The sequence below is a fragment of the Apteryx mantelli genome, chromosome 13 (genome assembly GCF_036417845.1).
Source record: "Apteryx mantelli isolate bAptMan1 chromosome 13, bAptMan1.hap1, whole genome shotgun sequence".
In the NCBI taxonomy this organism is placed as follows: Eukaryota; Metazoa; Chordata; class Aves; order Apterygiformes; family Apterygidae; genus Apteryx; species Apteryx mantelli.
The window spans coordinates 18,931,276-19,165,734 of NC_089990.1; the positions used below are offsets into that span (position 1 = coordinate 18,931,276).

Here is a 234,459-nt window from a genome sequence, read left to right on the forward strand (position 1 = left end):
CATCCTTCACAATTATTTGAAGTAGATCTTCTTACATGACATGGGAGCAGCTGAGGTACACTGATTAAAAAAAAAAAAAAAAAGGCGTTGGAGCAAGAAAAAATCCTGAGGTCCATAGCCTACTCTCTGCCGGGGGAAAAGGCAAACAGGAGTGAACTGCAAGCCAGCAGAGTTGTTTGGAAGAGCTGGATTCAGCTGCAAGCTGTACATCAGCAGCTGTTACCCTGCTCAGTTTTTTAGATGGAAGTCTTACCTGCCTATCTTCAAGAAAAGATTTAGGACAAGGATCTTACTGGGATTGAAATACTAAAGCTGTGGTGAGGGACAGGCTATACAGATTTAAGACACATGCTCTGTCCTTAACTCAGGCTACGTTCCTGATCTATCCACATTAGATGACTTCTTGCAAGCTCTTACAGATTATATTCCACTGAAAATGAGGTCTGGATTCTCCTCTTTGGCCCCATTCCACAGTACCTGGGAGTTGTGCATTGCAGCACTTGAGTCTTTGCACCAAGGGCAGCCTCTCTGTAGCTCTCCCTGTGTAATGAGGCCAGGTCTTGTACCTGATGACACTCTACATCACTCGAGTGACTAGTTCATTTTGGTTTAAATGGCCCTTCTGCCTGAAGAGAAGTGTTGGCTGCTGTCTTCATCTGTCATGGCCATCTGCTCCACTCTTTTTTTCCTCTCAGCATGACTAAAGTAACTTCCATATGAGAACAGATTGCGGGACACACATTAACCTCTTTAGAGACTGTAAATGATCCCCAAGGAGTGCAGAGTTTACTCTTTAACTCTGGTTCCTCTTTCCTTGCAAGCATGCATGCTATCTTATACCATTCTTCCTAAATCTGAGTGTTTCAGGCACCTCAAAATAACCCTTTCTCTAATTTCCTCTTTGGGGCACATTCTGCCTTTAGTTTTTACAGAGACTTCCCATTGACGTCAATGAAAGCTTTGTGTGTATATTAAGGGCAACATATGTCCCAGAGTCAATACTTTTACTTTTTGTCATGCCTTTTTTCCCATAGTGGAAAATCATCTTGAGTCAAATATGTATCATTAAAAAATAATAATGTGCTATGACTTCTTGAGCTCTGCAATCACATCTACTGAATGAACTTTAATACCAGATACATACAAGAAAGTCAACTCCTGTACCCAGCAACCTGCGCACTTCCTTCAAACTCCAAGTTGATCAGACAGTTAGTTGAATAGGCTTTTAATCTCGCTATCAATGATTCCTAAAAACAGGTTTTGTATATAAAAATACAAATGGAAATGCTTCTCTATTTTGGTAGTATTTATTTTGATATCTTTGAATATCAATCTACTCCCTATGTCTAGATCATAAGATTGTCACACCAAATGGATGTTACTTTGTAGCAGTCCCTTCTGCTTTGGTGCATTTATGGTACTTGCAAATTTGCCTTTGAAATGTTAAAATTATTAGGTAAAAGCTGCAGATTGATAGTCACATATTTCAAATATTTGAACCTCACTACACCTTGTCTTTCTGTATTCCTCAGATTACAAGGCATTTTGGTCTAAATATTAAAAATTTTCTACACAGATCATCTGACATTTTTGATTACCCCCTAACACAGTATTTATTTAGAGTTCATCAAACTTAGGGGACTTTTGATTTTGGGACTGTATTTCTGTAACCAAGCAAAACTTAAAACCAAGCAAAGATCATTGTGGTGCTGATAATAAGGTACTTCTTCACTGGGGCTCAGATCATCAGAATCACCTCATTTTCTATTAAGACCTATTAAAATTTTAGAATCCTCCCCAAAATTGTCTCACAGCACCAAAATCTACCCAAATCTGTTTTCCTCAGTAAGTACTTTTTTTTAAAGAGAAAATATGTTTGTTAGAAATACCACATTTCCAAATAACAAATTAGTTCATGCAACATTATGAACCAAAACTGCTTTAAAGTGCTATTTGGAGTCTCCCACTGACATTAGCCAGAGCTGTGTATTCTTAATCAAAGGCAAATGTTGGCTCTTTTGCACTAATACCTAGCATTAGCATTCATAAGAGATTAAAGTACATTCCTTCTTTCTCTCTCAATATGTATGTTTCTTACTAAAGTTTATGCAAATAGCTAAAGAAATAAAATCATACAAATGGCCATAACAGTTTGGACCAGAGATTCCCAGAGTCCTGTCTCTGACAGCAGCCAAAAATGACTGCGTAGGAAAGAGCGTAAGGACAGGGCAAATGTACAGTAATATTGCCCAGCATATTCTCCCAGCCTCCTGCAGCTCCTTGGAGAAAGTTGGTGACTTTGTGTTTGGTCACACTGATTTGTCTAAATAGCAGAAAATTTGCCTAGGTTATAGGAAATGTGTATAATCAGGACTGAATCAAACTGTGATACCAACAGAGATACATCCTGAAGAAATAAAAAAGAAAAAAGAGTGAGAACAGGATAATTCCTTTGAATTTGCCCTGAAGTCCCATGCAGCTATAAAGTCTTCCTTATCTTTATCTTCTTTCAGTTTGCTTGAAAAAAATGCTTTGGCTTATATTTGCATTTGGAGATGGAGCTGCAAGAAACAATATAGTTAAGAAATATTCCTTCCTAATCTGGTCGCTCATCCATTGGCCAAACAAGGTCCAAAGACACGGTGTTTTCTGGGCCGCTTTATGGTGTGACTCACAACCCTTGCGCCCGTAAAGCAGTGCTCCCCTGCGTGAATAAACCTATTGAATCCTTAACAGCCAGCCCAAGCACGGTCCCTCGCGCTGCGCAGGATGAGCGGAGGCTGCTGGATGAGACTCACAGCTAACATATTACCATCTTTTTCACTTTACTCACTGCAGTCCTGCTTTTATATAATGGGAAGTTTAATACTCTCCAGAATGTGACAAATATTTTGTCAGATGCCCACAAATCAACATCACCTGTAAGCAACCAGGGCCTTCTCTGTTTACCTGTGAAGCAGCTTCCAGATCGAGTGGAGGTTAATAACCCTGCTAGAAGCTGACAAGTTGTTTCAGTGTATATCTGTTTTAATTGAGGGTTTTGGTATTCTGCAGCTTTTGTGCAGTTTGTTCAGAAATCTAATGCCACTGTCACTGATAAACCCTAGGAATAATTTTTCTTCCTTGAAAAGCAGACTTACAGGAAATTACTAAAACAATGACAAAGGTGGGAGAGAGCAAGATGCTCCCGTACAGGGCTGGCAGCAGATACTTCTGTCTGCAGGTTTGAGACCAGCGTGCATTTGTCCCTGCCCGAGCCTGCTGGCTTGCTTTGATTAGCGCGCTTAACCTCTTGGTGCCGCGGCATCCCGCTTTGAGGAGGAGAGCAGTTCTCCCGTGCTGTAAGAGGACGTGGCCTGCCCGGCCTGCAGCGCCGACGCACAGGCCTGCGCATCCCTGGGCTGCCGGGGCAGCGTTCGGGCCGCGTTCGGGACGGCTAGTGCTGGGCCCGGTTTGCCAAGAGCGCAGAAACGTTGTGGTGAAATGGCCGGCTGCTTCCCTACGCCTTGCAAGGGCTCGGGGGCTTTACAGCCGGTACAGGTAGCCCCAACGCCTGCGGTTTCACAGCGTAAGGGAAATCGTGGAGACATCTGTGTTCTGCCCTCACCCCGTCCTGCGAGATCCCCCACAGCCTCCACGAGCTGTGGGTGCTCGTTTCAGTACTCCACCGGTGCCTGTAGAGCCCACTTTGTTCCTGGCTGGAATATTGTAAATATTGTTTAAATGTGAGTGGAGGAGCAAAAGAATCTATGTGATCCGGCTGAAGAAGCACAGAGGCCTGAAAACACAGGTCAGTAAAAAGGTCTCACTCCACCTGCCTGGCTCTCAGATGATAAAAGCTTTTCCCACGTTGTCCCCAACTTCAGCGAATGCAAGAGTAGGCGCCTGGCCTTGGGCCCCTGTAGTGGTGCTGAGGGTGGCTCCTGTGGTGCTGGGGGTGGCTCCTGTGGTGCTGAGGGTGGCTGCTGTGGTGCTGGGGGTGGCTGCTGTGGTGCTGGGGGTGGCTGCTGCGGTGCTGGGGGTAGCTCCTGTGGTGCTGGGGGTGGCCGCTGTGGTGCTGGGGGTGGCTGCTGTGGTGCTGGGGGTGGCTGCTGCGGTGCTGGGGGTGGCTGCTGCGGTGCTGGGGGTGGCCGCTGTGGTGCTGGGGGTGGCTGCTGCGGTGCTGGGGGTGGCTGCTGCGGTGCTGGGGGTGGCTGCTGCGGTGCTGGGGGTGGCCGCTGTGGTGCTGGGGGTGGCTGCTGTGGTGCTGGGGGTGGCTCCTGTGGTGCTGGGGGTGGCTGCTGTGGTGCTGGGGGTGGCTGCTGTGGTGCTGGGGGTGGCTGCTGCGGTGCTGAGGGTGGCTGCTGCGGTGCTGGGGGTGGCTGCTGCGGTGCTGGGGGTGGCTGCTGCGGTGCTGGGGGTGGCTGCTGTGGTGCTGGGGGTGGCTGCTGTGGTGCTGGGGGTGGCTGCTGCGGTGCTGGGGGTGGCTGCTGTGGTGCTGAGGGTGGCTGCTGCGGTGCTGGGGGTGGCTGCTGTGGTGGCATCTGCTCGTGCGGCCCAAACCTCAGCGAAGGAGCAAAGCGAGGGAAGCGCTGCGCTTTGGGCAGGGCACTGCCCGGGTTAGGAACCCCCCACCCAAGGCGGAGAGAGGCACAGTCGGAAACGTGTAAAAGCCCTCCGGGTGTGCGTGGGGTGATGCATCCCTGTGAGGGTCGCATCTTGAGCTCTGCTGGATCCCTTACGAAGTTTAGGTACCCGTAAAAGGGTCACTGTGCTCCCTTAAAATCGGGATTGAGGTGGCTCGCTGGTATTGCCTCCCGAGAGCAAAGGGATGCCTCTTGGCCCCTCTTACCCAACGATCTACCTGTGACTTTAGTTTCTACGTTAATGGATATTCTTTTTTTTTTTTTAAAGTGCTATGTTACATGCTTGTAAATAATGTAGCAAAATGTTGAGGGGTTCTCGACAAAAATAATTTTTTCCATCCTCTGTATTTGATTAAATTAACACATTTGTTTATGTGCTTTTATATACTTTTTCTATCACAGGAATTTATGAATTAAAACTTCTGGCATGCAATTTTAACAACATTGGCCAAAACTTAATTAGTGTATCATAACCACATGAAAATTGTGTTAACACAGTAACATAATATGTGCCCTATATGTTTTGTTGTTATAATTCTACGGGCCTGATGAAAAGGAAACCATAATAAACACGTTTCGGAAATAATGTACAAATGTGAAGAGCTCAGGCTTGGAACCCATCTTCCAGATATAGCTGTTGTGGAAACAATGAATGATAATTATGTGAGTTTTCTAGGCCATCAATATGCAGCCTTCCCTAAGGATGTACTGGAGTATGTATGCGCAAGATCAGGATTAAAATGCCCTTACTCATCCTCTCTTTAGCTCTGTTCTGCACAGCTGTGTCTTGAAACACTTTGGGCCAGCCACTGTATTTTTCCATTTGCTTTTGGAAAGCCGGTAGGAGCACTGCAAGCTAACTGATAACTAGCCCCAATGATCCTCCTGATCTTATCGGAATCTCATGGGGTTTTTCTTCCATCTGTTGCTCTATTTATTTACTTATTTTGAAGGATGTCTTTTGGAAATGGCTGAAAGACCACCAGGACCAAACCTGGAACAGCCACATTATGTAAACTGCAGCACAGGAGCTCCTAAAACTAGAGGGTTCTCCATACATACATACGTAGTGCAGCGGAGTTGACAAAAAACAAGTGCCATGTGTTGGTGTCAGCATTACGCGACTCAGAGCGCGTGCTGTGCACAGGCACTCGGTTGTTTTTCATGCAGGACTGAGTACATTTTTATGGGTAGCTACTAAATAAATCCTGGAAACAAGCAGAACAAGTTTGAAAGCAAATCTATGCTCATAGTGCTGTAGAAGAAAATACTATTTCTATTTGACTTTGGTATTACAGCAACACCGTCGCATTACCCCTGGTTGTAATACAGTAGCCCATTCTTCTTCTCCAGAGGTGTGCAGCTCTGCTTGGAAGTCGGCAGCCTGTAGCATGAAGCAAGTGGGGTTTTTTAAAGCAGAAAAAAACCCAATCCGCAGGTGCAGAAGGCTGTACGCTGCCATCGCAGTCACATTGAAGGTGCACATATGGGTTTGGCTGTAGTGAGGCCAGGTGTATCTGCAGGTTGGTTGTAGTTGCCTTAGTGCTGCATTGCCAACACCTCTGGGTCTTCTTTCAGGTGTGTCGTTGCTGGTCTGAGGGATCCTGGCACTGCTCTTACAGGCCCTACACACTCAGGCTTTCCAGAGCCATCTCTTGGAAAACCTGGTTAACAAGTAATTCAGGATGGATTACCAGTCATCTCATACCTTGCAATGAAAGATTTAAAATTTGGTGATTTAGGTAATGCCACAGCCTCCTGAGAGCCATCTGTAATCCTCCCTGCTTTAGGGAAATTTAGGGAAATGATTAGGTAGTGGTTCTATTAAGCCATATACATATTCATGCAAAATTTGTTATTTGTATACTCATTATTTTTTCTGTCAAAAGTATTTAAAAAGCAACACCTTTTGTATGCAAATTTCTGCTTAATAATACTTGCCAGGCTTCAAATTAATGAATTGCAAGCATAGTTTTGCTCATGACTTTGAATCACAGAATGAATTAAAATTCAGTTGCAAAGATGCCATTTATCTGCAGTTTTGCAGTAGATGATTCTTACTGCCCTGTGCGTCAGCATGTAAATATTCAGGCCAGAGATGTGCAGGCTTGTACAAACAAATTAGTGAAAACTTAAGCTACAGATAGCGCTTATTTTCTTGTATTCATATAAGCTTCCAGTAACTGTCAGTGTACTGAATAATTTCAACAGATGAGGATATATATACTGCATTGACAGAGTATCATGTTAGCGCTATGAACAATATAAAAAATTCCTCCTCCTCACAGATACATAAGGGTTATATAAAGATTTGTGCGACTTAGCTGTACCTACCGATACCAGCCAAATCATAGCAAAATCCAGTCTTAACACTTTCTAATGTAATAGGCAAAATATGGAAATCCGTGACAAAATTCTCCGTATCTGCACAAGGCTTTCTCTCCAGGGCTGCTTTCTTCTGCTGTCCCCTGTGGCCTCGCATGCAGGTCAGCTTCTCTAGGATTACACAGAGCCTCAATTTCTTGTTGTCTAATCATCAGTTAATGCGTCCATCAAATAACCTTAGGACTCGATACTAATACAACTGAAGTCAAAGGCATAAGGGAGAGACTGGGCAGGTAATCTGGGAGCTGTAGGCTGCTTTTTGTGCATTGCAGTCAAGTGTAGCAGCTCGGTGTTTTGGTTGAACGAGCGATCTCTCAACTGGGAGAAAGAGTGTTTAAAAACTGTAATGAAGTATATGTGTATTACTGAATGTTGCACGTTCCTGAATGAAACAGTGCGGGTATTGGAGGCGATTCATTTTGTACTTGAGGACTGGTTTTGGGCAGGTCATTCTTTCAGTTTCATCAGCTTTAGTTACTGCTTGGTTGGTAAAGAGGAAAAAATTAATCAAGCCACACTGCAATTAATCTGTGCTATGGCATGTGCAGTTATTACTCACAGTGAAAAGCAATTTACCAATTTATCCAAAAATAGCATAGGAAAAATCTTATCTGTAAAAATGGTTGTCTTTTGCATTATATGCATTTAAGCCCTAGCTCAGTAAAGCTACTTCTTGTTAACTCTGGGAACTGTTAGGCACTTCCATAAGGTACTTATCTCAGTAGGAATTTCCGCCATCTGTATTTCCTGTTGATGCAAGGGCATTTTTAAGTAAAGGGTTCTTAACTGTGCCCCATTGCACCTTTTTGCTTTTTCACTTTTAAATATCTGCTTCACAAACCTTTTTGAAATCATTCAGATTCTCTTACGTTCTCTTTCCTTCAGAGTATCTGTGTTTTCAGAAAAGCTGTTCAGCACAGAAGCACAGAGAAGGCTCTTTCCTTACCCTGCAGGAGATCTCAGAATTTGGTCCCTTGCTCACTTCTCGCAGAGGCACTTGCCAGGTGTAGGGCAGTACCTTGTGATAGTTTTCTGCAAACATGGATACTGAAGAGGCATTTTATCGCATTACTGTAAAGTTCTTGTCTTTCTGCCAGAATAATCAGCTCCAGTAATCTTTCCTCACTATTATCTAAATAGTCAATAGCAGCACCATTTAGTGTCCCCAGTAATAGACCAAGGTCAACTGTTTGAGGCTGATGCCAAACTCATATTTAAGGGTATAGCTGTGAGCAACTTATTTGCTATTTTAGCTCCAAGTCTAAAGAAGCATTTATAGTAGACAGTTTCTCAGAAAAAAACATGTTGCTTTTGCTTATTTGCTGCTGGGTTTGGCACATAACTGTAGTGGACATGATCTGGTTTCCCTCCCGTTAGACTGTGTTTGGTGTCAGCTAAACCGGTTTGCTGCACCAACCTCATTCCAGTGTAGTCTGCAGAGCACATGGGGTATGACAAGTGGGAGTCAAGAGCCTGCAGGTCTCCTGGTGCAAGCAGGGACTGCGCATAGCTTGTTCCTCTAGATATTTGCCTGCCACCACAATCTTAAAAGTCTCATGCTAGTGTTAAAATTGTGGATATTCATGCAGAATGAATATATGAGGCATATATTCCTTTGTGTAAAGTGTGATGAGGATTTTTGTCCGTTCCTGGATTTGACCTTAAAAATAAGGTCGGGACGATATACTTAAGGTTAACGAGCCAATTGTTGTAAAAGATACCAGTCACAATGACTGTTTTGCTAATTCTTATTATGTACATAAATTGATACTGGAGATGGAGAAGAATTGTATCTTCATTGTTCTGTACACAATCAGACAAAAATTGCTTGCTGGAGATAATTACCCACTCATGTACAATTCAGAAAAACAAATGGCTCTCTCATTAAGTTTGTGATTCAACACACACATTTTCTTGGGCTACACTGGCCTTGAAGCACACAGCACACAGAAGATGTATTTTTAAGTTTTGAACCAACTTTAGAGTGAATTGTAGTAATGTGAATTCCATTAAGTTCCCTGGGACTTGCTGATTTGTCCATTTTGTCATATGCAGGTGAAAACTTGAGTCTGTTAATGTAGCATACATGCTGAGGCACAGAATGAAAATACAAGTTGTGGTAGGAAATGGCCCTTTTAGATGATATAGTTGTATAATGAAATACTGGTTTTGTTCAGACTTTTTTCTTGCCTATAACCAGTAAATCAACAAAGTTTCTTTTAACTTAAGCTTCCAAATTGCAACTTTATTGTTGCCTAGACTACAAAGATAAAAGCTGTTCTGAAGACATTCTGTATTTTGGCTGGGGAAGTCTCCCATTCACAACTAGGGAGAGCATTTCAATGCAGAGCCCCATCCTACCTTATCTATTTACATGTTTAATCCTTACTCAGAGAGATACTTTCATTTGCCCATGAACAGACTGTACAGACTAAGGTTCTTTTTATTTTTCCCCTGAACTGTTTCCTTTAGCAGACTACAGAACTATCCTGCAGCCATCTTTAGACCATCTTTCAGTAATTCTGAACTTCACATTGGTTTGTGACTTTTCCACTGATGCAACAGTGTCACTGCTTCTCTTTGTGTACTTTTTTATTTATTTTGGCTTTGTCCAATGCATTACACCATCTGTGGTACCAGCTCTCCATCTCTTAGTTATAGTATGCATCAGCGAAGGGACTAATGCTGGCCCACAGTCAAAGCAGCTGCCTGATGATGACCTCCCTCAGCAAGCAACAGTTAGTAATAAAAATGACCTTACTGGGTGATTTGAGTTAGTGCAAATGATTATATATTGGCTGCAAACAAGCAGGGGAAGGGATGTGCTTTGTAAAGAAACTGAAATGGAGAAGATGGTAGCAATGGTGCTATTGCACCTGATATCTGCAGCTTGGCTTCTTTTAAACTTTAAATGCTCCCTGTAAGGAGAAAGATGCCCCACTGAAGTAGAAAGAATGAAAAAGATCATCTGCTCATGTAAGTTAGCCTTTATTTATCGTTTCCTTGTTCTCAGATTTGGGGGTTTTGCCAGTCTTATTGTTAAATTCACTTCTCCCTTGATTCTGGGGAAAGCGTACTACAGCATTTTGCCATCCATAAGGATGACCCATACCGTTACTTTTCTGCACAGCTTCTGAGCTGCTTCATTTACTCTCCAAACATTTCTGTCTTTTTTCCAATCACCTGATAAAATTTTTCCTGGAATAAATATATCTCTGCCATGTCAGGATGCCCTTGGACTTTTAGCCGTCATCTTTGCTGTCTGCAGTAGTAGTTTGCTAAGCATGGAGCAGTTTTCATTTGCTTATAATAAAATGATTTAAATATGATAAAAATAAGGAAACTGACACTAATGAAGGGGATTTTTACAGCACTGAGAAAGCTGGGATTGCCAGTTGTGATTGATATGCTTAGAGTTTCACACCACACAGTTCTGCTTTCTTCAATCACCATGCCGATTATTATACTAAAATGTTAATGGAACAGTCAGTGAATCATATACAGTTGCTGATTTATCAAGTCAGCAGAGAAAAAGAATTCAAAAAGAAGACAGTTTTGGAAAGTTAAAGTTTGTCACTGCCTGTTGAGGGGGAAAAAAAAACAGTGAAATCACTCAGAGATGTGGAAGTAGGTTAATTTCTTAATAGCTACAGATGTTCATTACAATTCGTATCAGGAGAATTTGTTTGAACCCTGTTAGCATCACAGCCAAAAGATCGTTATGAGAATGTTACAAGAATTTATTCTATTTTCTGTTCTCTTTTAATCTTTGCAGCAATTATGAGTCATCACAGAATTTCAGTGTTCAGTATATTGCCAGTTTTATGATCGTGTCAAAATGCAATACAAAAAGAGAAACTGTGCAAGTTGAATCCATTTTAGTGAAAATTTTAAAGGAAATAAATGATCTGCTTATGATAAATTGTGGTTCTAGGGCTATTCCTGATGCAACATTTTCTAGTCATAGCTATGAGGTAGATTGCCACAGAATTCAAGACAGAAGATGTGTGAAATATCATTAAGAGTTTATAATGTGTGTAATAAGTCATATCATCCCTTAAATGTATGCTTAGTAAAAATACCATGATGGATAAATTACCTTCTGAATTACCTCATGGCAATTGAAATCACACATATAACTTCAACAACAGCAGGATAGGTTCTGTTTCTGGCCCATAAGGGGCAAAATTACACAATCAGAAGTATGCATTTCTGTTGCACCCAGAAGACATGGTCATGCTCGAAGGGTCCGTATAAATCCAAGATCAGCTATCTTAGAGGCAGCAGACTACCCACTGGTAAAAGCTAGGCCAATCTTATTCCAGATTGCAAATTGATTCCTGTCTAGCTTGACTGAAGTGTGTGTGGTTCCACTTGAGATAAAGTTGGCCCCAACAGAACAAATCCCAGTAGTACGATCATGCATTTGGCAAGGCAAGGTGTCCGTTTCCCTACCAGAGCCATGATGATTTATTTTACTCTTGCTAAATTGTGATGACCTTAAAAAGATGACGTTCAATATGTGTAATTGTCTCTTGGAGGATGGGCTAATGGAAAACATTCCTATGATAAATACGTTCAGTCCAATTTACTGTTATCAGATGAAACGATGACTGTCAACTTTGCAATGGAAGTGTGAAATGATGCTCGCTCAGAGGAGCATGCGAACTCAGTTTGCACAGGCATCGGTGGTACCTCAAGGTGCAAGGCAGTGGCCAGTTAGGATCAGTATGCTCAGAGGGACATGCATCTTAGATTTTTCTATTTCTCTTATTTTATATTTTGCATATCACAGGATTTGTTACTTAATTTCGTAAGTTATAGAACCACTCTGTCAAGTGTAAACAGATCCTTCAAATACTTCAGTTCTATAATGAATGAGTTTTGTCCTTGATTTTAGAAGGAAAAAGGTTTTTAGAGGTGTTTTATCATTAACTTACTTTCATTCTAAATGTGCCTTAAATGGGGTTTAACTCACCCACATTTGAAAATCTTCTCTGTGTGAATTTGGGTGTCATGAAAAAAAATTATTCTTGGGCTGCTTTTGCAAGGCACAGCAGCAAGAGTGAGACGTGGCATGGAGATTGGCTTAGGAAGCACAGTAACATCTGGATATCAACTTCTCCAACATTTAATTTTCCTGGGGCCTACAGTCACTAACAAATCTGAATCTTTTCTTTGATATTCTCTTTGGTAGGGATCCATAAAATACTGAGCTGATTTCCCAGACATAAGACCACTCCGAATTTCCTGCAGCAATGCCCTTTATTCTTGAGATTTTAGGAAATTTAAGCCAAGGAATTTAAGGTAATTTACTGTCCCACTTGAAAGCCCTACCAGCTCATTCTGTAACATCTAAAAAATTTGCTTGTTGCATTCTTGGGTTGAAGATCCTTCTTTTTGCCATTAACAGTTACATTTGTGTCATTTTTTTTAAAAGACTAGATCAGCACGCAATGAATGCTATCTTCTCAGTCATTACAGTGTGTGCTGCTTGGTCATTTAGAGCTTTCCTATAACTCTTCTGCATTGCCAGTTGGTGACACTTGCCTGCTTTGTAAAATTATATGTTGTGGTCTTCAGGTGCAGTGGTAAATTTTCTATATTATTTTATTAAATCCCTCTCTGTCATAGATACTACTACGTATGAAATACTTTTGACCCATCTCCTCCATGTTTAGAAGGTGAAAGTACTTAATAAGAAACTGCAGAACAGTAATCCGCAGAATTTTTTCAGAATTGCATTTGCACTGCTCATCAGTTCCATCACAAATGCTTTCACACTTCCCTGAGTGGCTGCAGCCTAAATTAAAGGCAAAAATCCACATTCCATTGCTGCTAATAAGAACTTATTATCATTTTCTGGTAGTGCCCAAAGACCCCACTGAACACTGGGGACCTGATGGCCTTGGAGCCCAGGCCTAGTGCACTCATGCAAGAAAACACAGAGCTCATTCCATCCTCTAGGAAAAGACCGGGTTCTGCTCCTGTTACTCATATTGAAGAATTAGGAAATTACCTGCAGGGGAGAGCATTTTACAGCATGAATGAAACTATAAGATCATTGTCTGTCTTGTCCTTTAAAAGTTTCAAAACAAGGCACTCCCAAAGATGCTGGCTTATTCTTCCAGGGCTGATTATTTCAGATAATGTAAGCTAGTGCATGAGGAGAACTGCACCTTTCATATTGTTGGTTTAAGTGTTAATGGATGTTTGTATTTAATTCCTTGATGACAGAAAGAAATCCAGTCTCATAAAAAATATAAGGCGAAATTTACTATTCATATTAACATGAATTTAAGGCCATTGCTAGCAGTTACTGTGGGATATATAAAGATAAGAGGAGATGTTTTACTCCATGCTGGCACAGCTTATCAACAGCATGTGTCCGTGCTAGCAAGGGGAGCTTGTGTACTCCATCCAGGGCTGGGGCGGTCTATAAAAACATTCAAGGACCTGGGAGGAGCCACGGATGCTGCTCCAGCACCGGAGGCAGCTGCAGCCTGCCAGGCTGCCATGCTCCCTGCTCCGCCAGGGAGCCGTGGCACGCATGAATAAAGGAGGGGGAATGGGAAGTGACAGAGAAGGAGTGACTGAAAACTTGGGGACAATATTATACAAATTGTTTAACTGCTCGGCATACCCCAGTGCTAGCAGGGCTGGATCCAGCCTTGAGCATCTCCTCCTGAAGATTGCTGTTGTTCTGCGGTGGCTTTGGATTAGGGGAAGGTCACAGACAAATAGTACTAGGAAGCCTTATGTAAAAATGGACACAGAAGAGAGACCTCATGCAGGACAGTGCTAGGTTCAAGGACTGTTAGTTGTTCCTGGATAGACCTCCCTTCACTTGAGACATGGACCGAGACCAAAGATTCATTTCACATAGGTCAACTAAGAGCCAGCAGACAGCAGTGACCTTCAGGTACTCTCAATTTGTTCATCCCTGTGGGCTAGAACTGAACAGCCTCACACGCTGCTGCCAGTTCTCTGACTCATGCAGTTCTCTGCTGGCCTCTTTTTTTATTTTCAAGACCTTGTGCTTTGATTCTGGAAAATCTCTGCAGTGGTATCTGGAAAAAAATATCAGCTTCAAGCCTAAGTTTTATGTTTTTCAAGTCTAATTTTTATGTTTAGATATATTTATTCAGCAATGTTTGAAAGGAGAGCACTCCTTCCTTAAAGTATCTATACCTTCCAACCAGCAATGAGGCCTCCAAGGAACAATTTGAATCTTGCAACGTAGGCAGTGATGCTGAGAAAGAAACATAGCTGGGGATGAAGATTTACAGATCCCCCCAAAGGCTCACCCCACTGGGTACTCCCGAGCCTCTATTTATAAAATTACCCTGCTTACATAATTATAACCTCATAGAAGAAAATAGGGCAAACAGCAATTGCCCTCTGAGGATATAAATCCCTTCTCAGGATATGGTAGAATTTCTACCTTCCTGGACTTGCCAGGAATGATGTATATAAAATAAATATTAATTTCATCATATGGAGGAAGGAGGAAGGCCCATCGCTCAAGACCCAGCTATGAAGTATTCAGGCCAACTTCCATGGCCTCCTGCAAAACGCCATAGAGCTTAGTGGTCTGAGCCACAGTCCCAAAGGACCAGTGTTTTGAAGTGTCAGCATTTGTTTTTAGAATCACTCCTGTTTTACCAGGTGACATTTCAGCTCCTTTAATTTCCTCCTCTTGTCTTCACAGCACTTTTATGGCTATCCACAGATACATTCATCCAGGCATTATCTTTCCAGTGCAGCAGTCCATCAACCTCATAGCGAATATTTTGACGTATTTGGCCTCTCACAGTAGTACAAAATTCCCTAGCAAATCCCCTACTCTTTTAGAAGAAGGTATAATTGTGCTATGTTGTTTTTTTTTTCCTTTCCCAAAGCAGAGTGGGATTTACAAAAATACCGGTAGAACATCAAAGGAAATAAAACCCATTTGTCAGTTTTTAGCTAGCAAAGAGAAGCACCAGCCCACCTTATCCACGTGGGTGTTCTTGGTCTGTTCCAACAAGGTGCATGCTTTAAAATAAGACTGGGAAAATAAAGCTTAGGAATCGTTCAGCTGAAATCACCAGCATGCATACACTTGGCAGTTTAAAACTCTTGAAAATTTCGGGCTGACATTTAGAATGGAGTGAAACTGTTTAAACTACATTTCACAGTAACTTTTCCATGGCCCTGTCTCTTCATCTTCCTAGCATGAAGCCAGTGGGCAATCCGCTTGGCAGTCTGTGATGTGTCTGGCTGAGATGGTGCCAGTCAAAATCAATAATATACGTTGCATATAGACTAGGGTGATTCAGCAGGCTGCATTAAGACACCTGCTAGACACTTTGCAGAGGTGAGCCTGTTTAACCTTTTAAAACCATATCTGGAAGGTTTTTTGCAATATTTTATGCTTACTAGAGGAAAGCCACCTCAGCCTAAGTGACAGCCTAACCAACCACTGTGTTAACCCCTAGCTGCTCCTGAACATAATGGTGCTGCACTGGGAACTGTGCAGTGACGCTGGTATATAGTTTACGTAAGGCTAAGGAAGCACGTTTTCAATCATCACTAGAACTAAAAATCTGCTCTTCCTGTTTTCAGAGTAGATTTATCAAGCAACCTGCTGATTTTTGGCATAGGATTGCAAAGTACCCGTAAACGCCAAGAACTTTATTCCATGATTCCACAGTACTTCAATGCAGTAGCAGCAATTTGCCCAGCTCTCTCTAACTAAATTTTGCTTCTTTCCCTGTTTTATGCTTGTTGCATCCAAACTTTATAGCTGCAGTGCCATGTGCTGCTTGGACAGCAGTAGTATAAAGTTCCTTTTCTCATTCTGACGATAGGTTTCAGTCACAATCTGGAACTGTAACTTCTGCAGCTGACAGGTGCTCTCTTCATTCCTGACACAAGGGTGCTTACTTTTCATGCGTTGGTATCTTTTACTGTGGATTTGATTAAGGCACTTATTTTGCAAAATTATGTAGTTTGTAAAATGACTTCATAGACCATAAAAATCATGGGGAAAAAAATAATTTGCACGGGACCTCTGGAGATCATTTATTCCAACCTCCTATTGAAAGCAGAGTTAATGTCAAAGCTAGATCAGGTTACTTAGGGCTTTGTCTCTTCAAGTTTTGAAAATCTTCAAGAATGGAGATACATGTAATATGATATTATGGTCTCTCTTCCTTCCTCTCTGTAAATATGTATTCCTGTAAAAATAAACACCCAAGGAATATACTCATTTAGGCAAAACAAGCTGCTAGAGCTGCTGGTTCTTGCAGATGACCTGAGAAGGGTATGGAAACTCATTCTGTCCATGAAATAAAATTTTTCATTCAGTTGTAACAGCCTTTTTTTTAACTGATAGAAACTTTGTGTCTCATTTCTACCTCTAAAAGAAGCCAATCTCCGTTTTCATGATTCCTACAGAAGCATACCACCTTATAACAATTGGCTTTGTTAATCTCTACTGCAGAATTTTTCACTTCCTATTAGTTTAGCCTGTCTCTCTAGCTCAGTTGTTTGGCTCCTGAATTGGTTATATCATGCATTCATACTTTAGTTTTTTAGGACACTTAGGTCTTCCAACAAGGAGGGCTTTAAGAAGTCCAATTTACTGTGTCTTTGTATAATACCTAGCCAAGAGGGCAATGCCTATCTTATGGATTTTAAACATGACTGAAAAACAAAATTTTTTTTTTTCAAGTGCATGGAAAAGGAAGGTCTCTCTGAGGAAGGATTGTCTAACACCCCCAGACAGCTATCTAAGGAAGGAAGGAATTACCTTCTGGAGAGGCTGTTCTCTCTTCATTGACTGGATAAGTAGAACGATGCTTAACTTGGAGACAAGTAATGCTAGTTGAGATACATCACAACAAGAGTGGGAGTAAATCTGAGGGTCAGTTTTCGAAGAATAGCCTTACAAATAACTGGAGAATATTAGTATTTAGCTACTTGCTTGTTTTGCAGTATCCTATAGGCACTCACTGATGTTGCAAGAAGCCTAGCTCTTTTGTACAGCATTAGTTTTCACTTAAGGATTTTGTGCCATGCACATGTTTTCATTTCTGTGGTGGGCCGAGCTGAGAGATGGGGTGGGAGGTGAATACCACATGGCATTTCATAGCACAGTTGTCACAGGAATGGCAAAACCTACTCAAAGGATGCTGAGGAATTAGCATCCTCCTCCCAGCCACAAATGGAGAATTCCCCAGAGCTGAAAGCAGCCCATAGCCTGACAGTGACTGAACGCACCGCTATGGCATTTGGGCTCTTCACATTCTGTATCGCCTTACTCGTGCACAGCAAGGGCCTTTGGGTATGCCTAAAAGTTGGGATGCCAGGCAGGCGAGGAGCCCTGCGGCAGGGTGCACCATGGAGCACGCCTGCCGTGGAGTCTAGACACAGCTCTACTGACCCAAGGAGGGTTTAGTGCTCTGTGTAAGGTGAGCAGGTAGGAGTCTTTGTCCCTTGCTCTTTTATTGGATATTCAGCATGTGCATCTAACAGGGTAACTGTCCTTGCAGACCTCATAATCATGTTAGTTTGCCTTCAGAACAAGGAGGCTTTAGTCATCTACCAGGATTTTTCTTGTGTCATATTCAAAGACATGCTTCTCTGTATTTCACTGTTTCACCGTATGTCACATGTAATCTTTGTACACTTGCGTGAACAATATTGACATGATTCCATTAAATGGGGTCTCCGCTATTAATTGTAATGAGTTGGAGTTTATTTTTAGGAGCTTAGAGTATTTTAGTGTAGGAGAGCTCTGTTGTTCTAGCAGCTGCATGTGTGCATACCCTCAACAGTAAATCATTGTATTCAAACCTCTTCAGGAATCAATAATTAATTTTATTTCCTGCTATTATAATATGCATAAAATAGTATTCATCTACTTTCAGAAATATAACTATATAACCCATCATTCAATCTTTGTTCTTGGTAGGCAGACTTCTAGTGAATATCTGTAGCTATAGGCATTTTTGCAGGTCAGAGAAATTGTCAGATAAATAAGGACCCAGTTCATACTGCACTAAACCTGTGGAAAGACTCCTATTGATATCAGTGGCAACTGCACAGAGGTTTAAATATTTCATCTGCTTTTGCTCCCTTTCTTGTACTGTTATCTCCTCTATTAAATACAGTCCACCTATTACATTATGATGAATCCCTAAACAAGGAAGGGAAGAATCTGTTAATAGAAACTAGTTGATGACAGAAGCCCATTATAGTTTCATAAGACTGTGGCAGCATAAAAATCAGTGAAGATACTCCTCAGAAAAGATAATTTTGCAAGGAGATTTTCTTTCACAATACTGTATTCCTCAAAGATAGGAGAGGCACTGGGAGGCATGCTGAGCCTTGCCTCTCTGTTACATGAGCTTGTTTCATGGAAAGCTTACTGGGTTAATTTATTTTTTGCCTCTATTACACTTTCTTTAAAATTACAGAAGGAAAAAGTCACAGGTTGTTTGGAACCTTTGTTCACATGAAATATAAGAAAGCATCAGACTAGGTATGAGCTGGAATGCATGCTTGAAAATATATAATATATACCTGAAAGCAATTCAATGTTAAGACATTTTCAGATAAACAAGAGCTGCCTCTTTCCTAGCAGACCTTGCATAGCAAAAGTAGAAAACCTCCAACAGATCTTCCTTTTAGAAACAGCAGTCTGATGCTTTTCCCCCATTATCTCCAACCTCTCTTATTTCAATGTTTTCTCTAGCCCTTTGCAGCCCCTCTGGGAACTTTGCCCTCCAAAGCCTGGTGACTTTGCGCTTGGTAAAGCAGCAGGTGGGCTGAGCACCACAGATGCAAGGGGGCCTTTGCTCTGCTTTCTCTGGCAATGAAGCCAGTTTAAATACTTCTCCTCCTGTCCTCACCCCTGTTCTTCTTGCTCCTCTGCCTCCTCTGGGTTCCTGTCCCAGCAGCTGTGATGGTTCAGCTGTTTGTAGAGCCTTCCCATGAGGCTTAAAAATGAGGATTAAGAGCAAAATATTGCCGGAATTTGTTTTTTTTTTTTTCAATCTGGATCAGAGATCCAGTTTGTATCTTGTCCCCTGAAAGCTAAATGTTCTCGTTTAGAGCTGAACCCCGCAAATGGATGTGTCAGGCCAGCAAAGGGAAGCAGCAGTGGCCAAGAGAGGGGGGAAACTTCCAACTTTTGCTCCCAGCAAAGCTTGGGTGTTGCGCTACCATGAGCGAGACGTGAGTCCACAGACGAGTAACAGCCCAGGAAGTTAGGTGTGACCTTGCAGCTTGCAAACTGCCCCGCAGGACTCGCTGAAGAGTATCTCTGCCTGCTGCAGCACATAGTGGTTGATTTACCCCGTTTCATTTGCAGGGATGTCACCCTGCAGTGTTTAGCATTTGGTCCTAGGTAAGGGCAAAGGTGCTTTACTGTCAGGCAACACACATGCTACAGATCAGAAGCTCGCCCATCCTATTCATCTGCCATATCCTAAGCTCTATTTAAATCAGTCTAAAACCTGAAAACAATCCAGCTATTCCTTTTTTTTACTCAAATTATTTTTGTCTTTTAAATTATGTATTTCCGCGTCCTGCTATTTAAAACCCTCCACATGCTTTTCTCCAGCTCTCCACACAGTGCAGACTCATCTGCTGCACACATTCTCCAGTGATGGAAAATGCTGTGCTTTTCACTCCCCGTGCGGCCGAGCCAAACTGATAAACATGCTTTCCCTTCTCCCGTGTGTCAGCTTGCAGTGTGCTGAACTCACATTTTCATTAAATTGACTTTGACAAAACTTCTCGCCATCCTCTGGGGACGGCAGCTCCCTGGTGTAAATGCTCTGAGCTCCGCTCAAGTCCAACAGTTTACAACAATTTATGCCAGCTGAGGACCGGCCTGAACTACCTGGCTGTGTCTGAAGGCCGAATTCCTCGTGAAGCTAGATTTATTGTAGCCCCCTGTCGTTTCAGTGGGTTTGCCCCCTGCGAGAGGAGGGTGCGTTGCTGCATTGGCCATCAGAGTGTGAGCGTGTTGCTCCACACAGGTTTCTACAGCCGTTTCCACAGAAAGTTCTTGGAATTTGGCTTTCGTTGAGAGGGGAAAGGGAAAGATGACATCACTCTTTTGAAATGTAATTTTCTTGATGAATTATTTATTGACCCTTCTGCTTCTGTTGCCTCAGGTGTTCTTTCAGGTGAAATGCCCTTAAAGCTGATCACATCAATGCCACTCGCTGTCTCTTCCTCTCACTTTTCCGTAGTACTCCGTTTCCTTTATTCTTGCATCCATTAGCAGAGCTGTGGCATATCAGTTGCAGAGCCTACAGCTTCACAAAGATACAACGCTAGACAGCTTTGAGTTTCAGGATTGTGTCAAGGGTTTTTTTCCTTCATTTTTGTCTTTTCACAGCACAGGCTATTTATAAAGATGCTGTGGTCATTTTTCCTTTTAGTTATGTTCATGACTCTGGTTATCAGATACATTCATGATCTCAATATTCCCCCCACACACCCCAATCTCTTTCAGTTTGGTGAATGTCATGTTGTCTGACCCATGACTTACCAGCCTGCTTGCATATATTAATTAAAAGTCAAGCTCAGAAACCACCACTTTACTTTATACTAAATATTTAACTCATGTCCTTGGCAGGAAGACAAAAACTCTAACCATAGATTTAAAAATGGCCTTCAGAATCAGAAACCATTATCTACAAAAAAGGTTTATTCTCAGTTCAGCCATCTATAATTACTGTACAATATCAAGCATCTGTCTATCCTATTTATATTGCCAAGATGAAATTATAACCATGGTTATATTCTCTTTATTTTTATACTGAGAACTAGCATAATCCACATTTTTGCAAAAGTAATCACCCTCAGCCATTTAATGCTATTAGCTTTTCAGTTTCACTGAGGTTTCAAAATCTCTTTCCATACTAAATTTATTAACAATTTTCATATAAAAGTATTTTTGATGTATAATCATCTGTTGTTCGTTCTTTGTAGATGTGGCAGCATGAGGAGTATTACTTGATTGCCAGCAGTAGGGTTAGCACTAGATTTATTATTTTGAAAAAGGAGATAAAACTCCTAGTAACTAATATCTTTATCACCGCTACTGAGCTGCGGGGTTATAGCACTTAGATCAAGGAGTAATTAGGAGCTATTTACTGCCTGCTAACTCAGACTCTAGAACTGAACATGCATTTCTCCTATGAATAATTCCATTGCTATCAGTGAGAGAATGTATATAAATAAAATTCACATGTGGTTATGTGTTTGCAGGATCATATCTGTTATTCTGTAAAACCGTTCAAATGTTTCTGCAAAAATGAGAGGAAATTCCTCAGCTTGCGGTCCTAGGTAGCTCGCTCCTTTAGTCTGTGTCTCTCCCTTTTCCACAGTCTCCAGTTTTACTCTTAGCATTTTCTTTTGCTTGGTTTGACCTGTGCTCCAAGCCTTCCATCCATTTCTCGATGGCTCTAATTTCTGAGGTTCATCCTTTGGCCTTCAGGCAAACCAACCCTCTCCTGTATGCCCTCCGCCCCCGAGTCTGAGTAGCAGCAAACTGGAAGTCGGCTCTTTACCATCTTCCACATTTTTTTTGATGCTGTGAAGGGACACAAAACCTGTGTGGGCGCTCCCGACCTGCCCTTCCCAGCAGAACCCTTGCTGAGTGCTGCAGCCGCGGAGAGCAGATACCCCGAAGGTTTTGTCATCTGGAGCCAGCCTGGCTGAGAGCGGTCGGGATCACGAGGAGACTTGCAGGTGGCTTTTCACGCCAGATATGTAGAGAGGTATAACACACCCTGAAAGTAATGTCAGAAACTGGGATATTTATAACAAAGTTGTGGAGTTTTTTCCTTTCTGGGTTGATCAGCTACGTTTGGGAGGATGTTAGCTCCAAACTATGTCTGTAGTTTCTAGTGCAACACAGCAGAGGAGCTGGTGGTAGCCAGAGTATCTATGCAAAACCCAAGCGAGCAGTCGGATATGTCCCCTTCTGAATGCCAATGGTCTCCGTGCGTTATCTGCTTGGGCCAACTGGCTCTTGGTGGCAGGATTTCAGACAACATCAAATGTACGATGTACACGAAGAAACTAAATTACACTGAGATCTGCGTAGTTCTCCTTGCAGGACAGAGCTTAAAGACTCGGAGGTTCTTTGGTTGGGTTTTTTCCTTTTTGTGGATGAAAGTAAGGAATCAACATCCATACATCAAAATACCAACAAATAATTGAAAAATCCAGTGTCAGAAGCAGAACTAATTTTCCTTCTAATGCCCTGACTTGAAAAAAAACATTATTTTCAAAATAACATAAATATATTTTTTCTGCTCCTCTGCTGACATTTACAGGAATCTTTTCAGCATAGAGTAGCTAATTTTAGACAGGAAAAAGTGAAACTGGATATGCAAAATTCAGGCTATAATCTTGAGAGACTGTTGACAGTGAGGCTGTTTATTCCTCTCAGTTACAGCAGTCTCAGTAATGGAAACTAATAATAGCAGATTTTTACTGTTATTTTATTAAGTTACAGTCCTTTTAATCATGCTGGCACAATAGTTTGAGTTAAGATTAGGGAAGCATTGGAAATACAAATATTAAAATAAGGAACAACAAAGAATTAAAGGTCAAATACTTTACTGGTATGTACATGCCTCTAATGATTTGGGAGGGGGAGAGGAGGTTATTTAGCAGCTCATTTTCTTTGGTTAATTTTAGGTTTTCACTCTTTCTGAGCATTAGGAGAGACCAGATGGTATTGATATTTTGCCCACTTTTATCACTGCTAACCATTCCGTTTGGAGCGTGTTTCTGTAGCCTCATTGTCATGGAAATGCACAGACAGGAAACTTTACATCAGTTTAGCCATGTATGTGCTTTTGTAAACCTCTCTTTTCCTTATTTAGCTATGAAATAAGCCTGTTTTTTCGTGAACATGCATAGTTTTAATATTTGATGTTCAAGAAAACGTGATAGGGTTGGCTATAACCAATTAACAATAGGGTACAAAATTAAACTTACTAATACAGGGGCATAGAGGCTTCAGTACTGCATTTATACATAGTAGCAAAGGCAATGGAACAACTTCAGAAACTGCTGTTAGACCATAAAACATCTGAAAAGGTGTTTTTGGCTATTCCTCAGAACCATTAAATATTTATATAGTTTCAGTGTTTCCCTTCGCTAAACTGATCAAAGTAAGTGAGATCACAGAATGGTTGAGGCTGGAAGGGACCTCTGGAGATCATCTAAGTCCAACCCCCCTGCTCAAGCAGCATTGCACAGGATCACATCCAGGCAGGTTTTGAATATCTCCAGAGAAGGAGACTCCACAACCTCTCTGGGCAACCTGCTCCAGTGCCTCACAGTGAAGAAGTTTTTCCTCATGTTCAGATGGAAGCGTCTGTGCTTCAGTTTGTGCCCGTTGCCTCGCGTCCTGTTGCTGGGCACCGCTGAAAAGAGTCTGGTCCCATCCTCTCGACACCCTCCCTTCAGATATTTGTACACGTTGATAAGATCCCCTCTCAGCCTTCTCTTCTCCAAGCTAAACAGGCCAAGCTCTCTCAGCCTTTCCTCATAAGAGAGATGCTCCAGTCCCCTAATCATCTTTGTGGCCCTTCGCTGCACTTGCTCCAGTAGTGCCACATCCCTCTTGTACTGGGGAGCCCAGAACTGGACGCAGCACTCCAGATGGGGCCTCACCAGGGCTGAGTAGAGGGGGAGGATCACCTCCCTCCACCTGCTGGCAACACTCTTCCTGATGCACCCCAGGATACCATTGGCCTTCTTGGCCACAAGGGCACATTGCTGCCTCATGCTTAACTTGGTGTCCACCAGCACTCCCAGGTCCTTCTCCGCAGAGCTGCTTTCCAGCAGGTCAACCCCCAACCTGTACTGGTGCATGGGGTTATTCCTCCCCAGGTGCAGGACCCTGCACTTGCCTTTGTTGAACTTCAGGAGGTTCCTCTCTGCCCACCTCTCCAGCCTGTCCAGGTCTCTCTGAATGGCAGCACAGCCCTCTGGTGTATCAGCCACTCCTCCCAGTTTTGTATCGTCAGCAAATTTGCTGAGGGTGCACTCTGCCCTTCATCCAGGTCATTGAGGAATGATCAAGAGTGACCTTCTTTGTGACCCAAAGCCCTTATCATATTGGAGGAAATTCCTAGAGATGTAAAATGAAGGAGACAAGGGCTATGAGGGAGGTAAAGAAAGCAAACGGTGGTGGAATAGCAAAGCAAAGAATGTGTCATTCAAAGGGTTCAGTGCCGCCCTGCCGTGCAAGGGCCACCTTTGTACAGCACGCCGCATGCGCATCCACTCCCGCGCTGCCTCCTCTTCGTCATGAGCTAGCTAAGTCTCTTGACAGGGAACCCGTATGCAGACCAGTGGCCGGAGTGTGTCATAGGCGCTGTGCCCCGCGTGGCAGGGCTGGGGCTGTGGACAGACCCAGGCGGTGGCCAGCCTCGTCTCTGCACTGCCGCTTCTCCAGTGCGATTGCAGCCGGGGTGTAAAGCAATCGGCTTCCGCAAAGCCTGTGCAGGAGGAGCCACAGAGAGCGAAGCAGCCCCTGTGAAGTCCCCGGATTTCCTCTGCTTGTCTGCTGTGTGCACAGTTGTTCTTAATACTCCTTTGACAAAAAAAAAAAAATCTTATCAGTTTCTCTGAAGAAACTGAACTTTGTTGGAGAAATGAAGAAGTCTGTTTTAATTTTCAACTTTTTTGGTTTTGAATGTCTACATTATTTCTGTCACCTGAATGATGTTTGTGAAGCCTCAAACTAAAAACACGCAGAGGAAAAATCATTCATAATAAATAGATTAGACAGCAGTGAGGAACTGGAAGGTAGTAATGCTGGGAGCAACCTGCAGGAGAAGGCAAGCAACAAATTAGATTTGAGTTCATAATTGATATGGCAGCATGAAAGAAAAATGCAGTTTGGGGCAGGATATGGAAAGACATCATGTGACAGATCAGGCTGAAATGCAATATTGTGTTTAATTCTGGGCACCAAATAATCAGAAAGATCAGTTAGGAATTAATTAGTATGCAGTGGATTGGTTCTTGGAGCCACCTTCCCTGGGGGATTCTTCTAACTTTAAAGCATTTAGCACCAAACACATCTTCTGCTTGTTCCCTTCTCTAGTCATCCCACAGATTTTGCTTCATTAGAGTCTTTTTCACAGCTGAAAAGTCCAACGTGATTCTGTCTTTGAACTTCTTCCTGCATTTCAGTCTCTTCCCGCAAAAGCGGGTGGATGGTGACCACCCTGCCATCTCTTCCCTTCACTTTAGGAGATTAGACTTCTGCTTGCTCTTTTGGAGCCTAAGATGCTTATTCCCAAGTCTTTAAATTTTCTCAGGCTTTTTTTTATAAGCATTTCCTGCATTATTTGGGTCAATGTTTGAATCACAGCAGTGAAGAAAAAAGGGGCCCAGGAGGGTGAGTTAGTGGCTTCAAAATGATGATGCCGGTTTGTACAGAGTTTCTGCCTCTCTGTCTCCACTGTCACAGTGCCAAAGCCACAGGCTGAATAGCCCTAAGCTTTGCTGTTAGTTGAAATCATCATTTTTAAATATTTGAAAAACTTTGCTTAAGCTTGACAAAGCTTACTGACATGCATTCATGCTTCCGTACCAGACAGTAACTGTCGTCTTGAAATTAGCAAGGAGATGGGTGATTTGAAGCTGGAGATCGAGTGATTCATGGTCTTCCCCTCTTTGTTCTAGTGCTGTTACAATCTCACTTGAGACCATCACTTTAATCTTGATGAATGTTACAAAGGTATTTGAGAAAGCAGAGTAAGGACTCAGTAATTAGATTTTGCCAAAGCATCTTCAAGAAAGTGTTATTTTGAAGAAACTTTAAGCCAACCCTATTGGCTGTGAAATTATAAAGTAGCTACTCAACGCTCAGCTATAAACAAGCTGCATGAAATAAGGTTGTTCTCTTTGTTCTGTTAATTATTGTGTCATAATAAAACCTCTGGAACAAATATCAGTTTATCTTAATGAAATGTGCTGATCTGAAGTAGTGTGCTAGATGTTAAAAGACAGTGAAAACGTGTATGTGTACCTGTAACCCACAGCCCATGCTTGCGTCAACCTGTTACCAAATGCACTATAATGTTCTATCCTGATTATATATAAATACAGATTTTTTAAAAATTTCTCTGTACCTAGTTTGGCTATCTGATTATGCTTGATTCATTTTTGAAATGCATGCTGTTCTTTTGCATATACTGGTTCCGTTTATACTCAAGAAGTTTCTATTTTCTCTCTTGTTTCTATGCATCTACTTTGTGAATTAAAAGAATGTTTTGTTTTAAAAAATACTGCACTTAAATTTTCCTTTTGGAATCTTGCTATGGGATTTTAACAAGAGCTAAAAAAATTACTGAAAATCACCAGAGCATGAATTCATGCACGTACTAGTTAGACCTCTTAAGAAGATCTCAAGTCTTAGCTGAAATTTCAGGCATATTACTGAGATGGTAGGTTTAGAGATTATCTATCCTTTTCAGAAATCTCCAATTACTGTGAATGAACGCCGGCATTGTAACATTGCATAACCTGTGTGCTTTTTTACTGGCCTTTCTTAAAAGCTGGATACCTAAGGAAATAGAATATTTCCACAAAATGATCAAATATCCTCCTCAAGTATAAAAAGTACTTTTGGAAAAGTACTTTTGAAAAATGGTCTTGATGTGATACTTCACTTTAGTATAGTTATAACTTCCTGGTATTTAGGAGTTTAACAAGCAGAGAATGAGAAGAGGTCAACAGCATCAGCTTTATGACAATGAAAATTTCCGCTTCTTTTTTCTTCAATTAAAAGACAAATTCCCAGATCTGTGGGGTTTAATTCCTTCATTATTGCAGTTTAAGTGTGAGTAGGTGCTCTACATCTCTCTGAAGTCATCTTATTTCTAGCGTTAAAAGTTCTTTTATACCAATCCATCAATTGAGAAACCTCTCCTTCTGTCCAATGTTCTCTTCCCCTTTTCCAGCTCTAACTACTTTCAGGTTTAATTGGAAGACCTCTCCACCTTTCTGCTCCTGTGGAAGAAATTTAGAGTAGGAATAAATCTGTCAAAACTCACACCTGATGAAATAATAATTTTGATCATTTACTTTTTGGTACATGTGCTCAGAATATATAGAGCAGTGGAAATGTTGCATACCTCCTGTTCTGGAGACAGGCTGCTGCAATTATATTAGCAACACTATTCTGTTTTACTTGATCTTATACATACAAATGTGTAATAAACTAAGTAAAATTTGCATTAAAGTAAAACAATTGCATTAAAATATAACTCTCCAAGTAACGAGAACTCTCCAGTTCTCATATGTAACTAAATCCCATATAAACTCTCATTTCTGTGTGTCCAAGACTGCAGTATCTGATGATCAATTGACACTTGGAAAACAGTGTGAGTCGGGTTGTTTTGATACAGTTTTACAGTCATTGTTGGATAAAAATTGCATAGCTTCCTCAAAAAGGAACTTTTAAAATATTTCTCAAAGAGCCCAGGTTGCTCCCGTGCCGTGCTCCCTGGTGGTGATAGCGGCTGTGAGGTTAGTGTGGAGGAGCTTGCCGATCTCAGAGACATCCCTCACTCTGTCGCACGGATGGCGCAAAAGCAAAGTGTAAAAACCAAGCACGTGGGTCCTCCCCCGCTTGTAGGGTGACCACTCGGAGATGGGACCTTTCTCTGAGCCCAGGGGTGCTAAGCCCCGCTGGCTACGTGCCTCTGGGAGCTGCGGTGCCCTTTCCATCCAGGGATGCCGTGCCAGCAGAGTGGGGACGGGGCACTGAAGCGCGTGGCCTCGCTGCCCTTCGCCGTGCCTTCTGCATCGAATGTCCCTCAGCAGAAGTGCTAACCTTCTGCTGTGGTAGCAGCGCGGTCATCAGGGACGGCTGCAACAAAGTGGAACGGTGGCTTCAGGCGACCCGGGAGGTTTCCATCGCTCGTCCCGTGTGCACTACGCGGGGGTAGGGTCTCTCTGAAGAGTGTGGAGGAGCAAACAGGGCTGGCGAGGAGGCTCACAGATGTCTGCTGCTCCGCAGGTTGGAGGGTGCCAGGCACCATCAGCTGGTGTGTCTGCCGAGACCATCTGGGATGCGATGGGGGCCCGGGTGTGATCCCTGCGTCCTGGCAGGCCACGGGAGGAAGCCAGTCGGTCCCTGCCAGTCTTGGGGAGCCCAGCACGCAGAGGAGCCCTGGCGTCACCCGCTCCCGCGCTCGGGTGAGACCAGGCGTGGGCACGGCCGCCTCCCCGTGCCCCAGGAAATTCACCATGTTTGAGGACAACTCGCTAAACAGGCAGATTTCCAAACATTTGGAGAAACAGCCTGAAGAAGGAAAGGCTTTTGAGCTTTCACTGGTGCGAAAGCTGTCTTATCACAGGTACAGAGCCCTGGCGTGTGGGGGAAATCGCTTCCTTCCTCTGCATTAGCAAAAGCACGCGAAGCTCGCCTGAGCAGCGTATCTGTCGCGGGAGGGGACTAAACAGCTGCACACACAGCTGGCAAATTTGACTAGACAAGCGCAGAGATGGCTGAAAACCACTTTGGCTGCAACAGGTCCAAAGGCGTCTACCTGACTGCTGATGGATTAGCTGTGGTTTCGCGCAGGTGCTTTTTCCAGCGTTAATGTGACACACGCCAAGGTTGTATACTTGTATTAGATGGAAAACATACTTGCCCTAGAGAAGATTCATTTCACTCATCGTGAGGGTGGTTTATGCTGCCGCTGTGTTTCAAAGATCAGGTATTGCTTTAGCTGCCATATTTCAAATGGTTTGCTAACACAACCAGTCACTTACCAAATAACTATAATGTTAAATAATTCCTAATATAGTGATCTTCTCTCTTTACAACGTTATAGATTATGCTTGAAGTTCACAGGAGCGCTTGTTGTCCTAGCGTATCAAGTTTCCACTGGTAAACTTAACACTAGGACTGTGAACAGCAGGGAAGCCTCGGAGTATGTTTGCATTAGAGTGAGAGTGTCAGCAAACTTTTGTCTTGGCTAGCTTAGCTGATGTAAAAGCACTTATCTCCGGGACATAAGGTTTTACATCATCATGGGTATCGCACATTAATTGGCACTTTGTAAGGATACTTTTTTCCTGTTGTAAACAAATCATTAGAAACCATCATTACTGGTGTATGATACCTAGTAATTAGCAAACCATTACTCATTTCTCTTTAAAAAAAAAAGAGAAAAAAAAAGACAGTTTTGCTGAAGTACAGAATTTGCCCTGAGTGCACAGTGCAAGGCGAGCCCGGTGATGCACAGGGACACTGGTTTGGCTCCGCGTGCTGGTTTCAGGTGAGGCCGGGATGCTAAATCAGCACAGGTCCATAGGAGCCCTGCCTGCTGCGATGCCCTTGCTGTGGACCCGCAGCGGTGTTAGAAATATGTCTGGATTGTTGTGATGTGTTTGTTTTGATTTGTCATGCACACTTACTAGACACATGATCTCCTCATTAGCTTAAATAAGCTTATAATGCTCCTCTGAAAGAAGGAAAGAAAGATAAAAGGCCAGGACACTTGCAGCTGCGCTGTTGAATGGGATAGGCAATAAAGTACACAATGATATGTGAACCACTAGGGTAACAAAGTCATCAAACATCTACCATTATAATGGAAATATTTTATTTGCAATTAGAGAGAACAACTGACCTACTTATTTTGCTATAATTTCAAATAGGTCAGTAATGAACCAAAACAAATCACATCTATGCCAAACAGGCATTGTTCTGTGGTATCCCTGAAGAAAGCAAACAGCAGTGTAAGTGTGGTATTACCCTTAATAGTCCTCTTGTAGTGATGAAACTGTTAGTTCACAGAACAAGTAAAGAAATAAAGCCAGAATGGCCTCCCCCTTGTACACAACCTGGATGGAAAATACCCATCTTTTAATGCTAGTGCTAATCATTCCAGCAGTGTAAGGCATAACAATGGACCATTTGCAGTAGAAGAGATCTCCTTCCATCGGATTTTTATCTGGCCCATCCACATATATGAAGCACAATAAAACCTGGACTGTGAATCCTTAATTATAAGGTCATATAGGCACTGTTTGGGAGATGGTGTGTTATATTCATTCTCCCTTCTAGATATCTCAATGTTTAATCATAATAATCATAATAATAAAAAGAAACACACTAATAATTACATTTGCCGTGAGATAAAAACCACTTCACACTCTGCTTTGTTTGTCCCAGAATTTCTGTTCTTTTTTTGAATGACCCCTGTTAATAATGTGGGAGCCAAGACAGAAGGGAGCTTTTGTTAAGCTTTTTATTTGAAACTATTCATTTTAATTTAAGAACCTGCTTTCTAACAGAAAACAGATTGGTATTTTTCTGTGTTCTAGGGCTGGTACAGGCATCTAAAAAATAAGTGTCTTGCTGCAATACAAAATACCACTATTTCATGCACTAACTCTCTGTGTGCAAATGAAGTCAAACAAGTCAGTGAAAGAGGAAAATTAATTGAAAGTATCTGTAGGTTATTTAAACAGAATCTGGAAATTAATCTGCTCAGCTGAACATCCCTAAGCCCAACCTGAGGCAACAAAAATGTTGTACATGTCAATGCAGCTGTAAATAAGGTGAAGAATATTTTCTGCAGAGACTGCAGTTGGCTGGATCAACACTTTCCAGATGTCCTGCCTGATGAAGGATGTCCCTCCTCTTCACCTCTTTGCCCCCGTTTAGTGTTCTGTAGGTCAGAAGCAATGTGATGATAATATGGCAAAGGGGGGCTCTGAACCTGATTCAGAGCTCTCAGATCTTTGAATGGTAACTAAGGGATTATCTCTGTGTTTGTACAAGCGCACAAGATATGTGAGTGTTGCAGCGAAAACAGATGTAAGCTGCACCCCTCCCCAGAGACACGTGAGTACTAATGTGCCATCTAATTAATAAAGTCAGAGGCCGAAAGGCCAAGAGTACTCTGTGCTGTAGTGATCTAGGTCTGTTAAATGTCTACAGATTTACTCCTTTGAACTGGAGTTCTAAGAAAAACATCTACTTTTGATTTCCAAATTGCCAGTGATAGAATCCATCACAACCTTGATTAAATTGTTGCAAGGTCTAGTAACTCCTGCTGTTAAAAATGTGAATCCTATTTTTAGCCTGAATGTATCTAGCACCCATATCTAGCCACTGCGCCTTGTTAAAGCTTTGTTTGCCAGCTAAAGAGCCATTATCAGAGCCATGTTCTCCCCCTTGGTTAGCTGGCCTCTTTCCCCATAATCTTCTCACTGATCAAGTAAAGGGTCCGAGCTCCTGGTCTCTATACATTCTCCAACCTTGTAATCATTCCTGCATCTCTCCATACAATTTAGCAAAAGACTTTTCCAGTAAAGGTCTCACCAGTATCAAATAGAAAAATAATACTTCCTCCTAATCAATACTTCCTGATTTATATACTCAAAGATCTCATCAATCCTTTTGGACTCAGCATCACACTGTGATGTTTATCTACCAGCATAGCCAGTTTCTTTACAGTCAATGCTTCCATGGTAGTCTTTTGTCTTGTAAATATGGTTTGACCCTAGATGTAGGACTTGATTTGTGTCTCTGTTAATTTTTTTGTGTATCTTTGTATGCCTTAGGATGTGACCTAGCACACTAACATAAGCAATCTATTTACATTATATACCAACAGTTTATCTCCACTTCACTTTTATTCACCATATAGTATGTTCACTTTTTCTTAGGTCTTGGATAGAGATGTTAAGTGGCTAAAGATGTGGTTCTAATGCCGGAAGATGCTCACTAAAGGCCTCACCTACTTGGCATGGAGACAGTTTTCAGTTATATTATAATGCTCATCCCTAGTTGCTAATTGATATAAAGTCTGCAACACTTCCTTGATATTTTCTTAATCAAGCAGCAGCAGGATTGTATGTATATTGTAGAGATGCCATGACCCAAAGAATGGTCTTTTGCTCAAACAGTTTTTCACAAGTTTTCCTCCTTGTTTTCTAAAGCCAGCACAGGAAAGTGTATATTCGTGTCCTGTGCTACACCCACAGACTGGTTCCAGTTGTGTAGAAAAATGTTTCTGAATATAATTACTTGCTTTCTGCTAGTGTGAAATCATAAGAAAATAGGAGAAAGTGTATTTGTAGGTTCATCACTGGTCATCAGTGCCTAGTCAGACCTGATCTCAAATGTTTGGGCTAAAGGAATAACCTTGCTACTTGCACTGTTACTATCAGTCTTGACTAGCTCTTGCAGGAAGGGGGAAGATAAACCATGAGGAAGCTGCCCTGATAGTCGCAGAAGGATTCATTATCTACAAATATACCAAGTTAAAGAAAATTAAATCTATCTTAAAAAGCTACCTGTGTCAGCTTATCTCAAAGGTGGTATCACAGTTGGTTCTCCTGGATAATTTAAGCCATTCAGCTCTTTGCTAATTTTTCATTAGAACTGTGCAAATTTCCTAACTCTATTGTGGATAATCTGATGAGGAGCTCATTGGCTATAGGCCAAAAATTTAAGAAATGAAGCTGTTCTGGTGTATTTATCTTTTTTAAATGTTTTCTGACCAGGAATGTTCTTGTCTGTCAACATTTAATGAGGTCAGTTACTAGAATAGAAGGCCAGCTAGGACAAGGACGTACTGAGAAAACTGGGAATGAAAGTAAAAGATAGAAGACAGAGGTTTCCCAATAGCACTGGTCCTTCACAAAGTCCCACTAAATCTCTTCTGCTGCTTGGTTGGCTTTCCAAGCCCCACTTGGCACAAAACAGTTAAATAACCTTTGTGTTTGATAGTGATCTATATTTTGGGGTGGGACTTTTTATGGTGGCATGTGATTTAGGGATTATTAAAATAACAGTGACAGAGAATCTTAAATCACAGCAGAGCTTTGTGTTAAATTACATACTGCTGAGTTCTGTGCTACTTGGTAGTATTTCTTAATTGTGCTTGCTAAAATGTGTTTTAGAGTTACGTGTCTCACATAGTGATTTATAGGTACAGATCTTACTTCTGCTCACAAATAAGAAACATTGCCTGCTCCTTAGAGCTCCTTGGCCCACTAAAAACCTGTAACAGGTAGAACATCCTAGTGAGTCATTTAGCTCGTTCCCTGAAGGCCATTACCAGATCTTCTCTCAGTCTGTCTATTTTAGGGGTTTTGTACAATCTATTACCCTAGTATCAGTGTTATTCTCCACTAAATTAAATCTACATTAGGAGGTCCCTAGCATTTTTTTTTTATTTAGTCTTTTTGGTGTTCAGCCTCAGGCCAAACCCTAACTGCAGTCAATGAAGAAGCCTGAACCAAATTGGATTTGAACCTTGTCTTCTCCCTATCTGTTTCTTATGTGCTCCTGTGGCTCCGATCAAAATTCACTTTCTCCTTGTTGATATTAAAAGAACTCAAACTAGAAGCCAGCCTATATAAATTTGGTATTTTAAGTCTCATAAACATCAATCTGGGAGACTTCCCTACAGCTCAAATAAAAATCAATCTCATTTGCTCTGGCAAACCGGGAGCAATCTGTAAGAGGAGCTATTTCATATTTCTATCCAAAATTTCCATCCAGATTTCTAGTTCAAAATTCAGTTTCAAGGTTTTGTTTTCCTGTAGAATTAAATCATTTAGTGTGCTACTGCAATTAAACTCTCCAGTGGTTTCTCTTTTCTCCTGCATGGAACGGTTTTTGCCTGCCCAGTGTTTCTACTTAAATATTCAGAACTCCAACAGAAGTTTGATAACAATATTTTAATGAAAATATGTGCACACCAGGACATCTGGTGGAACAATTGTACTTGTTTGTAATTAAACATTCTACAGGATAAATTTTCATAAGCAACATTTCCTGAGTAAATGTTACATTTTGTTGTTCCCAATTTAGATGTGGAGATCTAAAGAGATCTAAGCCACAGGAAGACAAAAGACAACTTGAAACTGCAGACCAGTGCAGAGCTATTAGAGCTAGCCCCAAGGTGTTGCTAGATCTGCAGTGCGATGCAGAGCACAGGCTCCGGGGCAAGTAGGAAGGCTGAAGGGCTGCCTGCGTCAGGGCCAGCTGGTTGAGCACGAGCTCTAGGATTTCTGCAAGGCCTTGCAGCACCAAGTATAGACATGCTGAGTATGGTTTCTCTAAGGTTACACAGAATCGAATCCATATCTCTTGTGATAACAATAATCCTGAGACCATCCTTCCTCCTGCTTTTCATCCCTCCTGGCTTGCAGATCTCTTCAGGAGCACCAAGAATTTTAGGCTAAATGCTCTGAAAGCTTCACAAGCTCCTAAGTGGGAGGGAAAGAGAGAGACCCAGGACTAGCCAACAGATCAGAGATAAGGGGAAGAAAAGATATCGGTTGCCCAATGCTGCTGCAACCAATAGACTGTACTGTTTCAAAAACATATGATAATTATTGTTGTTGTGTCTATTTATAGTTATTAAACAAGCTATTCGTAGCTGCAGAATGTTTAAATTCTTGATTCTTATTTTCAAAGATCCACATTCTTCAGCTTGAAATATTTCACTTGAATGAAAACTTGCATATAAATATTCAATGAGTTCTACTGACCAGAATAGATATGCTCATTTATCCTTCTGGCAGGCAACATTTTGAAGAGTCAGGAACAGTTATGCTTCCTCAGGGTTTGGTCCAGAAAGCACACCTCTGTCAGTATGAAGCTTTCCAGTTGCTCTGAGGCCCCAGATCCACTGAGCCCACCTCATTCTGGAGCTGATGCAGAATTATGTATGAATCCTGTAACATAAACTCATTCTTTTCTCATTTCATTCGTTCTACAGAACAGAAACTCTCTCCTTTCACTTCTCTCTCATGAGTCTGAGAAGTGGCTTCAGGCACTCCCTTCCACGGTCTCTGCCTTTATTCTCTTTGCTCATAGTTCATGTTTTCTAGGCTTGTTCTAGCGTCTGTCCTCCAAGAGGACTGGCCGGGTCTGTAGGGAAAGGCAGCTTCTGCCAAGAAAGCAGGACCCAGAATTCCTAATTTCCTGCTCACCATGCATTAGACTCTGTGGGACACTAAACAAATCACTTATAACAAATCACAGTGGATGCAATAACACTTAATAATGCCAGTTTTGAATGATAAGTGTTATCAATGAGCAATGAAAATTACTAGGATCATGAACATGGGAGTACAAAATGTTATTTGAAAAAGAATTCAGTACAGCTGTAGCCAACAAAAACTGGAGATTTTGGGAGTGTGTTTCCATTGTTTTTATGGAAAGAGACCTGGGAATCTGAATAAGAACTGTCGATAGCATATATGATGCCAAAAAAGGCAGACTAAAAATAGACCAAGTCAGTTTTATCTCTGACCAAACCTAAAAAACAGAGGTGGATGGTAGATCTTTACAGAACACAACATAAAAGGAAATAAATCAGGTTACAGTGATTTTTGTGTTCATCTCTTTTCCTGGAGTATAGCTGCAATCATGGCTTAATGCCAACATTTTGCCCTGATATCTCCATAAATAAATATTATTATCTGGGATAAAATTTGTTTTAATCAGGATTAGTTCCATTACTAGCACATGTTCTGACCGCTGTATTCTACCTCACTTCATTCAGCACTTTGAGGCATATCAACACCTAGGCTGGCATAACTGCCCCCCGCAAATGACTGGTTTTTGCAAGTAGTTTTCCTGTGTATAAACTATGGCAGAGTGAATATCTTTCATGTTATTGGAAAAACCTTACATATTTGTGATCAATTCGGCTTTTACAAGAGCTCACTAAATTCAGTATTTGCACAGTTAGCCTGAAATTGCTTACATTTAATGAGCGATGAATATCAATTAAGTGATTACTAACGAAAACCTAACCTAGCCTAAACACAATTAATTTCAGTTGAAATCTGCCCCTCAAATGCAAGTAAATTGACTCGGTTCTGTTTTAATGGAAAGAGTTTTTTCTTTAATTTAAATATTTTAACAAACCATGTCAATTTTATAAAAGAGGGTGTCCAATTGCAAAAGCTTCCTCTTTCATTTGCAAATGCGTATATCTTGGAAAGTTAATACGCCACATGTAATGAGAAATTTCTGCAAAGTGATTTAAAAGCATAGAGAATTATTTGTACCCAAAGGCCCCATCCTAAAAGATGTGAACACACTAATCCTAATATCCCCGGCATGCTCTGCAAGAGAAAAGGCCTGATCTGTCAAGTTTCTAAGGAATTACATGTTCCAAACTTCTTACCAAGATCCTCTTAAGTGAGGGGAGGCCTTTGCCGGAGGAATTACTAAGCCCAGCACCAAGAGAGAGGGCTAACACCAGAGGACCGTCAGACTCGGTGCCTATAGCGCTATTATCCTATAAATCCTCGAGCTGGGCACCTCAGTTGTGAGGGACCACTTCAGTTCCTCCGTCCTGGCAGGCTCGCGTGGGGTCTGGCGCTTGGCAGATGTGCCGAGGGCTGGAGCTGCCCTTGCTGCTGCGCAGCGTGTTCTGTGTCCTCTGGAGTTCAAAATGGGGGAGATAAGTGACGTGGAATAGATTTGTTTATTTGGTTAAATTGCCAGTGTATGCATCGTGTTTCTGTAGGGCTGTTGTACCAAAATACCTGGGAAGGCACAGGGCTATTTCTTGGATCAAAACTGAATTTTAAAATGTACTTGCCCCAGCAAGCTGAGGGGAGAAAGTTTGCCTGCAAAGTTTCATTTCCTATCAAGCCCTTGTAAGACAAACCAAGAAAATGAGGAGTTACAAAGTTACAGGAGTTACTGATCATTTGTAATGCTTTCTCCGGTAATTCAGCAGTTGCAGCGCTTCAGCCGGCCAGGGAAGACCCAGCCCGAAGGCCTGGGAGGGGCTCAGCCCCGCTGGCTGGGCGCGCGTCCTTCCTTCCCCTCCTGCTCCACAGCCAGCTGGCGGCTTGCTCCCGGTTGCTCTCCGCGCCTAAATCTCGCAGGTCAGCGAGGAGCTAGGGAAGGGGCGTCCCCAGCTCGGGCGCAGGGCAGCCCCGAGGCAGCGAGTGCCCCAGGGCTCTGCCGTCCGAACGCGACGCGCTGACCACCGGCCCGGCCGCTCAACGCCCCTCACAGAGCTGCCGCTTTCTCCTTCTTCCATCTCGGAGTATTCGTTGAAGTAGTGAATTTTGATCAGGTGCGGTGGCCAGCATTTCCGAAACGAGCAGCGGCTGTTCCTCAGTGGCGCCTCTTTCAGTGTATTCATTAATTTTGCGCTTGCGTTTTTTAACTGATTGCTGTGCTCTAAAATCAATGCAATAAATGAATACCGGTATTAAGCTCTATACTTGTTTGTTATGAAATCCATTGTTTTAAATGAAAATTTCAATACTCACACATACTACAAAGCAGGATCATTGTAAATTTTAACCCAACATTCACATACTGCAGGGTAAACCTATAAAATTTGTAGAGGTTATTGGATTTCTTTACTTGTAGGTTTCTTTATTATTGATTTAAAATCTGTTACCCAGAAGGCTTGCTGACAAGAAGCATTTTTTTTTACAGTGAAAAAAGTCAGACAGGACTCTAAGTCTTCAGACACTGGTAATATACATAATTTTATGTGCAGCCTTTTAATAATACACCAAAAGGATATGCAAATGTGCCAATTTCATTTACAGAGTTGAAATCTGCTTCAATAATTCTTGTGAGATAAAGAAGAGATAAACTCTATATATTCCTTTGCATCAAAAGCTCACTGCCAGCCAGCATTTAAGAATAGTTCTGGTGGCTTCTTTGTTCTAAAGTACAAGCTGGAATCTTTATTTTCTAATAGAAAAAGAACGTGCAAGTGCAAATGGGTTATTATGTACTGGATACTTTCTGTACCGGGCAGCCTGCACTGGAGCCTAGCTAGAGGTCTGTTGTGCATCCTGTTTAAGAGCCTAGAGAAAATATGATGTTCCTCACCAGTCATCTGTCTATGCAGTCCTTCTCCCATATCTACCATCCAGTTTGGAAGTAACAGTGAACACTGTATATTGGGGGTTATCGCATATATATTTTAAATAAGCAATTGGAAGTTCCCTGAGCTTTCTCTTGAGATTGATCCCAAGAAAGAACTGAGATGCAATTAATACTGAGGTGAGGCTGCTACAGTGTAGTGAGATGGTCCTTCTAAAATCTTTGACTCCTTCAAGATGTTCCCCTCAGAATTACAAACTTGTAAAGCAGAGATGATACATAAATGCTAAAAAACTGAGACAAGGATATTTTGTATATTATGGCCCATAAATGTTATTAATTCTCTGGTACTCAGGTTAGTTGCCATCTACTGGTAGCATTTAGAAGGCTTTTAGCAGTGACAAGAATGAAGTATCAGTCCTTTTTTTCTTTTTATCAGCTTGAGGTTGTTTTGGGACACTAAGTGGTTTTTGCTGTAGGAAAATGTTTTATCCTGTACATTACAGAGGAAAATTTGAAGTACCTTAACTCTGCTGGTCTAGAGCTCAAGCAGCGAATATTCATATGGGACTTTTCATGACTTTTAGCCAATTTCCTTTAATCAATCTAGTTACTTCCAGAGTATGAGTATAACACTGTTGTCAGAAGGAACAGTGCCAGCTTTGCAAGTTACTTGAACCAATCCTTCTCCCCCATGTCTGGAAATGGCAAGTGTGGCCCTGGGACATCAGTACAGCAGTAGCTCAGAGAGAAGAGGGACAGGAACCAAAGCACCAGTGCTGCTCCTGCAGGTGCAACCCAGGGAAACAACCATGTGTTGTCTAAGGGAGACAAATCTCCCAGCGCAGTGAGAAGGCTTCCTTTGGTCTCGCATGCTTTTGTTACTACAAGCAAAGGACAGTATTCTCCATTAGCTTTGATCTGGTGGTTGTTTTTGAAAGCCAAAAATATATCTGCTGTGATGAAACTGCTAGATACTTCCTGTACATATTTATGCCAGAGGATGAGCAGTGGCCAGGCCACCTATCATTGCAGAATTTTAGTTCTGTGTTATTTTAGTTTCTTTAGATGCTACAGTGGTATGCTTAAAATAGGTAGCCAGGCCTGGGATCCCTGATGGCATTGGTATTTATCATGCAAACACCCAGCTGCGCGTTCAGCATGTGCTACACACAGCCCTGGCTGTATTCTGTGTCTGGGGAAGATCCCCGAGAGTGACATTTGCTGGATATTTTCCTGTTAAAATAAGAGAAACTGTGAGAAAAAAATAATAGACAGTAGATTTGAATGCATTTGTAGGTACTGTCATTTTCATTCTTAAAAAAAGGCATACCAAGGACAAGAGCGACTGGAAAAATTAAGGGCAAATGATGAAGTTTTGCATATTCTGGCTAGGTTTACTTCTAAAGCTGCGTAAGATACTTCAAAGTACTATGAGGGGCCTAGATTAAAGTATCTCTTATAATGCTGTTTAAATCCGAGTTTATGAAGATTTAACATCTGGCAAAACAGTTAAAAAAGCAAGATTAGTAACTTTTGGGCTTTGACAAATGGCAAATAGAAATTTAATATTTTTCCTTGCTCTAGTTCTGATTGAAACCTTTAATTCCTGTCCAGTTAAAACTAGGCAACAACAGGAGCACTGAGAGCACAGAACTAATAAAAACCAACTGTGAATTACATGGGCTTGGTCCTGTATGCTTATACAGGCTGGGGAAGATGTCTCAGATTAGTCAGTGCCTCAACTTTATGTGTCCAACTTGAGACAAAAGTGAAAATATAAATTATTATTTGCTGAAGATCCTAACTGACTGAGATTCATAGCAAATTATCTGATTGACTAACTTCTATTCTCATAGTAAGGATCTTGACTTTGAAGCCTGCAAAACGTAAATACGCTCTGAGTATTGGCAGAATGCTGACAAATGCTGCTGGAGCAGTTAACATTACTGGTGGTTTTTGTGTGCCATCACCAGGTGCTACCATCCCCTCAGAAAAATGCAGAAGGGAGCATCTGCCAGGGCCGTGGCCTTGCCAGTGCCAAGGCAAGGGTCTTGGATTAACCATAATGGAAATGGGATTGACCCAAGCTGGCCAGGTCTGAGCTGGAGCCATTGCAACACGGGCATCATCTGCTGACTCCTCTGGGGGAATTAACTGTCTGCAGCAATACCCAGAGTGGGCTGCTGGGAACAGCACCTTCTTCAACTGACGCTACAGAATTACCCAGAAGTCATGTCATTGCTGTTTTTACTTCTTAATAATTGTCCCAGGGTTACCTAACCCTAAACATCTGGCTGTCACATTAGCATCTCAGTCCTTAGAAAGCAGTGACCTTCCCCATGTGCTATCAGATAGAAGGGGGCTTAGGACGACTCCTTTACGGATCAGCACGTGTGTTTTCTTCTCACTCTTCTACCTCCCTATATTGGCAAAACACACAAGATCCTTCAATTGACTTCACAGGGGTATAGTATTCACATAAATATGCTTGCTATTCTATATATAAACCTCCTTTTCAATGCACTTTGTCAGAGAATTTTGCCTGCAGGTGTTATCCAAGAATAGAAAATGTACCAATCTGGGCTTTATTTAAGCAATAATGACTGATGGAGAAGGTGCTTCTTTTCAGCTAAGAGTGCCAAGACCTAACTTATTTGGTAATTAACTGCCAGCAAATTCCTCCCTGTCAGTCATTATTGCTTAAATAAGTGCTAGATGGGGGGGAGAGCTTATTATTAATTGCCAGAGAATGCTAGACAGCTGCTGGTTTTGCTGTTATAGACCCTTCAAGTTTAAAGAAAAATCTACAGTTACCTTTTAGGATGTTATAATTACTTGTTGGCCTGCAAGTTGTCTTAGATATGGATCTTTGTGTATAGCATTTAGAGATCAGCATAATAGCTGGTAATAAAATAGGACTATGCCAAATTTGTAATTTTCAGTACAATTGTTGTTGCACTTGGCTGCTTTCAATATGCTTTTAAAGCATGCATTAACTTTAAGAGACTGGAACGAGCTAAAGTCATAGCCACAGATACAGGCAGTACAGATGCTGCTCTGAGCAATGAGCAGGATGTTCATTTGGTATTTCTGTCTGGTACTGTGCTTCATTGCAATCCACAAGAAATAGAATAAATATGATATATAGAAATAAATATAAATACCATTTACTAAATAAATATAGCTCTCATATTTATATAAATATCTTTATGAGATTTACTTAACTATAAATATGAAAATAGATAAATATCACTTATATGAATAAACATGCTAAAACACAATAAACAAATAAATATAACCTACCACATAAGCACAATATGACAAAATGTCTTATATTTCTACATAGACAGAGGAAGGTTAATTCACAGTTGTCTCGTGGTCCTTTAGCTCCAGCTTGCACAGGAACAGCTGCATGGGCTCATTCCCGTCTCTGCAGGGAATACGATGCTGCCGTGCTATTAAGCAGAAACCTGGCTTCTGCAGCCCTCAGGTGTTCCGCAGAGGCGCTCCTGGCGGAGCGGGACGCCGGGGTACCCCGGAGACGCTGCCCCTCAATTAGTTTGGTCCTAGTGTGAGGCCAGCGTGGGCCACTGGCAACTACCTGCTCCCGCGTTGCAGCAGCCCTAAGAACTCTTGTGCTTTCAGGGTCAAGTGTCCCCTCACCCTCGTTGATTAGAGGGGATATCGGTTCCATCTGTCACTCTCTGTACGGATGTCTGTGTCAAGAAGGGATAAAGCTGAACCCGGTCTTTTCACAGGAGAGCACATACGCAAATTCACTGCTGTGTGAAGGCGGACTCTTAGTTTTTGCCTGGCGCGTATTAGAGAATTGCATGCAGCTTCTCATTCTTCCGTGTTAGGAACAAATAGTAAAGCAAAGGCTCTTTTCCATCTTACCATGAGAGCGATTCATGCCACTGCTTTCCCCTTTCTTGCACTAATATGCAGTATCTAGAGCCTTCAAAGCAATATATTCCAGGAAGAAAGCTCAGCTAGTGTAGTCTACCAGGGATGTTATAAATATTACTAGCTTTATATGCTGGTGCACGTATGAACTGAAATCTTAACCTCAGTGAAATGGGTGGGAACTTCAGCACTCACTACACTGGGATCAAGATTTCACCCACTGGATCTTAAAATGTAAAATATCCCCATATGTGATGGATGTAGAACCCTGCCTATCTACCGTATCTTTGGCCACTATTCTGTATCACAATGTCAAGATCACTTCTTATATGAATTATTTGCTTGAAATCATGTCCTTTCAATGGAGTTGTGTGTACTGATGATACCCAGATGACAGCAGCTGCTTCTAGATGTGTTACCAAACATGTCTAGTTTAAATTCTAAGATTTTAGAACAAGAGATTTAGTAAGGCTTATAGAAGAATATAATGGCATAGCAGGCTACCCTGTGGCAAGTAAGAACTAATGAAGCCACAGTATTGATGTTTTAGCACAGATGCAAAGCAGACTTCATAATTTGCTGCAGACATATCCCCTTCTGCAGCAGGGTTGGCATGTTTGCCTATTATACAGCATTTGAACATAGCATATTACACAGCTTGCTGCTGAGAAAATCAACCAGGTTGTGTGTGCGCTGTGTAACACCCACAAACAGGATTGTACCCTGGTTGGAAGAACCACCCTAGCAAGGAGACAAGAACAAGAGATATTTAGTAGAAAGACAGCTCATGACAAGTGAGGGAGAAGGTGGAATCCGTGATTCAGAACTTTCTTTTCCAACACCAAAGACTGATCCTATAGTCGAGCAGAACAAAAGAGCACATTTGTTTATGGTTCACACAGATTGGAAGGCATCATTTTTGTCTGAGTAATGAGGGATTGTATTTTAGGGTTAACAGGCAGAGAGAGAGAGAGGCATTCTTTTTCATGACGTTCATATATTAGTCAATTTTTAGTTGCAAGTGTGTGGGTTTTTGAATAACTTTATTTAAATCTTTTCAGGCTTATGTGTATTAATATTACAATTCATTACAAAAATCAACTTCACCTGATTTTAGGACTAATGGATTAGGATTCAGGCAGGCCACCTGTCAGTTCTGATCTTGCCAGCTACTGTCTGCGATTTTAGGCAAGTCCATTCAGTTTTCAGTCTCAGCTTTTCATCTGTGAAATGGGAATAGCAATGATAGTACCTTTGCTTGCCCCACCTATTCATATCTCCAACACATGTGCAGTCTGCTGACTCTTTTTAAAACCTGGCGTATAATATAAACAGTAAGATGTGAGCCTTGGTAACATCGTTGGGGAAGTGGTTGTCTCTTTTGGATGTACTGTAGACCCATTATTCCTTGATCTCATATGATCATACTACTGTTATATACATGTGAAATAGTGATGCTTATAATGGCATACAGTCAGTGTGCAAATAATTCTTTAATAAAGATGTCCAAAAAAGGAAAGTCGTTTACTGAGGGAAAGTTAAAGATGAAACAGAAACACAGTAAGCCAGAATTGTTTCAGCAATGCAGAAAAATCAATGTCTAAAATGAAGTTATATATACGTCTAAAAGTTATATATTCCTTTGGTGTCTAATTTTCCTTTTTATCACTTTGGCTTGAAAACTTTTTCTAGTTATTTTCAGTCTCGCTAGGTTTTAGTTTGAACTGGGTCTTAATTTTAAATTATATTGGCTGTTTCTCCATGCCAGAGATATATAGACTTGGTTTTTCTTGTCAAAACCTCTGATTTGTCTATTGTGTTAAAGGCACATTGTGGATAGCTGTTCTGGATTGTCCAAAAGAAGAAGAGAAAAGAATAAACTGTAGTTATTTGTATACTTCTTACTTTAGAGCTCTATAGTAAAAGGAAATTGGAAATGAAATGGCTGGTTTAAAGCAGAACCATTTAAATGAAAAGATCTGTGCTCAGTTTCAGCTATTGCCAAGATGTGATCAAATCATTTCTCATTTTATCAATACTATAAGCATTGTTCAAGCAAGAGGTACCAGAGAAACTACCACTGTAATTTTTTTAGTTACTTAATTTTTTTTATTGGCTCAGTTACAAAAGACTTTAGAGATTAAGAGTATTTTTGGTTGGTTTTTTTTAAACAGGAAAGCACTTAGAGTTCGTTTTAGGAAGGAGCTGGTTTATTCTAAAGCGGCGCAAGGCCACAGTGCAGCTGGGGGTCGCGGGGACGCGGCGGAGGGTGCACAGCCGCCCCGGCCGGGCGCGCTGGCGCTGGGGAGCTCTTGCTCAGCTCTTGGCGCTGCTCTCCGGCTGGCCAGCTTGTGCAGGGGACACTCGCTATCGCCTCCGCCGATGGGCCACGAGGCGAGTCGCTGCGTCCGTCGCGGGCCCCAACAAGGGAGTAAACTGAGAGCAGTCGCCCTCAGCCCAACCCCAGCCCAGGGTGCAGTGCCGCTGACAGCAGAAGCCGGTGCGTGTATATGTTTCGCCTGTTATATTTCCAAAGCAGCTTCAAATTGCCCGGGAATGTCACAATAAGCAAACGGAAGACAAATGAGCTCATTTACAGACAAAGGAGGAAGGAGGAGCTGGATTTTCAAAACTGCTTATATGATTTAGAGCCATAACTCCTGTCATAACTCTCAGTTCTTTGGGAATTGACTGTCTAAATCTTTCAATCTCTTTTGAAACTGCCACCCAATAATTTTTCCCTGGGCAGATATCACTAGCTATTTCTTTTCCCCAATGAGATAAGTGTATCATAAATAAAAGTCAGCAAACTAACACCATAATATACATTCTTTATACACTTTCACAAGGGTAAAATAATGCCTGTATAAAGAGTTAAAATGGTTTAGTTCTCCCATGGATTAAAACGTATTTAGACTGTAAAATATTGATTCCTTGTCAAATCTCATCTGGGGTAGCGCTTTCCAAGTCTGTCTTCCGTTTCAGTTTGGTTTAAAGGATCAAAGAAACTCCATTACCCAATAAGCCCAATAAATCAGGGAGACTGAAATCTCAGATTCAAAATCAAGTGTATCTAAATGCTAAAAAAATGTATTATGTTAGAGTTAGGTAAATACTGTAAAACTGTATTCACCTCACTGAAATTAAATCTGCGCCCCACTTTTGTGGCACCTGCAATGCTTATTTTCAGTGAACATACAGAAGAGGTTTCTCTTACTCCCCGCCAGCCTGAAGTTCGTTGAATGCTTTGAGCCACCTCAACGCCAGCGTCAGCGCTCCCGCGCCGAGCAGTGCGGGAGCTCCTCTCCTGCGCTGCACGGCTGCACCAGCACGGCTTCACTGCTGGCAAGGCTGCAGCCCCGTGTGCGGTCCCCACGCAGCCCCGCTCCCCTTGCAGCTGTATTGAATATTTAGTATTAGACATATCACTTTCTGTTGGAAGATTTTTTCTGCTTTTTTGGTTTGCCAGTTTTAAATTATTTAGTGTTAAGAAAACATATGCCTAGAATATCTGCTGCAGGCTGAGGGGTTTTGGGGACCTTTCAGCTAAAATAGTATGAGTGTTTCTCGGAAAAGGATAAGAGAAAAGGAAGATGAGTTATTTTGCTAATGTAAACAGTTTTACAGCATTTCATCAAGAAACTCTAATAATGCCATGCTTTGGAGAAGATATTTAGCGTGGGGTTTGTCTCACTTGATTTTATGCATCCAGAAACTATATGTCCAGTCTAAACTCATCATCTAGGCTTCTGTACAGCCAACGGAGGGAGGCATCAACAAGTCATTCACTCCATCTTTTTTGGACACTTATTTTAAAGCAACATGGAACGCCTTCTGGTGGTGTCAATGTCCTGGTAATGTACAGAGCAGAACACTGGATAATTTAGCTTAGATTAATGCCTAACTCTTAGATGTTTAACACTAGGTGAGATGAATTCTGGCTTAAAGTTTGGCCTGGGAGATGGCCAACTGCGTGGGAATTGCCTCTTAGCACCCTCCCTGTTTCACACATTCAGTAGACACTATTTGTGGTGTTAAAGTCTCTAAAGTGTCCATGTGTGTAGCTCCTCATCCTAATTAGACAGTTCCTGTATGTTTTCTGAACACCACCTGTGCCTCTTCTGTCCATGCACCTTGCAGCTGAGCTGGACTTCCCCACAATTATTTTTTCTGCTGACAAGAGCTGCCCTGGGCAGAGCACAGAAGGGTTCAGAAGAAGCAGACAAGCCAAACACACATTTCACCAATGTGCGTTGGGGATCATAGTGCTCCTGGCCTCTTCAGATGTGTTGGTCACATCAGATCACATGATATCCTATTTTACTCATTATCTTTATGCAGGATTATTCTCATCAGAAGCCAGAGAGGACAGGAAAGACTCAAAAACTTTTTGAACAGTCTGACACAATCTGTCCACCATTCTGCATGCACATGTGGTAGGGTTTCCATATCCTAGACAACTTGCAGACTAGCATATAACTGTAGCACCTTTAAAAAGGTAATTGGATTAAAACATATTTCTTAAAAAGGTATCTAATCTTGTTTTTAAGACTCATGGGATAGTGAGTCTGCCACCTGTTCCAAAATTTAATTACCTCTATAACCAGGGACTCAGTCTACTTTAAGATTTTTCTGATTTTTTGAGATTCATCTGATTTTAACCTTTAGCTGTTGTATTGTTATGCTTTTATGAAGGCCAAAAATCTCTCCTGAAGGCCAAAAATCTCTCCTGTCAGCTTTTTTTTTTTTTTCAGATGTAACTATATACCATAATCTCCACCTTCTCCTTGGTAAACTGGAGCAGTGCCATTCCTTGATCCTCCCTCAGAGCAGAAGGCGTTCCCTAGCCTCATGTCTTCCCTTCACTCTCTTAAGCCATTTTAGCATTTCCATGTCTTTTGTCAAATGTAGATGCCGGATAACTTTAAGACCATTCTTGCCATCGCTGTGAGGAGGGGTAAGATAGTTGGGTAATTTTTCCTCCTTTTATTCATCCAAGGATGATAGTAGCCTGCACCACCACAGAACTGCAGTGAGTGTTCATGCTGAGGCATCTATGTGTGATGACTCCAGAGCTTCTCTGCATCAGACAGACACATGCCCTAGCTTGTTAAGTGGCTCCTAATCCATAGGTATCACTTTCACCCATGTTCTGGATGGATTGCTGCACATTTGGATAAAATTAAAAATATTATTTCAGCTAGTGGACATTTTTTCAGGTAACTCAGATCATACTGTAACAGTAGCCTCTCCTTTCTGCCAACTTTAGTGTTAATAAAAATATTGGAGTTTGTTGGAACACAAACCAATCCTGAAGTGTTACCAATAGAAGCAAACTGAAAGTTGCTATCCCCTCAGTAGCAACTATATTTTGTAATCTGTCAGTCAGCCAGTAATCCATCTAATCTGTCCTGTGTTATGTTGCTGTAATATGCATTTTTAAATCAAAATTTGATGTGGTACTAAGTTAAATGCCTTGAAGAACTCATGTACCCTACCTCAAAAGAGTTGCCATTATCAACCATGGACACGCTCCTGCCAAAACAACATCTACTTTCCAGCAATGCTTACTGGCATCTATAATATTTTTAGGTTCAGATGCTTTGCTGACACAGTCCTGAGTGAACTGTTTTATTATGCTCTATTATTGATGTAGGACTAACCAATCTGTTATTTTATAGATCAGCCTTATCATATATTGAGATTATGTTGGCAGCCACCAGCCCTTTGATATTTTCTCAGGTTGTCAAAGTGGGCTAAAATTAATATTGATGGTTGAGAGGGAGCTCACTGACTAGTTCTGTTAAGACTCCTGAGCTTGAGTTATCTGCATATAGTGGTCTGAAAGCATTTCTGATTTGAAGATTTAACAGATGTTGCTTCACATTTTCCTTTGTTTCATGTGATAAACTTTTCTGAATGTTTCTGCTTTTTAAGCATGTTGTGTGAGGTACTTCCCCAATTAGCCACAGTAAAGGGTGGATGTTGAGTCCTTCCCTAAGAAGCCCTGTAATTGTGCGCATCCAGTTTGCCTTTCTCATTGCAGTAATTCCACTTAAGTCAAATGGGAGAGTGAATATGAGAAGCAGTTTATCAAGAAGACTTCAGGTTGCATTTCCAGAACAAACAGTACCAGTTACAAAGTCCAGATCTGGTTTATCTGTGTGTTATCTCCAATTTATAGGTGCATATATACAGGGCTTTGTTCTGGTATTGTACAGATACAGATGGGTTATACTGTTCATTTTAGTATCTCTTCTTCCTTAGATCTGGATATATTTGAGTGAGGCCAAGCTAAATTTGTGCCAACAACAAAGGCCTTACTGACTCCACATTCTTCTCCATGTGGAAAAAAATATATATGTACTTAAGAAACTGAAGCAACAAATGAGCGTAGAAGAATTGGCCAAAATGTGGATGTGTGGGGATGATCAGAAATTTTAGAAAGAGAAATGGAAAATGAAGGAAAATTCTATCCAACATCAGAAGGTATTTGCTGACTAAATAGCCCGATGTCTCTCTCCATGAGGCAAAGCAGGTGTTTTCAGGAAGGAGGAATGTTCTTATGTTCTCCGCATGGATGCAGACTTCTAGTGTGTCATCCTTATTGCTCCTCAGCCTTAGCCGAAGGTAAAGGGAGGAGGGAGAGAGATCAGAAATAAGAGTATTTCAGCTTGAACATAACAGTTGCCAAATGACATTGTAAGATTTACCTGTGCAGGATAACAAACCACATAGGTGCACTCAATCACAAGAAAAGAATATTAAAAACGTTGATATATGGTTGTTATTACAAAATGCAGAGTGAAAATATATCTGAAAGTAATTTTCCCCCATTTCATTATAGTTTACAATATGCACACTCAATACTAGACATCAGTTCTGTAAACTATGATATAATGGCTTCTTGCCTAATCCTAAGCAGTGCCATTATAAGCAATTTTAACATATTTTATTGGGTCAGTGAAAATCTTATTCTCTGAAAGATCGTAATAGAATGAATTGCTTTATGAAAAATACAGCCTAGTAGCATGTGCAGTTTGGAGGGATGATCCACACCAGGTGGATTCCCTGACATTAATAAACTTCCCGCGGTTGGGAGCTGCATACTTCTCTGCGCGTGGCTGGCTCTCTCACATGCAGGTGCTAGGGAATGCCAGCTCGGGTACTTCTGTGAGACCTCTTTCCAAATTTCATGGTCTTAAGACAGATGGGTTCTTCTGCAATTTATTTTTCCATCAGGTTAACCTGGTAGCTACTGCCAGGTAAACAGCCATGATTTTCAGGCTTTTTCAACACAGAGGCCCCTGAGCACTTTGCAGCAGCAGAAGAGGCATCTGTGGCGTGTGGTTAAGCCTAGTGACATCAGCCTGCTCTTTTTCCTTGCCTTTCTTGGATCCCATATAGACCATTACCCCCCGGGGCTCACAAACCACTGCTGTGAACAAACACACAAATCAAAAACCGTGGCACTAACACTGTTTGCGGGCTGTTGTTCACTTCGCATTTGTCTCTCTGGACTGCAAAGTTTTTAGGGCAGGAACTGCCTTTTTCTGTGTATAATGCTCAATACAGCAAGGACCGGATTTTAGGTAACAATAGTGGAACCCCGACAATGAATGACAATAACGGATAACCACAGGGGATTGTCACCCAGAGGCAGAAGGATTCCTCCATGGAAACCCAGCAAGGCAGGGACCGATCACAATGAGGCAGAGGAGGAAGTAGAAGTTGTTTTCCCTCCCACTACTGACTTTGTCATTTGTCTATTTTTGCTACTATTTTACTGGCACAGTAGAACACAGATGTTGGCCTGTTTCAAGGTGTAATGTGCATTTCTTACCATAGCTACTGTACATGCAATAAAGTGCAGTATAAAATGCTGCATCCATGCCTGCTCTCTTCCATATGGCTGTCTTAATCCTGACACAAAGATTTTACCCATGCTGTTAATTCCAGAAATCTGACATTTCTCAAGATGAGGCCAAATGTGTTTACAGATAGATTTTGGAGTTTATTCAAGCTGAAAGGTACCTCTCATCTTTTGAAATGTCAGACTGCTGCTCCAAGAAAAATAAGTACAAGAGATAGGGCCACTGTTGCACAGCTCCATTTTTAAATGAGCAATATCTGATTGAAGATCCCAACATTCGTACAGTTTAGTGTTTTGCTATGATATATTGGCTACACTGGTGGAGTGTAGTTACTTGAGCCCACTGATTATTTGCTTTCAATTGTACAGACCTCAAAATGTTTGCCTGAACTTCCCCAGCAGTCCCAAAATTCCTGTACCTTTGCAACCCTTATATCCATTTCAACAACTGTGATATCTTCACCTGAGGGGCTGTACTTTTTAAATGAGCCACTTGACAAGTTAGGGCGTGGGTTTGCTATAGAGCTGCTCTGTACATAGATAAAGTGCGGCACAAGGTTGTTAGAGTCTCACTGAATCTGCAGTGAGCAGGCTACCTCTGTGTTGCAGGAGCAGATTGGGAACTGCAGTACTGAAAATGTCAGAAAAATGATGATCTGTTGTCTCCTGCTCCAACTCCCAGTGCCTACAGCTTTCATACAGTTTCTCTATATCTACTCTGTACTTCAGAATTGTCTATAAAATCCATGTGTAATATCTAAGCACTCATGCTGTGACATACATGTACCTATATTCTGGCTGGAGATGCTTTTAAACAGAAATTATCTGTTCAGAATATGGAACGTGCCTTTTTATTTTCAATCTAGATGAATTCAATAACTAGTCTTGACTATTTGCCTCCAAATTGCCAGGATATGGAGAATGCACCACTCTAGAAAATCAAACAGAAAGGCAGGACATTAAAACATGATTAATAAATCACACCTCTGTGTAATCATTTGGTTGTTAAAGAAACCCAATTTGGTTAGTCTGCTAGTGCTGGAATCACATTAGAGCCTGCTGCGAGATGCTAATGTGGATTTGCTGTTGCCATTGAGGACTCAATTGAACCACTGGCCCTTAGTATGAATGACCTGGTGTGCACTGAGCAGTGGAACTGCTTTGACCTGGCTCTCTGCTAGAGCAAGACGACTTTTGTTTAGTTTAATATCATTCAGTACAAAATTAAAGGTTGGATTATCTGTAACAGCTGCGAGGTTTAGGTGTGGCAGAACCGCTATGAAGGATTGGGTCACCTAGCTTCCATTAAAAGTTAAAAAAAAAATGAAGCAGCTTGGAGAATCTGCCTGTAAATTTTTGATGTTTATCTCTTAGGTTTCCTCTCTCTTTAGCAGAGGTGTCTGCTGTCTGCACATCACTTATTACAAATCTCAGTGTTTGACATAAGCTGTTTTATTTTCACTTGTCTCTTCAGACAATTTCATGATAGTCTCTCTTCTTTTTTTCCCTTATGGCACCCTTTTGTGAGAACAAATATCGATATTAGATCTATTCTGCTTGTGTGGAGAAAGGAGGCATAATGCTACTTAAATGACTTTTTAATCAAATGAGTGCTGCTGCTTCAGACAAGGGAAGGGTATGTGGAGTTTGTCCTATGGAATCTATTCTATGGGGAAATTTAGCAGATTAGATTTGTATGAACAGGCATTTATCTAGCTGTAAACAATAACAGTCCCTAAATAGCACTTAACCTATCCAGAGCACTGTAGGAAAAAATTACAAGATCATGCCAAATCTGGGAAAGTAAGGTCCGCAGGAAATCTCTGGACATCTCCAGTAGGCATGGGGAAAGGAAACCTCCTTGCTGTCACTCTGCTGTGGTGATGCACCTCTCTGATGAGCTGAATTCTTCCTGCTCCCTCTACATATCTGGCTTCAAATGTCTTTTTTCTGGAGACACCCACAAAACTTGGTGAAAGGTTCAGCTTTCTGTAATTCTGGTTTAAACAGATGCTAAACATTGAGAAAACCTTGTTGCCTTCTCTCCCTGGTCTTTGGAAAGCCATACAAAGAGGGAGGCTGGAGGCTGCTCTGAAGTCAGGAGGTGCTGTCCCTTCATCCAGCAGGTTTCTGTCCAAGGGAGCAGACGATGCTGTCTGTAAGGAACAGCAATGACAGTAATGTGGCGCTCGCTTTATTTCCCACAAGGCTACAGTTGCTGTTATGAGGCTTATTCCAGACCTAGATAGGAGAATTCAGACCTTCCAATCTGCTTCCAGTTAATACACCAAGATGTTTAAGATTCAGATTATGTTCATTAGTGTGTACTTGTGATGTCTCATGTCGATGTTGTTGCAAAAATGACTAGGTATAACAACCGACTTGGATTAATAAGTGTGGGGGAGAAGGGATGAAACTGCAATTCTCAATGCAGTATCAATGCCTAGTAATATTATCCTAATGTGTTTATTGTTAATACAGATGATGATATTTTCCATTAATAACATGGGATATTTTTATATAGGACAGAAAAAAAATACTAAATTGAAGTAAAGTGAAGTATTAAAGTGAAGTAATTTGAAGTTAAGTCTGACATTGGGTATGATTTGGATATACACACCCCTACACCCAACCTCTCAGAGGACCTCAGTGTCTAACATTTATGAAGCTGTGTATTAGACTGAGCCTATATTTGCTGCTACAGCAAACAAACATTTACACCTAATGATGACAAGTGTATCCTCTTCATGCCATAAACAGTTGATTTTCAGACAAAGATAAGAGAATTATATGTTATGTATTCCATCTGTAAAACTAATTAACTCCTTTGATTTAGCTGAGAAAGGTGATGGTTTTTGAAGCTCTGCTTTACTGAAAATTGACCTTTCCATCTACAAACATACCATTTAATTTACAAGAGAAACAAAACCTTCAGAATTGTATTTACTCAGTTACTTTAATAAAGGTCAACCCTTTTCAGAAACAATTGTAAATGTGGCATTTAGCCTTTCATATTTTGGAAAGTGTTACTTGAATTTCCACATCCAAATAGAACATTGTCTTTGAATAAAAAACAACTAAATAAATATGAACAAAGAAATTTTTTAAAATTGTCTCTATTTAAGGTGTTGTAATCAACCCTGAGTTTTTATACTCCCCTAGGACTATTTTCTTCCTCCTGTGACTAAGATCAGTTGATGTTCAGTACCTATAGTACACATACTAAAAACGAACATAATAGGTTTTAAAAAATCCGCCAAATTCAGCAGGAAATAGAAGAGGACTTTTCTTTGACCTTTAGGAAAGAGACTTGGCAAATTCATTGAAGAAAAACTTATTCATCTGAGATATGGAGGCTCCAGTCCAGCAAAGCACTCTAGTATATGATTGACTTTAAGTGTGAGTAGCTCCACTGCAGCCAATAGGTCTACTCCTGTGCTTGAAGGTAAGCAGCAGTTGTTATTTGTTATTTGTATTGTATCTGAGCCCTGGGATGTCAGGCTGGAGCACAGCCTGCTGTGTAATAAACTAAAAAAACATAAAACAAAGAAGTACCCTAAAAAGCTGACAATTTCAGTGCTTTGTTTAGTGTTAAGACCTTTCTGAGATCAAAGAATCTAATTGTGCTGGTCCCCAGGCATGGAAATAGGCAGCAGGAGAGAATTTCCATGTTTCTTCTGCCTGTCTTGCTTACCTGTACAGCTGCAAGGAATAATTCTTTTAACCTGCCACCTCTCTAATAGAAACTGCAACAAATAAAAGCCATTTGGATGAGATGCCCTAAAAGTTTGTGCAGTCTGAAGAGGAAATGACCGAATAAGAGAAAGGTGAGACAAGCAGAGATTTAAAGCTGTTCTTTTCACTCCTGGTTTATATCTGGAAGTGCATACTTTCTTAAGAGTAGTAGGCACTGCTGGTCAGGTAGGAAGTTTTTTCCTATCTCGTGCTGCTACAATAGGAGAAAGGGTTACAAGTCTGCTGTGGACCCCAAAGAGTTGTTTGGAAAATTGGACTTGCTGAAGAAAAGCCAGTCTCTTACAAGGTATTTGTGATGCTATTCAGTGTGTGGATCCTATAAGCAACTGCAGAACCCATCCAGCAGCTTCAGTGAAGAAAGGATTTACATAAATCCAATAAAAAAGCTTACATTTGTCATCATGTGATAACATTTCAAACTAGCATGTGGAAAATTCTGTCTAATAGAATTAGCCAGAGAACTGGATGGCTCAGGACATTTCAGTCAGATTAATGCTAATCTTACAATGATTTACAGTGTGAGGAAACTTTCTTTCCAGAATAAACATACTGGAGACAGTTCAAAAATGTTATAACTCTGTTGACTTCAGTGCTGCTACACCTGGGATGAATGAAACTTGTCCTCCCAAGACCCCCTTTCTACAGTTCTTACGCAATATAAAGTGCCACTGTTTTTAAGAGTCCCAAATAATTGTGAATGAATCCCAAATTACTGCTGCTTTGATCTTCTTCAAAGTTTCATGCCAGTTCTGTGTTTTGTGGGCTGAACATTGTAGGCTACATTTTAAGTTTGGGAGCTGCTGAAGCAAGAAATTATTTTGCAGAGGCAGCATAAAAAAATCCTCTAAAACAAACTCAGTGCAACTACATATAACAAGGCTAAGCCATAGATACCTTGCTAGATGCAGAAACTGTTCTGGCCTGCTGAAGTTCCCTCTAGTTTCAGTAACAGACAGGTTCAAAAGTCTCTTGCCTATAAAAATCTTGAACAAAGGTGAACCAGCTTCCAGCGTGATCCATTCAAGGCATCGTCTTCAGCCTTGCCATCCCTATCCAAGCTAAGTCTTCTACATGCTTGAGTCTCATGAAGCATCTCAGCAAAGAACCGGTCTCACCCATGCAGGTGCACTGTGTCACCTGGTGTGACTGATACTGATAAAACTCTTCACTACACGCACCAAGGAGCCCTGAGGAAGGAACCAGCTGAGCTTGCTCAGAAAAGCAGCAAGGCCCATCTGTGTGAAGGGTGGCTCACCGTTTATAAGAACCTACTTCAAAGGACTCGGCAAAGAAAACTATTGAAATGAAAAATGAAACCTATCCAGCCTGGGCTTGCGTGTTTTTGTAGCATTTTTTCAAAGGGAGACCAATTCTGGTTTGTTACCAAACACAAGCAGATTCACCAAACTGTCAACCAGCTGCTGAGATCTCGTAGACATACTGTCAGAGTAGGTGGGCAATCCTGAGGCAGGACACATACAAGAGGATGACTCCTGTTTGCTAGTGCATGATGCCCTGTCCTGCTGCAGGAGGAAGGGAAGCGTGCCCATCTTCCCCTCGGCTCCTGAAGAGCAAGACCAGGCTGCCGGTTTTCCTGCAGCAAGGCAACAGTTGCAGCACATCCTTTCTATGCCATATATATTATGCTCTTGTTGGAGATTATATTAGTGACACTCAGTTGTAAAGGCAGCGGTTCCTAAAATATTTGGAAGCCTTCACTGACTACAAAAGATAATCAAAAGTCTTACCAGATTATCAGATTACTATTCATTGTGTTAATTATGGTTGGAGCTCTAGTACCAACCAGAAATAAGGTCCTCTTTTGCTAGCCTCTTGCAAACACAGAGAGATCAGTATCTGAGTAGACAAGGCAAACTTCAATGAAGTAAATGCACAACACACAAACAAAGTAAACAGTGTAAAGGCAAAACCAGATACATTAATAAGTGTTGCTTTGTTTGGCTTTGGGCTGGGGGAAGAGGACAGGCTATTTGGAGAGAATAAAAAAGGGGAGATTGTGAAGAAAGGAAAGGAGAAAGCACTATGTAAAGCAAAATGTATTAATCACTGAATGGACAAAGGTGCTTGCTTTGACTGCTCTGTACCTGCTTCATTTCGTTGAAGTTTCCAGAGAACTCTCCCTCACAGTTTTTGCCAAAAGCCACATATAAAGAAGGGGTACTTGCTGCATCTTATCCAATCCAATCTCTGTCCAGTTTTGCATACAGATGGTCTTGAAGTCTTGATTTGAGTCCACATTTTGCAACTCTATCTCTCTCAATACTTTAAGAAATTGTCATCAATTAAGCAGTTAAAGGTATTTGATAAGGAGAAATGTATATTCAGGTCATTTCCTACATCTATCAAGCCTTATAGGTACAGGTCCTTAGTCACAAACTTATTGCTAGACTTCTGTATGAATTAATGGCTACAATAACAAAAATGATTTGTTGAAGTACTTGACAGATTTTCCCCTGTAGTAGAGACCAGTAACGTTTTGGCTAAGTGAAGTATTTATCTCAGTACAAAAAGAGCCTAAATTCTGTCTCATTGTGAAATGGATCTAAAAATATGGGTTGATGAATCAAGTTCAGTTATTCTTTCCCACAGTCACAATAATGCATGTTTCACCTCCATAAACTGACTGTATTCTTTCAAGTCTTCCACAGTCCTTTACAGTGTTGTCACTAAAAATGCAATCTCACTCAAGTCAGCAATAAATCTCAAAGCTAGCTAGAGAAGTCTTTGTAATGTATTTTAAGTGACACTTCTGTCTCGTCATGTGTCATTTGGACAGTAATAAAATGGCAATGGTTGGCATGAAGCTAGAAGGATCAGACTGTATGCATTGGATCAGGCAACATGTACAGCTTTGTTAAAGAAGGAAAACATGCATTTTTGGCTAGGAAAAGATCTTATTTTGCAGAAGCTATAATGATAATAATACGGCAGACAAGTCAGTCTGTTCCTGTCAAGTTCCAATATCTCTTTTAGAATATCCTTTCCCTTGTTCCAAAACAAATTCTTTTCTGGGCTCAAAAGGTGAAATCATGGTGCTTGAAATCCTCATTGCTTTGGAAGTTGAAGTACAGTGTAGTTTAAACATCAGTGGGAAATGGGGAAAATGTGTGAATGTGGAAGGCAGTGGAAAAAAAAGAAGCAAATAGGAAGGCATATGCCAACATATTCAGCTGTCTAAAAGAAACACTAATGAATGCATTGTTACTTTCTAATTTTAACTCTGAAAACAAGTACTTATAGCTTATACTTATAGAAACCTCACTACTGAAGATTAAGATTGGTGGAACCTCGCTATGTCAAGATAACATATTTAGTAATAAGCACTGCCTTGAACCCAATAGTAAAAGCAATCTGAGAATGAATACTAAAAAGGTTCTTTTACTAATGAAGGAATCTCCTTAACAGAAAACTCTGAGACAAATACATCCACTGTCAAGCACCAGCTGTGCTAGAGTTTCATGTTTATCTTATAGAGACCTTGGGTACTAAAAATGTGCCCTTCACCCTTTCAGACTTGGCATAAATATTTCAATAAAGAGAATTCTGAAAATACTCCCTTCCTTTTTTTGAAAGAGGAGTAGGAAAGGTTCTGTCTGTGTTTGTGTGTATATGCTCAAATATTGCAACATTATTTGTTATTTGTGATGGGATTTGTGAATGGGATTTGTCTTTGAAAACTTATTCATAAGGGACTGCAGATATTGCACTTGCAAATGTAATGCTTCTGGCTGCCGTTCTAACACTAGCAGCATGCCAAGGGGCTGGTTGGGAAGCATTTGGCGCACAGCGTTATCTAGCTCTGTTCACACTCCCTCATATTCTCCTCCTTCCCTCTCTTCCTCCCAGGTTGACAGAAATTCCACTAGCAGTTTAGAAACTGAAGAGAAAAAAATAACAAGTTCCCATGTATTCCTTAAATATTCAGAAGTCCCACTGATCACAGGGGGAAGTTTGCATATGAAAGGATGACAAGGTTGGGTGGTAACCAAAATCCATATTTGAAAAATGGCAAAGGCTTATTCTCCTAAACTGTAAGGATGATTAGAATGCGACAATTCCATGTTTCTGTTCAGTTGTGATCCTAATCCAGGCAGCTGGACAGCATAAAGATACAAAAATACACCAAAATGCTGCTATTAAAACCCAAAGCCAGGTTATCTTGCTTGACAGGTATTTCTTTGTTCTTTTTTTCACATTGGTTCAGAGGAAATAAGCAATAGAGAGCATCCTACCTAAGATGAGAATGCAAAGGGCAAGAAAAGTTGAAGTTAGTCGTTGTTACGTTGGTGATGTCAGTGCCCCAGTATTTTGTATTCCACTTGTGGCTTCTAAGCTGCTTCAGGCTCCTTGCTAACATTTGATTAAGGCATCACATGGTGTCTTGAAGGTGATATGGCAGCTGTCCCCAGGCAATTTGAAACAAAAAATAGAGGTGTGAGTGCGCCCACACACATATGGACTATATTGACTTATACAGAACCGGTCTTCTGAGGGTGGTGACAGATAGCCAATGAGTCTAGGTCTTCGGCTGTGCTCTGAAAAACACTGTTCTGACTCTAAATTTTGCTGACTTGTTTGGAGCAGTGTATTAACTCTCTCATAAACTGCCTGCACACATTTCTCTATTTTAAATGCGATTCATTCTTTCATGGTTTTGTGAGCCTCTGTTTGATGACAAAGTAGCTCTTCGCTTGTCAAAGGCTGAATGCCACTTCTGTACAGCGCTGGAGCTTTTTGTGCCTAGCTATCAGTGCATGCCAGTGTTCAACAGCAAAGTGATGAATTCATAAAATGTACTAGCTGTTCAGCATTAAAAATTCTGCACCACTAGGACATGATAATTGTACAGACTTTTGAGAAAATGTTTTGGGGTTTGCTTTTACAAAAAGTCTCTGTGTCTGGGAGTTGATGCTCTAACCCCTACTTGTATGAGGAGACTTCTGCAGTGTTTCCCCCCTCTCTAAATAGTGTCTGCTGCCGTGCTCAGCTTCAGGCTTGAAGTGCTAGTGAAGCACCATTTCCCCTTTACACATGTGGGTGACAAAATAATCTGTTTTCTTCCCCAAGACTGTTTTCGGCAAATAAGATATCATAAGGAACCGAGCAAATAAGCATTCTCCCAGGAAGTATTCAGAAAGCCAATTTGAGAGAGCTGGTGTGTTTGCAAATCACCCAGATAAGGAGCAGAAACAATGGCATGTGACTGGGGTGACCAGTCACGCTTAGGAACCCCAGTGAGCCAATACTTCATTCATTCAATATGTAAGGAAGATGAATAGTGCCATCGCCTCTAATTCCTCTTGAGGATTTTTCACATGAATATGTATATGCAGGCTCTGCTGTTTATAGATTTAAGTTTTGAAAAAAATGGAAAGAGTTTGTTACTAATGCTAAAGCTTGAAGGGGAAAGCATAGACATAGCCTATATTTGGTTACAAAGTATGTATTTTTTACATGCATTCATTAACTTGTTTACATCTCTGAATATATAGTGGTAAATAGTTATGAGAATAGCTTTAGGTCTCATTCAGCTTCATGCCATTTGCTCTTAGCAAAGTTTCTTACATTTATGTGACCATGTCAATTAGCACTGAGCCCCTGGAGGGAGATGAAGGGGTGTCAGAGAAACCAGAAGAGTTACTCTGAGCAGACAATGGTCAAAATTCCCTAATCTAGATGCTTAAAGATAGGCTCCTGTGTCCATGTTTGACCACAAAGTAGCCAGACTTCTCAGAGGTATAGCGCTTCAGCTGCTTTCACTGATTTATATTGTTTTCAGGTGCCTAAATTAGAGACTTAATTTCAGAGGGTATTATTCACAGTTTAGAGGTAATGCAAAATGCAGTTACTCAGTGCAGTTATTCTTTCTGGTTTTATGATGTGCTCAGATGTAGAGTTAGTTGCCTAACTGGGGAATCAGGGTTTGTTTTTCACATCTCTATTTCATTTTCTTTACATCAGTCAGTCAGTCAGTCAGTCATTCCTGGCTCTGCAAAAAAAAAAAAAAGCTAAGCCTTTTTTTAAAAAATGTGTATCACATAATGTGTTCTTTGAGGGCTTGAGCCTGTGCCCATTGAGGTCAATAACAAAGCTTCTATTGACTTCAGTGGTGCAGAATCAGGCCCTGAGGCTCAAAGAATTAGTACATTGTTAATCCCTTGCTGCTAGGAGGGAAAGGGGCTTGTAAGTGCATATCCCACTGCCAACCAAGGGATGCCAGGCAGTTAGCATTTCATGCACCCAAAGCATATGCACTTAAAATCCATACAGGTTTTAGAAGTCTAAATGAAGTATGGTCCCTCCCTAGCTTCCCTTGAAGTTACATCAGTCTGTAATAAGGAGTATTAGCCAGATACATTCAGAGTAAGAGATAATTTCCTAAGAAATAACAATGTACAATAGATCTAACTTTTCTAGTTTCTGATTAAAAAAGATATTAATTAGCAACGCAAATTGTGTTGAATTAATCAGACCAAACACAATTCCAGCATATTTATGTTTGGAGCAGAGGTATAGTCTGCTTGTTTTATTATCTCCTCTGTCATCGATCATGTACAGGACATTTTACAGAGTAAAGTTTTGAAATGATTAACTGCCCTGTTCCCCACAGCACTTCGCACATTTGATCGATTTCTAGTCATTTCATTCAGCCCTGACCTTGCTCAGTTACAGTCATTTCTATACCCCCAAATCCTGTTAATCTGTGCTTAGTGTCTGTATATCTCTCAACAACCAAAATACTTAAATATTAATCAACTTTTGCTTGTAAATGTCTATTTCTGTTTGGGCTTCCTAAATTGTTGTTATGGCATGACTGTAGTGCTCTGCATACAAATTGTAGGGCCAGATCCTGAGGTTTATAATCCCTTCTTAGACAGGAGAATCTATTGAAGATGGAAGTGTACCCCAAAATTTGCAAGGTTATTTGGCTCAACCTCCTTTTTTAGAAAAGAGCCTGTTTGGAGGAGAATAGCCATCCGTGACTTTGAAACACTGAAAAACATTAGGCAAGGAGGGGGAGGAGAGAAGAGGAGGGTAAGGACAGTTTTCTGATTGTCTGGCTCCAGTGGCAGGGAATGTTGTCACCTCTGTGTGCACTGGCTTTCCTTTCCATGCTGCTCCTTGCTCAGGGCTGCTTTTGTGACCAAACTGCCTTGCATCTCCAAATCATTTTGGGGAAACTGCCTTTCCTCCCCAAATGATCCTCTCTGCTGAAGAGAAGGCAAAGTCACAGAGCTGAAATACATGTTCACCCCTCCCTCCCTGAGCAGCTTTGCCCAGAGCGGGGAGTCTGTTCACTGCACATTCTCACTCAGCAGTCCTGCTTGCAGGGAGGGTTAAGAAGTGGCTATGTTGGCTTTTGTGCCAAAAATAGGCTTTCACTGCTCTCCTGCTTCTGTTTGCTAGGAAGAGCCAACATAGCTGGCAGGTGAAAGCTGGACTCCTACGAGCAGCTTCAACCAGAAGCGTTTGGAAGTTTGAGTGTTTTACACTCGATAAACCCCACTGACAGGCTTCAGGCTGCAAGGATGTCACTGGGGCAGTCGTATCACAGACACCATCGAGGGCCTTGTTTAGCCTGCAAAGACTTTTCTTGCTTGTGAGATCGGGAGGGGAGAGATAGAATTTGACTCTGAGGGCCCCAAATGAGTTTGCAGAACTGAGAGCTTGAAAGTACATTTCTAATCTTTAAAGGAATATGTTTGGTACAGATAATCCAGAGATCCATGGGACTCCATAGTGCTGTTCTTACAGAGTTGCTGGGAACTATTTCATTTCTGGATCAGTTGGAAGCATTCCACCTCCTGAATTGGAAATACCTTTCCGCTTATGGGGAATGTATACATACATATACTGCATGTTTTTAAGTGATGATCACAGATTAATCAAAATAATATTAGAATAATGCTTCCTCCTTCTTCTTGCATATGTGGTTTTAAGCTATATAGTTTTAATATTTTCAAGACTATTAGTGAGTCTGTGAGAAAGTCTTTCACTCTGAATTGGACACATACGGCAAACGATTTTGGAGTAAGTCTCAGGGCAAGCAGAGCATGACACATACATGCAATGGGAAAAATCAGGTTAAAAGTGTGGAGGGGTGGTTGCAGGAAAGAGAGGAAAGGGGGACAGAAGATAGACTGAAATGAAACAACTTCATACTGGATAGTTGCATATTCTATGTAATGACTCAGAGTCCAGTCTGACATCCACTCAAGTCAGCGAGGGTTTCTTATTCAGTGCACACAAGACCAGGACTTTATCTCAAAGCTACATCTTTATATTTCTAGGCCTAATGGTCTGAAGACATTGAGGCAGTCTGTGAACTTGGAAAAATACTGTTGCTACTAAGAGCTGTCATTCAGTCTCCTTTTGGCTTGAGTAGCCTAAACGATCTTGTATGTTCCAAAACCTCACTAATTCAGCAAAAGCCTTTTGATGAACACCGACTAAATTGAGAGAGTAGATCTTCCCTGATGAACCAATTTTGGAAATTTTAGTTATATTTTGTCATCAAAAATCAACATTGCTGACGGATGTGAGAAGTGCTGTCAGCTGATATTTGGGTTTTTAGCTTACAGCTATAATTCAGAGAAAAGAATTATTCTCATGTATCTATTTTAGAAGATCAATATCAGCTTCTTTGAAATGCATCATAATGAAGGCATATGAGAGTGTAAAGTTATGGGGAATTTGTTATTTGACCAAAGATCCCTCATAAATATGAGAAATACAGGAAGAATCTCTAAAAGGTTTTTTGAAAAAGTCGGTACATATATTTCATACTGAATATATGTAGAAATTAGTTGATTTTTAATTCATTATTGTGCAAAGTATGGAAAATGCATTCACTGAGAACAAGTAAAACAGCTGGATTCTGGCCTTGTTTTAAATGCAAATCTCAGCACACTTACGAAGTTCCCAATGTCATTGACGATGTGAAATAGCTGTTTGAATTCAAGCAAATCTCGCGCTGCAGTGAAGGAGGCCTGAGCTAGAACAGCAGATGTATCCGGAGCACATGAGCACACTTACATCCCTCCCTGCCACTGTGGAAACATGTCCATCATGGCCCAACATTTACTTGGGCTGACAGTAGGATTGCAAAGGTATTCCCCAGGCTGCTCTTGTCACTGACTTAAGTTTCTGTATATATTGTTTCATGGCATGTTTTAGTACAGTTTCTGCCTTTCCTGAATTACACCTGAATTTCCTGCCTTTCCTGAGATGTCACCCTCCTGAATTACAGTGTCATCCCCAAACCTCTCCCTTTTCCTAGTCACGCAGGGTCCTTTCCCCAGAAGTCCTACATGAACTGACCTCGTAGAGCAGCAGCACTGGGCTAGCAGGTTGTTGTTTGTCTGCACAAGGATGTCCCATGGACTGCGGACTGGACGGGAACTGAGAGGGCCCCTAGCAATTAGAGTTTCAGCAGTCTGGGCCATATAGCCACTGTTATATTTACAACAACACAGCCTGCTGCTGAGGTGACATCTTTCAGAGTTCTTCTGAAAAAGAGCCAGAGCATGTTGAACGAAGAGTTAAATCCTGACTAGAGGTATATAAACTGGCAGGTAGCTTCTGGCAAGAGCCAAGTGAGAGACAAACAATTCAGAAACTACAGGGTCCAGGAAATACAGCTCTTGAAAGACTATGGTCATTATGGCCTAACTCACAGAGAATTGGAATAATGTCCCATCTCCTTCTTGCTTACCACAGAGATTTCATTTATTTGCTTTTCACATTCTCATTATGTTAGTAAGTCCACAAAAGAGATAGTTATCCTCCAAATCCTCCAAACTGAATCCATAATCCAACTGGATATATATAGTAAACACATGATTTCATGTGTGCCTTAAAGCCAAACTCCTCACTGAAAACTTTAGGCGTGCTGCTCTACTTAGAAGTTCAGCTGAGCTCCAACAGCAAAGCCAGATTCAAAGTTCATGACTGTCTCGGCATAAAGGCTTGTGCAAGGCTGGGTGGAATGAGGTGGCCCCAGCTACAAATAAGCCTGCAGCAAAAACATACCCTTCGGTGCTGCTGTCATTGGCTTTCACCTTTGACAGCAGAATGTTTCCCTAAAGAATAATGGAAACAAATACTTTCCAAAAGATTTCCATTCAGTTGCTTTTCATATATATATTTAGTACTTCAAAACCTTATAACAGCACTCCAGAAATTTACAGCACCAAGGAGCCCAATTTAGCAACGCCTTTCCATTAATCTGCTTTTTTTTTTTTTCCTCCAGCAGCATAATTATGTTAGAAATAAGGAAAGCAACTGTGTATTCATGGTCCAATTTAATAGGCCCCAATACTTTGCTAAAGCACCACAGTGGATCAGTTGGAGTTAATTATTATACAAGATTACATTGCAAATAACAACAGTTCATCAAAGTAATGTGTAAGGTCTGCCTTGCAACACAAAAGCAAGAAATTTCAAAGTTAAGTCTAAAATTATGTGTTTGCATTTCCTCCTTAACTCATTGCATTGTACTTAAAGCAGCCCCAAAGAAACATTGTTCAAGACTGGCTACTTCTTAGCTACCCCTTCTGATAACTGTGCAGAGCTGATTAATAGGAAGGTGTTGAGATCAACTCTGAATTGTCTTGCTTTTGGAGATTTAATTAACTGGTTAATCACTGGGTAATTAATTGTGGAGTAGGATGCTGCTCGGAGTGAGTCTGAGTGTCATAACCTAGGTACGGGAGGTAGAGCTAGTGTTTTTGAAAAGGCAGAACTATGAGGCGATCTCTCTGCTGCCTTCCCCCCTCCAAAAAAGAATGCCTACATTCTTTTATTTTGTACTTTCTGATGTATGGAGAACTAACAGCTTATGAGAATTTTTTAAACAAAAAATACTAGTCCTGCCTCTCCGGTTGTTCCCTAGCCTCCCTCACGCCTCAATAAAGTGGATACGTATAGAACAAAACAGGCTATTATTAGTTTTATTCAAAGACCACTGAAGTCAATAGAATGACAGTTGATGAATGTAATGGTTTTTAGATTAAACTCTAGGCTAGTGCATCACAAATACCAAGGAAATAGTGGCTGACGCATTGAAAGGAAGGATTTTACTTGATTTACATTTATTGTGTTGCATTTGTTAAGATACACAAATGATTATCTCAAATGGCCTACCAGAAAAGTCAAAGAATCTTTCTTTCTCAAAGAATGAGCACCCAGTATTCTTAGTTATGGGTTGACGTCTTGAACAGTTCTCTGTAGTACCAGAGGGGCCTCCAGTAGAAAGGGGAACAATCAGGTTTGATAACCCTATCCCTATATAAAAGATAAAATAACTATTTAAAGAATAAAAAATCTTTCAAGATTTCTTTATACAGTTGGAAGTAAAAAAAAATATCACAGTGCTGCTTTTTTCAGTTTAATTTTGCACTCTGGAAACATGGTTCTACAGGGGATATATATGCAACTGAGCTAAATAGTAAAAATAAATTTTTAATTCAAGATTATAGAATCATTTTCGAATGAAATTTCTGCCTAAAATTTAGTCTTAAGGGATGCCCAGAAGAATTGTTGTGCCTGCTACCTAACCCCTAAACAATATACATGGAAGGGTGAAAGTAGTGAAACCAAATACGAAGATCATTTAGTGGCATGTGAGCCCTGATCACATATTTCTGTCCTACAAAATGTGATGATTGCATTCATATTGCAGAAAAGTCAAATAGCGTCCATTTATGCTACTCCACAGTAGAAATAATTTCAATGATCTAAGGTACTTTACAGTGAATGAAGATTTGGCCCAGTATATTAGAAAAGCAATCCTAAGAACTGTTTAATTACCAACACCAGATAGATTGGTGGCTCTCGCTTGACTGCCAGAGTCAATTGTACTGTGAAGTCTGCTTTCGAACTTGGTGACATGAATGGTGCATATACAACACAGTGCTTGGTCATCAGAGGTAGGATGCTCTAACAACAAACTTCCCCAAAATTGACATTTAGAGATAGCAGTGATCTTACTTTCATGTTAGCGCTTGAGCGCTTAGTTATTTTTGAGTGCTTATGAGTACACAACAGAGTTCATATAAAAACAGGATTCTGGTAGATTACATGTTCAAGAGCAGTTTCAAGACAGACTGATACTAAAACAACATTTAACAGATGATAATAAGCATCTCTCACCCTGCAAACCAGGTCTGTGGATTCCTTGGGGCTCATGGGCTTCTTCTGAGGAGTCTGCAAAAGGTAATTAAGAAGAGTAAATCTATTGTCAGTTGACTTCAGTTTGCTATATAGGGACTGTATCAGATCTATTGGAAAATGCTTAAGACTCTTCAAATTGCTATGAGGTGAGAATTGCTATTATAAAACCCTTTCGCATTTCTTTTTACTTCTTACGCCTTCTGTTGTGCTGAAATAGCAATCAAATAATCAGTCGATTTTATACTGTAATTATCAAGATCCAGCACAATTGCTACAAGGTGTGAGTTACAAAGCCAAACAACTTTTAATTAGAAAATAAGTTTTATAAAGCATGAGAAGATGTCTCTTAATATTGGCTACACTGTTAATATGAGACTGAAAACACTTCTCTTTTCAAATAAACCACTGCTTTTCTGGAGGATTTGCTTGTCTGCTGAACACTGCAGATTATCAGAACCACACTGTGTTATTCATATCAGTGCAAGTGTACAACTGTAGTCATCTTTATGCTCTCAGTTAATCCCACTGAAATCAATAAAACAAATCATGTTAGGTGATATTCATCTCTGTGCAGATGGACAATGCAAGTCCTTCATGACAAGCCAAAATATGATTTAAAGGCTGTGTATTAGGTCTTTTAGTATACAAGAGTCAAAATTTCCTGCTTGTGGGTTAGACTGTGATGTTACAATAGGATATGTCTCTTCTTTGTTATGATTTTGCTCTACTGTCTTCTCAGATGCTGGACTGTTCTGTAAATTCCCTCTATTAACAGCTCGTTAGCATCATTTGCCTTTTTCTTCCAGTTACTGTCTTGTTAGACCTTGAGAAGCTGTTTGAATTGGATGGTAGGTTAAGTCTCTAGCTGAAAAAAAAGTCTTAATAGCTGCTCATTCTTACGTTGTATGCTATTGCATACTGCTTTCTTTTGAGGAAATACTTCATTTTCATGGAAGTTGTGTAAGGAAATTTTTTCATATTCAAGGTGTCATTTCTTGGGTAGTGACAAAGTAAAAGAGAGATCAGCACTCCAGAGAGAGTATATTCCCCAGGACTAAGGGAGAGACACCTTAACATTCCTGTTCAGTCTAAGTTTCTTCCTGTATTAATTAATACCTTATTTATATGGAGTGAACAAGCTCTAACAAGAGAGTGAGGCTGATTACCTAGCCTAGTGCTCCAAGTGCTCCCTTGGGAAGTAAAACCATAGGTCCTTTGAACTTAACAGTGAACTGAGTGACAGTTTCCTCCACAAGGCTTAAATTTTGTAACTATGACTACTGGCTTTGGGGAAGCTAGGAATCTCTCGCTTGCTCTCTCTCTGATCTGGAAGTGGAACAAAGCAAATCTGAAATCCCTAAACTTTAGTGAAAAATGGAAATTCTTATTGTCTATACATTCCTTTCTAAGAATCAATGTCCTGTTTTCCAAAGACATTGTCACTAGAAGATACTATTACAGGTCTGAACTGAGGTGAACTGAGTTATGGCATTATACAAACTCACATTGGGAGGAAAATAGACTTTTTATTGGCAAATTTATGTGATTATTCACTATTTAAAGAAACTGTCTTTAAGAAGAATATGTTTTGGTCATTATATACAGAAATAAAAGTATTCAGTGGTCAGATTGTGCACAGTTTGAAATGGTTTTGAACTGAATATACTCCCAAGATTGCCTGAAATCTGTGTACGTAGGTATGAAAAAAGAAGAGAGAGAGGCTTCACTTTATTAACTGTATATGGAATACCATTACTTTTTGATTTGATTTACTGTTTCCTTAAGTAATAAATATAGGTGAACACAGCAAAAGTACAGGTTTAAATAAGAATTGAAGGGCTGCATTATGCCAGCAGTGCCTAGCATACAGTTAATCAGAACACAGAAAGTAATATAAATTGTTTCTGACATTATGGGACTATAATAACCCAGCCCCCTAGCTCTTAGGAGAACTGGAAGTATGTACTCTGAAGATATCCCAAACCCAGGAAAAATGAAGACATTTGTACGTGCTGACTGTTTCCACATTTGTGTCTTGGATGTGCAATTGTAATGCATATAGTTAATTACTATAATGGTCTATATTCAGTTCTGATAAAAGTTTTTGCAGGAAATTGCTTCTGCTACCTAAAGTTGAATTAATCTGCAGTAATGGAGTAATGACTTATATTTATTAAAAACTTTCCTTTTTGACCCTGTTCCTGTACAGATGTTGATCATCCATCCATGTGCTAGAACATATTCCTATATGCTAGATCATATTATTATTCTCCTAAAATGTATTGGGTAAAATCCTAGTTCCTATGACAGAGGTGATAAACCTACCTTATGTTTCTATAGTTCCAGGATGTCACCTGTTGACTGTTCTTGGCAAAAAATGAGTAACAAACAATGATTCATTTAGTCTCATATTCTGGCTCTAATACTGATCAGTATAAAAACTTTCAGAGAAGATGAGACATACCGTAAACTCCTGTCATGCATGAGGAGAAAGGTCTTTCTCAAGGCATACAGTAGCCACTTTTTACCATGAACCATGAATATTAATCCCCCCAACAGCTTTTCATAGTTAGTCTAATGAATTTGCATGTTATTCTAATTCATAAAGAATTTCAAGATTTTAAAAACAGAGAACTATTTTTGCCAAGGATACTGTGCAGAAGGGAGCTTTGTAGATTAACTATAAATTGCATAACAAAATATTTGTTAAAGTATCTTTTATCTGCTGCCTTTTAATTTCATTTTATGTTCATTTTATTTCATTTTATTGCATGTCAATGAAAGGTAAATAGGAGAGCTTTAGTAGTTTGTTCTATGCACACTCATAATTTAATCAAATCTTAACTAGATGTCCTTTTGACCGGCTTTACAAAGTATATGAAGCTGTCTGCATTCATTCTTCCTCTTTTGACACTGTACTTTCCCCTTAACTCCTGCTATCTGTTGTTTCATCTTCTCCCTGAATCCCTTTTCATCTTTGCCTTTGTCTCTCCCCACTATCACTCTATCTGTAAACTGTCTACTGTAGAATTAATCAGGTTAGCTAATCAAAATGCTGACATTAATATAAAGTTCAGTTAATTGTGTCCCCTCTGTTTTATGAAGAAAAAAACAGAAAGAAAAGAAAAAGCTATAGCATGCAATTGAAAGTATATTTGTTGTCAGTAATGACCTGGTTTGGTTGGTATTGACAGAAGCACAATAACTTCTAGAAATTCACTGACTGAACTTCTCCATTGCAATTAGAAATAGGAATTACAAAAGTGATAAAGTCAGCTTAGTACATCTAGGGTGACATTTGAACCAACCAAGTCCCAGTGTGGATTTTGCCATGACTTAATGCTAATGCCATGGGTGCTCTGCGAGAACGTTGTGTCCCAAATTCCACAGCCTTTTTCTAATCCAGTATTTGACATTACAATGGGAACATATTATCTAATTATAAATCATTACCTTGTCCTGCTCAGGTAGATAGTGCTCAGAATCTCCTAGTGCTCCAAACGACTATAAATAGTCTAAGCATGTAGCTCTGATTATGCTGCAGAATATTGGTTGTATTTAGTTAGAGAAGGTTTGGGAAAGCATCTGGCATGACTTCGGTTACCATGGAACTCATTAACCTGAGTCACTGAGCATCCCTAGCAAACTATATAAACTATTTGCTTGACAGGAATACCTACATAAAGCCAACTAAACTCCTACCATTTTGACCCAGGATAGAGTGGGCTCACTGTAAAACAGAAGAAAGATTATCTGGGATGGGGTCTCTTTGAGGTTCTCCAAAATCTGTACGGGAGAGCTGCTGTCCTCTTTGTATCCACAAATCTTATCATGAGATGATTGTCCAAGCAAAAAGTAAAGTGAGTAACAAAAATGCTGATAATAAGATGTATGTTTGGGGCTCCAGAAGGGCAAATATGGATGATAATGAAAGTTATTTGTCTATTAGCATAGATGCATTTTAGAGTATAACTAGACTTCCCATTTTGAGATGGGGCAGTTAAGCACCGTTTGTTTTGGGATGATGTACCCATCCTACCAGCTGCTTATGAAAACGAGCTTCTGCCACATCCCATGCTCATTCTCCTGTCCCTGGCTATTTTATCTCTTCTTTTGTGCTAACATCCGTAACATTAAACATAATTTTTTTTCATAATTTTTTCAGCACATCATCAGCTGTCAGTGTAGCAGGTGGCAGTCAGCCTGGACTACAGCTGCAGGGACAGGAAGAACTTTGTGGCAGCAGGTGAACAGAAAGTAAGCAAGGCCACCAAGAAAGGACACAGTAGGCAGTGGACAGCAGGAATGTGTGGAGGGTGTGTTAGAAATGGGCAGGAGGTAGGTAGAGCAGTGAGAGGAAAGTAGCTTGCAACCAGAAAGACAAATTTTTAGTTTATAGGAACACGCTTTTCACAAGTATTTTGAATGTCTAAACTTCAGATACCTGTCTGCAGCTCTCAGGTCTATTATGCTTTCAAAGGACATATGAGAGAAGAGTGCTCTACAGTGGCTAAAGCCCAGGTATTGCTCATGATTTTAATTTTGGGTCTGAAACTTCTTGCCTAGATGAGCTGGGTCAGTTGCTTTCTCTTGTTTTTAGGTTTTCACCTCTGTAAGAGGAGAAAACAATCCTACTTCAGAGGGATGTTAAAGAAATTCACAGATAATATTTGTGAAGTGCTTTGAGCTGGAAGAGTGCTATATATAAAGATGGCCTTTATACCCCAGGGACCACCACAGATAACCATTTCTTTAAACAGAGAGATCAAGTGACAACTGCCATCTCAGCCAAAACAGGGGACATTACCAGGCACCCTGCAGCCTGATCCCTACCCCTGCCTGAACTGGAAGAGACTCCTGTCTTCTGGGAATAATTCTCATAAAGAGACCCACAACATCTATCAGCCAGTGCATTTACCTCGGAGTAAGCAGGAGTCACACACATGCTGCTAAGGGCATACAAATGTTCAGCAGCTCCTGCTTGATGAATGGGATGTCCAGTGCTTCACCTATGCTTCTGGCTTCCTTCGAGAGCAGTGGTTTCAGTCTGTCATGTTCTTCATCAGCATGCGTGCAGTGAGCTGACTGCCACCATGTCTTTCTTACGTGAGTGCTTACAATAAGCTACAGCCACTGTCACTGGTTATTTTACAAATGCAGAACCAACTGCTTTTGATATTATCCCTAACTCAACTGAACAGAGACCAAAAAACAACCAGAGTCTGAGATTAAGAAAAAAAAAGGAAAGGCAGAGGGGGACCAAGGGAAGGTATCCTGCCGAAATCAGAGTAAGAGGAGACATCAAGTGAAGAACAATCTTCCCTGAGCCTAGGAGATGGACTGGGGTGACCTAATGTCTCTTTTCTGTCTCCATTTTGTACAGGTCTCTGAGTCTCAAAGCGGCAAAGAGGGAAAAGAGCTGCAGGATCTGTAGAGGGAAGGAGACGGGTGCAGTATTAACTCGTAAGAGAACCAGGCTTGGCGGCTGCAGCACACAACCCCCTGCACACGGGCGAGCCGGGGGCACAACAAGAATCGGTGCTCGGCCGAGAGGTGGGCAGCGGCGACGCTCGCCGACGCGCTAGCACCCACGGCCTGTCTGCCCCCGCGGCGGTCACCCAGGCCGCCCCGCGCGTGACTGCTGGGGCAACACGGCATCTGAGAGACTCCCTGCCTGTCGTTTCCAGTGAAACAGATGAAACGGGGAGACTTTACTGGGGTTCTTCCTTCAGAGGAGGTTTGGAGAGGCCTGACGTTCCCCGCGCGGGGTCCTCGGCTCCCTTCGCCTGGAGGCGCCGCGGGCGGGCGGATGCGGGAGCCTCCGCGCGGGGGGACGCGAGCGGGGCAGCCCCTGGCGGGGGCTCCGTGCCCCGGGGCCTCTCCCCTCCCCTCCCCTCCCTCCCCTCAGGGGGAGCCGCGCCGCCCGCGCGAGGCGCCGCTCCCGCCCGCCCGCTCCTTCCCGCCTTGGGCGGCGGCTCGCGCCCCCCGCCCCACCACGCCACGCCATGCCCTGCCACGCCCCGGCCCGCTCGCTCGCACACACGCCGAGGCGATGCAGCTTTAAAGGGGCCGCCGCAGGCGCCGGGCTGGCCCACGTGAGGCCGGGGAGCTCCCTGCGCCCGCAGCCCCGCGCCGCCGCGGCCGCCAGCGCCGCCCGCCCGCCCGCCTCACGCCAAGTTTGATCGATCTCCCCCGCCCCGCCCGGCCCGGGCGGAGCAGCCTCGGCGGCGCGGGGTGCTGCCGCCGCGCCGCTACCCACCATCTTTGGGGGAAGTCCCTGCGCCGGGGGGGCGCGGAGACGGGGGGAGCCGGGCAACGGCGCAGCCAATGAGCCCTCCCAGGCTGGGGTGAAGACGAGTGGAGAGGGATTGGGAGAGGAGAGAGGAAAAAAAGAAGACGGGGAGGCAGGCGGGGGGCGTCCTCCTCCTCCTCGCTGCCGGCGCCGCCGCTGCCCCGCGCCCGCCGCTGCGCCCATGCCCGCGCCGCCCGCCTCGCTCTAGGCACCGAACCGCCGCGGCCGGAGAAGATGGGGCAGCGCGCGCCGCGGGCTCCGCTGCTGCTGCTGCTGCTGCTGGCCGCGCTGCCGGGGGCGGCCCTGGGCGGCTTCCCCAACACCATCAGCATAGGTAAGCCCGCCGCGGCGGCTCCGCGGGGGCACGGCCGGCCCCGTTCCGCGCCGCGAGGCAGCAGCGGCGGTGCCCGGAGGCGGCGCTCGGCGGCGGCGGGGCCGGGGCCGCGCGGACCTGGAGAGCAGCGGCCCGAGCGCGCACGGGCGCCCCCGAGCCCGTGGCGCAGCGCGCCGCACGGCTGGGGCGAGCGCCTGAAACTTGTTTTTTTTTATTATTATTATTTTATTTTTCACCCCCTTGCCCCGCTGCCTTTTCCCTCCCAGAGCGTGCGCTGCGCGGTGCCGCTCTGCGGAGCGCTGCCGCCCCGGCGGCCGCGGCTGCCCGGACCGCGCGCGGCACCTCTGCGGCGAGCGCGGAGCTCCGGGCGCCGGGAGGGGAGCGAGCCCCCGCTGCGCGGCTTCGCAAGCCCGGCTTCGGGCGGGAGGCGCGCTGCGTGTGCGCACGCTGCCCGGCTCGGGGCCCGCGCGCAGCCCGCTCCTGCCCCTTGTCGCCGGCATGGGCAGCGCGTGAGTGTAACTCGCTGCGTCTGTTGCTTCTGACGATTCGTTCTGAAACGTCTTTTCCCGTTCTTCCATCGCAGGTGGACTTTTCATGAGAAACACTGTTCAGGAGCACAGTGCGTTTCGATTTGCTGTGCAGTTATACAACACCAACCAAAACACCACAGAAAAGCCCTTCCATCTGAACTATCATGTCGATCATTTGGACTCTTCCAACAGTTTTTCAGTGACAAATGCTTGTAAGTAAATACGTGCCTTTTAAAAATTATTTCCTTGTTATCCATCTTTACATTCAGTTTTTCCCCGGTGGCCTGGAGTTATCATTCATATGATGCAGTGCAACAAATGTGTATGTGCGCGTGTACCTACTGACATGAGGTTTAGTGGATTTGCAGCATTATATGGTTGAATAATGTCTCAGGGAAAGTTCTCTTGCCACTTCTTTTTCCCCCCTTTAGTCTTTGTTTTACAGAAAAAACAACCGCATTACTTGTATGGCAGTGTTGTGTAGCCGTGATTAGTGAATCCTTGCTGAAGTAACATCCCTTTTTTGTTCAGGTTACAGCCTAGTTGTGTGAAACAGCATAATTTGCAAATAATACCATGTAGGAGTAAAACAGAAACAGCTGTTTACAGGTGACCTTGAGATAGAACTGGAGGGGCTTGCTTGCCTCCTCTGCTCTAAAATACCATTTTGCATTGTTTCATTTTTTCCTTACAGTGAAAGTCCTGATTAAAAAACTGATGAGACTATAAACTGATGAATACCCCTAGAGCTGAAGGGAGAAGAAAGAGAATCAGAATGCTTAGCATGATGAATAATAGCTTTGCACAACCAATGCATACGTATAATTTGAGCCTTTATTAACAAAAGAAGCAAAATAGAACTTTGAGTAGTGTTAATGGGGTGTTAAAAAGAGAAATCCCTTTCTGAAAGACTGGTGTGTGCTCTGCATTTAAAAAAGCATTCATTTACCAATAGTAGTTTCTGAATATTGGCTTTGCTGTTGTGTCTATATGAACTTTTTTACAGTTTTTTTCATAAACCTTTGAAAATGTGTGGAGTCTTACTGAGAGGTAGTTGTATATATTTTGCAGTGTACAGAAATATGTCTGTACGTGATCTAAAGGATCTCTGAATGCCAGGTACCAACTTTATGAACAGGATTCCTGTTCATATACTCTCAGTGTAGGATTTCTTGAAGATGAAGCATTGTACTAATGTGGAGTCCTAAAAAATATTAGTTGTTGTTTTAAAACAATGTCCTTATTTTAATATCTTATTTCTTTAATTTTTGTTTTTAGGGATTAGAATAGTTCTTTATATTCTTCTCCTATATAATAGGAAGGCTAGAAAAGTATATATCTAAAATGCTAGGAAGAATAAAATATTTTCTGAGATAATTCATGGTTGGAAAATATACAATATGGAAATATTCAGAGAAATTGTGGGCTGATGTTCTAACATACCCCCATGTGATTGCTTCTTGTTAGTGCAGCATCAGACTTTTAAAAGGGCTTTGAATTAGGACCTTTAAAAGTTGGGGGGGGCGGGGTTAATTATGTAATATCCAATTAAAATATTCACTAAAGTGGAAAAAAAGGTAAATAAAAGTGTGTCTGTACTTTGCATCTTATTTTACTAATCCTATCCTGCCTCAATAGCTCTTACAGCAAACATCTGACTATTAATCCTTAATCAGTGTAATCCCTTCAAGAGGCTGCATCTCAAACACAGTTTCCTAAATATCAATTATATGGATTTAAACTAAATACATTAAACTGCTTGGGTGATTAATTATTAATTGTTTTTTAAAAGTTCTGCCAGCACTACTTCACAGATCCCACCAAGACAAGTGAAACACACAGTCATTCAGAGGCAGTCGATGTATTATTTAGTTAGTGTGCTCCTCATCTTCTGACAGCTAATGATTTTTGTCAATGCTTAGTGAAAGCTATGGCGATTTAGCAAGATGAGAGTTGATTTTCTGTAGTATGAGGCTACGTATTCCAACAGGCATACTACTAATGCAGTAAAATTTGGAAAACTCAAATCTCTGGAGAAACCTTGGACCAGAGAATACCAGCCTATAGTAACCTATTTAAAAATAGCAGATGTGGAAAAAGAAACAGAAGGAAGAAAATGAAAAGGTGACCTTGTCTGTAGCAATGCCAGGCATCTAGTAATACTGTTGGTAGGAAAATAATATAGCGAGTCCAAGTCGCCAATCATTGAGAACAGTTGCTCTTTTCAGATCTGTAAGCAATTATCTTTGAAAGTCAGAATGCTCATACATATCAATGCCTGAGGATGAACTAATAGCTCATCACATTACCCAGCTAATGTGTAAAACATTCTGGCCCAAGTATCCTTAACCACATCCTCACTTCCTAGTGGAGTGGCAGATAATTTCAGGGTGCTGCCGTATCCATGAAGGAATCCTTTCCACAACATTTTTACTTCTATTGAAGATAAGCATAAATTGTCTCGAGTGCTGTCACACAACCTTTTGATCAATATTTGCAATTGGCAGGGATCCATATAAGAGAAACCTGCAGTGACTCTGGCTGCCTTCACTGGAGAGAAAGGCTGCGACTGACTTTGTGGTGGGATATGTAAAGAAACTGAAAGGAAATCGGAGAAAGTAGCAGGTGTAGGTTGAGCCTAGTGCCTGTGCTAGTCAGTAGCCATTAGCTAATACTTTGCATTCCCCCTTGCTCTTACAGTGGCTGTAATGAACGTTCGTGTGCGCAGGGATTGAGGGGCGCTTTGTTCAGGAAAGACTCTTATTCTTACTGTACAACTGCACATCCTGCCTGCTTGGTGCAATCTGGTGCATTCCAGAGGCAGGAAAAAAAGCCTTCTGAAGTATCATCGTGAGCCAGAAATAAAAAGCCCACCTCCAATAGGGTTGGTTTGGCAATATCCCATGATGAGAGCAAACTTGTTTAGAAGCAAAAGGGAAAAAAAAAATCCTGCCCTAAGCCCCTCCCTCTCATTCCCTTGTCAGTTAAATGATGCTTAATCTGATTTTCATGTACAACCTCTGTGTTCCCTGCTTCACTGCTAACACTGAGCTTCTCTATATGTATTTAATTTACACTTACACATGCACGCATGCGCATGCAGTATTCATCCACTCTCTATTTAACTACTCACCTATTTATTTAGCTATGTGATACCGTCATAGAAAGGAAATGCAAAAACAGATGAAAATTCCACTGTATTTAAAGGTGAATTAAAGTTTATTGGTTGGCTTTGGGGGGTTTATTCATCTCTTAAAATATGCAGCTTTCTGTCATTAGAGAAAACAAAAAGGAAAAAGTTAACTTGAGCTGCATATGGATAAAATGGAGTAAATCATGAATGGCATATCTTTTCTTCAAAATTTCTCACAAAGGGAGTGAGCTGTCTTTTTCAAAATGATACGGGTATAACAGCTCAGATGTGAAGAATGCTTGACTGATGAATTTATACATTTTTATTATAACCTCTGATGGAGGGTGTTAGTATTAATGTTGAATTATGCGTACAGTTCTGTAGATCATATTCCCTAGAAATAACCCGCGTATGTCTTTCTGCTCTGCACTTGTAGTGCACTATACTAACACTGCTCTAGCCTCTGCAGTGTCAGCTCATTAGCACACAGATCTCATATTCCCTCTCTGCACTGTCATTGCAAAAAATTGCTGTTGTACACCTTTACAGCCAACAAATGTGCTCTTGGATTATGTACAATTTGCGAGAAATATTTAGAAAAGCAAACTCAGTCTTATAGATAATCTCCATGGAATTTCTCAAAAGAAAGCATTAGTTTTTGTAAAAAATCTGTTGATCATGTAATGATAGCGGTGGGATGTGTACAGGAGAAAAGAGACTTTGATTGCAGAATCTAATTAATCTACAGGCAGATTCCCTCTCTGCTAAGCCTAACCTATCAGCTACAGATCCTTGTCTCATTAATTTTTTTAAGTCATTTCTCATATCTTCCTAACCCAGAAGGCTCTTTTTTATATTTTACCAAATTTTAATGTGTAGGGGTTTTTTTCCTCTCCCACAGGCACTCATTCTTTAAGAAACGAAAGAGGGAAAATATAATCACGTAGTTACCTTAAGTTGCTAAAATCCTTTAACTGTTTGGGCACTTACTTGAGGGAATCAGGCTTCTGCCTTTCTCTGAAAATTATTCTTTATTGTTCTCGTTGTGTTTATTCTTTAAAATTCAGCTAAGGAGATTTTAGTGCAAGTAGTGCCTGGTTTTTGCTGTTCTGAGAATGTTGCAAATATGATACCACAGGGCTGGTGTTGGACAATTTTTCCAGTTTAACTGTATTTATTCCCTTTCCTGATGCACAGGCTCATATGTATATGTTCATGTATGTGCGCACACACTTTCTCCCTAGGTGCTGCTCAGCATTTCTTTTTGCCAGTGGGCAGATAATTTGCTTCCCTTGCATCTGTGTACTCTTTGTCCAGCTGGCAAAGGACACTGATGCTGAAAGTGGTCAGCTCCCCAGTGCCAAAAGCATAAGCATGCCTCTCCCAAAGTCTTGCCAAGTTTGGGCCATACACTGGTGGTTTTGCCTGAATAAAGACTACAGGGTAAGTGCCTACCTCTCCCAGTAAAGCATGCACCATGGTTTCTCCAAGCAGGCTGTGGTAAAACACCTGGAAATGTGCTCTCCTCACAGCTCTGTTCATCACTGCTCCAAAAAATGCCTTTGATGCTAGGAACTTCCTCAAACATTGCACATTACTGCTGTGTGACCAATGAAAATAAGGTGTTTTCAGCTCGGAGGTCAAAGCTTTTGCAATTTTGGGATAGATGGAAAAGTGAAGCAGGATGTTGTCCCATTAAAGTTGGTCCACACTTCATTGCAAAGCCGATGAATTGTTGTTAAGCTGAATGTGGTCTTGGTGCTACTAGAAGGAACCATATTATTTTAAATCATGTTTCATTAAGGGTTTCTTAACTTAATTTTAAAATAAGCTGAATCCCCTTTCCTCCTCTGCTACATATTTATGCATTTACATACTGTTTAGATGTTACGATTATACTTAACTCCATATTTATTACATGAACACTTTTTTGAAATTCACCAAGTGAGCGAAGAGTAAAGCACTATGCAGAGAGCCATCTCCTTGTTTAATTTCAGAGAGATTTTGTGCCGATATAGAGATCAACTCATGCTCGCTCTTAGATAGCACTGGGCCTGCAGAACCCATTGGACTATTAACATGAGTTGGAGAGCTACCAATTAACTCCCAGTTCTAACAAAACATGTAACAGCTATAGTCCACTTCCAGAAGGAAATGGAGTTGTCGTGATGGGAAACAAGCAGGCCACAGTAGCTTTTAACAACAACAGCACACAGTTTCAGGAACTGTGCAAGAGCTACAGAAGATGGTGGGTTTCTTTCCCTTGGGCACACTGTGCGCTGGCTCTGTCCTGGTAGTCTCTGGGAGGTAGGAGGCCGGTCTACTGCAAGTGTAGGCTTCTTATGCAAGACAGTGTGAAGTGAAAAGTGGGAGAGGGAGCTGGTGTATCTTTAATGATTTTTCTTTTTGGCACAATCCAGCAATTTAACATTTTTCCATCTAAAGTACGTATTTTGCCGTTATCCCATTTGGAATGCTAATTGATTTAGATAGGCATCCTTACAAGTTCTAGAATATGTTGTTTTAAAGCAGCAGCTGTTTATTTTTATAGTTCAGTTTCAAATCAAACAGAACAGTATCACTGAAAACTCTGGTACACTTATTGTGAGAAAGACGTTTATGTTGGTTTCGTGTTTGGTGTTCAAGGTAGAGCCTAGGATCAGTAACTTTTATTCCGTACAATATAGATCACTGGAAGGCCAAGGCCTGCCTTCTAAGGGAGCTCATAAGGCAACCTAAAAACTCCATTCCTATTGTCATGAGGCTTAAATTTGCTGTACAAGGGTTTGTGCCTCCACTAGAACAGTGTAGCAGTCTAAAAATAGAAAGCTAAAAATGATTGATCTAGATCAAACCAGTTTCTGTGAAACTGTGTGATGATCACTGTAGTGAAGCAATCTCCATGCTTCATCCACGGGGATTTTTTTTTCTTCCAAAAGTGTGTGTGTGTTGTGTTTTGCCATCACAGGCAGATGTATGCTTCCCTCAGTTATATTACCTACTTTATATTACTGTTGAACTTCAGAATATTGAATGCCTTAGAAACCTCAAACTTGAAATCATCCTTGAGTTTTTAATTTGCAGTCATTCTGTGAGGACTCCAAATAAGAGGCCCGCGTTCAGCGGTTTGTAGGTATTGCAGTGTGGATGTTAACTAACACCTATCACAGAACTATGCCATGTGTACTCTGGAGTGACTACTTTTCAGAGAGTTTGGAAATAGTTCTGTAGTATTTCATTTGCCAACGTGTATCTATATGTGAAACGTTCAAAGTCAGTGTGTGCCTTTCTGGTTGTTCTCACCAAGATGTAATCCTCATGGGTAAAACTATCATAGAGAGAGGAAAAGGAGATGAGGTTCCTGTGTAAAAAGGAAGCGAATGTAGGAAGGAGTTATGTCAATGCCTCCACCTAGCACTCGCTCCTGCCTGTCTTTCTGGTGGGTTCTGAGGCACTGGGTCTGTTTCCTTATCTTCTTAACCACTTCTAAAATAGCGAGTGGCAATGTGCAGCCATCACACAGACGCTAATAGGAGGCACAGAGGCCCTTATGCATGAGGATCAACCTGCAGGAACACTGCAATACAGGTGACTTGCCCAGGCACTTGTAAAAAGGGTGAATTGCACTCCTAGAATTGGATAATAGCCCAGGTGAGCACTCTTCTGCTGGAATGGAGTGACCTATAAGATCACTTGTGTGTAATTACTTTACTAGACTATTTGGACATTTCAGATATGCTCAAAGTTGCTTTTACTTCTTTCAAAAACAATTTATGCATCCACTTTCAGACCACTTGTAAGTTCTGCAATTGCATTTGGATGCCTGGGCCTGCCCTTGTGTTGGGCTTGTATTTGCTGGGGTTTAGTCACAAGTGATGTTTGAAATTGTGATCAGGAATGGGGGGGGGGAGGGGAAATGTAGGGCTGCACTGTGATTCTACCTGTCTTGAGTCCTTTTTAATACAATAACTATTTTAGAAATGGTATCTGGGAAATGTATATCCACTGTCTGGTGGTATATATTCCATGTATACTTCACTCTGTGTGTATTTCATTATTTTCACTCCTGTATCTCCTGGACTGACCTGTAGAGTGGTGCTTGTTACCATCGGTAGTTTTGCCCTATGCAAACATCTATTGTTCGACCACAGGTTGTATGGTCAAGGGGTTAATCATTGGAAATCATTGGCTCTTCCACTGGCTTTTACCATGATTTGGAGGAAATCAGTTGGTCACTTTTGGTAGCATAGTTTTGCCATCTCTTATGGAAGGGTAATACAATTTACCTACATCAACAGATGTTGAAAGACTGTTTACAGTGGAAAAACTAGGAGAGTCTTGGCTAGAAGGGCCTCTTCCATTTTATTGATCACTTCCTCCATTCCTCACCATTCCTTTAAATAAATAAATAATAAAAAACAAGTCTTCATCCTTCTGAAAAACAAATCAAAATAGCACTAATTTGCTGTGCTTGTCAGAAGATGTGCATTCCTGCTGATGAACCTAGGAGAACATGTCGCAGCTGTACAGAAAGCCAATCTGTCACTTGACAAAAGAGATATCTTCAGCTCTTCACTTGAGATAAGCAAAGCTGTTGGAAAGAAAGCAAGTTCAATATTAAGAAGTTCTTTGCTTCCTATACATCCTGGGTTTTTGTTGTAAGTACAGTTTACATTTCTACAGCACAGCATTTGCCTGACTTTTGCTTACTGACCCACACTGAGACTGCTTATTTGAGTGGTGGGAGAAAGAACTGTCTTCAGTGGAAGTGGAGCTGCCTGTTGGTTTCTCCCAGTGAGGCTTGTAGGATGTGCTGTGACTTGAATCTCACAGTGGCTAACTTTCCCAAGAGATGTGGGGCAGTGCATTTCAGGGATTGTTGCCTTCTCAGATTTCTGTGTCTGACTTCCATTTCACAGATCTTAGTCAGAGAGAGGTGCTGCAGTTCCCTTTCTGAACACAGCTCGGACTTTGAATCCTCTGATGTTTTCTAGAGAAAGCAGGATATGTTGGTCTAGCACTGATCCCTGAAGGGTAACTGCTCAGAGGCTGGCCTTTGCCAGTTAGCATCCACAACAGCTAATATGAGTAGTACTGGGTTCCTGATGATCCCATTCATAACTGGCACCATAGTGTATCTAAGGCAAGTGGTGGACATGAGCTTGCTGATGCATTACGTTGTAAGAGAAGACAGTCAGACTTAACTCGAAGTACCACTTAAAGCATGATAACTAGACAGCTAAGAGGTAGGAAAGTTGAACAGCAGAAATTGGGGAAATTTAGTCTTGCAGTCCTTTTTCAAAAGTCGGTGGAAAAACTCACCCTGACCTGTGTTGAAGGTTTAAGGGACCCCACGGAAAAAGAGAACATTGATCCAGGTTGCTGAAAAGAAGATCCAGAGTCCAGTTCTATAAATCCCTAGGTGCCTTCAACACTCAGTTTTGTCCATTCTGAGCTCTGTAAAAGTGAGTTGGCAATCAGTACCTTCTGAGACCAGTGCCTTTTAATTACTATTTCCAAGCAGAGGCTACTTGCTTTTTCAAGCGATTAGCCATCTTCATGTGAAGAATCACAGGGTTGCTGCATCCTGACACATCTCGATTGATCTTTGAACCCTGCTGTGAATGCTAAAATCCTTAACAACTTTTGGGGGTGGGGAGAGGCAGGGGAGGTGGCTTGGGGAGAAATGGTAGTGTGTGTGTTTGGGGGGGGGGGTGTTTTAGATAATGAGCTTTCCATAGCTACCCTACATAAGAAGGTGATATGAGGTTATTTTTTATCAGTTTTAGGATTTGGGGTCTTCTGAGGCTTTACCACTAATATCCCCAAGTTTGGATTCTAATGGTCTGATGGCTGGAGAACTCAAGTTCATATGCACTGTTGTTTCCCAGCAGATAGGTGAGAGCTAATTAGTGTCCATTGATTTGCAAAGGACTGACCCAGGGGTCTAACCCTGCATTGAATCTAAACCGTTAAGGGGATTCTAAATTGTCTTGGAAGTTTAATGTACTCGACCATCTTTCTTCAAAGTGTTTGTGCTGTGGTCTGGTAGCATCACCAGAGCAGCTTCGCTACCATCGCTGCAGTGATGTCGAAAGGTGCTGGACCTGAGGAAATGCTGGCTGTCTAAGCAGTCAGCATATCATCCTCTATCCTGCTTTTAATTCCCTTTTTAAAATGCTGTTTTCTAGGACAGTTTATAACTTCTTGATGAATATAAAACAATACTAAAGAAAAAATGGATGTGGTCTTGCTAGCTAATCCTATTTCTTTCCTATTTCAATCACGCTGGCAGAGTGATTCTCACAACTAATGGTAGTTCTCACATGTACACTGAACACCTTGTACAATTCAGACCTTGCTCCTCCATAGTGCCATTACCTCACTGCAGTTCTGTTATCCTAGAAGAGAATGTCTATCCCAGAACATCATGTTGCATGATTTCTAAAAGACACATGATTGGAAATGATGGGAGCTGTGTGACTTGCTAATCTTTCAGTTCAGATGCAGTTCCAAAAAGATTTTAAAGATTAGTTTGGAATTGACCAGAAAGTCATTAAAAAAAGTGAATTAAATACAACAGCTTTTTTAAATTGTTTCAGACTTCAAAAATTCATTTGGTTCCAGCTGAAGCCAAATTTTTTGTTTTGGAGATGATTTCTGGGCTACATACCTCTTTTTCCTGAGAGAAACAGTTTACTGAAGCATATACCAGTTAACAAAATGTTTCCGCAGACATGAATCTGCCCTTTTTCAATGTAAGGGCATATAGATGATGGATGTGAATAACTTTTTGTATGTGTTTTGGCTCACTGCATTTTTCAGGGTATATAGCACAAGCTGTTTGTGATGGATTTTATGGACTAGCAATTTTTATCAGTTAAAGTATGTATAGCATGCCTTTTACACAATCTACAGCCACTTACTTATTACCTGGAAAGGCAGTGGGATGAGTCCAAAAATTGGTCAAAATGAGACCAGTTCACTGTCCCTGAAGTTTTTTAGGATTCTACTTTGGCTGTTCCAGGTGCGTGAGTTATCTTGTTTAAAGCATGAATCAGTCTAGCTATACTACGTGCAGAGTGTAGTAGATGTACCAGTATTTTCTACAAACATGATGTCCTGTTTCAAAAATGTGCACTTGTATGCACAAGGTGTGCTTTACTGCCAGTTGTGTTTTGTGTAACATGAAAAGATGTCGCAAGCAGTGATACGTAGTTGTGCGTATCTGCAGTGACCACTGACACCTAAATGTTTTAGTGTTTCATTGCTCTGCTCTGATAGAGAAAAAGCCCTTTCATATCCCATTAGGTGAACGTGCGCAGTCAAGATTCATAATGAGGTCTTATTCTGATCTGATTTACACCAGGATAAATTTGGGGGAGCCTTGTGGGCTTTTGGAGGAGTGAAGCCAGTAGAGTATAGCAGGATAAAAAGAGAGCGGTCCATCGTGGGGTGTTCCTGACTGAGTGTCTGGGTAAGCGAGGGGTGGGGGACCTAGGGCAGCCGTGGATTCTCCGAGGGAGACTCGGAGCATCTTCATCAGTAGGCCACCTCTCCTCCTCCACTACCCAGGTGGTCTAAGCCCCTGACTTTAATAACTAAATTTCAAGCCTAAAGTTAGACCAGCTGAATACCCCCTTGTTTAATGTTACACATATTTCCGCTCGGAACTTTGGGAAATTTAACAAAATGTTCACGTTCCGCAGTAATAAGTGTCCCTTTATAAATGATGCTGGGTATCTCAGAAGTATCTGTAATAGACTGTGTAGAGCAGAATCTGCCAGGGAAAGATTTTGTTTTTCAATTGAAACAAAATAGAGTAAATCAAATAGTCTCTAGTGCAAAGTGCTGACCTTGCTTTTAGCAGGCATCACTTACACCATATCCACTTCTCAGATCTTCATTTTTCTTTTTCCCTGTTTTACTATTTTTCTATTTCTCTCTGCATCAGCTTATGGATTTTGCAATTCTTCTATGAATAGAGACTGGGTGACATTAAAGGAAGACCATAGACTTCTCAGTGAAATTTAACTCATTGCTTCTCTTACCTACTTGGATAAATAGTGATAGCGCTGATTGAAAAAGATGCCACCTTTTTCTGAGTCACTTTATAGCTAATCCAAGAAAAGATCTCTGGCAAAACAGGGTCTTTTGACTGAAGCACAAAGCTAGCATTTTAGCCTATTATCTGTAAAAATACCCTGTTATTTTTCATGAATAGTGAACCTATCATGAATAGTGATGCTGCTAACCCCTGCATCCTGGTGAGATTCCAGCTTGGATCATTATCAACATAAACCACTTATTCTCCTGGAAGCTTCATTCAGATAAATTATCTGCACTTCCTGTCTTAAATTCTTATTGTGGTGTTCTGCAGTGTTAGCCTTTCTTTCATATAAGATGCCTTTCAGATTTGAGTTGAGGCAATTTCTGCATACACTGGAGAATACAATTGGATATTAAAGTACATTTTCCCTGCAGGCTTTTCTGAAAAGATTTTATGCTTCCTTGATAATGTCTGGAGATTCCCTGTGTTAATAAGAATTGTTTTGTTAATTGCTTCCAGAATCTACTGCTCTGGAATATTCTGCATTAATCAGGATCTTCACATGAATTTAAAAATGGCATTTTTCTGGACAAAATTGCAAGCAGGATTAATATGATTCCTCCTTTTTACTAAATGGTCTCTAAAAATGTTTATATCAGCCCTGTGTATGCCAGGGTAGATTGGGTTGAATTTGGTTTATTGCAGGGTTCTCTTTAAGGGAATTAAAACATTCTGGGCAATAACTTACTCATTATTGATTATTAATTCTGTTCTGAAGAAGGTAGAGCAAAGCTGCATGTAAAGTCTGAATCTGTCATTTCAGTTTCTCAGAAATTCAGCTGTGGAAATCAGTGTATGGGAAAGCACTTGCAAAAAGTACTGGGAAGTCCCAAAGGCGGGAGACCTTGTTCTGCAAAATAGGTGTAGGAAGGGCACTAGCAGTCAGATTCTGCTGTGCTATCCTGCCCGTCTTTCCTGGATGAAAGATGCTATAGAAGTGTAAAGGATTAAGATCAAACCTGCTGGATGATCGGTACTCTCTGTGCCTTTGCCCTGCATGAGCGAAGGGCCTGCAGTTCAGACACTGCCCGCTGGCTTCTCCGCTGAGCCTGCCAGCAAAGGGTCGATTCGTGCCCGTCGCAGGAGGGCGGCTCTTACAGAGGCCAGCATCCACTAAGAGCTGTTCACTGAGCTCTCTTTAGGGACTTTCGATTAACACCAGTCTGCGCTGCTATCTAATCATTTACCTGAAACTGAGAGACTTAATTTTACCAGTTTAGCCATCCTCCTACCCAGTTTGTTCAGGCTTTTTTGTGACAGATTCCCACTTTAAATCTAGTCACAGAGAAGTATACAGTGCGGTGCTGCAGCGATTACAGTTGCAAGCATGTAGAGATTTATTCCCAATGTAGGGGAAAAAAAAAAGCAGTAACTGTCAAATAGTGATGATCAAAAACAATAAAGAACTGCAGCTTGGTAAATTCACTCATTCTCAAAGAACTGGCTTTTCTCTATGAATGTCCCACAGATAATTTTGCTTTAAAAGTATAATCAAGGCTTTCATTTTAAAACAGCTATTGACTTTCTGTTTGCAAAGGCAGCTTCCACAGTACAGCTTGTCTCATTCCTCCGAGGCATGGAGGCACCAACTGGGTTGTGAGCTTCCACTGTTTGTCCAGTGTTCTTCTTCAAAAGGAGTTAATGTCATTAATCCTTTCACTGTTGGCCATTATGCCAGAAACAGCCCACTGAAATGCTTTCTTGGTGTGGCTGGATGTGTTAATTTTGTCTTCATGTATTATTATAGCAATAAGCTTGTAAATTGGATAATGCTGCAACTTAATGATTATTTTAATTGCCAGCATATAAATATTGTTGGCAACAGGCTGTCTGAATTAAAAGTGATTGTTTATAGTTATGGATGGAACTATGTGACTCTTCAAACCTGGTCCAGCAGCAGTCTGGTTACCTAGATAGTCTCAAAGGACCCAGGCATTTCTGCAGAGCTCGTCTGGTGGAGTTTCTGCGCAGTGTTACGCTCTGAAGCAAGGAGCTGAGGTGACAAAGGCTTTGGCTCCTGTTCCTGGGTGTCTGCAAGCAAGAAACTGCTGCAGTCCTATGGTATATTGAGCTCTCTGCAGTGATGTCTCGTGGCAGCACAAATGCTACCTGGAAGCAAATGAGTGCCAGCTCTAGCTCCTTGGGAAAACTGGTCATTCCTCTGTCTCCCACTGGAGCATGCACCAGGGACATTGTGATTCCTTACTAGTAGGTAAAAATGTGGTAGAAAACATAGTAATTCCCGATGGGTTAGGAGTTTTTCTTGCAGAGGAGGAAATATGCTCATAGCCTCAGTGGTGGTGACCCTCTGATCCCCAGGCTTATAGGCTGGGTAGCAGTGTTGCTGTGATGGATCGCAGGCCCAGAAAGACTGCCAGGGAGAACCAAATGGATCTCTTTCTCAGTGTAGGGATTTGGAAGTTTTCTTTGGGATCTGGACTTGGCAGAGATGTGTTTCTTCCCTTCAGTCAACTATCTTTAATCCTTTTCCTGTGTTTTCTGCTCCTGCCATGCTTTCAATAGATGGGAGCAGATAGACCATGATTAAAAAAACTATTTCACTTTAGAGAGGCAATGAACTGGCTTGTGAATGGTGCCTTCTGTTCCCTGTCTGCCTGGGTTCACCTCACACCCATCAGCCTGAGCTTTAGTCTCATAAACATTGAGCTCTTTGGTCTGTTTGGCTCCGAGAAACTCTTTTAAGGGTGGGCGATTTTAACACTGAAGTAGTTTAAAAAAAAAAAAAATCCAAACCCTGCTCAGGTTTTCTCAGAGCTGGCATTAGCTATCCCCAGGGTAGGCTTATTCAGATCACTGGAGCTTTCTCTGAATCCAGTTTGACTTTTGAGAAGGTTGCAAATCCTTGAGATCATGCAAGTTTCCTGCAGAGCTCTGTGCTGTAACATTGGAGGGATCCTGGTACTTTCAGTAGTGCCTGTATGCAAATAAAATACTTGGGTGCTTGGAAAAAACAACAGTAAAATAATTCTTCAGCATTTCATTAGTTTCTTGAAGCCTGCCATGCCTTTTGCACCAAAATGAAGCTCCTCTGCTTCGCAGTGATGAACCCCCTAAAACAAACAACTGAGATTAGTATTATTTATAGATAACCACAGGATCATTTATTCATCTCAGGTGTTTACTTTTGGGCAGCCCGGTGAAACTGATGAAATTGCCAGTTGTCTGAAATGCTACTGCCAGTTGTTTCAATGAACAGTATCGATTATAGTTACAGGACTATTCATCTCATACTGGCACATGTACAATACATGTATTATAAAAATGTTGTCTCTGTTGACAGCTGGGATATGAAATGATGCACTGAATTATACATCCTTATAGGCAGAGTATACATAGACTTTTCTTAATCCAAATTTAAGAATAGTGCAAGTTACCTAAAGGAAAACATAATGGAGTAGCATGCTCCAAAGAGTATTGTAACACCTTCAGTAGAAACAGCCGGTTAGCAAATTTATGTTGAAGTGAGCTGACATGGTGAAACCCCAATGAGGTCTAACTGGTCTGAAAAATACTCTGCTGTGGAGACTAAGGAAATTTTATTTTATTAAACAAGTAAAGGATTTCTTATAAGCTGAAGACATAAAAGTAACCGTTTCAGTCTACTGTATTACCACAGTTTTGTTTTAAAAGCAAAGAAAAACTAGAGGCAAGCCCTGTTTGCAGTGCGTACAGTAGCAGCCCTCTGGGTTTATAGCAAATACCTTCATCTTTCTGATTTTTGGTTTAAAAGAAAAAAACACAATGGTTATGTTTGTCTACACTGACCCTCGAAAGTTTTTCGTCCTTCAGTCTGTCACTTAGTCAATGGTGTGTATCCCAGTTGAGTGGGTGCTCCGTCACATCCTCCTTTTGATACTGGATTCGCTGGAGAGAAGCTCAGCAGATGGCCCTTCGGCCGCAGCTTCTGTCCCTTCACTGGAACAATCTGTTGTTCTAAATCACAATGCTAAACAAAACCGCAAAGCTGAAGTAAAAGCCCCTCTCTCATTCCTGTAGGATGTGGTCTTCCATTGACAGAATGATCCGTATTTTGGAAAAACTATGATCATGAAGTAAAGATTAGATTTTTCAAGTAATGTACTTAAAAATTTCCATTGTCTTGCTCTGTGGTAATAGAAAGTGATCAAAAATAGATGAAAGTGTTCTGAGCATTTTTCTTTTAAGTTTTACTAGTGCTTACTTGATTATGTCTGAAATAACTCCATTGTCTTCAGCAGTTACTCTAAATCTAGACTCTTGCAACTGAGAGCAGACTTTCCTCCCATCTACCCAAACTAATTAAGATCTGGGATACTGAACATAACTTGAATGGTGTACATTGGTGACAAAAGTAACTTGTAGGATGGTGGATATGTGGTTTTAACGTATATTTGCAATTGTAGCAAATTTATGAAATAATGCATTTAAGGTGTCATAAAATGTGTAAATTCTGATTCACAGAGTAGAACGACTTAGCATGACTTATTTAAATGAATAAAAACAGGTTTATGTCATCCTAATTCTTAAAATGGTATTTAGCAGTTAGTTCTTTATAACAACATGATGGGTAGAAGTCTTTACAAATGTGCATGTTGTTCCCTAAACGTAACCCTAAATGTTAACAAATTTGCATGTTGCTCATTAACCAAAGAATAATATTCTTCTTCAGCTTCCATGACAATTTTCAAATGGAATTTTTTTATTTTAATACTTGAAATATTTCAATTTTTAACAGCATAAACTATCAATTTCCTGAACTGGAAAATCAGTTTTTCTCCTGTTCTTTCTTCCTTTCTCTTCACATTTTCAGATTTTTCTTTACTGATATGTTATAACAACGGAGAGAGGGCAAAAAAACAAACAAACGAAAAAACCCCAAAAAAACACTTCATTTGAGCATCTCCTGTCATTGGTGTTTCAGCTTTTAGCAAGCCACTTTTTATTTGTCTACTGATGTAGAGCAGCAGCTCTACACTCCTGCTTTCTTTTCTTTTCTTTTGTACTGGTCTCTGCAATGAATGTGTGCAATACCACCATGTTAATTGACAGTGGTTTTGTGGTTTTTTTCATTCTTTCTGTAAGAGCCTAGTCTCCTGTTATGGGACAGAGTATTTACATGTTCATCCTCCATAGAAGTTGATGGGAGTTAGCTGAATAAACGTCCTACCCATGTGTGGGAGAATAGCCCCGCGCCCCCATGCTGTCAGCACGAAGAGCGAGAGATGGAGTCTTTTGATGATCTGTGCTGTGCAGCAGCTGACAAGATACAGCAGCAAAGGTAAAACTAGCTACTGTACTTGCCAAAATTTAGGGGTCTCTTAGCTGTGAAAGGCTCTGCTTAATTGTTATCGAAGCCTTCCCTGCTGAAATTATGCATCAGAGCAGCGCAAACTGAACATTTGTGATGGCTGAACTTGCTCCTGCTGTTCATGAACCAGATATACTGTAAATGCAAACAGTAGGTGCTCCCCTTACCTCTAATTAAAGCATGTATGCAAGTTTTACTGTTCAGTTGCAGTATCAAGTTACTCAGAAAAGCTAACTTGGGAGTTGAAAAGCAGGTATTTTTGCTTGGTAAACTATTCTTAACAGCTTTGCTTTTCTGGCTTCCTCAGCAGAAAGGACAGTTTTGGAGGAGGTGAAACAAGGTACAGTGGTGAGTCGATCTAGCGTGCGCTCGCTCTCGATTATGGAAAACTGTGATTCTTTTTAGCGCTCACTTCAGAGTAAAGAGGAAAATTTCCTGGAAAGCTTAAGGAAAGGTAGCCTTCCCTAAGTGATATTGTCTCTTCCATGGAGCTTCAATAAGACTGATTCTCTGTCCTATTCGTCTTCAGCTTGTAGTCCAGGGCACAAGCCCACAAATGCACACATTTCTAACTTTGCACACATGAATGTTTTCATCAAAATTGAGCAGAACTAATTCCATGAAGCTAAGCACAAGTGTGAGCATATGAAGAGTTGAGACTCATGAGCATAGACCTACAAACCCCGATGATTATAATTCTGTCTCCTTCTAATACTTATCTTGCTGCCAATAATTTCTTCTAAAAATAACAAGGTTGCTTATGGTAGTAAGAATTATATCTGATGGTTGTCTGGACTCTTAAGACGACAAAGACAGAGGAGGAAATCGGGGCAATACGAAGAGCTTGATGCTGTTCATATATGGCTTGTAGGTAAAAAGCTTTATGTATGATATTCTTCAAAATTCAGTGCACTTTTCAATAAACAGCTTCTTAGAAAACTCAGAGGTTGGAACTGGACTCTCTATTATAATGTCCAAACTTGCTTTTCAGCAATCAGTTCAGCACTGTATAAAATGCTGGATTGGATAGTCTAATTCAGGCCTGTACTTTGATCTTCATTAGTAATGATTCCCATCCTGAGAGCCAGTGTGGCGCTGAGCAGTCTCCGCTGTGATCTTCCATTGGATGTCAGCCACGTCGCTATTCTTGGAGGGGGTGGGGGGGGCTTGTTTGTTTTCTTGGTCTTGCTGGCAAGAGAGAATATATAGGCTTGCTTAGCTTAAATAAGCCTGGTTATTTTTCAGAGGGCACTGATATGATACTTAGTCACAGGCCCAAGTTCTTCACCAAACAATCTTTCCAGTGTCACCTATTCAAGTTACCTTTTTCTGATCGTTGGCAATAATGTAACTTTTTAAACAAAAAGAAGCCCTGATTATGCTGTTTTAGAGGAAGAGTTCTATCTCCTGAATCATGTTTCCTCTCCTGTTTGATTTTTTTTTCTCCTTATCTTAAAAAAAAAAAAATCTTTTTTTTTTGTGTCAATATTTTGTTTTCTGTTCTTTTCCACTGCAATTGCCTCATGAATCAAATGCACATCTCCTGTTTGCGCAAACATCAACTTGTATCAAGGATGAAAATTTTAAAATTATGTGTATAGTGGCATCATTGTGTAAAATTACTGTAATCGGTGATGATTCTTGATAAAGCTACGCAACAATATGATTGCTTAATTCCTGATAAGAGTGTCTCAAAGATGAGAAGTTTTACATGTGAGGATTTCCCACTCAATCCCCCCAAATCTCCCACAACTGACACTCAGAAATAAATCTTTCAGAAGAAGAATTTAATTAGCTTGCATTTCCCACATCACTGGGTCTAATTAACTGACTACGCTTTGGATTCTCTCCCTCATTTGGGAAGTTATAATGGACTCTGTGAAAGTTCTTGTAGGTATAACAGTTTTAGAAATACAAAATACAGCTTTTTCAGAAGGCTACCTCTCTGTAAAGTGTGATTAGTTGCACTTATTTGCTTGACCTGTCATATTTATTATGCTTAGCTGAAGTAATGAAAATACTTGATCCTACACTTATTTACATTTGTTTGAATGATCCTTTCTTGAAAAGGAAGAAATTGGTAAAAGATATTTTTATTGTGGTGGTTTGATTTTTGTCTATTCCCCAGTGATATACTCTGTGATATGATTTTATTCAAAGTTATATGTATGATAGCAGGATGTTCTTTATTTGAGACTAGTTTGGGCTTGGGGGATGGGGGCCACCAAATAAATGAAGGTAAGCTGCAGCTTAGAAAAGGACACCAAGCCAAGAAACATTGCGCTGCTTTGTACGGAGGCATGAGGCTGGCCAAGTGCTCTGCTTTAGCGCACAGCCATGGTGTGTTTGCAGCTGCCATTCGAATGATTTTTCAGTTGGCATATCATGGGTTAGTTTTATGGAAGCGAAGCTTTCTTTCAAAAACCCAGAATTAAATCATACTTGCTTCATTTTTAACTAATGTGTAATTTATATTCATATGTTCATGGCTAGTAAATTATCCTGCTTCTGTCAGTCTTTCCTGTTCCCCTATTCCCTCAACAAAATAAGAGGACCGGTTCAGAGTGTTTCTGGTTCCTGTAGACTAAGCAAGAACTGGTAGAGGAGGCTCCTATCAGCTGGCCACCATCTGGAGCCATGTAAAAACCAGGAATGCTGAAAGGATGAAAGATTTTTAGTGCCCTGAACATAGATTAGAACAGAATAAAGTCCCAAAGGCTCTGTGATGAAAGAGCCGCAATGAATTTATGAATTACATATGCTCTGTGTGGAAATGTCGTGCTGTCCTTACTTGTAGCACCAAAATCTCTGTCGCTGGAAGAGATTAAAGGGAAAAAATCATTTCTTCTTTTTCTCTTTTTTCTAATTTATTTTTCACGTGTAGCAGCAATTTCTAACTGGTTGCAAGATTGCACCTCTGTGTTGGTTAGTTCCATCATTTTTTATCTTCACTTTTTAATACAGTTACAAGAAAGAGAGGAAGAATTACGTATAAAAGCATGCTGTTAAATCCATAAAAATTGTTGAGAGAGTTGGGCTGAATGCAGAGCCTGAAACTGCTTTGAAATAGTCTTTAAAAACTTTGTATCCGGCTGAGGATGGAAACAAATACACTAGAGAGGAGGAAGAAAGAAGCCGGGATAACACAAATTTACTACTTGAGCAATGGAAAATAAACTGCTGTTCGAATAAGGTGACTCAAATCCTGCTTGCTTTCCTTAACAGGATAGCTTCAATAGGATTTCATTTAGGACCAGTTGCACTGAGCTATGGAGTAGTGGAGAGCCAGGATGGTGTGTGTTTGTTTTTAAATGATTTTGATGGTCCCAAACTATCTGGGAATTTGCTGTTCATGGTGTTCGGCATTTGGTTTGTTTGGTTTGGTTTCTGTAACTTCTTGAAATATTGGAATGACTATATACTTAAACTAAACCAATGACAACCTAACAGTGTTTGCAATTTTTTTTCCTCCCCTCTCCAAACTTTTGTAGACTTAGAAAACCACAGAGGACCACAGCTTGCTATGTGTCCGTGCAGGAACTTCTGGGTTCAGAGCAATTCTCCTAACCAGAAAGGAAGTTACAAGTGTATCACCATAACTGGAAAGATTAGAAAAAAATCTGAAATGGTTTTAAATGTTTCACATTTACTTACTGGAGATTCAACAGTGAATTTAGCCCCAGAGGTAAAGAACAGAGTAGTAGAGAGATCTGAATACCTTTTCCTCTTTAATAGGTGATCGGGGGTAGGCAACATTGTGTGAGCTTCTTGGGGAAACTTGAGCTGGTGAATTCATCAGTCCTTTTTATGCAGCTCCACTGGAGAACTTAAATCTTTGTCTTCGATTTATTAAATTATTATGAGAAAGTCATTCTGTTATCAAATTCATTTGTCTCGTTGCAAGTTTCTATACTATTTTTGTTATAGGAAGGTTTCGTCTCACTGATAACATTGCCAGTGGGAAGAAAGGCCTGGACTACCTCATGTAAATGAAAAATATACAGAGACAATCAGAGTACAAAGAAATCTTCTGTGCCTATAGCTGACATTTCTTGGAAAATGAGGCCTCTTGTGCCTTCTATTATAGTCTGGAGACACACTTCATTTAGTCAATCTATTTGAAAAGCTATACTACCTGAGTTCACCAAATAAATCTATTTGAAAGACTACAAAAATTTAAGTCCCCAAAATAATCTGTTGATGGGCCACTGTGAAAGGATTGATGCTGTCAGTGAGTCTGCTTGAAAATCAGACTAGGAAAATTCCGTAACAACAGCCTAGCACTACCTCCCTTGCAATGTTTTCCTTTAAATAAATATACCTTCAGCTTATTACAGTACTTTATCTTTTTATGCTGTTTGGATAAACTCTATAGAACTATATGATAGGGAGGTGCGTCTCTCTACATTTACATATATATGTAAATGTATAATCTCCAGTTTTAGAACTGAGTCTGTGATGAGCTGCTTTCAACTGAATGACATGAATGCTTGTTTTGATGACTATTGTATTGTTTTTAACAAAGGAAAAAATATTTATTCTAAATCTAAACTGGAATTGACACTGACATTTGCAAGTTAAAAGTCAGTCATTAACCTATAAAACCTGGAAGATATTGTGAATTAACCTATGAAAATTAAAAAAAAGCAGAAACTCAATAAATTTATATTTGGTAGGCCATGGGTAAGTTTAATTTAAAATAAGGCATTATTTATGATGTCCAAGTGGAGTCATGTATCAGTTTCTAGTTGTTGTGTATAGCAAGCTGATTTATTTATTTATTATTATTTTTTAAAAAGATTATTTGAAAGGGAGCCAAAAAATGAATCGAGTTCATTGAGGTTGTGGAATGGTTCTTTTCGTACTGCCATCTGTGGCTGCTGGGAATAAGGGCTTCCCTACCTGCAGAACCTGGTTGTGTTTACTCACACAAAGCTATGCAGAATTGACAGTGTTTCTTCCCAGTTTCTTATCACTGAGTAAGATCCTTCCCTCTGCAGTTGCTGTATCTGCACAATGCAGGGCTGGTTTGAAATAAGTCAGTGTTTCGGAAGTCTTCCACGGTGCATTGAGATTCTGTGGCCAGGTTTCTGCGCTCTAGCAGAGGGAGAGTCTTCACGAGCCCTGGTGAGATGCCTGCAGGACACCAGCGGGTTTGAGTCCCTGTGATCGTCTCCTCTCATCCTGTTAGCTCGTGGTGTTTTGTAAGCCAATGCCATTTGTAGAGGATCCCCATGCAGCAGAAAGATAATATTCCTGAGCACCAAGAGTTGTCAGGTGATGCAGAGATACCTCTAATGACAGAAAAAGAGGGAGATGCAAGGGTCTCATGGAGAGGCTGGAATGAAGCTGCACGTTCCTTAGAGCAGTTTACTTCAGTGTTGGCCTCTTGGACCAGGCTGGTGCTACAGACGAAGAGTAACCAGCAATGGGGTACAGGCCTTCAGGGTGACAAGGGCCACCCTTCTGCAAGGAGCTTGTCTTGCAGCTTGCCACAGAGCTTCAGCAACTGTGCAGTTATATGAGCACTTCCTGTAGCACAGAAATTCAGTGCTGTCATCCAAACTGCTGCAGTTAAGCTGGTTGGTGCCAACAGATTGGCTACAGGGGCTGCTGTCATAGAGGGACACGCTGCTGTTTTCAGGCTGTCCCCCCCAGCTTTGTACTGATCCAGAGTATTGCTGGATTTGCACAGCTATCTGTGAGCCACTGGTAAGAATCATCTGCTTGTTCTTTGCCTATTCGTGGGGGTGTTTCCTTATGGTACCACAGGGATGGATTGATTACTGTGAGGGTTCACTGCACTTGCTTATGGAGAGAGGAGTCCACAGTGCATTGCTCTTTAAAGTTTGTACTTGTTTTCTGCCACAAGGATTAGAATTTTTGCTACTGAGAAAGGAGAAGACATGGATAGCGTTGTGATTCCTCTGTTGTCTTGGAGACCCCCCCTGCCTCTTGAGTTTATGCAGTTCTGCAGGAGGCTTGAAGTTGTTTGGTGTATACAAAGAAGGTAGTAGCAGATTTATTGACTGTTGTGACCAGCCAGAGAGGAGTGTTTTCTAGATACTTCTAATAAATGCTGCTATTACACAAGAGTTTGGATTAAGAATGCTAATGCATCTCTGAGGTTGGAGCACCTCTGTGAACCAAGAGAGCTGAGGAAAGAGATGGAAAATAGACCTGATAGAGATGACTGAAAAGTAGGTTGGAGGAAAAAAATGCTTTGAAAAGTTTCAAGCAACAGTAAATTGAATATGTATTTTATTTACATGTAAAGAAAGATTATGTAAAAACAGGCCTATAATTGAAATACAATACAAATGACCAAATCAAATCACGTAGCAGAATCTCAGAGTATGAAAATACCAAAAAGACTGCAGTGAGCAGACTGGCTGGTAGCTTCCTCCTCATAGCATCGGAAGTTACGGGAGTCTTCTCATTTTCTGTTATCCTACCAGCAAGCTTGAGCCATTAAGAGATGGGAGAAAGGGCTGTTCTTTTAAGTCACAGGATGGCAGGTGTATTCCTGTTGGCAGGGATTTTAGGTGATGGCAGGGAGAGACTAGGCAAATATGGAAATGCCATGACGTAAACCAGACCGAATCATTTGAAGACCACTAGTACAGCTGGATTGCAATGCATCACTGAAGGGGGACCTCTTACCAGAGTGAGCCTTGTGTTTAAAATTGGTTCTCAGCCTCCAATTCAGAGAGTCTTGTGTGCATACTTCAGTCTGTGCCTGCTCAGCAAAACACTTAAGCACATACTTAAACGTATGCATGCAGCTTTGGGATCCAGGAGGCTTACCAAAGGGTTGCAGATGTTGCTGAAGCAGCTCTGCACACTTAGAAAAAGTGGTTCTTGAGCTGCATGCTGTTTTAGAGAAACTCAAGTGCTGCCCACGCTACTGCTGTCTCATGATGCACCAGTGCTAGGGGTCTGGTGAGGACTGCTGGGACCAAAGGGCTGCTGGTCTGGCTTTGGCATGAGGCTTTTAGGTCTTCTCTATCAAAAGAAGGTAGGAGCTCCACTCCTGTCACCATCACACATTCCTCTGCAGGCCATGGGCCTCATGCTGCCCCTGGCGATTAAACAAACTGTTCTCCACATGTGAATGTAGCGGGGTCTCATGGATCACAGAAAAGCAATGGAGTTCCACCAGATTAACATTTCGCTATGCCATTAGCTGAGAGCAGAATTTGAACCAGTATTCAAAGCTGCAACAATCTGTCCAAACCCCCTGAGATTAACAAATAATTTCAAGCTAGGTCTGTTGTCTCGCTTGGGCAACCTCTCCTCCTTTGAAAGGGCAGGAGTCTGTTAAGAATTAACATGTAGCAGTGTGACTTTTCTTTCACAATCAAGCTCTTGCTGTATCATTTCCATCAATTCTGGCTTGCACATTATTCGGCTGTGCACCAGACAACTCTTTTGTTATGTGCCAATTAACCCAGCTTGATAAATAGTGATTATGCATAATTTATACAGAATAATATTCTTGTCATTCTCTGTAAATAAGGCACTGGCTTAGCTGAGGGCAGTGGGCTGTGAATTATTCTCAGATGTGATCCTGAAGGTCCAAGAGACTGGTCACAGGAAGGACTCTTTGGATTGTAAGGCAGAGAGAAATGATACCAAGTATAAAACTAAATGAAGGGCACAGAGAAAGGGAGAGGAATTGTTTTTGTTTTTGTAAGGGACTTTGGGATTTTGTTTTTGTCATTCTCTAGCTTGCTTTTTCAATAAATTGAATAGGCCTCTCAGTCCTACTCCAGCTGTCACTGAAGTCTGTGGGAGCTTCTCCAATGACTTTGGGTATCTGAGTTGGACCCCTAAGGAGCATCTTTAGCTGGTTGCTGAAGCCAGGTTTTCACAGCCATTTTGTTTCCTCTTTGGCCTTAGCTGTCCAGAGCCTCTCAGGCTGCTAAGCTGACAGCACAAGGAGCAAGTGAGAATTGCTTAGCCCCAAGAAGCTTGATTAACCAAGGAGAGGGACATAGGAAACGTGAAATCCAATCCACCAATCCAAGGTGTGCTTGCAGCGGCAGCACTTGGTGGAAAACTGTTGCAGAGCCTCCAGGAAGGTGTGGTAGAGCCTGTTGCTTTGGGTAGACAGAGCTGTCCCTCGGCCAGTACCGTGCACTGTGCTGGCATGCGTAGAGCCAGCTGGAAACTGGAGGTGGAGGCTGCTTGTGGAGCTGCTGCACTGGCGATCACATCCCTTTTCTCCTTGGACAACCTTAATCCTGGCCTTTACCTCATGGTGAATTTTACCCAGTTCAGTGATTCCAGGTGTGTTTGCTGTTTTGCCTTTTCTAACTTGTACTATGTGATATATCCCCACAGGCCTATAAATGGCACCACCTCAGCAGACTCAGCTCATCTTTCATCATGCTGCCAGAGTCTTGCTTTGATTTATTGCCTTTCACCACAGTGGCCCGGGATGAAGTCAACTTCTGAAATCACTTAGAAAAGGATCTGCTGAGCAAGCATACATTTAATAAAATGCCTCTCCCTTTCTAGTTCCTTCGTACTGGGACGTTGCAGTGAAATCAGTAAGAATCCCCTTCAGAATAGCGGGCTGCTGTAGACAGCCTGCAGTAGCTTCACCGTTACAAGGCACAGCCTTGCGTTTGACTGCTACACTTCGTGGAACTGACGTTGTGCAACACCCTCAATCTGGCAAACGTCTGCCGCTTTCTGATGGATGGAATTTTTATTTTTCTTTATACCACAGAACGCTTACTTCTCTCTCAGCTTTTTGTTTAAGGTATTGACTGAGTATGTGATATATGTCGTCATCTCTGAAAATGGTAACAATAGTTACTTGGATACTCCTTGATCTATCAATTCTTGTCTAATTCACCAGAGAAACAGTTTTCTGAGCATGTCCTTTTGTTCTGCAGCAGTATGCTTAATGTCTTGTGGAACTTTTATTACTTTGAATAAAATTATAGAAACATTCATAATTTTATGTTGAACTATTAAATGTTACTATGTGTTTATTAGAATATGCATATTAGTAGAGTATATTGGCTGCCTATGAATTAATTGGTGCTAAATTTCCTTGTGTTTTGTTACTGTGAATAACTTTTGAAGGAACAAGGTTTTTTCATATTTTTCTTCTTACCAACATTTTTTTAGAAAAACTGCTTTAGAAAATAAGAGAAATAGTTACAATCCAAAGTAGTAATCATAGCATGCTGGTATAACATCTTAGTTTAAAAAGTAAAGCATTTCAAATGGTGCAATAAATGGAAACAAGTTATTTAGCTCAAGTACGTGTTATATATATGTTGCGTGTATACTGTGTTTCCAGCTCATGCTTCATGACTAATGCCTACAGAGTCTCGGAAGTGGAGAATGCAAACGATCATTATTTGCTGGGAATATGTTTAGATTCTGTTAGGGAAAACCTTTGCCAGGTTCTTGTGATTCTCTCCAGCGGGTGTTAGCCTATCTTCCATGCTTTGGGGAGGATGAAGCTATGTGTATGCGATAGGTGAGGCCTTTTCTTGAAGGTCAAAAGCTCAATGAACTGCATGAGGCACATCCACATGTTAAGTCTCCTTAAATTTGAGGTCAGTGCCTGAACTCTAAGCATTTCGGAGTATGGGGCTGGCTGTTAGGAGCAGAGTCTTGGCATTACACATGATGCTGTGCTGTTGGCAAGGCATGGTCCTGGAGAAATGGAGCAGAAGCAGCTCTTCATCAAACATCACTTGCATGAAAGTTGGGCAGATGCCCATTGCCTTTCTGTTTCCAGCAGTGAGTTTAACAGCCTACAGAGAAACCTCTTGCTGCTTCTTCTACAGATACCTCCTTTGGTCCCAGGACCAGCATAGGCAGCAAGGGAAAGAGCTCACAAATAATGCAAATCCTCAGCAGTTAAAGCTGGGCCCTCCAGTAGTGTTACAAAGCATCCAAAGTGCCCTTTATTTTGAACTGCTTGGTATGTTTGATCTCTTCCCCTTCAAAACAAGGAGTAAGGAGTCTTGTGAGCAGCTTGTGGAGGAGGTGGGATGGGGAGGGAAAGTGGACTGTTAACAGTAGAACATTGTGCATTGTCTAGCTGGGTTTAAAATGATAAAACAAAATTTGAATATTGTGGATCAGGCTTTGTGCTGCCTGATCTGAGAGCTGGAACTCCATCTCATAAAGGCACACAACAGGTAATTGGCAGAGTAGGTACTACCTGACTTGTAATAGGAAAAAAAATCCCTTTAAGGAAGGTACTGTAGTACTCTGAATAGCACATATTTAAGTATAGTCCTCAAACAATGAATTCATTTTTTAAATTATCCTCCAAAAAATTAATTTGTGACACATCTATATCTCCTCTTACCTTTAATCCATTTTAAGCTTTAAATCTCTATTTTGGTTTCCTCATACTCCAATAGATTATCCTTCAAATTCAGCCACGGTAATCTGTTTAATATTCTTTCAAAATAAATGCTCTCACAGAACTTTGAATCCTGGATGTTTTAAAGATCAATGTATAATAGTGATCCCAGAATACCGACAATGTAAAATGTTTTTATAATTTGGACATACTGATAATGGACCAACATTTTTCTTGGATACTGGACAAATCGACTGCTTGGTTTATTCAAGCATCATAAATATGTTGTAAATATGGAGATTTTGGAGTGTCAAATGAAATTTTATGAAAAGTGAAACATTTATGAAAATTTGGTAGGTTATTTGGGTGTGATGTTCACTTTGTGCTTGAATTTCTTCAAGTTTGTACATAATTTTTAGTTTTGTGACCGATAACATTAAAAGAGGTAGCATAATGGCTCAGATGCTACCTAACCTTACCTTTGTAGGCAGCTTAGGAACTGGCAAGGACCAAAAGCAGCAAAAATAACATAGTGTATTCCAAGCCGCTCTGGTTACCTGTGGAATACTCTCTGAATAGGTAAATCATACCTTTCAGAAAGCTAAGCACACTTTAGTTTTGTCTTTCTCAGGACAATAACAGCGGTATTCAGCCTAAATCTCTATCTTACAACATGGTGTTCAAGGATTTCCTTGTCATGGCACAGGACATTTAAATATGTTAGTTAAATTTTTTTTAAATACCAAAGCTTTTTTTGGCATGCAAGTCAAACTGATAAGTTTGGGGCAGAAGGGTTATGGTGCAGGTTTACCTTTTACTCACTAAAATTATTCTAATGGAAAAATACATCAGATCAGTATACAGTTAAGTTCCCTTTCCTCTGAGTGCTTTCTGGAGCTGTGCCTTTCCTCAGCCTTTCTAAGGGGGTCTGACTTCAGCCATGCTCTTCCTCCTTATGAGCAGTCACTGCAGCTCTTGACAGGCCCCTGTTGGCATCCTGGTATGCATGAGGCTTCTCACTTCTCACTGTTAGTGTTCCTACTAGCTCTGTTAGAGCCTAAGTGGCCTATTTTTATTGCTTGCAAGCTGGCATTTTTCATATGCTCATAAAATTCTCACAAATGTTTCAATCAGTGTGAAGAATAGATCCAGCATGCAGCAAATTCATGTACATTGTTAGGTTTTTATTTGATGACAGCAATACGTATGAAAGCCAAAATGCATAAAATGTAATGAGTGGAGTCATGTATGTTGTAAATAACTGGGCATATTGATACAAACCAAGGTTGTGGTAATGTATTTGTACAGCACCCAGCACCCAGGAGCTGTAATCGCAATCAAGGTTCCAAAGTGGTCCTGAAAAATGAATAATAAATAAACTGTCATTTAAGACTGTTCTGTTGGGCTGGAGTTGATGCAGAGTGACAAAATTGATCTAGAATGGGGTTTTGACCAGAGAACATTTGGGGATGCTTGGATCTGGGCATTTGTTTTGGATTGTTTTCCAATAAAGGGTTTAAAATATGAATGGGTTAATCCTTGTGCCTTTCATTTGCAATTTAGTAATAAGCTTTTTCCCCAAAGCAGGTGCCTGAAAATGCTGGGTTTTATCGTATCAGCTCTTCTACAAAGAAATGCAAACTAAAGAATATGTAAATGTATGAAGAAGGCACTAGATAGAACATAGCAAGTCTGAGGAGTTTTTCTTTTTTTATGAAAAGAAATATATCACTTTGAAAAGTCTCTTGCCTTAAATGAAGTAACAACTGTAGGTCATACTTTTGGTTTGCCCTCTGCTGTGAGGTTTTTTTTTTTTATGTTGTAAGGTCACATCCTGTATTAGGTAGGATGAGAAGTGATGTTATGGCCAGCATCCTAGGAGGACGTGGATCTGATTCCACATTGCAACTTCCTTGGTTCCCTCCCACTCCCCCATGAATGTTAACTGTTTCCAAAATTGATGTTTTCAGAAATGCTTCTTTTGTCAGCTGAATTTTAAGCAACTAGGTGGAATCTTTTCTTCTTGGCAGAATTTAGTGTTTTAACCATTTACTGTAAAAGCTAATTTTATTGGCTATAGATAATTGCAGTTCAGTTTCAATTTTTAATATGGCAAGTTTGTCTTTAAAGCAAGTTGGCAAGTCCGACACCTAGAGCAGATTGCCCCCAAAGGAACTCGTCCTCCGTTCCTGGGCACTGCTGTGTTGATCTCCTCAGGGCTCAAGGTCGAGAAGGTGCCTTTTCATTCGGTGTGTTAAAACAAAAGGGAAAGGAAGCGATGGAGGCACTGTCAGCCTCTCTGAGGGCCTGTGTGCTTACTGTAAGAAGTGGAGTTAATGATAACCTGTGTATTATTGCAGCGAGGAAGTCATAGGATGGAGCCTCGGACAGAAGAAAGCAGCAGGCCCGTGCTCGGAGATACGCTGCGTATTATTCTGTCCTAGAGTAGTCCCGTTAGTCCGCTGGCGGAGGCTGGCAAGGAGAATTGTGTGGCATCCAAGGCAATTGGCAGAGCAAAGTGGAGGGAATAAAATTATCCCACAGTTGAGGGAAGCACAGAACACAAAACTAAGGAACTGGTGTGGGCAGCCCGCAGCACTGTCAGCTGTGGCTGTACTCCTCCTGAGCTCGGCCGGTTCTCCCCCGGGCAGAAGGGCGCCGCGCGCCGCGCTTGTGAGCGTCCCGGTCGCGTTGAAATGCCAGGCACTACGGACACCGTCCAGCGGAGATGGTGTGTTACCGTCCATTCATTAACATACTCTTCTTGTTGATGTTCCCCACCTTCTCATCAAACAAGCAAGATCCAAACCTACTTATACATTTTCCTAGTAATGCTTCAATTGTTTATAGTAAGAACTGGATTTTTTTTTTTTTTAAGTGCCAGAGATTTGACTTTTGCTTCCAGCCAACACATAGTAGAAATGTCAGAGCCTATGCAACCTTGCTGTGTCAGGAACACTCACAGTCACTAGAAGGCAGAAGAGCTAAAGAGTGTTAGAAAGCAAAAATAAATTTTAAAAAGATGCAAAACATTCACTGACTTGTGTGAAATGGGGCATCTTTTTGAGATTTTGGCCTGGAGCCTTCCTGCAGTCTGAGTGGAGAGGGGGGAAAAAAAAGAAAAAAAAAAAAATCACGTGTGGTTGATCTTGGTGCGTTTCTGTGGTGGGATGATGTGAACGGAGGGAGAGGGAGTTGCTGGGAAAGCAGAAGTCGGTGTTTCATTCCGTTACACTCGCGCTTAGGATGGCTGAGCCGCCAGTCACTGCAGAAGCAGAGATTTCTATTTATTTGGGTATGGGTGTGTTAGCAAAGTCTGTTTCCCACTGGGATCAGACTGTGGCCCTGAGCGTTTTCTTCCTTTGACAGGAAACACTTCAGTCTCTCATGACCCTAACGTTCCTTGTCCGCTCGTGACTTGCGTAAGGATTCACAGGCCTCTGGCATGCCATCCTGGCCTCCTCCGAAAATGATGACACAGACAGCAAGCTTACTCTGACAACAGACCCCTATTCAACTCTCCATCAATAGCTGGATCTGCATTTCTCCTAATGTCAGAATTTTATTTATCATCATCCCCATTTGTGTAACAGTTGCTCGGTGCCTCCCTCCCCCTATTACGGAGGTTACGACATCTGATCAGGTGCTAGAGCGACCTGGTTGTGTGCCGTCCCTAGGAACGGACCCACGTGCACAGTGTTAGAAACGAGAACTGTAATTGAGAACAGTTTCTTAATGCCATAGCTCAGGGGAAAAAATTTGCTTTTTCTGAAGAATGAGCTTGCATCAGGATTTATCAAAATCACTTAAAGCTTTAACAGCCAAAGTGTATGTTTGACCATCTGCATTTTTCAAATAGAGAAAAACAAACATTAAACAATTGTGATTAATTAAGGAAAAATACCAAAATTCTTATTCAAACATGGAGATTTTTCCGACTGTAAATAGAAAGTAGTTTGTATAAAGAGCTTGAAGCCATTACACCTGTTTCTTTTAAATTTGACTTATGGCTCAATGATATTGGATTGGTAGTGTAATTAAAATAAATGTAGTGATGTGTTTGGTTTTTGGAAAGCAAGGAAAAATATGCCCATGGGTTTGTGGACATTCAGTAGGTCCATCTGATTACATAGGTAGTTAGATCACAGAGTAAACAAAACCTGATGCTACAGAACAATAACAAAATTGTAAGTTCAAAAATGCAACTGAACATTGAGGACCAAGATAATAAGCCTTTTATCTTCCCCTTATAAAAACCAAGGTTTACTTGCCCTTTAAATGAGCCGGTAACTTCAAACTGACACCCTACAGTGTGTTCAGAACAGATGGTCAAGAAGCCTAAGCTATAACGAAAGAAGTAGAGGAGCTTAAGAGATGCAAATATTCAAAAGCAATGCTGGCACTGAAGACAGATACTCTATAATATATTAAATATCTAAAGATCTGTGGTAAATACAGACATGAACCAGGGAAAATAAGATTGGGCAGGGAGTGCTCTTGTTAGAAGATATTGTTGATGATCCTCCAAAAGTTTTTGTGAAAAATAGTTGCAAGTATCTGAAAGGCCAAATCAGAAGTAGTGTCACCTGCACTGCGATGGTCCATGTGAGCAATAGCTCCTTGCTGGTTATTAGATACAGTTTGGCAAAGACCCTGCTGCACAGTCAGGCTGTTCAGACTCTGATTTCATTCTCTGTTTACTCACAAGTAGAGAACGGGCCCTTTGCATAGATGAGCACAGGCCCCTATGAAGATAGATACAAGCGTTTTAAAACAGTGATGCAAGACAACTTTGTCCAAGGGACAAAGACCTTGAACCATTTTCAAACCTTTGGCCGCAATGCCTATATCAGGCGTAGGTGCCAAATATTGAAGAAGGGAGAATGCACGGTGGAGCGGGTCCCAGCTGGCCCCGGCAGAGTGCAGAGGAGCTGGTCTGAGCTGAGCCAGCCAGTGTTGCTTACCAATGTTTGGCCTCAGCCCGGTTCTCTCCAGTCACCCTGTGGGATGTAGGAACTAGCAGTCCTAATGAGAGGCAGTCTGTCCTATTGATCATGTTCCTGCACTTAGATACCATGGTAGGCTTTCTGAGAGCCCTTGCGAATCTTCTTCCTGGTACTGAGTCCCTGTAACTCTTAGGGATTTCAGTGGAGTCACAGTTGAAAAGTATTGCTGAGCCATATATGTGATATGAAATAACAGGTGACTCCAGGGTCATCTGAAATGCACTGGAATTTTAGGGTCAGGAAACTTTGGGAATATATTTTGTTTGCATTCCAAAAAGGGACGTTTCCTGGTATTTCCTGGAATACGGTCTTTCTGCTTTCTCCGCAATACAGAATCCACATAAAAAACTAGCAAACTACTAAAATAGGACACTAATAAATATGTAAAAGGAGACTGATCTGTGAGGTACTTAATCAGTGTGTATGAGGATACCCGGCTTCTGCAAGGAACTAGTCCCACTTCAGTGGATATTCCCATAGAAGTAGAGGGGTTTATGCCACTGAAATGATTTGAAGACTGCCAGGCTTTCTAATGTAGTCTTTATTTTTCCCCTTCTTCTCAACTGTACGTTAGTGCCTTTTATTTGTTACTTCAGCAGGTAATTTTTATGGTAGCTTTTCTACTTTATTTCCTGCTGGTATATAGTTTAACAAAATGCCTTTTGAAACACTGTATTTAATTCCTCAGTCATGCCTCTGGGAATAAATCCTTGCAGCATTATGACTTATTTTATATCTTTTCTTTACTGTTGTTGAGAACTTTAGCAAACTTTTCTTTCAGAAACTGGTACTTCTTATTCCCTATTTGTACGTCATGTGCATCTCTCTTCTATCTACACCAGCTGTTATTTGATGCTGGTATCTACTTCTGCTCATTTCCTGTTACATTGGCTTAAACGCTTAAAAAATATATATATATGTATATATATATATATATATCCTTAATAGCATTTCTATTCTTGCATTGGGATCTCCAGGAAGAAAATCGAATTTTCACACCTCAGTAGCTATTTGAGGTGTTATCCATGATGCTGTGTCAATGAGCTGGTATTGTGGAAAATCCTTTTGAAAATTACTTTAACAGGCTTTAGTGACTCTGAATGGTAGCATTTATGGTAGGAAATGTTTCACGATGGTACTTTTGAAAATGATGCTGTATATTTCTGTGTAGAAGTCATGTCATCTTTATAGGTAATTACTTACCCTTGCTTTTTGCAAAGTTAAATAGGCAGGTTTTTGGCAAAGGTGGTTAATGGGGCTTGTTGAAAATTTCTTTGCTAAATCCCATTCTTGACAAGTGATCATTTTCACTGGAAATTTGTTATTTTTTCATTACAAATGAGGCTTGCTCATCTCCATCCAGAAATGTTTTGATTTAAAAGTGCTGCTGTGCTATACAGTACTTCAGTTGTGTCACGATCACAGTCTTTATTATGGAGCAGGGCCCCAGCATCTCTCAGGAGGCTCCTTTGCCACCGGCGATGCCATCTCTCTCCATGAGAAGAACCCAGGCTCACAGGAGGTATCCTCTGTTCCTACAGAGCTGAAGAACAAAACACATTTTCCCTGCAGCTGCCATGAAGTTGACTGCATTTCTAAATTGAAATATTTTCATTTTTTCAAAAATGGTCACTGTTTCTCATGCAGTGGTCACAGTACATTGTGAAACAAACCACCTTTGATTCCATTTTGATTATTTTCTAGTACTAGCTGAATTCCTCAGGACACCAGAATGGTTAATGATGACTGAAAATCTCCAGGTTAAAGGATACAAACTTCTGTCCCATGAAGCAATGCTTGTTCCTCATTTGTGTTGTCATTAATGAGTTATAAGCTTTCAAACTGGTTCTGAAGATTTTAACACCCTGTTAAGAAGCCATGATAATTTCTCATGGAAAAAGACTGTGCTAAGGTTTCACACAGATTTCAGAGCTGTGGACTCTAAAGGAATAAAATATCCAGGTTGCTTTGAATCAAAGCTGAATCAAGATGGAATACCAGGGAAAACTACATCGTAACATTTTGACTTTTAGGTAACTCTGATATTTGCTGTGTAACTGCTGACAGAGCTCTTGAGGTGCACTGTGCTACTCGAGGGAAAGATGGTATTTTACAGATAAGCAATGTAATCCAGTGCTTGTTTTTAAAGAATATGAAGAGATTAGTGGATTGTAAAAACACAGCAGGACAAATTGCAATTCAAAGTGCGCTCAGCCCAGTTTAAGTATGACAGAAATTTGATACAATTCACAACTATACCGAAGGCGGTATGTAATGTCTCACAATTTCGTTCTGTCTACAATATCATAAGAAAACAATTGCTTCATGATTGCTTAGAAGGCTTACTTCAAATATACTTTGAAAATTTATTTGCATTCAGTATACTCCAGATTATAACACCCCTGTCTTTCTTTGTTAGTCTGTTCACAGTTTTCCAGAGGAGTTTATGCCATCTTTGGATTCTATGACCAGATGTCAATGAACACACTGACGTCATTTTGCGGGGCCCTTCACACATCCTTTGTCACACCCAGCTTCCCAACAGATGCAGATGTGCAGTTTGTCATCCAGATGCGGCCAGCATTAAAAGGAGCCATCCTGAGTCTCTTGACTCACTATAAATGGGAAAAGTTTGTGTACCTCTATGACACAGAACGGGGTAAGCACCATCTTTTAAAGTGATTTTTCTGTTTCATAACTTGCTACAAATATTACCAGAATCAGTATGTGCGGCACATCCTAAGTTGTTTCTGGATGCAGGTTGCACATTTCGATTGTCCTAGAAAACAAGTTTATTCTGAAGGAATAGAAATGAAGGGACAAATGAAAACAGGGCATCTTCATATTAGTGGTCATCTGTAAAGAGATTGCTTGGAGGATAGTGTTAGCAGTGTAAGCATTCAATTTTGAATATCTGGTTTCCATGGAACCACAAACTCAACACTTGGCAGGGCTTCTGAGTCCTCGCAAAATAAATAAAGTCAGCACTATGAAGTAGGCTGTTAAGCAAGACCCTCCACTGTGCATGACATTGCAAATTCCATACCACTTTACATAAATGTTGTTTCTCCTGTCATTGGACAAAGTCTGTGTTAAGGTACACTCTGGAAATGGCTAGGCATCAATAATAGTCTAAGAATATAATGCATAAAAAGCTTTAGTGCTCTCCTGGAGAAAAGATGCTCCAGATATGTCACATGAATATCCAGAGATGAACTGGACATCTAGATACATGACAAGAATGAGGGAGATGCCTTCTATAAAATGAAAATATATTAAAATCAAAGTTTCCACACTTAAGCCAGTTGTTAACTATGAAGGATCACCAAAAGTGGCAAATCCTGTCAAAGAGAGTTCTAAGCAGCAACAGCTATTTTCTGTGAGGAATCTTGCATATTTCTCCGGAGCAGCTGTTGCCAGCTGCTCTGAGTATGCTGAATTTTCTTGGTTAGAGATTTTACCTGAGTAGCATTTTATTGCATCAGGTAAATGTGCCACTGCCTCCTTACCATACAGTCAGCCAGCTTTATGATTAACAGTTCCTGGGATTCCTAGGCCTTCTTCAAATCAAATGAGTCTGGATAGGGCCAAAGAAGCTCTGATTCCATTCCTGCTCCCATGACAAAGTTCTGATGCCTTAGGCTGCTACATACTGATAAAGATCAAGTCTTCAGTCATGATCACAGTACCTGTGCTTTTCCCACTGAAGATTATTAATATCATCCAAATAAGGACATACAGTATGTTAAAAGTAATTTTAGACTGGTACTAGGTGAATGCTAAGAGTTCAGCATTTTTTTAATGATCTGGAAATGCTGAATATTGCTAGTATTGAAATATACTAGCAATACTAGCTATGAAATCAAATAAAAAAGTGTGGAGAAATTAAGAATGTCTTTAGTTTTTCAGTCTTTTAAAACTACTATGCAAACATTCATGTTTCTGGTTTAGTCCATTTTTAAATGAAAGCTCCTGTGAATATGCTATTTGTCTGAGTAAGGAAGATTTGATGTGACCAAATGTGATAAACTTACAGCATATGATAAAAGAAAATGTCATGTTTTCCAGGACTGATGAAACTTAGCATTAGTAAGGCTAATGAAGTTTGCTTTGGAAAGAGATGCATCAGTCATCCAAGACTGTGTCTAGTGGGACACTTCTGTTTGGAAAAATCATCCAAAACAGTGGGAGTTTCTCTAGAACTGCTCTGCATACTGTGACTAGCAAATTAACAGAGATATTAACAGAAGTCCCCTCAAACCTGAATTACTCTGTGATTCTCAGTATGTATAATCCTTAGGTAGACAAGAGCCTAATCATGAGCTGATTAGGACGACTAAGCCCTTTGGAAGAGTTTAGGTTGTGTAGGCTTCATTTTGCCTTACTCATACTAAGATTTTAATCACAGGTTAAAACACAGATTTTCCTAGTGAAATGAGCCTCAGGAATCTGACTCTACCTTTGTTGCACTCTGCCCCCTCATCTTGCCCGTAGTCTTTGCTTCCCATTCACATCCTACTTACAATCTTACAATCAATCAAAATCATGTTGGGAACCTACTGTGGCTAGCATGGATATTATGCTAGCCATGTGTTAGGTCAGACATTCAGACTAGGTGTATCAAAGACTGGGGAATCTGAATTAGATGACAGCACAGGGCAGTTGGAGGATTATAAAATGTAGTTCAGGGTTATAAGACGAGGGACAGTCATGTCTGCAGGATGGAAGAGGCATCAGTGCGTATAGTTAGCTTGATGGTATGCTTGAATTGCTTCTGACAAAAGTGTATGTGTTGAGATGCACTTATCCACATCCTCTCTTTCCTTCCTTTACGTATATCCTCACTGCTGCTGTTTGATAACATATTTGCTGTCTGCTAAAACGAGAACAAAAATGAACAATTAATTATGTTCTGTTCCTGTTGGTTTAGTCTGGTTACAACAAACTTGGTAGCAGTCTTTTCAGAATTATAATTGCTGTATTTTTCCCAGCATTAAGCAAATTAAGATGATGCATAGGTGAGGGAGAGGCAGGGCATTAGGTACCGAGAAATAGACGTTATATTTCTTTGTTTGACGAGCAGTAACCATGGTTGACAGCACCTGAAATATTTGGCAGTTCCAGTAGCCTGTCTAATCTGTTGTGATAGGCCTTCAAATACGAAAACATCTCAAGAGCTTGAACACTAATAATGGTGACTGACTTCTTGTGTCAGATAGTGAATAAGGCTCTACATGCTTCTATGCTGAAACACCATTGGAAATGAAAACACTAGCGCTGTCATAATTTTTAATAATTCCTATCTTAGATACTTAACTGCTTTGGGGCATAAACATAATAGAGAAAACGTGTTAAGCAGTTTACTGTCAGTTTCCGTAGTAAACTATCATTTAAATACTGCCTTTCTATGAAGATTATTGTCTCACCAGCTTGTTCCCAGAATGGGGCTATCTGTGAGAAACTGCAAAACATTAGGCTGTTCTTTCTTATGTTGAATATTAGTTATGGGGTAAAGCATTCTTGCAAGTAGCTTTACAATGTTCTGCTGAAGGAAGACACTGCCATGTTTTAAATGTTAGATTACTGTTAATAAATACGACAGCGTATTATAGATGGCAAACAAAACTGATAAGCCTTCTTGTGATTTTATACTGTTTACTGAACTATTTCAAGTTAAGCTTAGGAGAGTCAGCTTCTTTATAAAATTGCTTTCCTTAAGCAGTGATTTTCTTCTTCTTCCCCATCAAGCCGTATAATCATATGGTTTTCCCCTTGGTGACAATAGGCACAATACTGTGATGTTTGGCTCCTGCAATGAAGACAAAAAAGATAAATCTCAAACAATAGAATAAAGTTAAGATCTACAATTACACAGATAGATGGTGAAGCTTTTAATCCAGTGAGTTAGTATGTATGTGTTGTATATGTTTATGATTGTAAGTATGTTATTTTCCTTTGCTACAAGATGACTGATCGTTATAGATTGCACTCTCAAATGTACATTTATGTGCAGGTGCAATATTCAGTGTCTTAAAAACAGGAGCTTTGCTTCTACAGCACAAAAAAGAGGGGGGGGGGGAGTAGGGGGAATGTGAGGTTTCTGAATTCCAGCAGCAAGAATGATATCTCATCATAGCTTGTTTCAGTGTCTGGACTAACTCTTCTGTGAAGAAACTGAAATTTAAAAGAAATACCAGGCTGCATGTTCTTCTTGCAGTAACAGAAGAGAAAAAAAATTATACTTCGCAGAGAATAATGATGCTTTAGGAAACAAAGGGAGAAAGGACAGTATGCAATGCATAGAAGAAAGTCGTCGTATATGTTCATTCCATGCCACATGCTTTAGTTCATGTGAAAGGGAAAGTCAGGGTTGATTTGCGTTTATATTAACTCAGATCAGTAGGTTGACACTGCTGGTTGCTGTGATGCATGCAAAATATCTGATTAATTTTATGGTGCTAACTGCCTCAGTAGGCTTCTCTGTGGTAGAACTAAGATTAATTAAGATTATGTCAGGATGAAATGATGATAGGGTTACATACAGAAAGTCATTAAGAATTTGGGTAGCACTTGTCAGCAAAGTCACATTTTGCGTGTCATGCTAAGGATTATGTTTCTTCAAAACCCTCAAGTTTATTTCCAGTCTTCAGGTCTATTTCTCTTCTCGCTTTACACTACTGTAAATCAGAAGTTATTCCACTGAAGTCAGTGGGCCAGAGTAACACTTGTACAAATGTACAGAGAGATAGGCTTGTGATTTTCATAGTCGTCTTGCTGTCATGTGAGAGCTTCATTTAATTATAAGACATCATTTAATTATGAAAATGGTATGGTGGATCACAATACTGGAGCTTTTGTTTAATTTAAATTTCCAGAATGTTTCTTAACTAACACTTCAGTTTATTTTTGCCTGAGAAACACCGTTTTGTACAGTTTGTTTTCTTTCCATCTGTTACTAAAACACAGGCGTTTTGACCTAAGTTATTTTGACAATTCGTGCCTGCTGTGCACAAAGACATTGATTTCTATTGTGCAGATCATTTAAAATCATACCAAATGGTCTCAGTTATGTGCATCAAGGCTCTCTTCATTTAGATGATATTAGTCATCTTAGAATATCAGCCTTATAGGGCAGGAGATAGACTCCACACCTCTATCAGGACTGTGGTCCCATCGTGTAAGCAGCGCAACCACAAAGAAAGTCTATCATATCACAGCTTTTATGGTGTTGCGCTCAAATACTCTAGATCCGAATTTCCTGTCCCCTGGTTTTAATTCAGTCTGTTAAGTTATTAATTTCAGTAGATATCTAAGGATACCTAAAATCCAAAAAAAGCTCTGGTAAATAGGGATGGTCATTGGCTAATTTTATTTTTTTTTAATTGCTTAGCATTGGGCTAGGTGAAGGCTGAGGCACAGTAGTGTTTATCTGAAGCCCCAGGTTCTATGGCTAAGAAGAGTTCAAAATATCCGCTTCCGTTTTAGAAAGCAATTACATCTCTAACTCTTACTGCCACAGAGACAAAAAATATGACCTGAACATAACTAATGACTGAGTATGTGGAAGGCCTGAAAATATAACTCCAGGAAATATGATCTGTCCCATTCCTCTTAACTGTGAAACCTTCCGGTACCCTGTTGCATAAAGATATGCCAGATAAAGTGCCAAAATAAAAAATAATAATAATAAAAAAAGGCACAACTGTAGGCTCCTCAAAGATTATGCCTAGATCTTTGAATTGTCTTAAATGAGGTTCTGGACCTGACAATGAGGTCTTATTCACTACTTGTCTTGAATAACTCTTCTGTTTAGTACTGCATTTGCAGAATATGGTTAGTTATCTATTGCTATCAAAGGACAAGTCACTTCTGTACAGCTTTCCCTAGAGAAGGAGAGATCTGAGCTGATAAGAGGCCTGTAGAACCAGGCTCATTAAATCTTACACATAATTAGTGATGGAATTTTTTCATTTTTGATGAAATGTAATTGCACTGAAAAATACTGAAATGTAGAACATAACATTTTTTGCAAAACATGTAGGGTAAGATTAATTTCTCTGGAATCCGGTTGCCAGGGATTTTGAATTGTCAGGTTGTGTTGCAACTTTGCTATGTGGACTGAGTCTCTGCTTAAAATAGCAATGAAAAATGTAATCCAACACAAAACGATGAACTCCTGTTTACAAGCACCTTCTCTCAGCAGAGAGGTGCAAAGGACCTCTTACCGTACAGCTAATTTGTTAAACTCTGTATTGTCTTTCTGCATGTCAGGTACTTGTATTTTCTTATATGATAACCATTCCCAAATAATGAAAATGAAAATGGTCATCACAGCTACAGCAGCTTTAGGTAACCCCAAATTCAGTACCTGCTGAACAGTCGAGTATCAAAGGAGTCAATAGCAGAGCTGATCATTAACATGTTTATTCTTCAGAGCATGGGAGCTTATTCTTCCAGCTGAAGAACTGGTCTGAATCCATTACATGAGGAGAAGAGGATTTAAAGCACTGGCATGGCTCTAACATAGTCTTCTCAGAATTAAACATGGGATCTTTTCATTTTAAAATGATGCTTCTTGCTTGGAAATATGTTTATGCCTCTTTCATTCTTGACTGTTTTCCTACATCTGTACGGTTGGTGCAATGTGTTTTGCTTACACTTTCAAAATTAAGAAAGGACTTAAAATCTTGACGTTATCTTCTGTAAATATTAGTCTGTGGAGAAAAATAATGGAACATACAAAGCATGTTTGGAAACCTGTAAAACACTGAGGGTGACAAAACAGGGAAGAGTTACTACTAACTTTGTCCGATTCTTTTGAAGTTTTTGGCTTTTTGGCTTGAGTATTTATGGACAGCAGCCCAGGATCATGTGCATAACATGTAGACAGTATCAGTTGCTAGCATCTAGGTAGCTATGTAGATGAGCTGTCTTGTTCTTCTTTGCTGCCACTTTCTGCATTGGGAAATGCACAGTAGGAAGCGAAATGCTTCCAGGAGCACCAGAGCTGAGGCTGGACCTCCGTATCACTGAAACAGTTGTCACAACATATCTACGTTTGGTGAATTGTGTGCCCTAATAACTGCTATCCAGAAATTTTCTTGTAAGTCATGATCTCAGCAAAGGCAACTTGCAAGAAGGCCACAAAGCGTTTCATCTTTTACGTGGTTTACCTTGAAAGGAAGTGGTACGTGCTCAAGTTTTCAAGCTCTGTTACAATAAAGAACACATACAGTGTTAATATCCTCATTGTAGAAAATCCTTTGTTTAGATTTAAAGAACAATCACATTCCACAGTTACGTGCACTAAGAAAATGATCTGTTTCTTTCAGTATCAGCCTTTTAGGAATGAGTGATTTTACCACCTTATAATGCCTAGAATTTGTATTTATATTGACTAGAAAGTCATAGATACTGCTTAGCCATATTTGTATGAAACATAAGTAATTTACCCTGACAAAGAGGCAGATTTTGACATTCTTATTTAGGGCACATTGCTCCACTGCTTTCAGCAGTATAATGTATGAACTAAGGCACTATTCAGGAAACATGCCAGAATCTTAACTGAAATATTCCAGGATTTCTTTACTCTTTGACTTTACTGCCTAAATGTGTTAGGGAATGATCTGAGCCTCAACAGTTAAATCTAGCTTTTGATAATCACCCTTCATTTATTTCCTCCAAAATCTGTAAAGTCTCCTACAGATGCCTTTATCTTGATCTGTTGGTACACAGATACATAAGAAAGCTCTCACTGATCCTTCCCCAAACAAACATTGAGGCCCTCTGCGGGAGAATGGATGCTGGCTGATTTTTGGATGGACTTGAGAGCCTTAAGCAGTTTTCACCTGATCTTTCCCATTAGTTGCTATTTGTTTAGCTACCCCCTGATAATCACTTAAACCTTTTTTCTAGCCCATGAACAAGAGGAGTGAATCAGCTTTGAAAGTCATCCAGCATGGGATGTGTCATACTGGCATGGCTAAGATGCGGCTAAAGAACAAGAGAACCAAGAGTTCATTTCTGTATTCTGTAGAGCAGCTTTGTGCCTCTTTGCACATTTTATATATACCCAAGGGGTTCAGTTTGGTGTTGAGATGCCCAGGTAAAATGCCAGAGCATCCCTTGAAGCTGCTGGAACATGCACTACTGTCAGCAACATTTCCCAACAACAGATGTAGTAACTGCACATGTGCAACAAATTTGTATCTTGTCTCATGGAACCCTGAAAATAAGGAAGTGTGCCAGCCTGTTCATGAAGAAAAGCAGAAACACTGGAGCAAGGTGTAACAGAGCCCTGATATTGCTTGTGAGGTGTGATGACATGATAACACTTTTCTTCCATCCATGTGTAATGGTGTTGTGGTAGGGTATTGTGGTAGCCTTGGTCACACTGCATGAGAGTCCTGTTGCGTTTGAGAGACAGAGCATCAGAATCTGACCTCAATTAATGTGAAATCTGTTTGTAAAAATGAGTCAGAGTATTTAGGGATACAGATTAGGAAATGTGAAAAGTTCTGGATAAATAATTTCTAGAAGCCCAAAGCAAGATGTGTATTATTCTAGAAAAAAGCACCTGGAACTCTCAGGAACGTGAACTGAGACCTTGAATGTATTGCATAGGAAAACTAATGGCATTGCTGCTCACCCATGCTGTAAGGATGAAGTCCAGAAGTTACTGTATTTATAATCTGACTTGTGTAAATGCTTGCATTTAAATACTTATCTTTTCATGAATATGCATGTTTTATCAACTTTTGGTATAGCCATGACATATTTAATTTTTATATTGTATGTGTAAGTACTTTAAATAACAGAATCTTCTGTTCTCAATTAATTTGATATATGTATCACCAAGGCTTAAATGGTCAGAATCTCACATTTCCAGGATTCTTGAAACTAAAGTGAGATTCTAGAAGGTTTCCAAATGCAGACTGGGGTGGGGTCTGGGAGGACACCTGAGAGGGGTTGGTAACCCTTTTGCTATGGAGCAAGGGCAAGGACTTGACACAAAGCCAAGCCTCAGAGGTGAAGGCTTTCCTTGGAGCCAGAGGGCGCTAGGTGGAATTTGTTGGTGTCGGGGAGGTGATGGGACTTTTTAGACTAGAGAGCAAGGCTGGAGAAAAGAGTACCTGTATGCAAAGCAGTGTGGATAAATTTATATCAAACCTATTTAATTTAACCTGCTCACCCAATAGATCTAACTTTTCTTATTTTTAAGAGTTAACTTTATTTTTTATCCATATATACAGAGTAGCATTAAAGACTAGGAGCCTTTGATGTCTTTGGCTTGCAGGTGCTCTGAGCAAGGTAGGCTAGCATTAGCTTGGGACTCCTGCTGATCCTGTTGGTGTGAGTGAACGGTCTTGCTGGCTTAGCTTAAGTCTCCGTAAGGGGTTTGGTACTTTGACCAGGCCTCAAGCAAGCAGCACCATTTAGTAATGAGCTCAAGATGAAGCAGTTCTCAAATATGTATCAAAAAGATACACCTGTGATGTTGAATTAGCATGTAAAATTTAATATGTATTTCAGCAGAGCTGCATATTCTCATTGTCAGCTGTTTTTCCCAAGGAAGAAGATTTTGCTTTCCTATACCTTAACGCAATTGCGATGGCAGTATTTAGCATTTTAGGATTCTTACAAGTTTGTGGGTTATATCACCCTCTATTGGATCTTGATTCTGTATTTACTCTTCCTATGTGTCTTTCTTCACCTAGAAATAGTTCATTTTTAATCTGAATTAGAGCTGTTATTGGTGGCCCATGATATTTTGTGGAACAGCTGTTTCTTATTCAGAATGAGGGAACAGAATTCCTACCGATGCCACAACAGACCTCACACTTTCATGAGCATGCTGCAGTGGAGAGAAGTAGATCTTCAACTCAGGTAAATGAAGACTGTTCACCAGGTGAAGATCTTCTGTGGAGCAAGCACAGGGTGTTATGACTTAATGGAATAATATAGAAATGACTGCAATAGCTGCAAGTGGTAAAACCACCAAACGTAAAGGATATTTCTCCAGCACTTGAGGAATATGGAGTAAAATGGAGAATCTCACCTTGTCAGTCAGTTGAGGCTTTTCCTTTGATAGAGTGGTCCTAGATACTCAAAATTTTGCAACTCAGCTAAGCAATGACACATCCTTTTGTTGCTACAAAAAGAGGGGCTTCCCATGAAGTTTGAATTTCTTTTGATACAGGACTGAATAGCATGCTGAATGAATGGTGAGTCAGAGCTGAGCTTTTTTTAAAGGCACTTTGTGCTTCTGAAATGATTTCCATTTGATGATCTCAAACATCAATGAATGAAACTTGACAATACTTGTATGGGGCAAACAGTGATTTTCAATCCTGTTTTCATATGGAAGATTTGAGGCAGCGATCAGGTTAACAATCTGATCTTCATCTACCTACATCTAAGGAAATACCTGTGAGTTCAAAGCGCTGTGAGCTATGACTTAAGAGGTATGCAAAATGTTGGATTGGAAGTCTGTGTCCAGGTCACTGGTGAAAAACATTTTTCATATTCCTACACAACAAATCTTTTCTTAAGGTTTTATGAATTTCCCTTCTCACCCAGAAAAAAGCTTGAGCCTTTGAAGAAACTTTTAATGGATTAATGGATTTTAATGGAAGAAGCTTTGCATTTAAGGTAGTTAATTAACTGGTATTTGCCATAGAGTTTATACAAAGGAATCCCATGGTTATAGCTTCTGTACCTTCCTTCATCTATGACACTTGGCCCTTTTAGATGTAGTCTATTCTTTCAGACTTCAGGGAATTGACCAAACTGGTCTGACCATATGCCTTCTGCTTCCCAGAAAATATCAACTGTCTCAGTAAGCATAAAGATGACCCAAATTCTTTATAAAAGGAAAATAAATGTGAATGCATTTATGACAGACTCGTTCATCTGGCAGGTAAAATGACTTCATACTGTATGCATATTAAGGTAGTTTTTAAAGGATTTTTCTCTTATGGAGATAGATTTTTCTCTAGTTTCTCATGAGACATTTAAAATCACTTTTTTTTTCTTTTTCTTTTTTTTTTTTTAAGCTCTCCATGCAATTCACAGCTTGACAGCACTGTGAGCCTGCATTTCAGAAGCTATATAACACAGTGTACTACTCTAGTACAGTGGAATGAAAAATGCCTCCATAAAGTGATTAAGTATTAATCTCTAAAGAAGAAAAAAAAGTGAAAAGTTCCTGACATGAATTTTATAATCCATAACAAGTGATTATTCATTTCCTTAGCCCTAGATGCATAGCTTTTGCTGGCTGGCTCTTTTGCTTTGATTCATGATGCGAAGAAGAATCAGTGGGAGAGAAAGGTGACCTAAAGTTTTATTCCTCCTGATCCTGAGCTCATCATGTTCATAGCCTGTTGTTTTTTACTTAAAGTATTTCTGGCTTACCTTGATTGCTATTAGTGCAAAGAAACAGTGGTTTGCCAGTCCAGTCCAGTCCAGTGGCGCCAGCCAGTGGTTTGCACAGTATAGCAGCATTCAGTCAGGGCCCCTCTTCAGTCTGTTAAAGGAATTAAGCACAAATTTGTCATCTCCTACTACAGCGAAGTATCCCCTTGTTGCTGGTGGTTCTCCTTGGGTTTGTAAGGCCAGATTCAGCAGGCACTGCTCTGCAAAGTGGGTTTGCTGTGGAGTCTGAGCATGAGCTGCCTCTGTGCTCCCTCCAAGTGAATGGCATCGAGCGAAAGTAAGGTGAGGTGTTTTTGCCAGGACAGTAGTAGTTCAGCCAGTAGCATCTCATGTGCTAGTGCATCATGTCCAAAACTGAAGAATTTCATAACCCGGAACTGAACTACTGAAAGCGCAGCTCCGGTTCTGTTCTTTGCCCCAGCGTGGTGATCTGTGTTAGATTTGTGAACGTTTGTGAAGCTATGAGCATTGCAGCTCCATGCTGTTATGATAACATCATAACATCAGTCTGGAAAGGTTAACAGACATGAAGCAGGGCTGCTAGGGTTTCTTAGGAGCTCCTAAAGTGTCATTTGCTTTGAGTACTTTTGTCAGTGCGGTAATAATGATATGTGAATTTGCTGGGGCTGTACACATACCAGATACAAGAGGACCACTGTTATTTACATAAAGTGGTAACACCTTTATAGCGTTCATTCTGCTGCTTGTGAACTTACAAGTTATTTCTCCACTCTCTATTAATGTTCAGGGAAGCAATGATTTATGTTTAACAATACAATGCTTTTATCTGCCCAACTGTACTTGAAAATAGTTTTATGTAAGAGCACAGCCACTCCATACACTGTATTGAACCAAACTACCCTAAGCCAAAGGTAGATCCAAATTGTGTTTGTTTGGTTGGGACTTGGGTGTGGGTTTTTTTTTTCTTTTTTTTTTTTAAATCAGTACTTATGTCTCTGGAGTGTTTCACTAAGGCTTCTTTCCCCTTTGACAAGTTAAAGCCGCTCCTGGCTATTCTAGTTTAGCCTAATGAAATGGCCACTGATGACTGAAAAGCCTTCTCATTCCTTTCATATTCTGTTTATGGCATGGTATATAAAGCAGTGCCAAGGACAGTGGCTCTGATCTGTTCTGAAGCTGCCTAGATCTCAGAGCCATAGTTAAGAAGACTTTCTAGAGAAGAAAATGCGTGACAGTTATCGCTGAAAATTTTCTCAGGATACTTCAGAATATTTTAAACACACCCTGAAGCCATCAGATAAATATGGCAAATAATGCAGACACTTTCCTAGTGTCTTTTTCAGCAAAGTGTTTCATGCTGATGACTCTAAACTCATATTATTATGATCTTTTTAGCAAAAGTATATATGGCCTTGTAAATTTATACTGTGATCCCCTTGGTAATATAAAAATAAAGATGTAGTCTCAGACTTAACATGGGAAAGTGTTTATTAAAACACTTGAGTGCCTGGAATTCAGTATGAGTGGTATGATTAATACCAGCTCTGGGTGGTTCTAATGGGCAAATAAACTAAAATGTTGGATAAAGTTATGATATAAACAATATCTTTTTTCCATTAAACGTGATTTTCAGTTGCCACCACATTCTCCTGAGCTATCTAAAATATTTGAAAGAATCCATAATTGTCACTCATCTTTATGAAATGTCAAAGTCATATACTGCATTGACCTCAATCTATGTGCATTAATTCATAAAGAATTTAATTTGATGAATTTAAGTCAGAACTGCAGTATAAAATCCTTTCAGTGTAGTTTAATTATTTTGCCAGCATTATATACACATAACACCATCATAGCCTAGACTAGATTGTGTCATGGTCTGCTCCTGAGACTACAGTTATTGTAAATATGTTTCTAGATCAAAGAATGCTATTTGCTGCAATCTTATTTCTTACTCGTTGTTTTCTCCTCCTTAAAAAAGAGAAAGTTATGATTTTATGAGAAAATATTGGTCTTCAGTTTGAGGTTTAGAACATCCTTTATTAGCGAGATAAGGCTTTATTCGGGGGTGGGGGTGGGGGAGGACGATAGACAAAAATCAGAAAAGCCAGTCTTCTGACATTGTTTGGCTCAGCAAGATGAAACCTTTGAGCTGACTGCCCTAGTGACAGTAATTGCACTGTAGGTAGAATTGCCTATTGCCTGGTAGTAGTAGCTTTATCGATCAGGCATTTTTGTCCATGAACTGACAATGATAACCTCAAATTAGATCAAGTTTTTATTAAAGAAATAAAATCTAATTATGCCTGGCTGTGCACAAACAGTGATGACTTAAATGAACACACAATTTTTGCAATAACATTTTTGCAGAGATTCCTTGAAAATAAACCCCAAACTCTGTCCTCTTTGTTTTTCTGTCATCTGTTACACTGGTTTCTGCCTCCCTCACCTGCACACGTAATGGGCAAGACAAAAAATGGGCAATTTTTAATGACATTGTAATGGATGCCATAAAAAGGGAGAGATTGGGGGTGAGCAGGGGGAAGTCTGAGCTTCTGTGTGAAAGAAATTTCAGGGGAGGTGTATTGGGGGTGAACACAAGGATGCATAAGTTATTGCAGCCTTGAGGCAGCAGTAACTTATGCACTGGCGGTTTCAGTTTCATGCTATGCTTTTTTTTTTTTTTTTTTTAAGGACCTTATAAAGAAACTGTCTCTGATACATTAGTGTCTGTTGGTTTTAGAGATATTCCACATCATGGAGACAATTTGAACACAAACATTTGAAACACATTCATCACAGTGTGGCAGTTGTCCTGTTAAAGTGAGAAGAAAACTGGTTATAGAATAAAGGTAGTTATTTCCCACATTTTTACATGAATTTAATTGAAAAAGGCTTTTGCAGGGTTGTTTCATTGCTCATTTGTATGTTTTTAGATATGTTCATGAAAGTGAAAATTGTGGCTTAAGATGATGCACATATATTGTATTACTGTAGTTATTGTAGTTGTCCTCTCTGGCACCATTTTGCTACACTTCTCAAAGAAAGCAACAAAATGGATGTGCATGACATACATAGGAATAATGACCATTTTGGTTTGCATGTTTTCCTTATGCTACAAGTCAGAGAAAAGTCTAGTGGCACACAGCATCAGTAACATAAAACCAAACAGTGCTTCCCTTCTAACCTGAACTATATAATAGTATTTCTAGATTAATGCACTATTTCCTTCAAAGGAAAAATTTAGCTTGGCTGTTTAATTTTGAATTCCCATTTAGATAGCAATAATTTTAGTTAGTTTCGTGATTAGTCTATCTGGAAATGTAAATAAGAATGGGGGCTTTGAAAGTTTGAAATGAATAGAATTACCCTGAGTATTCATTTAAAATATATATGAAACCAGGCATATTAAGTGTGAGCAGCTGTAGGCTGTTACTGTTTAGATTTAATTTAAGTAATCTCTGGATTGACCTTCTTCAAATACTGGCCACAGTAGGCAATATAACACATCATCATCGTCTGACTTGTAGTGAATTTTAGATGCCAACTGCATCATTACAACATTTTATTGGATCTCTTATGAAAATTATGGATAAAAAGATAATGGGAGCAATAATGATATTTGTTCTTAAGTTTTAAGTGCTCTTCATTTTGCATAGATGTGATCTTGGTTTAGGGGATATTCATTTGCATTTTTCTGCTTTTGTGGCTTCAGTGACCTCCCTCTGACTATAAAGCTGGATTTTGTCAGAGTGTTTTTAACATTAAAACTTTCACTGCAGGGTATTCAAACTGCTGCTGAATGTAACCAAGTCAGTTCAGTTGTGTAAAAATCAGAATATGCCTCGGAGCATAGCTAAAGCCATTCAATACATTTCTTTGAAGTGCAGCTATGCAGATTTGCAACAGGTGAAGATCTGACCTTCAGTGTTTAAAAAATAACTTCTTGACAGGTCCATTTCAAATAACAACAAAATGTCACACACAGATAAAAACTTGTGCAAAATCATGATTATAAAAAAGATGAAAAATTCCCCTATACTTTGATTCTCAAATGTTTTCTCTTTTCTTAATCCCAGACATGTAATTTTAAGGACTTGACATGAATAATAGATGCTTTTAAAATGTTTCCTTACAAACAATGTGATTATTGTGTCAATAATACGAGGTGTTATTGTGGGCCATTTTGTAATGTTGCGTAATTGGGTTTTTTGTTGTTGTTTTCTATATATATCATTCTTGAAGTCAGATGGTAGAAATTCACTTAATTGTTGTATTTAAAGCTGCAGTCTTTCCCGAAGATGGGAAGGGAACACCTTTTTGTTTTGTGTTGCTACAGCATCTACCACAGTGAGGGGTCTTGGGAACAACTATAAACAAATAATAACTGATTGTTACACCTGAATGAAGGCAAAAGGACAGGGTTCAGTGGATGTTTTGCTAGAAAATTGAAAATTAACTTTGGTTTTATTACTTTGAGAGTATTCACATGAGTTACTGCATGAAGAATAGCAGCCCCAGTTGTCTACAGACAGCAGGGTCTAGAAGCAATAAAACCAGAAATTGCTATGTTGCAAGGAAAACTAGTTTTCCTTGTGTTAAATGAATAAAAATGAGGTTCTAATGTTTTCTGTGTGATCCTTCAAGGATTTTTAGGGACATATTTGTTCAAGGAAGGCTGAATGCTATTGTATTTCCCTAGCTTTAGTCTTTTTTAATTGTCCTTTACAGAATGTTCCTTGGTGTGGTGCCTTCTTCTCAACTTACCATTCACAGTCATGTCTCATTTCCTTTCCAGGGCTTTCTACTTCATTCTGTGATAATATAGCAATAGATTCTTTAACATAAGTAACAAATGTGTATTTTCTCTCCTGTCTGTCCGTATTAGAGCCTAGGAAGAAAATTTTGTTCACATTAAAGTCAAGTAGAACCTGGGAAGGAGGGGGGGATGTTCAGTGAAGCAGAAATTACAGCATTCATTTTGGATCAACTTGAAAAATTTTAGTTTATCTGCAACAGATCTGTTTCATGTTATTTTGAGATTAACCTTTTTTTAAACTTTGTTCATATTTTGAAGTGAAAAGTGAGGAATTTTCATTTTGAAAATATGTTGTTTCATTTTTTCAGCCAGAGATATAAATTTAACTTAGCCTGAATTCCTTTATGGTTGTGGTCTCCTCCCCTCCTAAAACTATAGTTTTTCAGTAAATGTACTGTTGAGGGCGGAAAGAAAAAAAAAAAACAGCTCTATTACTGAATTAGTGGGGCAGGAGCTGTTAACGGGACACTTCCATAAACATAAGTGAAGCTATATGCCTATATGTGACTCATGCAGTGCCTCAAAAAACATTTTGAATTTATTTGAAAACAGTGAATAGCCACACTTTCCAGAAGAGGGGCAGCTGTCAAATAAGCATGCTTCTTTTTACCAAAAAGAAATACACTGGGACCTTATTTTAGCAATCTCCTAAGTTTAGTTAAATATTATAATATGCTATACAATGTTTATTTTCTGCTCAGTGCAGCCTTGGCCCCATGGCCTTAGGGTACAGTTGTATGATGTTGATCAAGCATTACCTTTGTAGACTTCTTAGACATTGTTCATTTAAACAGTAAGTTAACAAATTCAGTAATAACATATTATATTAATATAAACTAGAGATGTTTTTCCTTTGCCCCAGATATTAGTTTGTATTTACAGTAGGAATGATTAATCAGACACTGATGTCTAAAGCATGCTTATCTCTTAAGAAGCTGTTTAAGAGCTCAAGCTATTGATAGCAGGTTCCACGCAGATACAAGAGCCATCAGGCCAGAAGCAGTTAGGTCTGCCTGCTGTCATATTTCTTGCATGGTGCTTTCCAGACAGTCAACCTAATCTCTGTTATTTTTGTCTTGTCTCATAGAGAAGATAAATAGTGCCATGGCACCACAGGAATCAAATGAAGCCTTGGTACATAGATTTACTTTGACTGGTGAGAGTGTTTTTGAAGATGGTATAGGTGGACCTAGACAGAATCTAATGTTGAGATTGTCTCATCCCAGAGCCCAAATGGCACGTATGATTCTCGTACTAGGATTGCTGAAGTCCTCATAAATACCATGATAAAAATCCCCTAAAGCTGATGAGAGCTTTTCTTTTGTCTCAGTCAGACTGCAGTTTTCAAAAGCAAAAACCCTAAGCAACAGAAAAAAGCCTCCAAAATCCATTAAGCTGAGTAAGAAAAAAACACGAGGAAAGCAAGCATTTTTGTACTCCTTGTGAAAGACCAGGAAGTCTGTGTTTCTTGCACCAGCTATGGTTCAGATCGCAAAGGGCTGCCACATACCATCGTGTTCTAGCAACCAACTCAAGAAAGGAGCTACCGACACAGTGTTAGAAGGAGAAGAGGTTCCTGTTCCAAACCACTGGTCTTTCTAGAAGTCATATTGCCATATGCCATGTATGCCAGAAGTCATATAGCTTTTTTCTCTGCAGTTGATAGAAATATGTAGTTTAAAGGGGCAACATTCATACTTTGGAATCTTGTTTTCTAATGGTGCTGGGAGTTACTTTATGCCTGGACTCCGCTTGTTTCACTAATTGGTTTGATGCATTCAACTGTTATGAGTTGCTTTGAAAATACCCAGTGGAGCCTCTGCTTACTGTGGGGAGGGGTACAGTCATGGTGCATCAGGTTCCCTGTGCCAGGAACTCTGTTAAACCCCATCAAATTTGCTGAATAGCCAATAAAGGTCATTCTGTTTGTGACAGAACAAGCCAGACAGAACAGTATTAAACAGCTTCTGGCCAAAAAAAGAGATTAAGGACTTCATAACAATTTTTTGTCTTTTATGGTCTCTCCCTTTTTTCCTTGGGATTCTTTCCAAAGAAATGAAGTGTATTATCCATGTAACTTCTGGGAAATTTTAGCAATATATCACTAGGATCAGTATATGTATTTCAGAAACAGGTGGTGCAGTTTTATTTACTACACAGTATAGAAGGATGCGGTCTGTATATTCAGCAAAGTAAGGAAAAGCTTGCTTCCTCCACACCTGAATGTGGAACAACTGCTATAACCCAGTGCGAGTGCTGCCACATCTGAGGCTTTGCAGTCTCCTGCCTTCCTTGGCACTGGTGCTGATGTTCTGACTCTTGGGAGAGAAGCCACCACGTGGGTCTCGGGAGCAGCAGCTCACTGATGATTGTAAGGCACTCCTAGGGCACGGGAGTGTTAAAGGTGGAGCCAATCTGTGTTTGAAGATCCTGCTCAATATTGTTGCCCTAAGGCACTATGTGAAGAACATGGGAAATGAAGCTCAAACAGGGAGAAAAACCTTTCTCACGTTGTCAATAGCGAATGTTTATTTAAGAGAAAAATCAAGCAAGAAAATACAAATGTCTGATAGCAAGGAAGAGCATTGCTGTGCCGTGCTGGGTGTTCAGCTGCATGCAGATTCCTAGAGAAGTCAGTGGGAGGTGTCTAGTGTACTAGACTTTTCCATACTGCTCGAATCTCATGTCTGTTGGCCAAATACATGTGAGCAGACATGTTCTTTGCTTGTGAATTCGTAAAAGATCATCATTTGGATTCAAATTTACCTGTTCTCTCTTCTTTGGCCCTTATAAAACCAACTCTTTAAAAGATCTAACTTATTCCTGATTTACTGTGACAGCTACATACTGACTTCTTGTCAACAGACAGGAGTTTCCGCTTTGGTAAATGTTGCTGCTAAGAATTACAGTCCTGGTGTTTAGACATCCATCAGAAGGGAGCTAAGAAAGATGATCTGAAGCTTGTAAAGCTGACAGAGGCAAGGAGATTTGGTTTCCAGTTTTTACTATGTAAAATGTACCATTCTGCTTCATCTTTAATAATTTACTGTAATTAGCCAATACACTTTAATTTTTAACTTCAAAAGACCAGCCATATTACTGTATTTGACAAGAAATAAGAAGCCACCAGCACAGTGGAAAACCTGTTGCACGTTGGTTGCAAAATAACAGCTTCATCTTGCTAATGTGTGTTTAATAGTGTAAGCAGTTCAATAGAGCACTTGATGCTGTTCCCTCTCCAGTGAATGCCAAAACCCACTGGTGTTGGACAAGTGCTCAGTGATTGGGAGTAAGCGAATACAAGGTAGTGATTACTTTGCTTGGAAATAATATTTGCAGGTCTAAATTGTACATAAGACTACTGTATAGATATTGACAGGAAGCGTTACAAGCCACTCTGTGGCCGTGGCCTGATCTCAGAGCTAAAGATTTATATGAAAAATATTGCAAACTGCTTGCTTTTAAATTTTGAATTAGATGGGGTCCTTTCTGCCATTCAGCATTATATGCTTAGGTCTAAGTTCAGTCCTTCTGTGAACTCTTTTAGGAATAACACATACTAATCTCTTCAGGAATGTGGCTGGAATATTCAGAAATGATCTGTGAATTCCCACAATAATTTCAGATGGCTTTGCCGAAGCAGATTTAGGCTAATGTTGGTTGCCACATCTTTCCTAGCATAGCAAATGGGAAAGAGCTGATATAGAATATACATGGTTAATTTGACTCCCTTCTTGCTTGGCTCCCAATGTGTTATAGTTACAGGATGTAAGAGGGAGGAGAAGATATTACTGAACGTGGAAAATGAGGTGTTTTTGTTATGTAAAAGGCTGAGGAACTGGAAGGTTGGGTGGTTTCTTTTCTGCTATCCAGGACAGATAATGGCATAAATCCAGTACTCTCGAGTCCTGAGTATAGAGGACGTTTGGAAGCATGCTGATGTTAGACTGAAGGTGTGACACAGCATGCCAAGAGTATGTTGTGCTTCTGCGGTTCTGAACCCCTAGTGCAAAATGTCATCAATGGAGTTGTAGACTGGACATCTGCTAACTGCATGGTAGGGCCATGGTCTAGCTCGTATGTGTTTAAGCATGCTTTTATTTTTAGTCCTCAGTTCCATATCTTCCAAGGTGTTGGCAGAGGTGAATCTCCATGGGGCCAGTAAATGAGCAGAAGACATCAGATGTAGCAAAGGGGACAACATTGCTATTTCTGAAAGACAGGAATGAAGATGCCAACAAGACTTCCATTACTGGCAGATCAAAAAGGGCTATCTGAAGAATGAGGCAATGATATAGGCATGAAATGCACAGTGTAGACCTTTCAAGACAGGGACAAAAATTTTGCTGAATACAAAAAGAGGAGTAGGCGAAGTGATGGGACATGCTCCAACAGTGAGCAAGAAAATTTGGCATCAAGAGCTAAGTCCTGAGAGCTGGTGAGTGTAGCAGTGCAGTTAGAATGTGATTCACAATGTCTTGATATGCTGTGGTATATAGCACAGTCATAATAATCGTGTGATTAGAGAATATGCTTTTAGAATGTTTGATTCTTTTCCAGAAACAGCAATAGTAGATCTTTTTCCGGAAAAAATGAAGATGTTGCCTTGGTATTTCACTGTAGGGGGAGGGTTAGTTACTATTGAATATAATCAGAGGGGACCACCTCCCTAGAGTACGCACTGGCATTGTATTTCGGGCCTAGACATCTGTACATTAATAATTAGTCAGGTTAGATGGAATTTTTTTATTGAAGACACCTCCAGTTGCTCACAGGCACGACTGACCTGGTTTTCCTTTGCCTTTCATACCTGTGCAGAAATAATTGCTATAGAGGCAAAAAGTGTTAAAATAGAGAAGTCTTACATAATTTACCTGGGAAAAAGTAAGACTAAACTTCAAACAAGTGCCGGTCTACTGAAGGAAGGTAGTAGTGGAAGGATTACCTTCTGTTTTAAAGTGTTCCTTTGAGCAGAACACTTAAAACCTTCCCATTCTATATACCAGGGACCTCATTTCTTCAATGCAAAACTCTTCCTTAAAGGCTATAGTAATGCTAAATTGGATGACAAGAATTATCAGTGCTTGTGCTTCTAGCTCTGTGCACAGTTCACTGTAGTTGCTCCTTCAGATTAGATAATACCAAACTTTTGCATATTTTATCATCATAGTTTGTTAACCATGCAATTAGATTTGTGGTGCTTTAGAGTCATGGAAGGGTAGTCATGCATCAGTATAATATCAGAACAAATGGAATAGAAGAGTTCTTTTGTTTCACTGAATATTGAATTGAATATTCAAATAGCATATAAACACTTGGAATAAGAGTAAACACTTGGCAGAGTAATTGGGTGCAAAGTCTAAAGTAATGGGAGTATTGAGTTTTTAGTTTAAAAACTCTGAAATTTAGTTTAAAACTCTGAAAATAAGGAGCTTTCAGCTTAGATGTAATGCCTTCTTTTTATATTTTCCCCACTCTGCAACCTTGGAGGGGAAATTTCTAACTCCCTGGTTTTTTCCAAGGTAATAATTTATGATCCTGCTCAGGTATGTATACATCCCATTGAGTCAGGCGGTCCTGCTGTGTGCACTTGTTGAATGTGTTGCAATAAAGTAACTAATTAGTAATGTATTCTGCAGAGAATTCTGTGCCACTTTCTAAGCAGGCCACAGAGCACATATCCTATTTTCATAAGTGATTTCCAAAGGACGGGTATTTCAGAGGTATTTAGGGTTTCAAAATACACATAGTGGCATTGTCAAAAGCACCTCAATGAAATATATGCCTGTCTGCCTTTTAAATCAAGGGAGTGCAGGTACCTCACCTGCTGAGATACTTCACCATCTGCATCTTAACTGCCTCTGAAAATGTCGTCTTAGCATGCTACCCAAGTCGCTTTTGAAAATGAAAGAAACATACCTGTGAAAATTTTACCTATGCTGCACTGTGAAGTGAGCCCATTTCTGAGAAGATCATAGGCAAAAGTATTAGTTGTTGTATCCTAGTTATTACCATTTTTAGATCATAAAACATACTCTCTTACCATGTGCATGTGCAAGAACAAGTTTTTCTCTTTGAAACTTTATTGATAATATGTAGTTAAAGAAATACATTTTTAGGTTTTCAATAGCAATTAACTAAGATCTAGTAACCATTTGTTCTTGAAAAAACCCCTAACATTTTAATGGTTCCATATTCACGGTGATGCAGCAGTGTACATTTTCTGTATGCTAATTTGGGGAAGAATTTTGAGTGTATATGCCTCTTTATCAACGGACAGTTTATATGCAGGACCAGTTTTTGTCCGAGGTGGTCAGGTAGGATGAGGTTGAGCATTTGATGAAATTGCCTTGGAAGTTTTACTTGTTATCCCCTGAGTTCTGTTTCTCTATGAAGCCCATCATACTGGTATTTCTAAGCCATCAGTTATGACAGTAGTATATTAGACAAACTCTACCCACGTCTAGATAATGTTGCCATTATTTTTTTGATAGACCAGAATTACATTATGCTTTCCTGTACAAATTCCATTTGTGGAGCATAAAAATGAATGGGATGGAAGCACAGAAAAAAAAAACCAATCTGTGTTGCAGAAAGAGGAGTGCTGTAGTCACGGACAATCTTGAATGCTGTGGAGAGGTCTGGAGCTGAAGCCAGACCCTTGCTAATGTGTGGCATGAGCTCCAACAATGTTCTCCCTCTCCATCCTTTCCCCAATGAGCACTTCCAAACTTGGAAAAATGAAGCCAAAGCTACACTTTTGAATCACATCCCTGTCTCCACTTAGTGAATATTGAAGGTTAAGTGTTCACACATTTCCATACAGTCCAGCCTAATATTTCATCTAAGCTGCCTCCTTGAGCTACATCAGGAATAGCATATTCAGCAGCTGACTGTGGATCCACCTGTGTGTTCATACTTCCAGGATGAAGTCCAGGATTTTTTCCCCATCTAAGGTTACTGGCTGCAATCCTTGTGTTTAGGAGTTGCAAAATACAAATCAGCAGACAAAAAATAATTTGAGTGTTAGAAGGGAAGGGATGGCTAATGCTAAAATTCATAGTGATTTTTGATGTAATGAAACAGATCTCTAATATTCAAATAGGACCATAAAATTTAATATTAAAAACAAGATTGCCCTTCTACTGGCATTCTTCAAAAGCAGGTAAAGACCAAGGAATTTCCTTACTGGCAATTCGTAGTTCCTGCTCTGTAGGTTATCTGAGCCCACTGTATGTCAGCACCCTGCAGAATAAACCTGATCTTTTCCCTGACATGCATAACACAACGGTGCAAGAAGTAATGGTGTTAGGCCACTGATACGGAGCACTGAACTAGTCCATGCTCATTCTGCCACCTCATATGTTAAGTGTTTTGAAAGGGTAACTTGCTACCCCCTAGCTTTATGCCAGGTGGGGTGTTGTCTATCAGTGTCATGCTAATTCTCTGCTAACTTGGTAAACTGTCATCCTGTGGCCGCACTAAAGCAAGCATCAGTATAAAGCAAATTAAATGAAATATCCTGTGCCCTGGTCAGTGCAGAGGAAGTATACCTGTATGTTCGAGCCCAATTCAGATCAAATCTGTATTGCCAGGTAGTCTAGAAGGTGTATAGACCTATTTTGAATTAATATGAGACCCTGTCATTAATGGATACATTGTTGGTATGGAGAGAAATGCTAGTACTGAAAAAAAATTAGGTAATTGTGCTATATACAAGTTCCTCATTGCTACCCATTGGCAAAAAAGGCAGAAATTGCGAAGTGAGTGATTGCAAAGAAACGCGCATGCAGGCTGTGAGTATGAATCCATAAATTATCATCTATATTATCATAAAAACTCATTTAAATTTCAGAATATTTTTAAAATCAGCACTCACCCTTTGATTGCTACATTTTTTTAGTGTTCAGAATAAATAAAAGGAAATTAACTTACAGGTTGAGACATGAGACATATTCCAGCTGCAAGGGCAATTAAAATGCAGATACCAAAGGGTGAGATGTTGATGAAGAGAGACTTTGAAAGGCTGATAACATCTGTTAATGAAAATTCTCAGAGGCAGAAGATTTGTTTGCTCAGGTAGTTTGAGAAACAGAAAGTTTAGATAAAGGTTAGGGAGAGGAATAAATATTTTTCTAATATGATTGACTGAAGGTCAGATTGAAAGAATAATTTTACTATGTTTGAGGACAATCCAACTGCATAATCTTTTTGCAAGGCATTTATTTAAGGTGATCCCAGCTTTTATTTGTGATGAATATGTATTTCAGTTCATAGCCTGATTACCATAATCTCCTGATTGTTTCTTCAAAGGAATAATATTTATCATTTTTTAGACTCAGCAGTTTCTAGACATGTTTTTAGGAGAAAGCTGTCAGCAGTAGTCTTGTGTGCTCATGCTAAATACCCAGTGTATATCACAGCAAAAAATTAACTTGTGTTATCAATAATTTTAAGTTTGCAGCATACTTTAAAATTATATTTTTAGCTTCTCAGATGAAAGCAATGATATGTGAGGCCAAGTTTTAGCTGTTGCAAATATGCTCTGCAGTTGTTAAGTGGATAAGTTTCCCTATTCCAGAGACATCTGTTATGTCAGAATAAATACACTAGCATGTTTCTTTGGCTAAAGAAAAGTTAAATAAGCTTAGGAAAGTATTCATTTTTATTTCCTTTTTCAGATGATAATTACACACAATAATTTCCTTTTTAACTCTGTTTGTAATTGTACCACAATTGTGCAATTTCACCTAGAATAATACAGAACACTTTCCATCTGTGTCTCAGTTGATTGGGTGCTAGGTAGCTATTGAATTTACTCTAGCAAATAAGATTACCAGGAAAATGTTTTCTGAGATAACATACTGGTATTTTTACTGTATAATTTCAGTGGCTAATGTGTTACAGGCAGCATAAGAATCTTAAAAAGTGTATGTTCAACTGTAATACAGCTTGAAATAAAAAATTAATCTAGATATATGAATCAGGAGATTCTGAATTCAAATATTGGCCCTATTACTAATTATCTGTATGGGATAGGACAACTCATTTCTTGATTCTATGTCCATTTTATTTTTTCCTATCTCACATGGGAATGCTGACAATACATCTGTTAATTTGCAGTGCTTTGGGTATTATTTAAGTGCTAAGTGTTGTTAAGAGAATTAATGTTTTTATAAGAAATTTCTAAAAACTGAATGATGCAAAAACCTGTCATAGGAAGTACACTGCTTTGTGTTAAGCGTAGATCACTCTGTTCAGTTGTGTGAGATCCAGGCCCACGTATGATGTACTTCTGAAATAATGAAACTTGGCTAAAATATGTCATCAAGGCACTGATATGTCAGGAGCTCTGCAAGCTAATTGAAGAGAGGAAGGAAATCCATATAGCCAGATTCATGCCAATAGGAAGGCCAGGTTTAGCATTATATATATGAGCAGCTTTCATTGTGCCACCTCACTCGGACAAGGACCAGGCCCAGCCAAGCTTTGAAGAGGTAGTTAAACAGCTTGGCTCCGTTACCGAACTGCACACTGCAGGTCACATGCTTCTTGCGTTCTGTGCAGCGTGGCTCTTCATTTTCCATTTTTCTCCAAGTGATACAGTAAGCCAAACATACCCCTTTGATAGTCACTCTGGTCACCAAAAGAGAAGTTGGATTCACCATGTCTCTACCACATTCGCACATGATCTGACTGTGGTTTTTTGTAAGCTTTGCCTTTGAGAACTGGCTTCTCCTAGAATGTATCAGTTGTCTTGCAGGCAAGTTAGGTTTTCTTATCCAGCCTGATAATTACTAGCTCTGTGATTCCTAATTAGAATCTTTTTACTGAGATAAATATGTAAACACAATTAGATATGTATTTTTAACATCCAGTAATTAGCCTCATCAGTTGAGTGCTAGTCAACACATTGGGATTTTGTTCTCTTTCAGTTTCTCTGTTGCAGGTAAGGGTTGTGAATGATACCCACAGGATGCTGCCTTATACAATTTCATGTCTGTATTTTCTTCTGTTGATTTATGTGCATGTTACAAGCACAGAAAAATGACACAACTCACACACAGTGTCTCTCTTTCTCAACAAGAAGAGAACGTTTGTGACTTTCCTCCAAAAGTGCCTGAAATTAAGGATAGATTAAGGCTAAAGCATCTCACTTAGGCCAACTTTGGTGGCATCTGAGATTAAGAGGGTTATGAGTGACTGAAATGTTTTCAATCCAGGGTGAGCAGACCTGGTTTCTTCAATAGCCAGTGGACCGGACTAATGAAAGAATGCAACCCTGGTGGTCTGAAGAGAGTCTTTAGTAATATATTCATCTATCTTGATTTCTTCTTTCCTACTCAAAGAAACTTCTATCTGATTATACCATTTGAAGGCGTTTCAGCTGAAGGCTGGTCTCTTGCAGGCAGCAGAGCATGATGTGGATACAGTCTAGCTTGCTCCCTACCAGAGGCAGTAATTCAGGCTCCAAAACAGTGTGATCAACTGATAGAAGTGCATGAAGGTGAACAGAAGTGAATGAAGCCACTACGGAAGGCTGCCTCTAGACAGGGCTAAGGTATTGTACTAAGGCTATGGCATTAGTTTCCTGAGACCAGTAAGACTGTGGGACTGTACTTAACAAATGGGTTATTCTGAATTTGCTGGTGGTGTTCCAAGTGTGGCCTTGCTGTGTAATTCAGGGCAGTGAAATTGATGTCAGGAAGGAATGTCATTGGACTTGATCTCCAGGGTCTGCATCCCACTCTGTGACAGCGCTAGCACTGTGCTTACTGCATAGCATTAGGCTTTCAGGTCTTCTATTTATGCTGGAGAGGGACAAAGCCCTGGACTCACTGTAGAGCTTGATGAATGAAGTTTCTCTGTATTTAAACAGATTAATTATTTTTATTTAGTTCAAAAGTTAATTGTTTTTAATGCTGAAGTAGCTTTACCATTTTGCAGTTTGCATGTAAAAATGTTTTCCTTTTAGGAAGGCTCTCTTCCATTACCCCTAGGCCCATGTCCTCCAGATCTCAGGAACCCTCCCTGTTGCCTCTGTCAGCTTACTGAATCCTACAGCCCAGGCCCACTGGGCAACACAATTCTCTTCACCTTCTGCCACTTTTCAAAATATTATTCCTTCCTCTGATTTCCTGAGCTAGCTCTTCTGTCTTCTCTGCCTCAATGTTTACCTATTATGTTTTCCTTCAGAGAGTTCCCATCTCATCTGTTCTGTTCCCCTTCTACATCTAGAAATCTATAATCACCCAAATATTAATATTCCTTTGGAAACATTTAAATTAAGATCTGCACAGCAAAGCTAGAACTAGAGTTCAGCCCTTTCCGTAAGCTTTGGATTGTATTATTGTTTTGAGGTATACCTATCTGTCATTTTCCAAGAGGCCTTCCCACATTACTGTGAAAGTCGTGTGTAAAAGTCCCCTTACAGAAGTGACAGCATTGCTGGTGGCATCTTTATGTCTTCCCTTGATTATTGTACTCCTTGGTCCCTTACTACATTACTCTCATTTTACACTGGCACAGCTTCATTCAAAGCACTGAAGTTGCACTGAACTAAAACTTCAGTAAAATGAAGGGGCAAATTAGATGCAAGGTTGTAGTGAAAGAACAGATCAAGGTGAACTGCATTCAGAAACAGTCACTTAAAAATCTTTTACTCAGATTCAGCAGATCTGAATTCCTGCATGTTTAGCTATATCCCATCCTGAACAAATGCAGACCAGATGGTTCCTGTAAATTCTCCTTTAGAGCTAGGCAAGTTCACATTCACACAACCAAGCTGACATATCTGTTTGTGTAGACAGGTTGCAGTAATATATGTACAGGGGAGACTAAAGGTTTACTGAATAGAGAAAGCAGAAGAAAAAAATGTTAGAATGTGTTTGCTACTTGGTCTAGAAGGTTGTCTGCTACCAGAATAGCAGAGAGTAACACTTCACATGCAGGTTACCAGATAGGTCAAAAGTGGATGGAATGCAAGTATTCTGCTTTTTATTTAATAATTTGAACTTAATTGTATTAGACTAAAAGAGCACTCCAGGGTACTAGTCATTTGCTGCATCTTTTACCGGTGACTAATTTAGCAGCTTGTTCCTTGCTTGCTCCCCAACTATAAAATTACTAAGCAGAGACAGGTTGTTATGCAAAGCATACTTGCCTGACTGACATGTTTGGATTTTGAATGATAGGTAGCGTTTTGGATTGGTTGATTGTTTTTTTTTACTCACACCTAACATGCTTAGATGAATCCTTTTATCTGTTTGCTCTTAAATTAGTGCTGGGTTCAGTCCCAAGCACAGAGAATATCCAACTGTATCTCAATTTATGGACCCCTGGTAGGCTCAAAGTGTAAGCTGGCATCATAGAATTTGTATTTCGCATGGGGAAGCATTTGCTTTGATGGCCTCCTCTCTGCTGGGTTCATTGTGCCCTTGTCAGTCATGACCCTACTCTTAAATGCCTGAAGTTGACTCTCAATCCCACATCTTAGTTATTCGGATCATGTCACGGGTGCATGGTTCAAAACACAAGTATTCAGATCAGCACTGATGTCCATTCAGCTGGCACAAACATGCTGCATTCCAGGAAAATAGACCCCTTAAAGATCTCTGGTACTTGGCAAGGCAAAAGAAAGAAGGACTGCAAGCAAATACTCTTTCATTTCTAGTTCAAGGATCTGAACTCTTATCTGGAACATTCAGAAAAGGAGTGATTTACACTGGTGGTAATTTTTTCTCAGTAAGTTCTTCAGTGCCAGTTCCAAGGACTCTCATGTGATGCTACAGATGTTCCAGTGTAGTCACTACTCATGACACATTAATGATTGCTGCTATTTGAACAAGAATAATTTCAGTGATGTAGTAAGTAGAATTTTGTCTGGCTGAGCAAGCTGCTCAGATGGACAATTTTTGCTTACAGGGATGTGGGAAAAGTCTCGTGAGTTTTCATAGACAGATGAAAATGAGTGAAATGTCCTCTTCACCTGTGTTAGTAGTGTCAGTTGAGACATGCCTGTTTCAAAGGAATGATCTGAAAGATTAAGATGCAGGCTTTGCTTCCCTGTCAGAAGTGTGAAGATACTGGGTGTATTTGTGGCTGAGTCTGGCTGCAGTGAGAACTGCCTGGGATGTAGTTCTGTCTGGATTGTTTAAAATACAGAGATAGCTATAATAACAAATAGTATTTTCCTTGTTTTGAGGGAAACTTACAGTAAATATTTCCCCTCTTTGCAAGCTTCAGTCAACAAAATTCAAAATGCTTGCTTTTGTTTACCAAATAGTAAACTAGGCACTTGTTCTGTTCTAGTTTTATTAGTACAGTTGCCTGCAGCCCAGTCATATTATAGGCTGTTTAGATGAGGGTTAGGTTTTTTAAATCATCAATATTTTAAGTATGAGCCATACATTGATACGTCTGAATATTAAGCCTAGCATTGTCTAAGCTCTTAGTAGGTGCAAGTCAGATTGACTTGTGTGATTGCATTCAAAGACCACAGGTGCATCCCCTCCCCAGGAGGTGACCAGAAGGGACCAAAATGTAATCTGGGTCTGTTATGTGACCTGACGAGTATGGACATCCCCATCATGCAACCAGATGTATCTGTGAATCAGCAATGCCGACATGTTAATAACATAGTGCAGTGAAGGGATGTGGTGCCATCAGAAGAGCTAGCATCCGTAACTGTATTTCCAGAAAAATGCATATGGCTTCTATCCTGCTCCTTTCTCACATCCCAGGTGTGTCTGAGAAAAAGGGCTCAAAAGATCAGGTTGGATTCTGAATGAATTTTCCGGTTGTTTATATATATACTATATATATATATGTATATATACTCTATATACAGCCTCTGAATTTTAGCAATGGTATGATGAACCTGTTTTGAGATTATCTCCTTGCTGTCATCAGCTAGAAGGAAAATGTTTTTCTTGCCTCATCTGATGCTTTCCAGCTTTGCTTAGCTCTTACTTGAAACATTTGAAGTAGTATAAACTAGCAACAATATCAATGAAAGCCTTTCCTGAATGGCTCGTTCACAGACCTGTGGTGAATTATCAGTCCTTTAACCTTTTGGGATAGATCCGATGCAGACCACAGAAGAACTACGAAATGGAGATAATTGCAGCGGCTGGCTAGTTTCCTTTTGGGTGGGTGAGACCAGAGGTGCCCACGAGAGTTCAGCATCTCCAGGGCGCTCAGGGACCAGCAGCTCTTGTAACACATTCACACAATGTATTCAGTGGAGGGTACAAAATGGAAAAGCTCAGTACACAGGTCTGGTCACTGACATGCACAAAATAGGGAATATAATTTCCCATTTACTACCCTAACAGAACTGCAGAATTGTCATGGTTTGCGTTGTTATGCTAAGAAGAAGAAAAGCTCACATTTAAAGATAAAATGATGCTTTTATTTAAACGATTGTATTGCTTATGTAACAGCACTCTTAACGGTAAAGTACAGCTGAAGCCTGGAACATGTTGTTTTTATAAATATTCCATAATAGGTAACAATGTAGTAAGTGGTGCTGAAGACAAGAGGCATGGAGAGATATCAGAGGTCGGGAACAGCGAACACGTGTTTGCAAAGACACGACTGTGCTGCCTCCCTGAAAGCATGAGCGTTGAGTGGTGCTTTAGTAAAGCAAGGGGAATGGGGTTCGTAAAGGTTGTTAGTGGACTAGCCTGGCAAGTCATCGCAGGAGGGGCAAATGGGGCTTTTCCCAGTGAGGAAGGGAGAGAAAGAAGGCCCCAAAGAGGACGGCTGACACAGCACAGACAGTAACCGTAGGGAGGATTTCAAGAAATGACAAGGATAAAAGCAACTGTGACTGTAAAGATTCAGTATGACAAGGAGAAACTGGAGGTAGAGAAGACAGAAATGATGAGGAAGCCCTGGAAGTTTTTCATGCTGAGACTGATGTGATCCTGTTTTTGTGGATAGGAGAAAGGCTGTTGAGTAACCTTGCTCTTCCCTTTCTTGAAATGGTAACTGCTGACTAATACACGTGCATGCAAAAACACCTCCCCACATACACAAACATGCAATTGCACAGAATTAGGAAAATTGCCCAGCTTTTTTGTAAGATATTTAAAATTTGACAAAACAAGCTCTGCTAAAAGAATTTTAACTGAAACCAGGATGCCTGGCAGTCAAGCGATGGCATCTGCTCTCCAGCATATTCATGTTCACTTATTTCCTTGAGACATTTTGTAAGTTTTGTATATGTTACTAACAGATAATAGAGCTATAGATTTTTAAAGGTGTCTTGTTTTTTCTAATCTGTGGAACCATTTTGTTCAATTTTGAGTGAAAAAATATACTTACGGACTGTTTTCTGTTGTTTAGAGCAAACTCAAAATTCATACTTACACACTGTAAGAATGATGAAACAAAGTTGTAAATATTCTTTGCTTAGTGAAATCGCATTTTTTAAAAAGCACATATTTATATACAAAGCATTTGTAAATCTCCATTAATGCTATTTATGTTCCCACATCATAATTCTTCATTTGTAGCTGACCAAATATCTTAGCCTTAGATCTTCCTCCTGCGTGTAACGGAATCATAATACTGTCACTGACATCACAGCCATTTTTGTAAAATATGATGTTAAGAAAGACTGAGTTCATTGTACTATACATATGTAAATGCCTCCCTTTCAGTAGTCTCCGGGGAAAGAAGGTGCCAGAAAGAATTCCTAACCATGGTACATATTAATTGTTACCACCTTTCATAGGATAGTAAAGTGCAGTCGTACAAGGAAAATCAAGGAGGCTGTGTAGAGAAAGTGAGGGCTTTTCAGTGAAAGTTAGGGAAGCCACGTGGTAAATTATAATAGTCTAACTGCAATCTAGCAATGGGGAAGTCTCTCTCTTTCCTTGTTTGTATCAGTAGTGATGGACAGTAACTCCACTGGCTTCACAGAGTCACTGCAGAGTTACAGCAGGGTAAGGGAGATCAGACTCCAGCCCAAGGTCTTTGTTATCAGGGTACTCCTAGAATGACATCTGAATTGAGAATAGCTGTTGGTGTAATTCAAAACAGTGAATATTTTGTTCCTGCATAGCTCAAAGTCTTTTCAGGTTCAGAAGCACAGGGTACTGGTAAACACAGAACACAAATAAATAATTTGATCTGTTGACCACGTGTGTTTATGCACGTGTTTGTGTATGTAAAAACATCTGAGCTTCTCAAGTTTGGCTGTGGATAAGAAAGGCCACAGTGCGACTAAATGATTGGACTGAAAATTTGGCAAATTATCTGGACAGAAACATAGCTCACGTGGAAGTTTCTGTACAAAGAAACTCCACTGGAAACTACTCTGTGTGCCCGAGGGCGATGGACTCGGTGTTTGAATGGCATCCTTCCGGATTGGAAACAATTACGACTATGCAAAAATGTGAATTTTCTGAATCAAGACAGGTAGTTCACCAAATTTCCAGCTAAATACTGTAAGAAATGGATGCAAATCAATGTCTGACTCCTACATAGCTTGCCTTTAAGATTACCATTCCCAGTGCTACCAGCCTTGACTTAGGCACTTTGCTTGAGTTCAGTCTGCAGCCCCGGCACAGTTGTTCACCAGGAGTGCAGTGCTGTTTGCTAGCATAAATGTCCCACTGAGCAGCCTCTGTTCAGTCCATGCTGCTTCTCTGCTCTGTTGAAGCTGCTAAATGAGTTGGTATTACCTTAATGTTAGCATTGAAAGTGTAGTTAATGCTGCTACGCTCCAGATTTAAAAACATTTCTTGAAATCAAAGTGAATATCAGTAAAATATTCTCCTGTGGTTCATGGCTCCAATAGCCAGTACAATGACTTAATTGGCATTCTTGTATGCAGGCTTGGATCTTTGCCAGTTAATGACCCATTACTGCAGTCTGCACAGGCAAATTGCCCCTTCTGTCCAGCTCTTCAAACTTACGGACTTTTGCCCACGTAATGGCTGCAAGCTCCTATTCTCAGCTGGCATGGACCACAGCAGAAACATAAACATCCCTGAGAGGGTCATAATATGATATATTGGACAGATTCTGATCTGCCTCACAGTAATATACTGCCAAACAATTCTGCTGACGTCAGTGAGTTTAGCAGCGACATAGCAGAAATAAGAAACTGGTCCCTACGCTGTTGCCTTCTCAAGTAATGAAGCAATTGCAAGTTATTAGCTAATTTGTATTCCTTTAGATGATGTAATTTTTTGTGAAGTCCTTGTCAAACATTCAAAATAGTTTTTATTTTTGTTTTGTTTTTAAATGGTTACATTGTCTCTTCCCCCTACAGGATTTTCCATTCTTCAGGCGATTATGGAAGCAGCAGTGCAGAACAACTGGCAAGTGACAGCCAGATCTGTAGGAAGCATAAAGGATGTTCAGGAGTTCAGAAGAATCATAGAGGAGATGGACAGGCGACAAGAAAAAAGATATTTAATCGACTGTGAAGTAGAAAGAATAAACACCATTTTGGAACAGGTATGTTTTTTAATTTTCAGGACAGTGACAGACTTCGTTAATGTTTTTGGAACTGTCCATTTCTGGAATGTAATTAAAATATGAGCCCCGACAACTGGCCAGTCACCTAGTAAAATTAACATTCCTGAATGATGCTCATACCTGGTGGCGGCTTTTACATGTAACCTACCAGGAAATGTCTCAGCAATATTTTTGTTCCAAACATTAATGAAGAATTATTTTTAAGTAGGTTTAGATCCTAAAACCTGAGCTGCCAGAGCAACATTACTGGCATCAGAGCTACTCACAGGGTTTGCAAGGGACTGAACTTTGTTGTTGGATTGTAGGGACTGCAGTTTGTTAATATGGAGCATGAAACAAAAAATAAAAAGCCAGCAAAGGAATACTGAATCATGTTAAAAGAGAACTGACCCAAATGGATATATTGTTAATGGTAAATTCAGCTGATAGTCCAAACTGTTCATTAGCACTTTTGGACAGATAAATTTGCACATTGATGCTGTGGACAGACTTCAGTTCTGAGTGATAGAGTGTGAACACCTTCACTGTGGGGAATGAGAGATGGGTGACTTTTGCCATTGCACAGCCTTCTTGGTGTGTGCTTTGCCCCAGGAGAAGGGCCATATCCCCTGGCCAACCCAAGTGCTCCCCAGAGTGTCAGACTGAGCTGTTGTGCATACAGGGATCAGGCTGTAGTAGGAGCCATGGGTCTACTAGCTTCCATAAAGCTGATAATGGCTCAGTGGGGCCACGTGTGTGTCCCACTGAGTAGCAGCCTGAATCGCTGTCAGTGCTGTGGAATGTGCTTGAAGGGATGTAGCAGCAGATAGGGAGCTCCCTGCTGCCTGTGCCTCCCAGCCAAGCCGCTGTTGGTATGGAACCAAAGCCACGCAGCTTGTTTATTGGGAATGTGGGAATTCACTTAAGACTGAAAAACTCTCTGATTTTTGCTACTTCATAAATATAACTGTGGCTTTGTACTATGGAATAGTTGAAAAGTAACATTTACATTTCATGAAGCATTAGCATATCCTTTAGAAATGTTGTATTGTCAGCTGGTAGCCAGTTGACCTCACTGCCGTAAGCAAGCTCTGGGAACTGCAAAAGGTATATTCACAGAGTTTATTCAGAGAATATTCCGTTCCAGTCAAGCCTTGAGGTGTATCTCTGAGGGCCGCTCTGTGGGGACTGAGTCTCTGCATCTCAGTCAGGTCCCTTAGGTCCCGGTGACAAAGAGCAACAGGGAGGAAAGGTGCTTGTTTCAAAAGAGCATAGCACAAGCAGGCACTGGTCCTTAACTCTGACACCTAGTATGGTAGTAATGCTAATATGTACTGTAGCATTTTCCACTGTAATTTTTAGTCAATATGGTGAGCACCATGAAAATGGTGCAGGAGACCACTCATGAGCCAAGCTGTAACTTGGGTGCATGCGTAACATACGCACGTGTGCTCTGGGCCCGCTCTCAGCTGGGAATGGGCCTTTTGTTTGAGCTTTCTAATTTGATTTTCTTTTTATTCTCTTTTTTCTCTCTCTCTCTCATATTGTGCAAGTGAGAGAAAAGAATACCGAACCATTCCAGTGACTAAAATGAGAGCCATGTGCTACCCAAACCATATAGTAAAAAAAACCCTGGCAATCCCTTTTCTTCTGCAGCCACTCTAAATTCAAATCTTGTGAGATTATAATTTTATTAAATGTTTGATTCAGCTTTCTATCAGTGTGGTTAGCATCCATGTAACTAAAGATTTGTTACTGGGGTCTCCAAGTTTCCCCAAACTTATGGTAGAGCTTTCCTCAAGTCATCAGTTTGTAAATAGCCCATCTCTGTACTGTTAAATGAGTCTTTTTCTGTTATGTGCATTGTCAATCTTTTGAACTTTATTTCCATGAAATTGTGCAATAATCCCTATCCTAAATTATCTCAAATATATCTAAATGATCTTTAAATTTTTTTGTGCCTGGATTTTAGGACTATATCAATCAGTTTTAGCAGTTAAGTTAAATACTGTCAATTCATTGTTTTGCAACCAAATCCTGCAGGCATTTTCACACATATATACTATGTCATATATGTTGATCCATGGATACAATGTGACAATTTCTACTTAATTTCATTGGGGCTACTCATAAGCAAAATTGTTTGAATTTGCAATATCAAAAATGGATTCAGGATTTTTTTTTTATGAAATAAAACAAGCTAGATAAGTAAAGCAAACCAAGCATGCACCTTCTGAGAGAAATATTCTGGTCCTAATCGTGTCTTAAAAAGCACAGTCTAACAAGACGAGTCTGGCTATGCAGCACTTTTCCTTGAGTATTGTCCCATTGATTTCACTGGGACCGTTCCACTTGACAAAGAATTGCCCAAGCACATCCCAATTTGGTGGCTCTTATGATAAAAATATCTTCTGGCAGCAGCCTCCAGAGAATTGTTTTTTTTAATCCGAGACTTGAGCAATAACATCAGTTTTTGCAGGGAAAGTCTATAATGGTTGAAAGCTGAAAAGCTGAACAATTATTGGTTTTAGGCTTTTCCTTCCATCTCCTCTGCTTACCTCTTACCTTGTCATAGGATGGTTAAAAAAAAAATCTCACAAGCGTGTGCAGTGCTTAAAACTGTCCAGCTGGTTTACTCCAGGGAGTGGTGAGTTGTCTTCTTTATAGCCAACTGTGTTCGCAGATAGCGTCCCATCAAGGGGAAAGATAACTCTGATTTGCATATTTCAAATCCAGTGGATATTTTGCGGTTTAGAAAGTCAAATTGGTGCTTTGTGTGGAGTATATGGAGTCTAGAAAGTCTGCTCAGCTTAGAGGCCATGACATCTGAGCGCCTTAGCAGCACACAGGTAGCTTTGAAGAGCTTTTCCCCAGCAGGGGAAGCCACGACTCTGCCCGTTACGGCAGTGCCCCAGTGGGCAAGCTGTCCCAGCCGAGGGCTGGTGTGGGCTGCCCCGTGGGGGCCCCAGCCCCTCGCCATCCCTCTCCCTTCCTTGGCCCCCTCCAGGGCACGAGGCAGGTGTCTCCCTCTGGGAGCAGTGTCTCCCTCCAAGCAGGTGCCGCTGTGATCACTGTGGGGATGTGCTGGCACCTGCCCTTTCATTCCCTCGGGGACCACAGCAGTATTTGCCACTGACCCTGGACTTCAGAAGCTTAAATAGAACTTACTTGAGAACAAAAATCACAGCAGAAAGAAGCATCCTGTAAACCAATAAACAGTCTACGCACGTGCTGAGTTTGCTATCAGACCTTTGGGCTCTTGGCCAGGCCATTCTGCAAGCTTGTCAGTCCTGTGCTCCAGCAACCACATATCATGGATTTGTGTTAGTGCTTGGGTTAAATAAGAGTGACCTCTTCTCCTGCTTCAGGTTGGTCAGTGAGTGCAGTTCTCTTCCTTTGATGCCTTTTTAAACCAACTTGAACCAGGATATACCTCGCTTGCAAAAGTGTAGGCTAATCCAAAGTCAATTACCCATCTGAGGATTTTCTTCAGGGGCTTCAGGTCCCGCTGGAATATTCTGTACCTTCCTCCAGCAGTATATGGGTATGTGAGACAGTGACCTTGAATATTCCTTATGCCTTTAGCATCTGGCACATCTGTATGTCCCTATGTTTCCAAAACATAGGGACATATGCTGCTCTCTGTCACATGTCTCTTCTCAGGGCTGGCTAGTACCTAGGAAAGGATCTCTCTCTCATGTCTCCCTGGTATATAAACATAATGCAGGGGAAAGAGGACGTCCCAGCTGAATTCTCCAACTCCTGTTCTTCCTGAGCAACCTGTTCTGTGCCATGTTTCACTCTGCAGCACATCTGCTTTCATTCCCCACCTAGAAAAGCCTGTGACTGGTCCCACATTGTGTCCTAAAGGTGGACACCCTGCTCAAATCACCTCTGGTCCTGTCCCATCAACTGCAGAGTGAGGGGAAGCAGGAAAATTAATAGTCATTCTCTTAGTCACCATCTGTTTCTTCGCTTGCCCTATAGCTCTATAACCATTGAGCATGTGGATCTATATCCCTCCTTGCACAGCAAAACTGTATCCAGTTTAATCATCTAGTGGCCTCTCAAGCATGCAGATAGCAACACTTATCTCATGCAAAATTCATAAGCTCCCCACACTTCTTGTCCCTTGATGCTAAAATATTCCAATATTCCTTCACAGATAGATATAAAGTTATTTTGTTCTCATAAACAGAGAAACATTTTGTTCTGAGAACTAACAGTAGGCTTTAGCCTATTCAGCTGTGCATTTAGAGACATGTTTTTGAGTTCAGAAATATGTTTTTCTTATTCCCAAAATAACAAGCTGTGTTTCAGACTAGAGTGACTTTGTGTCCATTTAGAAGTAAATCTCCTAAGGGAAAATAAGGAGGAAGAAACTCCATTCAGGATCAAAACAGTGAAACTTTACAAAAGACCTGTTTATTCCAGAGTCTGTATGCTTTTATCAATAGGACACTATCTCTAAACGTCATCATAAAGGTTAGGCTCCAAGACAATCTTTATATGGAGGCATCTCACAAAGCAGAAGTAATACTGTAGTAGAGAATGCAGTCCCCAAAATTTTAAAATGACAGTCAAATTGCTAAAAAAAATCTTCAAGTAAAGCATCCATAGGATTAAGAAAGTTGATCTGACTGACTGAACTCTGTTCGGTGCAAATGCTGTCTGTGACTTGACCTTTGAATCTGAAATTTTGAGGTTAAGAAGATACTCTGTAGCGTTTCAGTGCAGCCACAGCTGCATCCCTCTGCGGAGCTGTTCAGATTTCAGGGAAGTGTGCTCACTGCACAGCAGCTTTCAGGTTTGGGGTTTCATGAGAACAAAGACAAAACTGCAGCATTTGGTTGCCCACAACATTCATTAAAAAACCAACACGGAAAAATGTAAGCAAAGAATCAGCGCTGCTTTCGTGTATGCTTCCTGTTTTGTGTGTTTTTCATTATAAACAGATAGTCCTGTGTGGGTTTGCCTGTATTCTCTTTAGAAATTATTAGTATAATAGCAGCCTATAGACACAGTGGGAAGCTTGAAGGAGGAGCAGAGCTGTGGGTAGCTTCAGCTTCTGCTTCCCTTAGGAACCCCGCTGCCCCCGTGTCCCCTGAGGCTGCTGCGCTGCTCCGAGCACAGCCGAAGCAGGGAGCCCCGCTGAGCTCCACGGGCCGGGAGCCACGGGCTGGACACAGCCCCGGGGTGCTGTCCTCGGCGTGGAGCTGTGCTGAGCACGAGGGGGCCCAGCTGAGGCACCGGGGGAGTACCTAATATGTACAGGGTTGTGTAACACGTCATTCAGAAACTGGTACAGCTCATTTTTGTGTTCCCAGTGAACTAGAAACTTAAAATTTAGGACGTTTCTTCATTAGGTGCCCATGAGTATTGTTTCAAATGGGATCTAAAGCAGAGTGAGAGGTCACTTCTTTCCCTCTGTATCCGGATGGTTTCTGCAGCTCACAGGTCTATATGGGCGTGTGAGTAGAAAAGGGGAATTATTCTGGTCAGTCATCCTCAGGACTGGAGCTAGCAGAAGGTAAGTAAAAATGAGCATAGGTCAAAAGTAGCAGTTGTATCTGTCTAAAGGGCCTGCTGCTATCAACTACAAAACTAATGAAGAGCCAGAGATGCATTGCTAAAGCAGAGGGAAGCAACATCTTGGGTTAATCTACCCCACATATAGCGCATTTCACACATTCCTGCGATAGCGTGTCCAGCTTGTAAATAGTAATGTCTCTCCAAAGCCACCATCCAGACTTCATAAAACAAGGCAGATTCCAAGTGACAGGATTTTAACAGCACATTAGTCATCCCACAGAAGGACTGAGGTAACAGCACACAAAGCTTAACAGAGTCTGAAATTAAAAATATTTTAAAGACATGAAAACAAAGTTCTAAATTTATCTGATCAGTAAGAACAATAATTAATATTAAAAGTCCCACCATAAATGTGCATGCTGCTGTATGTAGAAGACCACTTCCAAGCAACTCTGATTTCTTATGCCAAAGGCATACAAACCTGAAGTCCCCATTAGAGCTTTTCTTTTTCTGATAGTAACAATTACTAATTTTATATTTTATGATAATTCAGGAGACAAATGAACACACCAATGTTGCCACATGCATCTACTTCTGATATTTTGCATAGTTTCACTACAATGTCTGCAGCATGCATTTATGCAAACAGTTAAACGTATATTTATATGTCAACCTCCACATTGTCATTAAATGCAGATCTTTTGTTAGTTACACTGCTGCAAACAGAGTCAACACAGTTATCCTGAATTAACTGGAAGCAATATTTAAGTTATTACCATTGTACTCATTGAAAGACTGAAATACATATTTGCTTTGAACTTCAATTAATAGGTAGATCTAAAGGCACCATTTGCTGCATAATTTGCCTCTCCTTGCAGGAATTTGCCTGTGTTTGCCCTCACAAAGCCCTCTCCGGGCCAGCGTGTGCATGGTATGCACTCCTCCTGTGGCTGCCACTAATTGTTGCTCTTGTTGACAGTCTCAGCAGAAAGTCGAGCCTGAGGGCCGTTCTGAGATAGCCTCTCACTCCCACATTTGATGTACTTTGGAAGCAAATGTACGTACTGATGCTTCCTGCGGTGTTCCTGGCCTGTGGGCTAAGGACCTGGTCTTCAGGTACTGGTACTTTGCAAAAACAACATTCACCAGAAATCTGTTAAAGATGCAGAATATCTGGGGGAAAGGGAGTGCTCTGGAAAGCTAGCTAGCTTTTGCTTGACATGTGAGCTCCTCACATTGCTTGTCCCAATGTATTTGTCTGTCTCCCCATGCCTAATTGCTGTGAGAATCTTTTTCACATTGGCTAAGTCACTGGCTGATTTTTTAAATCCCTCACTCGCACATCTCTTCCAGGTTTTAAAAATCAGTGTTGTATAGAAGTTGCTTTGTTACGGTCCTAGCCTTTAATGTAGTTCTTTCTTCTCCATATAAAGGATAAGCTCTTTCATCTTTGCAGACATTACCTTAATTTCTGCATCTGTCTCTCAAATAGTTTAATGCTTGAAACTCTGCTTCTAACCAAAGGTTTTCCTTAATTAGTTTCCAAGGCAACCATCTTGGCAACAATTCAGATGAACCAACTGCAGGGAGAGGAAGGAAACACAGCATCAAAATGAATAGTACTAGTACAATACCACTGTGCAAACAGGCGTTATACATCACCAGAGACAGCATGATAGTTCTGGTGTCTCATAAGTTCATTTCCAAGGGAAGAAGTCCTAACGCAGTAAAAGGAAAGCCACACAAGAGCGTATGTCTTTTTCACAGCTGACTAAGCCGGGATTAATGGCTCCAGTGTGGTATGAATCACCATGTCTGGGGGAGGAAAGGAGCCACTGGGGCTTTTCAGGGCCCCTCATGCACCAAGACGTTCCCAAGTGCATTTCGTACAACGCTATCACGCTACAGTTTAAATGGCGAGATTTTCAGAGTGGGGACTCGTCTCTGTTTCTTAGCCCGGATGCTGCTGTGCACCTCCCCGGGGGATAGCCAGTCCCTAGGCATGGTCTGCAGCAATGCTGCTTTCATTCTGGGCTGCAGGTGGGTTTGAATCAGGCCTTAATATGGCAAAGTACCCATGCCAGTGCAAATCGCTCACTTGCTGCCTGTAATTAAACTTTTGCATGTGATTCCTTTCTCTTATCCCACCGTGCAGAAATCCCCTGGCCTCTCTGGGGTGGGTTAGAGCTACCCCTCTCGCTCTGCCTGGGGTAAAAGCCCTGCAAATGATCACCTAAGCCTCTCCTTTTACGTACACATTTATCTCAGAGCATTCAAGCAGTGAGATAAAAAAAGGCAGAACAATTTAAGATGAAATTAATGTTCCCAGTGGGTAAAAAATGCCCGTGTTACTATATTAAGTTTATCATGTGTTGTGTCAGACCATGGGTGTGCATATGTAGGAATAAGGGAGTATGTACTGCTGGAAGCTGGTTTCTCCAAAATATGTAATGAATAAAATTATCAACAATATACATAGGCCCTTAAAAATACCCTGTGTATCTCCTGTCCTGGGAAATTGCTTGTAAAAGATCAGAAAGGAAAAATATTGCTGCAACTTTATTACCTTGTATGAGTAAAAAGGCCTCTGCTGCTGCATAGACTAAGCCTAGTAAAAATAAATTAACTCTTCATAATCTCTTTAGGTTCGTGGTTTATGCACCAAGTTATATGGGAAACTCAGATATTGCAGAGCGCTGTTTATAGTGAAGCAGAATAAACCTTTCAAACTCTTTCAAAGCATTGAAAAGGACAAATTGAATGCAATTCCAGTCACAGTAAAATTCTATTTACAAAAAGTATGAGAAAAAGTAACCTTGCCTTTCCTAGAGGAGGTTGAACTGAATTTTTTTCCTTATTTTCATAGGATATTTAAAAAGGAAAGGAAATGCTCAAAAGGAAAAACAGAATGGCTACTGTTCAGTGTTTTTCAGTCTGCTTGAAGGCGGTGCTCTGCAGTAGAAAACCCCTTCCAAAAGATTCTCATGTGAGCACTGGGACTGAATTACTGTGACACTTCTGGGTTATATCCAAATAATAGTTTGAAGTGATCCTGACATGCAGTAATGCTTTACATAAGCAAAATTCTGTTTCCAAGGACTCTTGCTCAATTCCATGAACTATTGCTGGGATTTTGCTCTTACATGCTTATGGGAGGTGTGGAGAAAATGGGAAATGTGTACACTCTTAAAATGAAAACTGTGTGCCTCAGTTTACCTAATGTCCCCGACACATATGCGTCCTTTCATATTGTATGCAGCTAAGACCAAATGCGTTTAATTTTCCCTGTGGGATGTGAGAAGAAGAAATGAGGCCTGTTCATGTTTGTCTCTGATGGCAAGAGTGTACTCTTAAGAACTTTCAACATATATTTTCACAGTTTTTAGAACCAAAAAGGGACGATTAGACACCGTCTCTCCCGTGTTGCAGGCATTAAGCACATGATGCAGAGGTCACTAAAGAGCTGCTGGTTAATAATGTGGATATGCCTTCAAACTGTATGACAGTGCTGAAGCATTTGTGATTCCTGTAGAAGGTTTGGAAAAGTATGAATAAATGTATGACTACTATTGTTAATGGTCTTTGGGATGATGGCTTTAGAGGTTGTGAAACATCTTAGTGAAGAAGCTGGTCAGGAATTCAATTCTGACAGTGCTGATTTTGATGTATTTGATATGGACTTGCAGCTCTGCAACGGCAGGACCCATGGCTGACAATGGGCAAGGAGGCGGTGTGAGTGAGAAGTACATATCTGATGCTGGAAGCGAGGATATTACTGTGATGGACATAGTGCTCTGGGATAAGAGCTGGCTGCATTATGCATTGAAGGACATGTAACCATGAATGTTGCTGGGGAGAGACAACCAACACTAACAGTACAGCGTATGCATTCATTTGCTTAACTTTTCTAACCTAAGGGGAATTGACTAAGAAATACTGATATCTTTTGAAAAGGTGGTTGTGTGTCAGTGAAAAGTATGTGATGGTTACAAGAAGCTAACCCATCTGAGCAGTTAACAGGGATTTCTGTTCTTTTGGGCTGCCTAGAATATCAGTGTAGAGATGGCAGTGGTGCCTGTTCATTCTTAGGTTTGCAGAAGCACCTGTCTCTTCTCAGCGATGCAAACCGAGGCTTAAGCAGCAAAGGCTGCTTTCTCACTGGGCGTTGACTAGTGGTGACATGCAAAGATGATGAGTATTTTAGAATTTATCGGAAGCAGTAGGTAGACACTATGCAATATGGAGGATCTTTCTCTGTGTGCTCATGCCTTTCTTATCAGCTAATACGAATTTCAGTTTCTCTGGATTCTTTGGAAGATCCATGTAGAGAAACAGAAGTTTTAATCCAGTTGCAGAGTCACAAATACACTACCAAATTAACTGTCTTTAAAAAAGGTTATTTGAACTTTGGGGAAAATTTCTCAGCAAATTTACAATAAGAGTGACTACAAGACTCTCAAGAAAATTTCAAGGTAGGGTATTTTTAAGAATACTAGAAATCCACAGAGAAGGTGTCTAAATGAGTGTGATCAAAAAGATGGTTGAAGTTTGATGACAAGGGTCCATTGAAGCACTTTAGACCCAAGTAGTTTGTCCAACATCACACCAAAAGTTTGTGTGAGCTCAGGAACATAACCCAAATCCCTTGATTTCATAGTTGCTGACCTTCTGGTAGTGCCTGAGCTGAAAAGGGGTTTTGCTGAGAGGAAGGGAGGGAGGAGGACAAGCAGATCAAGGAGGTGATACCAGTGAGGACAGTACTGCAGCATAGTTTGTCAGTGCCAAACCAAAGCAGTTCTGGCACTCAAGGGAGAAAGCTTATTGTGATTTGAAATTTCCCAAATGCATTTTTTTTGGTTTGTTTTCTGTGAGATCTGAAGTCTCCATGTGAAGTTTCAGGTGAATCTTGAAATTAAGATTTTACAGAGGCTTGAGAAAATATTGGAATCTTTGTGAAATTACCTTGGATGGAAAATCACTCCATTTTGAAAAAAATTTTAAGGGAAGATCTTTGTCAAAGAACATAGTAAAATTATGTAGACGATTAAAATATGGCCTCCTTCTTAAAATGATTTATGTCTGGAAATCACTGCTGCAGGTTAACATATTTAATTAAATGATTTACAGCTCCATTTAAGAATACTCTGTATGCTTCCAAAAATTCCTCCAGAATACAGCTAGCTTTTTACTTTATTAAGCATAAGCTTTTTATTACTTTATTAAGCATAACTCTTCAGGGAAGCTCTCTATGGGAAAAAGTGTCTCCTCTTGGGAATCTCTTGGCAACGTAAGGGGCAAAGACCTTTTGGCCATTTTAACTATCCTTTTCATGCCCTACTAAGGAATTTTGGTATGATTGTTAACAACCCCTCATATCTGATCTTGGTTTGAGTGAAATGGCTTGAAGTGATGAAGGGTAGTTTATGCTTTTGATTGATTTTGGTTTCAAGGTCTTTGCATTGAAGGACATGACTTGTGAAGAGAGATGCAGTCCTGAGAGATACAACCTGTTCTCATCTGTCTAAACAAAGAAAAGATTTTGATATAAAGGAAAGGTTATTTAATGAACTTTATTCAGCTTAAAGAGTAAACAATTGTGATTATGAATGTCAGTTACTAGGGATAATAAAACTCTTCATCTCAGTGTCCTCCAGGGTCTGATGCTTTTGTAGTAGAATATGTCTTTTAACAGTAACTATGCCATCAGATTGGTTAATCTGATAATATTGTTAAGTCACACAAGGGAACATGAACACAGGAAGACTGTTTAGGACGGAAAATTCACTGTCATCACATTAAAAGAAATTGGGGGAAAGTATCATGCCCTTAAAACCTGTGCTGCAGTTTGTAATTTTTTTCCTAAAGTAATTTCTAATGTAACCTTTTATGCACAAATTAAATGCATGTTCCACTGCACAATCTTCAATCAGTAAATGTCAAATCAGTTATGGGACTAGTTTAGCATTATGGAGGGGGAAGGAAGTGCAATACAGCCTTCCAGTGTTGCATTTAATTACTGTCCAAGGACAAACATGTATGACCATCATCTATCTGGAGGTGGCCTTAAAATAAAATTTCACTCTTGGTGTGACTATCATCAAGGAAAGCGGAGAGGGAGAGAAAGGCATGAGAAGGGCGCAGAGAGGGAAAAACTTTAATAAAATGCTTCAGGGGTTTCTCAGACCCCTGCTTCCAACATGTGCATTTTTGTCCCCTTCCTCATCTTCTAGGAGGTTATCTCACATGAGAGATACATTAAGGTAGAGCCACAAAGCTGACTGAAAAATTTTTTATACACCCAAACCAATGATCTTCATACTATAGAGAGAGGTAGGATTTCAGTTATCAGGTATAGTAACAAATGTACAAGTTAGCAGCAGCATGCAAGTAAAATTCATAGGTCCATATACTACACAGAAATACAACATCCGGCAGTCAGGACTATGTGTGGATTTGTGACATTCCCTAAAGGACATCGAGCCTCTGAAACGGTGGATGAATTATTGTCAACCATATATGCAGCTATTTTTATCCGCAACAAATAATACGTGTGTAGAATATTCATTTAATATTTAATACATTCTTCATTTGATATTTAACTCAAATTTAATATAGTACTCATTCTTCATATAAATGTAATGATTGTTTGCCACATCTTTTATGGCATCACAGTCCCTGGTGGCCAAACTCTTATCGCATTAATATTAGTGAAGAAATAAATTGCCTTCAGTGGGTTTGCAGTACTGTTACTATCATCAGGTTTTGACCCTTTGTATGAGAGAAGTCACTTCTATGGGATGGGGAAATGGCTTTGTTGTTGTGGAATTAAAGTCATAACAAGTGTCACCTGTTTGGCTGGAACAGATCACTGCTAGCTGTGACATGTCTTTCGCCACCACAGCATTGTGTTTCCTTTGGAACTTGGTTTGTTGGTAATGGTGCTGCTGGTGTGATAGAGAGAGACAAACTCATGACACCAAATATATAGATGGCACCATGCGATTCTTTTATGTATTTGCCTAAGAAAGATCTGGCCTTGCTATGTGTTTAGAATCCTCAAGGGGAACTTGATCTTTCTGCGGGAGCTTGTGAGTGAATTGGAAAACAGGGGAGCAGGCACTGCAAATTTAAAGCAGTAAATGGATCTGCTGAGGTAACAAGGGATGTTATTTTTACTTTGGCATCTGGTTAGATGGAGAAAATGCTCTTCACCTTTTAGTAAGACCTTTTAATTTCTGTTCTCCTCCTGTTTATCCTACTCCTATCTGGAAAATTTACATGACAAGGGGTGACCTATGCAAAGTAAACATAATGAGGAACGATTATACATGGCTGTCAAATGCTATCACACCAGATAGTTTGCCTTTGCCTATACAGTAATGCTGTGGGGGGATACCTACCTTGCTGCTTACAGCACACCGTCCCTAGACAACAAAAATGCAGTGGCTGCTCCCACCGGGGGCTGCTCCGCCATGGGGCTGCAGGCACAGGAGGACTGCAGAGGGGACGCTGCTTTCCCACTGAAGTGCTTCTTCAGTTTCTCCCTTTCTTGAGCAGTAGAAACACAGCTGAGATGCAGCACATTGCAGATGCCACTCGAGATAAGCTAGTTTAGCATCCTTGCTGTCATACTGACATGAACTTTTTAGGCCTTGACTTCAGCTTTTAACTGAACTATCACCCCGATATTCTGCTCTTCTCCTCTCTGAACAAGTCTTGAAGACCATATTAGCCAACACCACTGGTCCAATAGGTTGCTGCATCACAAGCCACAACTTTTTAGTCATTCAATTTCATACCAGGTAGGAGCTGCTCAGAGCTGAGATATGCTCTAAGTAAAACCATCCTCAGAACAGAAATCCAGCTATCATTATGGGTACAAACTAGAAAACACCTGATCTGATACCCAGGAGAGAAGATAGGTGCCCCACAACAATCTGAGCTTGCCAGACAATCCATGCTGTTCCCACAAAGTGCAGTCATCACTAATAGCTGATCCCGATGATTCTGTTGAAATTATTTTAGACCTGAGGCCATATTTCTGTTTTGCTTGTTTACTGTTGAAAGGAAAGAATCATGCTGTCACTTCTAGCATTTTCACACTACTTTGAAGGCAAAGGTGTCATAATGGTATTTCTAAAGCAAGGCGTAATGGTACATTACTGCTCAAATGGAGATAGCTAAGCCTGCTCTCCTCAGAAACTTATATGTACACTTACAAGTTGATAGAAATGCTTGCATGCTGGAAGTTAAATGTGGGTAAACCTTTGCAAAAATGGGGCCCAAGTTAGTGTATGAATAATATCAACAAAGACAACAAAAATCCTTTTTTACTCTGATGTTACAGGAAATCTCATTTTTCCTGCTGTCTTTTTAATACCTAGGAAAGAAGAGTTCTGGAGTTAAACTGTCTCATTGTTCCCAGGTATGGTAGAAATGGAAAGGCACATTACAGCAGGTCAAATCTCTGCCTGTCATTCCATTTAAGTGGCATATTCTGCCATTTATCAGGTATGAAAAGCACAGGAAAAATCTTTAGACCTTTTGTGGCAATACTGCCTGTCAGTATCAGTATTTTATGTTATGTAAAGATATAATAGACTCATAAAATATCAGGGGGTTGAGCTTTAGATCAGGCAGTCTGTACTTCTGTGATCTATTTTTTTTCTTTCTTTTTTCATTTTTAACTAAAGGCTGACAAAATAACTTTGATTAAACATACTAAACTGACCAGATGGAATGGATTAAAATGAAGGGAAGATCAACTCCAAACAGGTATTAACTAGGCGTGATAGTTTTCCTTATACTGCTGCCAAGATCACAATAGCTACTTCTCTAGGTAAGGATACAAGCATATTCTCTGTGTACTCTACAATGATTGTTTTAAAATCCAAACTCAGAGACACCACTGCAGTAGTACTTCTAGAACATTTCCGATTTGGTGTATTTTACTGTACAATTGCAGAAGATTTTGACAGTGTCCAGAACTGCCACCTCAGTCTTTACCAGTAAGATTTGCTTTCAGAAATCCCAAGCACCTGAGGCCAGTAGGAGACTATGGAGCAAAGCAGACTTACCTTGGTAGAGGGAACATTTAAACAAACCAGACATACACAAGTCCATGGGATGCATCCACAAGTGCTGAGGGAGCTGCCTGATATCACTGCAAGACCACTCTCTTGAAAAGTCATGGCAGTTAGGGAGGTTCCTGAGGACTGGGAGAAAGCAACTATCACTTCTGTCTTCAAGAAGGGCTAGAAGAAGGATCTGGGTAACTACAGGTCAGTCAGCCTTACGTCAGTCCCTGGTAAGGTGGTAGAGCAGATAATCCTGGAAACCATTTCCAAACATATTAAGGACAAGAAGGTGACTGGGAGTAGTCAGCAGGGATTTACAAAGGAGAGATCATGCTTGACCAAGCTGATAGCTTTCTAGAATGAAATGACTAACTTGGTGGACAAGGGGAGAGCAGCTGGTATTGTTTATTTTGACTTCAGCAAGGCTTTCTACCCTCTCTCCCATAATATCCTCATTGACAAACTGATGAAGTACAGACTTAGAGTGGACAATGAGGTGGATTGAAACTGGCAAACTGTCACTAGTGGTGTACCCCAGGGGTCGATACTGGGGCCGTACTGTTTAACTTCTCTATTAATGATCTGAATGATGGAAAAGTGCACCTTCAGCAAGTTTTTAAATGGTACAAAATTGGGAGGAGTGGTTAGTACACTAGGTGGTTGTGCTGCAATTCAGAGGGACCTTATCAGGCTGGAGAAATGGACTGCCAGGAATCTCATGAAGTTCAGCAAAGGGAAGTGCTGAGTCCTGCACCTGGGGATATAACCCCATGCACCAGTGCAGGCTAGGCGGGGGCTTCCTTGCTGGAAAGGCAGCTTTGCAGAGAAGGACTTGGAGGTCCTGATGGGCAAGAAGTTGAACACGAGCAAGCACTAAGCCCTTGCAGCAAGGGAGGTCAACAGCGTTTTGGGCTGCATTAAGAACATCACTAGCAGGCTGAAGGAGGTGATCCTTCCCCTCAGCACAGGTGAGACCCCATCTGCAGTGCTGTGTCCAGTTCTGGGCTCCCCAGTATAGGAAAGACATGGACTTACTGGAAGAAGTACAGCAAAGGATAAAGCAAAGATGATAAAGGGACTGGAACATCTCTTATATGAAGAGAGAGCTGTGACTGTTCAGCCTGGAGAAGAGAAGGCTGAGGGAGATCTTATCAATGTGTGTAAATACCTGGTTGGGGGGAGTAAAGAAGACCAGAGGACTCTCTGAGCCAGAGTATTCTCGGCAGTGCCTTGTGACAGGACTAGAGGCAGTGGGCACAAACTGAAACACAGGACATTCCATTTAAACATTAAAAAAAAACACTTTTTTTTTTACTGTGACTGTGGTCAGGCACTGGAGCAGGTTTCCCAGGGAGGTTATGGATTCTCTGTCCTTGGAGATGTTCAAAACCCAACTGAATACAACCCTGAGCAACCTGCTTTGGTTAGCCCTGCTCTGAGCAAGGGGGGTGGACTAGAATATCTCCAGAGGTCCCTTCCAACCTCAACAATTCTGTGATTCCTTCCATCAGTAAATGAAAAATTATCCTCCCCTTCCATGAAATGAAGACAAACCATTAATATTTTATAAAAGACAAAATACTACTGCTCAGTCCTACTTGCCAAACCTGCTCTTGTTCTTCCATCTCTCCGTTTCTTTTGAGGCCGCAGACTCTTTTCCTTTAACCTATTCTTTCCTTGCCTCTGTTTTGCTATTTCTGTTCACCTTCACTCTGTTCTCCTCCTCATCAAGTCCTTGGAGGACTATTCCAGCTAAACCTTTTTGCCCTGTCTCCATTACTACTGTTTAAAACAGGTTCCCTGTCTTAACTGTTGTGTAAGAGTTCACCAGTCTCCTCACCTTAAGAATTCATCTGATACTCGTATTGTTCCCTTCACCCTTAACACCAATATGTAATTTTCATGGCCAAAAAAAGTAGATGCATGTTCTGGACCAGGAAATAGCTGTGGCTGTAATTTGAGCAGGGAATAAGTCAAAGGTAATGAGGTAATTTGGGGGTTAGTATTAAGGTTATTTTCCTTCCTATTCACTGTCCTTCCTCTCTTAGATGTGTGCGCCTTTCAAGAGGGCTGGCACAGCTGCACCTTATGAGAACATCATCATTATTGCTCTAGAAATATCAAGATGTTTCATACCAATTTAACATTAGCTATTTTAGCTAAACTCTGTTATACTATCTTTCAAAACCATAAGAAAAATTTAAGAGCTAAGGTAAAAAGTTGTACTTGCCTATTTATTATCATGATGACTGATACAGTACAAACCAAGTTGTCTTTATGCTTTCATTCAAAAAATTACTTCCCCATGCAAATGAAAACCTAAAATTGGCAATGCTGATTTATTTTCTCAAATCTGGCATATACGTCCGTACTTCACACAGTAAACCTGGTGCTGACCAGCAGATTGTGAGTTTTATTTTAAAACCAGATACATTTTAATTATGTTCACTCTAGATTTTCTGTTAATTAATTGGAAATATCTGAAGAGTTAATTAAAAATACAAACTTTGTTTGATTCTATGTCAAACCTGACATTATGATCTTTTTACCTACAAGACAAGAATTATGTGGGGTCCGAAGTCTGAATTATTCATGATAGTTTCCAACCATTTTTTCCGTCATCCTTTGTTCAGTATAAAATTGTATAAGCTTTTCTTTCAGTCAAGGTGAAAGCAATATTAAGTCTCGGAAGTGAAACTTAGCAAAGACATGTAGCTCAGTGAAATCCTTGCCCTGTAATCCTGGCTTTCTATTCACTGCCACTATTCAGTATCCCACTTTCTATGTAAGCTTCACAATATATAAGCAGTTGATGAGATTTATTTGTTACACTCCTGTTTTCCTTCCTCATAAAAAGCTTTATCCATCCCTTCATTCCCATAGGAGTCTGTCCCTGTTTCTGCTAGGATCACTAATCCAGCAACTCCATTCAAGATGCTGGACAGTTGGTAGAGGGTGGAAAGAGAGTGGTAGGAGAGTTATGCTGTGTTAAGATTTAGCATAGCATGTGTAGTGAATTTTAAAAGCATTGTTAAGATCCAGTTAAATAATTATAAACTAAAATGGTTGATTATGTGAATAGAAGTACTAGTTGGTTGCTTCTGAAAGATGTCTTATGAATTAAGGCTTGATTGTAGCATGCCGGACCTCTCTAAGGGACTGAACAATCAGAATAATTTCTGGCCCTTTTTGGAGACATGATAACAGATGAGATGGAAGTTGAGTCTGATCTGTGCTAATGAGTCCTACATTTTCTATTTGCAGTATTGCTCCTGATGCCTTTAGCAGCTCCATGTATGTTTTCCTTATAGCCTCTGATTTCATCTGTTGTGGTATTTTCTCTTAAAAAAACACATTTCTGGACAGAAATGTAAAAGCTTTGTTACTTGTTATTAAGGTTAAAATGACAAAGAGCGTTGTTGATAAGTTCTTTGTCTCTAACCTTGTAAAAGTAAATCACTGCCTTTAAGGTAAAATTCAAGCATACAGAGAATTCAGTATGCAAATAGCATGCACACCAGATGATCTGAAGGAAAGCTGCACATTTCCAAAGAAAAAAAAAATGTGAGTGTAGGAAAGCAGATGCTTTTTACCAACAGAGTGTACATACAGTTCTCAAGAGGACCTGAACAGCAATTTATTTTCTAACTGCTGGAAGTATGCAAATTCCTCCAGAATTAAATGCGAATTTAAAAGAAATGGCATCTATTAAGGACAAGGCAGCCCAAAGAGGCAATTGGGAACTCAGTAATTCAATCAAGAACTTTAACAGGCCCAGCAGTATATCTAAAGTCATTGACTCAAATGTCATCAGATTTTACTGAAGAGGTAAGTGGTCATGTTGAAAAGATGTCTTTCCAAGTATGGACCATTTATCTATGACTCATGAAGAAATAAATTGGTATGGTGCTACAGATTTCCGGATGATTCTCCATCTATTCACTTGACCTGCTCACAGGGTACAGTCAGTGTTACATCTGCTGAGTATGATTAGAATTATCTTTGCTATTTTTAACTTTTAGCAGCATAAGCCAGCAAAGTCTGAGTAAGCCAAATTCTGTCCTGACACACTCACCCAATCACTGCAATTATTAATTAACTTGTTACTGCTGGACCCTGTCCTACCTGGTGGCTGTGGGACTGCGTGGATGTTCCTGCGGTTATAAGCTGAAGGCAAGGGAGTAGTGGTGTGTAAACGTAGTGGCATAATCTAGCACAAGGGGCATTGCTGGTGAGCTGGCAGTCAGCTACCTGAAACTTGGGAAAGGTATTTTTGTCCTCTCTCCAGAAATGGGTATTATTATTGGGTTGGTCATGTGAGCACAAATAACGATAGGATTGAGGCTTGCCAGACGATGGTAGGCCCCGCTCATCCTCTTTATTTTTACAGAAGTCTACTGCTCAGTTTATCCTGCTGCTTTTTTGTCTGTTAGTTATTCCATTTAACGGCTCCAGTAGTACACAGAGGTGCCCGAGTGGGGTTGGAGGGCAGAGTGTGGGGGTTCAGCTGCATGCGCAACACACTGGCTGCGATCCGTCACGGCTGGACTGTGTCACCTATCTCTGGTGTGCTCCACAAATGAGCAGCAAAGCAGACAGGAGTCTGCTGAGGGGGAAGGTACAGGGTTACCTGAGCAGAAATAATTGAACTGATAACCAGAACTAACATGGTCAGCAGGGGAGACTGATTGCAAGGGTGGGATTGGCAGGTAAGGTCATCTCTGCAGTCGGAGTCTTCTCAACCTTGTGAGTTCCTCTTGTTTTTAAACCATAAGTGACTGCAACATGGGCAGTGCCCACGTGTTTTTAAACCGTAAGTGACTGCAACATGTCTGTAAAGTCACAGGTCTGTAATACTCGTATTACCCATGGACTGAGCATGGAGAATTACAAAATGTTTGTTCTCTGGCTTGGTTCTGGCAAGCTGAGAATCATCCGCCTTACACTGAGTGATATGTGTAATTTTTTTCTTCGCACAGGTTGTAATCCTCGGTAAACATTCTCGAGGCTATCACTACATGTTAGCTAACCTGGTAAGAACTTTTCTTCATTACAAGTGTAGCTAAGTTTTGAAGGGTAATATATTCTATTCAAGTTGTGTCATCTTTAATCAGCAAAGGAGGAAATGCATGAACGAGTTCTTGGATTTTGAGAAATGACTTCAGTAAATACTTGAACTGGTATGTTATAGTCATTTGTACTCAATTACTCAGTCTTTGTTTTATCTAAGAAGCTCATATCCTCTACTAATTTTTAAATAATAATTTAATTATATGTTTTGCACTAATTTCTTTCCTCTTAAATAAAACACTTGATAATTGTAATCTTATGTAACACATATTTGAAATTTAAGCACTCCAGAAAAATAATTGCAGCATATTTGTATGTAATGTAAGTGGTGAAAAGCTGCAAATTAATACAATAATTCCATCAAGTGAAATTGCCAGACTGTTTAGATGTTCTTTTGTATTATAGAGGCACAGTGTAGGGTGGTGACTTTATACATGTTAATTAATCAGGACAAGACTATACATTTGTATCCATATTAGAACTTATTCTGGATTTTAAATTTGACTTTCAGGGATGTTTATGATGCTTTGAAACACCATCTGCTTGAGTTCCTCAGGAAAAGTGTTACATTGTAATTGGTCCTGCAGGAAGACTAATGTTTAGGTTCTGTGTCTACTGTGAGTGGAAAAATGTTTTTCCAAAAACCACACTTTCAAATTCAGCAATCCCACTTAGTAGAAGATTCTCTGTATTCATTTTTTGGTGTGATTAAAGCAGAAAAGATGAATTTTAAAATGCCCTTATTTAGTATAAGCACTGCGTGACTTCAAGATGCGTCATTTTGCATTAAAGAACCAGTCATGATCTCACTGATTAGATTGTAGAATGTGCATAGAAATCCAGGGGGCCGTATTCTGGGCTGCCTGTTAGCGTGTGTAACCACTGGCATTCAGATAAATATGACTGCAATCAAGTCAAACTAATCAAAAGGCACCAATTTACAGACACAGGTATAAGTACCAACAGAGTGGGAGAGAATCATACCATTATATCTGAAAGTGAAGTGTTAATACTGTGACTGCCTAGCAAGGAGGTACCTGCTTTGCCTCGACAGAACCATATGGGTGTTCAGTGGTTCTCTGCTCCCAGTGCTGACCCTTCTTGCACACTTTTCTCTATAAATGCAAATGAGGGTTTGGGCCCTTTTTCACTGTGATGGGAAGAAAAGGGGAAATTGTACTTAAAGTTTCCCCAGTGTTTTCTTTCCAGCCAGTGAATACTGTGTGCCACATTGCCACAAGGCAGTAGGGCACTTTTCCATCGCAAAGGTCTGAATAAGAAGACATTTTTAACTTCTGTTTTGTTGCATTATTAGAGTCCCAGTTGTTATTGTGGTAACAATTGTGTCCTTGGTAAAATATTTTCTACTAACAAAAGGGAAATTCACCAGTTTCTTTTGTACTAAGCTTGTAGCAGCTAAAACTGAGCCAAAGAAAAGGGACTTTGGATGGCACTGATTCTTCTTTCCTACACGTGTCCTCTCAGGGCTTCACAGACATTGTGCTGGAGAGAGTAATGCATGGAGGTGCCAATGTTACTGGATTCCAAATTGTTAATAATGAAAACCCGATGGTTCAACAGTTTCTACAGCGCTGGGTGAGGCTTGATGAAAGGGAATTCCCTGAAGCCAAGAACTCTCCATTAAAGGTATTTATTTTATTCTGGCAGTGATGGAAACCATCTAAGTTGCTTTTAACAATCATTTGAGGGTTTTTTGACTCCTGGTGCATGCATGTGTATGATGCAGATCTCTCATTAGAATGCGTTGGAGCATTCACTGCACTTCCAGGAGTGAGAGAGAGGCAGAAACTATTAATTGGACACGAGTGCACACTGGCATGTGAGTTCCTCAAAACAAAAGGCTTTGTCTTGCAGATGTACAATATCCTGTCATTTTACAGTGGATATAAAACCTTTAAACTTCAACATCTTGAGTTAATTTAGGTGGTTTTTTTTTAATTAGGTTAATTTTTAGATGCAAACTGTGGGTTACTAGTCAATTTTAATATTGATGGAGAATTCCATGTGCAAGATAGATTAGCATTAGATTCATGGAGGGGCCACTGCTGCCTCCTACTCGCTCCTGACAGTTGCCCCCATAATCTAAGCCTGGATTCTGTGCCACTATGCTTTAGTTAAATGCTCTAGATAGTCTGTCTGCAATCAATAAAACTTTCCAAATTCTTTATGTCCCAGGTTTGCAGAAACTGTCCTAGACTGGACAAACTAAAATGAGAGCTACTGTTAATAGGAGACTGGCTATTTCCTGCCTTAGCATCTGTATAATAGAGTGGGTGCCATTCACTCACCTTCCAGCCAAGGAGCGCCATAAGGATGCACCGTTCAATGTCTGAAGTCAAAGTCTTTCAGGACCAGTGCATATTATTAATATTCCTATTAGATTCTTTCTTTCTCTTCCTCTCTGGTTAGGCCTGTTCTTTTGCATCAGTTCATGTGGGTGAATAGATCCAGGGGCTGGTGGGGGATGAGAGGACCTGTGATTCTGTCACTTCTGCGAGTCCGATCCTCTATAGCTTGTATACTGACCTTGGGTCACCAAAGCTAAGCCTATCTCAGAACAACAGCCCTGATGAGGCAATTCATGTCTTTCCTGCTTAATTTGGGAGGGGCACAGACAGATTGGTGACCAACTTGGAATTCAAAATAACTTTGATAAACTGGAGTAGTATCCTGATATTAGTAAGATAAAATTCAGGGAAGTATAAAATAGAAGGAAAGGAAGGAAAAATCTAGTCCAGTCTAATGCCTGGGGGGGGCGCAATGATAGGCAATAGCATTGTAAATTCTGTACAAACAGAATAGGAACCAGTTATGTGGTTCTGCTGCCAGAAGGCAAATGCTGTTTGGAGGTATCCTAGGAGGAATGCTGCCTGTGTGGCATTCGGCTCTGCTCTGTCCTGGGGAGGCCTCAGCAGGAGGCCTGTACAGCTGGTAGCACCCTGCTTCTTGAAAGAGGAAAAGCAGGGAGAGAGAGTCCAGAAGAGAGAATTTAAAATCACAGGGACCTGGAAGAAATGTCTCACCAGGAAAGAGGGTAAAAATTCCATCCATTTAGTTTAGAAATTAGAGGACAATTGAGGTATGGTGTGTGATATGGTCTTCCAGTAGGTAGAAGATTGGTATACAAAAGACGATAATCAGCTGTTATTCTCCAGGCTTGCATCAGTACCATAAACTAAACGGTGCTGGAAGCTGTTCTCTGTCCCTGGGGACAAGTAGCACAGTCTGGCCATGCCCAAACTGTTAAACTATCCCAGCATCCTTAACGGGGTGGCTGCATCCGAAGTACCTACTGGAAGGTCCCAAACTGTGCCTGGGAGTTGTTTGGGTGCTGGTTGGCCTTGGCCCAGGCCACTCCAGGATAATTCTAATAACTTAGTAATTGCAGACAATTGAGTTCCACTGCCTTCACCCATGTCTTGGCACAGTTTAATTCTCTAGGGCAGACATAACTCAAAAGTGTGCCAAGACTGGGACAAGAAATAATCAGCTGAATTTATGATTTATAACAGATACCAGAAAAAAATCCTTGAGTGGTGTTAAGTACGGCAACATGTACTGTGAGAGGTAGAGGAGGCCCTTTCACGGTGATTTAAAAGCTACAGATTTAGCAAACATGACAGGGGTAGTCTGTTCAGAGTTGGTTGTGTCTCAGAAGAAAGGGTAAAACTGGATGCTTTACTGCAATATTTTCCATTCCTAGGATCATGCTATTTTTATGGGGAAAGGAAATTATCTTAATCCCATACTATTGCACAGCCTCACAGAGCAGAGAAAGTCAAATAGAGGCCCACAAATCTTTGGATTAGTGTATTGTTCCCTGTTGATTAGGAAGCAGGCCTGCTTTCTAAGAGCTTCCTAGCAGTGATGCAGGAGTGAAGATAAGTATCGTACTAATCTTAAAAGCTCTGAAATATATGAAGTTAACCTGGGAAGATTTTACTCCACTTGAAAGCAATTTACCTTGAGGGAAAAATTATTCTCTATCCTTAAAAAATAATCTGAAGTATATGATGCAAACACAGAGATTACATTACCTTTCCACAAATGTACTGCTCGTTATAGAAATGTGCACAGTATTTGTCAATCAGACAAAAAGCATACTTAAAAATTGATGTACAATATTTTTGATTAGGAAATAAAATTGCCTAGAGATTAAAGCCCTGATGTTTAATTTATTCTGTATTTTATCAGCATTTCCCTCTCTCTCTCTTTTTTTTCTCTTTGCATGCTCATGCATTTGTAAGTAGAATTCAAATAAAGTAGAAAATTAGATAGCTCTCTTGGAATGACTTGGAAGGGACCACATTAAGGTTACTGACAATTGATGCAGTCTGCTGAAAAAATTATCACTGTGTTGGTTTTATGTAGTGCTAGATTGGACAGCTATTACAAGATTTTTTTAATACAAGAACAAATATCTTTTAAAATTACTTTCTGATTGTGTATTGTTGTGTGGAATGTGACATGTAATCGTTGTTAACTTATTAAAAGAGGAGAAGGTGATCATTGCAAGGCCAGCATCACAGGAAAGGAGGTAAGGGTGGGCAGGATCAAAAGAGCATCTGCACCTAGATCCAATCAGAGCTGGAAAAAAACACCCATAAGAGTTTATAAACTTCTGTCATTTAAAACTCAGTAAGAAGGGCTGCTATATAACCTTTCCCCAATGCTACCTTTGCGCCCTCATTTATCAGATATGCTTCTCTTGATCTGCACACACAAGCTCACCTCATTCTGTGCAGGTTACCCAAGGCTTTACATCAAGCTGAAGTGCTTGCAATAAGATCATAGACATTTTTAAGAGATATAGACCACCAATCGTGCTATACTGCCCTACAGGATAGAGCTAACTGCCTCTGAATTTAATAGGTCTTATCCGCACAGAGAGTAGCTGAACCTGCAGTTGAAATGCAAATTTCCATCTTTCTTATTCGTTCATGGGCAGCATGTGTTTTTGCACTAACTCCAGCTTAAGGTTCATTGGGAGCCAAGAGCTCTATATTATCACACAGATAGGAAAAATGAGGGCAAGCTCACCAGTGTATGCAGATACCCATTACACAAATTACACAAATTACACAATTGAGGGGTCAATTATAGGGGGTTTGAAATCTGCTCCTGCAGATACCTGAGAGACTGAGCACGTTCAATTGCTCCTATGCCATATTGAAATGGGATCCTGCTCCAGGGTGCGCAGACCCCTCGTTACTGGTCTACTGTAATGCCAGTGAAAACCACTGATATTGTATGCAAAGCTCGGGACACTCTTCAGGAGGGAAGAACTTTCAGACAAGCACATGAATGTTGAAGAAATGTGAAAAAACACCTTCATTACTTTTTTACAGGTGACATCCAAGTTACAGTATTGAGGGGTGTCACCAGATATATAAGACAAGCAGTGGATGAAGTTGAGAGCAATATGAACAGGTAGTTAAGGAGTCCGGAGGTTTTGTTGAACAGTTGTTGCTGCACAAAGCACTTACTGCAAAGCTAACTAGTATGTTAGCTGTTCCCTTTGCGTGCTTTTACCTGCTGAAGTGCAGGATAGCTCAGCACTCTCCTCGGATTGGAGGAGGGTTACAGTGGAGTTACAGTGGAGTAAGAGAAGGCAGATGGGCAATTACCAAGGAGTTGTAATGCTTAAAGTGATTGTGATTGTGATTACTTGTTTGTTTAGCTGTCGTCAAAGAAAAGCAAACTGATCTATGGCTGGTCACAGATGCTACCTAATCAGGATCATAGTTCAGACAGAAGTTATTTATGTCAGCTTTAATTCAAAAGGTCTGTCTTGGCAATCTTGTTAAAAAAGTAGTAACCTCATTTAGATGAGCAAGTTTCCAATTAAATCTAAACCTTAGGCAACTATGAACTGTTTTTACTAATTTACTGCTATATGCTATACAACATGAAAATATATTTTATTTGTTACTTGGAAAACATGCAATTGGTAAATGACATTTAGCATCTGTGGCAGGACAGGGAGCAAGGGAAAGGGCTTGCAAGGATGATTCTTCCAAGAGCATTTAACAAAGAGAAGGACTAGACCTGATAAACCTGCAGCAATTCTAATTCTACATTTGTCACCCTGTTTTATTTGCATCAATTTTAGTATACATCAGCGCTGACCCATGATGCGGTCCTAGTCATAGCAGAGGCTTTCCGTTACCTCCGAAGGCAGCGTGTGGATGTCTCCAGGAGAGGCAGTGCTGGAGACTGCCTAGCTAACCCTGCAGTACCATGGAGCCAAGGAATTGATATAGAAAGAGCACTGAAAATGGTAAGAGCAAGCATACCGTGGCTATTGCATATGTATATTCCACAGCAGCAGCAGCTCTGCTGGGATAGAACTGGTATCCTCCTCTCCATGTACAGCTTCTCTACTCAGACAAACTGCTGCAGCTCCTCAGGGAAAAAAGAAAACCCATAATGACAAACTCCAAAGGAGGGCCAAAACATATCCGGTAGAGTGCAAGGCATAACAAATTAGCTCTCAAAACTTTGGCCAAAAATCACATCCCTCAGGCACCAGCGCAGCAGCTGCCTGAGGGTCCGCACCAGGGCACCTCCTGTCTGACTGCCTGGCAGCGCCATACTTCCCACGGGAGTGAGCACGAGCCGTTTTGCAAATGGCCATGTACTGGGGGCTTCTGAGGTTGAGCTGAGGCTGCAAATGTGATTGTCTGAGCCCAGCCTGGTTACCTTTTGCATGGCCAATCTTTTAACCTTACTATTAGTTACTGCATTGGATCCTACTTCACTTATGTCTCTGTAGTTTTGTGGAGTTTTAACTCTTTTTTAGACTGCTATGTCTGTTAAAGCAAGTGACAACAGGAAAAGTTGGTAATGTTTTTATACATACAAGAGACAAGAATAGGGTCTGCTTTTGATCTTGCTTAAACTAATGTAAAACAAACCTGTTAGAATAAATTTTATTAATGCAGGTGTAAAAATGGAGTGAGTGAGATCAGAATTAAGCCCATGTTAGATGAAACAAATCCTAGGTCAGACTTCTTATGCTTCACTGTTGCTTTTTCTTATTTGCCAGATTGGAAGGATTCTATCAGAAGGTTTATTCTATCCCTCACTCTTAAGGCGTGAGAGATCCAGTTCAATCTCACATTGTCGGAGCTCTTCTTATGCCATTATGTCACTTCCTAACAAATACCCTAACTGAACATTCACTTATGTAGCATTACACACTCTTGAAGAGAAGTTAATTAAATTTAACCTTCAAAATATTAAAGAATTTGTATTGTCCATTTAAAGTTAATTACAAGTACAAACATAAGACTCCTCTGAATGAGATTCATGTCAACAAAGAGTCAAAACAGAACATGAACACTGCTACAGGACAGTCCCTGATTAGGGAGAATTTATAAAAAAAAAATAATAATAATAATTCATAAGACACACAAAGCCAAACTCATCAGTGGCACAAATGCAGAAGATTGACTTTCAGCAGGGTGTCTTGTATTTTTTTTTTAACTATTCAAAATGAACTAAATGAGATTCATATACAACTCCAACAACTCCTACTCAAGATGAGAACATCCCACAGTAACACTGCCTACCAGACCCAATCCCATCCATCACAGTCTCTACCCTACTCAGACAATGATCTGGAATCTTTGTTTCAGGAAAAACAACTTCCATTTAACAGTGTTTCCTCCCCTCTCCAGTTTTACAGCAACTAAAATAAGAATATTTGTTCAAGACATCCTAGAAATAACTGATGCCAGCAGAAGATTCAGTGCCAGATTATAGTCATCCTGCTGGCAAAAGGGAAATCAGTGTTACCTGACTCTGCTTCCCTACAGCCTTGAAAACTGTGCATGTCTGTATTTCTAAATCTGATTCAAAGGCATTAGATTAAGTGGAAGACAGTTTACCTGAACAAATCTGGATAGTTGTAAATAATCAGTTCATTTGTGTTTGCCTCCACACTCTCTGCTGACAGAAGTGTTCGGAGTCCTGGTGAGCCTTCCTGCCTCTGTGCAGCCAGATTTTGAAAAGTGCTGAGTTTTCCCACCAAAGATAGAAACAAATAAAAGTTGAAGTCAAAAGGTGTCAAATGCATAACGCTCATATCTCAATATGCATCAGGATGAACCTGACCTAACAAGGTCTGCTGAGAGACAGACACTGCTGTGCTAAGGTAAGCAGATGGCTTCCAGCAAGCTCCAAAAGCAGACACATCAAGCTCACATCTGGCTGTAAATGATATGCCAACTACCCTACAAATGCCTCTGCTCAGGCCATAGTTGATAAAACCTCTTAGGGACAAGTTTGGCTTTCAAAGTCCCATTCAGGTCTCTAACTTCAGCTTTCTGGAGACAGGAGTAACTTGCATCTTCTTCCAGAACCCTCAAATCATAAAATATTTTAAGAAAGGTTCAAATCCACTCACTGATGAAAAATTCACACTCTTCATACATCACTCTGAATTTGGCTCACAGGATAATTTGGGGTCCAAGGAATTTTGGCTGTGTTGTATAGCCTGTCCCTCTCCATCATAACAAGTTTGATTGTACCATCTCTAAACCATAAATAGCAGATCAGTAACAGCATCTCCAGGGACCATGATTTCAGAGTTTCCCTTCAACCAGTTTTCCATCAGCCATTCCTATAGCTTCTACTGCATTTTGCTAAATATTAAAGCTAATTTACCCCTGCTGAAATTTCAGATTCTTACTCCTTCTGTCTGAGAGCTTGTCAGTGTTGATAAGTGATAAATGGAAATATCTCACCCTTTCATACAGGGAAATAAGAAAGATTTTTTTTTTCTTTGAAACAAAGTTCTTTATACTTCCCCTCAAAATGATTCATGTGAGTGGGTAATGATAATGACTTACCGTCTGTAGCCCCAATCATCCAGATTGAGACCAGAACTCCATAAGCAGTAGAGGCAATTGCCTGTTTTCATTCAGAGAAGACATTCATTCCTTTCTCCTATGCCGGGACTGATCTTAAAATAAAGCACTTCCCAGTGTGAGCGACAATATGAGATTCTGGTCCATATTACAAATCACTCTGTGCCATGTTGTGAAGGGTCTTATGGCACTGAATTGTTACAGGTGTCTTGTTGGTACTCCATCCTACAGCAGTGAATCCAGTGTGACTAAGCATGGCGGAACCAGTCTTTCTTATGTTTAACATACGTGCAGGGCTAATTTCACTTAAATGCAGCTCACTCTGCAGTAGTGAGTCACCAGCTGAGCACTAACTAACAAAGAATATGTACAGCTGAAACAGAGAATTGGGGCTTTCTTGCTGTAAAAAATATAACTGGTTTTATCAGAAGCACTACGTACTGTCTTGTATAGACAAAAATTGTGCTAGAACTAGTGAGTTCCTGCAGTATTTAATAGAGGAAAAGATAGAGTGAGTCTTTTATTTAATTTTTTTTTTCTGTTTATCCCCTTAAGGTGCAAGTTCAAGGAATGACAGGGAACATCCAGTTTGACACCTATGGGCGAAGAACAAATTACACAATTGATGTGTATGAAATGAAAGCTGCTGGATCACGAAAGGTGAGTTTCAAGATATGCATCCAATTTTGCCTCTTCAGAAATGTTTATTCCAACAAACTAATGAAAATCAAAAATACTACACGGTCACTGTAAAAGCAGGATCCTGAGGAATCCCTGCCTTCTTGATCTCTCCCCTAGCCCAGGAACCTCTTCCTATTTTGTTCCTTGCCAAATCACTTGCGCTGCCTAATATGGGTTTCCCTATCAACTTCAGACCCCCCTTTTTCCTCTAAAAGTCATCTGGAGATTTTCCACTGCCGTGGGTACTATCTGGTATAATGTCCCTGTGCTCTGCCCTTTTTCCCAACTTCCTCTCTATCTTTCCCTTCCTCTCCATAACAGGCCTCAGAGCAATAGTGAAGGTGGAGCCAATATATTTTAGAAACCTCCTGAAATTAACAGAAAATCATTTTTGGTTTTAATTAGGATTTGCACCACATTTTCTTGTCTCCTAAATAAAGTATAGATCCTAAGTGGGGTAGTTGCCTAGATCCCTGTTGTAAAAGTAATTTAGGGCAGATTTTCAAAAATAATTAGGTAAACAGGCTCTCAGGAGGATTGAGAAAAGAGTCTGAGTGGACCAGACACACAAATCCCCCTGATTCCACCTGGTGTTAGGCACCTAAACCTGCTTAATCACTGTTGAGACTCCTTAAACTCTTCTGCACATATTTGATAACAAAATACCTCTGGATATGGCCTGGCCATTCAGCTAGGTTTACAGTGCAGGCAGTGTTACTGCTGCGTTGTGCAGAAATAAAAGAACCAGTGTAATAGCCAGTGGCAATGTAGCCACAGCACCATGAAGGTCAGCACAGGCCAGCTGACAAATAGTCATCTCATGCTCCGAGAGGGTTTTGTAATCCATATGGAAGTTTCTGCTACTGTGCCTGCATTACTAACAATATCTGTGCAGTCAAGTCTAAAGCTAGCTCAAGCATGTTTACAGGTACTGTAGTCACTGTCTGGACTGCAGCAGAATAGGGGTGAATCAGTAAAAACTTCTAAATCAAAGGAGTTTAGGCTATGCGATTCATTTTCTGGACTATAGAGTATTCTGATGTTGCAGAAACACAGGAATTTATTCCATAGGCACCATGACCATGTGAACTTATATAGGGAGAATGAAACGTGTGTTTTCAATTACATTTGGCTTTAATTACTTCCACATGGGCTTGGAAACATTATTTCTTTAAGGACATTAAATTAAAGCCAGTGTAGTTCTGTAATGGTAATAAATGAATAAATGCTACAAAGCCATATGTTTTAACAGTTCTTGTTATCAAGTTCGTGTACCAGAGTCCTTGTGAACGTATATAATGAGGTAACAATCTGCACTTTTATAGGCTGGTTATTGGAATGAATATGAAAGATTCGTGCCAGCATTAGACCTGCTACCCTCTAATGACACTTCATCTGTGGAGAACAGAACTATAGTAGTCACTACCATCTTGGTAAGTTTTACATTCTTAGTGTGTTTGTGTTTAGGAAATAAGATGCATGGCTCCTGAGATGTGTTAGACACCTTGCCAGAAGGCACAATGTTGACTTCAAGTGACTGAAAAGTTCAGTAACTTGCAGAGATGTATTGAGGCCTTGACCCTTAAATGTGTATCAATACTTTATTGTGTATCAAAAAGTTTACTCACAGGAGGAGTCCCACTGAACCCAACATTGTGCCCTCCTGCTTCTCAGTTCCTTGAACTCAATGGAGCTCCTCACGTGAGTAAAGCTACACATGCATGTAAATGATTGCAGGATCCTTCCTGCTGTAGGTTCAGATCTTGTGCCTCTCACTCGGGTAGAGCTTCTGTAGACTCAGCCCCTGGTGGACTGAGTAAGGGTGGCACCAGGAAGCCTGTGGAGAACTGGAAAGGCTGTAGGTATACCTAAGACTAGTGTAAAGTGATCTCTACCTGTGCGGCTCCAAAGGACTAATGCTCTTTCTGTGTCTTGCAAACAGCAGCACCTGTGTCAGTCTGAATGCCTCTAGCATATGTGTTCTGTACAGTATTGTTGTGTACGGTATTGTTGTGACTTTTATGCCTGTTACAGTTGTTCTAAGCATGAGCCAGTTATATGCTATTTCTTGAAGCATTGTATTTTATCCTCCTATGAATTTAGCAAGATATAGTCAGCATTTCAGCTGAAATTTTCCAAGAAAGCTAAGGGAATTTAGGGACCAAGATTGCTGCTGCGCATTTTAGCCTAACTTCCCTTAGGCTATTTTGAAAATACTTCCATCAGAGCCCCAATCTGGGCCACTGGGCATTAGCAAATGATTTCAGTGGGTGCAGGTACTGAGTATGTCAGTTCTTTAGACACTAAAAATTGTATTATTACTGCAGTGATGCTACGTGCTTGTCTAATCATCTAAAAATTTAGGCCTAATCCTGCAAACAAAAGTGTAACTTTGTTAAAGTGAATAGTTCTGGTGTCTTCAGTGGGTCTATACTAGGATTAAAGACAATAGCATATGTGACTGTAGGATTAAGTCAAGGATTTTTAAACTGCAAATATCTGTTTTTCTAATTTCTGTACTAAAGTAGGAAATGTTGTAAATATTTGCCAGCAATATAAAGTAAGGATAATAACAGCTCTCATTTTGTATGTTTTAAAGCCATATTTTACATTCATAGACTTTTGATCTTTACTTTTGTTTCAAAGGAATCACCATATGTAATGTATAAGAAAAACCATGAACAACTAGAAGGGAATGAGAGATATGAAGGATATTGTGTAGACTTAGCTTCTGAAATAGCAAAACATGTTGGAATAAAGTACAAACTGTCAATTGTTGGAGATGGGAAATATGGAGCTAGGGACCCTGAGACTAAAATATGGAATGGCATGGTGGGTGAACTTGTCTATGGGGTAAGTTTCTCTTAACATTCATTTTAATGTTCTTTATAAAAAGTTGTGCTCAAAGTTAATAAACTGCAAAATAAAGATTTTCTGTTTGAATGCTACCTTTAAAATTTTAGATATTTTTTGTAGTACCATTTGTGTAGTCTACTTTTTTTAATTATTTCATTGCAGAAAGTGTCATTTTTTTGCTGCTATTCTTCAAATCAGTTTCCACAAAATGTTGAGAAGTGACATTGGGCAGATTTCAGATTCCTTAACTACAACAGAATTCACAGTTTTCCCTTCGTATACTGCTTTTGTATGTGCTGTATCTTCTTTTTTCCCATGAGTCTTGCTGGGAGGTACTCTTCCTATTAAGGGTCTGACCCTACGGTGCTGAATCTCATGGGATCATTGATGTCAGTTCGTGTCTGATCAGAACCTAAATGCTCAGCTCGCCCCATTCTTGCTTTTCAGGGGAAAAAGCAATACAGGCCTGAAATCACCCACGTCTTTATCTCTTTAAGCCCTGGATTTAGCTTTAAAAAAACAACCGTCAGACAAAAAAAGTCTCTCTAATTCACTGCATTCCTCTTTATATTTCTATTTTGGGCATACATTGCTTTGTATAGTAAGAACAAAAAAAGGCCGGAATTGCCATTTTAGAAACTTCTTTAAAAACTAGAATTTTGGAATGCCAATACAATAAATCGGATGGAATGGGGAAAAAGTTGGCTTTGCAGAAAAGACTTTGCAAGCTGGTATTTCATCTTTGCTTTTTTTTCCCCACATGCAAATGAGGTGATTTGCGATTCCGCCCAAATCTTCTTTATAGATTATTTTTAACAAGCTTTCCTTTATTAAAAATGTCTGAGCAGAAGTGAATATTTCTATTGCCTCCTTTTGTTCCATTGGTGAGTGTAGTTTCAAAAAGTCGCCTCAAAGTTTCCCAATCGCATCAGCATCTCTTGCAAAATGTTTGGTGAGATAATTCTTTCCAAATGATTCAGTATAATTACATTGTGATGGAAACCTAAACTGACAGTTTCCCTGTGTGTGGCTCAAGAAATATCAAGAGTATTAGCTGTAGTTGGATCCCTCAGATATATTAGCAAGTGGCAAGCAATGAAACATTTTATTCACTTAAAAATAATCATACCCTATGCAAAAGATACGACAAAGAGAACCTGAAATTCCTAATAGCAGCCAGGGCCCAGAGACCGTCCACACTGGGAAGAAAGGTGCGATAAGAGCTGCTTCCTGTGGGACCTGAGCCGAGGGAGATCAGCCTCTCCAGCTGCTGGGCGATGGAAGGTGCATCTGTATTGAGGACCCACCGATCTGAGCCGTATTCCTCCTTCAACCCAGCCTTTTCTTGGATAATCAGGTTGGCCACTGCTGCCTTTTCCACACCCCTGCGGGATGAGCCTAGCTCAGAGAGCTCTGCCTCCTTGGTTTCAAACTGAGCCCTGGCCACTTCCCTCCCACCTGACCGTACTTGCGACCTTTCCCCACCAGGAGAACAGCTTCACAGGCACCATAAACCATACTTTGAAACAACCCCATATCTGCCCTGCCATTGTCATTTATTTCCTGCAAAAAGATTTGTTCCTTTGTATTCTGAAACAGAATTTTCTTCTGTGTTTTCTCATTAATGAAAACTTGAGGACCGTTTCCCTCCTTGCCCCACAGCAGCTCCTCTTCTCCCACTGCGAGCTCGGTTCCTGAAGCCTCTTAACAGCAGTGCTCAATTATTCAAAGGTCAGATGCATCCCTGGAGAACTGAGTGTAGACCCAGGTTAACGCCCGCAGCCCGGCGCTCTGAGCTAGCTCCCCAGCCTGTGGAGCTGAACTACTGAGCTGGCAAGCTGAGCAAAACCCACCTGGCTTTCTGTAAGCAGGGAAGACAGCTCCTCAGCTCCGAATAGAGACCTCACAGTCCCTCCAGACCCTTTCCCAGTCCTGTCTGCAAACATCGTGAAATACCCTTGGCCTCTTTCTCCATCTGTTGAGAAGGGCTACTAACAAGGCTGTGCAGAGAGCCCTTTGAAGATGAAAAGTGCTCCAGAAGTGCTAATTATTTGGAGCAGGCATCTCATTTATGTGCTGACTTTCCTTTATCTCTCAGGGGCTTTAAACTCTATTAGGGAACTAAAACTGTACATTTCCCCTAATGCCCCTGTGAGCCTTGTCTGCAAAATGACTGTCACATTTGGCTCCTCTGGATTCCGTTTTGGGAAGACAAGAGGGAGATTAGCTTTTAAATGTCTTTATTAGCATGTATGGAAGACAGACATGGGGGGATAAAAGGGGCCTGATTGGTTTTGGTACCAGTTATCCAGCAGCTGAACTGAGCTGTGGCAGAGCCTACAGTCTTTTAGACTGCGTTTGTCTATGATAAACAATGACTAGTCATATATCAAACACAGCATATTCCTGACCCAACAGGCATGTCATCACCAGCTGGCGCTGCTGGGACGTCTTTTACCAATCTTTTTTTAATACTGTGCCTTTTCATGCATAGCCCCATGCACACAACTCTTATAAAACTGTTCTTGGGACAATCATAGGAAGTGAATAGCTTGACATTTTAATGCCAGAACCCCTAGTTAACTTTAATTAATGTTTAGTTTGTGCCAGTTCTTTGTTACTCTCATTTTCCTCTTTGTCTTCTGTGGGACATAGTGTAGAGCCAGGAGAGGAAGGACAGACAGGTCGTTGCAAATCAGCCCGTGTAGGAGAGGTGAGAAGGGGAAAGAAAGAGAGGAGGGATGGGACGAGCCTGTGTGTGTAGATGCCCAGCACGTTCTGAAATGCAAAGCCATCTGTCCTCGTCAAGTTCTCTTAATTAAAAATCTACATCAGTTTATCAGTTCTGCTGTAGTTTCAGGTAAGGGCAAGATTCATGGCTGTACTGAGCTGTACTCAGAGCAACAGTGGTGGTGAGTCAGAGCAGTGCAGGTCTTGAGGCTGACCAGTACAACCCTGACTCCAGTGTAAGGCTAGCTAGAAGTCAGCGTTAACTAGGCTAACTAGGAACAGTCCCAAGAGCTGTGCATTACCTGGGGACAGACACGCTAAAATTCTTCCCATGAGAACTTCCCCCTCCCCAGTCTCATAGCACATCAGGGCTGGTTGGATAGCGCAGAAGTCTACTGTGCTATAGGGTCCCCCCAAAGTGTAGGATGTTCTCTGCTGGCCGTATCTGGACCTTTCCTTGTTGCTTTGCGTTAGACTGTACAAAAGAATCTGGTTATGCTAAGGGACTTGGTCTTTGACAGCATGGAGATGACAGCCCTGGATACAAGGAGGTCTGTCCAAGCAGATATTCCCAAACTCCTTTGCTTCAAACAGGAGAACCTAGAAGTCTTGTTAGAGAAGAGCTAACAGTGGGGCTTTTGATTTGTTAGCAATTTTTAAAGGTAAATCGTCATCATCTGGGGTTGAACTAAAAATGAAAATTACTTGATTTTTGACAAATCCAAAAATGCCATTTCAGGTTAAATAAAGCAGTTAATTTGGCTCTTTCACTCTGATGGTGTCAAAATAGGACTTTTTGTTCTTCCAGTTAAACTACTGATTCGAGCAGTAATATTTTGTAGATTAAGGGAAATTTCTAAAGCATACATAGTGGAAACTTTTGGCAGAATAACAGACAAATAGATAGATATTTTTTCTTAGATATTTTAGAAAAGTATCTTTCTTTCTTAACTGAGACATAAAAAAAAAAAAATCAAACACTTTACCAAACACTTCAGTGTTTCATGATCTGTGGTTTTCATTTTAGAAGTTCCAGGTAAAAAGTGGTATGCAGCTCCAGTCATCACTGAGCTGTTCTGGATAACCAAGGTGCAATAGGATCATCTTTTCTCACTCCTACACAAGTCCACAACTTGTCTTATATATGAATTGTACTCTCTGTTAAGATTTATGGTACATACTTAATAAGGAAGTTAAATAGGCATGTTGTTAAGGTATGAACTGATATGTGTTCCTTCTCCTATCCTTAGAGAAAATAGGGAAATTATGCCATACTGATGTGTCTCAGTGCAGCTCACCCCAGTACCAAGGGGTCTGATCAGGTACACACGCTTCCCCATCTCCGTCCTGCTCTTTTCCCACTCAGCCTCTCAGCGCCTCCACCAGCCGAGGGCAGTAGCTAAACCGTTCTCAATCTGTGACACTGAATCACTGTTTAAATGTAACCAGCCGAGCAAACCAGCAAGGCAAGTGCTATCCTCCAGGGATGCATCCGCTAACGACGTGCCTCCACTTGTGCTGATTAGCACCAGCACCTCCCACCGCGCGCGCAGCCGGGCCGCTGCTCGGGGCTTTACACCCACCAGCTGCTGCCAGCTAGACTAGTCTTTCCCCTTCTGTAGGGTAAACCTCTTCCTGTATGTGGGCTTTTAGTCCTTCTTTCCCTTTCCAAGTATGCTGCTGTTCTCCCTTTACTGTTCAGCCCGGCGAAGCCTTCCCTTCCTGAGCTTGGTGCTTTTCACATCACTGAGGTTAACTGACAGCAGGTTTAACGCATATCCTAATTATGAGTACAAATGCTTTGGGAGTGCAGAGAGAGCCAAACCTTACAGCCTTTATCAGCTCTCCTTAGGTAAAAAAGGTCTTTATAAAAACCTTTCAATGTGTAAAATACCATAAACGAATGAAGCAGGAATGTAAAGGAAAAGCAGTCCCCCAAACACACGCGTCCTCCGCAGTCTGTCAGAACGAGACCACCTACACGCATCCCTGCATTTAACAGTAACCTGCCCTACACGGTTCTGGCTCTCTCAGCAGCAGAGGAAAGACCACGGATGGCATGTACAGCTTTTTAATAGCAGCTGAAAGGAAGACTAATTTGATTCCTAACTCTCTTCAAAACTTCCCTGTGATTTTAGTCTGCTGCGCTGTGTGTAGCTGCACAGGGAGCGGAAGCGGCTCTCCGCTCACCTCTCACCCTCCGGTTCCTGCAGAAGGGAAGCGCAGGTCAGGTGGCAAAAGGCAGCCGTGAGATGCCCCGGTCGCGGTCAGGCTCAGATACTGGCCCTGTGCACACAGACGGCTGCGTGCAGGCGGACGTGTGTCCCCTCCCCTGAACGCCGAGCCTCGGCTGCCCCGGGGAGCGGCAGAGCCACGCTGGCACGGCTCGGCGCTGGGCTCCGGCTAGGAGCCCCGGCACGGTGCTGTGCTGATGGGGCTCCTGCTCTTCAGCTGACTTTCGTCCGAGCACAGAGAGTGGAAGCACATGCCTGTCAGTAGCTCAAAAATCAGACATACCTTTAATTTCTCCATTTGCAAAAGACAATAGTAATATCTCAGAAGGAATTGCAGGTATCCAAATAGAGCACGTTTTGGACAGGGAATGTGCTTAACATTGACAAGCCACTGCAGACATGCCAGTTGCAGTTTTAACACAATAACATTTTGCACCACTCAGCTAATACACATTAAAAATGCAGAGCAGCGTGTTGCTAGTCAGATATTAGCTGGTGTTTCTAAATAAGTGCAAGTTGATGTGTTAAAAACAAGCGTCCCCACAACCTGGCCTCTCAACACACCCCAATATCCTTGGCTATAGTGGAGTCTATTTGCAAGGTAGCTTTTACTAGCAGACACCACGGGTGACGTGTTGCTCTGTCTGACATCCTTTTCTGGTGCCCGGAAGCCTTAGCCTGCCCTGAAAAGTCCTCAGTGGCGCTCGCAGTCAGTGGTCGCTCCAGAGCGTTGTCTTCCGCAGCTGCTGCTCGCACCCTCGTTCAGCACTGCCAAGGCGCCTGGCGTTTCGGCTCCTGGTGGACACCAGGCAGTGAGCACCTGGCATGCCGTGCCCCTGCGTCGGTATGCATGTAATCCGAGTGCTGGGTGGCTTCCCAGAGCAGACAAGGATCTTGCAAAGTGACTGTAGGCCAGACCCACTTCTTGAAAAGCAACACACCAGCAAAGAAATTCTTCACTTCTGCGAACAGAAATAAACATGTACCAGCAGGCGCACAGCCTGAACCTCTTGCTCTCTCTAGTGCATGTCTTTGGAGTTAGGAAGACTCACCTTTAGCTCTGCAAGTGGAAGAATTCAATCCCTCCTTCTGGATTACAGAGATGAAACATCTTATCTCTTTTTTTTCCCTCTCTTCGTGTAGAGGGATGTTTCCATTTACTGGTTTTTCTCCCTCTCCTTAAGAGTCTTGAGATTTGCAGCCCCCTGGAGCCAGGTCTGAACGGAGTGGGTAGTGCTGCAGTGCTGCTTGTGCTCTCTAAATCCATCCCTCCCATGCTGGTGGCAGAGACCGCACAAGCCTCACACAAATCCATGACATTTCTCTCCCAGCTCAAATACATCAAGACGACGTTTGAAACGCCATTAGTCATGAGTGATTAGCAAAGCTTAGTTGTTGAAGTTCTCAAAAAAACCCTCCAGTTCTGCACAGGGCAGGGTATGTTTGTGGTTGTGGTTGGTTGGTTGGTTTATCTAGTTCATTTTTTATGGGTTCTGCTTATCTGCAGCCATAACAAGGAGGTTCACAACTGTGCTGCAATTACTAATGATCCATTAGAGTGCTGTGAGCTCTCCAAAAGCATCTTTTCCAAGTACTATAAATTTAAATAAGTAAAGAGTGGTCTGATTTTAACCTCTACAGTGTAACTGGTGTTCAGGGAAGTGGTAGGGAACCAGACTTAGGCCTTGGATTGTGGCTGGCCCACTTTCAGTGCCGTAAATGTTGATGACCTCATTAGACTCTATCTCCCAATCCAGTCTTGTTCCCTCTTTGGAGGACAATTACTGCCATATTCATTTAGGAAGTGAGGGTGTTTGTTGGTGTTCCCAATGTGTTGGAGGTCCCTAGGAGGAGGTCCATCAGCAGTATTAGAAAAAAAGTATCAAAGTTGGTAGGAAAGCATGAAGGCAGAAATGTCTCAGAAAAGTAAATGTTTGTAACCCATGTAATATTAAAATGCAGTTATTTACCAAGAATTTCATACTGTATAATATGAATGAGGAAGTGACATAACAGTCTTTTGGAAACTGATTTGTCGGTGCTCTGCAGAGCATCAGCATCCTCCTCCCGACGCGTCCCACAGGAGCATGCTGCAGGATCCCTGCTCAGCTCTCGCCCAGGAGATGCAGACTTGCATACATGCTGTGTCAGCACTCAGGAGGGGGTCCACAGTGTCTGCTTTGGCGATTAAAACAGGACTTTGGGAGAATTAAATTTCTCTGAGTCCGAGAAAATGCTGCAGAAAGTAAATGCTCTTACGGCTGAAACAGCCTGCTCCTGCTTGGACCAGCTGCTCCAGGGCTGCCCATCTCCGCGCAGAAGTACCTGGCAGCAGGACTGCCACATGAGCTCCACTTCACCCGCGGAGCCATTGCTAAGGCCCTGCAGGGGACCTGATCCATTAAGCTGGCTCTAATAAGGATTAATATGTGAGAACCTCGTTAGTTCAGCACCAAATGCAGTAGCCATGATTGAAACGCTTCGTCTTCCAGCCAGCAGTGGAGTTTTGCTACATTTAAAATTGATATTCTGTGTACTTCTCATACCTACTGACTGCATACATTTAATATTTAACAGTAGTTTAATAAGCAGCAACTAAAAGACAAATATGTGTGTTGGGGGAGTTCTTCAGTGAACACGTTCCAGGATTATCCACACTCTGCTCCTGCCTCCCCAAGTCTCTCTCTTACTTAGACCATTGACACATTCGTCTAAAGCCAGTAAACACTCGGGCATCCAAAAGCAACCGGCATTTTCAGGTTGTATATTCAGGCAGCATCAAACTAGATTTTTGCAGTAAGTGACCACAGATCAGGTGATGGTTTTCTCCTCAAGGAAGGCAATCACTCGAGGGGAAAGGCAACGTACCAGCACGCATGAGTGTCTAAAGGAGCTGAAGAGGGCTGTGAAAGTACACACCGAGGGCCATGCTTTCCGAATGGCTTCCTCACTCGCACATACACAGCTTATTTGATTATTCCAAGCAGTGACCTTGTCCACGTACTTCGTACACCCGTACAGATGCTAGGAGAGATTCCTGGGTGGCTAGAGACAAAGCGGAGGTGGTGGGTGCAAACGGGTGTTTCGGGTAGGGACGCTTGCTGTAGGAGGGATGGTGGAGGGGCCGGACCATGGGCAGACAAACTACCTTTGATCTCGGCCTTAAAACAGCTAGAAATCGCCCCAGGCTGACTGCAGTGACACTGAGGCACCAAGCAATACACCGTGTGAGACTGCAATTGGCTTTTCAAGAAGCCTTTGCCATTTTTGTTTGCTAAACTGTAAAAAAAAAGCCAAAACTGTCTAGTAGGAAGAATGAATCAGATATTAATAGCAATCACGTACATCACCATGAGATTTAAATAAAGGCATATTCAGTTCTTCTCTTGCACGGATTTTAATCGCTTCTTGTTAATCTTTCCTATTCCTTTTAATTCAAAACTTCTACTTAAGCAGGTTTTATTTTTTCCATCAGAAAAAGATACATACTTGCCAGCTGGAAACAAAAATGTAACTTAAAAGGTACACAGTGTTTTAGTCACTTGTAAGTTAAACTTTCCCTGAGAATTCTTGTTTGTTCTTTCTGAAATTCATGAGCCATGAATAGCCATCTTTAAATAGTATCAATATCATGAATAGTTATAGAGTATTTAAAATAAGACAGAAAATTACAAAAAGTTGTATGTAGTTACGGAGACTCTAGTAATAATGAAAGCATTTTTTTTTTCAAAATGTTCTAGTCCCCTCTATTGCAGATACTGATACCTGCTTGACTACTTTGCTGAATCAAGAGCTAAATTATCTAAATAGCATGACTTGAATCTCCTGGTACAGAAATACAGATACAATTAAATATATCGAAAAATCTGTTCTGCAGTGTTGTTTTTAATCAAGTAACTAAGTAATTTTTTAATTCGCATTCTTATCCTCTAGTGGAATCCAGCAAAGATGTAGTGGTTGAAAGGAAAGGGTACTGGTTTAGGGTCCATCTCGTTGCAAACACCACCACACCAGTGAATGACGGATGCAGTGAGGCGAGATTATGCTCCCAGGAGACCCTGCCCCGGAGCATGGTCCCTATTATAGCTCCATAGGGCTAAAGTTCTGTAGAGCAGGATGATATACGTTATCCTGACAAACACTACGTTGCGTTCTTCCCAGATAATATGAGCTATTTACTACTCAGGGATTGCAGAGCTGGGTGACTGCTCGTCAGCGCCCGCAGGAAGGATGGGCTGTCCTGTGGTCTCAGCACAGCGGGATGACAGGGATCATCCGTCTGCCCGAACGCCCCTTTCTGCAGCAAAGTGCTTAAGGAAACTTCTTAGCCCCAAGCGCAGGCATTGCTGTAGTTAACTGCTTGTGGTAACACAGGTTGCTACGTTTGTGTGGCTGCTTCATTCTCCAAGTGGATCATAGGAATCTGTTTTATGGTGCAGTGGGAAAAGCCGAGTAAGAAAAGTCATTGGTTCCTGCCACCCCACTACTTTACCCTCTTCTGTCCCTTTTGCAAGGGGGTTTCAAAGGAATATATGTCTGGTAGTGCCCAAATCCAGCTAAAATTCAGTGACTACTTCTCTTAGGTCCCCTTTAAAGATCCTGGACTAATCAGTTAGTCCATGGAGCTTGCTGAAAGAATGAAAGAGAAAATATAAGTACAACAAACACATAACTTGCCCAGAGTCCTCAAGACAGATGGACAGATATAGACCATCACTAGTAAGTGACAGAGGAGTCAACGGGCAAGCGCTTGCCATGATACAGTGTCTAGGATGTGTACGAGGAAAACCTTGTCAGAAGGGGAAAAGGACATGCTCTCCAACTAGTCCAAGAATTATTATTAGCTCCCCTTCCTTGAATTAAATAATGAACAATGTCAAACAACTTGTTAATGAAAAAAGGAGATTAAAAGGCCATCAAATAGTCCACACGAATTTTAAATCCCTATCGTGATCCCTTGTTTTGTTGCTATGATATAATTTATGTGCTAACAACGGTTCATGGCTAATCTGGACATTAAAATACAATTCTATATGCAGTCTATGCTGACACTATGTACATTATCCTAGGAATTACAGCTTCAGTTGCAACCTCACTGTCCAGTTTATTTAGTGTTTTATGAATCCATTTTAACTGAATAGAAATGTTGGGTACATATCTCCCTCTGCCTTGAGGCCCTTGCGCAGAATTGGTTGTAATTTTTCATGCTAATAATTTTCTATCAGCATTATGAAGTCCTTAAACAACTTCAGTGAGTGTAAAATAGTCTGCAAAGCAAATGTTATCTACTGACTCTTGTAATTTATCATCTGATTCTTTAACCTGAGACCCTAGATTGCAGTCATGTTGCCACCGTTTTGTAACTAACTTCAGTTTATTTTTCCCTTTTCAGAGAGCAGATATAGCTGTTGCCCCACTCACCATAACGTTGGTGCGAGAAGAAGTCATAGACTTTTCGAAACCCTTTATGAGTCTGGGCATCTCCATCATGATCAAGAAGCCTCAGAAATCTAAACCTGGCGTATTTTCTTTCCTGGATCCTTTGGCTTATGAAATTTGGATGTGTATAGTCTTTGCTTACATTGGCGTCAGCGTAGTTCTTTTCCTAGTGAGCAGATTCAGCCCCTATGAGTGGCACTTGGAAGACAACAGTGAAGAACCGCGTGACCCTCAGAATCCTCCTGACCCTCCAAATGAGTTTGGAATATTTAACAGCCTTTGGTTTTCCCTGGGTGCCTTTATGCAGCAAGGATGCGATATTTCTCCAAGGTTTGTTCCATATCACTCCATCACCTTTTTGCATTTTATGGTCATATTCTGATGCCATGGTGCATATATGTTACTCTTTCAAATTTTTATTTAATTTCAAATTTTTTTTGACATTCCATTCAATGCTAAGCTTCATCATCAAGCCACTATGCTTGCTAACATTCACCTCCAGTGTGAGTGGCATTGCCTTTTAATGCCATTTATTCGTTTCTGCAAAACTTATATACACCATGTTGAGGCTGTAAAATGCATAGGGTTTTCTGTTTTCAGCAATGCTTGGAGGGCTACCGTGTTTTTGCTGCATATCTCATTTTACGGTCATCTGCTTGGTGCATATAACGTATTTATTATGTTTTGCAAAATAAGATCTGTTTATTTTTTTAAAAGTCACATGCAACAGCACTTTAAAACACCTCCCCACCTGTCATGGCTTCTGCTAGTCTTTAACTTTCTTTTGTGCCTAATTTCTCTATTTTCGTTCTTGTTGAACCATCCTTTCATCTATTACTAATTTGCTTTCCACCATGTTTCGTATGTTCAGGTCTCCATATGTGCCCCTCTAAGAGTTATTGTGTACTATCCTTTATATGTATCATTACTGAAATCTAGTCTAATCTATTGTCCCTGTGCTCATAGCCAATATGGTCCAATAAGCATTGCCAGGTTCTTTTTTTCTTCACGAAGACAATCGTTCTGAATAAGCCTTTAGCAAAACACGTTTGATGATGGTTCCATTTTAACAGAGAGCACTGGTATTAACAGTTGTAGAATTGTATTTCTTTTTTAAAGAAGCGCTTTGAAAACCACCAGAGAATAGTGAAGAGCTCTCTAATTGAACAATGCATACCTCAAATGTTTTTTTCAATAATATATATATAGTGTTTCTACATATACACTGTTATAATACTTTGGTGATGTGCCTGTGATAAGCAGTAAAGCTATCTAGTTTCTTAGCAATGGAGCAGAAGTGATATTTTGTATGACAATATTTTAAAATCCAATCTACAGCTATCTTAATTATTAAAAATACCCATTTAAGACAAAGAGGTTGCAGTTTTTCCTTTTCACAAGGTTGCTAATTAAATTAAGAGAGCCAGGTATTTTCTAAATAGTGAAAACATACCTCGGCAATCTCCATAATTTGGTACCTTTTTCAATACCTAAATCATTGAAAACTTACTAGGTTTTCCTCAACAATATAGTGGTATAGATCTTAAGTAGTCTCACCGAAACCAGTTAAAAAACTGTGAAGTTTCATGAAAAGGATCGTGATTTTTACCTCTTGCAGTGATCCTTTAAGTTTGCAGTCCCGCACGTTCAGATCCCCTAACGATCGCAGTGAAGTCCAGGGTTTTCAGAGGTACTAGCATATACCTGTTGCTTTTTGATGCAAGCAATTTGTATGTTTTAGAAGTTTTGATAGCAGTAATTAGATTTTATATATAACTGACACATGCACCTATATCTATATAAAATACACACACAGCCTTTTTTCCTGGATATGATCATGTGTTCGTTTTTGCAGAGATATCAGTGTTTCAGTGTGCTGCCTCACTGCATAGTTATAGCTTTTAGTCTATTCCTCATGTTTATACGCTGTGTTTCTGCTCTATTCCTAAATTCTGTAATGAAACTATGCCTTTCTGCTTGCGGTTAAAGGTGATGAGTAGTGATAACATTTAAATTGCTGTTGACCATGTGTGTGCTCAATATAAAGGACCGGGAAATAAGCACTGGGACATCACATGGAAAGCTGCAGGCATTGCACTGTTTCCACTAGGTCTGTTTATTGACAGTAAATAGAAGAGCATAGGATTTTCGTTAAGCTCTCATGTGACTCTTTGACAAGTTCAGTCATCTACCTTACATAATGAGTGGGATATATTCTGTTTTTTTCAATAGTACCATGATCAGTGCCTTGGAAGTACCTACAAGAAAGAGACAGAAGTAAACCTATTTATTTTATCTATCCATCAGTAGCTGTTAGCTCAGTATTAATACATGACCCTCATTTGAAGACATCGTTCAGCTATTTTGTTATCTTTCATGATAACTGATTCCAGGCAGTTACATGAATTGTTACTGAAAAAGGAGAAGTTTAATGCCTTGTTTTAAATTCCAGAAACACTGTTCCTTTGACTGATATGTTGATTTAAGTTGATTTAATGTCAAATTTCTTTTCCATAGAAGGGACTATTCCCAAGTATTCCATTCTGAATCCGTGTCTTTGTAAGGTTACACCATTCACAGTACATTGCCTATATGAATGTTTCATACTATTTTATTGCCATTAAAAGGGGCTTCATTCTTCCATTGTGAGTTTTGTCTGAATACATTTCTTATATGAGAGCGTACAGCACTTGTAGAGAGATGCCGACAAGCAGTCTGGAGAGATCACTTTTGTACTTGCTGAGAAAGGCTCTTTCAGCTGCCTTTGTGCGGAACAGCTGTGACATCTAATGACTAGTTAGATCTCTCCTCGGTGAGTATGCTGTGCGGATATTCCAGAGGATATATCCCTGTACTCTCCTCTCTGCATTTAATAGGAGTCGTCTAACCAGAATCAGATAGCAGCCGAAGGATGGTGTTGAGTTCATCCCTTGATGGAATCAACATTTGTTCCAGCAGTTTTGTTCTGCTATCAAAGGCTGCTGTGTTTTCTGCCTAGCAAGCTAAAGTATTGAAAATTCACTTTTGAGGGATCAAAAGTGGATTATTAAACTTACATTAATGTAAGATATGTACGACAAATGGAAACAGGAGAAAACACAGCCAAATTTGTAACACTGTTTTGAGCAAAAGTATCTTTGAAATCTGTATGAGACCATTTATTTTCATTTTGCTCTTTATTCGAGTGGAGCAAAGGGCCTAGAGTAATTAATTGCTTATGGAAAAGGACAGTGTTTTTTCATTAAAAATTATTGCACGAGGCTGGATGTTTAAGAGGGTATTTTTGCAGATTCCTGTCTTCACAGCAAAAGATTCAAGAGACTCCTATTAAAGGCCATGGGAATGACTCTCTGTGGGACTTTCAAAATAGCAAAGAGAGCTGGGCAGCTACATGCTTCTGAAAGTCCCACTGCTGATTCCTGTGATGAGAGAATGGAGCATCTCAGGTCAGACCTTTAGATGCTGTTGCCGTGTGTTGTCTCCGTAGCAGAGGTGAGGGCCGCCTGGCCGGACGAGGCACCTCAAGGAAGGCAGAGGGTTTGTGGGGCGTGTGAGCAAAGGACCGAGCTCATAGCTTAGAGGGTACCAAACCTTGTGCGTTCAGATCGAGAAGGGGTTCCAAACGTGCAGATTTTGCACCAGAGAAGTTCAGGGTTATAAGGCAATACAGTCATCTCAAATCGATCATAAAAGCCCAATTAAAAACTGAATAGTGTGAAAAGCTCATTATTACAGGAGATTACAATTGTTTTATGGTCATGAGTAGAAACAAAATTCAAGCTACTGAATAAATAAGATTTTGTTTGAATGTATTATTGTCCTGGAAACTGAATGTGAATTTGAATATTTATTTTGTTTTTCTCTTGTTACTAATTTGCTCTCATTTAACTCCATGCTTCCTTTTAAATTTCCCATCAAGGTACGCACACTTCCTGTTTACTTCCTTTTTAAAATGCCATCTGACTTTGTTTTGATAATTGTGTTATAATTCTGTTATACCAACACTTTGTTACTCCTCTCATTTGTTAACTCCTTGATTCACTTTAAAATAATTTTGTGCAATGTATTGATCTATTGAGGTAATTTGGAAAACTATGTGCTGGGATAAAGCACTAGTTGTTCATTTTTAAATTACAACGCTGTACACTTGGACAGGTATGTCTTCATCAGAAAAAGCCGTGTTGGTATTAAAAGCTGTGATAGATTTTTCTGTAATTATAATCTGAGTAATGGACAAACACATATGTGGTTCACAGTGCAAAACATTCAAATAGTCTTTTATTACCATCCCAGTGTTTATGTGCTAACCCTTTTTCTCCCTCATCCCTCCACACCAGCCCTGCAGTGGGTATAAGGAGTCTCTATATCAGCAGATGGACTGGGGGGAAGGGTGCTTTTGGAAAAGGAGGCTGCCAGGCCGGGCGCAACTGCATTCTGGTTCTTTGACTCTCTGTATTTCTTTCCTTCAGTGTCAGCTTTGTGGTTTGGGGTTTTTTTTTTTTTGCCCCATCCTGTGCTTAACACCAGTTACAGCTACGTTAGCCCAGAGTGCTTCATAGTGGCAGCTGTTTAATCTTCCTTTTTGTGCTCGTTGGAAGACTCTGGGAGAAGCAACTCTATAGTGGCATCCAGTTTTCTTTCAAGTGACCTCCACTCTTCTGAAAACTGCTCTGGTCCTCATCCAACAAGACCCCTCTCTTGCACTTAAGAGCCTCAGGGAGTGCCTTCTTTGAGGAAGCCAGCCATGCCCAGCTTCTCCTTCCTCTTGGCTGTTCTCCACTTTTTGTCCTGTATCTGTCTGACTTGGTTTGTGCAGGTGGCAAGATCTCTGGGGCGAGATATTTTTACATTTCTCTGTGTGTAATGTGCTGTATGAACATGCAGCTCGACACAGACATTTTGTTGTTACAGCATTATGTGGACTTGAGGTTTCATTGCTATGGAAAATGCTTGTCTTCCTGCACATCTTCATCCTAGCAGCCCATTTGTCCTGCAAGCAGAAGAGGCAGCTACTGATGCAAGTAAGACATTTCCTAAGGGAAAGTATAGGGAGAATGAACCCATACTATTGTGTTTCCTATTGTTCCATTAAATTTATCTCAACACCCCAGCAAGGGTCTTTTCTTCATCTTCCTATTTCAAGACCTACTTAAAGCAAGAAGGCCACAGGAACCTGGAAACACCAGATAAAGCTCGTCTTCTTGCAGTCAGCCAGATGTTACATCTGTTACTTGCTAGCCAGACTTCTGCGTAACCTGGCTCTGAAATTGTCAGCCCTTCTGCAGGGAAGAGCTTGACACAGGTGGGAAGTGTGTTGTGGGACTTTGAACAAAAGGGGATGAATCTCACCTGATGTAGCCATCTAAAAGCGATATGCTGTGTTTTAGTTAGGCACCTTGGTTCCCTCCAAAGTCGTGGGAGAGAGATGGGCACCTTCAGTTTAATCCTATACAAGAACAAGTGAGATAAATCTTGTTCTGAGGGTGCCTCTCTCCTCTCTTTCTCTCCACCGGCTCCAAGGGGAGTCTGCTTGACTAGCTTACACCAGGTACTGCTTTATAGATGGCTAAAGTTAGGTCTTAGCCCATGTGAGAGGTTTACTTGGTTTGTAGGGTATCAAGTTTCGCAAAGTGTCTAAAGCCAAGACCCTAGCTAGTGAGGGAGCCAGCCACGAAGGACCTTAACCAACTGCAGTATCCCACAGGATGCTCACTTGTTATCTACAGAGAAAGTGGTAGAGAGAGGTAGGGAGATGCCTTGACTCACTCCACTATTTTGCATTTATATTTCTGCAACTTACCCTTGCAACCGCCTGTTTAGTAGCCTTCTTTGAGTGAGCACAGCTGGACCACAGCGACAAGCTGAAACTTGGAAGCCTTTTACCCTCCTGGGAGACCCTCGCGAAAGGGCGGAAAGCCTCCTCAGCTTGCCAGTGATCTGCTGGCTGTGTGCTTGCCCCAAGGAAGCGAATGCAGGCCAGAGCACTGGTGATTTTTTCAGAGTTCACACTGCGAAAGTCGTTGCTGCCTCGTGGACAGAGAGGTGATGCTTCACTCCTTAAGCTGCCTTAAGCATCGCAGCTGCCTGAACCGCCTTGCACCTTGCTGCAGCCTTGGCATAGCAGTCCCTGCCACTGCTGCCTGCCTGCCCTGGTCGCATGGTGTGTGCTGTAGTCCATGGCTACCAGCCTGTATCTGGTATCCTTTCAGTGGGAATTGCTGATTCGGTTTCTTGGGAAGAGAAGAGTGGAGATTAATAGCATTTCACCTCTTAGTTTGTTTCTCCACGTGCCTCTACCCTATTGCAGACTGCTGTGTCTGTTTTTATTGTGTTGGCAGTATTTTCCATTGGTTTGTTCTTTGATGCTGGGCAGATTTTTCTTTCTTTCTTTTCTTCTTAATAATTTAATGGGATTCTTTTTTATGGCTCAGGCAATCTGAGGGTCTGGCCCAGGCTAGCCAGTTTACCAACTAACCCCCCTTGTGTGAGCGGGGAGGGGGCATGTCACGAGACTTTTGCTTTTTTCCTGTCTCCATCTGTTGGTAGGACAACTTGTACCCACTGTCTGGGGATGGCACTGAGGGACTTGAAGGAAACAGATAAACAGGTAAGAGATTCTCTTGTTTTCTATTTCTTCCCTTCACACAAATTGATGACTACAACACCCAGGTTCATTGGATTTAATATATTTGGGACTTGATTCTTCTTCCACTGATGTCAGTAAAGACTAAAGGGAAAACAGATCAAATATCTTTGTCTCAGCTGCTGAAATGATTCCTGGTCAACATGCTTTCCGTTAAGGGTGTGGTGTGTACAGTACAGATTACCCACCTGGCTGTATGGAGTGGCGCTGGCATCCTTCATCCCCAAACAAGTATTTTGAGCCTGATGCTCAGTTGCTTTAAAGCAGCAAAGAGCTCTTATCAACACAGGATCTAGACCTCTTGACAACTAGTCATTTTGTATGTTTAGACACTGACTTTTTTCATCCTTTGTATTTTTATAAGCAAATAGAAAAAAAAAAAGATTATGATTTTTTTTTTCTGCTTCTTTCTACATTGCTGTGGTGGTGTGAATTATAAAGCAGGAATGTGCTTGACTTGGAACTGTGGATTTTAGACATGCAGATTTTAATTAACATAAAATAAACCAGCCTCTCTCCTCACATTGATGTGCAGATTCAGTCTCTAATTCTTGCTAGATCATGAAGAGAAAAAGGTACTTGATAATTTTTGTTTTATTTGTTTGAATGTTTACTCAAATTCCTTTTTGCAGTTTACCATGTTTTACATTTTAAGAAGCAATGCAGCCAAAGATGCATTCATTTCTTCCAAGCTGGGCAATCTCTGCAGATAACAGCAGTGCTGCTGTGCTGCAGCAGGCAAAACTAATCAAGGGGAAAGGCTGGCCTAATACAGAAGACAAAAGTCTTCTGGCAAAAAGACTTCTCCAAGAAAGGCTGTGCAGGAGGTGTCAGCAGAGCTTGTTCCTCCCTGAAAGTCACTCCCACCAGACGAGCCTCAGGATGGGTTTGGCTCAGAAGAACTATTTCTTAATTGATTGTCCTTGTTTTCACTCAAAGATTGAAGAGAGAGTTTAACTAGGCAAGAGAAGGTACCCTCAGAGCTTGCTGTCCTGGGGCAGGCTGTCAGGAACTAGCTTGTGATCAGCCTAGTCACAGATATCTGAAGAATCTGGGCAAAAGGGTTCTGCACATGAAAAAAAAAAAATCAAGGAATGTCTTCCAAGCAATTTGATGATGTGTGTTTTTCCATAGATCTCTCTCAGGGCGAATTGTTGGAGGAGTCTGGTGGTTCTTCACTCTCATCATAATCTCTTCCTACACTGCTAATCTTGCTGCCTTCCTTACTGTGGAAAGGATGGTTTCTCCCATAGAAAGCGCAGAGGATCTGGCTAAACAAACTGAAATAGCCTATGGCACTTTGGATTCAGGCTCAACCAAAGAGTTCTTTAGAGTAAGTCGCATGATTTAAAGCAGTTCTATTAAATCTCTGTTAGAACTTTTCTAAACTGTAAATGCCGCATACACGGGGGACCATGGTCTTCAGTCATTCGCTTCTACTTAACTGTAATAGCTGTTCTGATGAAGGCAGCTTTTTGCAATCAGGACAGGCCTGAGTGTAAATTTTAATACCAAAAGGCATTTTAACAAAATCAGTGGTTTTGCTGAAACCTGAAACATCTCAAGATGAAAACCTATTGCAGGTTGTTTTTTTTTAACACCAGTTTCAGAGTCTCAGTATGTTGGGCAATAATGCAGTTGTTAGCACAACATTTAGCAAACAAAACTCTTGGAGAAGTGCCTGTCTTGACCTACTTGTTCTGCTTGCCCAGCTGGCAGCCATTAGTGTCACCCAGCGATGCTGTTTGCTTGCCAGGATGAGAAGGGGTTGAGATGCTCGTGTCGCTGTTGTTACATTGATTGCTGCCGTTGTTGTCGCTGGGCCTCCGTTTCTCAGGAGGCGTCTGGCTGTGCCTGCATCAAGAGATAGCAGGTAAAACCTTGCACCCCAGAAGACTATGGTGTGTCCTAGGTGTCTTAGCCTGGTTGCTGAAATGCTGGAATTGGAGAAATTGGGGGAGTGGGGGGAGGGTTATATAAATTTGTTTTAAGATCTTTCTTTCTTTCTCCACTTGCCAGGCCACAGGCAGAACCACAAAGGGTTTGATGAGGGCCATTAAAACTTCTAACTATGACCTCAGGCCAATTTTCTGTATCTAAAAATTGCGACCTGAACAGCTCTTATTTCTGGCCTTTTCAAGTATTAACTGAAATGCTAGGCCCTTTTAGGAAGTTCCTGTTTCTCTCAGCAGGGCCAGTCAAATGCCATTCAAACTGACATTTTTGTATATAGGAGAGTGGTCAGTGCTGCAGGACTAAGTATTGCCCGTCATGCATACTGGGCAGGTGCAAGTGTGAGGGAAAAAGGAGAAGAAAAAACCTTTCTGTTGTAGGCTGGTTAAATACTGAAGGGTCCTTGAATGTGCTTAAAATGTTGAATATTTTAGAGTAAGTGCTAAAAAGATAGTAGCAAAGATCTGGAAAAGCTTTCTAAGATATTTGTAAGATGAATAATATCACACATACAAGCCTACACACACACATACATGTATATATAAAACAAACATAAAGCTAGAAGTGATTACAAAGGTATTTTACAAAGCTTTTATACTCTGCCATACTTATATGTAATGTCTTTATATAAAAATATAGTTTGGGGTTTTTTTCAATGGTTCTTAATTAATCATGGTAGCTGGTATGTTACAATGGCCTCTATTTTTGTATTAAAAAAACACTGTAAGGAAAACACTGACCTTGTTAATAGTGACATGAGTGTGTAAAATTTTGTGTTCTGCTTAATTATCAGCCTGAGGCAGTGTCATCTGTACAGCAAAAATTAGTTGACTGGACCTGTCAGAAAAGGTAGCACAACTTTATTAGAAATATTGTTGCAGTTTACAGTCACTAGAGTGTTCTGAGGGGGAAAAAAACCCTTCTTTTGAGTATCTCATTATCATTAATACAGAAAAAGATCGTATGGGGGTGTTTCTTCATTTCCTTAATAGTTTGGCATAGCATGGAAATCCTTTCTCGCTGAGAGATCAAAGGAATGAGTGTTTCTTGTGAAAGGATACAAAGTCTAGTAAATGTATGAATACTTTGTTGTGCCATTCATAGTCTTGGGATGAGCCGTGACCCTCTCTGGAGCAAGCAGGGCTCTAAATGAGGATGGTCTGTCAGGAGCTGCCAGCTCCATCCGGTAGGGAGAAAAATCAGATGGGGAAGGAGGAGAGCAAAGCCCTGGGAACAGTGGGAGCACGGCTAGCTCTGCTCTGGGTTATCAGGGAGGGTCAAGTAGGCAAGAGAGTGGGCATCAGGTGGTGCTTGTCTCTCCTTGGCTTTCTCAAGGAACACAACATAACTTCAGGTGTATTAACATCCATAGAGTAATGAATTTGAACGGAATGATGCTGCTGTGAAACTGTTAAATTAGAGTCTTCTTCAGTTAATTTGAGAGGGGCAAAAGCTTTGCTTTAGATTATATGCATATGTTCACATAAATACTTCATTGTACAGTCTTTATTAACCACTTAATAAGATGATAATGATGGCTGAAACTAGAAATAACTGTTAGAGGACACTTGGTTTCTCACACCTGCTGCACACCCCGTGCTTGCTCTGTGGTTCGGGTTTTGCTACGCTGGTACTGTTCTCGCTGTTAGCTCTTTTCTCTCTACGGCTAGCGCAGCAGCAGGAGTGATTGTGGTCTCGGTCAGTAAAAGCTGTAAATTCTCCTGGCTGCAATGTAATGTTTATTCCCTTTGTGAAAGGAAAATCCTCTTCCTCCCATTCCCCACCAGCAATTAACCAATGTTAAGCAGCAGCTGGCTGAGTGGGTCAGGATCTTATATCCTGCGGAAAACATGCTCAGTGAGAGAGGACATTTACAACTGTGGGGATGGCTATGTGAGCAGGCTAGTGCAATACCGACTTGTACCGCTTGCCCACGCATGTGTCCTACACACTCAGCCTGTGGCGTGGGAGAGGCAGCTGAACTCTCACTGGTGAGGGGAAAAGCTACTTGACTTTGAGCACAGGGGCAGCAAGAACTGTAACTTGGTTTTGTAGCTGTGCCTTGACTTTACACAGGAGGTGCAGGGTAGAAAGTCTCCTATGATGCCATAAAGATGCTTGTATTGGTATATCTCTTCATGGAGATACAAAGCTAAAATGTTTCTCAAACAGAGATATTGATCAGGTATTGATCTCAGTGGCTGCTGTTGGCTGGTGAAAGGTGCCAGATTGACAGTAGCAAGGAAAAATAGCTTCCTGATGCATCACGGAAGGGCACCACATAAATGAGCTTCAAATACCCACCGTTCTTGCCTGCCCTTTTTTAGAGAAGGAGCTCCTTTGGAGCCCTCAGTCCATGGCTTCTTTCTGCCAGCTCCGTTTCCAATTAGTATCACTTCTGAAGATTTCTTTTACAGCGTGGATACCTATCCACCAGGAGCTGGACAGACACCAGCAATTCATTTCACATGAACAGATGGTAATGACTTTCAGCCACTTCAGACCTGAGCAGATTCCAGCGAGTGACCTATTTTCTAGTGTTGGCTGTTTCCCTAAACATCCCAATGTTTCCCAGATAGATACTAGTCCAGCTATGTAGATTAAAGCTAAATACAACACTGCTGTTTCAAGTATGCATGATGCACGCTGCCAGTGCAACATTACTCTCACAGTTACAACAATAGAGCATATTTTTTAGCGTTTTCACAGCAGGCACTATTCACTCTCCTCACTCATTGGTGACTCTCTGCATCATCTGGGAGCATTTGTCACCCCAGAATATCTAAGAACCAAGTGAGCCTTCGTATATTTTTGTGATTGTTGCTTGTTTTTGGTCAGAAACATTTTGCATTTGTACTAATTAGCTTATAAAGGCATTTAAATGATAATCAATAGATTTCATCAATTTCCTTTTGGCTTTCAAAGGCCATTCATCCATACTGAAAAGGAAAAGATCCTCTCCTTAGATAATTATTAACAAAAAGTCTCAGATTACAAAATGCCTCTTTCTTTTTCTTGAAGACCAGCAAAGGCCTATACTAGAAAGCAATTACAAATAGCTAACCTACTACTTTTAAGGGTTTATATGTTAGAATTAACATCTTCTCATACATTCAGTTAAACTTTTAGCATATCCGAGCAGCTCATCAAATCAATATAGTACCATTTAGTCCAACTTCAGCACTGAGCTTGTGTCTAACACCACATTCTAATAGGTCTCAGAACCCGATATGTATCTGTTTGAAAGGCGTGACCTTTACAACCAATTAGTAATTCTTATGTAAATTTGGCTGTATTTAAACTTCAGTAGAAGCAGAAGTATATGTTTCTAGACATTTAGAAATATAAATTGCTCTTGAATTTCTGGTGGTTTCTTTTAATTGATAGCAGATAACTGCATTAAGAGGCTTATGAATGGATTCTGTGAAATCCGTTGTGTGGGACTTTGATCATTGACAGACACACTGACCAGCTAGTACACTCCGATGAAAACCTGAAATTTCAGAAGGTGTCCTTTAAATTGATTTAATGCAACAGTGCTTTACAGGATTAAATATTGAGATAGGTGACATTTAGCAAGATCTTGCATTAGCTCTTTCTCCTTTTTGTAGGAAATTGCAAACAACTCATATCACACCATTTCCAATGTAGTTAACTAAAGTTTAGAGGAGGAAAGGTGCCTAAGAAGACTGATACTGTATCATAGATCTTTTTGCTTTTTTCATAATGGCTTCAGTCCAACCAACAATGTCCCTGAAAAACTCTGCTATCCAATGGCTCTTCAGTGCCTTAGAGAAAATGACCTGTTGCTCTGAAGTCAGTTCCTGATTTTTCTTCCAGAAATGGCATTAATTGTCAGGCTTGTTAGGAGTTTCAGCAGAAAGGTCAAAGATTCTCTGGACTTGGAGGTTCTTGCTGTTACAGCTGGTCGTGCTCACCCGGCACTGATGTTCACTGGTATTGGGTAGAGAGTTTGACACTAACATTACTCCTGCTGTCAGTAAAGAGACTTCAAGCTTGAAAGCTGGAGAAGTCAAACAAGGTCTTCGAGTACCATGGGAATTTTGGATATTATTTTTAGGAAGTTTCTGCAACATTGTAGAAATTCATAGCTAGGCCTAAAGTCTTCATTACATCAGGACACGTGGTAGCGATAGTTAACTGGAGGTCATTCTACCTCATGTGTGAAGACTTTCCTTTCCGTTACATTTGGATAATCTACCCAGATACATCAATAATATTTTTCTCTTAATTAATATTTTGCTAGAAAGCAGTACTATTGTCTTATTCCTTTGTGGGTGCATTCAACATTTAACACTCCTCTTCCGCACTTTTCTCAAAAAGTGATTCTTTCCAAATCAGGCTCAGATGTGAAGCCTTCCTGGACTTCATATTTACATAGAAATATGATAGAAAAATGTAAGTTTTAAGGACATGGGAAGCCCTGTTAAGGATGGTCCCTAAGATGGTCCCCTTTTCCTCACTTTGGGCACCTAAAGCATCACCTCCTGTTGAGCTGATGCTTTATCCTGGACTATACATGGCGGGTCTGCAGCGGGGGACAGGGCACTGGTGGCCCTGCCGGATCCAGAGTGCAGCGCGCCAGCCGTGCCCCCGGCCTCGCGGCAGGCGTACGGAGGGGGCTTCCTGCTGCGGTGGCCCCAGGGGACTCGGTGTGGAGGGACGTCCACAGCAGGTTACGCCGGCCTTTGGGATGGCTCCCAGAAATGCCGGAGGTTGGGCAGCGGGAGTCCAGCCCCATGGGGAGAGGGGGGATAGCGACTGAAATATGTTCTGAGGCACTAGCGTATTACACACAGCATGCAGTAAAGAGCTCAGTGCTTTCCTATGATGAGGCTGTGTGAAGACAGGAGGAAGGGAAAATAAATTCTACCAGAAAGCAGTTCAGTTAAGGAAAAGCTTTGAATTATGAACCAATAACTGCCATGCAATTTTTATGCATTTTATGCAATCAAATGGTATTGAGATCATCCTTAGAGCCTGTTAAAAACACTAAGGAGAACTCCGTGCCTGCAGCCCAAAGGGTTTCATCTGTAGTGAAGCTCTTTAATTTCTAATTTCAAAATATATTTTGCTTGTGAAGATGAAGGACTTGTTTCTAGAACAGCATTCTTACAAAAATGTCTTGCTTTTGTCTTTGGATGAAACTGTGATTAGTAGTTCTAAGCCTTCTGTGTTCTTGGCATAGAGCAAAGCAACACAGTGATCACCATAAATGCCTGACAGAAGTACTGAAAGGTGATTGTATGTATAGACTTTAAAGAACAGAACATCACAGAAAAGCGATAGCTTCAAAATGGGAGCTACGTAGATCTTTCATAAGCAATGTGGCAGCAAGTAATCAGAAAAAGTACTGTGTTGTAACTATATTTTAACACAGAAAATATGAAAAACACATTCACCCACGTATCTCCCTTCCCTATTTTACATAGGTAGGTATATGTGGAAATATTAAAAGAAGAATGTGTATGTATGCAGAGAGATCACAACCTCTCCACTGCATGAATGATACCCAGGCCGGGGGGGGGGGGGGGGGGGGGCTCTTAATCTGTTGAGTCTCCCTTCTACTACATGGCTAACAGGCAGTTTTAAAGAGAGAAGGAAATCAAATGTGACATAATTACAAAAGAAATAGCTTGCCATGAAGTAATATAATGTCCTTAAGCCTATGTATTAGAAAGGAAAATGTATCCTCGTGGGAACCTGGGGATAAGGTGGCTGAACTACTTTATTAGTGTCAGCAGACAAGCCAGGATTCAAAGCGACTCTTAACACTTAATAACAAATATTTGAATAAGTCACTCCTTTATCTTAATTATAAAGAGTACCTATTCTATATATTAAATATCATTTGTAAATAATATATATATTCTATATATGATGTATATAATTTATAATCATCTAAAATATTTAAATATAGCATAAATACAATCTATATTATATATGGATATATAAATGTGTTGTTTTATATATATCATTATAGTTAGTGTAATATATTAAATATTATTATAAAATAATAAATAATAATTGAATATAATATGTATTAAATAATACAAGCTGCATATGCCTATTAACTCTACTTGTGTTTGCTGTTTAGGCTTTCCAGAACACATATATCTCAGTACTGATTCAGAAATCAGTTTAGGTAGGAATAAGGTTGCTAGTTGCATTATGCAGGTGATTTGTTTCATGGAGTCAGGCAAAGTGTGTGGAGACCAGGCCTATGGTGCAGTACAGTGCAGTGGCTGATAGTGGGTTAAATTGGTAACTGTGCCTGTACCACAGAAGTGACAGAGAGAGCACCTCGGGCAGAAATCGCTGGCTGTTCAAATGCTTGACTTCTTGGAGAGCAGCTCTGTGATAATGCTAATGACGTTGCTCAAGACAGTGAGGACCCTGGGTTTTCAAGTCTCTCCTGCTTTATGTAATGCTGCTGTGTCACCTTAATGCATGCTCGTTAGGGATTCATTTAAAATACATGGTGCTGATAAATTACTTGCAGTGCTGCTACTGTTACTTTTGCATAATTAGAAAATACATGAAGGTTTAGAAGCTCTAACAATGTGGATATGAAACACCCCTCTTGCAGTCCACTGGGATTTCTCCATCATTGCCTATATATTGGCCTGTTTGGGCTGGAGCTGGAAGCTCATTAGGCCAGGCAGTGTTAGGGTACCGCGCTGGAAACGCTCTTCTGCCTTCACTTGCTCAGGGCCAAACCCAGAGCGGGCAAGCGCACACCGAGTGCTGCCGCGGCCGGGGAGTGTGAAAGGACTTGCAAAGACAGCTTGTCTCTTGGCAAAGCGTTTCATTTTAATTTTCTGATTGGTATTGCAACGTGGAGGAATGGACAGCAGCAAAAAGTGAGGAGAGGAATTTGGGCTTAGCATGGAGTTCAGTATTGTGCCAGGAAAGGATGTTTTAAAAATCTTGATTTACATTCTGTTACTCTGACTGTTACTGACATGTCGGTGAAGTCTAGTTACAGCCAGAGTGACTATTTGCTTGTCTGTTTATATGAATTGTTTCACTTGAGAAAAGATGCCTGTTAAAGCAGTTACAGCACGTTATCTGCCTGCTGCCGAAAGTCACGTTTTCAAAATGCCTGTGATCTATAGGAAAATATACTCAAAAAAAAACCCCTTATTATGTATTATTTTTATAAGATAAGGTCTCTCTTATAATTCAGGCACTACATATGTCAGGTGTAGAAAGACTGTGGTTTTGCTGATGCCTGGAGGGTTTTCTGTGAGCTTCTTCCCGAGCTGCCCGTGTGCGTGGTGCTGCTGCTTGAGCCTCCTCTCCCAGCTCCCTCCACTGCCTCCTGTTCGACTCCCGCCTGGGCCCTGCTCGGGTGCAGAAATACCCCGGGGGCCAGAGCTCTCCCCTCGGGGCGGCTGCACAAACAGCCGGTAACCGTCTGCACAGCCCCTTGCAGGGGTTATCGCGGTCTTGACCTGAGGGATCCTAGAAGGAAGCTGTCAGCCCTGTGTTTTGTGGGCCTGATCCTTCAGCTCTCTGTGCTCGGTTTTCCTCAGCTGGCAGAGAGAGATGCTGCTTCTAAAGCAGAAGTTATAATTTCATGAACCGTAACATCAAACCAACGTGACAGTGTCTCCGATCACAAATGTGACTGTGAAATATTAATGTTCCCCAGTCCACCTCTTCCTTTACATTTATTAGTATGTTATGAAATATTTGTGTATTCCTATGAATGTATGGACTAGTTCAAATATACGTGCTTGAGCCTTGCTTATCTGCAGCATCCCACAATTCATAGACTGTGCCTAGGCTTTCGTAGATCTGAGGACTGGCCTTATTTAAAAAAAAAAAAAAAAAAGTGCCCTATGCGTACTTATGGCATCTGACCTGTTTTCATCTGCTGAAAATGTAATAAAAACAAGAGGTTCATGTAGTGATGGGATTGATCTTGCTGTCAATATAGGTATGCAAATTGCTGGCATCACAGGTTATCTGTGGTTAAAAGCTGTGACATTGATCCGTTAGACTTTGCCCTGTGACCTTCAGTAAATGACATCTCTGCTTTCCTGCCCTCAGCTGGGAGAGGGCAGTAATAGTACCCGCTGGCTTTTGGTGAGGCCTAGTTCTTCCTCATTAGTAAAACAGCTTGGAAATCACAGGCAGAGGCACCCAATTAATAGCAGTGATCATGTTTTTAGCATTAACGTAGTGCTGTGATGCCCGGCTCCACGGGCGGCAGAACTGTGTGCAGTGGCGGGGGGGCTCTGCTTGCCACCCCTCACCCTTCCCCAACGCAGCGGCAGGAGCGTTAAACCTTCACCCAAAGACCTGGGAAAGCAAAAACTAAAGGATCTCAAAGTGATCCCAAGGCCAGAGATGGGGATGGAGCAGGGCAGACTTACGGCATTTTTTTGCTCCTGTCTAGTAACTTGCTCCCTGGTGGTTCATAAACTGGTGGATTCATTAGCAGCTGCGTAATAGCTAATTGCACACATGGAGGAAAGCAATGAATGATGATAATGAAGTTAAGGTTCACATTTAACTACCTAAGTTCATGTCAGTGAGGTGTGCATCTATATAATGGCAGCATGTATTATTCAGATTAAATACCTGCACTGTTCTTAGTACGGACCTTTGTGTTTGTATCAGCAACATCTGTGCGATTTAGGACTATAAATTCCCCCTGTTAAAGTGCTATAAAGTGGTCATAGGGCTGGTATAGTAGGACAGTGTGTTAACTCTGCTACTGTAGGTGCTTTGGGGTTGCCTCATTCACACTTACTGTACTTGCATGTTGCATTTACTGCATTTCAATGCATACTGAGCTATTCCAAAGTATATTAGAGATTAACTAGCCTGGAACCAGCCCTGAGACCAAGTGCAAGTAACTGGCTTTCTTCTGGATCTTCTGCCTTGCCAGTGAATTATTTCCATTTCTTACAGGGATATAGCCAATCATGAAGTGCTTCCCTGTTTTTCCTCCTAGCCCAGCTCCTGGATTACTGTGGGTATCTTTTCTCTTTCTCTCCTCTCTCTTTATTTTTGTTCCTCACTCTCTTAGTTTTGAAGATAGTAAAAAATTTCAGGATTATAACCTAAAATTTTAAATATAAAAAGTAAAAAGGGAGAATATAAAATGCATTTTTAAAGTAACATTGATTTGGGTGAACTTGGCTCATGATTGGAGTACTGACAAGAATCAGCTCTATGGAATATTTTGAGTTTTGCTGTTGGGAAACAATTTTCTGGTGCCTGTCATAAGAAACCAAGGACCATTTTGATCATGTTACTAAAATATTCAAACGGGATGCAGGAGGCAGTTTTGAAGAGGACCTGCAGCGAGCAGAGAGGACAGCGGAGAGGACAAAACGTTCTAAAATGGGCAGTGGGCATCACTCATATTTTAGGTTTAGAGGAAAAATGCCATTTCTTTCAAATACGATAGTTTTGTAGTTTGGAGGGAACTGCCACAATGTCACCTTAACAGAAGTCTGAGACACATGTCTACATTGGGGAAAGGTAATTCAGTCAATGGGAGAGGCTTCAGTCATCACAAAGATATTTTAGAGGTAGATTTAACCAACACTGACAAATTGTCCAAGATATGCTGGGTTTTGCAATGTATCTGTAGGCAGTTTTAAATGTGCAAATGTGAAACCAAGGCATCTGGTCCCGTTCGATTGAAGCCAGGTTTGCTGATGCTGGATTCAGCTCTTTTGTTCTTGAATAGATTGAAGAAATAACTGCAGATGACAGGTAAATCCAGCCTGTTTTCTGATATATGTAACACTTAAATCCAGCCTGGATCAAGCTTTACATTTTGATGTTATGGTACACTGTGGGGTGTTTTCTGTGGGGGTTTTTTGTTTGTTTGTTTTGTTTTGTTTTCCATTTAAATCCTGGAGCCAAACACACAAACAAGGAGAATTAGAATGAAAAAGGAGGTTAAAAATTGTGGACTGATTGAATTGGCACTTTCTTTTAAAATAAAATCATTGCTACCCAAGAGAAATACGTATTTAGATACTGATCTGTAATGGGACAAATGAAGTAAATCCTCATCATACCAGGTAGGAAATTAGAGCTGCTGCATCTGTTAGTACTGAAGGGTGTTGTCTACACCCCAGGGAAAATGCACCCTTACGGCTGAGGTGACAGAAATGTGTGTGGTTCATATTTATGCATAAACATCTCCAAATAAAGAAGGAGAAACAACATTATTGACTAAGCTAAGGTCAGGTCTATTTATATCTACAGTAAGCCTGTGATAATGAAAAGAGGCTTTAATGTGTCCCAAGGCCTAGATGAAACACTGAAAATGTTGCTTTTAAGAAAAAATGATACTAATATCCCCTTGAAATCACAAGGAAATGTGTGTGATGGACTTCTTGAGAGCAATATCAAAGAAATGAAATGGGAGTTACAGAGGGAGTTACTGCAGTTATGGGCTTTGAATTGGTTTAAATCTTTGCTTTTAAGCTTTTTTCTAAAGATCTCTTTAAAAGTAACACTTTAATGAGAAGGAAAATGTTTTACTGCTACTGAAATCTAGCAGCAGTGCAGATCTGTCAGTGCTGGTGGCTACCTTATTTCAGAGCATAAATCCTGTTTTTCCCGGCTGCGCCTGCTGTCTGCCCCCTCCTGCAGGTGTAAGACTCGTCTGGGGGTGACACGACAGCTCTGGCAGAAACTGCAACGTACAGTGTGAACGCTTGCAGAGGAGGAAAAAAGGATGAAAACCTTCTTTCAATACAGAATTTGCAGGTTTATAGTTAGAAATTTTAGTTTTCTCACAGTCTTCTGGGGCTTCTGGTTTTCAAGGCAACTGGAAAACTAGAAAAAGAAAAGCATTTAATAAAAATACCATCTTTCGTTTCATCTAGTTACGTATTTGACCAGCGTTGGTCAACCACTTGTTTCATTTAGTTGAGCAGGTATAAGATACTGCTCCTGGGACAAAAAGCTCCCTAACCAAACCTCTGAGCTTCAGAGTGGGTTTTTTGGCTTTTTGCATGTCCTTTGATGGCATCACGTCTTTCTCTAAGAAGACTCATCTCAAATAATTATTTTGGCCTCATTAGCAAGTCAGGACTGGCTGTGAAAAGCAGCTCTAAGGTGGCGCAAGGGCAGGGAGTGGCACAGCCCTGGGCGCCTGCCATGGACGCAGGCACAGCCCTTGGCCGTCCGGCTGCCAGGAGATTTGTCAGTCCTCAGCCAGGATTCCCCACCCAAACCCTCTCCCTCCCTAAACCGATCAGTATCAGGTGCTTTTCTTTTTTGTTGTTGTTGGGTTTTTACCTTTTTCAGTCATTACGTGTTCATTACTATATATACAATGCTATGTTCATTACTAGCATGCATTTTTGCTTACCTCAACAGACCAGATCAGACCAGACTGCTATACTCATGTAGTTGATTTGATAATAACAAGATCTTACAGAAAACACACCTGATGGAAGAAGATGTGAGCAATGATCCTATAGAAATGTACTGATTTTTATTAACCATAGTGTACAGAAGAGTTAAATGAAGGGAGCAAGCTATAAAGCTTAAGGCTATCTGTTAGCTTTTAAAAGAGGTCTGTGGTCTTATATTATAAAGCATGTGGAAATTTGTATTTTGAAGCATGATGATAGTCACCTTTTGCTCTTGGAATAGGGAAAATGCTTTGTTTGGACCATTTACAGCTCTGAGTGTGCTGTTGGCACTCATCAGATAACTATTATTATTAACAATGCACAGACGTATTGGCAATTGCTTTTAGGTAGTCAGGCCAGATGGAAAGAGTATAAAAGAACTTTTTAAAGACAGATATTCCAGAGTGAGTTAGATGAAAAGAAATTATGGTTTATCTGTGTAATTAAAGGTACAGTCAGCAGATGGGAATGAGCAAAAGCAAACTTAGTGTATGCAAAATCTGTCAAGGAAAACCACTTTAGCTTTCTAAGACACAGAAAGAGAAACAATAAAGCTATATTTTTAACCTTCCTTTTGTCCCTTAGATGCCCATTTGTAAATGTAAATGTGCAGGTGTGTTTGTGCTTGTAAGGACAAGCACCTTAAAACTAGGACACATCCAAATCACCGTTGCTTATGCCATCTTACTGTTGGCCAACCAGCCTGTCCCTGTTATATTTTTGTAGGAGCATGTTTTATAAAAAGCGCAGGCAGGTTGGGTCCCAGTTAACTCCGCGCTCTGCCTAAACCGTGAGCTTTGCGCTCACACAGGCCCCTGCCAGCCGCCACCGGGCTCGGCTGCCCGCGAGGGCAGCGGCAGCCATGGAGCTACTGGCACCACTGTGGTGGCACTAGCCACCCCATTTACACTCCCTTTCCCCAACTGCTTCTTCATTCCTCATGCTCGAAACTAGAATCCATATATCCAGTTTTTATCCAAGGTGTGTTCTCCATTTAAATCTCTCTTGCTTGTTTTTTAGTCCCCTGCCCAGCCAGCTCAGTCTTAATGAAGCTGCATTATTAGTGTCTCTCTGATTTCCGCTTGTCGATTGTGATGATTTTAATTGGATTGCATTTTCAGCTGTTTTTCAACTCACCAGGAAGGATAATTAAAATAAAATCTTGCCCTCTGGGCTCCTCTCTATCAGTCATAGCTACATCAGCTGAGTATTTTAATATGAGGAATGGCAAAGGCAGGATTTACTCTCTGTGGAATGTTTGGAGAGTGGTTGTTGAGCACTGCATTATTCAAAACACGTTAAATTGTCCTGAATGAAGAGGAAACATGTCTTGATCTTCAGGCTGATGGACATTAACAGTTGTCTGCCACAAGTTTGTTAAATTTGGACTAGATGTAGCTCCTGCATGCTTTGTTCCCGTTCTGCAAGGAGAGGCTGTGGACAGGAAACTGGCAACAAGTTGGAGGCATAAATTCAAGATAACCACAGCTTAGACTGAAAGTCTTGTATAAATCTTTTGGATTTCTAGACTTTACAGTAATATAGTAAGCATTGCTGCCTTCTGTCAACCAAGCAGGGAATTTTAAGTGATCGTGCAATATATGAATACTTGAGATTCTTCAGGTGGGTTTAAGATTTTTGGATGGTTTAAATATCACTGGAGAGGAAGAGGGAGAAAGGCGAAGTAACACATTTCTCAACATTTGCAGATTTACAAAATATAGATGTTGAGCTAGAGGATGTTATGATTGGCTCAGTCTCAAAACCAAGCAAACTGAAAAAAATAAATAAATATACACTGCAATAAAGCAGTTAACCAGCAAATTTTTCAGCTCACTGCTAATATTAGTGTGTTTGCTATCTTTTAGGCAAATGTGAAACTCTGACCAGAGAAAGTTGGATCACTGATTAGTAAAGGTTTTTGTAATTAGTATTTATATCCCTCCTATGAGCTTCATTATAAGAGGCCACTAGAGCTGTTCTCATATCATAAACCTTTCATCACCACTGTGAAAAGCAGACTTCTGCCTCACTGGGAACTTTTAATAAGCAAATGTCTGTGTTTGCTAATGGTCTGCAAGGGAACAAAAACCAATACTGAGGATCTGTGTGTACAGGAGAGCCTTCTTTGCACGTGTTGGCCACGAGAGAGGAGCTCGGGTTTAACATCCTCTCTCTGGCTTGGCGTTAGAGGAGCGTGCTTACGGATAGTAACACTGCATTTGATGTTAGAGCAGCGTGCTCATGGATAATAACGCCACATAACAGGGAACCCTGGGAATGAGCTGGGCATGCACCATTTCTCATTCTGATTGCCAATTAAATGGCAATTAGTGGAATAAATGTCTCAGATGTGGTTCCTCCCTTCCCAACCACTTTTTTGGTTTTGTAATTGCTCAGGGGGTAATGTGTGTCTTGTGCTTAACTAGCTTTATTCTTTCAGTTGTTAGCCTTAATCAGCTATAGGGTGTTAATAGCTTGAAGCCAACCAAGTCCAGGGAGCTAGGCGCCATGCTAGGTCCAGTGTACGAAGGCCAGGTCACCAGCAGGAATTGCTCTTCACTTCCTCTCTTTCCTCTACCTCAGAGATCAAAAATAGCCGTCTACGAGAAAATGTGGTCATACATGAAGTCAGCAGAACCCTCCGTGTTCACCAAAACGACAGCGGACGGGGTGGCGCGGGTGCGCAAGTCGAAGGGGAAGTTTGCCTTCCTGCTGGAGTCGACCATGAACGAGTACATCGAGCAGCGGAAGCCTTGCGACACCATGAAAGTCGGCGGCAACCTCGACTCCAAGGGCTACGGTGTAGCGACGCCAAAAGGCTCAGCATTAAGGTGGGTGGAATAATATAACAATATCCATGTTGTTATAGTATTCCACCTACCCTGATGTATTGTGTTGTCATTTTCTTTCTTGTGGATTTTGAGGTAACTTTTAAAGTTTAAAATCTTCAATATTCCATGGAGTTAAATAAGACGGTAAATTATGGTTTCATTTACTTAATGCATCCTTTTTTTTTTAAGTGTTCTCTTAGTGTTGTCCTTTCTGATTGTTTGTTGCTGTTTTAATTTTACAGTTCAATGGCTTTTTCAATTTAAATGGTAAAAGCCAAGTTAACCTGCCATATGTGACGAATGTTAACTGCATGATGTGGTGTTCTTGTTACTTTTTTTTCTCAAAGACGATTTCCCCATCCCGCACACTTCAGTTTTGAGCAAATGTTATCCTCCATGCCACCTTCCAATATTTAACCCTGTATTTGCTGTACAAACATTTTTATAGCTCCACGTTCTGTGAAATTTTAGCCAATTTGTCCTCTTGTGCTCCTTTTTTTATACGTTACGATTTCCTAAGCATTTGTGCATTTTTCTTACAAGTTATGTTTTATCGTTTCAAGAAATGCTGTTAACCTGGCAGTATTAAAACTGAATGAGCAAGGCCTCTTGGACAAATTGAAAAACAAATGGTGGTACGACAAAGGAGAGTGCGGCAGCGGGGGAGGTGACTCCAAGGTCAGCCTCAATGTCACCACAATCGGGTACCTTAGCAAAGAGTAATCGGCAAGGCTGTTATTTTACTTGTCAAGGAAAAAAAAAAAAAGGAATGCAGATTCAAACCATTTGAATAATTGTGGTGGGGAAAAAAAAGCCATTTGCTTGCCCAGTAGCTCTTTCAAAGAAAGTCATTTTTGCATCATCAACAGCTTTGGTCAAGCTTGGAAACCTTATTTAACTAACAGATAGAAACTCCAATATTGGTGAGGACTGTGCAGAAGGAATCTGTGCATGTAACTGGACAGGAACCCAGGGATCACCTCAAGCAATTTCGGAGAGGCTTTCTTCAAGGGGTCGGGTGTGGAGCACAGACCTGACGGCGAGAAGGCTCCCTTCTCCTTCGCTCTCTTGCAGATGGGTCGAGGAGGGTGGTTAATCTTGGTGCAGCTTGGGTTCAAGAGAGGATCACAGCAAGAGCATAATGTTAAACAGAGATGGGTAGTCACCCACTGATGGTAAAATAGTAGCAACAATATATAAGGAGCTAGAGACTGCAGCAGAAACAGGAGATATGTTGCTTGCAGCAGTGACGTGTATTGAAGTGATGCACTAAAGCGGTAATTAAGCTGAAGGAAAGAGCTTTTGGTAAATGCTGCCTAGAATATTCTGTCACCTTTTGTACCACAGGGGCCAGATTTCTGTGCGCATCTGTGCAGGAACACTGGATTTGTGTTTGCTGGGCTTTTAAAGCAGATGTTATTTAAAATCCTAACTCCCCTGATGCCAGTGGCAAAACTTTCATTGCCGTCTAGTGAGCTATGGCTTCCCCCCAGTACCTTTAGCAGCCTGTATGTTAATGAGACGCTCTAAGTTGATTTAATCAGCTCATGTATTGCAAAAGTTAACTACTGTGCTTTAATATTGCCAAAACTTACCTTGTAAGACTAACTGGCAATTTCTGTAGCATTTAACCTGGCAAAGAGAAGCTGTAGCTAGAATAGGCTGGATATTATTTGTCACCTTGGGTATGGGAATTACCAAGAAAATTAATTTAAAATACATTGTTATCCTGAAAAGGACCAAGATTAATTTTCATAGTGGCATTCGCTAGTAAAACCAGTTCCTTAAGGAACAATAACTTCTAATCTCTCTTATAAAAATGCTTCAGCTTTGGTCCAAAATCAATAATAACACTATTTTCAGTAAACTGCAGTTTTGGACAATTACTGCAAATTACTGCTGTATTCTATTAATAAGAGTTGATTACAGCTGACTAGTTAGGAAATTACTGTTACTCATCTCTGATATTAGCAAAAAGCTGCATAAAAGGAAAGAAAAGACCTCAAATTCAGGTTTATTTAATAATTGGAGTTCTGCAGTGCTCAGCAGCAGCTTGGAGGAGAGTGTGAGGTTTTTATATGCTTTTTAGCTCTGCTGCTCATCCTTCATGCAACATTTTTATATAATGTTATACTTGCCAGTATATTAAATGTTTAATATTCTCTTGGGATCCAGCACTGTATTGCCTAATACTGCCTCCATGAAAGAAAATTCTTTGTACAAAGCAGTTTCAATGAACTGCATTGCTTTAAGTTCATTGGATTAAACCCAGCCAACTTATGCTTACAGCCCTAAGGAAGCTAAAAAGGATTTAAAAAATGGTCGCAGTTAGGGCAGGGTCATCCTTCTATTTTTGCATGTGCTGAAAGACCTTTTAAGAAGAGTAATACTCTCTATTAATAAGCACTCAGCCCTGTTCAGTAAATGTTGAGGGCAGAGTCAGGTATGCCATGATAAACTACCCAGCGAAGAGGGAAGAACAAATTTGATGACGCTTGTTTCACTATTTTAATCTGTAAATCACAAAGCCCTGTCTTTCTGCAGTTTGTTGTACCATGCTGTGATAAAGGACTGCTTGTTTGTTCCAGCTATAAACGTCAATTATCGGGGGTTTATTGCTCAGGCAGCATGAGCCGCCAGGGAGCAGAATGTGGGTCAGAGAAGGAGCTTCCTTGGGGGGAGAAAAATCTGCAGAAGCCTAAAGGAGGGAAAGGCGGGGAAAGGGGCTAGTTGGTATTTCTAGAGATGTCATAAATCAAAGGTTTCTTTATTATAAAATTGCTTTTCTTCTGAGGTAGCAGAAGTAGGCTCAATTCCATGGCATTAGCATAGAAAGAGGGATGCTTTCCCAGCAGCGTCCGCTGACAACATCAGCTGGGAAAGCCGAGTTCGGGCTGTGCCTGAGCCTCGTGGCAGGGCTGTCGCCTCCCTGTGTATGCCAGCACTTGGCACACAGTCACCCTCGCTTGCCTCCACACTCCTCCTCTTCCTCCCACCTGAAGCCTAAGTTCCCTTCATAGTCTTATCCCACTCACATCTCTGCAGTTAATTGTTTATATGAACATGGCTTTATTTATAGAGTACTTCAGAGGAGTCACTTTAAAACTGTTCTTTTTTTTTTTTCCTTTTCCCTTAAGGAGACGGTACTTAAGGAAAATTGAATCAGTGGCCCAGAAGGACTGGGTGTTGAAAGTGCATGATGCAGAATTTGTATCATTGTGGCACATTACTCACTCAGGGGAGCGCTCTCTCTACCGGTTAAGCTGATAGACCACCTCTCTTAGCTTATCCAGTAGAGGCCCAGCCTTGGGAGTCAGCTGCCCTGACTTTGTAATCAGCCCTTTCCTACTTCCTGAGCTGTGTACAGGTTTGAACCATTACAGACTGATGGTGCCAACTTCCTAAGCTGAATTTCTCTGTGAGATCTGTTATTCTAGCTTGTGTTGAAAACCAGAGGTGAGTATGCGACCTGTTTGCCTGTGCCCATCATTGTGCCATGACAGATCTGGTCACACAGAAAACTCTCCCCTGCTCGTCCTCCCTGCTGGTTAGCATGTGGTTTCCCCGTGTTTGGGAACCAGTGATTCGGAGGTGGTGCGGTGGCATCATCCCTTGTTTCCATATGTTCACTGCCATTGGAAAATTACACCATGACTTGAAGTGTTACCAGGACTTTGAGTCTTACAGTAGGACAAAGAAAAGGTATTAAATTGACCTGCTGTAAGTTTTTTCCATCTAGTCCATTCCATTATGCAAACTGTGTAAGGTTAGTCATATGCACATCCAAAACTCACATGGGCCACTTGTAATTTAAGCTAAGAGACTGTATTATTATTATGAAATAAGTTTAAAGTGCCTCAGCTGACATATGTTGTATTTCCCTTAATGTCAGCACGTGTCAGCTCTAGGATGTCGCAGAAGGTAACAATCTGCCCTAGAGTGTCTTGCTATGGTCAGTGCTGCACCGGGGAAGGCGGTTCCCAAATTTCAGTGGCAGTCTTTAAGAAGACTGAAGTATTGCTCCAGCCATACGTAATTCTCATGTGATACGTAATAATACTGTTGCTGACATCCTGGTATGCACATCAAATTGTGTTCACTTAGCTCTCTTAAATGAACATGAACTTTGTTTCATCATTGGATTCATGGCAAAATTACACAATATTCAAAAACCTGTTAATGCGTGAGTTGAGTTCTCAATTGTGAGATAATGCAGAGTAGCAGTTATTTAAAAAAAATAAATATAAATATTCCAGAAAATTGTTACAGCATTTTACCAGCTTGGAAACCAATTATTTTGTTTGCTGCACAATCCTATCATCTCAGAGCTGAGTGATAGCTGAATAGGAATTTAACAAGTAGACAAAACACAATGTAGATGAAGGTAGCAGGATGAGCGACTTAAGTGAAACTAATTATTCAGTTGCATAGGAACAATTTTCTGCTAAGATAAATTTCTAAAGTTCTTCTGCTCATACTTTTTTTTTTTTTTGTATTCTCATACCTTCATGGCAACATGTAATGACAACTAACGTAGAAGGAAATTGTTTAAATTTAGCATCTAGCCAGCTTCATATGCCAAGTGTCCTTGTTAATTATTTGACTCAATTTCTTTAATATATTCTTTTTTAGGCTGATCTCTCTTTCAGAGTACATCTGTGAAGTGATGCTTCATGTAAAACTACTTAATTTTTCAGTTGTTTCTTTTTAATCACAGAATTATTTTTCCAGAGTGCTAGTTAAACTGTGCCCTCAGAACCATACTTCATAAAGCATCAGATTCTCAAGCCCTTCTGAGCTGTGAATGTGGCCATTAGCAGATGGGATTTGTTCCCCCATTTCTCTGTGCTGTTTTGCTTTGATATATTTGCAGCACAGCAGTTAGTTAGCATTTGCAGCATAATTTTTAAGTGGCATATTTTTAGAAGAAATCTGTTACACATTATTGTAGATGATACCTGACATCTAAAGAGCACCACTGCCAAACATGTTATGCTTTAAAGAGAACATTTGGGGAAATGACTATCTTAAAAACATGCAACACAATTTATTTGAGCAATTTATTTGAAATTATGTTCATCAGCATGAATTTACTTGCCACCCATTCTATAGGCCTGGGTTATGAGCTGGAAAAAGGATAAAATGGCTGATTAGAGCCAGTGATAGTAGCACAGAGCTAATTCATGCTCAGAGCTAGAAAAGTAACATAAAATCATTGTATTGTGCAAATTAGTGACAAAGCAAAATAATACTTTAAAAGGAAGACATCAAAATATTTGTTTAATTGACAGAAGTTATTTTATAGCCTAGTAGGGATAACATTGTGTATGTTTTGTACCAATAATGAAGTCTTACCACTCTAAGAGTTCATCAGAGCATCTCATTTAGAGTACTGCCAAGAAGAGCAGAAAGCCTGCTTTGATTTGCATAAAACGCATATGCTCTTGTGCAGATCATTGGAGGTTCTTTTACTACGAATGTAACTAGGAGGCTCAGAACCCCAATTGAGGAAAAGCATTTCATGCAGCCTGGGAAGCAGCTTTTGGAAAATGGTGCCTTGCACCTAAGAACTAGGAACTGTTTTATTTTGCTTTCGTAACCTTTCGGCATAATTATCCTGAGGATCAGCTTTGCTCTCTTGACAGAGCAGGACCTGAGCCCGCGAGGAAAAGAGTTTGTGCCGTGTTCACTGTGGTAGGGTTGAGCCTCATACAACGGCAATATGTACTGCCTCTATGGCCACAAGAAATTCAAAAGAAAAGATGTGACTTATGTATTCATTCTGGTAAGACTTGTGGTGATTAACAATTATTTTCCATAATTTGCTTGCATGAGTCATTTATCCTGCAATATAAGCATCAGTATGGGAAGAGCTGAGGCAAGCCTCCTTGGGACTGGAAAAAGGAAAATGGAAAACGAGCATATCCCAGTGATAGGAGCAGGGCCCTTACTTTGAACACTTTATTGGGGTTTCAGACTTGGATATTTCCATTTTAATGGTAACTACTGTCACTTAAAATACAAAGGGAGAATAACTGCCTTTGTTCTTCTTCTTCAAAGTAGTTCTAAGTTTCAGCGTTAAGCTCCCATGTGAGCAGGCACCGCTGTTAATCCTGGTGGACTCTGTGACGTGGCTCTGCGCACCTGCACTGCAGGCATGGTTTGGACACCTGTAGCCTTATGCCACCAGCATAGCTATTCCCCGAGTGCCTTGTGTGCCCGTCGGACTAAGCAGCACCTATCTGCAGCCTGCTGAGGACCAGAGAGCAGGAGGCTCAGAAGAACCATCCTGAGAGGAAAAATAAATCATAGAAGACAGGGGGAAAAAATGGATGTTTCTAGAGGCAAGAGAAAGAGAAGGTGAGGGGATAGCCCGCATGCAAGGTAAGTTGAGTCTCTTGCTCATATCCATCCAGCTTAGGAAAGATGCAGGTAAAGACAGGGAAGATACCTTGTTGCTGTTTCAGATGAGGTAGGTTTTAGCACGACTTTAGCCATCTGGCCCTCCCTGCTCTGCCCTTCTGTTTGGGTTGTTCTTGCTTCCACCCTCTCGCCACATCACAAGTCACAGGCACTGTTATAAATGAACTACAATGACTTGTTATGGCTTGCATTCCCTAATCCGATATGCATGTATTATTGCATTAGCACTTGGCACTTCTATTAAATTATAATCCTGTTAGAATAGCATTTAATTTGTTGGAGGTATGTTTATGAAACATATAAATATATTTTCCTAGAGACAGTTGCTGCTGCCAGACACTGGCTGCAAACTCTCTACAAAGAGTAGAGAAACTTGCAGTCTCAGCTGGTAACTCATCTGACTTTGCGCAGGTGTATTTAGAGTGTGGGGGGGTATTATATTCACATTGTGCATCTGTGTATGTCTTCCATGTTACAGCAAATACAGCATCAGTTAAAAACTGATTTTTAAAATGCATACCTGGTTGCTGCTGTGAAAAAAACCCGCAGATTCCACAAGGACACAACAGTTGCTCCAGCCTGCATCTAAAAAACAATACAAGAAACCTTGAACTGCCCAAAAGAACACTATTTATGGAAAAACATAATAAGATTAAAATTAAGTTCTTTTGTTATGGAAACTTGAGCTTGTAGCTCCTAAATACTTAGCAATAACTAAAGAAACCCATCCCCTGATAGATCATTTGCATAGCTTTCAAATGGCCATTGCAAAATCTGTGTTGATCACCTTTTGCAAAGCCCCGTATTTACAAACAAGTGCTATCAGAGCAGAATTAAGAGCAAGTTTGCCAATACAGGGGTCACTAATGTCCTTTAAATAGAAGCAGTCCTCATAAACCAACGGGCACCCGCTGCACTCCATGTAACTATGACAGATGAAGACACTACCTGTATTCACCTCCTGCATTTACTAGCGCTGTTGCTGGCAATATGACAGCATTAAAAATATATATATATATATATGTTTTGTTTGCTAATCCATAGACAGGATTTTTGTCATCCTGTGACACCATTCCATTCTGAGATGCCCAAAACAGGCAAAGCATACAGCAACCTCCATGAAATATTTAGAAGTCACAAGTCAGCTGTCATTAAGAGATATTATTAACTGTGGCCAGGCAGGCTGAGCAGCACGCTGCAGTCCCTCACATGGGAAGCTGCTCGCCAACAAGTAAGGCCTCAACACCTTGAGGGGGGGAAAGGGAATCATTTCTGGATGCGCTATAGAAAAAAACAATGTCCTTCTACCAGAAGATTTCACACTGTCAGGATATACGGGGGTTGAGGTGCCTGGTTTTAATCTTCTCAGTTTAAAAGCTCTTTGTGTTTTCGAATTAGATGGCTTTCGCTTTTTATCCCTTCCTCTGCTCATCCATGAAGCATTTCAATCCCTAAAACGTTAAATGTTGTAGATGTGCAGTTGCTGGTTAACACAGGGCAGAAAAAAAAAAGATGGTCTGAAATGGTGCAACAGTGTTCAGTTTTTAAAAAAGAAACGTCTTGTGATTTTTAACAAATATGTTCAGTGTGAAATTCTGAAGATCACTATTTGAGACAAAGGTAACAAATAAGAATAGTGAGTGGCTGTATTTCCTTAGACAAGCATTTTCAGGGCTCTCGTCACTCCTGCATGGAGTATGGTGTAACTTTAATCTTTTAACAAACATAGTGAATTTTAATAATAGGCCAGTTTCCATCCTATATCTTCCCTGTTCCATATGTTTAGATGCATAACAAACATGAATTTATGGAATGGAGGCATTGCTAAATTGGTAAATTATGACAGGACATAGCTTGAGATGCTCTGATCTAGGAGAGAGCAGAGCACTTGGACAATACATTTACCCTAAGGTTTTGTGGCTAGTCAGAAGTTATTTCAGTAACAAGATCTGACAAAAAGTCCATTCAATAGTTACAGATGAGACTGGGATTTATAGAGCTTGAGGGGATAAAGTGCCTTATTTGATTTAGACTGATCTTTAACCTCTAGCAATGTCCTCCAGAGGGTAATGTTGGATTTGGTATCTCTTCCAGGATTGTTTCTGTCTTTATATTTTAATGATATCAAGATGGTTGTTAGTTGGATTTTTTTTATGGTATCCTGTCAGGTTGAACAGAGTGCTCAATCCTGACTACTACATTGTGCAACATCCTTTGCTGCAGCGCGCCAGTGCCGTTGGTTTGGGGATGTGAGTTATGGTGAGCAGAGTTAAAGGCCTCATTATTAACCTCCTTTCGTAACTTCATGGCTGAACAGCAACGCTCATGATTTGACATAATGTGTGGTGTTGAGGGGTTTCTCTGCAGGGCTGGAGGTATGGGACTGCAATCTCTGTAAAAATGGTGCAATAATTTGGGGAAGTTTTCCCTGTCCCCTTCAGATATTTACCTTTCAGGTCACGGTAGGAGGTACAACTTCACACATGTTGCAACAAGCTTCATACTCTGCTTCCCCTGAGGTCACTGGATATTTGCCAGTGATACCAACAGGAACAATTAATTCAGTGTTTTCAGTAGTTTTACCCTAATGGACTTAAAGCTTTTTGAATTAAAAAATGCTTGTTTGTTTGCACCTTATTTCACTTCCCTTTTCTCTGTCATTATGAGCAGCATATAAGAAACCTAAACATTTAATGTCTAGACTCTTTGATGTTGCAACTTTATTAGTTCGGTTGTGTTGAAATCAGCAATTGCAGTAATGCTTAAGCCAGCAAGGACAGCTTTGGTCATAAGGAACAAGAGAAAAATGGCCATAAGGATCAAGAGAATAATTCATGCTGTACAGGTTAGAGCACTCTAAATATTTCAAATTCCTAAATTAAAGGGATTAGGTAAAAATACCCAAGATTAAAAATAAAATTCAAAACATTTTATAATGTACTAATAGAGACCTGATACAATCATGCACTTTATCCTCGTTCATGTCACTGAGATTTCCAGGGGGGAGTGATGAGCCCTTTGCAAAGGATGTAGCCCTTGATCACGGTTTCTCTTGCTTTGCAAGTGCTGCATGTTAACTCAGAGAGAGGACGTCACTATTCATTAATCTAGCAATCTTCAGAGGGCTCAATTTGCCAGAAACCTCCTGTGGCTTTGCTTTGCTCTGATACCACAAATCAGTCATAAATCTGGCTGAGCCAGATATTAAACCAAATTTACAGCTGTTCTGCAGTGTTGCAGCGTGATGCAGCCAGAGCCCAAGGGTGCCTTTGACTCTGGTTTTGCCTACCCTAATGTACCCCTAATGGCCAGTGCCAGGGTACATTACAGCACAAACAGCTTTTCTGTAAATACCGCATCCCTAGTGATATGCCTGTGTGCTTTCACAGGACTTCTCCAATCAGCATTATCTGGTTTGTAGTGTTGTAGTTTTGAGAAGAAAAAGAAAGGGCATGTTAGTGACTATTCAGATTTCCCAGTGTGGAAAATGTGGCAATCAGTATATTGGGAAGTTACAGCTTTTGCCCTTTAGGCAGAGCTGTTTGCAGTGGGCAGTGTTGCTGCTGGCCACGTGCACCATGAGTTCGGGGCGAGCTGCCATCTGCCTTGTGACAAGGAGCCCCGTTGCCACTGGCCAAATTTCTTAGCTTCATCAAGTTAACTTTGTGTCTCTATGTCAGACAGCAAACATTCCTTCCAGCCCAGCGCCTTGGACACGGGCACCCAGGTCTTGTAGCGCACCGGCAGCCCTTTCCCCCATGCGGAGGCCGGCTCACCGGAGCCGTGGGGCTGAGGGCCCTTCTGGCTCTCAACCCCCTTTTCTACCCCCTCAAACCTCCGCTGAGCAGTTGGTTTGTCTTGATTTTTGCTTATTAATAGTCCTGTTACAGGCAATCTGCAGAATTGTGCTGGCCCAGATTTCAAGTACGTAGTGAAGTGTGGACGAGTGGCTCTCCAGGAAAGCCAGTAATTCCTTTCAGCATCAACGCCACCTTGGCAGGCTTCATCATGCTGGTCATTGCATTACAGCACTGTGAAGTTTTTCTTTATTTTAGGTACTTTAGTTAAAGCTGTACTTCCTTTTTTTTCCTGCTGACTGAGAGGGTGAAAAAAGATTTGGGGCAAAAAGAAATCCAGGCCCTGCCATTAGCTTTCCACACCCACTGTGTTGACAGTGGCATATTGTGCTCTTGCATTTCCCTATGGAACCAGCGAGTGCGACTATCGTCTTTGTCAGCACTTCCATTTCCTCGGCAAACCCCATCGCCTTCGCATCCAGCTCTGGAGCTGAAGGGAGCCATGTCTCCTGTCTCTCAGGCTGTGGAAGGGAGCTGCTCTTTTCTGGAACCTTTTGCCTCTTCTCCTGAGCCTCTAGCTCAGGGCCCAAGTGGAAAAAGGAAGCTTTCAAGACCAGTGTAGAGGTCTCATTGGTGGTGTGATTCTGGGCTTCCTTCAAGCTTTTGGGTGATTTCTTCACACCCTACCCCCAGAAAGATGCTGCAAGCAACAGTGCTGACAAAATACAACCCTGTATTCTGTGCACCAAATACTTTACAAAACATCAGGAACTGACTGATGATGGGTGGAGGACTAAGCCCAGCTCATCGTCTGTAAAACCCCAAGGGCAGAAGGTGCAAAGTCAGTCCTCACTCAGCCACCTTCCTAAGGGGCTCAGGGAAGCCATTCGCCCACCTACCCCTGTGAGCTTCAGCTCAAGGAACCCTTTAATTAGTGCTTTAAGGAGCCTTAATTGCTATGCCTTTTTTGTGCAGCTCTCTTTTTCTGAAAGATTGTGCATAAAAATTCTAAATTAATTCTGATGTTTCATCTGCTTTGAGGGGAACAATGTGCTATCTGCAGTGTTCATTTGCTCTCCTTGGCAATGAGCATTTTTGGGTATAACATTTATATTACATTCATTAGAGTATAGAATGGGATATGATTTATCCAAAGCTGCTCCAATTGCCACTTAAATCTTTGCTGATTGCAAGTAATAAACGTAACTGTGGTATTGCCTGAAGTTTGCATTGAATAGCATGAATGCCACTCAAGCACTGGTTACGGGCAGCTGACGAAAGCCTAAGGATTACAGGGTGAGGTGCTGGAAGTGCAGCCTCTGCCATGGCCAGGAGACGGATGGATGGACGGACAGGGAGCGGCTACATATGGCAGGCTACTGCGGAGCAGTTGCCATCAGGATGCCTGATCTCTCGTTACTGGAAAATGGAGCTTTTCTGGCAAGATTTGTGAACTGCATGTTCTTTTGATAAATGAACAGCACTTCTTCCAAGAACCTGCTCCGGCTCTTCAGCTGTGGTCAGCATCTATTCAGCTAAGTGGACTGTTTACAGCGCTGGCACATAAACGTGATAGTAACGGAAATCAAAGCGCCGGCCTTCGCGGTTTTAAGTGGAACTTCACACTGTCAAGTGTCTTCCTTAAACTTGTAGGAGCTGGAGAGAGGTCACTAAATCAAATCTCTGTGCTGGAGTATCTATGTTGTGTAGGTGCAAGTGAAATCATGAAAATGAACCTAAGCGGTCATTAATGAAATAAAAAACCTGTTATAATTTGGGAGGAGCATAAGTTATACCTTTTAACACTTGGGACTGATAAAGAGCTATTTCTTTGACAATTAATTTACTTTTCCTCTACTTTGAAATAATTCTGTCCAGAAAGAAAAATCATAATGACCTCAATTTTCTTCAAGGAGAAAGAAGTACTTCAACTAACCTGAAACTGCTCTTCAGCTACTGTGGCAAGAGGAGACAGGACAAGAAATCCCTCAGACAGGGTAAAAGTTTGATGAAGAGAAATAAGAATGTAGAACAGATGTGCTCTGGGTCATTGTATTTCCTCTTTTCCACATTAAAATGGCATAGATGGAAATATTCAGCTAACACTGAAAAAAGCAGCTTTCTTCTGAGGGATCATCTCATGCATAAGCATGGGGGGACATACTCAACCTGAAATCAGTGCTATATTTTATGCAAGATCACCTTCATAACAAGGAAATGCTATAGAGATCCCTACATTTAGCAGGAACGGTGGCAAAGATTTTTTGACTTAACTGGAAGCTTTGGGGACTTATTTCAAGGGCTTGATTTTAATGAGTGAATGCACAGCATTTTTTGGAAACTGGTTTGCTCTGAGCCCCATCCTTTCACCTGGGATCGACCAGTGCGGGCAGGCGAAGGGTGGTAGCCCGGGGTCCCTTTTCTGACGTAAGGAGACATATGTGCGTACCACTCTGGGGCAATGTGCAGCACAGGCAAAGGGAAATCAGCCCCTTGAGGTCATGCCAGGCTGCACTTGGAAAAAAATCCTGCCACCCCTTGCTTTCTAGCAGTAACTGGTAGCCAAAGAGGGAAAGGTAACACTGCCAGCACATGTGGGGTCTTCCCGCAGAGGAACAGAGAAAGCAAAGGGCTGAAACACTGATTAAAAAAATTTCTCTTCCCCAGATGTAAAGTAATGTTTTCAGGAGACTTCTTTAATAAAGCGAAGACTGTGAGAATAGGTAGGCACCAATCTTCCTAGAGTCATTCCATTCTTAAATAAATCAACCACAGCAAATGGGTTAATTTGCCCATAGGGACAGTATTAGTCAGTATTAGGTTATTTGAACCATTTCCCTAGATTTGAATCTTCAAGTTATATGGTCTGGCTGCATTTTGTGCTCCATCTGTGAAGCACAAATTAGTGCCTTTTCTAGCACATTAGGAGTGCCCTTCACCCAGGTCCACACTATTCATCCAGGCTGCCCAGGCAGTGCCAGCAAAATAGCAGAGTCAAGGGACCCAGACACTTGCACAGGTGAGCGACCAAGGCACTGCCTGCCTGCGTGGGAGGAGAGCAAATGGGAGCAGGAATAGGCTTGTGCAGAGGAAGACAAACGCTTGCACCAGAAACTACTTCATTTCAAACTTTCCTCCTGTATTCCCTCCTTACGCACATATTATATGATCTGCCCATCTCATAACATCTGCATAAAGTCAGTATCCATGACTAGCAGAATTACTTACAACTCCCATGGCTCATGAATACCCCGTCATGATGACGGCTCAGCTGTCTAAAAGAAATGTGGGCCTGGAGCACACAGGCAGACTCCTCTGAACTTGTATTCCCAGTCCTGCACTGCTTTCCATACTCATAGAGACAAGGAGGATGAGAACAAATCATTGCTCAGCTTTGATACACAGAACTAGTTATTTCAGCAGGTCACATGACAAAAAGGGACCTGACAAACTATATTGAAAACCTTGGTTTAGGCAAATTCCCATCTGTTTAGTTAAGATAATTTTAGTTTACTTTTTTTTGGCACTTGCATGTGCACAATTAACTACAATCTTGGCTTAAAAAAAAAAAAGTACCCTAATTAGCATGTTAAGCTTCCTCATTTCCCAATACTGTATAGTGTTGTGAAAGCTAATCTATAATGTATTGGATGTTATGCAAATTCTTTGTACTCCATATGGGTTTTATAAAGACATGCAAATTAAAAATAGTGTTTGGAATAGGACTGGGGGGAGGGGAAAATTTGCACAATAAAATATGCAGATAGCAGAAAAGGTGTTTATAACCTTCTCTCTATTGTTTGTGTATTCTCAACTGCATAATGCTTTTCAAAGTGGAGAGATGTATTGCATAAAATCTCTCAAACTGGATAGTTTTAAAATGAATTTTAAAATTAGAGAGCTGTTCTCTAAGCAATAATCTACCCTGCTCTTTCTGCTGGGGCTTGTAACGGTGGGAATAAAGGCACTCAGCTTTCACTGACTTGCATTGCAATAGCCCAAATAATGCATAGCCTCTTGTAGCACCCTCGCCCACGTGCCCCCGGGGTCCCCATCACATGGCAGCTGCATGGGAAGGGGTGCGGAGCTGGAGCCCCTCGCGGGAGCTGCCTTGGCCAATGCCTGGCTGGCTCCCAGGAGGCAAAACCCTCGTGTGGCGTAGGGGGTCCCTGCATCAGGTCTGCCCCCAGACTTGCAGCACCCATCTGTGGCGCTCATTTTGATGCCTCTGATGGGTCATAACACTACCTGTACCTGGCTGCAGACAGAAAGCTGCGATGCAGCTGGCTTTTCATTACGCTGTTAGTTGAGGGGTTCTGCGAGTGCTGTGTTGGAGCTGAGAGCAAACGTCATCTCTCATGAGGCTTGTCACCACCGTGCCCAGCTGAACACGCACAGGCTTCCCTGACTGAGAGTTAATGAGATTACAGCTGCTGCTTAAAAACAGCAATTTTGCAAAAATAAAATATTGGCAAATATCAAAACCAGCTCTGTGCAAAACACAGGGAGCAGCCCTGCCTCTGCCTGGCAGGCCAGGAAAGCTCAGAAAGCTCTTGCTGCACCCATGGGCTGCCATTGCCAGTCGTGGGGTCTAGGGAGGCTCGGACAGCCTGGGGTACAGCATCATCTCGCACTGCATAGATGAGAATTTCCACTGACTCCTGCTTTTGCCATGTGAACCCGGTTAAAGGCCACACCAGGTCACACCAATTGCAGCCTCTGCATTAGGTAGCTCAGGAACTCTCAAAGCGTGGTTATTTTTCTCCTTCAAACAAATACATATAGGAATTAAACAGTACTTAATGACACAATGCAGTGGTAGGTATGTTTGCTGACAGCCTGTATCTCAATGGAAAAAGTCTGTCTCATCAGGGGCAATGAAGAAGAAGAGGATCTTGTTGGGCAGAACCCAAGAAGGAACCCAAGCTGTCATTACTGAAGTGAATCCATGTCACTAAAATGGCCTGCAAAAAACCCTGAGATGTTACTGAATTCCTCAACTTGCCTGCCAGCACCCTGGGCTTGTCTGCCTGCCTGGCATTCATTCACCCTGCAGAAGGGACACTGCAATGCCTGTGAGCGCTGCCAAGGTGAGACCCCACCACCATGCTGCAAAGATGGCGACCCCACCAGCACATCCAAGATGAGACCCACCACCATCACACTGCCAAGGTGAGACCCCACCACCACATCCAAGGCAAGACCCCACCATTGTGCTCCAAGGTGAGATCCCCACTACTGTGCTCCAAGATGAGACTCCAGCACCACACTCAAGACCCTACCACCACGGTGCCAAGGTGAGACCCCCACCACCATGCTCCATGGTGAGACACCACCACCACATCCCAGGTGAGAATCCCACCATCACACTTCACGGACAGCCAGACAAGCTTAGTCCCATAAACAGAAGTTAATTCTTGATCATGAAGTTGGAAATGAAGTTACACAAAAAAGAACCATAAATAACAAAATGCTGTCTTAGCCTGTACCTCAAAGCGTGTCATCCATCCGTGGCACAGGCGTTCTTGCAGCTCATGAGCCCCACGGCAGCACTTATGGCCCTGGCTTGTGTGTGGTGCTCAGCAGGGTGACAGTCATGCACAAAACATAGCCTGGGATGGGCGCCAGGATGGCTGCTTCGCCTCTCGTGCAGCTTTCCCACAGGGAAGGCACACGGCAAGCCCGGAGCTGAAATTGCTATACAGGTGCCACCACCATCCCGCTGGTCCCTGCCTCCCAAAATTTCTCCAACTCTCCTCACACATCAGCGCCTCGCAAGTGGCCAGTGGCAGCAGCACCCACAGCCCACAGTGGCGCCCAGCTCATGCAAGGGCTCACATGGCCCTGTGCAGCCCCAAGGAGGTGGGGAGGGGGCCTGAACTCACAGAAATATGTGCCAAAACTGTTCTGAGTCTTCAGGGTAAATCTTATTTATTCAAACAGCCCAAGAGCACACAGCAGCCTTAGCCCTGATGTGGGCTTGCAGTCTCTTAGCAGCAGCAGAATCACCAGCTCCCTTTCTCCTGCCAACATTTCACACGCTGCACAGCTTAACCCATAGTTTCCAAGTTCACTGATTTCTTTCTTTTAAGGTCTTCATTCGGTTATTTACTGCTGTAGTTCCCTAGACCATGCAGTGTTCAGGATGCAGCAATTCTAAGGGGAAAAAAATGTCCACCTGCGTGTTGCCTGCAGAGTAAGGCGGGGGGGTGCCAGTTGTTCACATTTGCTGTAACACATCATGGTGCAGCTGAAAAGTTGCAGGAACTGCTTGAAGGTGTGAAAGGGAACAAGTGGTGATGGTTGGCAAAATGCCCCTCTCTGCTGGTGTAAGGTGCAACCCTCCCTGGCATTCAGCCTGGGTGGTTTTGCTTTGCACGTCCTGCGAGCATGCGGGATCCCCAGTGGGTGCTGTACCCAAGGGGCCGGTCCCACACGGCACCAGCTGTGTCGCAGGGCTGCCCAGGCCACGGGCTGCCGCCACAAGGCCGCCACAACTGCTCCTTCTGGGGTTGCTGTCTGTTAGTGCAATACAAGGTCCTGCTGGATCAAACTCCTACCAGCTCATAAAGCTACTGTGAACCGCCTGCGATTCTACAAAAATGGGAAATTGGAGTTGCTTTGTTTCTACTATCTTCATTTAACAGTGAGTGCCGATTACTCAAAGCGATATGGGCAGGACCTGGTAATATAGCGTTGCTCTAGCATTAACTTAAGGGGATGATCCAGTTGCCTGCAGTGTAAATACTTTGTGGCCAGGAACCCTGCTTTATCGCTTTGTATAGTTTTAAAGTAGTTTAAAGCTTGAATAACATAAAATAACATAATATAATGTTATTTATGTTATTTCCCACGTGAAGAACTCCTGTAAACCTTGCAGTATTGAAACTCAGTGAACAAGGCATCTTAGACAAGCTGAAAAACAAATGGTGGTACGATAAGGGTGAATGTGGAGCCAAGGACTCCGGAAGTAAGGTCAGTCGCTGAAGGTCTTTTTGTACTGATTAGAAATCACATTTTGACCCACTGTTTGTTTATACAAAAAAATGGCTTTCAAAAGTTAATATTTACATTTTGAAGGTTGAAAGAAAAGAATAGAAAAAATAATTAAGTCTCCAAACATGACAGCATTTTTCTTTTACAGTAACAGATTTTAGTTGTAAGTATGTTTTACTACTTGAATATTTTGCTAGAAAAACATGGAAAAAGAATTCCCAAAAAGCCCTCAAAACTGGTGTCTTCATTTAAATTTGCAAGTTTCATTACAGTCAATGATGTGTGTTATTTAGTCCGGCATCCTTTTTTAATTTATAGTTTTATTGAACACATACATTTTTCTTTCAAAATTGTAAGTTAGAGCTCTATACGTCAGTTTGGAAAATAATCGCATGCTTGTTAAGGGTGGACAATTTCAGGACAGACATCACCATGATAAGCAAGAAACATCCTTCCTGCCCCATTTTCCAATTTAGTTTAAATGTTTTTTGATTAAAAAAAAAACCAACAAATTTAGAAATACTATTGGTAACTCATTCCATAAATACTGGATGTTCTTTTTATTGTGCTTTGAACCATTTTGCTACTGTGTTACTCTATTCCATACCAGATATGTTGTAACTTTGGGGGAATCTTAATACCTTACTTTTACTCTCTGTTTACAATTGGTATTGCTGCTGTTTTCATCTAAAAACAGCAAAAATATGTGACTGAGGGCCAGACATATCCAACGACCCTGTAGTGGTTCCCAGTACAGAAATTCTGTAGACCCAGTGGAAATTCCACATGTGAGATGGTAGATGGATCAACCTACTAGTTGCACATTAAATTCAGAGGAAATATTTATTTATGCCATTCATTAAAAAACACGAAAGATTTTTTTTTGTGTTTATGGAGCCATTGAGAAGAAAACCAGTGGAGAAGTGCAAGGCTTGTTGGAGTAAAGGACATTTTCAATGGCAGCAAGGGGAGGGAGAAATCCAGTTCCTATTGAAATCATTAACAGCTAAGTGCCTAACTCCCCTGCTGCCTTTGGAAATACCCTCTATAATTATTCAAACATAAGATTATTATAATTTGGCAGCACCTTCTTAATGTTCAAAGACCATTTCAAGCTTCATCAAAGTCAATAATAAAATTCATTGATTTCAGTTGGACTGGAATTTGCTTGGGGCACAATCTTGTAGCTGTTGCATAAGATAAATTTGGGATCACAGGAAATTTGAATGCACAGCAATTGCAGAAGTAATATTCAATATATTCAATATAATTGAAAGAGTGCAAATGAATAATATCTTTAGTTTATATTGCGGGTTGTTTGCTAAAACTGCATCTACCTAAACTGCCTGTGAAATGCACAGATACTTACAAGGTAGAGCTTATTTTATTCTGAATATATGGAAGTTTTGATGTCCCTAGGGATTTTGGTAAATCAAGGCCTATCTGTAAGTGTTTTCAGTAAGTACGTACCCTTACTGCGGATTGGTTTGGCATCTGGCTTGCCAGCAGCCAGTGAGATTCTCTTTGTGTTACAGCTCAAACAAGGAACATTTGAACAAACAATATCTAATAAAGGCAGCAAGCCATTCAATTCAGCAGCAAAATGGTTGCAATTCTGTTTAATCTGATTACAAAATCCTATTTTTAAAAATGAAAGCCTTCTCTCCCATCTGTCATGTATTGAAAGTACACCCCAGCCAGCATTTTTTTGGTGTTACAATGATTGTTTTTATTCAGTAACTCACTTACTCTTGGTAATTGAAGGTGCTAGTTTAGCTAGGGCTCTACTGCTCGACCTTAAAGTAACTGACCATCTTCCTAGATTCATTTTTTGAAAATTGTTGAAAAAAAGGTAGATAAGTTTAGCAGCATCTCAGTTATTTTCTCTACATTCACCAAAATCAAGTGTCTAGTGGTTGGGTTTTTTTTTTTTTTTTTTTTTTTTTTTAAGTTTTATACTGTCCTTCTGTAAAACCTGGGTTATTTTGCATAGCCACTGCTTCACCTATTTGGGCCTTCGCCAGGCACCTTTGCGTGCTGCCAGCGCTGCTCAGCCAGAGGCGGGTTTGCACTGCCCGCTGAGGGCCTGGCAAAGCCCATGGCAAACGGCTTGTCGGCCACCTGGCAGCGAGAGCCAGGGCCATTCCTGCCACGAATCCCTAGCTTATCCAGGGACAAAGCTGAGAATAATGCTGATAAATGAATTTGACAGTGTAAACTCAATGGGTAAGATCACTCTCAATCGGATTGATTTTGATGCAGGGGGGATAGGGAATTTGAACTTCATATCAGAAAGCTGAGTATGTATGTTTAGTTATTCCAGCTAGGACTAACTGCAAAGTAACCTGTTATCTACCTGTCTTCTTCTCACAGCAAGACTAATCAAGTGGTTCATTTCTCTTAGGACAAGACCAGTGCTCTGAGCCTGAGCAATGTCGCTGGGGTTTTCTATATTCTTGTCGGAGGCCTTGGGCTCGCCATGATGGTTGCCCTAATCGAGTTCTGTTACAAGTCGCGGGCAGAGTCCAAGCGAATGAAACTCTCCAAGAACACACAAAACTTTAAACCTGTTCCCACAACCAGTACCCAGAATTACGCTACGTACAGAGAAGGCTACAACGTGTACGGAACAGAAAGTGTTAAAATCTAGGGGTACGATTAAGGTCCAGTGAACTAAAATACCTCTTCTTTTTTCTTTTCTCTTCTTTTTTTTTAATCTGTTGAGTGATATTTTGTTATATGCATTAGTGGACTGCTGTAAAATGTCTTTCAAAATATGGTCTGGTGGCACTCTCTTTTCCACAGTGCAGCATATAAAAGTGATTTAAATTTCTTTCCTGAACAGAAGTAAGCTTGTTGCTGACCTATATTGCAAACAGTGATGATCAACTTCGTACTAAGTGAATAACTCCTCTCTCCAAAGGTCTGATATCAATGGTTCACTGAATCAAAGTATTTCATTAATTCCTATAAATATTACTGTAACTCAGAATTCACAGCTCTTTTGCTTGTCACGTCCTCCCCTTGTATTTATTTTTTTAAGCTATATTCAGGCCAGGTAAGTGCTTTTAGGAAGTCTCCAAAAATTTCTGCAATAGAAGTAGCGATTTCTAAAGTATAAGAAGTAGAACCAAATCACTAAAAAAATGCCATGTTAACTCAGTTAGTCACAAACTGTATCCTTTGCCTAGACCTCATTTCACTGAACCTAAGGGCCAGCCAGGCTTTGCTGGCCTGGGCAAGGTAGGCGGTTTGGAAGCACATTCAAGCTCCCAGCACGGGATCCTGATGGGAGACCCCTCAGGAACTCTCCTGGGTCTTTTGGCCATTTAGGCAAGATACTTTCCGAGAAGTTCACTGGATATTTTCAAAACCTGAGGAACGCAGTTTAAAGGTAGCAAGATTGCTAGGGTCAGCAGGATAAATATTTACATTACAAGGGTGCTCAAGGGCACCCTGGGCTGGGCACTGCAGAAAGAGAGGGAAGAGAGGCTGTACCCCAGAAAGATCTGCTTTTAAGCTTTGTACAGCTAGTGCTGTTTACTCCTTTCTTATTGAAGGTGGTTCATTATCTTCAAATAGAAGGCTCCCTCTCGGAGGAAAAAAAAAAATTGAACTCTGTATTTTTATTGTAGATCCTCACTTCTGACAGCATGCAAGAGGAGAAGCAGCAGAGAATGTGGCTACTTCATGGATTCAGACCACCTGAGCCAGTTGTACTCTCTCCAAGGTGTCAGGCATGACACACATTGATGATGGTGCAATGAACTTTTAATAGGAAAAACTGATTTTTTTTCCTTCAGTGCCTTATGGAAGACTCTGAGACTCACAACAATGCAAACCATCACTGAAATATTCTTGCTTTGCTTGAAAGAGAAAAGAAAAGAAGGCAAAAGAAAAGAAGAGAAAGGAAGAGAAAGGAAAAGAAAAGAAAAGAAAAGAAAAGAAAAGAAAAGAAAAGAAAAGAAAAGAAAAGAAAAAAGAAAAGAGAAAAAAGAAGAAAAGAAAAAAGGAAAAGAAAAGAGAAAAGAAGGCAAAAGAAGAGAAAAAAGAAAAAAGAAAAAAGAGAAAAGAAAAGAAAAAGAAAATAGAAAAAAGAACTGATGACAAGATATTAGTATGTGAAAAAAAATTCTTGTAAAAAAATCAGAACAAAAGCCATTCTTTGATACCACTGCACAGTATATGAACTTGTGTTCTAAAAGCAAACCACAGTCAGTTTCATCAAACATCCCTGATCGTATCAAATTATTAAACTCTTCCTGTTATAAAGCCTCAGATTTCTGCTGCATATGAACAATGACTGGCCTGTCACTAGTTGTATGATCTGATGTCAAGATGTTTTGGGTATTTACTTACTGGTGGTGTGATTTTGTTTTTTTTCAAGCCACTTCAAACTCTCCAGCTAATTTGAGCAATTATGTATATCAGTAAAAGGTGTAACACCTGAAGAAAAGAATATGTGCATTAAAAACAGTTAAGGTCAATGACTGTGAATCAGTAAATCCAAAAGAAAGTAATTTGTGGAACTGCATGTCTTGCTTCCAGATCAGTAGATTAATTTTCTTGATAAGGTAGTTAAAGTGCAGGCAGAAAATATTGCATTCCTTTTTTTCTATCATCAGGCATACCTACAGGTGCTTTATTAAAATGACATTGGGTGGCTTTAAAAAAAAAAAAAAAAAAGCTACTTGCTGTTTAGGTTCTGACCATATATCTCTTTTCTTGCTGTGCATTTGCATTTTAATTCAATGTTTAATATCAAGCAATGAAGCAAGAGAAGTGCAGGTTAGTTTTCCCAGGCCTGCTTCACACTAATTTTCTCAAAACTAGCACTGTGCTCAGCTAATGCTTCTTTATAATTGTCATTTTAAAACAGAAATAAGGAAAGAGGATAGTACTCAAATTAGATCTGCAGTTCCAGAGTATTATTAAGCGATCTAACATTATTATTGCTAGTACTGTTATATTATATCAGCTCCTGCCAATTCTTGTTTCATGGCTACTCATGAGAGGACACTTGTGTCCGTCCCTTGTACGTGAGGAACACAGTGCGTTCCCAGCTGTCCTGCTAAGGGTAGAGGCTCGCTATTACTCACATCCAACATCTTAGAGAGCAGCAGCGTTTCAGCCTTGAACCTCTGCCTGAAAACTACTTAACTTCATCTTTAAAAAAAAGAGAAAAACACAAAAAAAAATTAAAACATATTGTCAATCACATGTTCAATGTTCAATGAAATATCTGCATACTAATTACCTCTAATATGACAATATGTATTTTCTGTAGTTTACTATAGAGTTTTATTTCATCAGTAACATACAACAAAAAAGAAACTCATTTAAAGCAAAGTTTGACCCTTAGGCATTTAGTTTGCTGATGATAGATTTGAACTTTTAATAGACTAAAAAGAAGAAAAAGATTATATGGGAAAAGTCTTGTTAAAAATATGTATTTCCAACAAAATGTAATATAAAACCATTTTAAAAGCTCATAGGAGAATAATTTATTGTTCAAATTCTTAACAAGATATTGAACAAAAAAATGTTGTTTTGTTTTTGAGTTTTTTTCATGAAACTGTGATTTTTTTCAACTTCTGAATGCGATAATGTCCCCAACGAGGGAGAGCTAAAGCTGTGCGGTTGTAAGTCGTATTAAAAACAAACATTTTTCTTAAAAGCTGTATAAAAAAAAATGTATGTTTATCAAATCAATTTTTAAGAGTGGAGGCTTCACACCAGTGAAGGGAGTTTGGTAAATGGTTCGATATTTTTTAAACTTGCATGTAAAACAAAAACAAACCGTGTTGATTGCTTACAAATTCTGGCTACCAACTTCGAACTATTGGAAGTTCAGCAGTAGTCACTTGAGGATTTGTTTGGATTAAGTTTATTCTTTGTTTTGTTTGGGTTTTGGGGGGGTTCTTTCCTTTTTCTTTTTTTTCCTTTTTTCCTTTTTTTTTTTTTTTAAGTAAAAGTTCCTAGTTTTGGTCGTTAAAACTGCACTTCAGTGAGCAGAAAAATTGCCAAGCAAACTAATGGCTGTAAAAGCATAAACTGCATGTGTGGGCATCAATTACTGAGCCTCATTTTAATGAGGTGTTGTACAAAGAGTTTTAATACATTTTGTAAATAAAATTGTAAAGAAAAAAAAAAAAAAAAAAAAGAGTGAGACTAGTGATGTTTCCATAGAGGCCGTGCCCGGAGGGGCGCATGTCTTCATCGGCCATGTGCCCGCCGAGCCTGGCCGGGATGTCTCTTGCACGCCCGGGCACTCTCGTGCACCACCAGGGAAGAATGACTGGGAAACCAGTGGGAAGGGCAGCAGCTTGGCTGCTATTCAGGAAGCCAAACCTGGACCCAGGATAGAGCAAAACGCAGTTGCCCGCTAATGCTGGAGCACAGGGAGCCACCCAGGTTAATAGCCCACCTCAAAAGCTTAAGATACAGCTGCATTTTCCTGTAATTCCCACGTTTTTAACACTGCTTTAAAAAAAAAATGCCTTTGTCCAACATCCCAGCTAAACTATCTAAATTGCCCCATCGCTAAATTATTCACCTCATCCCAATGCTGAGAAAATTGTGTTTCCAACAGTCGCCACAGACCATAAACCACACAAAGCAATGCTGATACTAAACAGCCAGCGTGCACCCAAAACTCACGGCCCCGGGTGGCCACCACGCACTGCTGGGGCAGCACTTGGCTCCGAGGCAGCACAGCCAGCCGGCGAAGCCTTGCCAGACATGCAGCCACGTGCCCAAAGCACACAGGTGCTCACTCCTGGGATATCGGGAACAGCCCCCTACGCGCCACAGGCAGTCGTGCTTGGGGCTGAGCTGCAGCAGGGGTGAGCTGCAACCAGCTGTCCAGAAATACACAAATTGCTAAAACAACAACAACAACAGCAAAAAAAATCACTTGGCATAACCAGTCTGGTGCAGGCTGCCTTGCAAAACATGTATATTGATCACAGCTTTTCACCTGCCTGCAGGTTGCGGGCCTAAAAACAGCAAGTCAGGATTGTTCTGCTTGGGCTGCCCAGGTGCCCCTTGCCGCAGGGTGCCCCTCACCAAGCACCTGCTCAGCCTCCTTCAGGCCATAATAAATATTTTGTATATATTTGTGTGTGTATGTGTGTATAGGCATATGTATGTATACACACATATAGGCTTATGTGCATTTAGAGCGATATACATAAACAGATACAATATATGCACACACAAAATGTAATTTATGCAGCCTATACGGGCTGGGGCGAGGTGGGGGGACTCCTATAGGAAGGCCAAATGAAGGAGCCAACCTGAATTAATGAAAAGTGCTGTGCTTCACTGGACTTGGGGCCAGCCTTAGGCCGATGGGGGTGGCACGCTCATGGGCACTTACGGCGGGGCCACGGGAACATGGTGCGTCAGTGGCAAAGGCGGGCTGAGCCCACCTGGGACCCGTGGCACAGTCAGCACTCCCCGAGCCACCTGCTGTTGCTCATAGTTGTGCCAGACCAATAACACTGCTGCCCGTGGGGCACAAGGGGCTCCCACTCCCTGCACTGTGGTTGCCGGTGCTGCCCACAGCCCTCATTTCCACCCTTGTCCAACCACCGGACCCTTTGCTTCAAGAAAAGAAAAAAAAAAAAAAAAAAAAAATCAGCATGGGAAGGGGCAAGTTCTAGTGAGCGCAACAAATATAGTGATTATTCTAACAGCAAATGTTCTACAGTGATGAAGGTTCCAAGTTATTTTGGGGAGAGAAAAGTTTACTGATCCACCCAAGCTTGCAGTACAAGTGGAAGATCTTTACCCCCCACAGCAGTCATGATGGGGAGATGCTCTGGGACCAGGTGGTCTGTGCTTCAGGGTTTAACACTACCCACTCAAAGGGTGAGCGGGACCCTGTCACAACGTGGTATTTAAATATGACACCTGCACATTAGCTTTTTAGAAGAACATGGTGAAATGAACCTATTTATAGGTAAAGCATCCCACACAATGAATTCAGAGAAGCATGGAAAAAAAAAAAAATTTTTGTTCCTTACTATATTCTTCATTTCATGCTCAAATTTTAGTCAAATATGGGAAATTTGATATTTTTCTATAAAATAGTTTTGACCCACGATACAAAGCACAAGAAGCTGGAAAGCAGAACTGGCGCCACCAGCATACTGGTGATTGATATGCTCCCACCTGATGTACATGTCAAAATTTCCAGCATGCCACTGCAAGCCAGGGTGTTAATTTGTCTGCTTATTCACAATGTGAGAGCTATAAAAGTGTGAAAGAAACTGTAATGACAGACTAATAAATAATACTCTCCCGGTGTGAGCAGTCTCTGCAAAGCTACCCCTGCAGTTGTCTCACTGAGCATCAAGAATGTAGCAAAACGGTTCATTTAAATTTTTCTAATAAATATTCATTAGGCTGAATGTGTCAATTAGTGCTGCAGCTGCTGCTCACCAGGACACACCAACACCAGCACCAGCACCGGCCCCAGCACCGTGGCTTGGCCAGCCCCAGTGCAGCCCTTGGCCTCGCATTGCCCAGTTTCCAGGGACATCACCAGGAGCAAAAAGCAACCAATATTTTTCAAGTCCAGCCCTAAAAACCAGAACAGTTCCTCCTCCAGGCACAGTGCACATCTGACGACAGACTGAAATAAATAATAATATACTATAGTACAAACCTGGTTGTATTATTAGACCATATCTTTTCTTCCAAGGTTTGGTGTGGTGCATTTCAACTTTTTCAAAAATAATTATTATGGTTATTAAAATAATAATTCATGGTTATTAAAATTAAATTACAAAATTTCTTTGGTGCTCATCTTCATTGCCTCAGTCTGGAGAATTAACTCTATTTTGCAGACAGCACTACATAAACAAGCGCCAGATAATGATAGTTCTATTCAGTTAAACTAAGGGATTTAAGTATATAGATAATATTTTCATGGATATTATAAATTTCAAAGCAATATTAATTCAGAACATAATACATTTAAAAATTGGTTTCAGGGGAAATATTGCCCACAGCAGCAGTTGCCATCACCATCCCAGAGCGCTTTTGATCCAATCTCGGGTTCTCTGCTGCGCCACAGAGAGGCAGAAGGCGAAATTAAGACATTCTCCAACGTTTAGGCCTTTCCATACCAAGAAAGCTGTTTTAACCTAATGTCTTTCCTCCTTCCCACCTCAGTTACTTACCTTTAATGCTGCTCTGAGCACAGGCTGTTGAAGGGACTGAACCAAACATACTGAGGATGAGGCTGATGGCGGCCACGGGGCCCACGAGATGGCAGCCACGGGGCCCACGAGATGGCAGCTGCAGGAGCCACAAAATGGCGGCCACAGGGCCCACAAGATGGCAGCCCCAGAAATGACGTGGGGCTTTCCACCGCTAGGGCTCGGGGCCTGCGCTGGTCCACACAACCCTCCACAGGGATCAGTGGCCTGGTGGCCGCACGAAGTCAGATTTGTGACAGCAAGTCTCTTCAGCTTCATCAGCTCCAAAGTTTTTGTAGGAAAAACCAAGCGAACCAGGAGGCCAGGCAAGCCCAGCGGGGCCATTTCCCTGCCCTCAGCCCAGCCCGCCTCGCCGCGGCCTGGCCCTGGTGCTCAGCCTGCCCTGGAAACACAGCGAGGCAGGTGCTGCGCCACCTGCTCCGGGCTGCGCCGCCCCGGCAAAGGGTTTGCAGAAGCCAGCTGGGGCCCCATGCCTCGGGCTGCCTGCGAGGCAGCTGCTGCCGCCCAGCACAGCCAGCCGTGCCGATTGGGTTTTCCCATCTTTGTGGCATTAGATGGCAAGAGAGGGAGCACTGAAAATGGTCTGCAGGGCAGAAACTTATCTGGCACTGCCACGCCAGAGGTACTTTCATGCTTCCCGCAGGTGCTCAGCCCACGTACGAGGGCAGCCCCCTTCACCCACCTGGCTGGGAGGGGGCTGCCACCAACAGCAAAGCGAGAGCAGACAGCAAGGGGCAGCTGGCTAGCCTTTCTACTTATGCTTGCTACATCTCTATTTATTTATTTATTTGTTTGTTTATTTAAAGCTTGTCTATATCAGTTTTCCCTTTGACACCATGGCAGTGGTAGACAGATGTGCTCCATGTAGGTGCTGCTACAGGCTGACACAAAGAGCAGGGTAATGAAACCTTTTTGCTTATCCTAAGCATTTATTTATTCCGGTTTCTAACATAGAACTGCTATCCCTAAATTATTTACTATGTCTATGCCATTTGAGGATGACGGGACATCTTACAGAAGAGCACGAGGACAAGGTCGCGGTCAGAAGCGGTGGATTGGCAGGATGCAGCATGAGCAGGACAGAAAGCATAATGAGAAATGATGGATCGGGGGCGAAGGGAGACAGAGGAAAAGGGAAGAAGAGACTTGTGAGAGGAGCATTATTTCCAAATGGTGAAGGGGCTGTTGACATCTCCAGCAAGCAGGCAAATTTAACACCCAAAGGTGACCTCAGAGCCCATGTGTAGCAGCAGACACAGATGGTAATGCATCCACAATTCAGTGCAGAAGAAGCTGTGCCCACCTGGCCTGCCCCTGGGAGACAGTTACAGGGAATTCACATCATTTGCTTTCAGTTTCAAGTTTTACTTCATCTTATTTTAAGGCGTGTAAAAGAAGCAGTGAATAGCTGAGGTTCACTGTGTAAAAGAGCAAAAGGGAGAAGGCTATGAGAAAAGACTGGACAATGTGACGCCTAACCAGGGCAGAGCGCTCAGGCCAGGCGTGGAAGAGCTGCCCAGGCAGAGCAAGGCGATGCAGATCCGAGATCCAGGGAGCTCGGTGCGTCAGGGTGCCAGTGGCGCAAGGGTGCCAGGCACATGACTGATGAGCAAAGGGTTAATGAAGACCTGCACAAGGCACCTGCAGCCTTCTACAGCCAGGACAAGGCACAATACAAATAAAGCATGTAAGAAAATATATAACACAAGCCAAACACATGATGCTGGTAATGGTTCGTGCTTTATATAATGTTCAGCATATAGATTAAAAAAATAAACCAATTAATGAGTGCATGACAGATACCTGATATGTTAAAACCAGTAGGAAAATGGATGATATAACACAGGACTGGATTAAATGTGTGTACAAGTTGAGCTCAAGCTGGAGAGTGAGCCCAGCACATACCCTCTGATCTCCAGAATAGGGCTCTGCTGACCTACTCGTTTGGATCCATGGCTGCAGCCAGAGGTGAGGGACAGGGGAGGCAGGTCCCTGGTTGTGAGACTGCTTCTGGAGCAGTCCATACTTGGGGAAAAAATGTCAACACCAGAAAGCCCTGGTCCCCAAAACACCACGAGTGCCCAGAAGGGCAGATCTGGGAACCAACCAGCTGCACCAACGTGTCTCTTTCCCATTTGTAAAAATCTAACATATTGACCATTAAGAGCACAGCAGAGTGTTTGAATTTAGGTATGAGATTGCAGGCATGGTGAGAATTGGACAACTAGTTCTAAAGGTGTCCATCTACTTAAAAACAGACAAACA

The 234,459-nt window shown here is 41.0% G+C and overlaps 1 protein-coding gene across 2 annotated transcripts; it reads left to right on the plus strand.

Annotated features, from left to right (window-relative positions):
* The first annotated feature begins 72,082 nt into the window (after positions 1–72,082).
* GRIA3 (glutamate ionotropic receptor AMPA type subunit 3) lies at positions 72,083–226,872 on the plus strand. 2 transcript variants are annotated; one of them, XM_067304266.1, is made up of 16 exons: positions 72,083–72,264; positions 72,848–73,006; positions 107,113–107,352; positions 140,198–140,385; positions 159,974–160,027; positions 161,550–161,711; positions 166,198–166,365; positions 169,514–169,618; positions 170,965–171,072; positions 172,286–172,492; positions 182,852–183,228; positions 190,676–190,874; positions 205,501–205,748; positions 222,829–222,943; positions 225,369–225,627; positions 226,600–226,872. In XM_067304266.1, the coding sequence occupies exons 1-15, from the start codon at positions 72,165–72,167 to the stop codon at positions 225,612–225,614; spliced, it is 2,676 nt and encodes an 891-aa protein (XP_067160367.1). In that variant the 5' UTR covers positions 72,083–72,164; the 3' UTR covers positions 225,615–225,627; positions 226,600–226,872. The 2 variants fall into 2 exon arrangements, with proteins under 2 accessions (XP_067160367.1, XP_067160365.1); XM_067304264.1 differs by having other exon boundaries at positions 225,369–225,616.
* Positions 226,873–234,459: the final 7,587 nt, after the last annotated feature.

Bases quoted from the DNA above. Each gene is read 5' to 3' on its own strand.
- GRIA3 (XM_067304266.1), top strand. From the start codon at position 72,165: ATGGGGCAGCGCGCGCCGCGGGCTCCGCTGCTGCTGCTGCTGCTGCTG. The intron at 166,366-169,513 runs GTAAGAGCAAGC...TATCCCCTTAAG, and splicing joins TAGAAAGAGCACTGAAAATG to GTGCAAGTTCAAGGAATGAC. The intron at 222,944-225,368 runs GTCAGTCGCTGA...CATTTCTCTTAG, and splicing joins CCAAGGACTCCGGAAGTAAG to GACAAGACCAGTGCTCTGAG.